A 237,226-nucleotide genomic window follows, 5' to 3' on the forward strand; every position below is an offset into this window, starting at 1 on the left:
AGGCATGTGCCTTCCAGATGTGGACGTGTCTGTCCCAGAGACTGCAAAAATCCAAGCAATTCAATGAGGCATCAGTAGATGGCAGCACACAAAGTTTACTGGCAGAAACAACCAGTGTTTGACAATTAGCCATTCTTTCAAGTCACTGTTAACAAGTGAATGTGTTTGAAGCCAGTGAGAATGACAACCACTGAATGAATAAGTAAGCATAAAATAAGATTCATTACTCATAAAATGATAAGATAATAATAATTCAACCCAAAATAATGATCTCATTCCTTTAAAAGAAAGTCAGTGACAATATGTGACTTCTTCCTCTCTACATCATTGCCTTTCCTGCTCCAGATGTTCAGTGTCTATAAAAACCTCATTGAGGAAAAAGTGGGGGAAGTTGTTTTTGTGTGTGTTTGAGTGTGTGTCCTCTCCAAAATCTGGCAGAGACCCAGTCAGCAGCTGTTCAAGAAAATGTTGCATTTATATTGTTTTTCTTTTAACGCGCTGAAATAAATCTGTTCCACATGGGGAATGAGGGACAGTATTTAATAATAATTATTATTTCAGCGTACATGAGGAAAGTGGTGATGATAGGTTTGATGGTAAAGGAGATGGAGATGGAGATTCAACTGGGGCGTGGGGGCCTGAGCTGAAGGCTTGAGACTTGAGGGTTGAGGCCTGGCTGCTCTGAAGGTGTGTTCAGTGTGCAAGTGAGCAATTGCTGGGAGTTGAAAACATTGGGGCTTTATGAATTTGCTTCATATAGAGGAAAAAGGGAGAGACTGGAGGGAAATAACAGAAACAAGAGCTGCCACACAAACACACACAGGCACACTCCATACACGTTTGGTCCGTCCATTTCTATCTAGCTGACAACAAATGTCTGTACAGCTGGGAAATTAGCTGTTGGCTGTTTGGTGCGAATCAACACAGGCTGTACAAATGGTCCAGCGGTCAAATTTGCACGACTTGAGACTTGACTTTGTTGATACTTAGTTCCCTTAATACTTGTCTTGACTTGAGACTTGACTTTGTTGATACTTAGTTCCCTTAATACTTGTCTTGACTTGAGACTTGAAAGTAATAAATAAGACAACAACAGGCCTTGCATAGCCTCATTGCTTTAACATTGAAATATTAGGCTTATACTGTATATTGAAAAGACTTCAAGTGCAGCAGTGTAAAAACACTATTCACACAACTTTGAAAGGAAAACCTCCAATGTTTTCATCATCTTAATTGTTGGTATTCAAGGACATCTCAGATAACTGTCTGACTGGTAATTTGTTCATGAAGAATTGACTGAACTGGCTTTTAAGGACTTGAGACTTTACATTTTGTTTGACAAGACTGGTGGCCTGAACTTGTCTCAACTGACTTGAAACTTGACACGGGCTTGTCCCAAAAGACTTTAAAAACAGCCCTGGTCTCCACTGACCACATCAGATGGACCACAGTTCGCTCCCCTAAAAATATGGGGCCCAAATGAGGGCTCCAACATTCATCCCTGCTTTTTTTTCTCCATAACCCTGCTTGTCCTTCAGCTCTGTGTCGGTCCATACTGACAGTCCAAGCTGTGCTCTCTCTCACAGATGAGGAAATTCAACCCATCCTGATCTGTAAATTCAGCATATATGTATGACTTTTTCCTCCCTCAACATCCTCCCCACCCGATCTCCTCTCGTCACTCTTCATTAAGGAAGCGGGTGCACATTTTCTCAGTCCCCAAAGCTTTCAGCGCTACAACACACTCTTTCCCTGTCCGATTAAGCAGACTAACAAGCTTAGCCAGTCTGTGAAAGCCAGATTTACCGCCATTCCTCTATGCTGGTAATTATTGGCAGAGCACACTGTAATAATTCTGGTTATAAAACCGCTTACTGCTCTGTCACGGTCCACCTCCCCACTGACCTCCCAACCTCTATCCTTCCTTCTCACCCTCTCTCTCTCTCTGGCCTTCTCTCTTGATCTCCTGCTCCCTCTCTTCCAGTTTAACTCCGGCTCCAGGATTCTCAACAGAGCCAAAGAGCTAGAGAGAGAGCCCTCTCTTCATGGAGGGGGGGAAATGCTGAGAACAAGTCAGAGTGAGAAAGGAGGCCATTGTAGGGGGCTGGCCTGGGGACAAGTCACCCATTCAGATGCGGCCAGCCGTGTACAATGGCTAAACTAACATCATTGACATTTGGAGTTGCCCAAGCTTTAGAGTGAGAGGAAAGGGGAGGAGTGGGGGGATGCCATCAGGGGAGGGGAGACTGGCAAGAGGAGCGGTGTTGGAAAAGGCCCTTCAGAGGCACCAGCCATTGATCAAAAATTCGTGTCAACGGTTGGGATCAAACCAGCGTGCCCTGTGTTAGCTTTCATGTGCTGGAGAAACGGGGGGAGGGGGGCCAGGAGAATGGTATGGAGGAGGGTAGGACATCTGAGATGGCCACCTTTTCTAAACCCTGTCCCCACAGACCAGGCAGGGCCTACAACACAAGGCCACCCAGGTCCATCTAGGGCCACACGGGGCCACCCGGGGCCAACAGGGTGATAGAGAACAGACCAATGCTTGATCAAAGCACTCAGATAGCACTGCTTGTTACACTCTATTGGTTGCCATTAAGGGACACAGTGATTTGATTGATGATAAAGTGAGCAGCCAAGTGGCCCTCATGGCAGCTACTAATGAGTCATTCAACTGCTCTTGACTGATATGGATGTGGTCTGGTATCAGTGACAGTGGTGCGCCATAAGGAGACTGAGGTTAAAATTCCTCAGTAAAAAGGCTTCACCATGACCAGATAGCAGTGTCCTGTTTTCAGGAGATAAAGTCCATGTGATATGGTTCTGCTGATTTGACCATTTGTCTGGAGATACATACGATCACCTTCAAGCACCTTTAAAAAGACATTTTTCTTTTTTTAAGTAAGGTAATAATGGATTTGCTTCATTTTATTCAAATCTGTTGACCATGAATGTTAAATCATAGTTTTTCTAATGTTTTCTAAAGGGTAGAAATTGATACAATTTCTAGAACATTGATCAGGCTTGCGTCTAACAAAGGCAGTTAATTAAAGGCCCTACACACTCTTGGTACACCTATACAGGTGTTTTCACTTATTTTGCCTGATTAAACATCTTCTCAGATTGTGTGGTTGTGATTGATTGACGTCTCCTTCACTTTCCTGTTAGATTTGTGCCTGTGGGGGGCACCCTGGTGGCCTAGAGTTAAGTTTTGTTGCACCTGTAAAGCCAGAAAAAATTACACCTTTTTGATTCGTATTATATTATATAGTTTGGTGATTTCCATCATTATTTCTATTATAGCTCTCCCCAAACTGAGATTAATGAAAATAACTGAAAACACCTGTGCAGGTGTGCAGAGCTTTTATGTTTGACATTTAACTGATGAGCCAAAAGTGAAAGATATTTTTGAAACCAGGTTCCTCAGAATAATTTCAACCACTTTAACATTTCTGTTTTGTTTTTGTTTTTTTTACTTTTTTATGTTAACCATCTGTCTCTTTGATACAATGACTGTGGTTCTACTGGGACCTATAGGTTTTAGTTTTTGTTGATTTCGTGTACTATATTACAACTCCCCGAAAATCATTATGATCAGCATGCTTGGCATCCTTAATATTTCCATAAAATATTTCTCATGTTAATTGTATTAACATATCAAGCACAGTTTCAGTAAGGATCACCTGTAAGAAGCAGACAACAGGTGATGGAGCGAGTATACAGTGATCACAGACAGAGCTGGCAGTACTGTGGAATGGAAGAATGTTGAATCGTTGGCTGGAGGGTTCAACTTTAAGATCCAAATGTTAATCAGGGCTGCCAGAGAGCTAATATTTTGATGCTGTTCCACCATCTTTTTGGCCCACAGTTATCTGGTCAAACAACTGGGATGAGGGTTGCAGCTGGCAACATCTCTCTCTCTCTCTCTCTCTCTCTCTCTCTCTCTCTCTCTCTCTCTCTCTCTCTCTCTCTCTCTCTCTCTCTGAAGTATACAGTCTATGGTGCTCCAGGGAAAGGCCACATCAATACGTGCCTGCCTGATCGTCCATGGGCTGAGGGGAAGCTTATGAAGGCACCCACTTTGTTTAAACAAGCCTGTGCGTGCGGCTGAATGGGTACACAAGGCTGGACCACCTAGCCTGTGCTGCCTTGCCTGCCAGCCTGGAGACAGCCTGACATGGGCCGGTGTTACCGTATCCCTGCCTGGGCCAGGCCATAGTACCGTAGCGTCATTGTGAAGGCCCTGCCTACTGTTCTGCCTGCTCGCTGGCAAAGTCCTCACCCTCCGCTCATGCCTGTGATTCAGCAGGGGCAGCTCAGTCACTTGAATGCAATAACAGCTGCTAAACGCAACAAACTGAGAACCTGATACATACTCTGAAGGACTGACCCCTGCTCATGAATCAGTCCCTGGCTGGACAGGAGGTACTTGAGCGTGGGTCATGAACAGAGTTCCCTGCAATGCCACATTGATCCCCTTGCCTAACCACCAGGCTATTTTTGGGTCACCCTACACACATCAAAAGGTCTCCAAATGCTTCTTCTGCGAGGAGAGAATGTTTTCGGGTTGATTTAAAGCAGATGATGTTTTGTGGGTTATTTTGGTTCTGAAATTATATTGTTGTTTCACATTGTTTTGTTTATTTTTGAATGCTGTCATTTACTGTGTTTTGTCATTTGTTCAACAATATATCACAACAACACTCAGAATGCCTTGACACAACATCCCAGACAGATGCTTTTCATAAGACATTTAAATTACTCAGGAGGAAGCTGATGATGAGCTGCCATAGCTGTTGGTGTGTTTGGACAAGAAATGAGGCGTCCTCCCATATTACCCTCGAGATGAATAGACATATGCATGCTGTGTGTGTACGGACATTAACACATACTGCAACCCGCATGCCGAGGGCCAGCGGTTCCTTCGTCATGCATTCCCAGGGTGCATCACTTTCTGACAGCTGTAGGGGCCTGTTAACACCCCCATCAGCAATGTGATTATGACTCTCTTAAGATACTGAACCACACGCAGCTCCTGTTGAACAAAGATGGGCCTGTACCCACCGCCCAGTAGATCCTGACACAACCCCAGCTGGAACAGACGTTACGTTTATGTAGGCCAGTGTCCAGCTCACCTTCTGTGTCCTGGGAGGTGAGGGGCACAGGGAGCTATGTTCCCCTTGGCGAACAGAGGAGGGGGTGTTACAATTGATACTCACACTGTACACGATCAACACTCATAACATGCCACTGTGGGCCACCCCCTGAGCAAAGGCCACCCAACGGACTCAACTTCTGGATACAGAGATTCATGGTGTAAAATGTTTTTTCCATTTGTTGATGTTTTGAAAAAACAACAAAAATCTGTGTGTGTCCTGGGATTTCAATGTGTATTTTCAATCACTGAATATCAGACATGGGTGATGGGAAATGGGTAAAACATCTCTGTCCTTCAAAAACGAGGGATGTCCTGCCAACACCTCGGTGCATCTGGCATAGACATTTCTGCAGCAGAGATTAAAAAGCAATTTAGTAGGAACCGTGGAGAATGTGGCTTCGTAATGAGCGTCTTTTGTGGTTTATTTCACCTGAGACATGACGGAGAGTTTAATCTTCCACAAATGAAAGATGAGAAATGTGGGCCAGTTTCTGCACCACTGTATAGTTAAAGTTTTGCTGCACTTATGACAGGTCAACACTGACAGTATGAGAAATAATTTTATTGCTGGGAATGGAACCAATGTTTGAGTTTTGAGACCTGACAGCATTCTTGCTTCATTACAGCAGCTACAACTGTATATATGTTGGACATCTTACAGATATGACATGATGTCCATTAAATAAGAAGCTTATTTGCACAGTGTCTGCAGAGGGAGCATTATATGGCTAAAAAGAGGCCTCTCTATCAGCCACAGTCCCTCATGTTCTGAGAAAATTAAAGATTTCATTCCAAAATCAACCGCCCAATATTTAAAAAATGCATATATGTGGCAGTTTAGAGTTGTTGATATGTTTTAATATGTTTTGAGTATCAAATATTTACCACCTGTTGAAAGATGGCGCTACAAAGTCTGTAACTTGCTCCTTTGCGGCAGCTGTTGTCAACTTGGATTCACAGAAGTTGCATTAATTAAAAATTTATGTTAAAATGCCCATAGAAACTTCTCAAACCAAATTCCAAACAATCCAGTAAATCACTAAATATATATATTGTGTATGCTACATACATCTATTGCACTGTACGTGGACTGCCCATTGTTCCGACGGCCCGTCATTCAGAAACCTCCAATAGTCCGAAAAAAGTCCCATTGGACCGAAAGCCCATTTGTCTGGCAGCCCGTTATCCCTAAAACAAATGCCCATTGCTCCGAAAATATGCACGTGGGAGAAGTTTGTCCTCAGGCCTTTCTGCCAGTTAACACTTGGTTAACGTTGTGAAATGGTCGCAGTTTGGTTAGGTTTAGGCACCAAAACTACTTGGTTAGGTTCTGGAAAAGATCATGATTTGGGTTAAAACAAGTCAATGTTGACTTTTGGTTTCACACAGGACACGAAGAGTGGGCTCCTGGGTGAAAGTCTTGTGTCAGCAGGGGTTTTTCCCTTAATAGACTATCTTTCTTACCTTACACCAAATGACATTTCAAGCGATTTTACCATCGCAGACAAATTTCCAATGTCGGAACAAAATCATGACAGTTTTACCTCAGTTGGTGCATGCCCCCCTGGCAAAACCCCCACCAGTCACTGAACTAACAACTGCAGGGAGAGTGTGTATTTTCGGGCCTTCAGAGCAATGGGCATTTGTTTTTGGGATAACTGGCTGTTGGACAATCGGGCTTTTGGTCCACTAGGACATTTTTCGGACTATTGGGATTTTGGAATAATGGACCGTCGAATAATGGCATGGCACCCACTGTACGCTATAATGTAGCATCTGAGCCATGTGGAAGGGATATTGTAGCACAGAAGCAGTGTGTTTACCTATGTTTAAGTAAAACTGAGTGTGAATATTAGACACTCAAAAAATGTAATTTTTTATTCCACTAAGAATTGCATTTTTCAGACATTGTCCATCTCGTTTTAGATTGAAATTTGATATACACACCTGACCAAAATTATGTTCTCGAAGCTCAGATGTCACTTTTGACCTTTTGTAGACATCTCAGGGAATATCAGTGGCTTTGACTGCAAACAGCACTCCCATCTCTGTTTTTCACTGGCAAATAGAACTGATCAGAGAAACAGGAAGTCGCCTGTAGCAATCAGAAGGATCAGACATCTCTCTCTGTCTGTCTCACTTGTCTCTCCGTCTCGGTTCACGCAGATCATCTGTCCTGAACTGCTCTGGCCCAGCTTTGGCTGTTCCAACAACATAATTCAAATGTCTTTTTATCCACAGGCGATGAATAACCTCTGAATAGTAAATCAGCGCTGTCGCGTCTCATCTCTGGACTGGAGCGCGGCTCTGATGGGTCCACAGGGCCTCGGATGGAGAGAGACCAAGCAGGATCTATTCCATCCCCTGCTGGTGCAAATCAAAATAAAAGCCCTTCTGAAAGACTCAGCATGTGCTCAAGTCATTTGAGGCCCTGCCGAGAAAAAACGGGGAGAAAATACATCCCTGATTCCCATCCACATATTGACAGACAGACAAATCAAAAGTGTCTTCCTGTCTCAAGCACACCTTAACAGTCTCAACATTGTGACTTATCAAGATTTTGGCTGAAAACCTGGATTTTGCCTTTTACGCATTACGAACGTGTTCATCACATTTTGGTGTCCCCCAGAAACTGTTGTTGTTTTGTGTAGCGTGTCTGTTTGCTCGTGTTTTCTGAGGCATGTTTCTTCACGTTGTATGTATGTATATGTATATAAGTGGTGAAAACGTTTTTACAAGTTGCGATGCGTTGCGCTTGCTTGGCCGCTGTAGGTACGTAAGAGTTGACCTTCTATATGTAAATGAGTGGGTTTGCAGGCATGTGTAACAAAGGGGGTGTCTCCCAGCAGCAGATGTTGGGGTTTTGTCAGAATAATTTGGTGGGAATTTTCATGAGCTACACAAGGCCACAGCTGCATTACAGGTGAGGGGGGGTGGGGGGCAAAGAGTTAGACATACAGACATAGGGAGGTGGGTTATGGATGAACACAGCAATTATCCAAATTATTATGTTCATCAACATATGTATGTCCTGTGTAACTAATGACAATACAGGTCTGGCTACACTCAGGGTCTGCTGACCTTCTGTTTTTCCTGTATTTTCAATTTCCAGCATGGATGCACCCACTGACCGCATTTAATGCATGCTCACATGAATGCTGTTTTTTTGGCAAGCATGAGCTCCACTCAACTCTGCTTTAAAGTATATGAAGCAACAAAAGAGAAAAGACATTTTAAAAAGAAAGTGGCAATTACCTCAGCTCTTGGCAGGGGCTCTTATTAAAACCAAACTTGTTTCCTTCAGTGAACAAACATGACAGGCGCTGAGCAGAGTAGCTTTTTTTCCACTCGTGCCAAAATATTAAGTGAGTGCAGGTGCCCCAGGAATGTCTACAAGGGTGGGGGCAAGGCAGAGCTGACCTTTTTCTCTCTCCATTGTGTATGTGAGACTCCATATGTGTTTATTTATGTATTTGTGCATGTGTTTCCTCCAAACCCTGACTGTTTTCACACATGCTTTGGTTGCACGGCAGAGGAGCATACCCAGCAGTTTGTCTTAGCGCCCCTCTGCAGCTTCACTGTGGTAGAAAAACTGGAGCAAAAGCAAATGATTGTTATGTTATTCGGGAGAGGCTGGGGGCTGCCCTAAGCAGGTCCAGATGCAAGGGTCCTGGTAGTTCGTGGGCCTGATTGAGGGAGGCTCGGTAGCCCCAGTGGAACCTCTGACAGGATTCACAGAGGCTTGGCAGACGGGACAATTTCCTCTCTGCACCCCTTACGACAATGAATACAACAGCACCTAATTGCTTTCCTCTAAAATGATTCTCCAGTAATAGATATGTCTCTTAGAAATCCATAAAGGGACATATGAGTAACACTTACACACTTTTTGTGATATTCTAAAAGAAGAATTGCGTCCATCAGACCACCAAATCAGCTACAGAATGGTACCCCAAGGGATCTTGTTGTCAAACGTGATTGGATTCAGGGCGTTGTGCTTGAGAGACAGGCTCTCTAATCACTATGCCACCCTACTGCCCTAATAATTGTTCATAATTCATTATTAATGTCCATTCAAGGCAATAACTCATTCTCATTGGTGAAGTTGCACATTTAAACAGTTCCATTCCTGGAAGTTTGCCGTCACTGTAGCATATTTTCCAGCCGTCAGTGGTGGAGGGGATGGAGGTTGGAGGAAATGCAGGCCTCCAGTGCAGGTGGGGTAGGATATTTTGGCAACTTCCTTTAGGTCAAACATGCCTCACCAGAGGGGTGATGGGTAGAAAGGGACATCTGGTTCAGATTGACACCTTGGAGCCGGGCAACCAGGTGAACTGCCTGAGGACAGCTGCCTAAAATGAAGCTGCTGTGAAAGAGAAAGAGACGTGATTGGAGGTTTTTGGGTGATTCAATGAGCAGACAGAGATGGGTTTTGCCAGAAACCACAGGACAGCAAGACAAGTACCCCAGCACTGATGACAACCCACCTCCACTCTTGATAGATGCACAATATTTACATTGGCTTCTTCCTAACTTTATTACTTTTTGCTCTCTACAACAAGACAAGCACGCCAACTGGAGAGTCTAACCAGCAGGTCACTCTGCTCTTCATCAGGCTTGATACAACCAGAAGTTGTGCAAGTCTGATTGTACCTTTCAGTTAAATTCTGGTCACAAATCATTGCTCTAGACAGAAATTCACTTTGCCTCCCATTGACGTCAGCTAAAAATCTAAAAAAGTGGAGGATTAAAAACACTGTGGTTTTGGTTGTGGATAGATTTCACTCTTTTTCATTTCACAGAATTCAAATTTGGTGAACTTGAACCTGTGAATTAGCACTGCCAGCCAACACACATGGACCTGGAACTATGATTCAGCATGAATTTGTCCATACCATATGGAATGAAGTACTCTATATTGTAGGAGCACAGACTGTTGCAATGTCTTCCAGCAACCAGTGGCAGCACTGAGCGCGATGCTGCTGAACAGCACTGCAGTCTGTGAGTGAGTAAAAAATTATGTGCTATCTTGAATTTTATGTGGGTTTTATTGACCTAGATGGAAATTACCCACCTCCTGCCATCCACTCAATTCTCATTTTTCAGTCTCATCAAAAACTGATACATGTCACAAAATGAAAACTGTAATGTCACACCTTTTTTATCACAAAGAGAAATCTGTGAATTTAAATTGACCACCCCGTTAGGACCTCTACCCTCTCTGGCCTTGGTTAAATGCTGGCACTCCTGGTCACGTCTGCCTCTCACATTCCTCCAGAGTCTCGCCTCATAGGGCCAGGCATCTTGGCACAACGTTGACGGGGAATTTTCCACAGGTCGACAGTGGAAGGGGCACATAGGCCTACCTTTGTCTGTGCCCGTGCTTTACCTCCTTCTCTGCAGACCGTGGTCTCTCACAAGCACAAACACACACACTGCCATCACACACACACACACACAGATTCACACATACACTCACACACATAACAAACAGTGACATTAAGCCAGGTCCAGATGTTGGCATTTTAAGTCTGTACTGTATTTTCTCATTCCACTCTGAGTCATTTGGCCTCAAGCTGTATTTTGCATCCATGAAACACAAAATATTGTCATAAATACATTTTAATTTGATTACACCTCTGCATCTTCTGAATAATAAAGGAGAAAAGCTTTTAGAGTCTCTTTGTAGCATCACAAAAAACAATGCATAAAGTGAAATGCATAAAATCATTTATGTCTACAACTGTGCTCCGATGGCTGTGACATCATTGTTGGCTGTACAGACAAGAATCTTCTCTATGTTCATATGAAGTCTATCAATCATTAGCAGGTGCAGCAGGTCTGGTCTGGATATTACAGGGACAAGCAAATAAACCTAATGGAGCCTAAGTAAACAAAGAGATGTTTCTCTCTCTAGCAATAAGCACTGCATATAGCCTAGGTCTTGTCACTTAGACAACAGACAAACATACAGCCTGTCATATGACAGACTATCATATGCCTGCACAATTTCAAATCACAAAATCACTCAATCATGATTTATATTTGACCAATGAAATAAAAGTATAATATTAAAAATCACTCATTTGGTCGCTCAGTTCAAACCACACTGGTCTGTTTGCGAGTATGTAGCCGCACAGCCTCTAGGGGCCACTTGTGGTGCCTTTCAGGATCATCTTGTTGAAGAAAGATTCTGTTGTGTCAACTCGTCAGCTAATAACACCAGACTGTAATCAGTGAGTTTGCAGCAAAGGCAAAGGTGATAGGGAAAACTAGTGTTACTTTTTCTTATCATGTGACAATATCTGAGATTTTATCTTCACAATCGATACATCAACGTTGGTACTTCTCAAATTGCCTAATTGTTGTGTACTAAATACATCACTTAGTGTGTTAAAATGTTTGCATTCTATAATTTTAACTTTTTTAAACTGAAACTGAAGTATTGTAGTTTTTGTTAGCAGAAATGTTAGAAATCGAAAGTTTCTTGTGCAGACATAACATAACGCTAACCATTTAAAAATAAGTTGACATAAATGTAATAGAAATGGAAACTGATATCATGTAATTGGTGTCACGCATCAGTCTGCAGCCCTTTTAAAACATTTTGATGACCTACACACTCAGCAGAATTGTGACGTAGAATTGTGTGTATTTATGGAGTGGGTAACACCAAAGTTGTGTAACAAATTTAATTTACCAACATAAAGACTACTTTTTAATTTTTTTTTTACTTTTTAAGGTAGGTAACAAAGTAAAGAACTCGATTGCAAATCTAATTTCCCTCATCACTGTTCTAAATATTTTTAAATATTACACACTATCGTGCAGTCAGCACTAAAGCCTAGCAGTCAGGGTTAAAAATGGTTGTCAGTGCTTAGTACAAGTTGACCTGATGAGACGCGCTCAGGGATTATTCCCATGTAAAGACAGAAGCTTTTCCCCCGCTCCCTGCTTGTTACCCGCCGGGCCGCTCTGAGGCCTCCTGGTGGTGGGGTAATTAAAGTACCATAGCTCAGCCAAGCTGCAGTAACACTCCCAAATCCATAGAGAATGACCAAAGCTGTGGGTGCTCCTAATCCTGTTTGCGGCCATCGGGAACTACTCAAGTCCCAGCCGGAAGACAGGGAGGTTGAGGACACTGGACAATAGGCCAGCAGAGGGAGAGAGAACGAGGGAGGGTGGGAAGGAGTGAGAGGGACAGTGAACCTGTATTCACCCTCACTCCACGTCTCCCTCGGTTTCACTGCTTTTTTTGTTGTTGAAAAAAAATCTGTAGAACCTCCCTCTTCTCTTTACCATTGTCATGGCATATCTGAGAGGCTCAACCTCCATTGTTTTATTCAGTCAGTTCATTGAACAGGAAAAAGGCATGGCAGTAAACATCTTGGCAAATGAACTAGCAAGTGAGGTTAATTTTTAACTGTAGTGGACTTTAGTCACACTCACAAGTGTTTCATAAGTTTCATGTCATAAAAATCTAATTTGCAAAATTTATGAGCACTCTTTCAGCGTGCAAAGATTTACCTTTGAGAATAACTTTGCACAAGTTAATGGATGTTGTGGTTTGAATAGCAACTGCTGACCTACACTAGATTATCCGTTTAACATTCGCATTCAAAGCAGAATTTGTATAGCCTCGCATGACCTGTTCTTTATCCTATCAAGCTGAACTCATGAAATGCTCTCTCACCAGCCTCCCTACTCATACAGACAATAATCTCCTACCTTGGGAAGACAGAGCAAGAGAGAAAAGGGCACAGTGGTAATCTAGCCTGCAGGTTTGTCCCTCTCACCTCCCCTCTCTTCAGGGGGTTCGGACCAGCCCCGCCCTATCCTGAACGTCCCAGCACCAACCCAAAAAATCCAATTAGACTCCTTCATTAACAAACCCAGCGGGAGAGGTACAAACAGGGCCCTGTGCGCAGCCACAAGCTCAAACGAACACATGTACACGCACAAACTGTGATCTGCACCTGTGCGTTCTCCCACACTGTGAGGCGTAGACAGGACTGAGGGCACGACAAATGCTGTGGGGACTATGTTGACTCATTTCCTACAAGCCTGCTGAAAACTTTGCGCAATGTCCAGATAATAAGCTGAGCTCTGTGCTCGGTTTTCCATGATGCGATGTCCCCGATGGACAGACACAACACTCACTGTGACACCCTATTAGAGCATGTGAACTAGGCTACCTCACTGCTCAGGAACCCACTGCTCAGACTCTCACCACCCTCTGACTGACTGGACCAAGAGTAACCAGCAGAGGATTGGTTAGAGCAGTGCCCAGTGACACAAATGCAGCATAAAATCTATGTTACCATCTAGACTACATCAAATTTGTGTTCTGTTTTATACATCAATAAGTCATTACTTTTGGGTTGCAAGGCTGTGAAAAATCCATTTGGCTAGTGGACATCCTCCTCCAGCATAACGTTAGCTTTTTAATTGATTGCAAAGATGTCTCCAGTGGACAGTTTACACTTCTGTAAAAGGACTGCAGGGCATTCAGACCAAAACCCATTTATTGACAACATATTAACATTTAAAACGGAGATCTGACTGTTTGCTGTGGCTCCACGTATATGAGTTTGAATCAAAAAGCCCACCTTACAAACAGGTTGTACAGTTTGAAAGCAGTGGTCACTTACCAATACATGCCCTCATTAGCCAGCAAGTCCTAACAAGGCTAATGGAAAATTAGCTTAGCTTAGCTTTGGAGCATACAACTGACAAACATTGCTGCTTATTTTTTTATATTTTTATTTGTTGTTTTCATTTAATCCAATGGTAGCTGTTAATTATCAGGGCTACCAAACCTTGACAACAGTTTTGGGGAGTACATTGCTGTCTCAGTTGCTCATCTTTTGATGATTTTCTTTTTCTTTTAGTGCACTGGAGAGGAGCTGCAGGGGGAAAAGGCTGAGACAAGAAAAATCACATCAGTAAGTTCAACCAAAGCGCTCTCTCCCTTCACTCCTAATTTCAGCCTCTACGCTCTGGTTCCTCTGGTCAGGACAAATAATTACAAGCGTCATTTATTCCAACACCACTGTGCTATAACAGGAAATCCAGTGTAATTAGGAATAACTGTAACTGTCTTAACTGCTTTCACTGAAGCATGATGAACTGTATCTCTCATTTGAATTGTTTTTGATGTTTTGTGTTCTTCTCATGCTGAAAAACAATAATTGCTCACTTCTAGGGCAAATAAACCTGAACCTCGAAGCTTGTATTCTCATGACGAGGAGTCTACTTGGCCGGCATCTCCCCTGCTAGTCTGGTCCAAGAAATCCTGCAGTGTACGTCCAACCTTGGCCGGGTAGAGTGAGCACGGTGGAAGAGTAATGCGGGTCGGGAAGCTGCTGGAGAGATGGCAGTTTGGCAGTTGGCTACAGGCTGGTATCCACAACTGGTGCTGGCCAGAGTAAACAGTGCCTGGCAGCCCATCTCCACACATACACCCGCCCCAGACTCCCTGCTCTTCCCTTGTGTCACACATTTCGCTGACACTCCAAACAGAAATGGAAAACATGTGCTCACATAAGGAGTCAAAAGGGAGAGAAGTGTACATAGGGCTCTATTGTTCCCACAGTGAGGGATACGTAATACTTCCCGCCTTTTCTTCAGACTCAGCCCTTCAATCCAAACTGACACATCCCTGCAAAAACACAAGGGTATATTTGTCTGATGTTCCCTGATTAATTGTCACATTATTGGTCAAGCTCGTAGTGTAACCTCTCTTCCCATGTATGTCTAACGATACAAAACTGCTTTGTCTGAGGGGTCAAATTCGGTCAGTACTTAAAGACATCACAGCTCTGTACATATTTTACAGCAAAATTAAAGCAAAGCAATATGCACAAGTGTAAGTGTATATTGCATTTGAATGTGCTCTATTGATGCATAAAATTTATTACATTTTGTAATAATAATTAAATTATTAATAATATTAAAATAATGATAATAATAAAACAAGTTTAAAGTGCTTTATAATAACAGCTAATAAATAGCTTTAACAACTAAAAGATAAATCAATGAAAGAACAAAATACATAAAATATTAAACTGATATTAAAATAAAACTAAAAAGTATTAAAATAAATAGTAATAATAAAAACAGTATTTGTACGTATTTTTATTTTTTGTGGATGCCTTTTAACCACTTCTAACAGTAAGAAGACATTTGAGGAGAAAATTAAAGCATAACTTCTTCCACATGATGAGTCCTTGTTTTCCTCCTCAGCCTTTCATCCCTCTATCTCTCTGTGTCAGAGCACAGAGAGCTACGTTAGTCCTCCGTCTGAGGAGCTCCCTCTCTCTCTGCAGCAAAACCCCTGCATTCCAGGAGAAATCGCAGAATCAACAGGCATGAAATTCATTTCTCACATGGCTGCATCTGCACCTCCTAATCATAACCTGGACTGACAATTCAATCCCGTACTCCATCGCCTGCTCCCTCCTCCCATTCTGGTTTCCTCACTCATCCTGTGTCTCACCCAAAACTCCCTCACCTCCTGCTGCCTCCTTTGGCCTCCCTAATTGCATTGCACCAGCCCCCCACCTCATTAGGACAAAAAAAAAACAATTAACAACGCCAACTATAATTACAGTAATGGCCATAAGGGAGCCAGTGACCTGGTTCCTGACCACGACACCATCTAGCCAACCTCCCAGCAGCACACCCGCCTTCTGGCCTGTGTGCTGGGGAGGAAGGTGGAGTGGTGTTGGGGTACCGGACGTGGTGTCAGAGTGTCTGAACTGACTGACTGATGGCTGGTCAAAGCTGGTGATTAGGCTGTAAGAAGCCGCAGGGGGAGTCCAGTTTGGTCCCCCCAGACATGTTTTCTGGGTCGTTACAGCATGGGATTGGGGGGACACACACACACAAACGCTCCAATTCATCATCTATGTGCCTAGAATTATATAAAAGTGATGAATGTGTAAAGTCAGGTAAATGACTGAATTAGAGTAATGGCTGATTACAGCAATTTACCCTGAGCACTGCCAGGAATATACATTCCAGGCCGCAGCACACGATGCTGGCTAATCCCAGATGCCTTGGCCTGCATATGAGGGAGGGGTGGGATGGCAGTGGTTCAGGTTCTGGTCAATGTGAGCCCTTCACAGAGGCTGAGTGCACAACCAACCTTAAAACCCTTGGCTTGATGCAAAGCGCCAAAATAGAGCTGTGGGAATAGAAAAAGATGATCCATGAAAGGAAACTGGTTAAGTGCACCTGCGTTTAAGAACGGAGGTGTTTACTGAATAATGCAGGACTATGAAGGAAATGAAAAATAAAAATACAATTTAAAAAAATTAAAATATAATAATTTATTATATGATTTTTATATATATATATATGATATTTAATATATTAAGCATCTCGAAAATGTAGCGCTATAGACTTAATAGAATCGTTTAAAGGATAATTCCGGTTTACTACAAACTGGGTCCTTTTTTTTTGCCATTTTGGCCATCATTTGTATCGGTTGTGATAATTTTGCATGCACCAATGTGATGGCTGAGATCTGGGAACACGGTAACATTGCTACAGCACAGCCAGACAGGGTAAGAAACACAAGTAGATAGACAATCAGACAGGTTGGATGAAACATTTAGGCAAGATAATTTAAACCACTTTATTTGGAGATAAAAACGAAAATGAGCACATCCAAAATGTCAGTAATAATGCCTCATTGCACCAGAAAACTGTGTGCACACAACTTTGGCAAGCACGGTAGATCAACCAGGAATTTGAGAGAGGTGTTCAGGTGTATGTACGAATGCATCTTTAACACCAAATCTTCAAACTGAACTGACTATACTTAATCTCAATTGTCACTGACAGAATCAGTTGCTTTTAGCAGTGGAGCTCCCCTCACTGGTGACTGAGTGCACACTTGTCAGCTCAGCTGTGAAACATGTACAACTTACTGTAGTACGTGCTGAAGTGCATTGGAACGGTGGTGCCACTGTTTATCTTAAACAACACAGTCAGTGGACTATGAATTTTTGAACTGTAGTGAACTAAATGATTCGAATCAGCAAAGTGAGTCTTAATTTACACCTCTACTTCAAAGATTTGTGCATCTCGACTTGCAATTTGCTTATGAAGACTTGTGATTTGACAACGACTTCAGCTCTGCCAAGGTGCTAATAAACCATGTCTTCATTCTGGCTAAACCTGAGTCTGATAGCGTTTGACACATTAACAGATGTCTGTGATGGTGTGCTGTGTGATGTCGCTCATGCTAAGTCTGCTGTATCATTTTATACAATACAACACACTGATGCTGAGTAAAGGCTGCATGAATCTATTAGTGTGTCTGTGTGTGTACAGTGGGTGTAGTGTAGCGTGCGTCAGTACAGGCCAGGGTGAGGGTGCTCTGGCAGTCTGGCAGCGCTATGCTCCAGGCCCCTCGCTCCCTGGATTAATGCCGATTGTTTGGGAATGACTCGGAGCTCTGGACCACACAAGGAGAGCGAGGGGGAAAGCCGACCAGTGTGGGGCTGCAGGAGAGGGAAGCAGAGGGGAGTCCACAGAGAGTTTTTAGCAAACGGTTCCCTTCTACCTCTCGCTGTTTCCTTCGTTCTCCTTCTTTCTCCACAGCACACACAAATACTCTTTCTCTCTTTCTCTATCACTCTCAATCTTTCTGTTTCCTTTTTCATTCACCCTCTGAAAACGAGCGAGCTGCACTCATGCCCTGCTTTCGTGGGGTGTTGAAACGCCATTTCCCTGACTACAACCCCTACCTGTCCTGCTGAGAATGTGTGTGTGAATTTGTGTCTGCAAGTGCATGTGAATGTACGTTTGTTGTGTACTGTGGGAGGTCTAAAGCACAGTGTGGGAGGACGCTTAGGGAGGGATACGAAGAGGACAACAATTCATCAAAAAACACAGACGCTGGCTTCAATTAGCTGAACTCTCACAAAGTGCTTTGCTGGTTTTTGGTGTGAGTCATTAGAGATGGCTAGCATTTTGCAGCAGTGTACGTTTCTGGCGAAGATTGCTCTGCAAACACGGGGAAGCATCCCAAATATATTTCCTTGCTATGTAATCAGATCAGTCAGCAAGTAAGCAAAACTCCCCCACATCCACCAACAACATAGGAGGATGCTGACAGGGAGCTCTCTGTCTGCTCAGCCCTAAAGCTCAAATTATGTGAAAGAGGAGAGAATAAAACACATGAGCTGGCAATGACAGGAGACACGAGACTGACAGCTGTGTTTATAGAGCAGGGTGTGGGAGGCTGGAGCCCTGCGGATTCACTGCATCCAGAAAATGGCTCCCATGACCTGCCCAGATGCTCACAGCGACTTGATAGCATTCATGTGGGAGCGCCTTATAAATCAAGCAGGAGCTTGATATCAAATGCTTTTTATTCACTGTCTGGAATGGCTGAACTCTTGGTCTGGGATGGTCGGTTTCGGGTTCCCAAAGGACGAACCAAGTACAGTATGTGTGTGTATGGAAAGCCCAGTCACACACACACACACACACACCATAATGATGGTGAGGTGGTGGAGGGGTAATCTGGGGTTGAACCACAGATCTTATTTTAACTGTGAGATGAAATTAAGTGATAGTTGGGAAGTAGGGTGGGGAGGGGGTTCCAGATGGGGCAGTGTGTAGTGTGTGTGTGTGTGTGTGTGTGTGTGTGTGTAGACCCTATAGAGAGGATGAGACTAGCTGTGACTGGCTTCACAATGCAGATTATGATTTTTTTATTTTTCATAATATGTTTACATGTAGCAGAGATCTTGTGTTTTATAACTATGAACAGAAAAAAGATGACATCTTATTTTACATTTTTTGGCTCAATCCAAAATACATAATGCAAACGTAAATCTGCACCTGAGACATTTGGCATCATTTTTACACTTATGGAAGCTTAATTGAGCCACAATAGCCCTTCTTCACAGCAAACATTTTGACTTGTCATAGTAGGAAAAGCACAAGTGTTTATTTATCATTAGCGATGGAGCCGTTGTATTCAAGTGTCCTTGTACACCACATGTAACAGTGACAGAACATGCACAATACCGGGACCCTGAAACTGAAGCAGAAAATTGTAATTCTAACATTATTTTTGTTATTTACACCTGTGATTTTTCTTCTGTGACATGTTAAAACGTCTTTTAGACTTTTTGACTTTTCATAGCAGGAAAATTGGAGGTGTAATTAATAATATTAATTATAGGTACGTTCCATTCAGGTGTGCCCTGATATTGATCCTACTGCTGGCTTATCTGGAATGACCTTAACAGAGCCATCATTAATATTATTAACCTGTGCTTTTCTTACTTTCTCTGCTTCACAGAAAAGCAAAACATGGAAATAGCTTACATGGAGAGATGTTCCAACTGAGTCAAAACATAAACACATTATTTAACATAAAATGTATTTGAAACAATAATGAGAATTGGAGGTGCAAAAACAGATGTGATGTCTTTTGTTATTGTTGCTCTGCTCGTGTCTTTTCAGCATCACTGTCTATTCATGTTGGTATCGGATACATCCCAAAATATTAAATGTCACCTCAGAAAACATTAGATATAAGAAGTAATTTGGGATTAAGCATGAAGGCCTGTGGTGTTCCTGGCAGGATGTTTGTTCATGGTTGACAGACTGACTGACACTGACGCACTGCGTTACTTTCACACTCTGACTCAGACGGGCAAGCTGACGGAGGACAGATTCCACCAACTCTCCTCGAAACCGCAAGAAAAATTAGCCAGCGACGACGCAAAGCTCAGTTTTCTTTTGCTGCTGGTAGTGATTTTCATCCCACAGCTGCACAGCAGCAAACACCAGCCCCTAGTTTTCTTTTGCCCACATCCCTCTTTCCTCACTCCTTCCAACTTTCCCTTCCATCCACCTCCCCCCTCCTCTTTAGGTGACTCCCCCTGCCTCCCCCTTGTACACAACCCCAAACACACCCCATCCACCCACCTACCCCATACGCTGCCTCTCTCCACTGCAGCTGCCAAGAATAAGACAGGCTGATGTGGGGGCCCCATGGGGGAGGCCCCACGCTCGTGAAGTAGTGCTTCTCCAGCCTGAGCACTCATTCCGCTGAATTCATCCACTTGGCTCTGTTTATTTAATATTCAGTCAGCTGTGGGGAGTGGGGTTAGCCACAGCTTATAAAACCCAGTCAGCATGACCAAGATATAACCCCCCTCCCCCATCATTCTCCAACAACCACACATGCACACACATACACACACACACACACACGTGTACACAGATACATACATGAACACAACCTGTAACATGCTGATACACTTTCTCCCATAGGTTTTACCTTCAAGAGCACAGAGTATGACGACACAATCTGAGACCTCCTTGGTTTTATGTACTGTTTGAACACATTCCCATGCAAGAATAATAATAATAACACTAATAAAAATAAAAATAATAACTTTGTGTATAGCACTTTTCAAAATAAAGTTACTAAGTGCTTCACAGAAAAAAACACACCTGAAAAATAAAGTAACAGTAATCATTTGGAAAAAAGAAAAAGGGATTTTATCCATAAAGATGTAGCAAATTAATCAAATGGGTCAGTAGCTTATTTAGGACTAAATACAATATATGTAAATGTAAACTACTTCTGCACCTCAGGAACTAACAAACAGCATCAATAATACAACAAAGCTTGAAAACAAACACTATAAATGGCCACTTTGCTGAGTAGAAACAAACACAGAAAAAGGTTGTGAGTAGTCTTTTCATTTCATAATTATGTAAACTACTACACTTTTTCCTCCCTGCACATCAAAGGTGAACTCAGGGATATAATGAGCTTAACTGTTTGTCTGGCATTAAGACGACTGAACAGAAACAAAGCAGGAAGCGAGGGAGAGCAGCACATGAGCTCCAGCATAACTTCAAGAAGTGAGTTCAGAAGAGCTTAAAGTGGACGAATATGGATTTGTGTATGAGAGAGGAGGGGGTGGGGTCTTAATAATTCTCACAGCAGCCCATATTCACTCTACCCTGCTGGGAGCAATCCCAGCATGCTCCATCTATGCCTCGACTGGAAGGCTCCATGGCAATCTCCAGGGTCAGGGGTCATATGGAAAGGTTGCTTTTATCTGCTAATGAGGTCGGTACCTGGGGCTCTGTGTCTCTCCGCCTCTGTCTCTCCGCATCTCCCCTGCGCAGTCGAAGGCAGGGGGAGCGGTGGCTATGAATGCCTGCCAAGTGACACCAATTCCATCTTCACTCATCTCCACCCCAGCCTCCAAGCTGCGCTCTTTGAGTGTGGGATGGTGTGCGAGGTTGCAGGGTGGGAGGGGTTACTTGTATTAGGTTCTGCCCTGTAGGGAAGATAACAAACGGCTCCGAAATTGCTGTCCCCCAGTCTGGCTCCTCATTGTGAAATAAGTGTTCACATGCAAATCGACAATCGCCCACAAGCACCGTGGATGTTGTTTCCCGTACCGTCACTTTGGGAGTTTGATGGATTGCCTATGCACCAACATGGTTTGTGTAGCGTTGTACTTACTGTAAAAGTGGCCTGTGATTGATGTTATGTTGTTTTGCTTCTTACACACAAATCAGCTGTGCTGAAAGAGTCGTGACGGAACAGTCAAACAAACCATGTGATTAACATTCACCTTTTTAAAATCACTAACAATTTAGAGAAAGCACCAAGTCAGTATATCCTCTGAATTATGGACTACTCAAAACAAATAAGTGTTGAATGAGACATGGGGCTTTCCATTAGGCAAGCTGTTAATGCCCCTGGAAAACACACTTCCCTCGCCAGTCTGTTCTCACTTTATCACACAAGACTCATTGGCCCATGTGCCCCTTCAATGGGGCAAACAGGCACCCTCACCAGCCCCCATCCCTCTCCCACACCCCCTTACTCTCACACACACGCCCCCTGTCATGTTCGCAGGACTGAGAAAGGAGTCCATTAACTCTGATTTAGTGGCAGTGTCATGCGGTCTCCTTTGTGAGGTGGTGACATTCAGTGAATAGGAATCAGAATTTGCTCCCCCTCCTCCTCCATCTTTCCTACTCTTGGCTCCAATCTCGGGGTATGTGGAAGGGTCCGCGCCGGTAGGAGTGTGAGGGGTTCAGAGTTGTGGCTAGAGGGGTGGGGACATGGATTGAGAGGGTTTTGCTGCCACATGTCTCTGAGTGGCGGACTCTTTGTGCCTGGGCCAGCCTGTTTGTTTAGCCTTTCCTCAGAGAGCTGCTTCACACATCGGTGCCTCATACAGAGGACCGAAGAGACAAGCTCAAGCTTTGAGACGTGAAGGGAGAGAAAGAAAGGAATTCAAAAAACAGTGTTTGAGAAGCTGGTTAAGGATCATGGTGGAGTTGTGTTCCTGTTGTACAATTCCAGTTTATAACAACTTAGATCTTATGTTTGTAGTTTTGGCCATCATTCCTATCAGTTATAATGACATTGTACTCAAGTTGTACAAAGTTAATTGTTGAGATCTTGGAACATATCTTTAAAAAAAAGTCTGACATGGCAAGAAATACAAGCAGTCAGGAACTCGCACTGGTTTTATACAAACCCCTAGATTAGCAAAACGCATTTGGAAGAGAAAACAAAGGCGAATGGTTGTAAACATCCATCACAGTTTACAGGCAAACTTCATGGTTCAACTTTAACCTACCATACTTGCTGTAGTTGTGTGTGCACATTTTACCTGTGCAATGAGCGAATACTGACTTTTCAGGCACATGTACTTTGGTTAGATAATCTGGCTAAAATGTTGGCTTGTTTACAGCCTTTCTGATTGCCTGACCATTTGTTTCTTGAAGCAAACACATGTTGCTTTTATACAAGTCAGGCCTCCTCTCCTATAAAAATATAGCCAAATTAACAAAAGCAGTTGATCTATAGATTCCATTGATATGAACAACCATGAAGCAAGTTTGAGTAGTGTTCTCCAGCTAAATGAGCTAACTGAATACCCCCAAACCAACTCCATTCAGAAGTATTCCAATTATCACTTTGGACATTAGCAACAAGGCAAGCACATGCCAGACAACACCAGGAGAAATGAGCTCAACTGCTATATGGACTTGTTGTATTTTTAATAATATATTGTTTGTATCTCCCTAAATGTTCATCTGAGGTGTACTGCTACTTCTCAGATGAGATAGGCTTTCCTAGCATCCAAGGGGAATTGCAACATGCTTGTTGCTTCTCATAGGCTAACTACATTTAGTTTAGAATATTTCCATTGAATCAGGATACTGTTAGGGATTATGATAACACTAACTTTTCAAGTAACTAAAAACAAGAAATCCAGAATTCAGAGTCATAGCATCTTGGTCGCAGAATTCCCGTAAAATGATTATTTCTTAGGGAGGAATACTGAGAAATCAAGCTGTCAGTACCTTTGGTAACACAGCTAAAACATAAATGGAAGTTGAAAGACAGGTGATGCAATGGATACTAAGATTTTAAGAGTATCATTCCAAAAAGATTTATCATGTAATATTTCTAAGTTGCAGATAGCTACATCTTAAAGAAGCCATAGGCATCAATGGCTGTTGCTCATGACCTCTGGAGAATCCATCCATTCCTGACTAACCTCTTCCACCAGCTAGTGACGGGTCACAACAGGCTCCTGCCTCTGGTCTCAGCAGTGTTGACACAGAAGGTGAGCGGCGTCCACGTGATAAGTAGGAAACAGGAGGGCAGAGAGGTCATGCTTGATTATTCTACTCTGCTCTCTTGGAAAACAAAATAAGAAAATATTTACACAAACAGGAAGCTTAAAATTTCCTAATGATTGGAAACACGTTGAGCCTATTTGCGTTGCTCTCTCACTTACATTCACCAACACACACACATGTACACACATACTGCATACACTCATATACACATGCACTGAGTGCAATAAGTTTTAGTATCACAATAGAGAACTGACATTAAAGGTTTGAGAAAGATTTGAGGATGAGTTAAGCATTCCTCAACATTAAATAGTGGATGATGGAATTTTTCAACCCAAACTAAATCCATTAATGTTGTAGAGTTTAGGCTTCCCTCCAGCCATGTTAGCTCTACCATAATAAGTTGCGAGTTTATGGACCTTTGCTCCCCAAATGTCTACCATGTTGCTAATTGCGTACATCTGTGGCTGGTGTTTTGATGTTTTGTCTCAATGTGCAGCTGTCCATTCCGTTTCCAACAGCCTCTGGTTAAAAGTGGCATGGCCCTCCGCTATCTGTGTCCAGCCCTTAAATAGAAGCCATGCATGTGGTTTGTGATTCACCAGGAGGGCTATGCTTTTTGTACAAAGTCTTAAATTCGACTTACAGGCCAGCAGAGCTAAGTTCTTGACTATAATCAAAATAAAGAAAAATACACATTGAGCCTCCAGCTATTCAATGGTTTTATGTAGACTATAATGCAGAGCGGCCACTTGCCAATGGAAATTTTTCTTCAGGTCTGGCACAAACATGTTTAACGAAGGAAAATGGTGTCCTAAAAATTGTGGAAAAGACCTAAATGGCAATCACTGAAACAAACATAAGCATCTTATTTGTTAGTTAAGTATCTGGTGAACTTGTACATGTATGCTGGAAAATATTTTGTTTCTATATGCGGAGTTTTGTACTTCTTGCTGATATCACAGCCCCACAAAATCATGAAATTACTTCACAGAAACCAAATATAAATGTTCACATTAACAAAATATTAAAGAACAAGATGAATGTGAGCTGGTATTTCATCCATCTTAACAAGTCGTTTTTATCCATTATTGAGTCCTAAAAACCAACAATAACTGCCACTGGGGTGAGATTATTTGTTTCATGTATTTACTAAAAATAAATGTCAGTATGTTGACATATACTAGAAAAATCTATAAAAGAAGTTAACTTATTTTAGAAAAAGGTCAGAAATTAGAAATAATCTCACCCCTTTCTAAGATTTTTCACTTGTTTTACAAAAATATGATTTTAAGGACTTTACCTGCTTTACCTTTAACTGCTGTATGATATATTGTAGGGCAATATCGTTGTCACGCTCCTCAGATTATTTGATGAAGACACACTGCCTTTTTGATTGGGCTGTTGCCATTTCTCAACCTGGGAAATGTCACTGCCATTAAATTAAAAGGTTAACAGGACCCCCACCATCCACACACACTCACACACACAGACACACCCCTGTGTAAACCATCCATTATCATTCTTCATAGTTAAAGCCTGTTAAGTTGTTCTTGCCTTTTTTTAGTGGCACTGTTTATGTTTCTTCTGTTTGATACTTATGTTCACATACTAACTTCCTAGCCTACTCATCATTTTGTTGAATAAAATGTAGCACACTGACATTGTGTGCTTTTGTCTGAAACTTTTTATGTTTTTAAATCTCACTGGAAAACAGATTATCAACCTTAACAGGAGTTTAAGGTGGTTTGTTTTACTGTGCATTCGGAAAGTTTTGTGACAAGTCTCGAGTTTATTTATATCAGAAAGCAGCCGTCCATACTACTTTATGGTGTCTTGCAGTGCCATCAGAGTAGGGATTGGCACAAATGTGTGCTATGTGTATGCCAGTGAAACCCGAGCTTGAGTAATTGTCAGGATAAGGCGAGGGATTGACCTCTGCCATGAACCATATTTTCTGAAACAACACACACTTGAGCTAGCTTTGAAATAGCCTCTCCTCCAGGACTGGAGTGGCCCGTGAGGAAGCTAGTCATCAACTTTTTAGTGTAACAAAACAAAGCCTGTGGTAATTTCATTAGCTCACTCTTACATTCTCAACCAGCAGATAGCTAGTGCCCTTTTCTCTCCCAGACGCCGTCCTTCTGCTGGCTATGACATCGCATGCTAGCAATGTGAGGCATGAGTTCATCTGGACAATACTGGGATGTTCCCCACCAGCTCGTAAAGCAGGGTTGTTTTGTATTTGAAGTACTGTTTTTCATTCACATCTAATAGAATCAACTCTCCCCCTTGTAGTCATTTTTTAAAGAACTTAATAAATCAATTAAAAAACTTCTGTTATTGTGTTTTGACTGTTGGACCTCAAAGCAAATGTGGTATTGTTATTGTAAGCAAGCATCCAAGATTGTTATGTTCTGTGTATTCAGGACTGATTCATGGAAAATGTTACATATTCATGTGGCATGTCATAAAAAAATGTTTAATTCACAGCTCTTGTCACTAACTTCAAATAACCAAATACACAACATCTCTCCTCCCGCAGTCTTTACATCCCTCTATCCATCCAGACATGGTGTGTTTGTGTGTATGGTGTTGTGACAGCTCGGATCCTGCAGCATTCAGCTTACATTCCTTTCATCCCAGATCCCCTAGGGGTCGGCCCCACCTCTCCCAATCACTGCCCCAGTGTGAGGGAATCAGACAGATGCAGCATCTGGCAGATGGTAGGCAAGTCCATGGTCAAATGACATCCACCTCATGTATACTGTACAGACTCCCTACAATTAGTACTTAACAGCAGCTATGAATGAACAAAAATCCTGTTTGCTCCGGCCCCAAAAGTCAGGAATCTGGTGGAGAAAACTATGTTGACTTCTGTGCCATCAGTGTTGAAGCTGTCGGGTAATTGAATTTGGATCAAAGACATTCATGTCTTTCAAAAAGGTCTAGAGGCCTGCTCAGTTTTTAGTAATAACAGAAACGCTTCCGGCGTTGACCTCCACTGCCCCTTTCTACCTTCCCCCCCACCTTCCTCCCCCGAACCTGAAATCCCTGCTTTGAAGGGCTCAAGTCATCGCGGTCACTCAGTCCGATAGAGAGAGACAGAAGGAAAAATAGCTCTGGAAAAGAAAAAAAGTCTGGGATTTCTTAACCTGTAACCTATTCCTCCAGCACATTAGAAGAACATACTTCTGAAAACCTTAGACAAATGTTAAAAAAATATATATTTTTACAACATTGGTTTAAAGAGTTTTAACAGACATTAGATATGGCTTCAAAGCAAGTAGCACAATAATGAAAAAATGTATCATCAGATCCAATATTACATTATTCTCTTTAAGTACAAATAGGATGGTTGATGAAATTAATCAGTAAATGAAATATATGCCTGAATATCATTCATCAGACACATTATGAGATTCTTCCGACACAAGTTGTGGCTGACTGTTCTGATCTTAAAGAAACACATGTATGGGCCACATGTTTGAGAGGCAACACTTTCCTACAATAAAGTTGATTGAAAAGAAAAGGTCAGGGCTATGGTTCGCCATTGAACATATAAATGGTTTGATAGTATAATACAGTATGTTGAATGGGTGTTTTGCTTGTAATAATTGGTGAAAGTGTGCCCCCTTGTGTTTAAAATATTCTTTAAGTAAAAAAAGCTGCTCTTGCCTGCTCTAAACCTATTAGTCACTTTGAAATGAAAAATTAATGCAAAATACAAAAGCAATTTTTTTTACAACAGAAAGCGGAGTAGTAAAACACAGTAATATAATCACAGATAGCAATAAATAAATACATTTTCAGGCAACCAGAAAATTATCAACATTTGAAAATATTCTACCGTGTTAATTAACGCCTTTCTGTTTACAAAATCTCTACAGTCCAATAAAAGTCACTTCCTCCTTCCAGATTTACGCAGGCGACCGATAGTGGAGGTGAACTGCAGAGCCGACCTCTCACAGAGTGAGAGAGGAGCGTCTGTTTCTGTGTCTGTGTCTGCATCCATCGAGGAGACAGACGTGAATGCAGAGTTCGAGTTCCGGTGCTCCAGTGACACATCACTTGTGTGTCCACTGTGGAGATGTAGGGAAGTCTGTGGAGAGACGGAGCATGAATGGGCCCCGTTTGCATGATTCCCCTTTCTAAGACCCTCCAGATGGGCCTGGAACGTAGAGGTCTGTTGTTCCAGGGAGAGGAAACTCTCCTGCACCTTGTCAAACTGCAAAGAGAGAGGAGTTTTTAGTCCTGGTGGGTTTCTAAACCTATGAACAACATTCTGCTGTTTGTCTACCAGGCAGAGTTTAGCGTACCTGCTCAATGTTGAACTGAAGCAACAGCTCTGGCCAGACTGACTCACTGCTGATGCTCACACTGTTGTTTATATGAGTGTGGCTCCAGATTAATTCCTGTGGAACAGGGCAGAGGTGATTGCCGAGTGAAGACAGCAGAAAATATCAGAAGTGGATTTTTATTGTATGAGGAGGACTTTACCTGCAATAGTTGTGTGCTGTCCTTCAGATGAACCTGGCAGCACTGAAGTCTGTTCCTGTAGTGACCGAAGACTGCGAACAAAGTCTTTGCCAAACACAAAAGAGTATTATAAAAAACACTCAAAGCCAATGACTATGCAAATCTTAGTGTAATCACCAAGATTCTTGAAAGAAACTAAAACTAAGAAGACAACTGTTGTCAAAACGAAACTTAACTTTGGAAAAACCTGACAAGAATATATTTCTTAGTTGTGAGTAAAAGGTTGTAAAAGTAGTTAAGATGAACTGAAATCTAAATTAAAACTAATTCAACACTATAATACCACACATAACACAACAGAACCTGAGACAGACCTTCACACCTGCTTACCTCTGCATCTTTCTGGGCCAAGGCCAGGTCTCTGTAGCCTTGGCTCCCCTCTTTGGTGAGCGTGACCCCAGTGTGCAACTCCTCCAGTTGAACCCAGAGGCCATCTAAGCCCTCCAGCATGTCCTTCACACTGGCTTCAAAATGCCCCTGCACCTGGACGAGTCTACACAGTGTCCTCGTCCTATCAGAGAGGAGTGTGTGATGTTAATCCAGCTGAACGAAGTTTCCAAGAAAGTAGATAGCAACACTAGATGTTGAACCTCACCTCTGCTGCAGATAAGTGCAGATGAGCTTCACTTTATCTATCAGTATAGATTCTCGATCCACCTCCTCCAGTGTCGTTTCTGACCCAATATCAGCCTTCTCAACTATGTGAGACACTGACTACAGTGAAAAAGAGAGAATTGAGAGTGTTGGGTTTAGTTTTGTGGGTTCGGTTGGTACTTTAAACTACCTCTGCAAAATATATGCATCATGTGGCTGTGCCGCACATGGGATATAAACATCCACCAAAAGTCATGTGTTAATTTATTTGTGCATAATGCTGTCATATAAAAACTTTAAGAGATGAAGACTGTGTGCAGGAATCTACTTGTTGTATTTTATATCCATTCTCCACTGACACATCTGTTCTACACATGCAGCTGATATACAGTATACATACAACTGATATATTTTGATTCCGTTTAAAAATGCCAAAAACCCATGAAAAGGATACTGATTCTGCAACTGAGATTTAAGAAATACATTTTTGGAACATTCTCAAAAAACAAGTAGACCAAAAAAATAAAATGATAAACCTCAACTCAGGACAGTTATAAAATACATGGCCTTGCAACACAAACATTAGAAGGAGAAATATGATTTAAACAAGACAAAAAGTTTATAGCTTCGCTAATGCCCTTTTTATGCTGTAATGCTCATGGCAAAAAAGTTAAAGTTTAGCCTGAGGCTGGTGCCAGAAGGAAAGGGTGTGTTCTTGGCCCAGCATGTCAGCGGCTGTCTGCATCATATTTCTTGGCAATCCATTCAGTTCTTAAAATGTTTCACCCCAGAACAAAATGTTGGACCAAATGACCAACAGGTTGACTGACTCAGACATGGCTATCATAGAGCCACATACATAGTGAGTGCTAAAATGTAGACAGGAAATGCATAAGTAGACAAGACATTAAAATGTGTCTCCTCTGCCAGTCTGGTAGAGTTAGAGTGCACACGACAGCAGCTCAGTGATGGTGTATGTTGCCCCGGGCTAGAATATCTGTGTATGCCTGAGTGCAAGGTCTGATCTCTGTAATAACGCCAACAAAGACTTTATACTGATCTACATGCAGAGATCGACTGAAAACACAGGAGATGACAGCTATTGCTGTAGGCTGCTGTGTCTGTGTGTGTAAGAGAGGGAGGGTATTACCTCCAGCCTGGAGAGGAGAGCCTTTATGTGGGGTACACTGGGGTCTGACAGGGGCTCCTGAAGCACACACGACAGCAGGCTGTCAGCCAGGACAAGAGACAGAGGGATGTCGTGGCCCGGGCTCCTCGACTGGCACATCCTAGAGAAATAAGAAGACAGTGAGCATGTGGATGGATTTGTTTGAAACAATTAGGATTTTTTAATTCAAAACTCTTTGGTGATTTGCCACATTTTTTCCCCCAGATGATATTTCTGTCATCTTGACAAGTGTACAAATGTACTTTTTAAAAAACAGTTGGTAGATTAGATCCATAAATGGCAAATTAAAGAAATTAATAAATGTGATCCTCCCTCAAAACTACAGATGTACTGGTATTTTAAAAAACTTGAAATAAAAACATTTGATAGAAAACAGGTGTGATGATTAAGACATTTGTGGTTCCTTTGGGTGTGTTGAAATGTTATTCCTTGTGGCTCCCTTGGGGAAAGGAAATGCCTGACACATGCAGTGTCATTAGATAAAAATTTGGCCTATAATGTGTTTGATAAATCTGATATGTCTGTCTTTAGTCCTTATTGTCTCTATCTGCTATCAAAAAATGGCAAAATAATGGAGGAATCAAATTAAGTCTCACCATGAATTCTGGTTATTCCTGTTTTCAGTCACAACCTCCTGCTGTATCCTCAGTGGAGGCTGCACATTGAATTGAAGCAAAGTCACTGAATAAACATAACACGATTAAATACACCAACAGGATCAAGTGAGATTCAGTTCATGCGGCTGTGCTCACCTGGTTGTGTCCTGGCCGCAGGCAGCACTTCAGGGCATTGACACCACCTCCCAGGACCATCCACAGTAAACACACCAACAGGAGCCTCCAACCCACATCCACCAGTAACAGAGAAGAGTGCAGCGGCGCCTCCATCTGGCAGAGCGACCACACTACACCTACTAGAGCGAAACTGTACCAGTCTTTCCAGGGTCGCAGTGTCCTCAGAGTCTGTGACCAAAATGTTTGCTGTGGCTGATGAACAGCTGGTGTTTGGTTTGAACTGCTGGAATAATGGGGTGGATAGAGAGGGCAAACAGTTAAAAAGCAACAGAGAGAGTGAGAATTGGTTTATTGAAAATTAAAGGGAACACCATTCGTTGTTAAATGGGAAGGAAAGGGAGAAAAGGTCTCATGCAAATGTAAATTGTAGCCACAGACACTAAAGGCCTTAAAGTAGGGTCATTTCACTGTAGCATTACTGAAATAAACTTTCATATTGGCCTCCTTTGTGAAAAATTTCCCTGAATTTAATTAGCATTAAAGTTAGAACATTTTATGACAGTTACGTGACTCTCAAATTGACTGTAATCTATGAAGGCATGTTTTTATAGCAACACATGACATGAGTTGGAAAGTTACAGATTTCTTGTGCATCACCTTTCATACAATTTGGTATCTTTGGAAATCTTGGGATCCAGACTGGAATTCCAGCTGAGTCAAAGAGGTTAAACCCTAAACCAGCACTGTACTGTGTAATTGATAGTCACTCCAGGTCTTTTAGCGCATGTGTAATGGTAAGCAGTTAGATGTGAACCCAGACGAGTGATATGTTGACAGATATCTGCCTAATGGAGCAGAAAAGCATTTGCTGTCAATATAGTCTGAGCAGAGAAATGAACTAGGAGCACCATAATTTCACACAGACTTCTCCTTCTAGCAGCAGGTAATCTGGGACCTGTCTCTCAAAAGCTGGTTCAAATGAAAGGCCAGTGACATACGGGTCTACCTACCTCTGAAGTTTTCGGCTTCTCCCTGCAGGTTCTCCCGCCCCGTCCTCCTTTACCTCCTCCATCCATTTGCAGGCCGAGTCCCGACTGCCTCTCTGTCCCTGTCCTCTACCCCCTTGACCTTTGGGGCAGACAACTGTCAACCGAGGCATGGGAGCGACACAGACACAGACATCCTGGTTGAAAACTGCCACAGAGCAATTAGTTGAACAGCGTACACCTGCTCAATTTGTGATTAGTTCTGTAACATGACAAGCTTGTTAAACTGGTTCTACTGGAAGATTTGTCAGATCTAGGTAGTGTCTTTTTCCTTTTCCCACATTCCATCTTTGCAGGAATGTGTTAAACATAGCCTATCACAGTTGTGTGGAGGACAAGCCCTGCTCCGCCCAGGTCCCCTCAAACAGTCACTTCTTTCTTTCTGAATCACTGTCACACATTTAACACTGAGCTATTATTAGATTACACCATGTGAACAACCTGTTGGAATCTGAAGACCATTAAATTCATTTAAACCATCAATACTCAGACATAATTAAGATTAACACTGTCTGTTTCTGTTGTGATGTTTAATTATCACACTGTTAAAGATGATGTAGAACTCGTTTCTGTTTTCTGAGGCCATGCTGCCATCTAGCAGTGAGAACAAGAATAACATCCACACCAATTAACCTCAATAGACACTATGAAATTGTGTGGGCACCACTTGCTCCTGAGTTCAACACATTCATAATGAAGTGACCAGAAAACACAATGTACAGATATAAAATAATTTAATTTCTCAACACATGGACAAAGGGACAAAATCACCTGCAACAATAGAAATCGCTGTACATGAACCTTAATAATATTCCTGCTATATTTTACATTGTATAAGTCTTTTGTCATAGACCAATATAAATAATGGGCACATTAACAACATTTTACAATGGCCTTAATTCAGTGCATTAACCTGTGTTGTCATTATGGGGAACTTATTGTACAAGTACTCAATGAAAATCTAAGGCATTATGTACTTTGAATAAGTACCAAAAGTAGTTTAACACTTAGAAGATAAGTTCCAGCACCAGACATGCCTTGCTCGTGAACACTTCAGTAGGACGGGTGATTGCTATTACAAGGTTTGAACTCTTCCTACAGAGTTACGTTCTCCTTTCTCGCTTTACTGCGAAGGAAATATGAGACATGTTGAGTGATGATATCCCTTACTGTTTTTTTACCTTAAAATACTTTGCTGCCCTTTAAGTACCAACCCAAAATTAAGTTCTTGCAATATTATTTGTAGGTTAATAAACAGACTAATACAGTGAAATAATCCCATATCACCCATAAACACTGTATCATGTTGAGCTCCTATGTTGTTCAGGTGCAACCCTGTGATGTTGGCCCTAAATATTTGTAACACTTGATGTTATGACTAAATATTTTGAACTTTATTCATTTATCAACAGAAGTGTGTAATTGAGGAAAACACATTTTGCATTTGGCTTCAAGCTTCTATAAAACGACCTGTACGGTTTCTACACCTGTTAGGACAGAGCTAACCAAGAGTTTGCTGGTTGCTGTTTTGCTCTGGTTACAAAAGTATCCTCAATATAAAAAAAAACTAAAACTTTTCAGGAAAGAAAGAGAAAAAAACTCAAACTGAAAATGCACGCTTTCCTTTTTAAAGAGTAACATAACACCCCCAGAAAATCTTGTTTTTCCTGACCTCCAGTGGTTTAACTTCTCGTCTTGCTGCAGTGATGTACAGGTGTACTCCAGGACCCCGTAACATCATTGTTGGGTGTGGTTACATGTGTAACAAAGCATTTCTAACCACATCCAATCATACCTAGCATCAGAGGTGAAACAGACTTGAAACTTTCAAACAGACGGCAGTGAAACACTGCTTTTCAGCCTGGTGCTAAGTTATCTGGTGCCATTCAATCTGTGATGATTACCTTTTAGATATGTCAAAAACAAAATTATCACTAGGTTTTAGGTAAATTGTTTCCAGGAGACCTCTTTGTTATCCCTGTAAAACCAAATGAAAAGCAAAACATTCATAACTGACACCCAAAGCCCTTGGTAGCATTCAGCGAGTCTTGGAAGAGTGGAACTGATTAAGTCTGCTTTTCTGAATTTTACTATAAAAACACAGGTGTTGTTATGACAATGACAAACAAAAAGATTTTTGGGAAATCACGACAATCTAGCATGTACATAAAAACAGATGTCTGAGACATCCCAAAAAGGAAGTTAATGGGGAAAAATCACATCAGATATCAGCAATAATATGGTACTATACAATACAACAGATGTGTTTTTGGGTACTCACATTGGGCAAAAACATGACCTGTTTTGGAAGGCCAACTATAGTATATATTTTTCAGTTCTGTATTTCTTTCCAGACTTTCATTTACAAATACTATACTTTAAGAAATGTCTGTAACTTTACAAATATGTAAAATGGGCTGAGCAACAAAACTTTTCCACCACTTCAGACTCTTGTAACTCACACAGTAAGACCTTAAAATGGTTGCTTTCATTTTCCATACTTTCTAAACATGATATTTGGTATAATAATGTCATGTCCCTGTTTTAAGCAGTTTCAATGAAAATGTTTCTGAAAAAAAATCTACACTTTCACTTTCCAGTCATGTGTATTCAAAACAAGTGCTCAGTTTAGTTTTTGTTGTTTATATATTCTGTTCTAAATCAAAACTTCTCTTCTCTCTACTAACTTTATTTTCTCAGCTCATTCAACATCTTAACACTTTACAGACACATAAAACTGTGCTGGCCATCATTTCATCCCCATTTAGCTCTATATGTACTTAAGTCATGTATCCATGTGCATTTGACTGTGTTTGTTCATTCATGTGCGAACAAGCTGCTGAGGTCTACATGCAGGATCAGTCTGTGGGTCTGTGCTGGGTTTGCGGAGTTCATCACTGTACAATTCAGGGTTTTGTGATGTGAACTTCACTAGCGCCGCTGCCATTGGTGGTTGTAGTGATGATGTACTGTGTGGTGGGCTGCTGATTGGTTGGCTGCTGCTCCAGATGTTCAGAGTGGGTCTGGGTTGTGTTCTGAGGAACAGTCTGTTTGGTTTCCAGTTCAGTCTGACCCTCGGAGATAACGTAGTGTGTCTGCAGGACAGGGATGAGAATGTCTTTAGTTCCGCAAATAGAGGTTCAGCTCATACCCTAAACCACCATGTTTAATTCAGAGTTTCCGCTCATTTCTTTTTTTTTTTTTTGTATAGGATGTAACTCACATCTGGCAACACACTGACAAGTTTCTAAAGGATGTGTATGCAGAGCAACAATAATTTATTTTTTACATTTTCTAGTACTGTAAGAGCAAACAACGCATTTCACATGTGCTTCATCATTCTCACTCATCAATAAGGAGGCAGATTACAAGTGTGATATAGAGGAGCCACATCATGTGATCAAAAGCTACATACACCTTATTTTAACAATAAAAGTTACAGTAAGTATGCAGTTTAGATGAAAACACAGAATCCAAAATGCTGAAATGACTTTAAAGAAGCTTCTGGTGTGCAGCAAACCCTTTTCTCATTTATGGATTCTTCAACCTAAGATTTATTTGTTGTGACAGGGATGTGACAAATTCTGATGTGTTTAAATACAAGTCCCATGTAGGTCTCAAGCTTCAGGATATTATTGTTTACTGCATATTCTTGTGGCGTGTAGCCATTTTTAGATCTTCACATTCAATCTTTTGTCAAGATGTGTGACACTTTCAGCCGAATATACTGGTCATTTTCATCAAACAGGTATCAGACAGCATTCACTCACCGTTTTCACCTGGTTGCTGTTGACTCCAGATACAGGTGTGCTGGCCTCAGCAATCACATACTGCGTGTGAGGTAGTGCCATCATCTGGATCTCAGATGCTGCAACAGTAAAAAGTTTACATGTTAACCTGACAGGCAATCATACAGTATAGAGCCATCAAAACAGAGTCTGACTGGACGATATGGGAGCATGTGTGTGACTCACAGTAGCCTCGGTAGTTCCAGTTCCCGGGTATGTAAGCGTGCTGCACAGTCCCCTGCTGCTGCTGCTGCTGGGTGCTGGTGGTCTGCAAGGTGTGGCTCTGAGCTAAGGTCACAGGGGTCAGCTGGGTGGGGCTCAGCTCCTGACTAGACTGCTGGGAGGTGGGGCTTAGAGGCTGACCTGTAACCTGAGGAGAGTGAAGAGATGGTCGTATATAGGTATTCTGTTATCAAGCTTAACATTATGGAGCCCACAACGTGTGTTATAAAGTCATTACGTGTTATAAATTACTCATCAACCTAATCCCAGTGTCAGCGTAATGAGGATTTACCTGGGTGGCACCTTGTCCAGTGCCTGAGGGCTCAGTGACCTGGATGTGTTGTACCTGGATGGAGTGCTGGCTGTAGCCATGAGGGTCATGCAGCTGGCTCACATCTACTGTCGGGTGCTGGGAATGTGGGGAGGAAGCCTGTGAAACACAGAAAATAACTACTTGTTACAGTTTCCTACAAATTTACCTTAATCCACCACAGGACACATTTTCAGAAATATTGCTGAACAAAACAAGCAACAATTTTACCTGCGCACAAAACTTTCAAAATACAGCAGATGTCAGAAAATAGTGGAAAAGAGCTCATCTCAAATTCCCAGAGCACAAGGTGACACATTCAAATTGTTTGTTTTGTTCGACCAGCAGCCCCTTACTCAAAGACATTCCGTTTACAATGATATAAAACAGAGAAAGGCAGCAAATTTGAGAAGCTGGAACCAGAGAACGATTGGCATTTTCACTTAATCGATTATCAAAATAGTTGCTGATTAATTTTCTTGAAATCGACTAATTGATTATTTGACTAATTGTTTTAGCTCTACTTTGTTGTGTTTGTAGCGTGCACCTCCCAAATGTCAAAGTGTATAACTGTGATTGTGCGGCAGGATGTTGTTGAGATGCTCAGTCAGCTTTCCCGGGATACATAGAAGTTTAAAAAACTAAACAAATCTAGGTCCTAGATCAGATCCTGGATCTTACCGGAGCCACCTGCACCACCTGCAGCTGAATGTGTTGCGGCTGGGACAGGCTGCCTCCTGCCTGAGACACGGGGATGTACTGGATCCTCTGGTAGTCTCCCTGTGCTGTGCGATAGTCTGTGGTCAGTGTTTGAGAAAGCTCCGTCATGGCCTGGGTCAGCAAATCTGTGGTCTGTGGAGAAAATAAATCATACGGTTAGAATATCTTCTGTATATTAGTTAACCTTTCTTTCTGTCTGTCTGTCTTTATTGCTTCTGCTGTATTGAGTCCAGTTTTCTACAACATTTTCATGGCAAGATGTGACACCTTTGGACAGAAATCTACTGAGCATTGTTGTTCAACATGTATGTTTGTAACTCTTTCTTACCACTACAGCCTCAGCTGTGGTACCGTCTGCACTGATGACTGCAGGAGCACTACTGATTACAGCTGTAGTCAGAGGAGCCTGGATGGTGTTGGCGAGTTGTTGGGCAAACTCTGGATGCTTCTTCCTGATGTGCTGAACCATCTTAGTCTACAGATATACAAGCACACTGAAAGTTATCAGTTGGGGTCTGGGACTGTCCAAGACAGCATAATTACTGCAAACATAAAGCTAGAGTCAACCTCTGTATAAATGTTTATACAGATTTGCAATGAGGTATAATACCTTCTTTGACAGAGCTTCATACTAACCTTGCTGCTGTACTGTTTGGCACAGTGTGGGCAACAGACCGGTGCAGTGGCGATGGTGCCAGTCAGCTGGGTGTGTGTGCTCAACATGGGGTCTGGCTCACCGGGAGCAGCCGGACGCAACTTACGGATGCTGGGAGGCAATTCTGCCCCTGGGTGGTTCTTCAGTATGTGGGCTTTCCTCTTACTGGCACTCTTATACACCTGCACAGAGATCAGTCCATCAGATTGATTCATTAATATCATACTGAAAGCTCAGGTTTAGAGTTTGAGGTGAAGCGGAAGTTTGCATGTTTGAGTAAAGGCATGAAGTTTCATGCTGAACTCTGGAATCATTAAATAAATAACAATGACAAGTCTTCTCCAAAACTCACTGTGACAGGATGGGGAAAAACAAACCTTGTCACAATACTGGCAGAAGTAGTCCCTGTTGGGTTTGATAATTGGCAGCGTTAGCTCAGGCACATCATCAATACGCATCTCTGGATGACGCTTGGACAAATGATTGACCTGTAAGCAGAAAAATAAAGCTAAGTGTACAGGAATTCAATATTAACAAATAAAAAGCTCTCTGTGAGTTGTGGCTCACCAGCATTCCTCTGCGTCTGAACCCCATCATGCATACTCTGCATTTGAACATGAAGCTCTCGAAGTCGGTGGTGGGCATCTTCAGTTTGAGGGTTTTGGAGCGGTGGATTCGGTCAGCCTTCTTAGCCTCTCTGTCGGGATTGTGCATGCGCTGCATGTGCTCCCGCAGCTTATCTTTCCTCTTAACGTCACAAAAAGGAAAATAATTGTCACATAAGAACTCACATATCTATAAACTAACACGACCAACTGTCATCTCTCAATGCTCCCCCTATTAATCTTACCTTGAATTGTTTGCCACATGTTGAGCACAGGAAGTCCTTGCGGTCAGAGTGGCGTAACATGTGCAAACGCAGCTTGTCCGGCCGGCAGAAGGCCTTTTCACAGTCTGGGCACTGGAAGATCTTCTCTGAATGGAAGCAGCGGATATGCTTCTTCACCTAAGGAAGAGAACATTTTGTAGTCTGAAAACCGAGTGAATATGTCAATTTGCTATTTTAAATCAGACTGTTCCTTTGCTTAGTTCTAACTGGCCAAATCACCTTACCAAATGCTCCCCCAAATGTTGAGTATATAGATGAACTGTCCAACTGTGGATACGCTCTCTGAATTTGAATTACAGTGTTTTTAAAACAGCTAAAAGGGGTTTGACAATGATGTTTGTTATGTCTACCAAACCCTTTTTAGCTGTTCTAAAATCACTGTATAACCCTGTAAGAGACATTTATTACTAACCTGGATGAAGTCAGTAAATGTCTTCTTGCAGGAAGGACAGGTGAAGCAGCCGTCCACAGCATGCACCCCTACGTGGTCTTTGAGCAGGTCCAACCTTTCAAACGTTTCTGGGCATAAGAGACAAGAGTAGGAGCGGTTCTCCGTGTGCACCAGCAGATGGTCCTCCAGGGCTGAGTCACTCATAAAGCTCTTGCTGCAAATGTGGCAGGAAAAGGCGTAGGCATCCCGGCCATGGACCCGCAGGTGCTGATCCAGCTTGTCTTTGTCCCGGAAGGCCTTGCCACAGTGGGTGCATTTAAAAGGACGGAAACTCTTCCTGATGAAAAGGTGCTGCAGCGCTGCATTCTGAGATGGAAACGAGAGAGAGAGGAATTGCTAGCAGAAAACCCCAAAAGTGTTTTCTGACATGGATCTGTTGAGACATGGGACGCGGCTGATAGATGCAATGAAGTGTGCAGGAGGGGGCATATCCTGAAATGTCACATGAACATTAACACCATGGAAAACAACAAAAGGAATCTTTGAACCTCATGTTTTTCTGCCATCCTTCAGGTCTCACCTACCTGCACATCCATCTTTGGGGGACGCACGCATTGAGGAAGAGAGAAACACTGTTGTAAAGCAAATCATGGCCAGTATGACACCGAATAACAATCTAAAACACTGTTGCATTTCCGTGAACACAGAGAGTCTGCTGTCTTACTCGTATCCTCTTGGCACGGCGCATGTCCTGAGATGTGAGGTGAGCATCTGATTGGCTGCTCTGTACCGGGTCCTCCTTTAGTGGAACTGGCAGGTCCGTGTTGGAGGGCGGGCTGACGGACTCTGGGACCGGTTCCCCTGCAGGAGGTATAAGATGGCCCTCTGCCTCAGTCCCAGCCTCCACCTCGGGCTCCATCTCCACCACCTTCAGCCCGTTCTGAGCTCCCTCCGCTCGCTCCTCCAGCGGCTTCTCTGTCAACTCCAGCATCTCCTGATTAAAAAGGTCATTGAAAATAGGTAATTAAAAAAGAATGTTATAGGTTCAAGTAATTCAGTAGCATATTTCAAAAACACATTAATCTTGTGTTGCTCATTTTATTTATTATGATTCAATATTTTTAACAACCCTCATGAATATTTTTCTAGTTAATATTTGCATCTGATTTATTACTTTGCTCTTAGATAACTGTATAAATACATTTTCCATTTATTGTTTTATGGTGAATCTAATATGCACTAGGGCTGCAAATAATTATTTCATTACAGAATAAAAAAACTGCTGATTAACTTTTCAGTTAATCATTTGGTCAATAAAATGTGAGAAAATAGCCTAAAATGTGATCACAATTTCAATTAATCAACACAGCACGTATTAATGTTCCCTTACTGTTGTCTTGTCGCCACCAGCGTCTACTGGTGGATCCAAACGTATAAATTTAGGTGGGCGTCCCGGTCTCCTTCCTGTCCCAAATCTCCTCCTGCCTCTTCCTCGACCCCGGCCTCTGGATCTGGGAGAGGAAAGAAACAGTGAACAGTTCATATTGGCTCTACTAAGGTAGAAATGAAAGAGAAGATATAAAATAAGGCGATGAAAATAGGTTGTACCTGGTAACAGAGTTTAACTTGTCGTCATGCATGTTGAGATGTTGCTGCAGTTGTTCGGAGCTCACAAAGCGGCGGTTACACTCATAACAAGGCCAGTTCTTCTCTTGCTCCCGAAGCACTAAAGGAACAACAGAAAGTGAGGACCAGGAACAACCACTACTACTAACCCCTACTACTGTTGTAATAGTTTGTAACTGCACACGTGCCATCACAGCAGGGCTGAGACATGGTGTTGATATTAAGCAAAGTAAGCATTATGTGCAGAGACTCACCTTTTCTCTCTTCTTCTGTAACATCGTGGATCTTATGATTGACAAACTCTGCATATGATGCTGCATACCACACCTGCAGCAGGACATATCATTAAAAACACAAATTACTATGGATTATTTAGATATCCTTTATTTACTGGGACTGATTCACTCTGGCTTGTCTCCACCACCTCCTGAGAAAAATATCTCTTAAGTTACTAGATGTTCAGCATTTGACTGAACTTAACTGAAATGAATTTCCTCAGCAGCTAGTCTCTAACTTTGCCTGTCTTCTGTTTGGTGCTGGGCAGGTAGCATTCAGGAGTGAAAACTTTGTTTCATTACTTTGCACACACAGTGGAAAAGCGCACAGTACCACATATGAAGCAGGACAAATGAGCATACTGTATATGCAACTGTGATGACCCCTCTCACTCTGTTCCTGGCAGTCAGAGTGGCAGAGGTGTGGCCGGAGGATGAGCCACATCTGAATCAACTCCTCCTGATTGCTCCTGCTGATTGCTAGGCTATATACTGTAAGAGGGCCTGATGTGCAGTTCTGGCTCTCTCTCCTCCCAGCTAACAGCGTTTTGTTTGGTTGTGTTTTGGGTTTTATTAGATTTGCTTTTCACCTTACACACTGCCTACACTACACCTGCCCACATCCATGCACTCACCACACCACTGATAATACTGATTTACACGTTTCATTGTATTTTTGGGCGTAGTTAAATATTGGTTAAATAAATGTTTTACTTGAATCCATAATTATCTATGTGGTCTCCCTTGTTTTGTCTGGACTTTGCAAGTTCACGACAGCAACGCAACACACAAACTGCACTACAAAGGACTGACCTTGAGCTCTTGTTTGGGTTGGATGTTCTTGATAGTTGTGTAAAATATCTCTGAGCCGTACTGATAGGCCACCAGGTTCTGCTCCAGGTGGTTCTGAGCAGGTCTCACAAACATCATCCAGTTACAGCTGTCCTCATCAGAAAGGTCTAACCACATGTCGTCAGACTTCTCTCCATCTTTCTCTGCATCCAGCATGCACAGCTGAGACAACAAGATTACAGATCAGACTGAAAGAGTACAACCTCAGACTGCACATGTTTACACAGACTAAAAGTTTTCCTCAATTCTTACTTACCCAGCACTTTCCTATAAAACATTCACAAAACTGTATTTCCGTTTTTGTTTTTTTGTTAGGACACTATAATTACAAATGTTACCATCTTTGCTTCTGGCTGTTTGTAAAGCAATAGTTTCACAACTCTGTGATTACTTTATTCCAAACAATACCAAAGTGAGACAAAGACTGTTTGGATTTTGAAGTTTCAAGTTGTCACTTTCTGTGGCCAAGAAGTACCCCTACCCAATATCTGAATAAAAGATACAAGGTTTCAGTTACAATGGGATACTCTTCTTAATACAGAAGATGGGTGTAACAGATGTGAAATTAGTCATGTAGAGTGCTGATTTACTTTCAGATGAATGTAGTGTTCCTGCAGTTCGCTCTGAGGAACCAGGGGTCCCTCCACCGGACCAAACTGTGTGCGCTTTGGGATGCGTCTCTTGGAGAACACCCCGCCCAGGAAGCGATCGATGTAGAGGACCAGAGGCAGACTAGCTCGGGCCTTGGACATCACCGGCCGGTTAGGGATGGGGTGCAGAGGGCCGTGCTTCAGACACACAGAGGGGTTGGCATTATTACACTCCTCACACCCTGAGAGGCCACAAAAAGGAGAAATCAATCAGGCAGAATCACCACAACAGATACAAAAAGTGAATGTAATCTAATTGTCAAACTACTGTGGAGACTTTTTATTCTTAAAACGTGAAAACACAAAAGGTAATCAGATTATGAAGATAAATATAAGAACTGTTGATTTCACCCTATAGTCATTTTCTTTTTGCCCTACTTTGCGTTGTTGTTCTACTTAAAAAGTGTCCACAGCCGCAGGACATAACAACTGTGATTTCAATGAGCTACAGTTATTTCCTTTGTTCTAAATGATTTTTCAACAAATAAAAAAATTAGAATAAGTGGCAGCAACTTGGAACAGTGCTGGTCTCTCCACTTACTTCAAGATAATTGACGAGTTAATTACCATTAGCAATATATTAATTTACCTTGTTGGCAGATTTGTTACATGACATGAATTATAAACACAACATCAGATTAAATTGCTTATCAAGAAAAACGTTGTTGTAGTGCAGAACTAGATCAGAATTTCAGCCAAAAGGCAGTAGCATATGTTAAGTATCTTAGTTTTTTGTATGTTCTATATTACATTATGTTATGTTGTGAGGACGTCACTCACAGAGGCTGTGAGGGTTGAATGATTGAGGCTCACGAGGTTCCCAGTCGTCCATCTCAGAGTCTTCATCCTCATCTTCGTCAGAATCGTCTGTGGAGTCTGTGGCCCCGAGGGGACTGGTGGGGGGGTCTGCCATGTCAGCCATGGAGGGGAGCGAATTGGACACAGACAGCTGCTCCTGTGTGTGTTTGATCATTTCACAGAGTTAATACTCACTCAACTGTTAACGCAGGTTTGGCTTGTTCACGTGTAACAATGCAACAAAAATCTATATTAAGGAAAAATAAATGTAAACCACACTTGAACTGCACTAAGACCACTTACCTGCTGAAACAAAATAACAATGTTTTTGCTATCATTGTGTAAATACATCATGAAACTATTTGTGCTCATGTTTGCTTATGTTTCCCAACTGTATGCCATAATGTGTGTTAAAACGAGAATAGACAAATACTACTTCCCTGTGTCCTCACCTGGGAAACTGGCTCCAGGATAGCTTGGGGAGCCTCTGCTACATTACTGAGAACATGCAGATTGGCAGCATTCATGTTCTGTCCACTGGGCAGCAAAACTGTGACCTACGAACGAGATTACAGTACTCGTTTATTAAAAACCAGGTGGTACACAGCTAGGTAATGACATGACAGTAACTGGTCAACTCACCTGTTGAGTTGTACCATCCTGCTGAATGTAAGCCACTTGCGGCTGATCAGCAAATACAGTCTGAAAGAAAAGTTGAATACAGTGCTGTGAGCACATCTTGCAAGTCCAAGTGCATGTTATAAATTTTACATATTAATTCAAGAATTTAAACAAGAAAGTGAAAATATATGAAACTCTTGAAATGGTAAAAAGTTTCAAATATGTGTCCTACAACAACAACATTGAACACCACCTGCCCATCAGTGCTTGTTGTTCTAGTTAAGTGTGTCATCTAAATGCTTAAAATGCCTGATCTAAGATCCCTTCTTACCTGAGTGCCATCTGCAGGGTGTATGTAGACCAGTGTATGCTCAGCAGACTCTACAGAGGTATAGGAGTTCCCGTCTGCCGTGTAAACCACCTGCTGCTGGCCCCGGTCTGCCTGATCTCCACTGTACACGATCTGGGCCACTGTGCCGCCTTCAAAATGCACCTGCAACACGTGTGCGCAAGACACAAAGGCTTTGAACCACCTGCAGCATTATTACACTTTCTGACCGTGACCCATCCCCCATTAATCCTCCATTAACTTAAATTAAATTAATTAAAAAGCATCTACACAAAGTATAAGAGTGTTGAACAAATTATGATGAGTTTCTGTCCTCAAGTCCTTTTGGAGGATAAGGAACCACAACTTTGGAAAATCTTACTCTACTGTATTGTATTGTAGCTAAAAATATAAAAGCCTATGAGCTGTTTGTTTTGATTTGTACCTCTGAGTTGTGTGCATTGATCTTTATGTCGATGTTTCTTTTATTTGTGATTTTAGCTACCTGCTCTGATCTGTACAGCACTTTGATCAACGTGGGTTGTTTTTAAATGTGCTTTATAAATAAATTTTACTTGACTTGACTTGTGAATGGTGAATTAGCAGCAACTAGGGTCAGTGGACAGAAGTGAGTTAGTTTCCCTATCTTGTGAGTGTGTGCAAAAGACAAATTGCGAGATGCTTAAATTGTCCTCTGATGTATCAAATGTACTGCATGCTATTCTATTGCTTATGACTCTAATATAGCAGTTCAGGGACAGTTCAGACAGGACAGCAGACCTGTGTGCTGTTGCCTGAATCGTTGTTTGCAGTCTGACTCCACACAGCGGAGGGCTCCTGCTTGGTCTCCATGGCAGCACAGTGCCAGGCCCGTCGCCAACCAGTCACCTATCACTTCACTCTGGAGACAGCCAGGGACGCCTGTAATGCACACAGACAAGAGGAATGGGGTGATTTCAATAATAATAATAATGCAACAAGGTGATAATAGCTAATACCAAAGTCAAATATGGATGGCTGGTTTTGTATTTTAATATGAATTTAAGACTGTCAGGTCATTTATGTTTTGATGTATCATCTCAAAAATCATGGCACAACATGATGAGGTTTAAAACAAAAGGTGGGTTTTCTGCAGAAACGTGTATATGTTGTGAGGTGATCTCATGAATGGATGATGGAGCCTCTACTGTCACAGCTTTATCAGTCACATTATGTATTAGACACGCCTGTATACGGGCAAGCTGTTTGGCTGCAACAATGAGGCACTGCAGCGGCTATCTTTGAGCAAAGTGGCACTGAATTTAACCCCAAGTGCCATCTGCAACAGAGATTTGGGGTCTCCAGACACAGTTTCGCTCGACTGACAGGACATGCACGCCAAAATAAACCAGCATGTCACTTCATGTACAGAGCGGTCACACAAGACTCTCAGCGGGGGTACGAGGGAAAACGCGGTCAACGTTTGCTCACGAGGCCGCTCGGCAAACGGTGTCTAAATACAACCGCATGCCGGCACAAAAGCAACCGTAAAAAATCACGACTCTGTAAAGTCATTCAGAAATCTAGTTGGTATAATCAATAATAAATTCAATTCCCCCCTATTTTAACCCCGCAGGTTCTCAGTCCCAACTGGACCATACCACAAAAACCAGCGCTATAGAAACCCGGGCATTTACTGCACCGCAACGTTAGCATTACGGCCATATAGTCCCAATGTAAGGCCGACCTTGGAGCTAAACATAACTTGTCAGGCCCCAGGACGTGGACCATATTCTACGATTTTTAACAAAGGTGGTTTTGAAGCGATAAAAGCCCGAATTATATTGGTAAACCCACCCGTCCCCCCATTCTAGTTGAGCCCAGCCCTTCAAGTCTACTGTGAACAAGGAAGAACGGGCTCCATTTTGGGTGGGACTAACAACAACAACCACATCCGAAGAGACCCAAAGAAAAATATATATTTTCTACTGGTACAAAAGCGCTAAAACAACCCGCACAATTAATTTATATTAACAGAAAGATTACCGACCAGTCGAGCTACATAACTGGTCATGAAGCAGTTCCTAGTTTTCTTACATTTTGTGGAAAGCGTACAAGTTGTTCTTACCTCAGAATGGTAGCTGCAGAGATGGCTGCATTGCATATATTAACATAATCTGCCTAGCAACACGCATGAGCGTGGCACACGATTGGTGGTTATTTACTCGGGAGCAAAAGCAATTTAGGACGTTTTAAAACATTATCTCCACTTAACAGTTTATAGACTCGTCGGAATTCAATAATAATGTGTTGAAACAGTTAACGATGTTATCGCCAACATTTTTTTAAATCGTGGTCACAATTTAGTGATTAATTTTAGAACAGCCAATCAGAAAAATTAAACACCGAAGTCGTCCAATTGAATTAAACCTGTTGTCCAAAGAGATTATTTGATCTACTGCTATACTTTATTCTACTTGCTAGCTTAGGCTAACGTTACTCATACTGTAAAATATTTATATATTTTTTGTTTGTTTGTTTTGGGATTTTGTTTCCCCTGTAAAAAGTGGAGATGACAAGCGATGACGGTTGACCGAAATCTTAATCACGCGTGGTTACTGCCCCCCTGTGGTCACAGAGAGAAACTGCAACATTAAATTATTTAAGTTAGCATCAATGCAGACATTACAGTATACTAACACTTCCGGTAAATACTTTCAAAATACAGTGACCAAACTGAAGCAATCACACCAACACAAACGGTCCTGAAATGATCGTGTAGTTATCTAGTTATACAGAGATCACAGTTTATAGGCTACAACTCCACAGTCTTCAGTGGGAATAATACAGATCTTAATAATGTTTATTTATATTCTTTGGTGGTATCAATAAGGATAAATAATTATGTTGGAACTAATTGTACCTGTTCTTCCATCTGTTCATAAGTGGCGGTGACAGTTATATGCAATTTGTTAAATCTGCGTCAATGCACACATTATAGCATACTTCCGGTGAATACTTTCAAATGAAATGAAACCAAACTCAAGCGATCGGAGATGAACTAACTATCGTTTTAACTGTAATCTACTTGTCACAGTGAGAGATTACAACACCACAGTCTTCAGTGAGAATAATACAGTAATGAATATGGATTATTAATATTATTGAGAGATATCAATACGGGTATTCATATTAGTACGAATTCTGTGGTGATAATGTGCACTTTGTTAGTCAAGCTTTTTAATTAAACCAGTTAAAAATACAATGTGACCTCGCCGTTTACTTCGTTAAGTGGTAATCATGAGTCTTCCTGCCCCCTCGTGGTCACAGTGAGGAACTACAACATCTCAGACCATGGTCAATACAGACACAATAGTGTAATAATACTTCCGGTTAAACCCTAAAAATAAAACAGTGACCAGTGTGTTTACGCACTCTGACCATAGCAGGGCAGTGTATACTCATGATTACAGTAAAAGGCATCACCTCAAGCATTAAGCAGACACAATAGTGTACTGAATGTTCCGGTGGATACTTTCAAAATAAAACAGACAGCGGTGTAGTTACGCACCGTGAGCACTGGAGGACACTGAACAGTCATGATTATACACTCATGATGAATGATAACATTAAAGGAAACCACACAACAAAAAAAAACAGAAAATATATTGATAGGAGAAAAGGTAAATGAGTGTGTCTGTATAAAAAGACATAAGGAAGATTAAAAGGTAAATGAGTGTGTGTGAGAGCATGTAAGAGAGTGTGTGCTGTTACCTGTAGTAGTCTGGTTGACAATACAGACCTCATATTGAAAATAAAATTCACTCATAATGTAGACAAACTCCCTCATGAAGCTGGTAGGACCAGTCAACACACAGCAATGTAGTCCCTGTGGTTTTAGCTGCCTTTTCGTGGGCTCTAACAAATTGTACTTCAGTCTTATTATCAGACCAGCCTTATCCTGAAGCATAACCAAAGGAGGTCAAAGAATCTGATTGTATACAAAAATCCACATTAATCACTTCGTATATTACTATATTTCTACCTGATAATGCTCTGGGAAGGCTCTGCTTGCAATTGTGTGATGAAATACAGGCAATAATGTGATAGCCTTCTGCATTATTAGACCTACAGTATAGTGCCAGTGGAGTTATTTGGGGAAACCTGATGGATACTGTGTGGTTTTTAGCTCGCTGTGAGTTTGGTGAGTTGATAATGACTAAATGTATGGGTGTATTGTTTCTTGAAATTGTTCCTTATACTTCTCACATGATATCTACCTATAAAAGTTTTGAGGTAGGGTCTGATTTTGATAAATTATGTTAGTTTGTTTATGATCAATTTGCAGCTACACAAGGTGGTGTTGAGAGAAAAGTGGTGTTGGATACCTTCAAATAAATGAAGTAAATAAAAAATAGCACCATACTTCCAGTCTACTTGTTCCCTATAGCCAAAGAAAAGGCAAAGTAACACTTAAATAGAGTTTGACGTATTCTCACTGGACCTCTGTAACCTGGGGAGCTACAATGGAAAGTTAATTCTCTGCTCTGTTTTTTTTCCAGAGGCGTATTTACTGAAGTATCTTGGGATCAAATTGACACACCCTAAGATTAGACTTAACATGCGCAAATTCAACTTGTTCTAACACGTCCAACGGCTGATGTTTCAAAAATTAATAACCGCTCTGAGTGGCTGCCTGAAGCCAAATTTACATGATGCTTTTTTCAATAAGCCATCAGAGAGTAATACAAATGACAATCTAGGAAGAAAAGAAATGAGTTTAGGACAATATAATCAAATCACAAGCGGCTGATGGTGTATTAGAGTGTGTGTGAGCAGGTGTGTGTGGAATATCATTATTAAGGCAACCAATTGGACAATAAAAATTCAATATTTGTCCATCATTGCCTTCAAAACAAAGAAAAATGTTCCTCTAGATGGATCATTTGTCTTTCTCCTCATAAAATCCAGAGTATTTTTTGTGTATATACAATGAAAGAAGATAAATCTAAATCAACTGAGTTTCTTTCTAAAGGAAGCTGTTTGAATGCACTCTTCCTAAATACCACCCAAAAACAAGCAGGAACTGCCTCTTCAGCAGCATTTGAGCAAACAAAAGACACCTCTTGATGTTCTTGATGTGCTCTAAGGTGGAACTTCTGCTACTTTAAGGGCTGTCGGACATATTATAACTGAATATCTTTGAGTTTTGGACTGTTTTTCGAGCACAGCAAGACATTTGAAGATGTCACCCTGAACACTCTCTATCTCTATTTCCATAGGTTAAACAACCAATTGAAATAATACCAATTATTAATATTCATTAGTTGGTGTCCAACTTAATGTATAACAATGCCTCATATTATATAAGCCGATTGTGTGTAAAATCTTACTCTGCAAACTCAATACAGCTGTCAGATAAATGTAGTGGAGTAAAAGGTTGAATATTCCGCCTTGAATTGTTGTGGAGTAGAAGTATAAGGGAAGAAAGTTGTATTTAAGTCCACTTCTTAATTAAATGTTCTTAGTTACTTTCCACCACTGCATCTCTGCTATTCCAATATGATAGTCCTTTGGCCAAGTATTGGTTGAAGTTGTGAATTGAAACAAGTTTCTCCTTGAATGGAGAAAGTTCATGGACACAACAGCACCCATGGTGATTTTATATGTGTCCAATACATAAATAAATAAGTAAATATTGTACTTTTTACTCCACTACATTAACTTAACAGTTATATTTCATAGTTACTCTGCTGATTAAGATTTTACATAAGATCAGCTTCTAAATTGTATTCAGAATGGTCTCTATAAATGTGTTGAGGAAATGTGTTATGTGAAAGTACAGAATTATTATCATCAAAAGTATTCATTATGCAGATTTTCCACTATTAGAGTATTATTTTATAAAGCTATTTTTTAATTGTTACTGATGCGTTTATGTGCAAGCAGCATTCATATGTTTTTATTAACTACTTTATAAACTGTTGGGTAGTTTAAACTAGTACAATGCATCATATGTTATAAACTCATCATGTTTTAATTGTTTGAATCTTAACCTGCAAAGTTTACAGTAATTACAGCTTTAAAATAAATGTAGTGGAGTAAAAAAAAAAGGCAATATTTACCACTGAAACATAACCCTAAAGACTGGAAATACTCCGGGAAATGCCACAAATGCAGAGCCTACTTAAGAAGCACTCAAAAAACAAAAGTTATTGTGTAAGTATTATTATTATTGACATTCTGTGGAAATTGTGTTTTAGGCTGGATGTTCCTGCAGCCGCTCGCCTGGTGGCGCAGTGCGCTCTGCTCTTTGTGGCTCAGATGAAGCGGAGGAGGGAGGAGGCAGCAGAGCCGCAGACTCACAGTCCACATTTCCAGAGGAGCCCAACAGTCTCCCTCCAGCACTTCGCGTCGAGCTCGCGTAACAAAACAAGCGGAGCAGGACTCGTGCCGCTCTCCGGGATAGATCCTCAGATTATTCCCAGGACTTGGTTTGCTCTGTATTCTCCCGGACGACACTTACATATAGCTCACAGGATCTAAGGTATTTACAGTAGCATAACCGGAGATCCTGGAAGATGGGTTCAGTCCCTGCGATATCTGCCCTTATTTTGGGCATTGTGGTTCCAGCGCTGGCCGGCTATATTGAGGTATGTAATCTGAAATGTTTTCTGATTTATTCTGTGCCCGGGTGGTCTGATTGGGACCAAAACACCACAGAGTGTTTTGCTCATGCAAAAGCAAATCTTTTTGATCTGCACTTTGTCTTCTCTTCACATGAGGCATTTATGGCTAAGCTCTGCTTATCTCCTAACGAACTATTTTATCTCGCTTGATCTAAGTGGATATTTTTCTAAGGCTTTGACCACTTCTCACAGACAAGACTCCCACACAACTAGCGGAATTTTGATTCCAGTTAATAATGTAAGGATTTACGTAATACTTGCTTTGATGTAGTTTTAAAGGTTTTAAACGTGTTCATGAAGGCTGATATGATATCAGATGTAGTTAAATATTAATGAGCTTGCTTCAGGTCATTCTTTACCTCATTCTTGAGCAGTGGTTGCAGTTTGTTGGTGTGAGTTGAACAATGTGGGGCGGGAAGGTGCTGTAACAAGAATTATAGCAGGGTTTGCTGCAGAGATCAAATGAAAGACAGCTGTGGCTTTGTCAGGCCTTTGGGGACACACAGGACTTCTGCAATGGCTCATAAACAGTGTACTGTCTGCTCTACACAACAACTGTGTCCATCATGTGTGTATATGTTATATTTTCTGAACACAGAGGAGGAAATCCTTTACCTAGGTATTCAAACTCCAGCTTTTCCTGTGTCGGCCCCCTCTCATACCAGACCTGTGAGGCAGGCAGGCCCCTGATCTTACTCAATAGTGTCTTTTTAATGTATTATTATGAGGTTTGTAGTTCGTATTACAATTTGAACCACTAAAATACTGCACAGGAGTCCATTTGTTAGATTCAAATGGCCCAAATGAAGGTCCTCCTGTACAAACACACCCACTCACATACATGCACACACTCCTTAGCTACCTGATGTCCTATTTTACTGCTGGCTCACCAGTTATTGTCCCTGGACACTGATGCCTGTGTCAGACGTGTGTGTCAGCGGATAACAATACACCCATTTTCAGAGCAAACAACCCCGCCCCCACCCCCTCAGAGGGTAAACACAAGTGTTCCTGCTCACTGTTGAAGCAACCATGACAAAACATTTTAACAAGATGTCTCCTCCTGGCACTGCTGTGTGCCGTGCAAAGTGGTTATCAGGGAGTGTGTCTCTCTCTCCCGCATTTGCGACAAAAACCTCAGCCATTTTGGGGGAGTATTGGCTGGCATTGTGTGGGGGGAAATAATGGTTATTATGTCCCCAACAAAATCTATGCCGCTGCACTCTCTCTACAAAGACCTGTCCCCTCTGCAATGATTGCCTCCTCAGTCAGCCTTCCTAACCGCACAGATCGATACTGTACAGACTCTCCTGAGATGATTAATGGATGAAATCAATGAATTTTCCTGATCAGTCACCCAGATTAAATTGAGAAATTTATAGTGGCTGCTGTGCGCCTTGACTGTGAGGCCGCATGCTGAGGATTCCTGTAGTTTAATCAATGGCTGTCGTGAAGGACAAAGCTTTTTTCTTTGTTTGAAATGGCATTTTTATTTGCAGTAAAACATCACATGCATAGAATATGGATATTCACATCCCTTTTTTGCACCTGCACCTTCTTTGCCTCCAAATGCACACTGTCTACAAGAAACTTAAGACTTAGTACTGAAAGAAGAGAGATAACAATATACATTTATATGATTTATGATGCATGACTGCTCAAAAACAGGGCCAGGTTACATTTTTAGTTAACAAAAGTAAAACATTACAGATTCACAAAGTCCTACTTTATTCAAGTCTCAATTTAATCATCAAAGCGTTCTTTTCTCAGCCAGGATAGTAATGAAGCCAAAGCTGCGTTCCCCTTTCCTGTGTTGCTCTCAATTGTTTGAACCATGTCAGGACTGGACAGCCAAAAACCAACTGCTTGCTGTTGCTGTTGTTTGTCAGTGAAGCTGCTGGTGTGTGCAGACTTGGCCCTGCTGATGAGCTTGAGGACACACAGCTGAGGTAGATATTGCTGTGCTGACATGCTGACTGCACTCGCTCCCCTGGACCTTGAGCTTGAATTTACGAGCCAGTGAAAGCTCCTCAGAGACACACTCGCTGCTGGTCAGGGATGGTTTATTCCCTCCTGTCCACCTCTGTCCTTCCATTGTTCCTCGTCTCTTTGTGTATTGTGATAATCGAGGTGTCATCGGCCCTCTTGTTTCGCAGTTGCTCCTTTTTTTTAAGCGTTTTGGGATTGGCCAGCTACTTCAGCTGTGTAAACGGTTTTGTTTTGTCAGGTACCTGTGAGAGTGCCATATTGTGAGCTTTTGTTTCTTCAGCTGTGTTTCCCTCCTCTCATCTGAGCATCTTTGTGTCGCAGGCTTTACAGTCTGCAGTGGCTTCAAAAGAGGCTTTGCCCTGGTGATTTCTAGCTCTTTACTCTATGTATCTTTCCTTATAATTTCATATCCATTTTTGTATCCAAAAAACAATGAGTGGGGTTTTATTTCATTTTAATTTGCTTGTTGAAAACCCAGTGTGAGCACATAGCAGGTTTACCCAGAGAATTGCATCACACTGAGGCATTTGCTCCCACTGGATTAATGGAATACAGAATATCTGGAACAGTTAATGCATTCGGTACATTTTATTCTCTGCTGATTTACACAAGCAGAGATTATCACAGCCATGACACACAGCGTAAAAATGTTACACAACACAACAATCAGATTTTTGTGCCTGTCATAAAATCAAAAAAAAAAAAGCTGTATTCCTTCCAGTGGGCCTGTAGCATCAAATATATCAGCACATAAATTCAAGGCAAGATTGAGATTTATGAAAGTGACGTTTAAAAATTGCAGTGTTAACTCTGGTGGAGTGACTATTATAGGGTCTGTTTGCAAACATGTACTAGTCAGAGTGGCCCTAGAGGAATGGGCAATCAGATATAATCCACAGAAGTGTAGACATGCTGGATACTTGTGCACAGGGAGAAGAAGTAAGAAAAAAATTCTCTTCAGCATAACCCCAAAAATGACTGTGGTGCTGTGCTTATTGCTCTTTGGTTGCAGTCCTCTTGCAGCATCATTTTTCCTCTTGTCATCTAAAATCTGTGTGCGTACTTGGCTGTGTGTGCTTGTAGGCAAGCATCGATATTAAAGTGTGCTCCTGTGCGCTTCCATGTGTGTATTTGTTCTGGATATGGGCTGATAGTGAACAATTGCATGTGAATGAATGCCCCCAGTTGGCTGTGATTGTCAGGGCGGGTGCTCTGGAGCCGTCTGTTAGCAGGGCTGAATGATTCTCTATGAGGGCCTTTTGTGTTCCCCTGAATAGCTGAGACAACCCAGGGTGTCGTAACCATACAGAGGTGATTCAGACACCGAGCAGAGGCGAGGGCAAAGGCAGACTGTTGGCAACGTTTTCACACCTGAAAAAAACCCCAAAACAACAATCAGTAGCACTTGCATTTGATAATGATCTCTCAATACATCGTTGTGGGTGGTGGAGCACAGTTAAAGCCTTACATAGGCTGTGTCTTCTCTCCTCTAAGCTGTAAAGATTGCCTCTTTGACCTCCACGTTCAGCCGTGTCAATCAAGTTGAAGGCAGCAGCATGTGCTCCATCAGCTGAGAATCAGCCTCACTCGCCCTTGAATTCGTAGATTAGTGCCTAAAACCTTGCTTTCAATTGTTGGGACAGCCCCGTATCCCTGTGAATCCTCTTAGCGACAAGAAACACTTGGTGCTTATAGATCTGCAAAGGGAAAGGTACTAATCCCAGAGCCTAACCCCTCTCTGTCTGCTCATACACACTCACATATGCTCACTCAGTTCACTCGCCCACTCACTCAGTCAAACCCTCATTTCCAAGCCCTGCAGAGGCAAACTGACTTCAAAGTGGCACAGAACACAGTGAGTCACCTGTGTGTAATTTCAGTGGTGTTCGCTCAACATTTAAGTCTTATCTGTGCTTTATGACTAACAGTGGGAAGGGATGTCTGATTGAATCTAAGCCCTTATTCTCTGTCCTTTCATTTCCTCAAAGTTACTTACCTGCCACTTGGTTCATCTACAGTTTTCTGTCGCCGTCTGTCTCTGTCTTCTTTTCACTGCCATGGCTGTTTCTACCTCCAAGCCCGTGCATGTCTCCTGGAGCGATTCCATCGACAGACACGCTCTCGGCTCATCCCAGGGATTTAAATAGAGAGGCCTCATCAGGCTAGCCTTGTTCTCACGATGCCGGGCTTTGTCTCCCAGGCTCTGCTTGTGCTCTAATTATACCAAATGAGCGGAGTTGCCTCCTTTTTTTTTTTTGCAACTGGAAATGGTTGTTTGTGTGTATATGCCTTTTGAAATGTGTGTGTGTGTGTGTGTTTGTACACCTGAATCCCCTTACAGCTCACCTCATCACATATTTAGTCAGTTTTTCTCGGTGAGAGATCCTGGGCGGCGGGGACTTGGCGCGGAGTAAGTGGGTTCAAATCGGCACACTGATGACTGCACATCGCTTAAGTTGCACCAGGCCTCCTGCCATATGTAGGCCAATCTGCACTGCCTCAACAATCCTCCTTGTGTATATGCAGCCAACGTGGATGCCACTACACCTGAGTCTGTGTGTTATCCACAATAGCCTGGCTCAGCACGGCTGCATGAGAATTCCTTTAGTCAGTTTATATGCCCAGAGTGCTCAGGAATGCATAGCCTGAAGTGCAAACGGCTCACTGTATTGTGCTGTGAGCGGCTCTCTTCCTGTGATAGCACTATGAGAGTGAGAGAGTGAATATACACTGCGGCAAGTTTAGTAGACAAAAACATTCCCTTTAATCCCTTTGAAAGGAGCCCTGCCATTTCAGACTTTATTTTTTAATGTGTTTTCTGTTTGAGAATGAGCAGGCAGTCAACGTAGGTTGGTTAAACCCTGTCACCCCCCTACTCAGTCTGTGTGTGTGTGTGTGTGTGTGTGTGTGTGTGTGTGTCCCTGTGGCTCAGTGAGTCACTCTTGCTGCTTGGGTTTTTCTTCCCATGAATAAAATATCTGGTGTGCTATCTGTGAGTTATAGTGCACTTGTACCTCTGCCTATGGCCCCGCCTGTCTTTTCCTCAGTCCCTGTCTGTCCAAATGTGAGGAAGACTATGTCTGCTGTCCCCTCCTTGTCTTATTCAGGTGTGTAGCTCTTGTTTTTGTAAGATCAGTGAGTCATACGAAGGCTCAGGCGAGCCTGTGCACTGATTTGTCTGCCTTCTTTTGCCTGCACAAAGTGAAATAGAATGGAGGCAGGCAGCTAAGAACCAAAGAGCCAGTTTAACTGTGTGTCAGGCATTGTTTCCCTCTGTTTGCATGCTTAACTGCACCAGAAAATGTTAGAACATAAATTACTCAAGGGCTTTTTACTCGTGTTTGAACCCATCTTCAACTGAATTTTGTCTCTCTTGTCGAACAAGTGCATTCAAATCAGACCCAGTTTTCCAAACTTCAGTTATAATTGATGTGTCTTTTCTTAGCACTTTGTTGATTTGTTTCTTTGTCTCTTTCTGTGTGAGAGCTTGAGTGTGTGGGTAGGTCTGTCTGTATGTCTTTGTGTCTCTTTGTGCATCATATGTCTCATCCATTTTCACTGGATGTGCGTGCAGCAAGCGGGGAGGCCTTTTTTTGATGTTTTGTGTCTTGGCATCACATACAGCATGCTTTAGGACATGACTGAGGACTTATATATATATATATATATTCTGTGGTGCTTTTAGAGCCACGAGAATTACTGTTTTATCAGGTTCTTCTCTTAACTTATCTGAATGCCCAGGTATAAACACAGAGTGCCACAGTTTTATAGCTGAAGGAGAATGAGGGAGGAGGTGGTGCTCTTGCCTTCATAAGCTGGGTGGATGACTGGCAGGCTGCCTTGCTGCTATAGTGCCCTGTTTTGATGAGCAACGCTGCACAAATACTCCATCCGATGCCAGGAAAAACAGAGCATGTTAGTTCAGTCAGCCTCTCTCCCTGTCCATCTTCCTGCTTACCGAGCTTCCTTCATATCCCTCCTCTGTTTACCCCCTGTAGTGGAAATGGTATCAGCCAGACTAGAACCAATGCAAGGAGTCCATCCTGTTATTTATTTTTTTTAAGTTTATTCTTTTTTTTCCCCTCAGGAGAGTGGGGGTAAATTAAAATGTCAGAACGGTAAGAGATAGAAGCAGTGCAGTGTAACTGTATACCCCCAGAGAGAGGCCTGTGCTGCTGCTGCCGCCGCCGCTGGTACTCGAGCTATGTGACGGCCCTGTTAGCAGCCTGTCTGATACAGCACTTTCTCAAGGAGAAGGTGGCCAAGGGCAAACAGCAGCTCTGTACTATGGTCCACTTGGGACACAGACTGAACAAGGGGGAGATTTCACCTTCAAAGGAGGGAAGAGGGAAAGGGAGAAGCTAGCATTACACCTTGGACTTCCGAGGCAGAACTGATTTTTGTTCCTGTAATAGCAATTAGATTAAAACATTTCATTTGAGTTCCTCCCCCTACTTATCTTTAAGCTTCTACCTTCATGCACTGTAATTAATTCAATGAGAGGTGTGCATGATGAAGTGCCAAAGCCTGCAGATCCCCTCCCTGCCCTCACAGAAGCAATAAAAAGTTGTGCATTGTGTAATTTAAGGAGAACACAAAACATAAATGAGAGTTAGAGTTCTTGGACATCATTTCCTCAGTCTAAAATAGAAAACCCCAGATGCTGGAGTCGGGGAAATTAATGTAACTTGAATGCTTGCAGGAAACCCTGGGAAATAAAGGACATTCATAGACACACAAACAGACTCTGGCATGTATAATGTCACTAAGAGCATGTGCAGCAACTCCCTATTCGCCTCAGTTTGTATTTCACTTTATTTCCCCTGTATCAGCTGTACTCAAGTTTTCAGGAATACAGTTTTATTATGCAGAAACAATAACCGGAAGTCAAAAAGGTAGAACAGACAGATGTAGGGCTGCAAGCAATGATTATTATTACTATTGATTCATTTGTTGATTATTTTTTCAATGAATTGAGAACTCACAAAATTGTAAAAAGTGCTTATCACAAGGCCCTAGAGCCCAAGATGATTTCTTCAGGTTGTTGGTTGCAGTCTTCTTGTTTTATCCAATCAACAATCCAAAACCCAACAATCTTCAATTTACAATGACAAAACAGAGAAAAGCAGCAAATCCTCACATTTGAGAAGCTGGAACCAGCAAATGCATAAATGCTTGATAAATGACTTAATAGATTAATCAATTATCAAAATGATCAGTTTATTTTCTGTTGATCAACTAATCGATCAGTCTAATCAAACTAATTGTTTCTGCACTGGACAGTTCCCCAAGCGTGTCTCACTGAGCATGCAGTACACACAGCACACACACTGTGCAAATCAGTGTGTGTGTGCTGTGTTACTGCATGCTCAGGGCCTAATTGTAGGCAGCATATTTAGCATTCTGCACCAGACCTCCCTCCACCCAGATCAGGCAATGGCTGAGCTATGACCCTGATATTATCCTTGTGGTATCTCTCTTATTAATTCTCTAACTAATGACCAGGAGAGGTTTCTATTATCTGTCACAAGAAGTTATAATAAGACCATTCACACTGAGACATCCGTGAGAAATGTCTCCTATAGCAACAATGACTGGGCATCACACCGTGAATTCTGAGTGCTGTCAGCTCACGAGTTGAAGGACTACTCATGTCATTTGACATAATGTGTAATTTTACATAATAGTACCCTGAAATGGCACTTTTTTCATTACAAAACTGCAGCTCATGAATGCTGCAGCTGCGCACCTCTATCAGCCATTTTGATCTGAGATAAAAACCAATCAAGTACTCTAGAGAATTCCATTAGTTTGATGAGATATGAATATAGCTCCAAGCACAAATCTGAAATAGTCTCCTGTTTTCAGACAAACCCATTAAAAGTCATTTGATCTTCTGTAGCTAATTATAGAGCTTTCTGAGCAGCTAGCCGCCTTCACCAGACTCAACCCCCTCTATTCCCCACCTACCCCCCAACCGCTCCCTTCAGTGTTCATCACATCTCGTCCTTATGTTTCAGAAACCTATTTAGCATCACTGCGCTATTATTGATGTGCTGGGAGCTGACAGGCCGACATTGCGGCCCAGTCATGCGAGGGTACAGAGATTTGTCTGCCTCATAGTCGCTGTCATTGTGCTGGTTTGGATTTGGGATCTCTCTCAGAGAAGTAGTAGGATGCTGCTGAGGGGTCCGACTTGGGCCGTACACTGTAGGGAAAGACACAGGAGGTGGGGGAGCAAGGTCAGACGATTGACAAAAAGCGAGACAGGTCTAGAGACGGATGCTCCTGCTGCGAAGTCTGTGTCTTCTCCATAGAGAAATGGCTGATTAGCTGTTGGCCTCAGCATGTCTCACTAGAGTTAGGTTATATTCTTCACTAGTCTGATTGAAATGCCTTCGCCCTCCCCCTGAAGAGAAGCTGAGGGAGGGCAGAGCAGGGCTTAATGACAGATAAGCATATCTACATTACATCCATCATTTTCCCCTGTGAAAGATGGCCTCCCTTGCATTGCCTAGAGCATCACAGGCTAATGCAGACATGTGGGTTGTGTCTCTGTTCCACTGCTCAGTGGTAGAAAAAGGAGCAGGAGCTCTGCAATCAGAGCACAGATTCATTTAAAATCAGCTTGGGTGGTCATGGGAAAGTGGCACTGCATGCAGGGACCGGAGTCAAACTCAGCAGCAGTCTATAAATAACTGTGAGTGAGTAATCTTAAAAATTGTAATTCAACCTTGTACGATGGTGATGAAAAATTATTTTAATATTGAATTTTTAAACATTCAATATATTGCTGAAAATCCATTTTGACATTACCTCCACAGGGCTTATAGTACATGTGAATTTGGAATATGTGAATGATAAAGGCTGTCTCACAGTTAACACTTGTTGAAGATTCAGAGTGCGTGGGTTTTCAGTGCCTTACATTTGAGAAACAGAGAACATTTTGGTATTTTTGAAGAAAATGACTTAAACAATTATCAAATTGTTGGTAATGCATTTTCTGTCCATTATTTTTTGACAAATGGTGCAAAATCTGTTATAGACATGTGTTAGTAAAATGTTAATGTTTGCATTTTTTTAGTGTGGTTTTGTAGTATAGAATCCAAAAATGTTTGAATTAGGTGTGGCATCAATGTCAAACCCCTGGTATCATGCCAGTACTAGTAAGGTCAACAACTATCTCCTCTCTTTCAGCATTCCCACGCAGTACATCTGTCAACTATCATTTCATGTTGTCAGATCTTTTGGAAACATCGCTGCATGTCCTAGATCTCGTTCTTTCTCCGGTAGTTCTCTGGCTGCTCTCCTGCTGCAGCATGGCCTCACCACAACTCATGGCTGCCTTGTAGCGACTGAACGTGATATTTCCATGTTGTCCTTGAAACTGCTTTTTCCTGCCTGCTCTCAATGTCATCTCCCACTGAGCAGCATTCCCCCCACAGTCCCTCTGATTTAGACACAGTGTTCTTCCTCCCCTCTTCTCTCACTGCTGACTGTTCTCACTGCAAATTGGCGATTTTATGTCTTACGTTGTTCACTCGAACATTCTGTCCTTGTGCTTTCCTCACCTCCCTCTCCTCTCACTCTACTATCTCTCTATTACACCTCTCACCTCATGGCCGCTTTTCCCTCCTCGCTTCCCTAATTTCTCTTTTGCTTGCTCAACAATTACGTGCTCATTAACTGAGGGAGTCCAGGCAGCTGAGAGAGAGACGTCAGTGACAGGGCTGGAGGCCTCGCTGAGGTTCCCCGTTACTGTTGTTCCTTTATTGACAAGTCTGCCTGCCTGTCTGCCAGCCTGCCTGGCCCTGAGGAGCAGCCGCGTGGTGCTGCATGCTGATGAGCGTAGAGTCATCCAGCAGGAAAATGAAAAAGCGGGAGGATGCAGCACTGTATTTTCACTCAACTTGGAGGGAATGAGAGGAAGAGAAGCAAGAGAAAGTGAAGTGAGCACAGGTCATTTCTTCCAAATCCCCTCTCCTCAGCGTGAGAGATTAGGCGGCTGTGCTCTCCGGCAGACGAGAGAGAGGCACGCTCTTGCGTCTAATCCTCCTCTTTTAAACTGCTGAGAGTGCAGTGCAAAGTGGGGAAAGAGTCAGCGTCCACATAAAGCGGCCCGCGGAAAACACAGGCCCATAGTTCAAAACAAACTGAGCTCCGTCTAACAATAGCCTAAGCCCAAAATCTCCTGTGTAGCCACTGCCAGAGCCTAGCCCACCGCCGACTTTTTCCCGCCCAGCTATCGTTGCTCAACAGGCTCTCTCTCCATCACATCACCTGAAATTCCCCACAGAAAGCCAGCATTGTGTCAGAAATACCCCTGCAACCCTCATTAACTTTTCTGCCTTGGTGATGTCAGGCTTAGACCCACACATGACAGCGATATACACCATGTACACCCGCACACGCAGAGGCTATGCCTCTCCTACTCTACTCATCGGCTAGATGGGCCTCCCACCCAGCACAGAGAGGCTTTTAATAAATGGACAGGCAATAGCCAATTTAATCATGCTAATGTGTATGTTACAGTGGGCGGCTTCTCGGCTATTTGATCTCCATACTGGCAGCACTGGGAGCAGAAGCTGCAGGAGGAAGACTGGAAAAACGCAAACTGGGGGAGGGGGGCACTGAAGTGAAAACAAGAGAAAGCTAGTCAATTTAGTCTCCTGAATAAAGTAATGAAGACAGCAGCTCTGATTCCAATTAAAGAGAGAGGTGTTAGAGAAAGGAAACAGGGGAGATCATTAGGCAAAAGCAAATCTTTCCTATTAGAACAGAAGAACCTGCTCAAGCATAAAAAGGAAATGGGGTGTCAAGTTTAGGCTAAATGCATTGTTTGACTTAGTGTTGAGGCTAGTTGTTCTATCTATTTTAGTCATAAACATCTGGCACAGTGATGTCAAGAATGTAATCCGCTCTAGGCCACGTGGATGGTAAGCCCGGATAGAGAGGGCTGAGAGGGTCGCCAGCTCACATGGCTCTGAGAGGGAGACAGACTGAGAGAGTGAGAGAGAAGCAGGTGGAGAGGTAAATGTATAGAGATAGTTGCGGCAAGAGGAGAAGGGTGCACAAAGAGTTGTCTAGAGTGCTCAAAGTGAATAGAGATGAAAGGAGGGAGATGGACGATTGAAGGGGTTGCTCATGCAGAGAGCTTTTAGTGGGCAGAAGGGAAGAATGGGTGATTGTACTGACAGGAGCTCTGCAGAAGAGGCAGGCATGCTCAAACCTATCGTCAGCACACCATGCAGCTGTGAGGCTGCTGCAAAAAATTCACCTGAAAATGGACCTCGGTCATCACAGTACTCGAGTCATTAAGGCAAAATGAAAAGCAATTATCTTCTTCCTGCAAGAAATAGTTTTTACACTCCAGCGCCTTTTTTATGCAGTCATGCACCTGCGTAGCTTAGCAACTAAACAACAAGCTCTGGGTAAAACCCTCAGTGTAATTATCTCTTTATCGCCGTAGCACACAGTTATCAGTTATTTCTCTGTTGACTGACTTTAATGGATATACCAACCTTTTCTGCAAACAACAGCACACACCTTAGACTCAGAATTTTTGGCTTGTTTAGTTGTATTTGCATATGAGACATTTCGTGATATGCTCAAATTCAATTACCCCTCTAAAAAAGAAACCTCAGTCAGAATTGCAGCAATTAAGTAGCAATCAACAATTTATAGAGCCTTGTGCTATTTTTATTTATCTTTTTAAAGCTGTTGTGACAACTCGATGCTGTTCTGTACAAGCCAACAGAGGAGAGAAGCATACATTTGCCATGATGGATAATTATTGAGATAGTTCAGCGATAGAGTCCATGTTTTATTGGCTAATAGTCACACTCTTCTGCCCTGCTTCTCCCCTTCAGCCTGTCTTTGTTCCTGCATTCCTTGCCTCTTTCCCGACATCTCTTGACAGTGATTGGACTAACAAGGAAGCTGTAGTCAAGCCCTTGGTATCACTTGACGTGTCTCTTCCCAAATTCATCAGCATATACTGCAAATAGTACACTCCGAGCAGAATCGAAACAGATTTGTTCCATTGCTTCCTCTTCCCCTTCATCCCCTGTCCTCGCTCCCTCCTGCTCTTCAGCCAGCAAACCAATCTCCTCTGTATCTACCTAATCTAACCAGGTAGGCAGGGAAAACCAAATGCAATATTATGATGGCTGTGGATGACCGGCAAGGCTGTGTGTGATGGGGCTCGAGAGGCGGATGGGGAAGAGTAATATGCAGAGATGCGTGCAGCCTGAAATCTGTGTCAAGAGAGGCCGTGGGGGAAATGGCTCTTCGGTCCCTTCCTGCTCCTGCTCTGCCCTGCTCTCCTCGCTTCACTGGCAGCCCCTGCCCTCAGAATAAAAAAATAATGAAACACAAGATGCAGCAGACATCCTGATGTCGGCCGCCAGGCACTCAGCGCATGTTCACAAGCAGGCATCTGAACAGCAGCTCTGTGTTGTCTGTCTGACACACCGCAGATAACAGCTGAGACAAAGATGGCAAGACCACACATTATTGACAGCACTGAGAAACACTGACAACACTGTCTGAGAAAATTTGTCAGAGGGAAAAGACTGTGTGAAGTGATGGAGGGGAAAGGGTTTAAAATGGGGAGAAGTGAGGACCTTTGCCCTGTGATGTCAGAGCGGCTTAGCGATCTGTACCAACAGACGTTTTTTTTCCCATGACTAGCTACCCTTTGGTCACTTGGACCTACGTTATAAATATCTGAGCAGCACTTTGCATGAGTTAATGAGTTCTTTGGTTTGTTTCCTTGTAAAACACTCATGCAGTAAAACCTCACTTATGAAAATCCCCGAACATAACACGTTTTCTGTGAAGTGTCCCACAAAGATGTTCACTGATTAATCTAACGGTGCATTCACAGCGCAAGCAAACAAGGAAAACAAGAACCTTGGAGTCAATTTCTTTCTTTCTATCAGACCTCAGTGACCAACGAAACTCGGCTTATGTGTGGTTTGTGAACAAGTCAACACACTTGAACTTTTCTCAGTGATCAGCTAAGCTCCCTAGCTCCCTCCCCAGTAGTGGTTGTGCATTCCAACAAATGCAATTGATTATGTTCACAGGTGGGAAACAGGTGAAAGCTCTTGTCCTGCACTTATAACTCTTAGGCCGTGAACACCGTATTTTTCTGTTTACCTTGCAATCGTAACAACAAAAGATAAAATCATTTGCATAGATTTTTCCAGGCTCTTGCACTACCCACAATAAAGTAATGATACTTGCAGTGTGAACCCGCTGTGACAGCACACCATTGCACATCAGAATCACTTTGAATCCCTAATTTGACACTGAAAATAAATTAATGCCACACAAGCAGGTTATTACCTTTTTAGTCAGTCTTCAGGCAGATTTTTTTCATTAATATAGTACCTGTTAGATGTATTTTGCCTTAAAATTCCCTCTGAGCTCTCATTTACAAAACCTCTTAAGATGAAATATGGTTCTAATTAGGATGATACCACTTAACCACGTAGTGTTATCCTCGTGCTTTCGAGTTTATTTATCTCTCTCTGAACAAGCTCTATTGGCAAGGGCAGGCCTGGAAGACAAGACCCTACTGGCCCACCAACAGGAGCCGCTTATAAATAGCCCAGACACACCTTCTCCCCAGTGAAAAGGCAGTGTGCCACTGGAAAAAAAAAAAGTACTTTGCTCTAATTAACACTGTTTTTCTCTTCTCTTGGCCTAGTATCTCTCCACTTCACTACATTTGCATTTACATGGCAGGCTTTTAGTTGACACTCTTGTCCAAAGCCACTTAAAATTAACACATAGAATAATTACAAGATCACAATGATTACAAGCAGCCTACAGTAAGGAGTGCAGGGGTGAGAGCGACAGTGCCCCAACAATATTCCGGTGTTAATACAGTGATCTTTTAAGAGAGAAAAAAGAAAATATGAGCTAAGGAGAGATGTCAAAGACTTCTTCTTTATGAGAGCAATTTATAGCAAGCAGGGGAGACTAGAGAGAGAGGATATGATTGGGCAGTGAAAGTGTGACATGAGGTTCTTCTTGAAGAGCTGAATTTTCAGGCTTTGACCAAAAATGTGGAGTGACTGTTAAGGCCCACTAACAGGGCCCCTGCTGCTTGATAGTGCTACAATCGGAAATCTCTGGAAGCTTTGTGTAAATTTGGTAGTGTGAGATTTATTCCCAGGTAAACTCTCGACTGTAGCTTGTAAATACATACAGTTGTTCTGAAATGCTAATATTATAATGTAAAAAAACGGTAAAAGTTTTTTGTTAGTTAAACTTTGGAAAATGTATTGCGAGTGCATGGAACTGCACCTTTCATTACACCCCTACTTCCCACAATCCTTCACCTCTCCTGGTCACATAAAATTGCAGAAGCAGTCACTGTGAACTTGGACTTGCACACTGACTTTCACCCAGACTCTGGTGTTTCACCTTGAATTTTCTGTGTGACACTAACCTACTGCGACACATCCTAAAAACGCAGTCTAACAATTCCTCTCAGAACTCAAGCTGTGACTTACTGTCTGGTAAATATTTCAAGAGAAACCACTGGCTGTTGGTGCAGTGTCAGCTCGTCATGGGGCACGACATTGCTGAACACACTGATGCACACTGCCATGGCAATGGGCACCAGTTTTTGTTCAGGAGGGGACTGAGCACAGACTTAGCTTTGTGTACTGTATGCTGCTATGTGTGTGTGTGTCAGGGGAGATATGTGCGAACCTATGGAGCTGAGGGTCATTTTCGTGTTCGCATACAAGGAGGTAGTGTTGCTGAATGCACGAAACAGGGCAGAGCAGCTGTTATTGTGAGTGTCCCCCTCTGTGCCATTCACACAATCTTCGTCTCTACGCCTCCCATCTCTTCTCCCTCTCTGCCACACTGTCTCATATGCCAGTCTCTCACAACTGTGGCCTCATTCCCTCTTTCTCCATTATTTTTTCTCTTTCTTGAATCCCCCGTCCTCTTTTCTTCTTTTTTCTCCTTCCTGTCCTCCCGCTCTGTCGCTGTGAGCTTGTGATTATCTATCTCCCTGCTTTCTTCTCCCTCCTCCCCTCTTTCCTGCTCCACTTCTTCAATCTATTTCTCTATTTTGCCCTCGCCTTTTTCCTCCTCTCTGTCTCTATTTCCCTCTGCCTCTGTCCTCGGCAGCCTCAGTGTTCCTCTGTGTGAATAGCTGGGATGCTTTTGTAGAAGGTTTCCATAGTGATGGGTCATTTGAACAAGTCGTCATTCATGTCTGTTTGCTGTAAACTGGAGAGAGGCCATGTTATCTCCCCCTGACACACAGGCAGACCTGTGCCACTCAATCACCACAACTGTTACCCTGCAACCAGCGAGCTGCTACGCATCTTCTAGCTGGAGCTTAATTACGAACACATCTCGTTTCTGTTCATCTCCCTTCACTGAGCATGGTGACGTTAGGGCAACACTCAGTGAGATCAAGTTGCAGCTCAATTATAGCTTGCCTTGGAAACTGTCAGGTTTATTTCATGGTGGAACATTAACAGAATATTAACACTAGTAAATAACTACCACAATGTTGGTTGCAAGGGAATGCAATTTACTTTGCAGTTAATTCACAACCCTAGTCCATTTCCATTTACCTAGTCCATTTCCATTTACCTAGTCTAAGTACAAATTGTTAAAACCTTAGCTTATATCATCAAAAGTCTGCTAACGAGGACTGTTAATGACTTTTATGCTTCTTCAGAAATACCAACATCCGCTTTGAGATAGGAATCAAAGGGATTTACGGGAGATGGGCTTTAACTTTTGATAAACATTTGGATTGTTTTATTTCCCTCAATTTGACCATTTTAATCATATTTCTATACGTTGTATCCTTATGTGTATATTTAAACATTGGAGTGGTAACAATGTATTCTCTTATTTTAATCATTTATAATGATAATAATATTAGTTATTATTAGTAGTAGTTGTAGTAGTATTAGTAGTGGCTACAACACAAACACAAGTAGCACATTCAACTCATTAGGTCCTATTCAATTTAATGTCTTTAAGGGAGACATGCTCAAGAATGCAGACAAGACGATCTAGTCAAATAAACTTGAGAGCAGTACAGTTAAAATCAATTAATACCAAACTCAAAACAAGTTACTGAAAAGACAACAAGCTAATCTAATAGCCGACCACTTGTATCAGGAGTGAAACAGGTAGAAATGTCTGTATTGAGTCTCCCCAAGAACCTTTGAACTCTTCTAGCTCGATCAGCTTCATTTCCCTTCGGAAAAATTTTCTTTTGGCTTGAGACATGAAAGGAAATATAGGACATGGTTGCGTCAATGGCGCTTTCAGTGTTTCGCACTTTGGAACAACTACACACAGTCTCATTAACAAAAGCATGTTCAATCAAGCACAAGTTGAGCAGAAAGGATTACAAATAGGCTTACTATCTGAACCCTGGCTGGCACCGGCATGTCGTGGCCGTGACATTGTCTTCCACAGTGGGCGTTGGGTGTGTGGTGACAGTTTTTCCGCTCCCCTGTGACAGTTTGGGGCAGATGGAACAGCAGACTTTCCTCTCCTGTCCGGACCCGTCTAGCTATGAATGATGGGAGGTTAATGAGCCACGCAGAGGTGACTGCTAGTGAACAGAAACATAATGTTCAGCTTTCTGTGTAGTGCCTCCCTGTCACCTCAAACTCTAACAAACACAGGACACACACACAAGCTTACAGATTAATCTTGTGGTTTCCTTGAACACATTTAGTAAATTGTTTTCGCACTATTTACATGTGTTGAAACTGTATGAAAATGTTTGATATGGCAACAAATTTTTTACTTTTACACTGTCCAGTATGTAACATTTAGGAGGAACTACTGGCAGAAATGGAATATAATATTTATAAGTATGTTTTAATTGGTGTATAATCGCTTGAAAATAAGAATCGTTGTGTTTTCATTACCTTAGAATAAGCCGTGTTTATCTACAGAGGGAGTGGGTCTCCTTCTACGGAGACCTCCATGTTTCTACAGTAGCCCAGAATGGACAAACTGATCACTGGCTCTAGACTGGGCCTTTCGCGAGTTTCGCGCCCACCGTAGTCTCCTACACGCTTGGAAGGGGATGTTTGCAAACTGCAATTTCACCACTTGATGCCACTAAATCGTACACACTGGATCTTTAAACACATAGGCACATTCCACCTAGAACTGTCACTTTTAAGAGAAGAGACTGATTTTCAAAGAAGAGGTGGAAAGTGAGTGACATCTCTCTTTAAAGAGGAAGAAGAATCCCACACAGAGTGTATACAGAACTGTAAATTTCACAGCTTTAGGTCGTTGTCTTTGGAGGGAAGGTGGCACTGACTAGACTCCACTGTTCCCCAAACTGTGGGAGTGTTTTTGTGGGTTTGGAGCAGTGACTCATAGGCCAATTCCAGAGTAGTCTTGAGACACTTCAAATGGTGAAGACAAAAGGCCATTTCACTCAGACAGAGGAGCTCATTTGCATTGCAGTGAGGGGTTGCCCTTTTGATTCGGAGTCTAAGAACATGACACCTTTTTCCTTTTTTCCCTTTTATTATTCTGTTTTTACTGTCTGCCCTTTTGAGGGTGGGAGGTGGTGGAGGTGTTTGGTCAATATCACTATCTCTCTGTTGCTGAATGTCCTCCCCCCTCTCATCTGTTATCTGTTGCTGGTGAGCAGTTTGTGTCAGTGGCTCAGGCCCCGGCCTTCCCATGGGCTTCACCACTGGGAGAGTCACACCAATGTAACATCCTCAGTGTCACAACCTCATTTGGCATGTGTGTGGGTTTGCGTGTGTGTATGGATATTGATCTATAGTTGAAGGGGCATCAAGGATTTTAGGACTTTTGTTGACCTCCATCACTGAGTAGGGAAGCATCTATGATGGCCTGTAATGTACAGACATATAAAAGTCACATTTTCAAAATATAACAAGTAAGCTTATTTATATAGATCATAGATTCAGCATGAACACTTAGTGACCAGACAAATATACTGTTTGATATATTGTCTGACATTCTGGTTACTTGGTAATATAACTCTACCTTTTCTAGAGCTGAAATTCATGGACCTGCAAAAATAATCAATAACTATTTTTAGAATCAATTGATCTGTCATTTCCCAAACAAAACCAGTAAAAAATCTGAACAGTGTCTGGATCCAGCTTCTCAAATGAGACGATTTAACAGCTTTATCTTAGGGTTTTGGATTGTTGGTCGGTCAAAACAAGGCATTTGAAGATGTTACCTTGGAGTCGATCGATAATGAAAATGATAGTTGTGGCTCTAAACTGTTCTATCCAAGAAAAATAAAATCCACCACCTGTTAATTCGTCATATTTGCTTTGATGATGTTTTCCTAGTCTCTTGTGTATAAATTGCATCTAAAAGTACCAGCTTTCGTCCCTGTAACATGTCACATTACACCTTTGTATTGTGATTCTCATCCAGCTTAACTGTCAGCTCATGTAAACATCTTAACCAGGTTGTCTTACTCACATTAAGCTCATAATCTGAATAAGCAAAACGTGCTTAGAGCTTTAATGCTCATCTATATTTCAAATCACTCTGTACAGATCTTTGTCTGTTTTAGAAATTCTGGTCTGTGCCAAAATCGTCACAAAATGAACCAAATGCAATCCTGCGTTTGCAGCTTTCATGTCAGAACTGACATTGCAGTCAGTGCAGCTTGAGTTAAGTTGCACTCTAAATTCTTAAACGTGAGAAACAATAAACACCAAAGCCCATCCATTTCCTTTACTTTAGAGCCAACATTAGCCGTAGGCTGCCCCACATCCTTCTGCACTAATGTTTACTCACAGTAATGATTAAATTACTGGTTATTAAAGGGTATAAAAATGTCTCCTTTTCACCATCCTCCATCCTCCAACAGTTGAAAACATCAAGAAGTATTCATGTCTTTAGACAACCAGAAATCACCTGGCAAAGTATTCTTTGAACAATGACTCAAACTTCTGCATACATATTGTGGTTATTTAGTTTTATGGGGCATTAAATAATATATGTTGTGCATTTTGAAATTATCCTACAGTGAAATTCAGTCATTACAGAAGCAGCAAACACAAGATACAATAAACAAGCACATGCTATACTAAACAATGTTATATAAAAGCTATAGTAGAAACTAATAAAGAAATAAAAATCCTGTAATTGCTCCGCTCCATATATTAGCGCAACACAGTAATTGCAGTGAACACTGCTCCCTCATACACATCAACACCTTTTATTGCAAGCAATAAGAAATGGAAATCAATATTAATTTTATGTATTGTACATGTAGATTGTATTCCTGTACATGTGTGTGTGGCCTTCTCACCACTGCCTATCTTGTTTTAAGTATTAAGTCACCACAGGGAAGGATTAGGTGGATTAACGGTGCCAGGCATTTCTCTACAGAGTCACATGGACACTAAGCATTCTGGGAACCCACATGTCCTGACTGGTGCCTCATTCTGGAGCTGCTTTTATAAGGGCTAGACTGAGGATGGCTTCACCATACCTCTGCCAAAATTAGACTAGTTGCCACCGCTCAGAGAGGCCTACAAGGTTTATAGACCAGTTGACAGTGTAGCTGTTTTTGTATGCAACATAGGCAATTTACCTGAAGATATGTTTGTCAGAAATGCAGCCAGGAACGACCACCTAACCTGTTCATAAGACTGTTCACAGAGGAATTTTGTGTACAGTTTGTTTTGGTTACTTCAAAGTTACGGTCTCTGTGTTTGTATTGGAGGATCATCACAAAGGCTCAAACCTCGGAATTTTGAAAATTATGGCCCTTGTTTATTTATTTCTCATTTTCCCACTATCCTCTTGGTGTGTGTCCTGGGCTCACACACTGCTGATCAGGCTACCCTGAGTGTTTGACCTGAGACCACACGCACACACTGACACCCTTATACACACACAAATACACAGATTGGATTAGCTTCTTTGGATCTTGCCCAGATGCTGTGTGGTAAGTCATGTACTAACTGACCCGTACCGGTCCCGGGAGGGTTTTTCTAAAACCTCATTAGGGAATACTACTTGTGCTTTGTTTGTAAGTTTGTAGTCTTACTTACATTTTCCTTTTTCTATTATTCCTGCTGGTGTCTGCATACAATCAGCATTGTTGAAGAGACCATTTTCTGCCTTTTTATTATTGTACAGTACAAAAAACATCTTCCGCAGACTGGAAAGTTGCTTTAGCTGAATAATCTATCACTGTAAATGTAAAGCCTTAATTTGTTTTGTCAAAGATTCTCTGATTTATCGTTATTTTATTGCACCTACGTTCAGCATTTTCATATGTATGCATTAATTTACTCTCAGCTCGCTGTCAATCACTCACAGCAAGAAATGAAAGTCACTGGGAAATAATCCTGCAAAAAAACAAAACCTTACTCTCACATGTATATGTATTATTTTTAAGATAGGTATGACAGTGTGAAGGATGTATTGCAACAATGAAAATCAAGTAAAATATATACTGTATATGCATCACAAAATGATTGACGGTGTAATGTAAACTAGATGTAGACAGTAAATGAGCTGTAACTCAAAATAACATCACTCTTCTGCTTTAAGTGTGACCAAGTAATGTTTTCCACTAGAAAAGAAGACAGATTTACCTCTTGTGTGTGTGTGTGTGTGTGTGTGTGTGTGTGTGTGTTTGGGTTGCTCATTAGAGATCCACACTCAGAAGGTATATTTATCTGCTACAAGGAAAAAAGGAGTGTTTATTTGTGTGTGCATGTGACGTTCCATGCGTTATTTCACGACAAGCACTGTCGTGTCTTAGCTTGTTTTATGTGAAACTTGGCTCGGAACACAGAGCAGGCTAATAAAACATGTCTGTTTGCTGGAGGCAGACTGGGAAAGCTGCGACAGACTAGTGTGTGTTTGCAGTAAAGAGTGAAAACAAGCTAAATGATCCTTTATTGCAATTACAGTCTGCGTTCATTTTGAGAATGATATGTCAAGCCGTGACATCAAGTCAATCAGCACACGTTCCCTGCTGCTGTTGTCTATTTAGGCTATTTGCCTGAGGTCCCTCTCCCTTTTCCCAACTTCCACTCTCTCTTTCCCTTTTTTGTCTCTCCCTCTGACTTGCGAAGCCTTCACATAGCAGCAGGTATTCACACTTACACATGATATAACATCTCACAGTGAGTCAGTAATGAGAGATGGATACTCGATGACTTACGCTTGTTAGGTGTGGTGGCATATTTTTCCAGTAGCTGTGTGTTTGTGTGTGTGCGGTGCTGCATATGAGACGAAAACCAGAGCTTATTCAGTTTGAATTGAGAGAAACCAGAGCAGTCAATGGTAAATTTATCTGCTAATGCTTTAGATATTTTAGTACAATACAGTTCAACATGGTAGTGATAAATACATGATAGAAGGGTCTCATAAGAGGAAAACAATTAACGAAATACCTTGTTATTACCCCATGTCTCTGAAAACTATCATTATCTGTCAAAAAAATCTCAAAAGATACATTTTTGTATGGTTTTACATCCACATTCCACCCCTTTCTCTTCCCATAACCTGTCAAGATGTTGTTGATGACTCATCTTTTTGATCCCAGTGAGTAAAATGTGATTACAGTTCTTAGGGCGTTCCAACCAACCCTTCCTGTCTTTCTATAATCTTCAGGTTTACCAAGCTACAGTTACATGAGTCTTGTGGTGTAAATCTGGGTGTTGGTTTGCACCAGGATCATCATTATCATCAGCAGCTTTCTGCACTAGAAGTAGATCAACCAACTAAGCTAAGACAAGTGATCCACAAGGGCTACTGTCAGTGTCAATTTTGCAGTCTTTGTTTCACTGCTTTTGAACTTTAAAATTAAGTCAGTGTCGGCATGAAGACCTGCCCCAAACCTCTGTTTCATGTGGAAACACGACAAACCGCGGAAGCAAATTACTGTCAAAGATATTTCATGTGACCTTTACAGAAGAATTCAGTTACATCAAATCACAGTAAAAAGAAAAACGAGACCAAACCTCTGATCCACAGCTAACTGTGGCCTGTAGTTTGTATTCAGCCACATCTCCCGGTCGAAGAGTAACTTCTATTTCTTCTCATTTTTCTTCTTCTGATTCCATTTCACCGGCCTTTACTGTCTGACTGAACAAATCGGTCTTGGATGATGTAAAAAATTGTGATGATGACAGTCCAGTTGTGTGCTCAACTGGTCTTGAAATAAATTTGTCCAAGACTGAGTCACGACCAAATAAAAATTCTGTCAGTTTCGAGATGAGACCTCTGCTGTTCTCCCTCAAGCCCTCTTTGTGTGTGTGTGTATGTGTGTGTGTGTGTGTGTGTGTGTGTGTGTGTGTGTGTGTGTGTGTGTGTGTGTGTTTGTGTGTGTGTCACTTCTTGTGCTCTCTGCTGCCCCCCATGGCGCCATTTCTTTGTGCAAGTCTGGCCACGAGCAGCTCTTTTCTTGCCTCGACTGCCATTGTTGAACTTATTAAAGACACACTGAGACTTTATCACTTTAGTAGTCAAAGGGGTGTTGAGAAGGCCCCAACACCAGTTTTTCCACAGCCGCAGAGTCTAGTCGTGGTCAGGCTGTCACTGCCTCAATTGTCTTCCTCCCTAAAGTGCTTCTCTGCGTCCCTCATTTCCTCCCCACCTCTCTGCTTCTCATACACCCTGAGCCAATCTCACAATGGAATGAGAGGGAGGAGAGCAAACAAGCCTGTGGTGGTGCAGAGAGGGCGGAGTGGAGCAAGAGAAAGACGTGGAGATGGAGGAAGGAGGGGAAATGAGGTTGAATCTGAGGCTGTTGTGCCTCTAGGACCAAATCAAGACAGTCCAGTGTGTGTTTGCTTGCCTACATGGATGAACATGTGCCTGTGTGGCTGTATGCATGTTTTTTGTGTGTTTTATCATTGTGAGTTTTGTGTGTTTGCGTGGGCACCAAAGTGCTTGTGCGGCTGAATATATGCATGTGTGTGTTGCTGGAGCTGTATTCAGTTTATGTTTGTGTGTGTGTGTGTGTGTGTATGCGTGCAGACTCAGCTTTGGCTGGCTCTGCGGCTCATCACACGCTACAGCCAACTGCTGATTACACAGCACTTGTTTTGTCCTCGCTCTACTCTGTTCTGTGCCTATTATCAGCCCAGGAGCCTGCGCAGAATTAGACAGAGAGCTTTGTCTAACATACTGTTTCTCAAGTCTCCCTCTTCAGCTGTTTTCTCCTTGGCTCTGCGCTGCAGAGGACACCTCTGTCGGTGTCTCCTCAGGGCTGAGGACCCAGCAAACAGTCAGACATTTGAGTCCTCACACATTCCCTTGATCTTTCTCTTGGGCTGAAGCCTGTTTACTCAGCCTGATGACATTATGACAATCAAGAGGGGATCAGTTCCGTTCCACTTCCTGTCTGGAGGCTCCCTGGTGTGTGTTGGGATAGTTTGGCATGCAGAGCTACATCGCCTCGCTGATTCGTTAGAGTTTCCAGTGCTTTGACACCCCTAGCATCAGGTGAGTGTAGGCAGGCCGTGATTTATTGTCACAATGAGGAGCTGATAAGTTGAATGATGTTAGCACTACACAGTGTCATTTGAAAGGCAATTGTGTGGAAGCTGATCAGTGAGTGGTGTTAAGTTATTTTGAGCGAAGGCAGGCAGACTGGGTGTTCCTGCTGGTAGGAAATCACAGAAACATTTTTTAACAAATCCTGTGGTATCTCATCATTTATGTTATTGTTCATATGTGTCTGTACAGCAGAGCTGATAGTAGAATAGGAACCATCAGTGTTTACCTTGAAGAATAAATGTTCCATTCTTTGTGGAAAGATTTCAGTCCCAGGAGGCCTGGATGAGCAAAGCTCTGCCCTCAACTAGGAATGTCCTGGTTTGTGAGGCACGACGGACTGCAGTTTTTTTTTTCTCTCTGGCTCTGTGTACAGCCTCTCAGTCACTCAATGGGCATCAGAGCAAAAAAACCTTGTGCACAAATCCAATCAAACCTCTACTCGTTTAACCATCAACCTAGCCAAACATTCCCAAGGTGTAGTTAATTTGTCTTCTGCTCTATCAGTACTGCAGCGCTGAGTTACAATAGCAGCCAAGCGTTGACAGGCAGTTCTGAAGTTGCTCCATCACATCTAGTACAGTTATCCATTGCAGTACATGAGCTGAACCTGCTTTATGTGTTCAGACTTCACAGCAGGCCCCTGTTTCAGGCTCATAACGAAGTTTATGAGAAAAGCAAGTTGGGCAGACAGTGTCTCAAGTGTGTCAGCCACAATACTTCCCAGCTTTTATGGGTTCTATAATGATTGATTGCATTAACCCCCATCTCTCCCACTCTCTTTCTCTGTCTTTCTGTAGGCGCTAGCAGCCAATGCAGGCACAGGGTTTGCCGTGGCCGAGCCACAGGTGGCGATGTTCTGCGGAAAGCTCAACATGCATGTCAACATTCAGACCGGCCGCTGGGAACCTGACCCATCCGGAACCAAGAGCTGCGTAGGAACTAAAGAGGGTGTGCTGCAGTACTGCCAGGAGGTGAGTCACTGTGACACAGACACATCTCTAATCTCCTTCCTTCCTAAGTTTCATAGAGGTGTTGAAATTCAAGCACCAAAGTCAATTATAAAAGGGCATTGACAAAGTGGGTTGTCATCATAGCTAAATGACTTTAGGGAGAACTGAGGGCGGAGGTGCTCCACCCTGTACAGAGGTGCCATTATCCTTCTTTTACTTTACTTTATGAGCTTGATGTAACAGAGGTCAGGCAATGTGAGATTTCAAATTTTCAATTTTGTTCCAGATGTAGATTTGAATATGTTTTTTATTTTTTTTATTTAAATATCATAATTTTATGGTGTCTAGTTGAGTATTAGATGTTAAGACTGGCAGAAGATTTGCTGTGCTTGTGGGACACAAACAGTGTTAGAGAGATGCAATAGTTTTCAGAAAGTTTACAGTATTCTTGTCTGCAAACATGGACTATAAATACTAGGCTTAATAGATTAATTGAGTCTGAGACCAACCCACCAGAAGGATAATGGTAAGGATAATAATATATAATAACAGGTAATTTTAAAAAAGCAGCTAACTGAAGGTTAAGGCAAAAAGAGTTTTGAGATGAGATGAAAAGTCCCAATGGAGTCAGATAGAGTCTGATATCAGCAGGAAGGTTATTCCAGATGAAGGGGGCACGATGGGAAAAGGCCCTGCAGCCTGCTGACTCTGGGGACAGACAGGAGGGCATATTCTGAGAGCGGAGAGCACGGAATGGAATATAAGGTTTAAGAAGGTCAGACAGATATGAAGGGGCGAGTCCATTTACAATTTAGTAAGTCATCAGAAGCACCTTTAAAGTCTAATCTGACATGGATAGGGAGCCAATGAAGGGAAGCTAAAATTAGTGTAATATGATAACATTTTCTAGTTGGAAGGTGCAAATTAGGCTTTCTGCATCAGCCAAGGACAGAAAAGACCTAATTTTAGCTATGTAGCGAAGTTGAAAAAAGGCCATCTTGGTGATTTCTTTAATGTGCTGATCAAAAGAGAGGGTAGGATCAAACATAAAACAGATTCTTGGCTGTCAAACTTTGAGAGATTTACTGTTACTTGATCAAACTGGTGTCTATGTCGAGCAGGGCCAATGACCAGCATGTCAGTTTTATCATAATTTAGGAGCAGGAAATTATGTGACATAGTTGGACATTTTGGGAAACACACTTTGCTTTCTTGCCATTTTCATGACTATATGATAAATATGAAGCTACTAATTAAATTACTGGTTCTCAAACTTTTTCTGTCATGCCTCCTTTCAGAAGCCAAAAAAAATTAACACCCCACCACATTTTTACCAATCATTAACAATATTGGGGAAACAACTCATAAAACGAGCCAAGTTTAATTTTATTGAAATAAACAAGTTAGCAAGATTCAGGTTAGCAAGATAGCCTTGCTAGCATCAGAGCACTTTTGTTTGTTTATGCCACCACATGAATCATATTCTTCCCCCCGGTAGGGGAGATAATAGTAAATATGTGGAAATGTATTGTTGAATAGTTCTATGAGATGAGAATAGGTTATATTGAGGGGAATTGGCTAGTGATGTGGAAAAAGTCAGTTTTCATTTCACTGTAATTTGTCATTTGAGAGGCTATTGAGCTGTTCCTGAGAGACAGACATTATTTACAGTGTAATGGGTGGCATTTCAGTTAGCAGAACCTGTGACTGCATTTTCTCTAGCTGTCTTTACAATTTAGGACATGTTTTTTCCATGACATGGATATCCTTGCTCTTATTTACTTGTTCCTCCTACTATATCTCCTAACCCAAGAGGCTGCTGGTATTACTGTCATGGTTTATTATGCAGCTGTGCAAGAAAAAAAAGCAGGGCTGTACATTTTCAAGCAGCTTCCCACAAGCTTCAGTTGCAGTTATTGATGACATTTTGATGGCATTTGGGGGAAGTGTGAATTGGGTGCTCTTACGTGGCTGAGCAGATGGCATCTAGAGAGTATAAAGCATGGATTAAAGGATCCCATTGAAGCTCTACTTATCGCACCTTTTCTCACTTGCACACACACATACAAAATACCTCTCTCATTATTTAATATACACTCTGCTTCTTCTTCCAACAGATGTATCCTGAGCTTCAAATCACAAACGTGGTGGAAGCCAACCAGCCAATTCGTATTGAGAACTGGTGCAAGAAGGAGAAGAAGGTGTGCAAAGGGCACGCCCATATTGTGGTGCCTTACAAATGCTTAGGTAAGCAGTAGTTCAAGGGCTGGGGGAAACCACTTATAGAGGGCTGTGAATGGCCCTTCATATCAGGTGTTCTCCATTGTCTATAGTGGCCCTTCATTCAACATAGAGAAAGAAGCGATTATGATACATCTTAGCCATAGGCAGAGGTGACATGGAGCAATATTGGAGTCTGATTCAGTTGACAAATCCTGGCCTTGACCTGCAGATTGATCAGATCCAGGCTAGATGGGAGCTAATGTCTCTCAGAATGGATGGCTAAGGGGGAAAGCTATTATTGCTGGCAAGGCTTGTTGAGCAGTAAAGCACAATCTTATTTCCCCCCTCAGACAGTGGCCATAAACTCACACAGACACACAGGGTCAGCATGAGGGAGGTCTGTGAGAAGGCCTGCTTTATTACTCCCCATTTCTCCATTCGCCTGTGCCATCATACACACCTCTCCCCCTCCTCTGTTTCCTGCAGCAACACTGTAATCAGCAGTGGCAACATGGCTATATTCTGGTTTATTAAATGTCAGATAGAGCATCAGACTTTGCCATATGTTTCTGTGCTCCCTAACTAACAAAAACACAGCACACTCCTGCTGCCTCTGAGGATTACAATAACAGAGAATTAGAGTTATGAAATAAGGTTCCTCACTGTACTTTGTCAGGAAGGAAAAAACATCTTCCTCTTTGCCGCAAACACACACCGGCACCTTTCCTCTGTCCGAAAGCCTCTTGCTGATTGAGTTGTGTCGCTTTCCAGGATGAAAAAGCTATTAGCAGTTGCACTCGTCTGTGAAATGGGCTACCGTTCAAGAGCATTTTTGGCAAATGCAGAGAGGAGGCTTTTGGGAAATTCATGGGACAGCAAACACCACAACTGGACTGGCCACTCGGTGGCTGAGACAGTACTACAGATGAGAGAGGTTCACATGCAGAATCGGTCTCCAAAATTCCCCCAGTTTGCTCTCATCTTACATCCTGAAGCTGTTTCCCTCTGACTACCCACCACACCTGATAGCCCCTGTCCTCTTGTCTTCACTGTGGCCAGCTATTGCATTCATCAACAACCTCATATTATGATTCAGCAAAAATGCCATGACTGCCATTTAATTAAAACAATCCCATTACCTCCACTGGAATAATTAAATAGCTTCATTGCTTGTTCTTGCACATTTTTTGTCATCATTGTTAAAGGCCTGCGCACTCATGCCCCATCAAATTACGAAGGCCTTCTCTGCTGCTCTGCTGGGTTGCAAATGAGGAGTCTGAACTGAGAAAACAGAGGAGACAGATGGAGAAGGAGAGATGAACATAAGGTGTTGGCGAGAAGGGGGCTATTGAGAGGGTTTCTGCTTAATTATGTAATGGAGCATGTTAGGGGCTTAATTGGAGGGCTCTGATCATAGGCTACGAGCCACGGCATGCCTCTGCCACCTCACCGTGCCTCACCTCTACAGTCCATTATTTGTCAGGCCCCCTCTATCATATCAAGTGCAATGAAGAGTGCTTTTGAATTATTCATTATTTGTGATGTTCACATAGTGTTCCAGAGAAATGGACATCAGAGGTTCTGCCTTATATTCATCAGTGTACATTAATTATAGTAGAATCAAAAAGAAATGAAATAGACCAAAGGGAGGTGGGCTATAGATTTAAGGATATGATTAAAAGGGCCAGACCAGCACCCATGTCAAGTTAATAGGTTTATATGAATAATGCAAGCTCTAAGGAAGGAGCTCAGTGTAAAAAGAGAGAGATGGGTTATGCTGTATCCCATCTCTCCATAAAAAGGCTCAGTCATAGAGCCACAATCCCACCATGTTTCCTGTTCCCAAACAATGACTCTGCAAAGAAATGTAATTTTTGTTCCATGGCACTCTAATCCCTGCAGCATGATGTCTTTGTCAAACTGCAGAGGATTATTTTTAGAGACTTTTTTTATTATTATGTCTGAAACGGTGAGAACAGTCAGTGGCAGATGACCCTAACTTTGGTGCTGCTGGTTAGTGTGGATGGCAGACTGTTACACCATGACTAAATTGTGGGGCAGAACTTACTGGGACAACACAGACTGCAGCAGCTTCTTGGCAAAAAAGAGCATGCATGCAAAGAAATAACTTTCTGGGTAAACACAAATTTATAAGGATCTTTCAAAAGGTAAATTTACATTTAATTTCTGATACATTATATATAGAACTTCTATTGCTGTTGGTAGCTATCAGCAATAGATCACATTTATTTCAGGCATATTGAGGCTTATTCTTAGCTCTGATCTTGACTTTTGAGCTACTTTCTACCTTGTAGACCTTTCAGGAACAAGGTATTTTAAGGCTGTGTTTTGGTGAGAAGTGGAATTAAGTTAGTAATATTTCCGGACATGACACATACTTTGCCTTTCCTGTTGACTAAGCCTGTTGATTTAACGAAGGGCAGGGCACACAGTGACAACTCCTGATATCATCAAGAGGGGCTGAGTCTTGTGAATGTGAATAAGTTGATAATGGTTACAAACTTGGGCTTGTTTCAGAGCACCACACCTCTGGCTCTGTGCACTCATTTGCCTCTGGAAATGAGCCTGAACTTTGAAACACAGTGTTGTGGATACGACTACACCCCTTCCTACAATTATAAGATTATGTGACAGTATATGATGAATGTGAAAGGTTAGCTAAAGGTAAGGTGTAGGGAAGTAATACAGCGTTGGTTAAGGCTTGGGTGTTGCCTGTAGTTAAAAATTATAGATGTTTGCTGAAAACGAAAAAGTTCATTGCATGAGCTAGAAGTCGAACCCAGGAGTTTAATGCAAATGTTCTTTCCATTATGTAACATCAACCTACAGCTACCTCCCTGGTTTTAGTCATATCTCCCCCATGTAACCCTTTCATGGTGGCGGTCAGATTTCTTCCACTTTAAAGGCACAATCCGTGATGCAAATGTAAACAAAAGGGTAGCCACACTGCCAAAAATCAAAGCACAAGACTGGAACCTGATATCATTCTCAAACTGAATGGCAAGAACTAACACTAGACAACAACTACATCTGAGTTATTAATATTTGAATAATGTTTGATAATGCTGTTAAAGATTTTTTACATCTTTAATGTTTGTTAATGGTAGAAAACCTCCAATATTTTGAATGATTATAAGCTGAGAAGCTGATTTTCCATCTATATCTCAAACTCTTTAACTATACACGTTAATATACCTCATAGTTAAGTGCTGAAAAACAGATTGAATCGTTAAGTGCACTGAGCATGTTATTTGCATTTTCAAATCTCATACTGATTGCACTAAATTTCATTACAGCAGGCATTTGGAAAGTCCTTGAAACACAATAGCATGCTGTCGACAAGCAGATCTTGGTTGGTGCTTAATTGAATTCACCACTTCTCAGTACTGAAGGTATCATCGGTACATTGGGTTTATTCTTACCTTCACACTCTCTAGATGCATGTAGTGTAGCCAGTCTGGGGACTGGAGAGTATTAGCAAGGTTGTCTGATAGACAGAAGGTTAAAGGAAAGGACAGATGAATAGAGTAGGTGGAGAGGAGGTCACGGAGAAAGAGGAGTATATGCTCTAATAAACACACTTGCACAAGTACACACAAACAGAAACACACAGAGCAGGAGTGCTTGCGAGGCACAGCTGCTCTCCAAACACCACCATCCATCACCCACTGCAGTGTGACTGCATACGGCGTCTGCTTGAAACCCACTCCGCCTCACAACCAAAGCAACCTGTGAGTGTGAGAGAACGAGACAGAGAGAGAGATAAAATAAAGAGAGAGTGTGTGAGTGAATGAATCAGTTAGCATCTGGTGTGTAGGATATGGAGCTGAGGGTTACTGGGAGTCATGATGCTTTTCCCTGAGCGCTCTCAGTCTCTCTGTATGTGAAGAGAGGGAGAGTTAGTGGGAGGAGGCACCGATGATTGAAGACATATTCAGATCCATTTACTTAAGGAAAAGTATCAATAAAACAACGTAAAATGACTCTATTACAAAGTAAGTCATGGAGTAAAGTAAAGAACTATTATCAGCAAAAAGGTGTTATTATTAATTATTATTATTATTATTATCTTATGTTGTTCTATTGGATTGGGCTATTCTGTTATTGTATTTAAATGCATACAGCCACTCAGGAAGGGGCTCATTTTATCTACTTAACATACTGTTGGGTATTTTAGGCAGGCTGTAACAGTGCATCATATTTTATAAGCTGATCTCATATCTTCATATCTTCTTCATATCTTCTAATCTTAATCTGCAAAGCAACTATAGCTGTCAAATAGATTGAATAAAAAATACAATATTACCCTCTAAAATGTAGTGAGTTAGAAGTAGTAAAAGAAGTATGAATTGAGTGTCTGTATCTGAGAAGTCTTTAAAGTGTCAGAAAAAGGCCCATCACAATTTTGACTGTTTCAGTACTAATGATAACTAGGAAAACTGTAGTACAGTACTTGAGTAAATGTACTTAGTTACTTTTCACCGGTGGTGGGCACAAAGTAGAGAAGCAGGACAGTGAGGGTCTGGAGGGTTGAGGGGGGTTGTGTGGGTGGGTGTTACTGTACCTCCTGGGTGGAGATGAGAAGCAGCTGCTGAGTCCTCTGCTATTTCCAGCTCTCCTCTTCCTATCCTACCCTCTCATTTTCCAAAACACTGCTTTTTCACCCTCTGCCTTCGCCTGGCTCATATGGAGTGCTCCAGCAGCTCCGCTTCAGGCCGAGGTCGTGGCGAACCACTAAATGAGCAGTTAAAGGACAGCTCCCAGCCCTTGTTGTGAAACCTCTAGACCCTCATTTGTGTATTTTCAGTCCGCCCATTCCTCAGCCAGCCTTCTATTCATCCCTCCCTCTCTTCCTTTCTCTCTCTCCGCCTGGCTTTCCATCTGTTTCTGATGGCAGCGTTTCTACCTGAATGCCTTGTCACATTGCCAGCCTATCAGCAGTCGCTGTCCTTTTTAATCTTTCTTATGACCCCTGCACCATATGCTTACACCCACATGGTTTCCCACCTGAAACTATTCATAGGAATTCAGAAGATGCCTTTCATGTCTTTTATTTCCCCCAAATCTGCTTTCTGTCAGCTCGTTCTATGAATAAAACATTGATTGAATTCATCAAGCAAATGATATCACTGACTCACAGGAAGAGTCTGGACCACCTAAAAAGACTCACAGTGTGAAACCTGATTTTCTCCCCTGCCATTTTGATTGCAGAGTTACAGATGCAGCTATAGAAGAGGGATGAATCCCTCTCGGCTTCAGGTGCGCGGACAGATGTTCAAGTGTCAAATGCCCTTTCTGTTATACCACTGTAATGAAATGTAAAGGACCAGGCAGCTATGAATTATTGAATTATGCCCTTTTTTCACTAATCTCATCTGCTATTCCTTTTTTAGTCCCACTAGGCGATTTATTGTTTCTAACCCTGGCAGTGTTGTTGAGCAGTGACCAGTGATGAGTCTTTTTTTTTTTTTTTTTGACAGATTGGTAGTGTGACTAACAGGCATATTGGTCTGTGTGATTTGCTGTTACAGTGGGCGAGTTCGTGAGTGACGTGCTTCTGGTTCCAGAGAAGTGCAAGTTCTTCCACAAGGAGCGTATGGACATGTGCGTCAGCCATCAGCAGTGGCACGGCGTGGCCAAAGAGGTATGGAAGGAATTACACTATAGGAAACAGAGATAGCAGAGCAATGGAAACGAAAAGTCCTGTGGAAAGAGGAAGTCTTAAGCATCAATTTAGAGTTTAGAAATTAAACTAAACTAATTTTTAGTCCCTTCTCCCAGTCATTCTGGTCACACTTTTATTACTTTCCAATCTTTCCTCTTCCCTCCCTAACATCTTTCCACCTGTCTCAGTGAGTCTCTGAGGCCCTCTGATCACAGGCTGACTGGGACCCTCTCTCAGCTCCTAATCAGATTAGTGGTGTGGCTGTAATGCAGCTAATCCCCCCTGGGCAGCTCCAGAGCCGACCCCTGGGGTCCACTCTGACCACGAAAGTACAAGCAGCAGCTCACTGAGCCCATCAACCATCTGCTCGTGTCTCTCCTGCCTCATGCTTACTGACTCTTACTCTTCTCTGACACGTATTACAAATGAACCCCAGTATCATCTGCAGCCTTGCAGCCTTAGATAGTGCGGCCTACAGTCGATAACAAATTTGTTACAGCCAAGCAGTAATAAATCTTACCATTGGGAAAATCTGGGTAAGAAAAATGACTCGAAAACAATCTCAGCTCCCTCACCAACTGCCACTGAGATGTTCTTAAGCAGGGCAGCTAATCCTCGACTGCTCCAGTGGAGTTTCTCAGCAGCCATCAGTTAGACTGAAGTTGTACTAGCTGCTATATGAAGCACAGCATTGTTGAAAAATAGCACGCCAGTTAAAGGACTACATGACTTTTTGGAAGTGTGGTCCATTAAACATTTTAGTCAGTATGTGGAGAACTAGCTCTAAAATCAGTATGTCAATATTCTGTAGGCGGATAGATTTGTTACTGTGTCAGGTAACCGCAAGGGACTAGCACTATACTAGAAGTCCAAAAATATAAACAGGTAGAACTTGTGAGGTTAGATAGCTAGTATACACCTGCCGAGTTTGGTCAAATAAAGGGGAAAAATGCTGTCTTAGCATAAGATTTCTGCAAGAAATTGAGCATACACGATAAATGAGCGACATTTAAATATTACAAAAATGCTTTTGAAGGTCATTTACATATCTACAGGCATATAATAAAGAATACAGACATTGGATGACAAACAGGGATTTCTTCTGACTTTATATTCTGCTAGACCCCTTTGATAGTGCTAGTCACCTGAGGCCGGCTATGTACGTACTTCACAGACTTTTGTAGGCTTGAAAGCAAAATGGATTCTCTTAAAACTAAGATCCACATTTGATGCCAATTGCAGCAGTGTGCACAGGCTGACCAAACTGAAATATTTGTCTCATTTGTTGGTTTGATTATATATGTTATTTCTTTTATTAAAAATCTTAGAATTCACAAGTGTTTATTTTGAATATTATTTTTAAAATGATTCTGAATATTATAAAAAATAGTAGAAATTTGATAAAATAATCAAAAATATGAAAACCCAGGAGGTGAAAATTGGATATAAAAAAACATTCTGTAATTGAACGATTGTTTTGTGTTCTAATTGTTTTGAGGTACAAGAGGACATAATTGACTGTGGTGAATAGTGTCTTCTTGCAACAGAAAACACAACTTTTGGAAGTGTGAAGACAAATAATTTGTGAAAGTAAATTTAAATGGATTCCCTCCTTTTGAAAAATCTGGGGTATTTTTGGTCTCAAATCTATAAAACAAAAACCAAGAGCCTTACTGCAGCATGTCAACAATATCATGTGACTGAATTAATTAAACTTCCACAGTTTCCTCCCACCATGATTCACATGCTCCTACATCTGGCATGGGCATCATTGTTGATGTTGTCCTTTAACTTTCCCTTGAAGAATAAAGGTTAACCAAATGTCACCTTTTTAAAGCTAAAGTTGATACTTCAAAGTAGTGAGAGGCCTAGAAGCCACAGCAGCAGCATCAATCTGGAGCCCTGTGCAGTGTTCATTCAATATCATCACTAGCTCGCTTCTTCTACCCTGTCAGGCCTGTGCCAAGAGCTCCATGGTGCTACACAGCTACGGCATGCTGCTGCCCTGCGGCATTGACAAGTTCCACGGCACCGAGTATGTGTGCTGCCCCTCCTCTCGCACCGGGGAGTCCGCTCCACCTTCCCTGCCCACCCAGGAGGACGACGAAGAGGAGGAGGTAGAGGATGAGGAGATTGACGAGGCCGACCTGGTTGAGGAGGAGGACAGGTGAGCAATTGTGAAGAGAGAAGGCAGAGTCTGTGGCTGTATGTGGTTGTGTTCATGTCTTCGAAATACTGCGAGCGTAATATCCGCTCTCTCGAAGGGCAGGTATTACTGACCATCTGGATGAATTAAAGTGTTGTGACATTGACCTATGGCAGCTGCTCTGCCTTGTTTGATAAATCACTCCTCTTCCTGGCTTCCACCCCTTCACTCACTCATCTCCGCCTCCTCCCCTCCTCAGTGAGACACCAGCTGATGAGCAGCCCACGCAAAAGGAAGAGCCAGTGGACGAGGACGAAGAGGAGGAGGAAGATGAGGAGGAGTACCACTATGTTTATGAGGACGAGGAGGCCGATAAGGAGGACGAGGATGAAAAGAAAGAGAGCAGCAGAATGTCAGAGAGCCAAGATGAGGACAAGACTCTGCAGGAAGTGAAAGGTTTGTAATGAGTTGTTTTAAATTCTAATGTACCATCCTCCCTTCTATCTCTCTCTCGCTCTCTCCCTTATTGGCACTTTGCCTACCACTTAGATATAATCAAACCTTTTTAACTTTTAAACTATAGGCAGTTATACTTTAATCTCAGCCAGATTGTAATTAGATAAGTGTATGCATCAGCAAATACCCTTTTCTTCAGCTCACAGCAGACTGTGATGTACTGTTCTGCTTTATCAGAGTACAAGGACAAAACATCCTGCCTTATTTTTAGCCAAATTCTGCTCACTCATCATGTACAAAAGGAGTTGCTCCAGTATTTTTATTGTTTTGTATTGCTTAATCATATTTGTAGATGTGGCAGTGGTGTGTTTGATGGTAGTTTTGTGTTTGTAATTGAGACTGGAATTAAGTGCTGCCCCTAGTGGCCAGATGATCTAACAAGCTGTCCCCTGGCAGCGGTGTGCACCCTGGAGGCTGAGACCGGCCCCTGCCGTGCCTCCATGCCCCGCTGGCACTTCGACATGAGCCAGAGAAAGTGTGTGCGCTTCATATACGGGGGCTGTGCCGGCAACCGCAACAATTTCGACTCAGAGGAGTACTGCATGGCCGTGTGCAAGCGCCTGAGTAAGTCTCACCTGACAGAGGCCGGTTTGATAGTATCCCTCCCCTCTCTCTGTTTGTGTCTTTGCTGCAGACTCTCCGCTGAAAACACTTGAGGGTAATATAGTTTTAGTCTGTCACTGACTTTCAAGCAGAACACCTGTTCTGCAATGTTCAGCTGTCACTCATCAAATTACTACAGCTGTTACCTTTTCACCTCCACCACAACAATCACACCAACTGAATTCACTCAACATTATTCTCTTTTGTTTTATTGTTCCACTGATATAGTGCTGCAACTAATAACTCTTTAGGCTAGAAAATGTCAGGAACAGTTCGAAATTCAAATATGTTTAATTTAGAATGATTTAAATCAAAGATCAAATCTTCACATTTAAGAACCTAGAAGCATATTTTGTTTGCTACTTTGCATGATGAATAACTTTTGATACATTTTCTGTCAATAGATTAATCAATAGCTTCAACACTGTATCACTTAGTATCCAGTTCTTCACTAATAAATAGGCTATTTGTAATGACATAATATATCTTAATGTTTTCATTTATGGCACACTGGTTCATTAGTTTTGGTTAAAGCTCTACTAAATTGGAACTGTTGAAAAATTCAATATTTACAATATCAGATAGAAAGAAATTAAGCTTATATTAAGTTTTATTTGAATAAAAAAATACTTGAATAAAATATTGGACACTATCTGAACCTACAGACAAATTTATATTTGAGAGAACAGTTTGTCAGGTGTCAGTAGTCAAATGTTGACTGACCAGTGTGCTTCCTACACACCTGTCAATGAAGGCTGGGTATTGAACACTGAATGCTACTCAGATTCATACTCTTCTTTGCTTATTATTATTTTCTGATTTAATCATATTTTTGCCAATTTTAGACTGGATTTTCTTTAGGTGTATGTCTTATACAGCTGCCCATGGTATCTATACCAAAACTCTGGTATCGTATTGGAACTAGTATTGAAGAATTTCAAATAACACCCAGCTCAAGTGTCACTACAGGTCAAGACCTTCCAAGTAAATTTTATTTGGGATACAAAAGTAAAATTAAAGTAAATACTCCAAAAATACCAAATCAAAAACACTTTGTCTTCTGTCTTCTTAAATTAGTGATCATTCATGTGCATACAACTTCAAACACACTTTCTAGAGTTTTCTTTCACCTTTGTTTGCCTGCCAGTGTTCACTCCTGCAATTTGTTCATGTCTGTCTGTCTGTCTGCCTGTAAACAACCTCTCTGTCTGCTCACAGCGCACTGCCACTACTTTTGCTAGAACCCCACTAGCAAACATATCAACAAGCACCTTTTTTGCACCATACAGTGACTCACTTTTCATCAGTTCAGACACAATTAATGGCCATAAGCAATTGGATTTTTATTTTGCATTTCAGAAATAAAATTATTTTAGGAGCTTAAGCAGTAAAGTTCATAGCAGGAACTATGCATTTATCTGTTAACCTTCCTGTTTTTGATGGTGAGGTGAAACGATGAGGTCTCTTCTTGTTTGCGAGCCTGGACCGTTATTGTTTTTGCGACTTACAGTGAGTGAGTTTTGCGTGACTGTATAGCGAGGAACCCAGAACAGAGCCCTCTGGCCTCGCCCCAGATGACCCAGCCGTCAAACACAGAGATATTTCCATTAGTGAGACGCGACCTGTCAGCAGAAAGCCGATGGGAAGATGAAATGAATTCAAAAGGAAAGACTGTCAGATTCTCTTACATTTATCAGAGTTACTGAGGGTGGATGAACGCCAATGAGAGGAGTGCTTCTGTGAGGATTTTGTCCAACTTCAATCTGCATTCCACTTTCAACTCTCTCTGTCTGTCTTTGTCTTTCTGCTTACTTGTGTCTGCCTGGATCAGCTTGTCTGCCTGTCTGTCTGTTTCTGTGTCTGTCTGTCTGCCTGGTTGTCAGTTTGCAGCCCTGTCCACTCACCATCTGTTTCTGAATTTGCAGCCATGCCACCGACTCCTCAACCCACTGATGATGTGGACATCTACTTTGAGACCCCAGCCGACGACAAGGAGCACAGTCGCTTCCAGAGGGCTAAGGAGCAGCTGGAGATCAGGCACCGCAATCGCATGGAGAGGGTGAGTTACTAGGTTGAGTCAGAGCACCACTTCCCTAATTAAATATCTGTTATTCTCTGTCTATTATTATCTGTCGTTGATCAGTACCAGTTCATAAAATAATATTTTACCAGGTGCAGAATTTTCTGGCTTTTAAAAACTGCAGTTCTTGCTTAATAACTGCCTTTTTGAGCCAAAAACTACAAAACAAAAGCAGTATTATAATCACAGAATCATGCATGGTGATAAATGTTACATTTACAATAGAACATTTACTTTTTTCATAGAGGGCACTCATGAGGTGAAAGCTATTGTACTTCAGTGATTTTCCTCATTAAGAAGGAATCGTAGATAAAAACAGGCATATTAATATATATCATAGACTATATAATGAGGATTAGTTAGAAAAGTATTTGTCTTTCTCTGTAACTGTGATGCAATTTGACCTATTTTGACATTATTTTGCAATAAAATTGGAAGAATGTGGAAACATTGAGGAATATATATATATATATATATATATAAAACTCAAATAAGAACATGTATAACATTTTTGTAGTTTAAGTAAGAGTAAAAATTATTTTCAGCTGAGAGTAGCTGATGCCTGAGAGAATTCAGGGCCAGAAAATGTGCAAGTCTGTTGGCTCACTTTGAAAATTTTAATGCAAGAAAATGGCAAGGGACAAGGTCATACTTTAAGGGTCTCTTATCTTTGTGCAATGAAAGGCTTTGTTTCCCCCATCTACATTTTAAAAAATGACTGTTGGCAATTTCCTGACACTTTGAGTGAACAGGTGCAGTAGGACCACCTTGCATCTCACCTCATTTCCTTCTCTCTCTGTGTCTCTCTCTCTTTAGGTAAGAAAAGAGTGGGAAGAGGCTGATCGCCAGGCTAAGAACCTGCCCAAGGCTGAGAGGCAGACATTGATCCAGGTAAGACACTGATCCTTCCCCTTGGGAGTCCCCCGTTTGTCCCTTTTGTTTGGGTGAGATATGACGGCTTACAGGCCCTGGGTCCCTCACTCCCTGTGCCATTAAAGATCCCTTTTCCCTGGCTGCTCTATCTTTATCACTCTAAGGCTAAATTAGGGCACTGTCTGAATGGGGAGACTTCTAAATGAGTCCCTAACTCCCTTGACAAGCCTGAGAGGCGCATGAGTGAAACTGAGAGCTGTTTTGTTTGACTATTTTTTTTTAAGTAGAAGTTGAAAGAGCTCTGTTGTGCCATGCAGATTTAGGTGCATATACATATTTATATATGTTTATGATTTTGTTTATAGCACTTCCAAGCCATGGTGGAGTCCCTGGAGGAGGAGGCAGCCAGCGAGAAGCAGCAGCTCGTGGAGACTCACCTCGCCCGGGTGGAGGCCATGCTGAATGACCGGCGCCGTCTGGCCCTGGAGAACTACTTGGCTGCCCTGCAGGCCGACCCCCCCAGGGTAAACGCCACACACAGACCTCTGAGAGCATCTTTTATCTCTCCTCACCTCTCTCCATCTGTCTGTCTTTTTCCTCCCCTCAGTCTATGTGCAGACACATTCACACACACATACAGTATTTCAGACCACACGGAGCGCTACACTACTTATGGCCTGGCTAATCTCATATCCTGTCAAAAGACCTTCTGCCAACTTGCAATTCATCAGGAGGAGAATGGATTACTGCAGCCAGAAAAACACACATCCCAAAATCCTTCATGAGCACAAAGTCAATCACATTTGAACCTACAGCTATAATCCCTGTGTCATGTTTTTTTAAATTCCTCTTATCTAATAGTCTTTTGATCCTTTTGTCAGCACACAGTTTGGCACTCTGTTGCAAGGTGCTGGTCGTCTCTCTAACCACCAGCGGTGGGCTTGTTGCCCAAAAAGGAATTAATTAAATATTTCTATTTTGTACTAATTTCAAATGTAAGAATGTTGCCTGACTTAAGAGCAGTAATTTCTTATCCTTCTTCAGTTACACCTCCAAAATTGATAATTGTATCATCTTTGGTGTGTTGCCATTTCAGTAGGTGCTGCAGAAAATTTTCTTGTTATTTTATCTCATGCTGTATGTAATGGATTTTTTTTGCACCTCACATTGGACATCAACCGTCTTGTCATCCACAAAGTGTGCTCATGTCTAATGAGAGGCTCGCTACTAAGTGGGTTTAGTCATATTGTAAATCTGAATCTGATGAAATCTGAATATTTTGAATGAAAAAAATTAAACAATAAACATCACTTTCAAAATTATTTGATTGATAACTATAAAAGTTGAAGAAAAATACAACTGATTGACACCACTTCAGAGAAGAAATTGCTCAATGTCATGTCACTTATATCCACACAAGACAGGGATATTGCATCATAATGATCCATCTAAGAGTCAGTATTACACAGAAATGGTTCAGAGGCTGTGTTTTACCACCCAACACCCCTCTTCTTTCTACTCCATGTCCCCCTCAGCCCCACCGCATCCTGCAAGCCCTGAGAAGGTACGTCCGTGCCGAGAACAAGGACCGCCAGCACACCATCCGCCACTACCAGCACGTCCTGGCTGTGGATCCTGAGAAGGCTGCTCAAATGAAGTCACAGGTCAGTTTGTTTTTATCCTGATGATCATGACTGATGATCACCTGATTTGACGTTGGTGAAAAATGCCCAGGGCCCAAGGTGATGTCTTCGTATTGCTTGTTTTGTCCAATCATTAAAAAACTCCAAAATATTCAATTTTACAGTGATGTAAAACAGAGAAAAGCATCAAATCCCAAATGTTTGGCATTTTTGTTCTTGCTATTTGTATAAAATTATTTGATCAACTGTGTAGTGCTTTAGATCCGTGTAGTTTAATTTGGTTAATTGTTACGTGCCAATAATTTGAGGTTTTGCATCCTTCTTGAGCTAGTTTCAGCAATGAAGACATACTGTATTAGAGGCTGTGTCAGTAAATCTGAAACCTCATGCCGAGCCACTCCAAGATCTCACTCCTCCTATTCCTGCTCAGACAGGGGAGGGATAATGATGTCTCAGCCTGCTCCTCTCTGCCCTGTTTCTAAGTGTGTAGGAGGTAGAAAGAGTGTGTGTTTCTCTGAGTTGAAGCCCAGGAGGAGTGAGTAGGCTTGTTTGACGGAGGGAGGGTGGGTGTTTCATTCACTTAAGCCTCAGCCGAAGATTAACATTGTGCAGGTCTTGTGTAATGCTGGACTCTGAGCCCCTGCACAGGGATTTGGCTGGAAGCTCCTCTGTTAGATGTACTCGCCTGTGTGTGTCAGTGCCCTTCGACATCATTTATAGTTATCCTCCACCATTACAGATAACACAGCAGATGGATGGAACAACATAGTGAGGACTGGAAAAAGGACCGGAGGGTCACTATTTAGATGAACTGTGGGATCTGGGAGCCTCTGTGCTCAGTCATGGGAAGCCAGTCTGTATTGTTGTGCTCTGTGTTTATTTGTCAAGCCTAGTTCCTGTCTATTTCTTCACTCCATTCCAATTCCAATCCTGCTGCAAATTCCAATCTGCATTTTCAGTTTTTGCAACTCGCTTTGTTTGTGGATTTGACATGTGACTTCGAAATGCATTAAAATAGAATCCTTTGTAAATAAAAGGCTTGCTGTGCTTTATATAACTGTGTTATGTGATTTTCTGGGATTAAGATTATTCTCTTTTTATAAACACCTCACCTGTCAATTTTAGGAGAGGTTGCTTGATTCATCGAAATCTCTACTCCAACATTGGGACATGTAATCTTCATAATGAGGATTTTTTTTTCAAACATCAACAGGAAGGTGCCACAGGGGCTGCAGCGTGCCTTTAATGGGAAAGGTGCATTATTGCCATCTGTTGCTGGCTCTGGTGCACTGCAGCCATGTGTTGGAAGATTAAAACAGTCAATCATCAAGTGGGAAATAAACACCAGGTACCTGCCAAGAACTGGTCAGCTTTGTCAGTGGCTGGTAGCTTTTCATATTATGCCAACCACCTTGGCAGCAGAAATGTGGAAATATTTCTCCTCTCTAAACATCATACTGCTGGCTGAAAGAGTGAAAGAGACTGGAGAATTTTTGGAATACAAAAACGTTTGTATCTGTGCGATCAAAAGAGTTTGTTTTTTTTATCCAAACTGTGATATAGTGGTGATCATTGCAGCTGACAGACAGTAGATCCTGTCAAGTCAGTTCAGAGTTTCAAAACTGATTTGAATATTACATGCAGCAACTTGTTTTATGTCTGCAAGTTGGCTGGCTGTGAGCGAGCTGAGTTCATCTTAAGAAAATATGCTCTCTACCAGAAAGCACATTTCTGCTATTTCTGGGACAGTTCTGTTTAAATTTGTGAACATAATGACTCTCCCTTTAGCACATTTATATTCTGGGCAAAGAACAGCTAGCTGACTGTCCTCAAATTTGTTCTGAATAGTAATTTATAAAATTTGATGGAATTTTAAAGTCTGTTTCTTGGATGTATCGATTACTCAAAAAAGAGAGACTGATTTGTAGTTGTTTTCATTTTGCACATGTGGCATCGTGGTAATGGTTGATGTTGCTAAGTGAGCTAAAATGAGGGTTCTACATACATAACTTCTTCATCATCTTCTTTCTCCCTTATGTGTTGTTGTGTTCTTCATCTTTTTCTTCTTTTTTGCCTTCATCTACATCTTTTTGTTTGGTTTATATTTTCTCTTCCTGCTGACACTTGTTTCTGAAGATGAATTTTAGTCTTCTTATATGCATTATCTCACTGCACCACCATGTTTTCCTGCTGAACATATCTTCTCTGTGCAAATCTCCAAACAGGAAAGCCAAGACTGTAATCTATGATGCTATTCGGTGACAAAAAGCATCAGTTACAATAAACTCAAGAGAATTTCAGGGGGATTTTCTGGAATAAGGGTCTATTTTCTGGTTTATTAATGGTAGCTTTTAAATAAATACTGTTGGGATGAACAATTTATACTAATAGTTGGCAAATCACTCGGTAATTAGTTGTCACTGGATTAGTGTTGAAACGATAATTCAATTAATGGATTTGTCATATGCCATAAAATGATTCTACAAAAAACATTTAATGACTGATTTATCATATTCCAGTCTCTTCAGTGTAAGGATTTTCAGCTTTTCTTCACTGTTGGTCAGACAAAATAAGCAACTGGAACCTTGGGCCTTGGGCTTTGGGAACTTACAATGGCCATTTGTCCTTGTTTTTTTTGGCATTATATAGACTAAACATTAAAAAATAAAATTAATAGGTTTATCAAAAATGGCAATAATTAGCTGCAGTCTTGGATGTAAATGCTAACATTGTGCATCAAAATCTTGATTATTTTGTCTGTTTTGTTTTCATCCTGGGAATAAAACACTAGATTTCCATACAGGGAAGTAGTTTCACTTTGATGTTATCATAAAAATACAGCAAGATTTTGGTTACATGACATCCTGTTTGCTTGTTTTTCCAACACCAGGTGATGACCCACCTGCGTGTCATCGAGGAGAGGATGAACCAGAGTCTGTCTCTGCTCTACAAAGTACCTTATGTGGCCGAGGACATTCAGGATGAAATTGGTGAGTCGTGGTCAGTGAAAAGCCCCTAGGCAGCTTGGAGGAAGAACGGTGTGCTGTAATAAGAATGAAGTGAAATGAAAACAGTGATGGAATTCGCCCATGTGCCAGACAGATAAAGCCAATACATTACATTTCCTCTGGCCCTCATGAATTTTTTTTTCTTATATCTGGTGCAAACCGACAAAAAAAACAGTCTTCTCTTTGTGCAAAGGGAAACACAAATATAGGAGGAGACCAGTAGACAGGCTTTAGCACTGTCTGTAAACCAATTATCAGAGACAGAGAGAAAAGTATTGTCTTTTTCTCAGTAGTTTGTGGAGGGGAATTTAATACAGCTACTACTATCTGTTTTTAAGGGTCTCTGCTCACCAGCTCTCATTCTTACAATTACGTAGATCTAAAGCTGGAAACTGTATTTGGGATGTATTCATCTCCAGTGGCAATGTCCGGCACGTTTTATTATTTTCGTTTGTTTTATTAAAGGAACCATAGCATGCTGTTGCAGCACAGATTAAAGTGGAGCAGGTGCGGTGACAGAACTGGGTCACAGCTTTCACCGTGCAGCATTCTGTTGGGAGATTACATGGAAAATATCTCTCAGAAAAATACTAATTGGTAGTTAGCAGAAATGGGAACAGATGTCTCTTACAGCAGCAGCTATGTTTGAAAAAGAATGTTAACAGTAATTGGTGAAACTCACACTTACACATTGCTGCCATGTCCCAGGTTGACAGGTGTTAGCATGTGCCAGGCCTTCTCATGCTTTGTCATTTGCCCTTTTCTGCAGACGAGCTACTCCAGGAGCAGAAAGCTGACATGGACCAGTTCCTGTCGTCTATCTCTGAATCACAGCCAGATGTCACTGTGTCGTCAGAGGAGAGCGTGGAAGTCCCCGTGCCCGAAGGCAAACCCTACCGCCCCTTCCAGGTCACATCCCTGGGGTCCCGCTCAGAGCCAGAGGGTGAGCAGCTCCAGCCTCAGACACCTTCACAAACAGCATCGTGAACAACGCTGTGGCTGTGTGGAGAACAATAGGCCATATACATAAATCTTTCTGAAGGACACTGGTGACGAAGCATGCCAGAACTGTTGCACAGTGAGGGAGTATAGGTTTATAATGTGTTTTATGCTGATGCAAATGTGCTGTGGAGCCATGGGTTTGGACTTATCTATGCCTGCACAGATCCCTGTGGCCTAGCCTTCAATGCAGCACTACTGAAGTTCAGATAAATGCACAAAGCCTCAGGCTTTGGTGCTGAGCTGGAGCCAAAAGCTTAGGGACAAAAATGAGCAGTTATGGTTCTCTCTTTGTCACATTTGTGCCAAACAAAAGATTGAATCCTCAAGGAGAGAAAAAAGTGATGAATGGAACGCTTCCAGCAAGACGGAAGGCAAATTACAAGTAAATCCCCAAGGAACATTTAATATACATGCCAACACCCCAGAGGGCTTAGTCAGAGCTAGCCAATTTAGAAATGGCTCCCTTTTTTGAGTTTGATTATGTCTCGAATTTATTTCCGAACTCTTCCCTGCTGGAATCTTTTCCTAATCAATTAACACAGCTTGATAATCCTGCCTTTTCTCTTCTCACCTAAGTTGTCTCTCTTCTCTCCTTCCCCTTCTCTGTTCTTTTTTTCTGTTGCTCATTTCTAATGCCAAGGCGATCTATCAGACTCCCCACGTGCCTTCAAGAAAGGTTGGTGCCTCTGTTGCGTCTTGTTTTTCTGCCCCCTCCTCATTTCCCAAGCCATTCCCATCTACTATTTTGTTCCACTGTTCTCCTTTCCCTTGGTGCAATTTTAGATCTTCTCTCTCCCACCATTTCTATTTTATCAGAAGCCATCTGGTGGCTAATTTTCTACTTTTTTTGGTGACTCACGTGGGCTGTGTGGTTGGGTTTCAGTTGCTCTTATGCTTTTCATAATACTAGGATTATCACATCATGCTGAATAACAGAGAGAGACTCTTCAGTTGTGTGTTCGCTGTCATCCCGTCCTCAGGACATTTGTCAAAGCGCCTTGCTTAATTATTCCCCCACCCACACACTCATTCCCTTCATCAGTCGCCCTCTTCCCAGTAGGAGCTGTGTGATTTAGTGGCCCTGTCTGAGTGTTTCCGCTTCTGACCCACAGCCCAATCTAAATTGGCCCAATTTGTCCTCCAAGACCTGGGACAGGGGTGTGGTTACGTCACCTGTTTTGTCTGATCTGGGTGTAACCTTGTGATCTTACTCAGTGAACACAGAGACACCTTCCGCTAATTGTTGAATCTAAATTATATATTGATTTTTTTGAAAATGTATGCGCAGCCTCCTCTGCTGTTTTTTCCATCGACCTTTGTCCCTCTGTATTTGCTGTTGATTTTGCGTTTTACGTGTCCAACCTACAGTTGTGCTGTAACTAAGGATTATTTTCATTTTGGATTCGTCTGTCCATTATTTTCTCCTTTAATCTATAATCTTTAAAATGTCAGAGAATAGTGAAAAATGCTCATCAAGATTTTCCCATGTCTATTACCAATACTCCTAACTCAATTTAAAGAGCGAAAATCAGAAAGAAAATCCTCACATTTTCAACATTCTGACCGAGTCAATATTTGGCACATTTGCTTGATAGATGACTGAAATTATTAATTGTCAATTCATTTTCTGTCTATTGACTAATCAATTAATGGACTAATTGTTTCAGCACTTTTTCAAATCTATGAAAATGAAAGGTGACATTGCTCCCATAAAGGTCACTCCCATTGTGCTGTGTGTTATTGTATCTGGCTGCGACACTATGTGCACCCTGCAGTTCCATCTGATAACCTGCCAGTTTCTGACGTCACTTCTGCTGAGTGAGGCTCATAAACACACATCATTGTTCCTCGCTTAATCCAAAGGCAATTGTACTAATCTCAAGCGTTTGGCATTGGCTGGCTAGCAGCGGCAGACAATAAGCCGAAGCCAGACTCATTGCTGCTGTACATTGTTCAGGACCCTGCACTCACTGCCTCGCTCACTCTCTTCTCTCAGTTCTTGATTTATTCATGGCATATCTGGTGTGTGTATATTAATAGATCCTATGCCTGTTTAAAAACCATCAGTCTAACATGCATATTTGACACTCTGGCTCAGTTTTTGGCTTAGCCACTTACTAAAACCCACAGGGTTTTTAAAAAATTAACATTTGTTAAAATCTCATGGGACTATGAAAGATATGTAGATTTGGAACTACAGTGATGTAGAGTTTTGACCATGAAGTGAGGGAAACAAAATGACTCATAATTGTTTAGAGGGGTTCCATTTAGTGAGTCACTGCATATAACTGGACGTTTACAGAGAAACCTCAGCTATATGCAAAACACCACTTTGAGAGGGCCTTTGTAGAAAATGTAAGTTCAGTGACATGTTGGCTTCACAGTGCTCACACTGTGCTGAATGGAAGAAAGGGCTTTGTTGTCACCAGTGCACCAAGGAGACTGAGGCGACAGTTGTGAGGAAAAGAGCTGGATAGCAATGCGCAGCTGTCCACCATCAATACCACCATCCATGTTTGTTTGTTTGTTTGTGCTGCTCTGCTGTTATTGACTGTGCTCCTTCACCTCCTGCAGGCTCCGCCATGTCTGGTTTAGATGGTCTGATAGGTGCTGAGGAGAGAATCATCAACAGCAAACCCAAGATCAGCAACAATGTGGTAGGAGCTTCTTTGTCACTTTATCATTCGGTTTGTGCCTCAAAGCATTTTTAACTTTCTAACCTGCTCAACACATGAACTGAGAGCAGCATTGTTAAAGCAAAAACACAGGAGAAATTGTGTAAAGATACTAAATTGTATTCCCTGCGTTAAATATCCTACAACAGACAACTGTCTTGACAGTTTAATTTCATTACCACGACCTCAGGCCGATGCAATTGTGCTGATGATTGAAATCGATGAGTACATACATTGCTTTCACATAGCTCTCTTAAGTTCAGCTTTTAATGAGTCAGATTATTCCAGTAACTATGTTGTCATAGTTACAACTATCTCACACTGGGCTATTTGCGTGTCTCTTTTTGGCCTCTGCCAGCCAACCCTCATTCAGATCAACTCCACACTTTGTTCAGCAGACATCGCATGCTTCTTTTCTTTGCCAAACACACCATTCCTCCTCATGGATTTTCAAACGATGCTTGGCTTCTGAATGTGTGCTGTGTTTCGCATGCTAATCCAACACCAACTGCAAAGCTGTGTATTTGTGTGTGTGAATATGAGTCATGCAAGTTTTTGAATGCATGCATGTTTCTTTTTGGAAATGCTAGTCTTCTAAGACGGAGCAATCTGAGGTTAAAAATAAGGTGGTGACACCTTAAATGTCTACTGTGATTATTTTTCATGAGAAACAGACTCTGGACTGCTCTGTCTCTATAAACAGCAGATTTTGTGTCTGCCTCCTGAACACACCCACTTCCACCCACAGCGCTTCTTCTTAAGATTAGAGCTCTCAGTAATGAGTGGCTGACAGTCTGTTTTGAAAGACATGTTAACTGTGTGCCTAGATCAGAGTCTGTTGTTGATGCTTGCAAACCCCCTCCCTCTCTCCTTCCAGTTTGTACAAGACAGCTCCAAGTGTATCATCACCCAAACACAGATAAACCGTGCAGTTTACTTCGCTGCGCATTCACACCCTCTCGCACTCCACCTATCTTTCTCTTTCTCTCCCTATCTATCTCACACACATACGATCTCACACACACACACACACACACACACACACACACACACACACACATTGTGGTGAGTGTAACCTGGGCTCCCCTGTCTGTGTTGACAGGTGATTGATGAGTCTCTGGATGTTAAAGAAGTGGTTTACAGTGCAGAGAGAGTCAGCGTTATGCATGATGATGAGCTGGTGAGTATAGCGGCACCCTCCACAAGGCTCTCTGGGGAACGGTAGTTATCAGTAGTGGGGAGAAGATGAAAGAAGGAGGGAGTGTAGGCGTGTGCAAAGATATTAGTTCTGCAGCTGCTAACTGCGAAAAAAAAACAACACAGCTTTGGAAAAGAACCCGAATCCCCTCTTTTATTTATTTTTTTATGTTTTCTGTTCAGGCTAATATGTTTTGGTTATTTCTGCATGGGTGCATGTTTGTTATGTGAATGTATCTGAATGTACACATTGAAAATCTCAGTTCATATGATGAATGTGAATCCACACAAACTGAGTGTGATCAGTTTATGTGCGAGAATGAGCAGTAAAAAAAATCCCCAGTGGCTGTCTACATATGATTAGTTTGTGTCATATGTGCCAGTTTACATTGTGAAGATGAGTGTAGGTGACTGTGGTTGTGTGTATATACTGAATTGGCCAAAATATTACACAGTCTTGCACAAAGACACATTTCATGCATGTGTACACACTATTCACAAGTCAATCGTGTCTTAAGGGGCAGGTCCTTTGCCAAAAGGGATGTTGTCCCTGCCTCACTGTGGTTTTATAAAATAACATTATAATAAAAGGGTTAATTCTCCTCCAGTCACTTTATCTCCCCATTTCAAAGGTACTTTAAGGAAGACTGATCTCTAAAAGTGATATTCTTTACAATCCATGCTTGGCAAAGTTGAAATCAAAATAGAGTGTACCTGCAGAGCAGAAGGATCCAATTTCATTTGATGACTATCTTGTATTTTAAAGAGAAATGTGTCAAATGGCTACTAATCTTATATCTTTCTATTATGACTATTGATCATGATAACAATTTACTCATTTTGCTGTAGATATTTGGAAACAAAGATTCCAGCAAGAACAATATTGATCAGGGCAAGGAGTGCGAGTCTACTACAGCTTTCCAAACAACCAAAAGTTCTCTTTGAGTCCGACTACAAGTAAACACAGATAGTTGTGCTATGGAAATCCCTGTAGCTATTGAAGTGAACTGCACAGCATAGCAGATCCACTTCCAGGTCAACTTGACAGTTGCTGTATTCATGTGAGGACGCTCTGTTGTTCACATCAGTGTGAGCCTTGCTCTCAATTTAGCTTGTGGGCATGTTAGAGAAGTAGCAACAAACACAAGAAGATAGTTTAAGTTTGCAAATTCCAAATGTTAAATGTAGTTATTAACGTTATCATGATGATTTGTCATCGAAATTAAAAATATGAGAATAACACCCAGGTTGTCAAATGCTGGAATTTCCCTTTAAAACTGGTTCATTGGTTCACATACATTTTTAGATGGCTGGATGGGAGCTTTAATTAAAATCTTCATATAACAGCATGATAACAACAATTTTTAAATGTCTATTCAGCATAAGAAAATGGCCTGATGGAGTTATTTAGTATATGTATACAATGTCTTTATTATTACAGCAAAGACAACTTTATTGTGTCTCTTTTTATTGCTTCAGTGGTCAGCTGTGCATGTAATTTCTCCTCACTGTTGCTCTCTCTGTCTTCCTCTCATCCTTTCAACCTGTTAGGAGTCCTACCGCCCCCTGGGAGAGGACTTCAGCTTTGGGAGCAGTGCACTGATTGGCTTGCTGGTGATCGCGGTGGCCATAGCAACTGTGATTGTGATCAGTCTGGTGCTTTTGAGGAAGAGGCAATACGGCACCATCAGTCATGGCATCGTGGAGGTAAGCCACCTGTTATTTGGAGCAGAGTGTGGAGATTTGGGCGGAGGGTGTAAACCGCACACACCAGTGCGCTCAATGAACTGCTGTCCATCTTATTCCAAGTGTCAGTTTTAGATTAAATTATCAGGTTTTATGTAAATAGAGTATGGGTAAATGCAAAGAAGATTAGATTATTGTCCCTGCAGCATTTGAAAACAACACACACAGCATGTTGTGCCTACTGGAGTAGAGTCAATGCATTCTGCCCTTGTTGAGGTCAGCCATTATGAGTGCTGTGTGTCTGTCTAACAGGTTGACCCCATGCTGACACCAGAGGAACGCCACCTCAGCAAGATGCAGAACCACGGCTACGAAAACCCCACCTACAAATACCTGGAGCAGATGCAGATCTAACCAGAGCCTACAGGGGCGCTGTGAGTGTGACAGAGGACGGCAACTGAGGGGGAACATACTACTGACCAATAACATATGCTATTGTTAATCATTTGCATACATCCAAACTCCATTTACTGGTTTGTTCAAAACAATCCTTAAATAATGCTACTACTTCTAAAACTGCTACTATTGTACTATAGAGCTCTTTTTGATCATGTTTCTTTTGAAAAGGTGATGTATCTGCCATGTTGCATTATGGAAAATGTGATTCTGCAGATTTCTCTGTAATTATCAATACAGCTTTCTCAGATCAAGATGTATAACAGTTCTTCAGACATTTTCTTCATTTTTGAAAGTGAAAGGCAAATCAAGCAAAATTTAAATGTTTTTGAGTGGCCATCATCAAACCAGACACTAAGCTATAGTTTTCCATCATGCAAGTGTCATTCATGCAGTTTCTGATGGTTTTCTCAAAAATAATTGGTGTTTAATTTTGTTCTTTTTCCTCTCAATAGATTGCTTGTATATGAAGGTTCTTTGTACCAATTAAAATGTATAGTGAAACAACAAATGAGAAAAAAATGATATCATGAATTATTTACTTTCTGTTCTTTGTTATGATAACAGACAAAATATACATATACAGTTTAAATATATATAAGAGTAGATGTTTTTATTCCACCTTTTTTTTTTCCCAGGGAAGAGGTTATGAGTTGGTTTAGGGTTCTTAGCTTGGTGGCCATGAGTTGTGTTTGCAAGCACACACTGTTAGTCGGGGAAGGTGAAGGTGTGCACAGACCCCCAGCTCAAACACATCACACAAAACCTACTCTGAACCCTTACTAAGTGAATGTGATAATATATCCCCTCCTACACACACAAACACAACCTTTTATCAATAGGGAGACAGTATAAATCGATAGATAAAGTAATACCTATTGACGTGTTACATAGTTGAATGTATCGTGGAAGCTTTTTTTCCATACTATGTACCTGACAGGTTCCTGTGTGGCTTTGATTTTAATGCACTGTCACATTGTGACAAACAAAATAAGCAGCAGCTTAGGGCCCATCTGCCACCAGGGGCCCGCCAAATGAAGTAAAAATGTACAGAATTTGGTGGATTTGGGTGTGCTATAACTAATTCTGGGATCACAACAAATGCCAAACAATGGTGTAAGAGTGGCTTGTGTTGACATCCAGACGGAATGCCACTGCAAATGGACAAAGTTTTTTTTCTGAACCTGAATATACCAAATTTGGGGATTGTAACAAATTATTTTGGTAGGTACTAAAACTTTTTTTGGGGATTTGGTGGAACAAATTTTGCAATCTTGATTTTGGGATTTGGATGTACCCAGAAAGGCTTGGGCCGGCCCTGGATCAAAGCCAATAGAGGACAACTTGGAGCTGGAGGGCTGTGCAGGCAGACAGAGACACACAGAAAGGCAAGGCTTGGAGAGTTGGTTTCTGAAAAAAAAAAGCTAACTTGTGTATTTTTACACAATGACATGTATTTTTAGAGAATGACAAATGTAAACTGAATCCTAGAATCCACTTTTCTCTCTTTCTCTCTCTCTCTCTCTCGCTCTCTCTCTCTTAGTATTGTCTTTGTATGCCTGTATAGTTGATGTTGCAATCATGGCTTTTTTCCGGAGGATTACCTGTGGTGTGCATTGTTCTTATATGAAATGATATGATATATATTTTTAAGTTTTTTTCTTGTTTTCTATTTTTTCTCTTCATGTGACAGTATCTCTGTATGTGACTGTCTCACTATGCACCCAAACGGCTTCAATCTTGTAACTGCCTGCTTGATTGTGGGAGGGGACTGGGAACTAATATAATATGCATATTAGTGATTTTAAAAAAATGATTGACACCAATGGAAACAGATTTATGGTTACAGGGGGGATACACATAAATAAACTCACAACTTCCATACGGATGTGTCGTCTTTTCATAGATAGATACATAGCTAGATAATCCAAAATGTTATGTTTATATAGACCAGTCCTGTGTGCTGAGTTAATTCAAACTGGCATCAAACCATATTATGATGCACAATATTCATTGTTACTGAATTCATCTTTATACATGCAGCTTGGGTTATGGGTGGGAAACCAGATGTGAGGGAGGGGGGAAAGAAAAAAAAAGGAGAGACGAAACTGTATTTGTCCATTGCTATGCTGGTCTCTCATAAAATAATCACACACAAAAAAAGAAAATTGGCATTAAATTCAGGAGTTTAAGGGACCATTATTTTAGGGATGCAACTAACAATTATTTTCATGATCAATGACTCTGTCAATTATTCATTCAGTTAATTGTTTGGTACATAAAATCTCAGGAAAAAAATGTAAAAGAAAAAAAAATGCCCACCACAATATCTCAAAGCCTGAGTTGACATATTCAAATTGCTTGTTTTGTCAAAACCCCAAAATGTTTTTAATATCATAGAAGACAAAGAAAAGCATTCTGAGAAACAGGAACCGAAAATGTTTGGGCATTTTTTCTTTCTCTCTCAATCATCAAAATAGTTGCCAATTAATTTTCTGTTTATCAATTAATCAACTAATGGGTTTAGCTCTAAAGCTGTGTGCGTTTGGATAAAAAAAAAATATTAAGGCTTGTTTCCTTTGTTTAAAGGTCTTTGAGTGAAATATTGATTAATTTTATCCCCACAGATTGCGGGACTTTTCTCTTGAGGGAGATGCCGCTTTCTCATACAGAAACTTATTGCTCATCATGAATGTAAAAAAAATAATAAATGGAGGTGATTCAGTAGAAGTGAGTCATCACTGTCATCTTTGCGTTGCACAAACAAGGCAGCGTGAAGCCCGGATAAGGTCACATGACTGATACTAAAAATAGGCTGTAAGAAACCCTTACTATATCGATATATGACGAAATGAAAACAGTTTTTGTATTTTAATTAAATTACATCTCCTTGAAAATGGAAAATCTATAGTCCGCAGCTGCTTTAAAACGCTACAGCTAATTGTAAAGTAGCCCTGTCGGTATTATAATCCGATTTAATGGTGCGTTTGATTTGTTTAAGTACTTTTCTGTTGTCGTTTACCATAAAAGGACATTAAAAAAAACACAACTGTACTCAGCTATGGCAGGTAAACAGGAAGTCTGTACAGGTGTATATGAGGTGGAGACACGCCCGCAGAAACCTGCAGTTCCCGGAAACGTTTTCCTCTGCTGTGTTGTATAGTTTCCCTCCGTTGTAGTCACACAGACAGGCGACATATTCTGGTCGGATAGATATTTGTGAACATCTCGACCGGAGAGGAGCCTTCTTTTACACTCGGAGACATTTTTCTTCGTTGTAACCTGATTCTTGTATAGATTTCTTTGCTCGCAGGTTGAGTTCGTTGACAAACACAAGAGTCATCTCTTTGGCGGGCCTGCAGGTTCAACTCGACAAAAAGCCTGTGGGTAACTACTATAAGTCAAAGAAATAAACAGGAAGAGGAGAAAAGAAGTACTTCAGGTGTTTGAGGGCGTTTTGGTTTTAATTTTAGCAGCCTAGTCCAGGTATTGACCCCTGATGGACTACATGGACAGTGGGCTGAGATACACCCCAAAGTCGGTAAGAAACTTTTACTTCTGTACAGCCTACACCCAGGTCATGGACCTTAAGTGGAGGCTCTGTTTCATTCTGTTAAATGTTAATTGTTTTTGTTTTTATGAAAGCGTTTGGGTGTTACCTGAATGACACTGACAGTGGTGCTTATTTGTGAAAACTGCTGCAGAGACAAACTTAAAAAAATTAAATAAGTGTAGGCTGTAGGTTAATGAAACTACCCATAGAAAACCTGTCAGACATTAAGTCACTTGTGTTTTCATTCCACATGTACATACAACACTTGTATACAACAATTCAATTGGGGGTTTTGACCTCAACAGTCTCAGCCACTCTTATCGCCAACACACTCTTTTGCCTAAAGGCAAACATGTTACTAAGTGAAAAAGAAATCCAGGACTTAGAAGCTGAGAAAGCCTACTTTCATTTCTTTGCCAAGCTTCTGGTTCTGTGCTGATAAGAGGCTGCGCTAACACTTGAATTTGATATTTGTTGGGAGAACTTTTAAACTCATTATTTCCATGTCAAAAAACCCAGAAAGTGTCACCTTTTTAGATTCATGAGAGCACCCAAAGAGCAAATACCTCTTCTGAGGCTGGATCAGGATCAATGTACACATTGTGATAGACAGTCATAGGATGGATATATATATATATATGTCAGATCATTTTTTTCATTCAAGTAAGAGCAGTAGTTTATGAGAAAATAGGTGAAATCATAAGAAATCTTTTTGTTAAATATTGGATAGATAGGAGGAGGCGATATCCTGCTAACAAACAAGCCCGAAGACGCTGCTAGCTCCTGTTCTCTGGTACCTTATTTCCAAGAAGTTAGAACAATAGAAAAAATGTACTGAGGCGTCTTCCCACCTGCAGTGTATAGCCTACTCCAAAACCCTTCAACCTTCAAACTAGCTCAAAACTTTTGATAAACCCTTTTTCAAATAAGGATTTTAAAGTGTATCTCTCTTGGATGAATGACATGAAAACTTTTGGGAACCTCACTGAGCGTCATCAGTGAAGGTCCTCAGAAAACAGGCAGACATCGTGAATTCCTCCAGGTTCCTCCGCTCTGTTGTGACTTGTTCACTTGAGTCCCTTTCTTCTGTGGACTAACATCCATTTGAGATTACTCCACAGCATCACAGTATGGTGATAGATACAAGGCATTATGAGGAAAATGACCTTCAGTCTCAGAGGATTTGTCCTCCAGGGCATTGACGAGTATTCAGCAGTAAAGTTGCTGTGCTAAGCATGTTTTGGTCACTGACAGTGAGGCTAATTCATTGCCATATTAAACACATTATGATTACATGATGTGTATTAAGATTTACATTTCTGTTGTCCACAAGAGCAGCGTCTTTAACAGCAAATTGCTGTTAAAGACGGACACATTTTTTTTGACATTGTAAGGAATATATAATTTTAATATTTCAGAGTTTTGTGTGTATAACAGATGTTTTTATTATAATGATAATGGACACTGAGAAATTGCTTACAAGCTCACTAAGATTTACATTTACATTTCAGGCTTCATTAAGAGTTAATATTTACAGTTCTGGTTCATTTGCAGAGTTATAAGTTCTGGTTATTTTGAAAATGATTTGTAGCCAGGAAAACTTCCATCTTGTTTATAAGGAGATGGGCCGTTATGACATCTTCTCTCTTTCTTAATTTAGAATCTATTTCCTTTCAGTTTGCAGCTTTGAACTTTAAAAAAACACATTGGGCAGTGAATGCATGATGCATGTTATAAGTTGTTAATAAACAAAACAGAGAAATACGTAGGAAAATTGGAGGGAATATCTATTCCACAGACTCTGCAATGAGCCTTTAAAATGAGATTTAGATATATGACAAATGTAAAACCTGCTCTTTGAAAATAGACATTCTGTCAAGGCACTACATTTCAATGCTTGAGTTGTTTGCCGTGCCCTCATAGGTGCAGTGCAATTCATTCTTGTCAATCATGAGTATCCGGTTTATACAGGTGGAAAGAAAGTGTTGCCCTTAGTTCATAAAACAATTAATGGTGTCGCTGTTTTGCAGATAACCTTCCAGTAAGCTCCTTGTAATTGTAAAACTAACAGACACAAAATCAAAGTCATAGGAATGATATATATATATTTTTAATTTTAAATATCCCAAAACTTTTAAGATTATCTTTTGTTGGCCTGTGAAGTAGTCCAGTTTTTCACAGACCTTTTTAATTTTATACTACAGTACAGCGAGCACTCACAGAAACTTGTTGTTTCACTTCAGATCTGCGAGTGGTTTGCTCCCAGCAGGTTTGACAGGATTTTACATGGTGAAACCTTTGTACTCCCTCCCCCATCTATTGCCTCTTAAAGTTAACTGCAGAGCCGTGACTCATCGTGAAGTTCCCTTCTAATTCATTAACAGTGCCAGACACTGAAACTGTCCTTTCTGTTTTTTTTATGTGCAGATTTTAAATTACATTTTGTTCATTTTGTATTTATTTAAAGGTATTAGTCAAAGACAAGCATTTTGTCATATTTCAGAACACACAGTAGTTGCACAGTTCCTCTGATTGAGATCCTAATTCTGTCACCACAGGCTGGGACATTCCTAGAATACGCAAGTACCTACTTGCCTATCACTTATTTTAGTTATCTACTCTACTCGGGCAGAAAAAAAAGACAGCTACTTCTATTCTGTCCTTAAAGAACAAACAAAATCAGTAAAGGAACATCCCTGCAGCTCTATGTCCACAAATGTCTTTACCTCCTGTGAAATGGTTGGACTTATTATTTGAAGGTTGTTGTTAATTAATATATGCTCTTCAGTTTAATGTGTTGATCGTTACAATTGACTGTCTGTCTTTTAGGACAAAGACTGGGACACCTCTATCCAGTTCCTGCCAGCATCAGATAATAAAAAGCTTGAGAAGAAAAAAGGTCCAGGGAAAGTTGGGGCTGTGATCGGTGTGGTGGTCTTTGCTGCTGTTATTGCACTTATGACCGGACTGCTGGTCTGGCATTTCCACTGTAAGAACCCCTTCCTTAATATTAATTAGATTCATAGGAAACAATAGGTAATATAAAAGGGCGTAAACTTTAAAGCAACCTGATCACAATGGAAAACATTGCTTAAAAAGGTGGGTAAAGTCAAATATGCAATCTGGTAATTAGCTTGTTGATATACACTATGTGCTTAGTCAACATGAGAAAAATAATAGAGCACAGCAAAACTCACAAAACATGTTATTAAAGTCAAGCGGAACAGTCTTAGCAATCCTGATGGCAGATAAACTGAACTGACCAAGATGCACAGTTTTCACAATTCCAAAGTAACTAGCAAGAATGTGACATTTACAGTATATACAGGGCTGACAAGCCTAATTTGTCTCACTTTTGTAGTATGGTGTTATACTGAAATTGCATATATGTTATTTTTTTATATGTCCTTTGCAGAGCAAACACCTCTACCAATCAATGTTGTTGTTTTAAAAATAAAAAATAAAAAAAGTGAAATGAGCATCTGATAACAAATGTGCATCAAAATACTCCAAGTGATTGTTTTTACTCAAGCTGGTGTAGTAGATGATAAGAAAGTAGTACAAAAAGTCCCTTTTGCACATTGTGAAAACTTTTTTAAAAAAATGACTAGATCCACAATAAAAGACTTGTTTCTTGGCCCCTGGTCTAACATTTCTCTGTATTTCATTGAAATCTGTTGAAGTTTTGAGAGATCTTGTTAACAAACAAATAGACAAACAGGACCAAAAAATTACTTCTTTGGTGGAGGAAAAATATATAGATCAAAAGAAAAGAGAAAGCGTACAGTTGCTATCCTCTTTAAGGTCCTTCTGATAGACAAAAGAAAAACACACAAAAACATAAGCATACAAGTTTTTGACAAACCATAAAATGTTCATAGGCAAGTTAGAGCTCATTTCACCTTCATTCTGTTTGATTATTTGCACATGCAAATGATTGAAGCCTAGAAGGATTAAAGCTACGTCTGTTGAAACATGTACACCTGGGGGACTTAAAACTTCATAACTCAAAAGATAGGAGGAAAGAAATTTAGTGACAAACGTTGACAAGTTAACAAAGCCAGAATCAGATGAAAAGCCACAGCGCTAACAGTTAAAAAACAGAAGGAGATAAAAGTAAACTGAACTCTTGTGCAGTAAGAGTGTGGGTGTGTGTGTATCTTCAGTCTTGTCTGTCTGATCCTGCAGTCCGTAAAGATGTGCGGGTCAAGAGGATGTACAGTGGCTCCATGCGGATCACCAACCAGGTGTTTGAAGACGCCTACGAGAACTCCAACAGCTCTGAGTTCAAGGCGCTGGCGAAGCAGGTGATTTTACAGGTAAGACTGCTGCTCAGGCCTCCACACCACTGCCCTGTCCTCAAAAGTGAAATTCATCTGCGTGTCAACAATTGTTTTTTGGTCTTTTCAAACAGCCTTCATTGATGATCTTTTGTGATTTTGCTCCTGTCTCTTTCAGCTTAAAGCCATTTATTCCAAAAGTCCAAATTTGGCCAAATACTATGTTGGTTCTACAGTTGAGGGTTTCAGGTATGGCAGTAAAGTTGGAGTAATAAAGCATTCATGATAAGCTTTAATTCACTCCTTTATTATTACCTCTACCAAGAGGGTCAAGTTTCCTTTCCTGTTTGTCTGTCTGTGTGTTGATTAGCAGGATATCTCAAAAACAGATTCAACTGAACAAGTTGATTTGATTGTTTTTGGTGTGGATGCATGCAGATCTGATAGCACCACCATTTATAACACTAATTTCTAAACATTTTCAAGTTTTGCATGTGCGTGCTCTATGCTTTTAAACATTGCTTTGCCCAAAAATGGATGGGATTTACTGTTACCCTCAGTGTTTCAGTCCAGTTTAGTTCAAATTATATCAGTCTGTAACATAAACCCAAAGGGCAATTTGGTATATATGAGTATAGAGCCGTGGTATAAAAAATAAGATCATCAAACACAAAGACACAATTTATAAAAAATCATGTTACTGAAATAAGTTCGACCAGGCAACACTACCGCTCTCTATTGAAACCCAGATTAAGATTTAACCCAAATTAAATTATTGTAGCTGCATTAACAGCTATTATTTATAGAAAATCTGGGAAGAATTAATTTTCACAAGACCCTTTTTGACATAGCTGTGGTTAGGAAAGAGCCATTATATCTCTGACATCATTGACTGATTTACAGTATTGACTATAAGACCAGCCTGATATATCAGCACACATGCATCTGTCTGACCCTTTTTAGTATAGTGACGTTTTGTTTTTTACTTTGCTCCACCTTTATACTATTTAATACTTGTCTCATTGCTCCTAGTGAAGGCAGCGTTGTTGCCTACTACCTGTCTGAGTTCAGAGTCCCTGCGGGCCAAGAGGCAGCTGTCGACAAAGCCATGTCTACAATGGACATGCTAGTGGACAAAGAGAAGCGTACCCTGCACAGACCTGGCAACTCTCTGGTCTTTGAAGATGTGGTGTCTTCAGGTAGAGTCCAAGCAACTGAAGACCAAACTACTGTTTGCGATTCAGTCCATATCCATCATGCTGTTTTGGTTCTGATTTGTTGTAGAATCAATTGTCAAATTCTGTCTGATTGTGGACTTACTTTTTCTGTTTTGCTGTCAATATTTTGATCTAAGGTATATCTGTGTTCTTTGTTTTGTGTTTCATCTCGCAGCACTTGATGCCCGCTTTCTTTCAACATCATTCAGTAAGTGCTCAGCTTGCATCTGTCATTTCTCTACTAGAGTTATCTACTGTTAAAAACAGTAATCATGTCTAACACATAGTTCATGGGGTTTGGAACATGTTACCAGAGCTGAGACCATTATTGATTGTCTGTTGTCACTTACATTAGAACATTTTTCTGGCATAGAGTTGGCTGACAACAAATAGCTTTTTGTTTGCAGCTTATCTTTGTACTCACCATGAATTAAGAAAAATAACATTCTGCCTGGCATGATAAACATGTAGTCTAGTCATATTTGGGCATGCAGTTTGTTGTTGTTTTCCCTAATGAGTTTTAATGAGAAACGTAAGACTTTAGAAGGAGTGTTCAAGATTAAAACAGCATGTGAAATGCATGCAAAATATTGTTATTGTCTCTTTATTTGGCAAAAGCATCGTATTTATTTTTTGTCCAATGTGTCATTATATCTAGAAAATGTAATGTAATTTAGTACAGATTTTACAGTGGTCACAGTTGTATGGTATCATGCAGTTGGGCATTTGCATAGTAAATATTAGCACAGTGATATCATAATAGGTTTGGAAACACGTCACAATTTCATTTGCATCGAGATAAATGGGCTACTGTAGTCCCGTGACATTGATTTACAAATTTGTAAAGTGAACACCACTAAAAGTCATTGTTTCTGTCTCAGAATCTTTACAGTTTTCAGAACATACAAAGACCAATCACATAGGGCAGATCCAGTCCCCTGGCTTTCCTGACAGTCCTTATCCCCCCAACACCTTCATCCAGTGGCAGCTGAGAGCAGACCCCAACTTTGTCATCAAGCTTGAGTTTGATACGATGAATCTGGAAGAGGATTGCATGAATGACTTTGTCAAAATCTACGACTCCCTGGTGGCCATTGAGAGCCGTGTTATGGAAGAGTGAGTTTGCCCTTTGCCTCATCTAAATACAGCTTCAAGCAGATAAATAACTTACCTGCCTTCTGCACTCTTATTTGTATACAGTGGCACACTGTACATGCTTTTAGATTTGGATAGAAAGGAATTCTCTTGTATTCAAGGCCCTCTGCTGGACAGATGTTGTGCTTCTGATGGACCCTTAAACTGTACATAAAGTTGCAGTTGCCTAACATTGTTAAGCCTCATGCTAGAATAATAGCATAATATGATTGACATATGATTGCCCTGGAAAAACAACATGCAGTCAGAAAGCAAACAGGACCTCTACAGGAAGAACTTTCGTGTTGCATGATAAAATGCCTCAGTGATATACTGTATAAGCGACCCAAATTGACACCACATGATACTTTTTTCTTAGGGGGGTTGTTTTAAAAAATTCTATAATTAAACTCAATCTATGTCAAAGCCAACAGCCGTGTAAACCAAAATATGATGAATTTTGTTTGGGCCAAAGGTAAAAATCAAGGTTCAATGGGGATTTTAATTCTTGCAGGAAAAACCTCAGAAAAAGATGTTGTTCTGGAATCAATATAAGGCAGTTAATTTCCACAGGCAACCAATGTCAGATGATTCCACAATGAACATGCAATTTTAACGAAAGTGGATTATCACCATCACATCACTGAACGGTGCATATAGGAAATTTATGTTGTCCGTGTTTTTTTTTTTTCTACAGGATGTGTGGGTACTACTCACCTAGTGAACCACTGACCTTTCTGTCTTCTGGCAATGTCATGCTGGTGACGATGGCCTCAAATGACCGGAAGAACTACCCGGGTTTTAGAGCAACAGTCTCACAAATCCGAAGGGGAGGTAAAGGTAAGGACTAATGCTTGGGTCTCTTTGTTATGTGCTGCACCATAAATGTCTAACATTTGTTCAAATGCTAACACTAACATATTTATTTAACAGGTACAACTTGCGGTGGCCAGCTTATCGGAGAAATGGGCAGCTTCTCTTCTCCAAACTTCCCAAATTACTATCCTCCTCTAACATCATGTCAGTGGTCGATCCAGGTGAGATGTGTGCACTTAATCGACACGTTACACAGCCATATCATATGTTCTGCAAAGGTTTCTCTTCTGCTTTGCTCCTCAGAAGGTCACATGTCACCATGTCATTTAGTTTTTGCTCATCTGTCATTCAATAAGGTCCCTGCTGATAAGGCGGTGAAGGTGACATTCAAAAAGTTCCTCTTGTCTGAGCCTGGGCAGGAAAACAGTAAGGACTGTCGCAAAGACTACGTGGAGGTCAATGGAAAGAAGTGAGTCCATGCTTGCATTTCTAAAAACCACATAGGAATTATATAACAGAGCAGACATGACACTGCTTGTGCGTCTCATCCTCAGACTGTGTGGAGAAAAGCCTGATGGAACACTGACAGAAACTAGTAACACCAATACGATGCGCGTGGTGTTTTTCTCTGATGCCTCCTATGTCGACCGAGGTTTTGATGCAGAGTTTGAGGCCATTGACATCAAAGATCGTAAGTGACTCAGTTTCTCCCAGATAATTATTATTTCTTGACATTAGGCAAGTGTATCTCACATTAACCCTGTCACCCACAGCTTGTCCAAAGCAGTTCCAGTGTAGAAATAAGCGCTGCATTAATACAGAGCTCAGGTGTGATGGCTGGAATGACTGTGGAGACATGAGTGATGAATTAAACTGCAGTAAGTACTATTTACTCAGATTATACTCAGACTATTGATTTTAACTGTTTTTTCTAATTACTCTCTCCATCGTTAGCACACAAAATGAGTTTAACTGTGTTTTCCTCCAGAGTGCAATTCAAACGATATCACTTGTAAAAATGGATTTTGTAAGCCCATGTTCTGGAAATGTGATGAAGTAGATGACTGTGGAGACGGCACCGATGAGCTGAACTGTGGTAAGACCTGTTGACACTGATGGAGGACGAATTTTACATGAGCATAAGAGAAGCTTTCAGTCAGTTTTTTTTCATACCTGTCTGTTTCTTTTGTTTGCTAAGGTGGATGTCAATCTGATCAATTAACATGCAAGAATAAAAAATGTGTTTCTGAGAAGAATCGCTGTGACGGCACGGACGACTGTGGGGATGGGTCAGATGAGCTCGACTGTGTAAGAAGTAAGACCTAAAGTGCTGAAATGTCTCCAGACATAAGTCACTGAATCTAGTATTTATTTATTTTTTTAAATATGCTTTTTCTCAAAACAAGAGGAATAATTTGTGGTCAAAAAAACAATTAATGCAGCTTCAAAAACTCTTTTTCAAACAACTTGCAGTGCAAATGTAAAATTATCTTTGTTCTTCCCTACCGCTCTTTGTAGGCACTGCTATAAGCTGCACTGATCTTACATATAGATGTAAAAACGATAAATGCATCAGTAAAGTGAACCCAGAATGTGACGGGACACGGGACTGCGAAGATGGATCTGACGAGGAGAATTGCGGTAAGTTACAAATGAAACCTCAGTGGGTGCATGTACTTTGTCTCTTATTTAAACACTAGTTATTATCTCTATCTGCATGACAAAACAGATGTGAACTTTCACCCACTCCACTCCCTGTTATTGATTGATCGTTTACCTTGCAGACTGCGGGAGGAGTATGTTCAAGACGTCACGTATTGTGGGCGGTCAGGATGCAGAAGAAGGGGAGTTTCCCTGGCAGGTCAGCCTCCATGTCAAAAGTTTCGGTCACGTGTGTGGAGCATCCATCATCAGTCCACGCTGGCTGGTCACTGCTGCCCACTGTGTGCAAGATGACGGCAAGACAAGGTAACGTCTTACTTTTATGCTTTATGTTCTCACTGGCAAATAGAAATCATCTATTTTTCTGCATAATGTGACAAATTGGGGCTCATACTTACATGTCTCAGAATAAGTAAGGTGGACTGAAATCCGGAGTGAGATCTATTTACAGCTCACACACTTTTAGATAAATAGTGATGATTCAATTTCCATATTGCAGATATTTAGCAGATGCTCTTATCCAAAAGGAATTGAAATTAGTGCAGCACTAGAATGACCGTAAAGTCCAATGTATTTGTATCTGTGCCCCATTATTTTCAAGCCATCTTTAGAAAATTAAAAGTTGTCTTCAAATTCTGCAAAAGTGCATAAGTTACTTCAATGATTCTATCCTCATTTAAGGCCTTGAATAGTCTGAAATACAGAATATAGTGTTTATACAAACACAACAAAAACTATGGGTGTTACTCCATTGTCTTAGGGGGAATAAAAACTTCAATTAAAGCTGATTTAAAACTTACAAACATGCTGAAAGGCTTCAATTACTTATTAAATTCTTGGAATCACTAGAACAAAATAACTCACGTCAATTGTTTGGCTGAACAGTTTGTCACATGCAAAGTGAAACCTTAGACCTCTGTGTTTTTACTGACAACACAATGCTTGGGTGTCTACGTGAATAATTTAATACGCATGAAATGTTTCCAGGCCCTCGGTGCAAGTTTCCGTTGCATGTTTTAGGCCACACCTCTCTCCTACCACAGTAAGCAAAATTTAGAGCTGTCAAAAATCACATCTTGATGCCTTATTACGGAACATATTCTATTGTAGATTTATATTTATGCGTTCTCTCTGAAATTACTTAATGATGGGATTTTTCTATCAGAACAATAATTATTGCCTTTAAATTGCATTTAATAAATGCTTTTAAACATTCATTTTACTTTGAATGCAGTCTGAATCATCACATACTCTGCCACACTCACTGCTATTTAACTGTCAACACTAAACAAGTCCTGAACCCTGCAGGCGTTACTCAGGTTTTTCATGCACATTTTCTAATGTGATGCTTACGCCACATGATGTGTGTGTGTTAATGGTTACCCAAGATTGAGAATGAACTTTGCTTTGGGGTGTGTCCTCAGATTCTCCCAGCCTGGCACTTGGGAAGCTTACCTCGGCCTTCACACCCAGCAGAAGAGTGCCGGGGTGAAGAAGAACCTGAAGCAGATCATACCACACCCTAACTACAACGCATACACCTTTGACAATGACATCGCCCTGATGGAGCTGGAAAGTCCTGTCACCTACTCCGACTACATCAGGCCCATCTGCTTGCCATCTCCCCAGCATGATTTTCCAGTTGGTAGCACTGTGTGGATCACCGGGTGGGGCGCCACTCGAGAAGGAGGTGAGTCTCCACAACCTTATATTTCTCATTTTGGTGAATACTTGTAGCCACTAATACTTACTTAATAAATGCTGAAGCCCAAACTGTAGCTGAATCTCTAAAATATCCAGCGAGTGGAAGGATATCAATAAGCAGTTGCAGTTTCTTGTGTGTGAGTTTTTGATTTGGCAGTAATAGAAGTAGTACTGGTAGTAGTCATTGCTGATTTTACCAGAAGTGCAATTGAATCCCGTGGAGGTCAGATGCAATCATTGAAATTTTAATTCCTAAATAAAAAAAATATCAAATTATCTCCGAAAAATATTTCGGCTTTGCTTTGCATACCTGGATTGTGATAATCATCATAATTTATTGTGAATTCAAATGGGTCTGTGGTTAAGTAGTGATGATATGTTGGTTTGGTTTTGTTCAGTGATGATCTGTTATATACTGCGTTCTGGGTTTTCATAATTTGTTTGGACAGGATGCTGTGGTTAAGTATAGGCTGCAGGTGCTGCTGTCAGCAAAAAGTGCAAACTGTCCTTTATTTAATTCTCATTATTTTGTTTCCATTTTTCATTGTTTGATTATCATCCTTTATGTGTATCAAAGTTCAGTGGGGCTTCAAGGGGGTGAGACGCGGCCATATTTCATTTTGCTGGTCCTTTCAACAGTTGATAATACACTATACAACTTTACTGTGGTCCTGCCAATAGAAACAATAACGTTTCTCTGATGAAGGCCTACTATTACTGGAAGTTTAATGACTGTTGACATTTAGACCTAAACATAAGCGTGATGGTGTTCGTGTGTGTGTGTGTGTGTGTGTGTTTGTGATTCAGGATTTGCTGCAACAGTGCTCCAAAAGGCCCAGGTCCGAATCATCAACCACACGGTGTGTAACGATTTGATGGGAGGGCAGATCACGTCTCGGATGTTGTGTGCCGGAGTGCTGACCGGAGGAGTCGATGCTTGTCAGGTAATATAAAGCCCTGCTTTCTTTCTTTGTTTCTCTCTGAAGAACAGCTTTCTCCAAGAATGTTTTTCAAAACAAGGGATATAAATATTTTATCAATAGACAAATTTAACAATTGGCTAGAAAAAGTTATCAATTATACCATAGTGATAAAAGAGGCTTATTCAGTTGTATAGAATTCTATTTACAACACCTAGACCCTTGTTTTGGGCTTTTGTTTTTTGTTTTTGTTTTTTGCATTGTCTTACAATTTCATTGATAACACCATTCAGTTTAAAATTCCCTATTTATTGATATTTATTCATACTTATATTACTGCTGTGCAATATCCACCGTCTCATAATCATCTTAATAAGCTACACTTAACTTGACAGTACTCATTATTGCACTATTACTTATTACTTATATTATTGCATTGTATTATACCATACATACTTATCAACCTCTAAATCCACTTTGGTACTTACATTTTATTTTAGCTTTTATACTTATATCCACTTTGTTCTTAATTTATCTTACCTGTATTATATTTTGATTTGCTTAGTACTTCTATTCCTGTGTGCATTGACGTGATAGTGAGCAGCTGTAACGAAAGAGTTTCCCCTCGGGGATCAGTATCAGAAGTATTTCTGGTTCTGAAAAAACCCACTTCTGATTTGTAAAAAAAGGAGAAATGAAGGAGGGAGAGGGTGTAGGAGGAAAAGGCAAAGAAATGGGCCAAGAGACAATAAAATAAGTGGAAAATAGAAATTATGCCCCATACTGCCCACATGTAGTACCTCTATACTAATGTGTGTGTGTGTGTGTGTGTATTTCTCTCTGGTAGGGGGACTCTGGCGGTCCTCTGTCTAGTCCGGGCAGCAGTCGTATGTTCCTGGCAGGGGTGGTCAGCTGGGGTGATGGCTGTGCCCGCAGGAACAAACCTGGCATCTACACAACAGTCACCAAATACCGTGGCTGGGTCAAAGAAAAGACAGGAGTGTAGACCACTGCAAAATGGTCGAACAAGGATATGGACATGAACACTGACAGATGAAAAGTACAAAAGTGCCAATTTTTTGCTTCAGTAAAACACCACTCTGACTTTCCAGCTGATGTAGTGGCCTTGACTCCCAGTTGTACTGTAGTGAGAAAATCCACTGCTTGAAGAGCAATTACAACACATTGTATGTCCACTGTGATTTTATGAGGGTGGGGTTGATGAAATGTTTTTAAATGTAAATAAACCATTTATTTTTGTGTGTTTTTTGCTGTTGGTGTTTTAGCGTGTTTTGATGGAGAACAATGTTATGTGCTGCACAAGAAATACATTTTAGACGTGATTGTTACACATATATGAAATGTGCATTATTGTACTCTGTTGTCTTGTGTTTTATCAGTAGCCATCATAAGAATTTCCCACCATTTTTCCTTGTTGTCTTTTGTTCTAAATTTTATAAATTAAAAACAAAATGACAGCAAGCTCATTTCATCCTACCTCCTATGGCTTGGTATCTTATGCATTTTATTATTGATTTTTTTAATTTTTTTTATTTTGTCCAGCAGAAATCCCTGAAAGGTTAGTGATGTAATTATTCACTTTCGAAAGCATTACCCTTCTCATCATAGATGGCATTTCATTTCAACAGATGTGAACTGCTTTTCTATTAGCATAAAACAGACTAAAATAGTAGGTTTTGCTTGTGTTTAATCTTTTTTCATTAAGCAAAATATTAGTAGAGTCCCTTCAGTGTAATCTGTGTAAATGTGTATTTTTTAGCAGATGTTTTTAAATAAAATATTTCTAATATAACCTACAAATCCTTTGCATTTCTATTTTCATACACTGACATGCATTTCATTTATGATTCCTGGATGACTTTGCTTTATGACTTTATCATATTTGTATTCCATTGCACATAATTTAAACTGAATTCATAGTAGAATTGATTTGTTCACTGCAGTATTTGCATTATAAGGTATTTAAGTCTCCACTTCAGCAGGATGTTTTTCAGAACAACAAACTGTGGAGAGACTGGATGGAGATTGACACTGTGTCTGTGGTGGACATTACAAATGCAGAATAGAGAAATTATGTCAAAACGTGCTCATTCTGGTCCAGATGCAAATTATATTTTGTGCTGTTCTTATTTTGTCTTCTGTTTAGTCTCATCAAGAAAATTGTGATGGGTAAAATAAGTGTGTGCCATCTGAAAAGAGCAATTGCTACAGTAGAGCATTTAGGGTGAAAGCGTGAGTCACTTTGCTTTTAGCTTCATATTGACACTTCTGTTTTATACAGTCTATGGTTTCTACATACGGATGACGATGTCAACGAATATTTTTTCTAACCGGAACCAATACGAATCTGCCCTTTACCGGAAGATTTTTAAGAACGGAGCGGAAACGGTCCCATTGTATAGATATTTACACTGAATCCAAAACAGAGTAGATGTGTTAATAAGTAGGGGAACAAAACGGAAAGAGCAAGTAATAATAAGCAGGCTGAGAACTGGGCACAGCAACTTTAACAGTACACTTTCCATCATAGGAAAACATCCAACGGGTCTTTGCCCTTATTTCATGCAGGACATTTACACAAGAAAGACAAGAGATGATGACACAACTACAAAAGAATAGAGCTGGTAGAGGACAATGTTAAAAGTCTATTAAAATGTGGAGACAGTGCTCCAGGGAAGAAATGGTTATTTAGTTTTTTAAGGATGACTGGACTGGAAAGACGGCTGTAAAATGAATGGACACTAAGGGAGAATAAAACCTGAAGGTGGCAGTAATGCAACATTGTGGATGCCAACTGCCCGAAAACCTCGAAGAAGAAGAAGAAGAAGAAGAAGAAGAAGAAGAAGAAGAAGAGGAAGAGGAAGAAGAGGATGATGATTACTTAACTATTCAGTTTCTTGATGTAGACTTCATTCACAAATATAATATTATTTGTTCTAATCAACAATTTACACAAGTCATCAATGCGATTCCACGATCTATTATTGGTTCTGTTAAAGGTTTCTTGATGTACACACACTCTGTTCCCCAACTGTTTCCCTTAACTATTCAAAACATTTCCTTTTTAGATAAAAAATGTAACAACAAGTTCTTAAGATCCGTATTGTCTAATGAATGTTTTCCTTTGCCTTTAAGAAGACGAAATATTATGGAGGGTTTCACCAGTCAAAATATAAAAAAGTTCAGATGTAACTATTTAAAACTTCCTGTCCCACCCAAAGCTAAAGAGGTACGTTTCAAATTGTTAAATAATGTTTACCCATGCAAAAATTTACATTCAAAATGTAATATTGAGGACAATGTTTGTACCTTTTGTTTAGCTAACATTGAAACAGATGAGCATCTCTTTTTCTCATGTGTTTATGCAAAGATATTTTGGGATAGTTTCTGTGTTTGGGCTTATCAAAACAGCTTGGGTGTCAGATCTTTCGATTACAATGATGTTAAATTTGGCGTTGTACTGGAGGACAAATCAAAAGACTTAACAATTAATAGTATGATTGTTATGGCAATTTTTTTCATTCATAAATGTAAATTTGGCAATATTAAACCTTTATTTAATGTTTTTATTCATGATATGTCATCTTTAAAAGAATCTTTGAATGTCTGTAAATCTAAGAATGTACTTTGGCTATGTAATAATCTGGATGCTCTTTCTTTGAACCCTGTAACTCTGTAATTGTGGCTTTCTTTGTTCTTGGTTTCATTTTTGTTCAATTGTTTGACCTGCTCTATTTGAAATATTGAATGTTTAATAAGCCTGTATGGTTTTTGAAATAAATATTGAAGATTCAAAAAAGAAAAAAAAAGAAGAGGATGATGATCCCACCGTAAAGTTTATTTATTTTTTTATTTATTTCATTTTTTCCTTCCCCCCTCAATCCTCAATGGGAAATTGTAATTATATTTTACTGACTGATTCACACTCCACAACAGAAGGCGGCGGTAATGCACCATTAAGCTGGATGCCAACCGCCGTTAAAAAAGAAGAAGAAGAAGAAGAAATTCCCACCGTATTATTGTCCCCCTGGTCTTCGCAGTAGTTGCAGCAGTAACGTTATTTGTCCGGTTTTTATCCGTCAGTTATTCTTTTCTTACAGTCGTAACATATTATTGCCCAATAATCTCAGATGTAGCCATTTACAACAATGTTAAGAACTTGTGCCCTGCCTGTTTCAGACACATGAAAACATCAGGTTCAGGTGTAGACTGGATGGGACGTTGTTAGCTAGTCTGTAGTTTATCAAATTTAGAGGTAACAGTCAGGTTTATAACTGCTACATGTTTGTAAACCCGTAAACATGTGGATTTTGTTTATTAGTAGTGAATAAATGTGGTGGTGGTGGTCGAGGCGAACGTAACTTACAGTAAATATGGATTCAGACAGGAGGAGAGACAGCCGGAATTGGGACTGGGACAGCCCGCAGTGCCGAGCCCAGCTGGACGAGATCTTTTTCCGCCAGCATGACTACATCCAGGCTGGCAGCCCGGAGCACAGAGAGTTCTGGGCTTTCTTTGACCGCTTCCAGAGGTTTAAAACAAAGAGGGACATGTCTGGGTCAGGAGCCAGTCAGAAAGAGGACAGAGATGAAGGGAAAGACAGGAGAAAGACTGGCACTGGAAAGGTAGACCTTGGTCTCCCTAAAGAGTATGATCCTCGCTACCGGATTAATGTATCTGTATGTACCAGGGATATCGAGGAGCGCCTGGGAAAGTCAGAGCACAAAAGCAGGCAGAGATCCTCAGGTCCAGGCAGTCAGGAGATCTCAGACTGCCGCCTGGCTCTCCTGCATTTCCTGGACTTCAGCCAGAGACAGAGTTTTGTCAAACTGGCCAAGCTTCGCCGGGAGCAGAAGAGCTTGCCCATCTTCCAGTACCGGGACAGGATAATGGAGCTGGTGCGACTTCACCCTGTGGTTGTGGTCGCAGGGGACACAGGCTGTGGGAAATCCACCCAAGTACCTCAGTATCTTCTTTCAGCTGGCTTCAACCACATAGCCTGCACTCAGCCTCGACGTATTGCCTGTACATCCCTCGCAAAGAGAGTCAGCTTTGAGAGTCTCAATGAGTACGGCTCAAAGGTTTGTCACAGACAATCAAATACAGGTTCATGCCTTTGTTGAAGCACCGGCTACACCATAGACTTGTCCAGCACATTTTTAAAATCAATTTGTTGACTTCTCTATGAACATTCATCCAACACATAAGACATCTAGAAGGGCTCAATAAAGGGCAACTGGACTTCAGGGACTTTTTCTATTCCCCAAGAGACTTCATCAGTTCTACTTACTGGTGGGGAGGCCCAGGTATTTTAACCTCTGTGGGCTTCCCAATCAGTCAGTAGAACTAATGAAGCCTCTTTGATGAATTGTGAAACATCTTAAGTGGCAGATCAATCCATAGTTGAATGACCAAAAATGTATCAGTTTTCAATTTCAACTCTAAAGTGAAAATTTGCTAGTTATAGCATCACAAATGTAAACTGATTTCATTTTAAATTCAATATGTTGTTTTTTGTTTTTGTGCTGCTGGTCAGATTAAGCAAGTAAGCAACCAAGTAAGACTTGAAGATATCACCTGAACTCTAGTAATGTGTGGAGGGCTATATCCAGAAAATCAAATATATTACATACATGTAAACTAATAGAAAATGAAAATCGTTATTTGTTTGCAGCACTGACTTGACTTTAAATGCGTTGTGTATATATTTGAGGGGGAAATAAACTTGATTAGAGCTCACAAAATGCAGTCATGTTTTGCAGGTGGGGTACCAGATCCGCTTTGAGACCACTCGGACCACGGCCACCAAACTGCTGTTCCTGACAGAGGGTCTGCTGCTCCGACAGATCCAGCAGGACAGGACGCTGGCTCAGTACGAGGTGGTGATTGTGGACGAGGTCCATGAGAGACACCTCCACTGTGACTTCCTTCTTGGGGTCCTGCGCTCTCTGGTGGCTGACCGCCCAGACCTGCGTCTCATTCTCATGTCAGCCACTATTAACATCAAACTTTTCTCTGACTATTTCGGTAGTGCTCCTGTGCTGCAGGTACCAGGCAGGCTGTTTCCTATACAGGTAAGCAAAGGACAGCAGTAATCACAGATATAAATATGCATCTCACTAGAAGAAATTAGCTTTCTGGGCCTTGAGATAGGCACGCTCAAAGATAAGTGCTCTGGAAGTGTCAAGACTGTTACCTTTATTCGAAGCAACAAGGCTGGTCTAAACTTGGTTTGGTTTTGGTTTGATTTTTGATGCATCCACAAACAAATGTATCCATTACTTTCAAAAACATGTATTTGACAGGTAGTTAATTAGCATATTCTTGTTAATAAATAACTGACGCAATGACAAAAACACTTATTCAGTATATTCAGTATGTTTAATGTATTATTGGCAGTCTAGTGTTTGGTCTCTAACTACAAATTTTAAATTCCCGCCTGCAATGCAAATTTGAAACATTAAATTAGGAAATTATATTCCAAAAGTAACATTTTCAGTGTTTTCAGGGTTTGAGAATTTGTTAGCTATTTTCTTTTAAGTTGCATCCAATGTTTTTTCTCCGTTTCCTGTACTAAGGTGATATACCAACCCATTCCACCTGAGGAGCAGTCTTCGCGTTCGGAGAAACTGGATCCCAGACCGTACCTGCGCATCCTGCAGGGCATCGATCAGCGTTACCCTCCAGAGGAGCGCGGTGACCTGCTCCTCTTCCTTAGCGGTGTGGCGGAGATCTCCACCATCCAGGAGGCCTGTCAGATTTATGCCACGCACACACGTCGCTGGATAGTCTTGCCGCTGCACAGCACCCTCTCGCTGGCCCAGCAGGATAAGGCAAATCAGCTTCGTTTGGATTAGAATGGACATAATATTTGAATCTGATATGTTAGCTGTGTTTTATCAGTTCTCATTCTCTCATTCTTTCTTCAGGTGTTTGACATTGCTCCTCCTGGGGTGAGAAAGTGCATCATCTCTACCAATATTGCTGAGACCTCAGTTACAATAGATGGGGTGCGCTTTGTTGTAGACTCAGGTATGGAACTAGCAGTACGTTCGTAGCTGGGAATTAACTTTTTAAAATTTGCTGGACCTACAAATGAGTCCATCCTTACAAACCAAATTTTGTGCAGCCAAACTTTGTTCAAAATCACAAAAGTCAATTTTAAATCTAATGAGGATTCCAGCTGTTCGAAAGATACAAAATCTGTCATGCTGAATTTTTGGGGTAAAGATGTTTCTTCTAACTTTTTAATTTATATAGTAAACAAGGGTAAAAAATAATACATGAACCAGAAGTAGAACAATAATCATATAAATTGATTCTTTTGTTATTTATTCTTTTATAGGAAAGGTAAAGGAAATGAGTTTTGATCCTAAGGCCAAGATGCAACGTCTGCAGGAGTTCTGGATCAGCCGAGCCAGCTCTGAGCAGAGGAAAGGTCGAGCCGGTCGTACAGGTCCAGGAGTGTGTTACCGCCTGTACGCTGAGTCTGACTACGATGCCTTTGCACCTTATCCTGTGCCTGAAATCCACAGGGTGGCTCTGGACGCCCTCATTCTTCAGGTAACAACATCCCGTAGAAAGCAGGATAGCAATTCTTCTTTTTAATTCTTCAATTTCCATAGTTAAATTCTAGCTTTATTTGTGCCAAATGTTCCTGCAGATGAAGAGCATGTGTCTTGGAGATCCACTTTCTTTTGTCTTCATTGATCCACCTCCAGCTGCTAGCATCCAAACTGCAGTTACTTATCTGAAAGAGCAGGGGGCGCTAGACAGTCGCGGTGAACTGACCTCGATTGGTAGTTTGCTGGCACAACTGCCTGTGGATGTGGTCATAGGTAAGATTCCCTACACCAAATCCATATAATATGTTTATTTTTTTGTTTCTTATCAGTTGTTTTAAATAAATTTTTTTCCTGAAGCTGACAACAGAACATCTTACGGTGGTAAATGTTTGAATAAAGTTTAAATAGAATAATTTCAGGCTTTGTCTTTTTCACTTGAAGTAATTATACAAGTAGCAGTTTTAACCAGCACTTAGATTTAGGTAAGTGTATGTTTGTGTTCATTCAGGGAAGATGCTGGTGCTGGGCTCTTTGTTTAACCTGGTGGAGCCTGTGTTGACAGTGGCAGCAGCCCTCAGCGTTCAGTCCCCTTTCTTGCGCAGCTCACAGCACAACCCCGACTGTGCCACTGCCCGCCAGCCCCTGCACAGCAACCAGGGAGACCCCTTCACCCTGCTCAACACCTTCAATGCCTGGGTGGAGGTCAGTAAGGGAAACATTATGTTACAGTGGCTATTTAATATAAACAGATTCAACACTGTAACAGTTGGGATATAAAATGGTCTTCATTGTACATAAACTTGTTCTTCTTTGAGCTCAACAGATGAAGGGAGAGAGAGGTAGTGGCTCAAGGAAGTGGTGCAGGAGGAGAGGCCTGGAGGAGCAGCGACTATATGAGATGGTCAACCTACGCAGACAGTTCAAGGCAGGCTACTGACACTATAGTTCACACATAAAAACAATTTTTTATGAATAAAATTTCTTATGCATGAACACTATTACAGAATATGAGCTTCCTCTCTGGTTAACAGGACTTGCTGAGGAGCCACGGTCTGCTGGAATCAGAGTACAGCGCTCCCTCTGGTGGTGACCGCAGGCAGCGTAGGGAGAGGCTAACAGAGAGGAGAAAGCTGCATCAGCTTAAGAGAGATCATGAGCAGCAGGAGAGCAGCAGACGTAAAGTCCTGAGGCTGGACGAGGGCCAGGATGGAGAGTTCTCCTCAGGATCAGACACAGAGGAAGCAGGCAGAGGCAAGAAGGACAAGGAGCGATCAGGACAGAACATGGACATACAGGTGAAATCCGAGTCCAGCTTAACATGGAAAAAGGTTGCTATAAAGCAGCCCTAAACCTCGCCACCAACATTTCACACTCACAGATACATTAATATATATAACCTCTATGTTGCAATACTGTATAATATATAGGGTTACAACTTGTAAACTCTGAAAACCCCATCCACTCATATGCATATGATTCTCCAAGCAGAATTAAATAAAAAATGCCTGTTATTCCTGGAGTCTTTAAAAGTTCTAACTTGAAAGTTTCAGTTTATAGAGGCAAGTCCTGCTTTGTGGATCATATTTGTGTCAGATTTTACCAGTTGACTGCAGAAATTTGCAGAGAGACCTTGAGGGAAGTTTTGTGGGTCCTGGCAACTTTAAACTGGTAGAACTGACAACAGGACGGTTGACAGGATATTATCTTTGTATAAAGGGAAAAGGGGCCGCGCATATGGTATCAGGGTTAGTCATGTTTACAGAAGTGGATATGTTTGTGTCTTCGTGTATGTTTGAGTCAGTTACACTCCGAGTGATCTCTCTGTGCTGCTGTTCGATCTACAACAGGAGGTGAAGTTCAAGTTGCGTCACAACGTGTCCGAGCTGCAGGAGGCGGTCGGCGTCAGTCAGGACATGTCGTCCCGCCAGCAGGCTTTGCTCAAGCTGCTGCTTTGCCGAGGCCTTTACCCTCAGCTCGCCCTACCTGATGAACACAACTCCACCCGCAAAGACTCTGAGCAGGTCAGGTCTCCTACTGCACACACCCCAGTTTATACGTTTTAATGTGTCAGTAAACCAATTGTTTCAGTAGTGATTGAAAAAATGACGTAGGCTGAAATATCCACTTCCACTTTGTGATTTTACATTTTGTAGGTGTTTCACACAAGGAATAAGCAGGGAGTGGTGATCCACCCAACCAGTGTGTTTGCCAGTGACCCAGAGGTGTTACAAGTGCCTGAGGATGACACCAGAGAAATGGGTAAACCTCTGTAGAGAAGCACATACATGCAGCAAGTAAAAAGATGTTATTGATTTACTGTTCATAAGAACAAAACACACCTCTAAATTACATTGGGATATAAACCCTGGCAACTTATTAATAAATCTATCATTACGAGACATTTAAACTCACACTTGATTTCTAAATAATGTTTAGACACTGCCTGGATTATTAATCAGCTACTAACCAAAAATGTGTATTTCTGGAAGTTACTTTTAAATCTAGAAAAAACAACACTGGCCCCCAAAAACTTTTTTTTTATTGTTTCAAAGACAATATTTCTACCTGCTTGTTCTGCACTTGAAGAACAGTGGCTATTTTCCCCAGCAGTGGTCTCATTTGTTTGTGGTTAAACAAATGTATTGGAAGTAATGCACTATAAAATGCTCCATGCAACATATAATCCTCGGCCTCCTGATCCACTGATTTGTCTTTTCCTCATATGTCTCTTACGTTCACTCTTCTTATTGTGCATTGTCTCTTATCATATCTCTTTTGTCTTTGTTTCCGGCCTGCAGGGCCTGATAGGAGGGACAGCAGCAGGCACCAGCTGCTTGCCTTCGTCACTCTGTTGGAGACCAACAAGCCATATTTGTCCAACTGCGTGCGGGTTCCAGCACTGCAAGTTAGTACCAGATGTGGGATGTCCCTATTTCCACCACAAACTTTGTCATCTTGGATTAACTTTGATAAAGTTCTGTATTATGTTAAAGTAACCTGACATAGTGATGGTAAACCTATGTGATCCAGTTTTTGGGTTGAAGTGACTACTAACTCAGATCTAGGAGTAGCACATAGAGTCAAATAGTGTGATCCATTAACTATTCACTGGTTCCAGTATTGCAATATTATTGATACATCTGCACCAAGTAACACTGTTTTAATGAAACATACGGATTACGGGATTATCTTTTTTTGTACTGGTGTGCTATTTGAGTTTTCTGTTATTTTCCACAGATTAAAATATATTCATTTCAGAATATTCAGTGGGAAAATATAGTTTAAGAATAATTTTATGGGTAGAAAATGCAAATAAGCTGTGTATTGTACAGCAGAGAGAGAGAAAGCATGCAACAAAGGTCCCCAGCCGGGTGCACACTGGGAACGCTGCTGGCACCATCAACCCCAAGGCCACCAGATTTTATTTTTAGAATCAGATTTTGACATATATTTTTGTATTATTACAACATATCTTTCTTGTATCATGATCTATTCCATAATTCCCAGCTCTGGTCCATTCACGCATCATGTAGTAGGATTAATTCTCTGTGTGTCTGCATGTGCCCACTAGGCTTTGCTGCTGGTAGCAAACTCTGTGGACAGTAACGCTGACTGTACGCGTCTGGTGGTGGACGGCTGGCTGGAGCTGGAGCTGAGGAAGCCGGAAGAGGCCCTGAAGGGGCTGTCCACAGCTCTTACCCTCAGGGCTGAGTGGGAGCGCCTCCTGTTGGCCCAGCTGGGTCAGAGCACAATGGGGGGACCAGCAGTTAAAGGGGTGTCCCGCAAAGTCATGGAGAAGCTGAGTGAAGGCCTGGTCCGCTTCCTGCTCTACACTGAGGTACTGATGCAGTGCTGACCTGGTGGTTACAGTATAATGCACACCAAAAACAATCAGTAGCTCATACACAAACCCTAGATGCAAATAATAATTACAAATAACAATTATGTTAAATAATTGAAAACAGTTGTTTCAAGGTTGCCTTATCTTTGGTAAAGGTATGTTTTTTTTATATGCCACTGCTTTATTAGTAAGACTAAGTCTAGTTTAAAGGGATAGTTCCGATTTTTTGAAGTGAGGTTTTCTGAGGTTCTTATCCTATATACACATATATAGTGTATATATGTGTGTGTGTGTGTGTGTGTGTATATATATATATATAAAGGGCTGTCTAACGGCAAGATAAAGCAGTGAAAATATTCTAAATATAGTGTACACTTAAACTGATATTGATTTTTTTAGGTGGGCCCTTTTTAGGTGGCTAAAATACATTTTACTGCTGACCCTGTCCACAGCAGTAGGTTGCTTTGCTTCCATGCTGGTACTCCTGTCTGCTTCTCCAAACTGGGGACATGCCCACCGCCATATACTGTAGGTAATACACTGACTATGGATAAGTACCTCATACAACCCCACTTCACAAAATCCAAACTATCCCTTTAAGCTTGAACCTTTTTTGCACATAGAAGCAGTGACAAAATGTGAAAAACAAGTTACTAACAAGAGTTACTATCAACAAATAGTTGCAGGTGAGATCTAACAAATCATTAAGAGGTTTTAGAAATATGCCACCAGAAAGTAAACAAGGCAAATACAGTAAGTAAATCGTTTCATGTTTTTTGTATATACTAAAAAGTTTAAAAAAAAAAAGAGTTAAAAAAAGAAAGGTAAAGGTAAATCAAACCTAAAACCTTAAATATATATTGTTTGTGTGAACTATGTGTGTCTATATTGTTGTTCATTTCTACTTTCCACATTCTTAGTGACATGCTCATCTTTTTGCAGTCTCATTTAATATACTCTTTCTGTACTTTCTGTGTACTTCTTACCTTTCCCTCCCAGGTCAGTTACAGCCTACGGCGACTCACAGCTTTCCAGACCCAGAATCTGTACATCGGCCCTCAGTCTGAGTCTGAGCTGTCTCACACCAAAGCTCCAGATCTAAAGCCACTGTTTCCGGGAGCTGAGGCCAAGCCGGACCCCATTAAAGGAGGCCTGCGTGTCACCAGCTTCTTCACCTACAACTGTCTGGTTGTGAGTCTGTCTGAATAAGTTTAAATCTAGAAAAGCATTCTCTTAAAGTTACAAAGAGATGGAAAAAAAACTTTCAACTATTAGTAAAATCGTCCAATGTTTGGATATGAAATTCCATGAAATTATGCATTTTTAGAGGTCACTTCTGTACCAATTCACATACATAAAAATTGTCATTATTTTATTCGCATCGCCAAATTTTAAACCGCCCCCTTATCTGCCCCTACAATCAAATAAAGCCAACGATTCCATATCTTTCAAGGTGACGCTCTTAGACGCCATGGTTGTATCCCTGTAGGTTGTATTTATTTGTTTCCAGGGATCCAGATGACATACAGAGCATTCTTGAACTTTTGTACACCGCATTGTCCCTTTCCACATTTTTTGTCACCTCGTCATCCTCCAGATGAACACAGACACCATCAAAATGGTATTTTTTTCTGCGTGTAACTTAGGTTAGAGCTTGGAGCTCTACGTTACCTCAACAACTGAACCTAACTGCTCTAACAGAGCAGCTGGACAACATTAGAGGACTGGTTGAACCAATCAGCTTCCATGTGTAAGCTTATCTTACACAGGGTAAAATAGGGTGTCACGTGGCAACATACTTTTCCTGAATAAAGGTTACAATTAAATAAAAACAAAATAAAACAGTAGAGTTTAATTCCCTAGCAAAATTCTTCCTTCCTTATTTTTAAAAGGTAGATAACAAAATAATCGCTTGCTTGTTCCAGTTGTCTTATTGATTTCATGTCTCAAACATATGTATTTTTGTTCTTAAATGAATATATATCATTTTGGATTTACACCTTTCAGCCTCCCTTGTCAAATGCATCTAACTTAAAATAAACTGATCACCACACCTGACAAAATTATTAAGTGTCACTGATCCTTGCGTTTCCACTATATGACTTGCAGGACTCAAATGATCTCTACAGTGAGTGTTTACGCACTTTCTGGAGCTGTCCAAACTGTGACCTCTACATGCCTCTGACGCCACTGGAACGCATGCAGCACGAGGCCTCCTGCAGGCCAGCAGAAGAACAGCAGCAGCCAGTGGAAGGTCAGGGCTTTCTTTTGTTGATATTTATTGTGAGGCATCTTTTAGTATTATATTACTTTAAGACATGCAGCAGCTGACTTGATACTTTGTGTCTATACGTTTGAAAGACATGAATAATTTGACACCAATTGTGAGTATGTTTGTGGTTTTCAGAGCCAGAAGGTGGAAAGGCAGGCTCCTCCTCAGTGTCCAGTCTTAACAGAGTTTATCACTGTGACGTCTGTAATGAAGACCTGACCCTCACCTCCACTGAGATCCTCAAACATAAAAGGCAGCACATGTATTCTGCTAAGTAACCGACCACAGCATCTAAAGGACAGTAACTAATCACAACTCTGTTCTGTCGAGGAAAGACTTGAATTTATAGAATAAAGTTGTTGGGGTTTTTTTAATGTAACATTTGTTTCAACTTATTCTTCCCTTTTGTACTCAAGGAACTTTATTAAAGTGCTATTACTTCCCTCTGATGGTCACTGGATGTATTTGCTGTTACCTAGTTCTGTTCCAATAGGAGATATCCACATTTGTAAAAACTACTCTCCCAAAATATTTGTTCCAAAATTTAAACATATTCATTTAAATAATGTTCAAACAAAAGAACACATTTATAGATTATTTTTTCAAATTACCTTAGACAGCATTGTGGCATAGTTATAGAGTACAACTTTCCCACAGTGTTTGGGAAAAGGCACAGCGAGTTAATGACATGCACACGTGAGAGAGAAGTAGACACTGATTTAAAATATAGAGTGAGGGTTTAATAATGATACAAACCCACGATATGTAACACCTCAAAGCAGCACATTGGCACAAAGTCAGAAGTAAGACAGCACGGAAGATAAAAACCGGTCTCAAAAAAATAAAGAATCAGAATAAATATCTCAATAAATAAATAAACAGATAATATCTCATTAATTACTTTCAAACTAATAAATACGTACATTTGAAAATATGCACATTGGCAGAAATCAATAACCCAAAAAGTAAATAGTACTTAACACAGAGTTACTTAGAAATCATAAATTATTGATTACTCAAATCAAAAGGCACATTTATTAAGATGTAAGAATGGGGCCTGCAATTGTGATCGCATGACTGTCAGTACTGTACTCTTAACACCATTTCTGAACCAGAAGTAGCAAACTGTGCAATGGCTTTACTAGTTCTGTATATCTGCACCATTGAGTGAACGTGTGTGTCTGTGTGCAGGTCTATGCATTGCAGAATTGTGGGGAGAGTGTGTGTGGGTGGGGTGGGGTGGGGTGGGGTGTGGGGGACGACAAAGGGTTAATTTAGGATCAGGGAATGGCAGTCTAGTGACCGACTGAGTTTGTGTTTCCTGCCATTGTGACAGAAGGTCTTTTTTGCCAACATTGTTGGCAGGCTGGCCTAGCAATGAAGACAACTGTCCCATAACCGAGAGGTCAAGGGTCGTGTTCATCAGCAGTCGTGTGTCCTGACTCTGAACCCTACTGCCTGTTCACTCATTTTAAGTCACTTTGGAAGTTCTTGGCTAAACCTAAAATGTAAATAATCTGGTGAAGCTTCTGAAAAGTTCATTCTGCCATAATTCAAGATTTACCAGGTGATCCTCCATTTGAGATATGACACTGTAGTAAACTAGTGAACACTGGTTTCCTTATACAGAGCGTACTGTATGTACTCCCATCTTTAATTTTTTAGAGAAAAATGCCTCTGGATTTAAAAGACAAATCCCACCACATATTCTATCACACTGTTAGGATATCATCATTCTACGATGCTCAGTGCATTTCATGAGTTATTTTGAGATTATTTGTTATTTATTTTTCAGTGTTCCCGTTTTTACTCAACCTGCGTAATCAACATCTGCCTTGCTTTCTGATTTCTTAAATTTTTTAGGAAATCTTTCAACAAGTCACAGAAAACCAGGCGTGAGCTTGTTGCATGCAGTAGTTGGTTCTTCAAGAGACCAATAACAACAGTGATAGGGATATTAAAAAAAAAGAAGTGATCTTAAAATAAATTTCTGTAGAGTAACTGGTTTCTACCTCTTTGATAATATATTTCACCTTGCATGATTGTTAAACACTGGTGCAAAGTGGAGGCTGTACAAAAGGCCCTTGCTCTTTGATTCTGAGGGACTTACACAAAAAACCTGATGTTTATGTTGACATATCAAGATTTTTGAAAAACATTGTTAACAAAATATGTTGGAGCTGTGATGGAAATAGCTTTTAATCTGTCCATGGCCAGTTATTAACTGGAAGTAGAAAAATATACCACCAATCAGCAAAATAGACACAGAAATGCAAGGTACATCACCAGAAGCATTTTGTTTTAAATGTCTGAATTTATCTTTAAGCCCAGCTGTAAACTTACAAAAACCTTCCTCACACACTCTTTAGCATCCTCAGTCAGCACCTTAGGCGGAATAAGAACTTGAAGGATTGTTTGACTCTGCCACACCACCTCATTGATTGCTAAGAGGCAGCGGGAACGTTTTAATAGGGTTAGGACAAGAGTTAAAATAGCAGCTTTTTTTTGACTTCATAATTAAAGCAACATTCAGCAAACACATCTGCCACTGTGCCCAAACAAAGACCTACCGCCATTCATCTTTTTCAAGTTAATGGGTCTCTTTCCTTATCACAAGGTCAACAGTCTACAGCACGCACGTTTAAATGTCACACCTGTGAGCTATGTGCTGCTGCTCAAAGACAAGTTTGTGTTCCTATTTATCTTTTCTGCTTGATATCGAACACAATAACACATTACAGTATTCAGTTCCAACACTTTTAGATTTCCGTTTAGTTTTTCCTAACGTTAGCAACTGGTACAAAAATACTCTTCAAATACATTGTTCATTGCACTTAATTTTTTTTTTGGTGGCATCTAATTCAAAGGCCTAGACACATCTACAGATTGGTTAGCACGGGGTCCTGTTTTGTTTTTCTTTGGGGTTGGGACTGCACGGTCATTTGTGTACATTAGGTAGAATAGACTCGCTCAGAGGCCTCAGTTGTAAGCACCTTGACTGATTCAACAAGTACAGTGGTGGGATGTGATGTTTTCTATGATTAATATTGAAAATACATGGAAAGATGGAAAATATGTGTAAAGTGAGGGTGTTTAATGTTCGACACACATTCTTGATTTTTTTTTTGTTTTGTTCAGAAAACAAAAATTACCTTGTGTTTGGTTACAAAGGACCATAATGAATCACATTATGACTTTTAAGTCTTTGTGGTTGTCATTGCAACTTCCCTTAACAATAATTGTCCCTTTGCATTTGATAACCTTTCTTCCCACTGTGGTCTACTCCTTAAACCAAAAGACAACACTAGTGGTCTCAGATGCTCATACTTTCTTGGAGACTGCACTCACTCGTGCTCACTCTCTCCAAACCTTTCTCCCCCTCCTCTTTTTCATTTCTTAACCAGAGTTTGAGTAACATCTGAGGTAAAATTAGAGGTAAAGGGTGACATCTGTTCATCTGACTGATAAACAGGCCAACATGAAACAAAAAACTTCCCCAAGATCTCATGTTTGTGAATACGTGATAGTGTGTGCCATTGGGGGATTCTGTCAATATGTTTTACATTTAATAAAATATACCAATTAAAATTATAACAATCATATATATAAACATATTTTGTTTTTGTGTTTTTCTTTCTAAATAAAAAAACAAACAAACAGACATTTGAAACAGTGTACACATCATTGTTGCCTCTGCCACTCTCTTCCTGTGATAAAGTCTCTGACCGCTAACTCTAGATCAGCCAACCCTCAGTAAATCCACTATGAAGGCTCCAGATGACTCCCACAGAGCCTGGTCTGAGTGCAGTGCACCTTCAGCAGGCATGGACCAGTGAGGAAGGCCCCAGGTTGAAAAGAGAAAGAGCGGAATGCAGTGGAAGGCCATGGGGCTTTGGAGGGCCACGTAAGAGATCTGGGTCTACTGAGAGCACTGTTCCACCTGCTAAGCTCCACCTCCTACATCCCTACAGGTGCTCTCTCCTCTCAACACCCAGACCTCCATGGTCCAGGGAACCCCTCCCACCCCATAGCCTGGCCTCATCGGACCGCCTTGTGCTTTCCCCCACAGCAGCCACACCTCTCCCCACACCTCAGGCAGGCGCGCAAAGGCAGGTAGCAGCACATGCAGGGCACGAAGAGCGACAGGGCCAGCAGGGCCAACCAGCGGGCACAGCAAAGGGGGTGTGGGTGGCCCCCCATCGAGTCATCACACGAGCAAGGCTCCCAGAACTCTCCCTCAGAGTCCGACATGCAGTGGTAGAGCAGACTCTCTGCGCACCACACACAGGTCCACTGGCGCAGGCAGTGCAGGGCCGGGTCTGGGGCATCTCTGCAGCGGCCCCGCCCGTTCTCCGAAGCGCTGAAAACAGAGCGGCAGTACACACAGCGAGATGAGCATGACGATGAAGCCTGAGGACACGGGCTGTCGTCGTCGGGGGAGATTACCCCCGGGTCGCTGCTGCTGCTGGCCCCCCCTCCTCTCTTACGAGTCCGCGACCGGGGCGTGGCCAATGAGGTGTGGATGCAGCACGGAGAGGGCGAGCCTTTGCCCGTCTCCTGGGGTGAGCCGGCACCTGAGGACACGCCTGACACAGCGTTGGGCATGGACATGCAGGTGGGCGATGACGACGACAGGCGCTGGGAAGCTTTACTGTCCAGGCTCACTGTCACATCGCAGCCTGCCGTCCCGACTCCTGCCAGCTCCTTCTCGAAGCGAACAACGCACAACTCTGACTTGTCCTGCAGACTCCCTCCACCACTGACAACCACACCCCCGGTCAGCCCCCCGACCATAGTCCTGGTGGCCCCCGCCCGTCTGTAGTCCTCATAACCTCGAGAACCCCACAGATCTTTGCAAGGATCCACACTGCGCAGGTCTCCCTCCTCCAGCAGAGAAATGGTGGGTGAGAGGGGGGACAGAGGAGATGAGGCCGGGGGACCCACAGGAGGAGTAGGTGGAGCAGGAGGTGGGGGCGGGGGCGAAGGGGGATTCAACACAGCCGTCATTTGTGAGAGCTGGTGCTGTCCTGGCCTGGTGTGGATCTGTGGAGAGGGTGTAGGATTACAGAGTGAGTCAAGAACAGTGTGTACTGTGGCAGCAGTTACTGAAGGTTTCCATCTCTAAGATATCTCAAATAGGTGCACAAGTAATCAAGAAGCCCACATTTGATAAGATTTCATTCTATTTGTGTGTGTGACGTCAGTGGGTCGTTTTGATTTAACTTTTACTTCATGTAGAATAAATAAATGTCTCTGCTGCAGGTGTGGACTTAAGTGTGGAGACAGAGGGGGGAAAAAAATCAACCAGTCAACCCTCCATGTTTTTTCAATGCTCCAATGTCTAATAATGGATTTAAAACATCACCAATTTTGTGTGCAACCCACTGACGGACCCAAGGCAGATCCCAGACCCCTCTTTAAGAACTATTCTTTTATAGTAATCATTAGAGCTCAAACGTTGGACAAGAACACGTATAGAGAAATCAACTAAAAATTAAATCAACTTGCTGTTCCTTTGAGCATTTTGTTATCACAATGAGGTAACAATGAAGGACTTGGAGCAGAAGTTGTTGTGCTACCTGAGCAGGTGTCTGAGTGGTGACGGCATGGCTGGATCCAAAACTAAACTCTTCTGACCGCACAAAGCAGGTCGACGACGATTCGCTCGTCACTATGGTGATGGGTTTGGGAAGCATCTCCTTTCTGCTGTTGGATGACGACTCACTTCCTGTATGGGACTGGCAGAGGCTGCATGTCATCCCACAAGTCAGAAACATCAATAACAGCACTGGGGCACAGTGGCAGTGTAAACGAGCCCTTTTTAGAGAATAAATGATCAAACGACAAACTGCTCGGGTACTCACAGCTTGTCCATCATCCTCGGTGTCTGCCTCTTCTGGTGTGGAGGACGAGGGCGAGTCAGAGCCTTGATAACATGAAAAGAGAGGATTTAGGCTTGGCTAGATACTTTCTAAAGCCAAATTGAACACAACTAATGACATCAGTTTTTACGTGACTCGTGTGTCTCTACCTCTATCGAGCTTGTCTATGACAGTCTGCAGCCCTTTCTCAAAGGAGATGGCATCGGCAGGACTCTGGAACGTAAGGCCAAACTTTCGATCCTCTACTCGCCAGTGATGGAAGATGGGGTTCACCTTGTTGTACACTAACCCCCTTTGCACTGCACACTCCAACACTGGCTAAAGACACAAATAGCAATCCGGCAACATAAGAAGTTAGTTTACCAACCAAGATGTATCCCCCTCCTCAAATCATGCCCTCCCATGACATGAATCTAGTCTTTAGGTGGTGTTGAGGAGCAACGTGGCACCAAAGACAGCCATAACACACGCACACACTCACTGCTCGATCTCGCAGCCGTTCTCCACGTATGATGTATTCTCTCCGCCCCCTGCCGTCATGACTCCGCCCCTTACATATGACCACATGACTGAGGCCGCCGCCTCCAAGGGGCACCCAACCGCCACTGGAGTCATCACGTGTCATCACCACTGCACGAACACGCACACTGTCAGGGAAGCCAAGAGAGTGAGCAGAGGCCCAGGTTGATTAAACAACGCAATGATATACACTGACACACACACACACACACAAATACGCGCAAACATTAAAGCACTGATTCGCACATTCATTCAGTTGAAAAAAAGAGAAATCCAGATCAACTTCCATAATACAAAAATGCAGTACACATTTCATTGGAATGACTGCATATGATGCTAAGCCATCTGTTTTCAGCTCTTTTGAACTAAGATTGCAAGATGAAATTCACACAAAGGAGACGGAATTGAGTACTGGCGTTGCAATATGACAACTCAATAGCTATCATCATACAGTAACAGTCAGGGCAGTTTTTAATAAGCTATGGCCACGTGATTGAGGTAAATTTGATTTTAATTAGCATGTGAAGAGGGTAAACAAATATGAAAAATAACGAGCTATTTGGATAGGTCTGGTTTGGCGTTATCTAAACATTGCTGCTAGGAGAATATGAGAATTGGGATGTAGGCTATATGCACTGAGAATAAAGCAAACTATGGAGCAAATGGATAGAAAGAAAGCCAGCGTTGAGGAGGAGAGAAATGGACAAATTGGAGGAGGGAGGAAGAATGAGTGTTTCCCAGATAGATGTATCAATGAACGCACCCATTCGCAATCAGAGGCCCCGGCATTCTTGCAAAAATAAGCTCTGCCCTCGCCAGTCGGCTGAATAATTCAGCACCGCAGTTCGACATGTGCATGTCATGCATGCACATGTCGCGTCTTTTTGTTATTTTTAAAATCACAATGAGTTTTAATTGTTGCAATTATTTTCCCAGACTCTCCTTTCCTCCATTCTGCTGCTGCTGCTGCACGCACTCATTAACACACCCCGATATTATGTTATATTTTTTTATGAATGGGATAGAGCCAGACTGGATTCGACATCGCACTGTGTGTTATAGGCTACATTTCGCCGGAAATTTTATTAGGCCTAAATACAATGCAATCGCGTGTGAAAAAAGGGAAGGAAAATGAACGAGTGGGTGAGAGGATGGAGAGGAAACGAGAGATGGGGGGAGGGGGCCGATTAGAAAAGGGAAGGAGGAGAGGAGGGGTGAGGATGAGGGAGAGCGAGCGAGGAAAAAAAAAATCACATTTCATTCATAAAGTTTGGCTTTAAAAAATCATAATGAAACCCCGAGACACGTTGATAGAAATCACAACGCCTCCATCCCTCCCTCGTTTTACTGTAGCCATGTCTTGAATGATGCGATGCTGGCCCCAAACTCGCCATATTTCGCCTTTTTTCCCCCCATACATTTTACACATTGACTGATTTCGTGACTGTTTTTACCAATCGCTAACCACGCATTTAGTTCTGAATTGTTGCATAGCTTCTGTTGTTTGTTTAATACGTTTTCATTATTATTATTTTATTTTGTGCGTGCAGATTGTGTGCCAGTCGTCTAAAAGCTCAGGTCCACATGTAGGTGGCTTAACATTTATCACATATTGGCATGGATATATCGGAAATGGGGTGTATGCTGTTGATTCAAGACTACGTAGCCTAATGGTGTTTTTATTCTCGGCAGCCTGCTAAATTGTAGAGCACCGATTGTGATAATAGTGCATGATGCTGGATTGGTGTAACATTGATGGCGGTGGCGTTCTTTCTATCCGTTTTGGCGAATGGCTGAATATATAGGTGCAATGTTAAAAATGAAAATGTAAGGACTTACTCGCCCTCCATGGCTCGGTGTTGCCCGCCGCTTGCAGCAGCCCACCCCAGGGTCTCCTCTCTCTCTCTTTTTATCCTCCTTTCAGGAAACACTCACAGACTCGCTCACATTCTCTCTCTATCTGCTCTCATTTTCCTAATCTTTCGCCTCTCTTCCTCTCTCTCTTGCTCTCGCGCTCTCTCTCTCCACCTTGATGTCGTTTCGGTGTATCAGGATAGGCTTGAGGTTGCAGCAGCCATTTTCCGCTGGCAGCATCCTCCCTCTCTCTCTCCCTCCCTCCCTCCCTCGCTCGCTCCAAATCACTCCCTCGCTTATTCTCTTTCTCACTCTACCTGCCCTGTGCCAACACATCCGCACTAATCATTGACAGCATCGTGGCTTTGGATGGGCTATAGGGTTTGTCAGTGTAACCATGTGATTTGAAATGATTGAAACTGAGCACTGAGTTGCTGATACATGCAGTGAAGTGGGTGGTAAATGAAAAGCCGGGTAAACCGTCAATGACCTCCGGTTGATCCCCTGATTATCACGAGGCAAACAAATTCTATAGAGCAAACATAAAATATAGGGTTTGCCCTTTGTGTTTTTAAATTACACAAGCCTGGCTTAGTGGTGTGTTCCCATGCTTATTTTATTTATTTCTCAACTGTATATTATGTAGTTAACATAATCTGTGTCAGTGTCCTAGAGGATCGTAGCTCGGTGCTCGCAACAACAAAGGTTTCAGCACCATGGACAGCAATAGCCCTGTCAAAGAAACGACATCTCCGACTTAAAAAAACACGTTTAATTTGGGGCTTATTCATTTGTGAAGTCACTACCCCTATAAAGTTACTTTATGTGACTTTGTGGTTAGGCTAATTAATTTAATATATAACCTGATATTACATTGCCGTCGCAAACACGACGTTGTCGTCAACATTAGAGAGTATCTCTACGTTTAAGGAATTACATACATTTGTTGCAGTACAGGCTACAATGAGCATGCAGCACAAACTGTCAGCGAGCGCGGAGGCCACGGACATGTTATGGTGCGCAAAGGGTTAAAAGTTGTATAAAGTAACTAGTCAAACTTCAGCAGTTAGTCAAGCCTACAGACAGACCTGTCAGTTCTGCCACAGAGTACAGAGAGCCGGAGCTCACACGCGGCTCGTTGGTCTAGGGGTATGATTCTCGCTTAGGGTGCGAGAGGTCCCGGGTTCAAATCCCGGACGAGCCCAGTTTTTGTCTGCCTTTGAACTGGTGCAAAAATATCATGTTAAGAAATGTCTTGTACTGGTCACAATCATTGACATTGCCGCCGTGTTTTCTTTTTGTTGTTGTTTTTTTCCCACTGGTGTCCTTGTTGAAAATGTTATGTTACAACGCATCTCAGTCCATTCTGCGCCCGTCAGACCTTACTGTGATTATAACGTTATTGTCTCCCCTTTCGTCCCTTTGCACAGTTTGCTCATGAAAATAATCAAAAACTGATTAATATTAATAGTAGCTACATACCGGGGAAACTCCAGATCCAGGTCCAGGTGCTGCTCCGTAGCCTTCTGGACTCTAGACCCTGGAAAGGTAACAAATTCAAAAGAAAATTTCCCTTACGTGGATCAACAAAATAGCACACTTTTGCTTTATACAACTTTGTTGTTAAAATTAAGTTACGTACACTAGGAAATCTGCTGTGACTCAATCACACATGTACTCGCTCCTTCCATCAATTTGGGGACGTAAGGCCACTAATATTTCAGCACCAAGGACAGCTACTTTTGGATGGTTCTGTCGTCACATTTAAAGTTATAAAATCAATATAAAATCTTCTGTGGTAGCACATAATAGTATTACAAAATTAACGCAAAAAACCCCCCATTAAATCATGATTGTAGTCTACAATTAATTAATAATAACAAAGTACTACTATGGCCTAATGATGCTATTTTACAAAGAGTTAAATGAGGACAAAGCGTGGTGATTTATCTGTGACCCATCAGATTTTTTGACGATAAATTATTTAATTATGAAAAAAAAACCCACTGACGACCAAATTCACAGGTCTATGGGATGTATTAGATATAGCCTAGCTACATATTTTCATAGATGTTATCATCGCCATTTTTGGATAACATCTATCACCATACAGTAAGGCAAGGCACGTTTATTGTGTGTGTATATATATATATATATATTGTATAACCCCTTGTATTTGTGTGAGTATGGGCAGTTTAAGGTGTTGCTCACATGCACACCTCCACCTCCACCTCGCGCCCTCTGCGCTTTGTTTATGTAGCCCGTCACCTCCAGTTTCCCATCAATAACAGTGCAGACAGCAGAATGAACATGGCAGCTTCATTATATTATCAGGCACCCAGAAACGTTTCAAACGACCCCAGGTTTTCTGTTCGAGGTAATTTGATAAGACGAAACTTTAGGAATATGCGCCACAATATTAACTAAAATAATTAAAAGGTCTTAAAACTGTAAAACTAGATTTTGACGCTGCCCCCCTGTGACAGGGCCGCAAGAAAACGGTTAATAATGCGGGACCCACTTTAGCTAATACTGTAGACATAAAATCGACTGACATGAGAAGTTTAAACAATAATAAACATTTTCTGAACGGATGTTGTCTCGTTTTGGTACAAAACTGACGAGCGTTATTCCACAAACATTGTCACTCGCTCGCAAATTAGTTTGTCGACACAATTTGTCTGCTAATCTGTTAAACGTCCCTGCAGATCGTCTGGCTGACCGCAAAGGTTAGTTTGCTTAAACAACTCAACTTGTATAAGTAGATAAGCAGAAAGTATGCCTGGTCTCAAGTGAGCTAATTACGTCAAATTAATGTAACGTTAGCTTGAATGTCCGTTTTTTTAGCGAACTTTAGCAAACGTTCAGAACTAATGCTAGCTTACGTTAGCTACCTCAACTAAGCTAACGTTAACGTTAATTAATCAATAAATCAACTTACGCGGTGCATGTTTATGTAGCTACATCATGTAACAAAGGTGTTGTTTTTTTAGCAAGCGAGCACAACAGATATCTCATGTTAGCATTTACTCTGTGAACTGAGAAACGTAACTTTACACAAGCTTAACATAGCTAGCGTACGTTAGCCTGCCTGCGGGTAGGTTATGCCTGGTTTGTGTTGTAAGCGAAATGGAAATATTTTTAGCCTGATCTTCCTATAATCAGTTTGGGAGTTTCAGTGTCAAAATCAAAATGTTACAATATATCCACAATTTAAATTGAGACATTATTGCCCCCACCCTTTTTATAATTTTTCCTTACAACAACAACACACTAACATTGAAAAAGGGAACCTACCCTACGATATTATTGGCAGGCCTGTACCACGTTTGTAATGTTAACCTTAGTCATCTACTGTAACCATATTTTCCTCTTTAATTTTGAACAAACTGTAACGTTACCATAAGCCTAATATTTTGTGCATATTTATGACTGTATGCTCAAGGACCTCTTGTGGTTTGCGGTGATTCACAATTTTTTGAAAACCCTATTTTATGACTGAGCCTATAGTAAAGCTCAGACTTTCGTCTTTTCAGCAGTATTCGCCATTTTACGATATGCGTTACGACATAGCAGAATGCATTTCCGGCAATCTGCTGGGCTAAAAACAAGGCGTTGCAAGCCACATTTTGGCCTTTGTCGTGGTTCAAAAATGACATTCATAGTAAAGTTTGGTCTCATCTCGAACCGGAGCATCTGCAGATTAATTCTATACCCGATATGTTATGATCCACTAAAGTTAGGCACAATACGAGATGAATAAATCCCCGTTTTTGTTATCTTTGCCGCCATCTTGACTGTAAGGGCACCGGGAGGGACAATTGACTGAGTTTCAACTCTTCTTTGTTTGGGAGGGGAGAAGGAGGGGTTTTATTTTGTTTGGTGTGTTACAACAAAATGTTCTAAGTAAATAACAATGTTGAAATTCAGAAGTTTGGACTTATCGTCCCGTTTATTGTTTCCTCATTAGGTTTATACAGTTAGGCAAACCCAGGACGCTTGGTTACAATACCATTACGCTATTAAATGCATCTTAAAGAAAATTGAGACTATACTATACAACAACACTTTATTAAAAACTTTGCATACATCTATATAAGAAAACTTACACTATACTATACAAAAAAACTTTCTCCCCTTCATTCCACTACTCTCATGCATACACGGTGGACACATAGCCTGCCCTGTACTCCCTGTTCCCTACCCACATGACCCCAGACACACCTGGCAGAGATCTTCACTCTACTATGTGCACTCTTCTAATTTTATATTTTTCTTACTGTCCACAAATACTATGAAAACAACAAAACCAACAATCCGCCTCTCAATACTCTCCGACTTTCCATTACCTGTCTGTGGCTCTCAACCCCAAGTCCAAGTACATTTGTTGGAGACTATTTTCAGCAGCGGATTAATACAGATTTGGTGCTCTAGTGAGTATTTCCAGCAGCAGGACGTTGTACTGTATGTGGGATTGACTCAAAATAAACTACAGTGGTTGTGGTTTGTGGTAATGAAGGAACATGTCACACAGTACCAGTGGTGTGGCTCACTGATGTTTTTAATAGTTTTTGGACAGAAATGGAGCTCTATCGCACAGATTAATAAGCTATATCAGGCTTTGACTGCACAAACCAAACTTGTTCGTTGTCAGTTCATTGGTGGTTTTGGCCTTTTCATGGGATTTGTTGACAATAAGAAAAATATAGAACATTACCAGACTTTAACCTTTAAGTCTGCTGATAAAACCACACCTATATTTTGCAGGAAAGAGGAATAAAAAAGGATGGGTATTCTACAGTCAAAAAAGAGGAAACAAAAGGGAAAGCATCCATTCAATAAGGACGTAAAAAATGGGGCCGCAAAAGAAGCAGCAACTAAAGACGCTTCTGACTTTAACCATGGCGAAGCAAATGCTTTAACTGGAAACCTCGACAACACTGCCAACACTAGTCCAGGACAAGGCCCTACTCAACTTATTAGTCATCAAATGGAACCCAGCAATGGTAATGAAGCAATTCTCACAAGGATGTACCAAGTTCCTGCTTTTGATGCCCCTCAAAACAGAGAACAAAACCTTCACAAGGCTGTGAACATTTCACAGCATGCTGACCCGGTAAAATATATCCCATATCCTGCCTCAGCTGTAAGAGTGACTCAACAACACACATATCCAGCAAAACCCAAGGATAAAAAGACCAGTACTCCAAAACCAATGCTCCAACAGGCTACACCTGCAAGACCAACTGCTGGGTCGTGTTGTGGTGTGAAAACAACTGCAGGAGAATTTGATGCTCTGAGTCCAGACATCTTAAAGCAACTTCAGAATGTACCTGAAAAATTAAGCCAGCAGCAGTCAAAATCTTCAGCACAAGTGCCGCAAAAGACAAAACAGAAAATAACTATAGCACCAGCACAGCAACAGGCAAACAGACAGGTGATGGATGGTCATACTCAACATGAGGAATCTAGAAATCTCACACCATCACAGAAGAGGCCTGCAGCAAAGGAAACCAGGTGAGTTCTTTGTATGCATAAATACATTTTATAAGCATTAAACACAAAAATATTAATAACAATGACACCAGCAATGTTGTCCTGCCATATTCGGTGTTGTCCTCAATCTCATCAAGACGCTGCCCCTTGTCTTAAGCCCTGTTCAAAAATGCATACTATACCAGATAAATAGTTAACAACCCATATTGTATCAAATCTGTGACACAATGTGTCACCCTTTATTCCTGTGTATAGTCATACATATATTTGGTAACATATGAACTTGTATCTGCCAACTTCACCAGCTTTGGGAGTAAAGAGCAACAAGAGATGACCCCTCAACTTCCTACCGCTAAATTGCAAGCACCTGTGCGTCGTGCATGTAGAGAGGTGGTCAGAGGTGTAACTACAGAAAACCTACACAGCAAAGAAGCAGAGGCACAAATGAAAGCAAAGATCAACAAATCACCAAGTCAAAAATCCAAATGTAAGAACAAAGCAAGCACTGACTTGATCTGCCATGCAACAGACAAGGCTCACCACATTGCAGAGCAAAGCACAACCACAAAACCAGGTACTGCTGAAGTGCCTTCCGCCAAGCCTACAAAGCCACCCAACCATTCAGCACAAGTGTCGAATCAGTCAAAAGCTCATGTCAACAATGAGGAAAATGCACTACAAGAACACTGCTTGAACCATAACGGTGGCACCAACATGATAGCAGTGGACTATCTATATTGCTTCAGGGTCAAATCAGAAATAAGCCGCACTAACGCTGCCAAAATGAGGCTAAGGCACAAACTAGCAAAGAAATTAAAGGCTCAGCCAGGAGATGACCATAAGGGCTTCCAGCCAATAGCTGAAGAAACTGTCACCACTGTGCAAGAGAGTTCACAGCATCAAGGTTGCACTGCCATGGAAGAAAACACAATCGAGAAACCCAATGAGCCACACCATATACCTCAACCCAACAAAGCTGACAATGAGACCAGTGGGAACACTACATCTTGCATGCAAAAAGTCAACGTGAAAGCGCTAGCACCACAGGTCCCAGTAGTTGAAGGGATGCCTACAACTGTCCCAAGTAATACTGCAATTCATAACCCAGAAAGTGTCAAGTTAAGACTCCAGCGTGAACTTAATGAGACAGGCATCATCCCTGCAGTGCCTCCTGAACCCAAAATCCGTGCTGAGGGTCGCTGGCAGCCGTTTACAGTCTATCAGTCCTGTCCCCACAAGGTGGGCTGTCAACACAACTCGCGGACAGGTTTGCAACAAAACGTCCAAAAGCGGTGAGCTACACATTACACTTTTTTTTTTTTTTTTTACCATTTTATAGTTGTCAATGTTAAATTCTAATTTGAATAGCTGCATTTTTATTAGCACACAATCTTATGTCTAGAAAATAAGTGCAGACTGTTTTGTTTTTTCTTGTATTTTCCTTTATTCAGTCTTATACTATTGGTTAGAAATGACTGTATTACACCTTTGCCCACCACTTCCACAGGTCTGATGAATACCCAAACTACCTGTGTGAGCCTCCTTGGGTCACCACAGCAAGATTTGCAGCTTGCTTAGCACTGATAGAGACACAGAAGGAGGAAGGAGATTCTCACCAATGAGAGAAGACACTCAAAATATTTGTTAAGTTAATCACCGGCATATTAAAAATTGTTACGTTGCTGTAAATGACTTGCTTCCTAGGAAAGTTAAAAGTTGTAGTGTAAAAAAAACTGAAACGCAGTCATTCAAAAAGTTTATTTTCTGAATCATTTATTGCAGACAAAGATTTGCATTGTAAGATCAACTGGATTACAAACCATCTAGGGAGGAAGAGGCATTACCATTTAGGAAACACTCACAAACTTCAATGGCAATTCTGTCAGTTGCTAGGATACAAGGCATGGGCAATACATTTCTGTGAGCTCTACTAAGGAGAAAATGGACTTTGTATACAAAAAGAGTTTTCTTGAATTTGAGGGGGGAAAAGTTGAGTTGTGTTTAGTTTTGTGTGACAATGAAAGTCAAAGTCACAGGGTGGTGATCGTAATTACTTTCTTGTAGTTGTAAAAGAGCTGAGACCCAAGGGTATTAAATGTAATAGCTGGACTTGAAGTTCTTGTTTTTCAGTCACCAGCTAGGAATGAAAACCTCAACTTTAATGTTGGACAGATGGCATCTTGGATAAAATTATTAACTAACATTTAAACCCTTGAATGTCATTAAAAGGTAGATGTGTAGCAATTGCTGAATAGACTAGTCACTAGTCATACTTTTAGTTTTGTTCCCCATCTTTTAAAATGAAAGCAAACTGCCAGACAGGTTTAAGAATACAGGAAAAATAAATGTTGGTGGATTATTGAGGTATGGGCAACAAATCAACCACTCTGACAATCAATTAAGTCATATTCCTCAGGGAAATTGCATTTGAGCTGACTGGATGTATACTGGCGTGTGTGTCTGAGTGTGTCTGTACATGGTTGAGTGTGTTCCTGGGGGCGGATTACACAATCATTTCCAGCTGTCGTGCATATTCGATGACCTGTTGTGCCAGCTCCGTAGAGGGGATGGTCACCTCTTCTGTCCGCTGCTGCTGACTCATGAAAGAGTAATAGCCATCTGGGCTCAAACTCCATCCCCTCTGAAATGAAATGAACAATCAGCTTTGGCTGTTTGGCAATTTTATTCTTTGCAGGCAAGAATCTAGGAAGGAATTTTGTTTCAGTTTTAAAAATGAAAATCACAAGAGAAACGTGTTGAAGAACAGCTGAAGGTTAAACGATAAGTCGTCTGCCATTCCAGTGACTGGCTGCTTTTCCCACCACACCTAAATAATTTTATTAGCTTCAATTTATTTAAATACTACTTATTGGACCAAGTAATAGATGCTGTCCTGCATTGAGCTTAGCCTTGTTTAACAGGCTGTTGCTATTAAAGCTAGCACAAGGTACAATTGTGCAGATGTTAACATTTCTCACATTTTCTCTGTCTTAACAAGACAAATTATGAAGAATCATCTCTAATAGTGATGACATCTACAAAGTGAAATATTGCATTTGTATGTTTTAGGTACCAGCCCGCATGATAACCTCTTTTTCTCAGATAAATAAAAGTCGAATAAGTCAGTTGCCACCAAACCTACTACTGAGAATACAGGTGAACACTTCCCCTCCCATTATATTTAAATGCAACCTCAAAATACAAAAACTTCTGATTTTTTTTTAAAACACGTCTGCAGAATTCGAATGTTTTCTTCTTGTAACCTCTGCATATTACTTAAAATTTGACATATGATTTAAGTTTGCTTCTCAAATGGAAATCTACATACCTTTTTGGCATAGTCTGTCATCTTCTTTGGGGAACTGAAGAAAAGCACACGGGTGGCTTCGCTGAACTGGATCTGCTCATATGCTTTCTCTATGCAACCTGCGATCTCATCACTGCAATTGAAAATGTCACAGTTTTAGTTGAAGTTATCTTTAAAAGACAATGTCATATTATCACGTGGTCTTCCTGATAAATGAAAATAACTGAGATGGAGTTGTTTCCTTTGCATAGTCTATCATTTTCTAGCGAACAAGACACCTTACCACTTACTATAGGAAAGAAAAGGGAGGATGTGTTTAAATTGTCATTCATTTTACATTTGTTTTGGTCAACATGTTGAGTTAACTAGTAAGACAGCATAAGCCATCAGTTACATTGCTGTGGTTACCTGCAGCTTAATAAACCTCACAAATTTAGAATGGTGTTTAAACTGTATTACATAAGCAACATTTTAAAACCACAAGATGCATTTGGACATGAAACAAAATATACAAATTAATTTCACATGAAAAACATACAGCATTGGTTGTAAAGCACACAAGAAAGGACTGTATTAATGAAACAAGTGAAGAAATGATAGTGGGTAATGGGCATGATTACCATATTTATTCTTACCGAATTGTGTCAAGCAGAATATCTATAAAAAAGGTGTAGCTCTCAGCAGGGATGTTGCCTTTAGCAAGAAATACCTTGTTGTAGCTTCCCTCCATCAAGTACTGAAAAGGCCATGAGAGGATAAAACATTAAGATGGTATTTACATATGAGTTATTATTGACACTGTGTTAAAATGATATGTAAATAGTGAATTCCACAGAGCCCTGCATTTATCTGAGGGGAACAAGTTCTGCCAATCCATTTGTACTTTGTACCTTTGAATTAATAAGTTGTGAGTACAGCATATCACAGATAACACATCCATGTATCTCCGGCCAAAATCTAAATAAAACTGTATAATGACCTGTTTTTCACCATTTATTATGCAATACATTACAGAGGCATGTCTGCACATAGCAGTCAAACATGGCCAGCCAAAAGTAAACATGGAGTACTGAAACGTCTAATGTGGTATCAAAACTGTATAAGAAAGACAATGTTGAGGAGACAATAACAAATAGAGTGAATATGATCATTTGAAGGAATTAATTTAGTAATTTGAGGGCACCACTACACCAAAACACAGCTGCTAGCCTGCCATTAACCCTCTGGATACTCCTCTCTAATTGTCTGGACTAGCCATGACAACCTGCAACCAATTCCTATTGCTGCAATAATGTAACAATATTGATTTAGGTAATCAATTAATTTAATCAATTAAGTAATTTGAGAACCCAAATTATTAATTTGAGGGTACAAAGTACTAATCGGACACACAAATATCAAAAGTTCACCCTTGATACTCAGAATAACAATGCAACATCAAGCCCTTAAATGTGTGCTTTGTCTAGGGGTAAATTGCAGCACCTGCTCCAAGGACACTGGGTGTCTGATGTATACGTTGGTCTGAATATCTCGTGCACTCAGTCTCTCAAGTTCTGTGTGAAACTCAGACACACGGTTCTGTGAGAGCAGGAAGAGCAGGTTCAATCCAAGTAACTGGTGCATGTAGGCAGCTTCAGTCAGTTCATCCCTTAATGAGAAAGGTAAAGAAAGAGCAATGTTATAAAAATCCAGTGAATACTATGTAACAAGATGCCACTACACATGAAAATGGAAAAGGTGACATTACTTGTAATCAAAGTAGTAACATTTTAGCTGGGCCATGTATCTCTCAAAGGATGGGATGTCTTTCTTGAGGATACTCCACAAGGCTCCGATTTCAAGTACATCACCTGAAACACAGACACAAATCTGTCTTAATTGGGTCTATCTTCTTGATAACTAATCCGTGATTAATATGCATGTTGTCTGTCAGCTTGACTTGCCACCTGTACTCACGAGCTAAAATGAGTTGCTGCTTTGTGAGCGCGGACCCACTGGTAGGTAAAAAGTTCAGCTCCAGTAATGAAACCTGTAAAGAGAAGTTTGGTGTCACTTTCTACAAAATTTCAAACTTAATGTGTCACTTATGTTATCCAAATTCTTTGTCAAAATTTAAGATTATGACACTAATCCTTCATAACAGAATCAAACGTGCTGTCAGCTTTTCCTGCGACGGCCCCGGGTTTTGGAAATTAAAACATTTAAACAATAGGATTTCAACATTAACATTAGAAACAAAGAAGCAGAATGTCGTCTCTATTAACTGTCGTTCAAATGTTTGTTTTGGGTGTTAAAACTAGTTGGACAATGAATTAGCGAACGTTAACATTAGCAACACTGACTGTAATGATTTGTTTCCTGACTGTCGTAACAGAAATCCTGAGATTAAATCGGCTTTTCAGCCAAACACTACCATGCAGTTAATAAATGGAAACTCAATGGTATTATCCCAAAACGAATATCATGGTAGGTGTCTCAAATGTACCAAATGGAAACTCTATACACAACGTTAGCCTAGCTAGCTAAGTTAGCAAGCTTAGCTAGTTACATTTGCTAACAGCACCGACGCTTCTTAATAGGAAGTGTTCCTGGTTCGACTCATAAAATCAAAAACAGACAAGTCGATGTGCGACTCTACCTTAAGTTTGGTCAGAAGTTCTCCACATTTACTGAGGTTTGGGTTTTTCTTGTTCCACTCTGCTTTGAGTGTCTCGTACAGCCCCGCAGTCTCTTTCAACGCCATGGTGATTCTGCAAAATACACGACACCGGCCAACGTAATACGTTAAATGACTGTCGTGAAACACTCATGTTGCCATGGACCGTTTTCCCTGAGACAGACGGTGGATCAAGATGGCGGCATTCAGCGCTGAACGGTGGCTGAATGACTTACCAAACCATATCATTTTCAAAAAAATACGAGAGAAGTTGGATTTGGGGCCCATCGCAAATGAAAGGGGGGTCGCTAAAAACCTCACCTTTTGTTTAGGTGGGGACTTTTTCGTGTGGGCTGACGCAGACCGCGTGTTTTACACGACCAACTTGCGACAGCTAAACTCGGATGAGAGTCGCAGTAGCGGGAACTATCAAGCCTTGCTGTGCATTAACCCTCCTCTCTTCGAAGTGTGCCAGGTGCTGCTAAGTCCAACGCAGCATCACGTCGCGCTCGTCGGGAAGCGGGGCGTCTCGGTGCTGGAGCTTCCTCAACGGTGGGGCAAAAGGTCCGAGTTCGAGGGTGGAAGGAGCGAAATCAACTGCAAGACCGTCCCGGTGGCAGAGCGCTTCTTCACCAGCTCACCGTCAGTGAATCTGCGGCAGGCGGCTTGGTACCCCAGCGAGACCGACGAGCCCCACTTGGTGCTGCTCACATCCGACAACACCATCAGGTTTTACGGCTTGAAGTCGCCCCAAACGCTGGCCAAAGTCCTGCCAGTGTCGCAGTCGGGAGATGACAGCGGCGTCCATCATCCGGTCCGTTCCTATGCAGCATCTCTAGGCGAGATAGCAGTGGCGTTTGACTTCGGGCCGATTTCGTCCCCCCCTCGGAAGCTGGCAGCACAGTGCTCCAAAGAACAGCTGGTCTACCCTCTGTACATCCTCTACGAAAATGGGGAGACATACGTGAGCTACACGAGCCAGTCAAACGGTGTAAGTCTAAGTAAACCCGTTGGACCCCTCCCGATGTATCCTGCAGCAGAAGATAACTATGGCTATGATGCTTGTTCCATTCTCTGCCTGCCGTGTGTGCCCAGTATCCTGGTCATCGCCACTGAAACAGGCACGCTGTATCACTGTGTGGTGCTGGAGTCTGAAGAAGAGGAAGAGACAGGGGCAGTGGAAAAGTGGATCCAAGGCACAGAGGCAGTGCCGGCTCTCTATGTATTTGAGTGTGTTGAGCTAGAGCTTACCCTTAAAGTAGCCACAGGAGAGGATGAGGAGCCTCAAGAGTTTGATTTCACCTGCCCAATCAGACTGCACAAAGACCCTCTGTGTCAGCACAGGTATCATTGCACCCATGAAGCAGGAGTGCACAGTGTGGGGCTAATCTGGGGCAACAAGCTGCAAAAGTTCCTCCAGTCAGATGAGGAGGATAAGGACAGTATCCAGGAGCTGGCTGCCGAGAAGCGCTGTATTGTAGAGCACATTCTTTGTACCAGACCACTCCTAACCAGTCAGTCAGCTCCGGTTCGTGGCTTTTTGATTGTGTCTGACCTGTCCTTGGGCGCCACCATGATCTGCATCACCAGCACCTACGAGTGCATCCTGTTGCCCCTGCTGAGCTCCATTCGCCCTCCCTCTCCTCCCCTGCTTTGTTCCCACCCAGGTCCAGGCCATGGTAGCTCCCCTCTGCGTGGGCTGGCTGACGACTCCTTCGAGCAGCACATCCGCAACATCCTGGCACGTAGCTCTACCAATCCTCTCGTACTTAAGGCTGGGGACAAGGACATGTCACCACCACCTCCAGAGTGTCTGCAGCTCCTTAGCAGAGCCACACAGGTCTTCCGTGAGGAGTACATTCTCAAGCAGGACATGGCCCGTGAAGAGATGCAGAGAAGGGTGAAACTCCTGACAGGTCAGAAGAACAAGCAGCTGGAAGAGTTGGCTTTGTGCAGGGAGGAGAGGATGAGTCTGAGAGAGGCAGCAGAGAAGTTGGCTGATAAGTACGAAGATGCAAAGTATCGCCAGGAAATCATAATGAACAGGGTTAAAAAAGTGCTGGGCAGCCTGCAAAGCCAACTACCCATACTGTCAAACAGTGAAAAGGATATGAAGAAGGAGCTGCAGACCATCAGCGATCAACTGAAACACCTGGACAACTGCATCAAACAGGTGAACATGAAGATGGAGTACCAGAAGACTCAAGTGGACAAGGATGTGCCTGCAGCCAGGACAACAGTCTCACTCAATGCCCACCAGAAGAAGGTTGTTCAGGATGTCCTCAGAGAGCAGGGACAGCAAATCGGTGACATGATGAAACAGATCAAAGACATCAAAAACCATTTCAGTTTCTAACCACTGCAGAAATCACTAAACATGTATTGCAAACTATTGGGGAAAGTAAATGCTCTTTTGAATACAGTGATTAAATTGGCCTTTTGTGACATTTGATGAGAAGCCAGAATGAGTGCTTCTGTCATAAGTTAATGTGCCTAGTGTGGAATGGGTATTTGAATTGAAATATATTTTATATACACTGATATAACTGTACCTTTGATACATGTTGATACGATAGGTTTGCCTTCATGTCTTGCATAACATTTTGCATATTTTTTACATAAGTGTTTCTAAACGTTAAGGGTTTGAGTCGGTGACTTAGTCAGAGCAGAATATGCTGATGTTTTGAGCATATATTAAGGATATATATTTTCAACATGGTTTGCTCGCTTTCTGGATTAATAATAAAATTTAAAGTTCTCTGTTTCTGTCTTTAGTCATTTGTGATAAATTGTATTAGCCATTTACTATCGTCCAAGATATTTGAACTAAAAACAAATTTACTTAAATAAAATAATACTAAAATTAAAAATGTATATCAACATACTAAACCTACAAAAAAAGCAGCGAAAGGGAGATTAAAAGATAGGTTCACATCTTTATGTGTACAGTCTCTAAATCCAATACTCATGGTCGCTGTAAGTATTCCCTCTGCCCATACCGGTCAAGAAGAGATCCCTTCCTAATGCAACTCCAAAACGTGGGTCAGAATCCTCTGTCCTTGTTACGTCCAGCTGTGTGTATTATGAATGCATTTTTAAATTCAGCTGAAACTACTATGAAGCTTCAGCAGTCTGGAAGATACCCACTTGATTTGACTAACTGACTGCTGAAGCCTCTTATTAGTTGTGGCTGAAAATTAAAATCCTGTTTTGCACAAAAGGAGGACTTTGGAGCCTGATTTCAACATTTATGTACGGACTTGAAAAAATGTGAACACATCCTTTAATGCATGCAGCCTCATGCCTCCAGTCTGCCATCTACAGTTGGACACTGTTGTGTACAGTTTCAGTGTAAGATTGCCAGGAATCCTGTGTCCACCAGATGTCACCCCTTTCCAGAGTTGATGACCTCAGCTTTTCTTCCACTGCAGGTTTGCTAGTGAGGAATTCCCCATGTAAACACTGAATGACGTATATGGAGACCCCGGTTTTGTTGAGTAAGCTTCATTGTTGGGGATGTTTGATGTTGGTGGGGAACCCCTGCTGTAGCTTGGGCCTGCCTGCAAGTCTCACCCCATTGCTGTGGCATCACTGCGTAGCTTGATTTGAGCAACAAATGTTTGAGATGGTTTATGACTCAGCACAGTCTAATTATGTAACAGGCGGGCATTGTTCAAACTGCTCTGGGGATTTTTTATTCTACTCTCTAAAACGGCATTGCTAGTAATAGCTTAAAAATGTACAAGAAGCAAGCAAAAGTCCATCCAAAAGTCTAATCACGAAACTATATGCCCATGAGAACATTTCAGCTGTCCTCAGTGAATTTTGTCACCTTACTTTTTTCACATATTACCTCCCTCTTTCTCTCTCACACACACAAATACACAGTAGAAGGCGTGGTGTGCTGTAGTTCTAGCTCAGGAACACTCCAAATAGGGGGATGTTGTTAAAGTCTTTCATAAAGGTACAGTGTCTGGATCCTGCGCATGAGCCTGAGGAAACTTAGCGGACCCTAGGAAAGGAGATATTAATAACTCTTAGGCCAGCCCACCACATTCTTCACATGTGAGTCACTGTAAGCCAGAGAGCAGGGAGGAAAGGGCTGCTTTGCCTGTTTCTCATTTGTGTTTCTTTCCATGGAGGAGTGGAACAGGGAGGCCACCCCTTCTTCTGCAAACCCTGGAAGTCTTCTGTGAAAAACACGGCTCTGCACGGAACACATATTTGTGCTTATACTGCATAGTTTATACAGGATAAAACCAAAAAGATTTACAGGCATGCTAGTGAGTGAGTGAATAAAGAACTTGACAGGGATGAGGGGGAATTGACTGTATTTAATTGTGTGAGTGTGTTAGAGAGAGAGAGAGGCAGAAAAAGGCTTCAGATGGTGGGAATGAGGGGAGAGAGCTTCGGAAAGTTGTGGTATGGGGACTTGACAGGGGAGAGTGTGACTCACTGTTTATCTGGTCTGTCACTTAGAGACCAAGTGAGTTTGATAGAAAATAAAATCTTGCACTCAACTATTAGTTCTGTATCACGTACTTTATGTTTAATTGTATACATTTTTAATAATTCAATATTTACTAACTCTTTCAAGCTTTGTCTAAACTTTTACTTACAAAGAGGTCACAAGAGAGACAAGACACAGTCAGGGAATTTTATTTGGTTGCAATAATAGTTAACATAAGAACAGTTGGTGGAGCTGTGAACAGTAGTCAGTAATATATCAATCATTCAGTCTAGTTGAAAAGCATCTCAGCATGTAATGTTCTTTTATCCAACTGAGATCTTGCTCCTGCACAGACAACATAACAGCAACAGTTACAAAAATAATATATAAAGTATATGCACAAAATTGTGGCATGTAAAGCATCAGTGAAATGCATTCAGGTTATTAGATTTGTGCTGCCAGTTTGAGTTTAAAATGCTATAAACAAATCATTTGAGCAATATAAGTCTTTGTAAATAAATTTGTAGATGATACCCTCACTGTAATGACCAGACTTGAAAATGGTATAATCCTACAGATGAGCACCACTCCAATCGAGTCACTGAATGAATATTAAATTTAAAGGATTTAATACAGAAAAGTTTTGCTTTGTATTCAGTCAATTAAATACTGAATACTGCTCACTTTGAGGGCGCCATCCTTTATTTATTTCTGCTCAGCAAACACAAGAAGGTATATTTTTAATACTCATCATAAAAAGCTAACTTTGAGGAGCGAAAGGGAAGAAGCAACCAGACCTGTGTGACTTCTTAACACACAAACGTTTGCAGTAAGGCCTCGTTATAGTCTCAAAGATTTGACTTACACTTTAATACAGTACGTTCCATTGTGCAAGACCGAAATCAGTCTCAGAGGAAAAGTTGAACGCATTACATACAACATTTCGTCATTGGTCTGGGGGAAAACAAGAGCAATTACAAACAGTAGCATAAGTGTGACAGCCAATAGAGAAGAGTCTCTCTCCGCTCCATAGACTTTGTCTATGCATCAGAACCCTTCTGCCTGCGTTTGGAAGGTGGGATCAGACGTGTGGGAAGCTCAGGGGGTAGACCATGGCCCTCCAGTTTGACCTCAATCAGGTGGCTGGCCAGAGCAAATTCTTCATCATCCAGCATGCCATCGTGGTCCACATCCGACAGCTTCCAGATGCGACCCAGCACCGAGTTGGGCAGGCGGGAGCTCACCATCCAGTCCTTAGCCTTGATGCCGCTCAGTTTCCCCTCATTGGGAGCGAGGTTATAGAAGATTTCATCATATTTGGGCTTGTCTTTGGTCACCACCCAATCATCCTCCTCCTCACATCCCTCTCCGTTCTCCTCGGCAAAGGGGTCACCCTCATTGAACGGTCCGGCTCGGGTCCCAATGAAGGCTCCACCCTGCACACCTAGTTGCTCACCTGCTTCGAGCTCCTCCTGCCGCAGGAGGGGCATCAGTTTGGCAATGTCAGCGGAGAGCAACTCATCCAAGGCTGTCATCAGATTAGGTTTCAAGGTTTTGAACTTGGTGAAATCATGAACCATCAGTTGCTCCTTTAAAAAGGGAATGATAAAGATGTTTTAGCCGGGAGATTTAAAATTTCATTTAAATTTAACTCAACTGATGTGCCCAGTAGTGAAAACAAACAGACTCAGACTAACCTGCATCTTGGCACAATCTGGGAAGTCTCCAGCAGAAATGTTGTGCTGTAGCTGTATCTTAGAGAAAATAACTGGCAGCTGGTAGATCAGATTCTTCTTTTTATTGTCCTTCCTGAAGACAGAAGGCATCTCTTGCTTCAGATAGCTGATGATGTGAGCATGGACCTGGGATTAAGAAAAGCATAGCAAAGATTTTTCCACCAAGGTTTTAACACAACTAACATGATTAGAGTGCAGTAATGTCAACCTGTCAACAATCATTTAATGAACACATGTTGACATGTCAATAAAACCCACCCTAACCAGACGCGCCCTCTTGACCAGGTCGTTCAGCTTGCGTAAAGCTGCATTGCGAGGAAGGTTTTGGATGTCAGCGAACAGATCCTCCTCCTCCAGCTCAAACAGCTTACGGTTGTCTGTAACCATCAGCGGCTCTGACCAGAAGGAGCCAATGTAGACGCGCAGAACCTCTGGGGTGCCAAACACCTTCCCGAGGGACCACATGAGTGCACCGTACACTCGCATCAGCTGCTGGGTGCCCACCATGTCTGCCTTGTTGAGCACCACACGCAGCTTGTCCTCATTGCCTTTCAGGGCACCGATGGCCTCGGAGAACTCATCTGATATCTCCAGTTTATGGGCATCAAACAGCAGGATTATGCGGTCCACACGCTCCGCAAACCAGCGCAGCACAGCTGGGAAGTCATAGCCTGTTTGAATAGAAAAAAAAGGGTGAATAACTAAGATATTTATACACATAAATGTGCAGTAAGCACTAAACAAACAAAAAAAAAGGGGGTCAGGAGAGGGTAGAAGGTCGACACAGACACAAACCCTTCACACCTCTTATCTGTATCTGTCAAACCCACAACAGCTGTACATTCAAGGCTTCACTTTATGCAAGAAACCAACAATTCTTTCACTGTTAACATGTAAAATACCAGTTTACAAGTGTAACAAAACCAAATCTCATATTTTTGAGTGATTTCTTCATCTGTATCAACATGATCATACTAAAATTATCAGTCTACCAAAATTACAAAAAAACATATTTTCTCACTTACCCCCTTTGGTATAGCCACACAGATAGTTTTGGTATATATCCTCCTAGGTTGTCAAATAGCCATCTCTGAATTTTCTTTTAATGGACTTCTGTTTGTGGTGCTCACAGCACTATCTAAAATGAACATCATCATCTTTTCAAAAACAATGTCCCAGTTACTCCCACAAACCTCACTGTGAGCAGTTTGCATTGGAACTACTTCTTACCAAAGAAATAGTTTGGATTGTCCAGAGAAACTGGAACACTCTCTCTGGAAAGACGCGTTGATGCTGAATTTTTAAAATGTAATTTCTCCGTGCTGTGAGCACCACAGACAACATTCCATTCACCTCTGTTGTATTTGGGTGGAGGCAGAAATCTCACAGACGGATGTTTCAAAACATCAGCAGATAAAACCAAAACTATCTGCAAGATACCACCAGTGGTAAGTGAGGACATATGTTTTTTACACTTTGGATGCACTGACCCTTTAAACTTGTTAGTTGCTCATGCAGATTGACTTGAGTAATAATGGGTTACTTAAAGCATGGATGAATAGAAAAGTGAAATACTACCGATGATGATGATTGTGATAGTTATTTCTCAACAGTACATTCCAGACAGAATTTGTCTGTACTACCTCTGTTCCTGATTGTGATTTTATGGCTGCTCAGTGTACTGCTAAGATGTTTTCTTGCCCTGCTGCCAAGTGTTATTGTGACAGAGCAAACTGGTCCCATGAGTTAGCCAGGCGAGCCAAGGAGATGAGTTTGTGAGCCGACGATCAGGGATGTGTGTCTCTGCAGGCCCCCTATGCCCTCTCCTCACCTTTGCCACCTTTGCCACCTCTCTCACCTCGGCTCACTCTCTGTTTAGCACCGGACAGGATCCCTGGTGTGTCAATAATGCTGATACTCTCCAGGACCTGGTTGGGCATCTGGGCACACTGGAACCTGGTATTTTCATGAGCAGACAGGAGAAAGGTCACATAAACGATGATAAGACACAAGTTCAGAGAGGTCTGTTTTGTTTGAAACGTTATCAATGCAGAAGGAAAGAATCTAAATCATGTGGAAAATGGTTAACTCTTATCAAAGAAGCCAATGTGATCTAAGGAGCAGATTGGAAACTGCCCTCTGCACACCCCCACCCCTCCCACTGCAGGCCATTGTGTGCAAGCAGACCTCTCATTGCTGTGGGCTTCCTGAAGGAAAATAACTACTACTGCCAGAATCAAACAATAAGGCCTGCTAACGATGTGTGGCTTAGAGCAACAACACCACTTCCTGTGGCGTATGAGCTTAACGAGCCCACCATTCCCAGAACAGGAAGTCGAAGCAAAAGAAGAGACGCAAATGCGTTCACAAACACACCCTGCAGAGGGAGAGAGGGACTGCTGGAAACTGGCATCATAAGTTTTACGTTAGAGCCCCATTAACAGTAGCAATGTTTCTATCACTTCTGGCCTGCATGTCCATGTTTCTAGCAGCTAACAGCACTTTATTGTAAAACATGTGACTCCTTTCATAGTTTACATCAGTGGAAAAACATAAACAGAAATCTGGCGGCCCAGACAGTAAACAGAGTACAGGAAAGAACTTCAATGTTAAGGTTTCTCTTACAGGTCCCCTAAGCCTTGCCAAGTCTGTGACTTTATTTATTTGTCTTTGCCCCGAGGGGCTGTGGAGCCCTCTGACCTCGTCTTTGAACTTGCGTACATTGCAGTTCCTGTCTGAGTACATTAGCTTTCATCACCCTCTCGGGTGATATCGCTCCCTTTCTCCATTTTTCCACAAATAAGGCAAGTGCCTCCCCACTCTGAAATTTGGCACAAGGACTTGAAATTCCAAAGAGCTAAAAAACTTTGTTATCTCTCCTTCCCTGTTTTCCCTCCTTGGGTTCTCCCACATAGTCTTTCCCATTTCATGCTGCTATCTATCTGGCTCTGGAATCATTACACAACACAGTGTATAAAATAAAACGCTGTTCTCACCTGTTGAGGAAGGTGTTTCCAAAAGGGTTGAGTTTGCGGAAAGGCTTGTTAGGGTCTACAATAAGGGCGTTCCCAGGGATGACTCCCTCCACCTCCCCATGCATGATAGCAGTGAAGCAGTCAGTGGTGGGTTCGGGTCCCACCCTGCTTCCAGGAATATCCTGCTCCAGTAGATACCTGTCAGTCACACATATAGCTTGTGATTTTTTCAGTACTGGTAAACTTAGCAATCACACAAAATTTAACCGTGAACAAATGTTTGATGCTGAGCTGTAATGTCTTACTTGATGAATGTTGTTTTTCCAGTGGAGTACTGTCCCACCACCAGCACCATAGGCTTGTTATCAAAGTCTGCATCTTCTAGACTGGGAGAGTGGAAATCATGGAAACCATAGAACTGCTCCAGAGGCAGCAGCTTCTTACGATACAAGGACTTGAGCCCTTCTGTCACAGTGCGGATCACCTCAGGCGCCTTCTTCACATTTTTTCGCCCCCAGCGTGACATGTTGATTGACTAACAAGATGATAGGGAGCTTCTTACAAAAATCAGTGTCAGAGTGCGTCTGTTGTTTGGAGCTGTATTTCCTGTGGCTGAAACTTGGAAAACCTTCAGGTGTTTCCTGTATATATGTGAACACTGCTCACTTGTCCTTGAAACCTCCTGTGCACATGCTGAGAGAAACGATAGGGCTGAGGTTTTGTTTGAAGTCTGGATCTTCCCCTTTGAAAACAGTTTTCACACTGATAACTTTTAACCCCTGTAATGTGGACAGAAAATGAGACAAGTAGAGGTTAATCCAAATAGAAGAAAGAGAATAATTCAGATGGCAAAAAGTTTTTTAGTGTTCTTGCACCTGGTGATCAAAGTCTGCCACAATCTAGAGTAAGGATGTGGAATCTGGAGTAAGCCTTAGCCCACCAGGAGTCTGCCAAGCATTCAGTGCATGCCTGGAAAAAGTTGGTGTTCATGCTGGAAAACTTGCAAACCCAGCCCTGTGTCAGGATTTGCACAGGGACAGCTCACAGTGAAATGAGTAAGACATTCCTTTTATCCTCTGCAGTTCCTCTCAGTGGAACATGAAATACATGTATGGCTCAATTGTTCATGTAAGGAAAAGACCTTGTAGTGGGTAGTCTACACATGGAAAAACAAATTTAACCCTTGAGTAACAATCTGTCTTCTTTTATTTTTTACCATAGTCTACATACAACAGAAACACTGGATTAGGAATTACTAGAAGCAGACTGACAAAGGCACAAAGGTAAGACACGTGTCAGCAGACATTAACTATCTGTGAAGAGCTTCTGTTATGCAAATCCCATTTGAACAGGGATAATAAAAAAAAATAACTCTGCCCAGAGAATAGGCAACCGAGTCCTGACATGTCACAAGACCAGTGTGGAAAGAGTTCTTGTCAAAATGGCGAACCCCTGAAGATCTACAGGAGAGACATTAAATGTGATTTGACCGCCATTACATACAAAAGTACTGTGCCAGCTAAGCTGTACAAGTAGAAGTTGCTTTAAAGGCTTCCTGTGAGAATCAAAGGTTTGGTTAAGACTCTAAAGTTTAAGGATGGTGGAAAATGCCTTGTGGGTTTGTGCACCACAATTGCAACACAATTTTGGACTTAGAAACAGAAATGTAACATGCAGGAGAAACAAGCTTCAAGGGAGTCATACTTTAATATCCAAATGAAGAAATGGAAAAAACTGTTCAAAAAGATATTGAGAGTTATCAAGTTTCCCATTTCATTATTTCTGCTGCTGTGATATTTGCACTCATCAAATACCATCAAGGCTCAGTTTCCTCTACTGTATCACAATCTGACTATATTCGAGTAAAAGTTAAAATACTAGCTGATCATTATAGCCATATTAAAAGTTGAAAAAGGAGTATTTACCAAGTTATTATGGAGAAAGCACAGACTTCTTCAAGCGCCTTGATCTCTCCCTCCCTCCAGTCTTGCCCTCGGAAAATATTTTGACTTGAAGAGACAAAAACAGTCAGTCTCTTCGAGGAGCTGCTGCTACATGTATGGGTGTACCTCTGACAGCAAATAGGAACCCTCAGTGGAGCGCCAACACAGCCCAATTAAAGAGGATCGTTCTTCTCCTGGGTTTAATGTATTTCAGATGAGCTCCAGATCTGGCAAGGGCCCTTACTCTGCTTGCTGAAAGAGCACAAGGCAAACACTAAGACACACAGGCGCACCACACTGAGGCTAACTTTTCTCTCCCCCTGCTTCTCCTAGTTTAATGCACCTCCTCTTCCAGGGATGCCTGGCAACACTGTGGGCAGCACTAACACTATGCTCAGGGCAGGGATGAGCTGAGCTGTGGTCAGAGGGCGTGGACCTAGAGGAGGGGTTTGTGAATAACTAATTTGGGTGGAGTCGTTTTTTAAATTCTTTTTTATAAACACGACATGTGTTCTTATGCATATTTGAACGATAAACACCTCATGCTGCACCCTTCCATCTGTGGCCTCGAACTCCTCCATGTGTTTTTTCTACTCAACCTACTGTAACATGCCACACATTTACAGATGTGACTGTTTTTCCCCTCATCAGTCTAAACTCTCTTGCCCCTCCCAAACTGTATGAACCCAATGAAGAACACAAACCAGCTCTACTTTTCCACTTCAATGCTCCACCTGCTGGCTGTCTGATAGAGAACACACCCCACCAACAGCACCATTACCACCATCCCCTCCTGACTATCTTACAGTACTACAGTCATCAATAGTCATCCAAAGGAATGTACCATGAAGATCAGGAATCACTGTCTAAACTGCTGGACAAATGACTAGAGGACCTGCAATGGTTCATAAAAGAAGCAAGGTTTAATTTACAGTTTTACTAAATGTACATTTCTTTTTAAAAAGTGTCATTATACACAATAAATACAATACAAAATTAATCTGTAATACTATACTTCAAATTCTCTTACGGTCTTTTTGTACATTATTATTGTTCCTTTTTTTCCATTTTAATGCTTGTGCTGTGTTTGTGTTTGAATTGTCCAACAGGCTTAAAAAAGACAAAAAAAAAAACACACATGGGAGGCAGGGATACAGTTGCAGAAAGATGACTGATGAAAATCAACAGTTAAAACTGGCCTGCTGACTGAAAAGTACTAACCCTAACCTGGCATCATCAGCAACACAGGCAGGTGTGTGTGTGGAGGCGTGGTCTAAAAACAAGAATCTGAAAAATCATCTGACATTAGAAGCAACATTTCATTTACATCTTGGTAGTACCCAAGAGCAGTCAAAAGGAAAGCAACTTCACAATTTTTCAAAATGATTTTCTCAACATGTTTTAGTTTAAAATACATGCGATATGAAATGCAGGCATAATGGAGGTTGAGGCAAAATGATTTTGCCAGTTGCAGACAAAGAGTAGTTGCCTTGTGAGCAGTGTAACTGAGCCTTTGGATTTATTTACTGTCTTAAATGTATTCTTGATAAAGAGGTGGACTATCATTTTAGCATGTGCTGTTTGCATCTGTAGGGCAGCATTATCTAGAGATTCAAATTTGGCTGGTAAAGGAAGTCACTGTACATATTACATGACGTTTTACTGTTTGAACCTGGTTGTATTCTCTTCTGCCTCTCAGCTGCAGGTAGCCAAGTTACAGACTTCTGATCTGTTTAAATGAGCTGCCTGATGCTCACTGGGACACTGTTTAAACCAGGAGATGAGCCGCTGTGGATAGAGACTGTTGCTCAGGCCACATGAAAGGAATGTATAGATACTGAATGAGAAAAAGAAAAGACCATAGGTGAAAAATAAGAAAGAAATAGAGACCAACAACCTCCGACAATTTCATTTTGTCACTCGAGCTTGGCTGAGAGAACACATACAAAATGCTAGGTATCTTCAAGTCTGCAATTCACCAAGTCATTTTTATCTTTGACCACACTCTCACTTATTCCACCTCGGGTCTACCTCAGGCTGTACATGACAAATAAATGTCTGGACAATTCAAATTGACAAACAAAGCCAACACAGCATGGCAGAGTAGTACAGTGATACTGTTTTCACAGTGCCCCCCTTCCCCTGCCTCCAAATCTATCTCCTAGTCCCCCCTGTCAGTCCAGCCTGGGGCTGAGGGGCTGTTATCTGCTTTGAGTCTGGGGCACCAGGCTGCCGTTGTGGCCACGGCCACCGACCTGAGGGTGCTGGGCCAAGGAGGAGGATGAGGAAGCAGAGGAGGAGGGTGGGACTGAGGGTCTGTGGGATGAGGCTGCCGAGCCCCCTGGGCGCTGGCTTTGGTGTTGGTGGGACCTGCTGTTGCCCCCTTTAATGTGGTGCCCGCGGGCAGAGGGCTCCTGCTGCAGGTTTAGGATGCTGTCGATGGCACACTGCAGGTGCTCGTTCAGAGAGTCGTCTGGGGGGCTGCCGCTGGAGAAGCTGGCGTTATCCATGTCGGGGGAGTCTGACTTGCAGCGTTTGGCAGGAAGCAAAGAGTCTCGTGTGAAGGAGGACTCCGGAGAGGGAGGCCCAGGGGCATGCTGGTCCATTCTGAATGTCCCACCTGCCCTATGTCTATTTTTTCCACTCACCCTCTTGTATTTACTTACATCTGTCTCTTGGTCTGCGTGCTCCTCCCCTCTCTCCTTTGCCCCTTCCCTGTCTAGGAGCTGTGGGAGATGATGGTGTGTAGTTTTGATACCACGGTTAAACACCTCGTCCATTTCATCCAGCCCCTGCATTGCACTCCCTAAACGGCCTGTTTCGTGGCTTGACTCTGTGTGAGTGTGCGAGGCCTCCCTGCCTCTTTTCTCCACCTTTACACTGGCTATCACTGTCCGCTCTGAGGGAGGAGATGAGGCCTCGTGCCTGGGGGGTGACGGTGTGGGTCTGGGGTAGGACAAACTCTCATCTCCTCCCCCTGGGACACCAGGTCTGACCCGGGGACTAATGTTTTCCCGGTAGGTTTTCCGAAGAGGGAGACGGCAGGTTGTCTGTGAGGAAGTGGCAGTGGAGGCAGAATTGTGTTTGACCCCACCCACATCGTGGTGATCCAATGTTCCATTAATTTGAGTAGAGGAGGAGGAGGAGGTGGACAATGACCAAGTATGAGAGGAAGAGGTAGAGGAAGATGGGACTGCATTGGGGGGAACATTACCTCTCAGAGCTGGGTTACACTGAGTGGTTGCTATGGTGACTGATGAGGCAGAAGAAGCAGTGCATACGGGGGACTGAGTTCTGATGACTGTAGTAGGAGGAGTTGATAAAGGGTGGGACTTTAGGTGTGGTACAGCAGCTTCGAACTGAGGCTGAGTCTGAGGCTGGGATATGGACTGGCTGCTCTGCTGAGGTCGAGGTGTGTGCTCTGGGTCTAAGGCAGTATTGTGGACCACCTTACTGAACCCCGTTTGATCCTGCTTGATCTTCAGCTTCAAGCCAATTCTCCTGCGAGCCTCATAGGTCTTGATAGGCGGTTTGCTGGTTCTCTGTGGGAGAGCATCGTCATCATCGGCCACTTGAGAGTTGAAGGACGAAGAGGAGAAAGAAGATGAAGAAGACGATGAAGCTGGAGCACGACTAAAGGAGGAGCTCTGGTTGGTGGGTTCGACCACCAACCTGCCTGCTGCAGCTGGCGGTGGGGGACAGCTGCTGGACCAGGAGACAGATGCCCCACCTCCACCCTGCTTTATTACTAGTTTGGTGGGGGGGAAAGGGGTGGCGGAAGGGGCGGCAGGAGGTGCTGGAGCTGGAGCAGGAGCTGGAGGAGGAGCTGTAGATGGGGTGGATGAAGGAGGAGGGTTTGGGGTGATGTTTGGAAGAGGGGCTGGGGCAGGAGCTGCAGGTGCTGGAGCAGGGACAGCAGCAGCTACACCTCCACTCACTGAGGTGGGCTCAGCAGAAGATGACTTCTGTTGGGATGAAACTACACTCTCCAACATGCGAGCGTTTGCCACAAACTCCTCTGCAATAAAATAAACAGAATTATATCATAAGCACATTAGCATACATCTAATTTAGATCAAGACAACCACAAAACCATGTATGGCCACAGACAGTGGTAGGCTACCTGGTCTCTCCTTGGCCAAAATCCTGTCCTGACTCAAGGCAATCTTCTCCTCCTGAATGAACATCCGGTCAATCATCACCATCTCTGCCGAGGGGCCCAGTCTCTGCTCAGGTTCAAACACCAAAAACCATCAGTTCAAAATCCATTCAGGACAAAGAAGACAACAAGAAGGCATATGGTGAGAATGCTGGTTTATAAACTTACTTTTGACTCTGCAAAGAGCAGGTGGCGGTATTTATCCAGCATGGCCTGGGTCCTTTTCAGCAGATGGCAGGAGACCCTCTCAAATTCATCATCCACTGTGAACAAGAAATATGTTCATGAAGATTGTGTAATTTGGAAACAGGTACTAAACTGTATATCAGCTACACTAGAGGCCATGGAGTTTGTTACCTCTCTGATAGTCTTGAGAAGAGTTGGCAGTTCCCTGGTAGAGATGGTAAGGCAGCAGTCTCTGCAGTGTGTCCTCAAAAGAGTGGAAAGGAGCACTGTAGTTTGGGTGAAGCACTGAACCCTGCTGTTTCCTCAGTTGTTCTAGCATCCTGCAGTAAGGTGTGTATAAAGAAATACTATTTACAAAAATGGCATTATGAGAAAGGTAAAATAAGCCATTAAAATGCATGCGGCACACACCTGGCTTCCTTGCTGGGCTCTGCACTGAAAGGCATCTTCATTGTTGTTGTCTGTGATGTGAACAGAGATGAAAAAAACAAAACAGAGATTAAACCTTCAGGCTGAAGCTTAAACATTAGAGCCGATTTTTTAAAGACCCCACTAATATGCTAGGGCACTCCTTTACCTGAGTTTGTACAGGAGCTGGGGGCTGTGGAGCAGACATTTGAGTCAGACTAGCTCCTAACACCTGTATCTGCATCCCACCTTTCCCTAGAGTCATCCCTCCAACTGAGCTGATCACCCCTGGCTTTGGCTGAACCTGAAATCAAAAAGAAGGTTAGACACTGACAAAATACATGAAAGGAATACATTTAAGAAACTATCACTTTGAAATTCAGTATTGAATGGTGGGAAAATGTAGAACAGCTAGCACACAATGGACAATAACCACCAGGCATGTCCTAGGAGGAATTGGCTTTGTGATGTTATCTACCTGTGCAGGCTGGGTAAGGCTGGCAGGAGTGACAGTCTGATTCACCATTGCTCCAGCTGGCCCTTGGGCTCCTGAGAATACCTGTAAATCACTAGATGCTAAAACAAGAGGAAACGAATCATTACAAAGGGACATACTTCAAGGAGCGTTCAGGGTCCTGCCGTTTTACATCATTAGTGGTATATTGTGTCAAACCTGTAGCAGGAGTTTTGACGAGCACCGATGTCGGCTGCAGCACTGAGAGAAGCTGAGCAGGTGTACCAGTGCTGGCTGATGATGCAATCACTACGTTATCAACAGGCACGTCTTGCTGGGAGCTGAACTGACTGGTGGCTTGAGGCTGAGGCTGAGGCTGAGCAGGCTGCTTGGCCTGCAGCAGGATGTTCTGCTGGACCTGAAAACACACCAGGACAGTTTTATTATACATTTTTGTACACAAGACATCCTAGATTAACCAATTTGGTTTCCTAAAGCCTACTCTGACTGCTGCTTTGTACTGATAAGTTGATCACCAATCCAGTCACCAGCTGGATATGATGCATTTAACCCAGGCTTTTTACAACAGTATAAAAGAGAGCGCAAGCATAACAAGTATACTCACTTATTGCAAGTAGTAAACTATGGGATGTTTTTGCCCTCTTTTCAGTATATTGAACTAATATGAATAGAGGAAAACATTCACAACCACATATGTGCATCACATGTATTACATTCTACAACAGCACAAGCTGTATCAGATTAAAAAACACTACACTGTTGGTGTTCTTCTGATTGGGCAAAACCAGCTCATATTTTTACTGCACACATTTACTGGCAGATCACAGAGATCGATCAACTGCTGAACTGCTGAAGGGTGAAAAAGTAGCATGTGAAGTCAAAATACACAGGGTGATTTTACTGGTAAGACCTCTCACTGTATGCAAATAACAAGTTTTAATAAAAGAAGTGTGTGGTGAACTGGGACAATACCTGGTGCAGCTTATCCAGCAGCTGTTTCTGCTGAGGAGAGGGCTGGGTGATGCCTGACAGGGTCTGAATTTGCGCTCCTACTAATTGCAGGTGATGCTGCTGTTCTGCTGTCAAGCCCTGGATGGGAACCTGGGCCTTGACTACAGCAGTGGCAGAAGTGCTGACAGGAGGAGCAGTAAACTGGTGCTGTGCAGGTGGTGCAGGAGGATTGGGTGACTGTGACATAGGAGGCATATCTTGTTGATAAGGGGCAGGCTGAGAGGCTGGCCGTGGCTGAGGCTGAAGCTGAACTTGAATGTGTGCCTGTTGGGGCTGTGTCTGCTGCGGCTGGCCTTGTGGAGCTGTTTGGGGGGACTCTGTGATTTGGTTATGGACAATAAAGAGTGGAGGATGAGATGAGGGTGTGCATGAGCGGGAGGGAGTTTGAGACTGTGGCTGAGAGGGAGGATGTGACTGCTGTTGATGATGTGGTGACTGGATCTGCTGGCTCAGAGTTAGGGGAGACTGGGAAGGCTGGGGGCTGTCTGCCACTGGAGGCGCTGTGGTGTGAGTGGTCAAGGTTGGTGAGGGGGACATGCCCTGGATCTTCAGGGGCTGCTTAAGTCCACTGGAGGGTACCTGAAGAAGTGGAATCACAATAAACTGATATGCTTATTTGATTCAAGAATGCAAAAAATATTTCAACACAGGAGGAAATCAGGACATCAAGCACAAAAAACCACCAACCAAGTTCTACATGCACACAGTATGTACTGTGCATCCAGAAAGTATTCACAGCGCTTCACTTTTTCCACATTTTGTTATGTTACAGCCTTATTCCAAAATGGATTAAATTAATTATTTTCCTCAAAATTCTACAAACAATACCCCATAATGACAACATGAAAGAAGTTTGTTTGAAATCTTCGCAAATTTATTAAAAAAGAAAAAATATCACATGTACATAAGTATTCACAGCCTTTGCCATGACTCTCAAAATTGAGCTCAGGTGCATCCTGTTTCCACTGATCATACTTGAGATGTTTCTACAACTTGATTGGAGTAGACCTGTGGTATATTCAGTTGATTGGACATGATTTGGAAAGGCACACACCTGTCTATATAAAGGTCCCACACTTAACAGTGCATGTCAGAGCACAAACCAAGCCACGAAATCCAAGGAATTGTCTGTAGACCCCCGAGACAGGATTGTATCAGGGCACAGACCTGGGGAAGGGTACAGAAAACTTTCTGCAGCATTGAAGGTCCCAGTGAGCACAGTGGCCTCCATCATCCGTAAATGGAAGTTTGGAACCACCAGGACTCTTCCTAGAGCTGGCCGCCCGGCCAAACTGAGTGATCAGGGGAGAAGGGCCTTAGTCAGGGAGGTGACCAAGAACCCGATGGTCACTCTGACAGAGCTCCAACGTTTCTCTGTGGAGAGAGGAGAACCTTCCAGAAGAACAACCATCTCTGCAGCACTCCACCAATCAGGCCTGTATGGTAGAGGGGCCAGACGGAAGCCACTCAGTAAAAGGCACATGACAGCGTGCCTGGAGTTTGCCAAAAGGCACCTGAAGGACTCTCAGACCATGAGAAACAAAATTCTCTGGTCTGATGAAACAAAGAATGAACTGTTTGGCCTGAATGGCAAGCATCATGTCTGGGGGAAACCAGGCACCGCTCATCACCTGGCCAATGCCATCCCTCCTACAGTGAAGCATGGTGGTGGTAGCATCAGGCTGTGGCGTTGTTTTTCAGCGGCAGGAACTGGGAGACTAGTCTGGATTGGGGGAAAGATTAATGCAGCAATGTACAGAGACATCCTTGATGAAAACCTGCTCCGAGCGCTCTCGACCTCAGACTGGGGCGACGGTACATCTTCCAACAGGACAATGACCCTAAGCACACAGCCAAGATAACAAAGGAGTGGCTGCGGGACAACTCTGTGAATGTCCCTGAGTGGCCCAGCCAGAGCCCAGACTTGAACCCAATTGAACATCTCTGGAGAGATCTGAACATGGCTGTGCACCGACGCTCCCCATCCAACCTGATGGAGCTTGAGAGGTCCTGCAAAGACTGGGAGAAACTGCCCAAAAATAGGTGTGCCAAGCTTGTAGCATCATACTCAAAAAGATTTGAGGCTGTAATTGGTGCCAAAGGTGCTTCAACAGAGTATTGAGCAAAGGCTGTGAATACTTATGTACATGTGATTTTTTTTTTTTCATTTTTTATTATTTTTTTAAAATAATTATTTTTAATTATTTTTTTTAAATAATAATGATTTCAAACAAACCTCTTTCACGTTGTCATTATGGGGTATTGTTTGTAGAATTTTGAGGAAATAATGAATTTAATCAGTTTTAAAATAGGGCTGTAACATAACAAAATGTGGAAAAAGTGAAGCGCTGTGAATACTTTCCGGATGCACTGTGGTAAATATTATTCTAGTACATGGTTCAAGATTTTACACTAGATAAAATAGGGCTGGGCGATATGGTTATACCACAATCTATATTATGATATGGCAAATGTATGCATGATTATATGTAAAACACTTTTATGTTTAATACAATGACAGTGTTGTGACTGTTATGCATTGCATTAAACAAAACTCTTCACACATTTAAAACAAACACCTTAATAGCTTATTTTGTTGGGGTTTAATCTCACTTGGCTTGAAACTGTTAAGTTGCACACAAGTAAAATGATAACATATGTTCATATAAATATGGAATTACCGCCCAACCCCAATACAAAATTACACAAACGTGGGTAAAACAACACCAAACAATACAAAAGCAAAGTGTTAGACTTTAAAATCTAGTAGTTGCTGAAGTAGTAGAAGCCCACTGATTTTTTTTCCTAGCGTTTGAGGAAGATTAGACATAAAAAGGGAGCAATGATCATTTGGCGAGCCAAAAAGAAAAACAGTTCACAAAAGCAACAAGTCAAGATCTGCGGGCCTGTGATGGTGAAGTAGACGTTGATCTGAAGACTTCAGGGACTGGGGTCAGGGGAGCATATAATTATCTTTTGGGGGTCATTACACTGGTCAGACTAGGAGTTACAAGGGGTAGTGGCACTGTAAGCACATAAGAGTCTAAATGAGAAGTGCAGGGTTGAGAGGTGTGGATTGATCATTGGAAGGTAATGCAGCAGATGAAGGTGAGTTGATTGAATTTGATTGAACAGTGAACAGAGTGTTAGTCAAGAGGTGAACAAGTTGCACTTGGGTAGCTCTTCTATTAAGCATGAGCATGGTTTTTGTATTCTGTTACAAAATACATACGTGTTATTAGAATGGATGAAAAACATTCCAAATTAGTTAAACAATTACCGTAATTAAAAAAAGAACTGGCTCTTAATTGCCAATCACCCATTCTATAGAGGTGCATACAGCTGTATATTAAAATATCACAGTGGCTGACACACAATACATATGGACAACTGGAATGATCATGCCTTTACATATAATAAAGCAATGTTAGAGACACACAGAAGCTGCAAGCAAATCAGTAATTTTTGAGCTTAGGAATTGCATAGCAATTGTGAGAGCCATGGAAGCAATGACTAATGCAGAAGAGAAGTACAGAGCAGTGATGGGGAAAGTAAGATACCCTAACATTGTGGCGGCAGCAGCAGCAACAAGTGGGTGGGGCTTGATATAATGGGGCATTTCTACCTGCTTTACCACTGCTGGCATGTGGGAGGGGCCAGGGGAAGGGCTGTGGCTCTGACCCACCCAAGAGTCAGTTAATTGGCTGTCATGGACAGCAGGGGCCGGAGCAGTGATGCTGTTGCTGCTGACGATTACAGACGCTGGTACGCCCACAGAGGGGGTTGACTCATTCTCTGTTTGGTGGTGCTGCTCCTGATAGGAGTACATTTACCATTTCAGGACGAGGGAGGGAAGGAGGAAGGGGATTGGAGGGAAGGGGGAGTAAAATAGTAAACCAAAGAAGTCAGACCAAGTTATCACTCCATGCATGTTATTTATTTTTTAAGACTATGTTAACTGTACACAATTAAAGCAAAACGTGCAAAGAGTGGAACACTGACCTGTTGCAGGAACATCTGCAGAGACTCCTGGCTCAGGATCATGCTGGAGCCCTGGTTGGTGAACAGTAACCTCCCTGGACTGTGCTGAGCCTGAGGGGGGACCAGCCCCACTGCTGTGACAGAGGAAGAGGTGGACACAGACATGGACGGAGAAGAGGAGGGTACTGTAGCTGTGGACACAGACGAAGCCGGTTGCATGGCGAGGATAGAGGACTGCGGTACATGCTGCTGAGTGGGATGAGCAGCCTGGTCTGTGGAGCTACCCAGCACAGTAACACACTCTCCAGGCTGGCCTTGAGCCATGGTTGCTGCTCCTGTGCTGCCGCTGCTGCTGGGGACTCCACCTGGCTGGGGTTGCAGGGCTGGCTGGAGGCTGACTGCAGGGCTCAGCCCCTCCACCTGACTAAGCATGGTCAGGGAGTTCTGGATTGGCATGCCCTGTATGACTGTCTGGGCATGGCCTGAGACAGTGTGGGTCTGTGTCGGGTTTTGACTCTGGGCCAATGAGACAGGCATCTGAAAGAGGGTAGGTGTGCCCATCTGGCCAGGCTGGAGCTGAATGGGTCCAGACAGGATGTGGGCAGCCCCGGGGTGGCCCTGTGAAGTCAGCACCTGACCCAAGTTGATGTTCTGGTTTGCAGTTAAAATCTGGTTTGCAATGAGCTGTCCACCAGGACCCTGACTAGTTATGATGTGGCCCCCAGGGTGCTGGGTCAGGATCTGCCCACCTGCTTGTAGCTGTGGCAGGAGAAACTGGTGGTTCTGACCTTGCAGAACTGTCTGAGAGGGAATAACGATGCTGCCTGGTTGGTTTAACAAGTGTACACTGAGGGGCTTGCCAGATGGTTGTGCTGCTTGTTGTTTGAATAGGGTTTGTTGAAATTGAGTACCTTGTGTTGTGGCTTGAGTACTCAGGACAACATTAGAGCCTGGCTTTCCTGTCAGGAAGGCTACATTCTGAGCAGTAGAAACTGGAAGTTGCTGCAGCCCTAGAGCCTTGTGGGCATCGTTTTGCATGGGTTGGGGTGCTGGCTGTGGCTGCTGCTGTTGTTGCTGTTTGAAGAGTTTTGATTGGATGGCTCCCCCCTGAGGGGGTTTAGGCTGAATGGGTGTTGGTGTGCGCTGGATGATCACGTTCTGCATGATTTGGCCTTGAGTTTGCGTCTGGGGTCCAATTCCTGAACTTAGAGGGGTGCTGCCAAAGCCCAAAAGCCCAGCAGGAGCAGTCATTGTACCGCCACTGCTGCTGTTTGTGCTGCTGACACAAACAGCCGGTCCATTTAAAGCTGGGGATCCCAAAGTGGCTTTGTTACCTTGGATCAGAAGTCCACCCCCTGAGCCTCCAAGCCCTGCCTGAGAGCCAGCACCTGATACCTCTGGCCCAGACTGGTGCAGCTGATAACCACCCATGGCTTTAGCCAGGATTGGCTGCCCAGACTGATTGATAGTCATGACTGTAGGCTGTCCCACAACCTGAATCTGTCCGATACCCAAATGTCCAGACTGACTCCCATTAGGAAGAGCTTGGAGACTTGAAATGGGTTGCAGCGTCACATTTCCCAGGCCCACAGGCTGCATAAATGGCTGAACACTAATGGCCTTGTTCATGACCTGGGGTTGAAGGTGAAGGCCTTGCTGAGCAAGCACTGACCCCAGCATGTCAGCTGTGGCATTGGGAGGAGTAGCAGTGGTGCTTGGGGTTGAACCAGGGAAAATTGCTGCTGCTCCCCCAACACCAACACCTATGCCTACACCAACCGCAGTGCCTCCAGCCCCAGAGAGGCTGGCATCAGGCAGTGTCTGAACCACCTGAGTAAGGCCTGGAATTCCAAAGGAACCCAGGTCCAGCTCAGCCTCTGCCTCCTGTAAGCTTTGCTCTGTGATGTTGGCTTCAGCCAAGCTCTGCTGCAGGATGTCACATGGCTCGTGATTTGTCCCAATGCCATTGCTCCCACCTTCACCACCTGGGGATCCTCCCAAGATGTCTTCATCCTCCAGGAAGTCCAGGTCAACACTGACTCTGGGCAGGCCTGCCGGCTCATTGGCCGAGAGCTGGACTGCAGGCTGGACCTCTGGAACATGGCCCTTAAAGGAAAGGAGGAAAGAAAAGAAACCAGGTGATGGATGGATTTTGATGACCTGAAGTAATGGTGAGGAGTGTAACTGAGTTAGCACAGAAATGCGGACACGAAAACCCCACAAAAACCTCTTTGCATCGCGGCAAATCAAAGCTGGTAGAGTGTAGATATGTTAGTGGAAAGAGAGGGTATTTGGAGATGCATGCTACATAGATGGATAGAAAACAGAAGGAAGAGGATTGGGGGATTTTACTCACCCCAGTGGTAGAGAAGAACGAGCTGGAGGGGTCACTCGAACCATCCAAAAGGTCGTCAGTGTCCAACTACAGACACACCCACCCAGGATAGGACAGACAGAAACCAAAGGCACCCAAACCAGCAGGCAAAAGCCACCAGGACAGAGAAACATACAGACCATCAAACAGAGGAGGAGGGCAAGGAAAGGACAGAATACAGTCCAGAGAGCCCAGATTGTAAAGAACCAGCGAAAAGATAAGCGACAGAGGGGCAAAATGATAGGAATAACACAGAGTTGGGAAGTGTTAGTATTAGCATTTCTCATTTTGTGAAATAGCCTAATAAAAAGGGAAGGCAGGCTGAAACCATAAATAGTGATATCAAAAAAGCAAAGGCAACCATTATAAAAAAGGTAGGGTATGCGAATCTGGAGAAATCCAATACCATGACAAAAATACCATGATATAGAGCGAACAACGACACAGCAATTAATATAACTAACGTTAGCTAGGTTGTGGGTTAGCAAACTGTCGGTACAGTTGCTGCTGAGAAGCTAACAGCCAGAGAGGACGAGACGTTTCCCAGAGCCAGCACAGCAGCTCCAGACAGCGATACACACAACTCTCCTGCTGCTATAGCTAACATCACAACAACAGCATAACTTGGCAAACTAGAAAGTAAGCTGAATGTCTGTGGGCAAGTAATTTAACGTTACCTGATACACAAATCATGGCTGAAATGGCTGGAATAGTGTTGTGTGGACCGGTCCGAGCTACTTTGTTTATTTCCCACTTACAGAGCCAGGGCTGTGTACAAACACCGGAATTTTTTTTTTGAGCGCACATACAGAAAGGAAAGCTAGTGTACTGTGAGGAGATATTTGACAAAAAGACATGTATTGGATTTGAATCGCATACCCCACCTTTAAGCAGAGGAAGCAGTAAAGTAAAAATAAATAAATAAATGAAAGCAGTGGGTGACGTGGGTTTCAGAATGCATCAACGTGTAATCTGAAAGTGACTTAAATACAGAGTCATGCGAGCCCCAACTAAAATACGTACAATTAAGACTCCTCATCACATTAATTACAAACCCATTTTTTGTAACTATAAACCACAAGCCTAACATTTCACTTTTTTCTCTCATACTCACATGGGTCTCAGATCCATGAAGAAAGTCATTGAGAGCTTCTGGGTCACTGCAGGAGAAAACAATGTGATTCAGTACAAGACAAAAGAGACGAATATAAAACTAATCTTGCACTGTGTCAGCAATGACTTACCAAATTACATCTAGAAGGCACCTGCCGTCTTCATCATCCATGACAACTGTTAAAGATGAAAAAGGCTTTAAATACCATTGATGATTTGGTCAGTACACTTCATAAAAAACAGTCCCTGAAAATGAATAATATTTTCAACTATGTGTACACAGTTACATTTCTATTATATTGTTATTATAACAACACCAGATGGTGTGATATTCTAGCTCCATGTTTAGTGCTTTGGTTGTTTAGTGGTACAGTGAGGTTTGAGTGCTGATTTATAGTTGTATTTTGACAGGACACATCTGATGATGATGAACAACTACAAACCTGCAAGACCTTTTTCAAATGCTCCTTTGCCTGTGAGTTATACACGATTAACAATAATTTTATAGTCAAAAATTAAAATGACATTTGTTAGATTATTTAAGCAACGCTTTGCATAATTATCATTATCACACTATTTCAGCGTGGATGGTCCTTAGAGGAAATAAACCTCTTTCTGTTGCTGTGTTGATGCTGTGCACTACGCTGTGCTAGACAAAAAACCCCCACCCAAAATCTTAATATCTTGCTTTCAGATTGTTACTCTAGACTTTGTCTGTGGCACGTTCACAGATTAATTCAGCTTCTTAACTACTCCTGGATAGTATGGGGTACACGGTTGGTTAACTGCAACATGAGTCCTTAAACCAGCTTCAAACTGAGGTGTTTTTTTTTTTGCTATTGTTATAAAATAATGACTTTATTTACTAATTGTCTTTACAAATGCCTCCACAGACCAATTATAGAAACCTGTAGTTCTTTTAACTAGTCTTAATGTCTAGAATTCTTTGTTTAAAATCTATGACAAGAGTGAATAGTTTTTATCCACACAATCCCTGTGATTTATTACATTAAAATTATGAGTAATGACTCCAAACATTACATTACTTGGTAATGCCAGAATATCTGGAGCTTGCTGTGGGTCTTGCAAGAATAAAGCAAGCACAGAGGCAACTATTAAAGGTTGCTGGACTTCAACAACTACATTAACAATTATAATTAAGATATATGGGTTCCTTAAATAAACATTTTAAAGTTTACATTTTAACACACAAACCCATCTTCATCATCACTTGTAACATGTCACGTTTTCATATATATACACTCAATAACAAGAAACCTTCTGCTGTTATGTACTCGTCAAGAGATCAAGCAGCAATTATGTTTGCTACACACCAAGAAATAGCGGATGGCAAATAGACAACAAACTGAAAACGCGCGGTTTTCACGCAGCCTAGAAGGATTTCCAGTGCGGGCTCTCGATGAATTTACTACAAGTCTCAACAACTGTGCATAGCACTTCCAATAACACTAAGACAACAGTTCATCCAAAATTTCCTCGCACACATATAACCGCGGTTGTGAGGGGAACGTATCCCCGGTTGCCGCTCTAAAAAGGCATCGGATCGTAGCCATTACTCGGTCAGAGCAAAGCCAGTGCGCAGGATATGAATGGGAGACACTACAAGCGGCTTGCTACATGCTAGCTGGTGTTTTCAAAGAGCTTTGCATGCATATTTTGCCGATTCGTTACAATACACCGCATTTAACAGCTACACGACTGACTTAAAACACCAATGTAAACAAACGTTTGATTTCAAAACCCCATTTCACCTCTACTTCCAGCATTTGGATGCATCTGGGTTAAATTTCGTTAGCCTAGCTAGCTAGCCTGCTAAACCAACCAGCTATCAACAGACGTAGGACTACAGCTAGCTTGAGCCTTTGACATTCAAAACAAACCACCGAGTGACACAATTTTAACACTCATATTGTACAGCGGCACCTCGATTCAACCAAGACAATGCATTATTGTTTGCTTAGAAGTGTAAACGCAATTGCGTAGCGAGCTATCTATCTCTCCTTGCAAGCAATATATGAGTTAATGTTGGAATACTCTTGGATGAGGGGGGTATGCTTGGGAATTCGGTGGAAAATGACTATGTTTGCCGGGCCGTGCAGCAGTGTTGCGTTTCGATTGCGGTAGCTATGCAGTTTGCGGCTTCACTGCAGTGCGCGAATATTGCAGCTTTGTTACAGTTATTCGGATTAATAGAGAAATTGCTACATTGTAACAAACTCACCCGAGACGATAGAGGTGCAGGCAGCGCGGGGTCTCCAGGACAGCCTCGCACGGGCTGCTGTACAGGACCCAACTACAGGCAGGAAACAGGAGACTTCCGTTTTGCCTGATTGAAATCTGTGCCTCGTCTGTGTGTTGTTTATATCGGTGTGTACTTTCCTGAAGGTTGAATTGCGATATGCTCGGAAAGGATTTCGTTTTGTGCTCGTGCAATGCAATCAAACAAGCAGATTTAATTTAGAAAACTGACCCCCCTAAAAACATTCAGAAATATCGCCTGGTTAAGTTGGTGACTTCTCGGGTCTTATTTGGGGCGATCCTAATCACAAGAAAAATGTCAAGACATTTATCATCATGTCTTGAGCACACGTTGAATGAGTTTGTGAGAAGCTGTGGGGACAAACTTGTACATACCGTAGCCTATATAAAACGAAAGGCTTGCACGGTTTTAAGTCTTTGTGGCTCTGTCAAACCTCAACACAGTACCTATCCAATTAGACAAAGTTCGGGGCATCGGAAATTTGGGGACTTTTCTTCATAATGGCTGTCAAGCTAACGACAATGCTTAAAATTATCAAAGAACTAACAGACTGCAGTTTGCATGGAAGAAACTTAAGCTGGGGGAACAACATAGGTTGGCCACATAAAGGCAGCTTTTTAGACAGTGTGACGTGTAAGATTGTGCGTACCCAAACTCTTATAACCTATCAAGAGTCAAATATGGTGACGATGTTTTAGAGTCAAGTCATCTAAAAGGCTTAGCCTACGTACTGCAATCACGGTTTCTGTTGTCTTTCAGAGCAGGACATCTGTGCGTCTGACGCAAAGTAGGCTATAAGAAGTTCACAGTGAAGAATAGACATGTGTGTTTTCAAATGGCTGAAGAAGGATAAATAAATGTTTCAAAATGTGAACAGTAAATGTTCTCTCCTAAATTCTGCATATGTTGTGGAAAGACCTGTGCAAAGATGCTAAAAACAACTTAATTAATTAAGCCGAAACAGTTCAGCACGGAAGAGCAGAACAAACATATTATAAAGTCACTGTGGAATATTATTACTGTCATTAAAAAGTATCTCAACTAACAAAAGTATTAATTATTAATTAATGTGACAGAACATCCTTACATTTAAGAAATGGGGAATAGGCAAGAAAAGTAAGTCTGAGATCAGAAAGTTTATGTTATGAATCTCTGAACAGGCTTTCGTCACCCTGACTTCAGAAACAACCAAGTGACAGAGTTTCATGTTTACATGGATGCAGTGGCCTGTGTTGCATGCAGACATGTAGCATCAAAGCTGCTAAAGGAAACTCACAAAGATAACAGATGTAGGCTGTAAGTTTCGTTCTCCTTTTTGTTTGACTTATTTACATATTTTGTGCATTAATCTGTTAAAACATCATCTAACCATACAGAATACACTGAATTATAACGCAGGACTCAGAAACAATCAGCCTACCGAAACTCCAAAAGATTAATTTGCAGCAGAGTTAATAAGCATCCTGAGAGGAAATAAAGACATCTTACTCTACTTCTATAACTATCTTTACACCATTTACTTATATGAATAATCATTACATGAAACTTAAATAATATACATTATTATGCACAACAAGGTTCTGGGTTTGAACTTCTGTGTGGACTTTGCCTGCGTGGGTTTTCTCCAGATGCTCCGGTTTCCTCCCACAGCCGAAAGACATGCAGGGTTAGGTTTATTGGCGACCATTTAGTAGGTGTAAAAGTGAGCGTTAATGGTTGTCTGACCTGTCAGCTGGGATCGGCTCCAGCACCCCGCAACCCTTCAAAGTAGGCTAAAAGCGCGTGCAGCTAATGGATGGATGTACTAGGTCTGGTCTGATGTTCATTAGAGAGAATTTTTTTTTCTAGGCTAGTTCATTCCCATGTGGCATTTGTGCATGCCTTTTACATTAGATAAACCAAGTAAAAGAGTCAGCTAGATTTAATTGTTTTATACAGTCTATGGATTTAACCAGCATCATTATTTTGTATGGGCCATCAATTTATCACACGATGCCTTCAAGTTGTCAGAAATATCGCAGTTATGTGTTGGCGAAGAGATACAAATTATATATAGTTAACTGGGAAGTTGTTTTTTGACAATTTTATTAAAATGAACAGTGTTTATAATCGTAATTTAGACCGTAGTGTGGATCCGTTAGGCTGTTATATCACAGTTTGGTAGTAAATTAAGGTCCACTCACTTTTCAACAATTACATACAGCAACGCTGCCTCGGTTTGTGTCTGCACCATTTCTGATTCTAAAACCGATTGACAACACCAAAACGCATACTCAAGTTCATGCTCATGTGACTGAGAACAATTGCGGCGGATATTATTATATTGGGAAGATGGAAGTTCGAGCTTACGAAGCGCACCTGAACGCAGCAGCAGTGTTTCCGCTGCTCCCCTGTCACGTGACAGAGGTGATGGTTACTTTGCGGCTGGTGATGTGACAAGGCAAACCGAACCCGCTGCTCCTAGCACTGGTTAGCAGGTTTGTTGACTTTCGCAATCCTTCTTTCCTCCGTAAAATCACAGCAGTGACACGAAAATGGACAATAGCGGGAAAGAAAAGGAAGCAATGGCTTTAGTGGCTGAGGCTGAAAAGAAAATGAAGTCATCGCAGTCGTTTTTCGGAGCGCTGTTTGGGTGAGTATGTCAGTTAGCTACTGTTTAGCTAGTTTTGTCAAACTACGGGCCAAATAAGCGGAAGGTAGCTAGCTGACCAGTAACTACCATATCTTAAGGCAGGACAAAAACTAATTCTTAATTTAATCTTAATAATTTGTCACTGCTACAATGGGCTGCTTTGCCTCCAACGTTAAGTTTTGTGGTCAATGTTGCAGTTTAGCACTGCTGATCACATATCTGAGAATAATTAAGTCTAAAATACAGCTGTGTGCTGCAGTAAACGAGGCTTAATTACACAATTTTAACTTTATTATGTCAGGTGCTGATATGGTTGTAATCAAAGATGAGTCGTGTAACATTTCAAGTGATTCACACTTAGTGTAAGGCTACTGCATTATTAGCTGCAGTGTTATTGCTATAGCGCCACCTACTGTGGAAAATGTGCAAGGTCACTCGGTCGTTACGTGCAAATCACATGTCCATCACATTTGTTTACAATAGCGGAGTGGAATGGATTTGCGAGTTGCATCACATTTAGCAAGATAGTAAGCAAAATAATCCCTCATCCACCAACACAGCTGAGCGTGGATATAACAATGCAAAAACCAGCTTAAATTATTGAAGCAGGTTTCTGTTTAACTCAGAAACATACATGCATGCCAGTGGCTACAAGTTGTTTATGGTAAAGCTTGACGATGCAAGTGTTCATATAATTGAGTCTCTGGATAATATGATTGAAATCATTATCATGGTATTACTAATACTATTTCCAATATCAATATATTTAGCACAATATGGCCAATGAATGTAACATCATACACACACACACATATATACAGTAATCAAATTGATATTCATTGTAATGAACTGTGTTTCACTATAATGCATTACATCAGACACAACTCTTCACACATGTAAAACAATAACTTGCACGCTAAACTGTTATAGCGCTTGATATTTGTCAATATTACCTAGCAACAGTCCGTATCAGTCTTCTTAAACTAAACACATGTGCTGTCACACAGGGGTTCCTCCAAGATGGAAGAGGCCTGTGACATGTATGTGAGGGCAGCCAACATGTACAAAATGGCCAAAAATTGGTGTGGTAAGAATAATTAATACAGGTTGAATAAACAAGTGTAATGATTGCCTTTTTACTTGTTTAGGTCCTTTTTTAAAGACTTTCAATTCACTAACATGCAACATTTTCCTTTCAGCTGCAGGAAATGCTTTTACCCAAGCTGCTCGCCTTCACCTCCAGATGCAGAGCAAACACGATGCAGCGACTAACTACATAGATGCTGGAAACGCCTTCAAAAAAGCAGATCCACAGGGTAATCATTACTCATCACCACCCTCGGAACATATGACTGCTGAAGTAGGCTTGGGTGGTATCTGTTTTTTCAGACCTTCATACCTTCCTGACATTTCACCGGGGTAGACGGTATATGACTGTATTTGTGTTTTTAAAAAAACAAAAACAAAAAATAAACACAGTAAAAGCTGAGCTGCTGGTCATCGAAGTCATTGTAGCATGTATGACATTGTGTAGCCTACAATGCTGTGTCTTATATGCAGTTAGCAGTCTTTAGACAAGTCTTGCAGGGTTTAAATACTTATGGCCCATAGAATAATAAATAGATAAGCGCCCTTCTTCCACAGATTGTTGCTGGAGGACCCGTTGACACAATCTGGGAGAATCATCGCCCTGCAGAGCCGGAGTGTTTCTATTTTAACTGACTCAGCTTTTCTAGCCTTTATGGCACTGGTTTAGCAGCCCAGAAAACTCACAGACCAGTTGCATGTGTTGTAAATCATCTCACGTGATGCTACTCTGCCACTCGAATCTGTACATTCAGATAAGCATTGCGACTCGACTCGGGAGACGAGATGAGAGACAGTCGGAGAGATGAGCGAGTCACAGAAAAGTAATTTCACATGGGGAGAAGAGAAAAGTAGACGGCGGAAAGAGAGCTTTTAATCCATAATGGACAGACTCTTACATGGTCATTCTTTAATTATTAAAAGCAGCAAAGTGAAGTGCTGCTAATCTTACGAGATAAAGCAGAGTTTGCTTTTGAGCAAACATACACGCTCACATCTGAGAGAGCCAATATGATCGATCCACCAGAAAGAGGAGTGTCTGTATTTTTGACGGTATTGAAAATCATACCTTCAGGAGTTCTAAATCCCTGGTATACCATAATACCTTGATACCGCCCAAGCCTTTGCTGTAGCTTATTTGTTTGTTTTAATGTAATTTACAAGCTGCTGTTCCAGTTCCAGTGGACCCTGTACATAAAGCCAGTGTCATCTAATGTCATTAAGATCTTCCAGTGGAACAGTTTTAACATCATTATTCACGGCTCTTCCCACTGTGCATTTAGCAAACGGGAATGTGGTCAAATGAATTCTTTGCTCCAGTGGCCACCATCTTGTTAAATGGACTCTCGCCTTGAAGCTTGCACAACTAGTTGCTTCCAATATTGTTGATCTTGAAAAGTTTATTCTTACTTGGTTCTGTTATTGATGTGAATTCACTGAGTAATTGCAGTGACGTGGTCTTAGAACAAATCATGTGTTTAAATATTATTGTTTTTCTCAACAGAGGCCATAAACTGCCTAAACCGAGCTATTGAGATATACACTGATATGGTGAGTCTATGAACAGGGAACTCTTCTTAGTTTCTTTAAATTATTACATTTGAAAAAGCCTTTTTATGTTTAGCATCTGTTTGATTATGTGACATGTAACTCCCCCTGTTGATCTCTTCTCTCGTGTTTTTTTGGTTTTAGGGGCGCTTCACCATTGCAGCCAAGCATCACATCACCATTGCTGAAATATATGAGACAGAGCTGGTGGACATCGACAAGGTCATCTGTGTTTCATGTTTATTATGTATTAATTCCAGGGCAGACTCTTGCATGGAAACGCTCTATTTACGCCTTGTGTCCAATTTCCATTCCAGGCCATTGCTCATTATGAACAGGCAGCAGATTATTACAAAGGTGAAGAATCCACCAGGTGACTATTTTAAATGAGATATTTTCTCGTTTGCTTTTAGGATGGGATGTTTTATAGGCTTGTCTTTCTATTTTTTTTCTTTTTGTTTGTTTCTAATTAATGCAAGTTCTTTTCATTTTACATTTTTACATTTTCTTTGTTTTATGATTGCGCAGTTTTTTTCTTGGTGGTCTTTGACCCTTGATTTCTGTGAATACGTGTGGACTGAGAAGCTTCTTGATTTTACTTTACAGTTCAGCAAACAAGTGCCTTTTGAAAGTAGCGACCTATGCAGCTCAGCTGGAGCAGTACCCAAAAGCGATTGAGATCTATGAACAGGTGAGATAATGCCTACCAGCCTTTATCTCAACATGTTTTCAGGGGCTGCAGTAACAAAACAAACATGAATTATTCTTTTTGATTTTAGGTTGGAACCCATGCAATGGACAGTACGCTCCTGAAATACAGTGCCAAGGATCACTTCTTCAAGGCAGCGCTCTGTCATTTCTGTGTAGACATGCTGAATGCAAAAGTAAGCCATAACACAGAACTTGTGTCCATGTACAGAAAGTGTCCTAATAGTGTCCTAATATTCATCCTCTTGTCACCCAGCTTGCTGTGCAGAAGTACGAAGAAATGTTTCCGGCCTTTTCAGACTCTCGAGAATGCAAGCTGATGAAGGTACTTTGGTGTTGTTTTGGCTCTAAAATCCTTAAAGAGAAACATCGAATAATCCTGTAGATGTAGAGAGGCGAGGCTGATGGAGAGCTGTTTATCTCAACAGACTGCTGAGATAAACCTTACAACTGGCCGACTGTTGCTTTCTGTTTCCTTCTGCTCTCTGTTGTTGTTGTTTTCAATAAAAACTGTTGACACAGGGTTGACCTTGCTAACATCTACATGCTAGTAATCAAAAAAACAAAACAAAAGTTGGATTGTAATTCATGCTTCATGCAAAATGTTCCTCAACAACATTTCACCTCCCCCAGCATCATATAACAAAAGCACAGTTAAGGCCTGTCCCCAACAAGTCTGACTGGAGTAAGAAAGCCATGCTGGTGTTTAAAGACCGCAGAAGTAGTAATCTATTTTGTAATGCTTTCAAGCATGCAGACAGTGTATAATAGCCTATTGTTTTTTTAACCCAGAGGGTGTATTTTTGCCTATGGGAAGCCTTTCTGATGTATAGCATTATTGAAAAAAATATTTTTTTATCCAACCAGAAACTTCTAGATGCCTATGAAGAACAGAATGTGGAAGCCTATACCGACTCGGTGAGTGGTTATTCTTTCAGCAGAATAAAGGCGTAGCCAAGGTTCTTACTCAGAGCTGTTTCTGCAGCAGTAAGTTTAAAAATCCATATATAGTGGTCTTCTTTATAACTAATTTGAATCCGAATGTGTCAGTTTGGACTTTCTTGTTCCTGAAAGATTAATATCCATTTCTTGACGCAAACTGTTCAAGTCAATAAGCGTGTGTGTGTGTGTGTGTATGTTTAAACAGAATGTGTCCAAATGCCACTAAGTACAGGACTGGACCAGTACACCACATGACCTGACCTTTAATCTTGGTAATATTTTCTGCTCATTTGTCAGGTGAAGGAATACGACACCATTTCACGGTTGGACCAGTGGCTCACCACTATGCTTCTCCGCATCAAGAAAACCATACAGGACGATGAGAGTGACCTTCGCTGACTTCCCTCCGTGCTCATCCTCAAGCCCTCAACAACAGACTTGCGTTCTTCTTTTTGCCTTGAGCTTCTCACTTCCACTCTAGCAGCGATCTTAATGTTTTGACCATTAGCCCTTATATTCCTTCACAAATGGAATGTGTTTCTTTCCTACCCTCTGCAATATTTTCTTCTTGCCTTTTTAATCTGCTCATCTCAATGCTCCAAAAATGGTCTTTATAGGTATGAACACTATTTTCCTGAGTGCCCACTGCACACAGTATGTTAGTTGTATATTGTTTTGATACAGGTATTGGCCTAACATTCGTTAAAATATTCGTAATGGGCTGCAATACCAAATACTCATACCAGCATACTTATATGATAAAGGTTTTATGTGATTTTTCTTGTAATAAAATGGATGAGATGCCAATTTACTAACATTTCGATTTACAAAATATATTTTCCAGAATTTAAATAAGCTTAACTGACCAAAAAGTCGATATAGATTAAAGCACACACACTGGTTTTTGGTACTTTGGAGTGCTCCAGTATACTGTAGGTCATATCAGGGCACCTCTCACTAAACAGCACTTCATCTCAGCTGCAGAGCTCCTCTCCAAGCAGAGAGGCCAAGAGTTTCTGAGGTTATTCCACGGCAAATACCCCCTCTGCCTTAAACTGGGAAGTTCTCAGGATGTGAACAGCTAGATTTGATGAAAAAAAAAATTGTCATGCTTTTAGAAAAGTTAGCAATTCTTTTGCTAATTGATTTTTTTTTAAGTGCTTTTATTTGCAAAAGAAGGTCATCATCTTTGTGAACATTTGCATGGTTTGGTATGGATGAGAAAACTAGAGCAGCCGTTTTCCACTGTATAGGAGTTATTTCTCAAGTGTTTTTTGTGATTGTCTGATTTGTATTCTTTTTCTGTCATAACTAACCAGGCTGAAAAAAAAAAGGCCTGCACGAGATGCAATACATGGAAGAAAAAGGAGCTTTACTGATCTGAACACTGTGCTCATGTACCATCCCAATGACGTTGTCAAAAGACAATTGGTCTTAAATAATATAATAATATTATAAATAATTTGTTCGTCAGTGATGTTTCCTGTCAAATGTTTGAATAAACCTGTCGCAGACGCACAGAATGCTGGGCGTGGCCCCCACCTGCCTTATCTGTGTGAAGTGATCGCTTGACACCTCATGTAAAGACCTACACCTGCATGTAGTCCTGTCGCCACCTCATTTCCATTTAAGGAAAAAATCAGGGCAAAGTAAATGATGCGGTTTTGTACGCCTGTTTACCTGTCAGTAGGATTTGAAAGCTTCTGGATACTATTTTATTCTGCCGCTTCATACGTCTGCTTCCGCCTTTGCTCGGTGTGTTCTGTAAGTATTTTACGAAACTTGTGATGTTAAATTTCCAGTTTAAAGGTCTCACCTGCCGCACAGGTGTCTTTGTAACACGGTGTGCTTGTTTGTAAAGTCTAGGCAGGTTTATTGAAGTTTAATCGAGTTGTAGCTTAAACTTAAATGTCGTAGGTATTTAAAGGACCTATAACGTGGCAAAGATGCAATACAAAGTATCCGTATGCATTTCAGGTTTCCATCTTGTACTTAAATTCATATACCTTAGGTGTGTCCTTAATTTATTGTGATGCTGTTTAATCAGTGCGGCCCCTCAGGACTCTTCTCCTTGTTATTTGTACAAAGCCGCTGGTGTGCTCCTAATTAAACACTGGAGAGATTTGTGTGTTACACTGCATCCCAATAGAGTAAGCTGCAGGCTATGTTTTTTTTCAAGTTCAAAGCGCCAAGACTTTCTTTTTTAAAATGAAGCAACATATTTACATTTGAACTATAACAGCATATCAGTACTGAAAGCAGATCACGTGAGATCAAGTGCTGGGGCTTTTCTTGTATTTATGCTCTACCAGCCCACTTAATGTTGCAAACAATGCGACCTTGAAATAATGAGATCAATTTGTTGGTTATAGTGCATGTTACTTGATAACATGTCACTGTCGACTCAGCATTTAAAAATGTGCTGAATGTCAAAGGGTGAGAATATAAAAGCAACCATAACCAAATTTACTTCAAGATGTAAATCTATGTGCATTATTTCAAACTGAAAAATATGTTATTTATTTGGTCAACAGGTCAATAAAATATGCTGCCATTATGTCAGCTCTTTAAGTGGGGTTTGATGAAATGAAAGGAACATCCAGCAGTATAACTAATAATACATTTTTATTGAGGTTCAAGGCTGCAAAGTTTGTGATGTGTGATGATGTTTACATTAAGGTGTCCCTGTATTTTTTTCTGTTGGCAGGCACATCCAGAGTGTCACCTGCTGGCAGAGTCTGTGTTACCTGAAGAGGATAACACACCAGCTACCAGGACTATCTCACCTGAAAGATGATAATTTTCTAAGAACAACAAACGACACAGCTTGGTTTACTTACCTCGAGCCAATGAAACGTATTCAAACATTCAGCGCTATGGTTCTCGTTGTCACTTTATTTCTGATCTTCTTCTACTCGTCCCTACACCTAGAGACGACCCATAGTCACAGGGCTGAACGAGAGGACCTCCTGAAGCATCCCAACCTCCAGGTCCATGACCCTGATATGAAAACACAATCCTCCAAGCAGGACAACTTCACCACCCCTCACCCTGATGTCCACAGTGTGTCTGTTTCTGACGGTTTCAGACAGAGCATCCCACAAAACGGAGCATACTGGAACCGTCTGCTGTACTCGGCCCTCAGGAATCTGGACATTGGAGTAAATCCTCTCAGACATGACTCTGATTTATCTCCCTGCAGGGAGATAAATCAAGAGCTTCTGCAAACCAATGTGCACGACATCACCTCCTACCCTGTCTTATTCCACAACTTTTTGCAGGGCATGAACTGCAAGTCCGCTCCAGTCCTGATCAATCAACCCAACAAGTGCATCTTCTCTGAAGGGGAGGGAGACAACCAGACCTTCCTGCTTTTTGCCATCAAGTCAACTCCTGGAAACTTTGAGCAGAGACAGGCGGTGCGGGAGACCTGGGGGCGAGAGGGGGTGTATCAGAGTAGATCAAGAGTGCGTACAGTGTTTCTCCTGGGTACCTCCTCGCTGGACGACCCTGACCTCGGCCCACTACTGTCATTTGAAGCAAACCACTTTGGGGACCTCCTGCAGTGGGACTTCCGTGAATCCTTCTTGAACCTGACGCTCAAAATGAACATGTTCCTCCAGTGGAAACTGAAAAACTGTCCTCATGTCTCCTTTGTCTTTAGTGGGGATGATGATGTATTTGTCAACACCCCAGCATTACTCAGCTACCTGCAGTCTCTGGAGCCTTCGAAGGTCTCTCAGTTGTATGTTGGACACATAATAAACACAGCAAGTCCCCTCAGGGACCCTAAAAGCAAATACTACATTCCGCTGAGCTTCTATGACGGCCCATACCCTGCTTATGCTGGTGGAGGTGGTTTTCTTATCTCTGGAGCGTTGCTGCAACCCCTATATTCAGTTTCACATGTCATTCCTTTCTTCCCCATCGACGACGTCTACACTGGGATGTGCTGTAACGCTCTAGGAGTTTCTCCTGAGGCACACACAGGCTTTCAGACCTTTGACGTCAAGGAGGAGGATCGCGAGAATCTGTGTGTACATAAAGATCTTATTCTGATTCACCAGCGCTCCCCAAGGCAGATGAAGAGGCTGTGGAAGGGAATTCACAACCCCTTACTGACTTGTTGAACAGGACTGGTGAGCAAAAGATGCAGCAACAGAATCGCAAATTCTGACTGCAGGGACATATACAAGCCTTCCATCATTGTCCCCTTCACTGTCCCATTTCAAGATTATGCAGCAGATGGAATTGTAATTGTTGGTATTGTACTGTCCACTGTTGACGACATGCATGGAATCAAACTTGTAGCATGAATTAAATTGTGCAGTAAAGCAATGTTAAGTTTTACCAGTACTGGATGTCATCATAGACATTCTTAACCATGGACCATTTGAACACTTTTTTTGATGTCATTAATTAACCCAATTTCCATTTTCCTATTGAATTTAAATAAAGAATTCAACCAAGACAACTGAAAGTTTCATATTTTATTTTCCACAAAACACCAAACGTAACATGAGCTAGAAGGGTGTACAGTTCTGGGATTGAGATTAGTGTGTAACAGCATACAAACCCATCTAAAATTTGGGTGTGTATACTTAAACCATTAAAATAGGAAAGTTTTTTAACACGAGTTAAATCAGTCACCTCAATGATACACAAGGAAACCTGTTAAATACCATAATCACTGAAGAGGACCGTTACTTGAGAGAGAACATACAAAACGGGTAAACTTCCACCATTTATTGCTTGATTTGTATGTTACTTTAGTATGCATAATGCAGTCAAACTGCACCAGCTGGTTTTGCTGCACTTTGAAAAAAACAAAACAAAGAACACTGGAATTACTGTTAAACTATTGTTAAGTGTGACTAAACACACCATTAACTTAAGGCACCAACCCAGAGGCATGAAGTACAGCATTGGAGAAAGCACAATCTTCTCCTCTCCCTCTGTTGTGCAGAAAGAAATGTCATATCAAAACTAGATACAGTAAAAGGTGTGCAACAGTTTATCCCAGTTTCACTCCACCACCCACATTTAGTCATCAAATCACAACTCGTTCCATCCTGTTAGTGCAGTTACTTATCATACTGGTCAAGTGGGTAGTGCTCTTTGTACATCTGCACGTGCCTCCACAGGGATTCCCTCTGCTGGTTCAGATTGGGCGTCATCTCCTGGTACACATCAGTGAACAGAAGTTCGGGATTGGGCTTTAGGCGTTTCTCGGCCTTCTCGAATGCCTCCATTACCACCTTGCGGGATTGCTTCCGCCAGCTCCTCTCGTCTTCCTCGCTCCACCAGTCACGGGCCGTCATGTAATGTCTCAGCCTGGAAATGGGATGGTCCTGCTTGTCCCAGTAGTTGACCTCGTCCACCGAACGGTAAGCTGAGCTGTCATCGCTGGTGCTGTGGTGGCCAATTCTGAAGAATGAGCAGAATTATTTTTCTTCAATGGGTTTTCTATACAACAACTGAAGGGTGCGTAGATTTTCTAGAAGTTCTCATAAAATGTTCGCCGTCAAAAATGTTTGTTAGAATTGCAACCCATTTAAATCATGTCACCCCATCCACTCCTTTATTTCAGAAACATCAACTCCTTATAGTCTAAAATATTAATGCTTCCAAAATATGTACTTTTAATATACAAGATACAATTTAGAGGGAAATCTAATAGTTGCATGTATTATTTTAGAATAATTCACAGATCCACTCTTACTTAAACAGTCATCTAATCTTAATCTTCCCAACATCTCACTGGCTGAGGTCAATTTTGACAACATGTACAGGTCCTAACTTATGGAACGCCAATTTTCTTCCATCAAGTCCTACAGGACGTTTTTTAAAAACATTTTAACCTATGTTTTTCTTAACACAGCTTTAATATTGTGAATGTTGTTTTATATTATTTAGTAGAGGTAATGAATCAGCCCTTTTGGGCTTTTTTCCTCTCCCTGCAATTTCCTTTCCATTGTTATTTTTATCTTTTGATCTTCACTTCTGCATCACTACAGGCAGGATTGACAATTCAGCACAGCAAGCTACTGCTGTAATGACCACAGACAAAAAACAAAACCTGTATCACTACCACATCAGATACACATTGTATTTGTCTAGGTCTTTACTTCCTGGTTATTAGTTTCTTTCTCTGGTCTTGTTTCTTGTTATTATTATTATTACTTCTTGTATTTTGTTGTTGTGACTGTTTTTCTGGTTTTCTGACCATGTGGGGTTGGATGTGACATTGATGCGAGGATTTGAATGCTTTCCTTTGTTCTCGTGGTTTGAAAAATAAAAACGGTTTAGTTAAAAAGAACAACATTCTTTTTTACTTCCTTATTAGTCATCGGTTTGTTTGAGTTGCCAGTACACAAAGCACTCTTTTAATGTTTGTGACTTCCCCTACAGCAATGCTAGTTCCCATAATATGTAATGCTGAAAGCAACTGTAGATGCAACATGGTTGTTGCTGTCTTGTTCTTGTGGCAGTTTACCAACAACGAATGAATGCTGCACCTAAAAACCTAAGCCACCTTCTCTAGCTGTACTTCTGTTTACTGCAGTAAAGTACACAGGTCTGCCCAAACAGTGATCATCTAATTCCCCATATTTACAAGCACATACTGTAGCTTTATGCCATAGTAATTGGTGCCAAACATTTCTGACTGTTTCAGTGAACTGCTTAATAGCATACTCATTTCTAATGGTCATTAGACCTCTAGGCTGAAGTCACAGTTGGTTAAATTCAGTTGACACTCTTAATCACCAACTGCTGGTTCCACCTAAAAACTAAGATCACCATTCGACAGAATATTTGTTAATTATGGGAGTTAAAACATACTGATAATTAAATGATGGTCATTCTGTGTTTACTGACATGATCTCTACTTTAAAAAGGATAAAAAGCCAACCTCAATAATTCACATTTTTATAATATTGTACATCTAAGTTTTTTAATATGTGAATTCTGTATTCACATTATACAAGAGGTTTGTCAGTTTGACCCAATTATGTTGCAAAAATGACACATTTATAATAACCACAATCTCATAATGATAAAGGATGATGAGCTGTCAGTGTAAATGTTACTTCATGTGTCACAAATCACTCAACATCAACCTACCTGTAGGTCATTGCCTCAATGAGGAATGGCTGGTTCTCAGCCACGGCCCTGCGTCGTGCCTCCTTTGTAGCATTGTACACAGCAAACACATCATTACCATCGACACGAATGGACAGCATGCCATAACCCGGACCACGAGCAGCTGTTCAATCAGAGAAAGAATGAAACGTGTGTTCATAAGAGTTGCTGAGGATATCAAATCAGATACTGCAGATAGCCAAGGCTTCTTACCAATGCCATCTCCCCTGTACTGCTCGTTGGTGGGGGTAGAGATGGCGTAGCCGTTGTTACGGCAGAAGAATATTAGTGGGCACTCGAGGGTGGCAGAGAAGTTGAAGCCGGCGTGTGCGTCCCCTTCGCTGGCTGCTCCCTCTCCGAAATAACAGATTACAGCACGGTTCATGTTCTCTCTCTTGAAAGCATATGCAGCTCCAGCCGCTGAAAGACACACATCAGGCATGAATATATATTTACAGGTGTATGTATGTATAGTATGTATTTACAGACTGGTGAGGTTAACACACAGGTAGAGATGGGCGGATGATTCCAAAGCTTGTTTCACTCCTGTGAAGCGCACTGTTTCAATACATCGTGTATAAACAGTTTTTAAAGTTTAAACATTTATTTTTATATCTAGGCTTTTTGGACAATGTATTTATCAATCATTTTACTGTAAACATATTGTATAATAACATCTACATTTAATGCAGCATAACAAAAGTATTACAGATTTAATAACATGCAGGCTTCTTGGACTTTTATTGCACACATGAGACTTAAACTATCAAAACCAGAGGTGCCGCAGTGCTTCAGCTCCAGTCTTGAAGGGCTGTATGTTTTACAAGCCACCAGATGTCATTGTTCTGGAGGTGTTTGAAGCCCTAAGTCGAATCTTGGCATAAATGGAAAGAAAGCCTAAAAGCTTCATCTGCCCATCACTACACACAGGTATACAGCTCACCCTGGGGAATCTGAGTGGCCAGAGGAGAGGAGATGGTGACAAAGTTCAGGTCTCTGGAGCCATAGTGGACAGGCATCTGCCGACCCTTGCCAAGGTCATCGGCGTTGGCGTAGCACTGAGCCATAAACAAATCCAGAGGAAAACCACGGTACATCAGCACTCCTGCAGGGCCCCATAGAAATTATAACACTGTTACTCAAAAGGCAAGAAAACTGGGCAATTGATGGTCATTATACTCAATGGGCATGCAGGAGGTATATGAGGGGTGACCCAAAAGGCTGGAGGGTAGGCATTAGTGAGGAGGTTTTATGGACAGTGAAAAAGCAGTTAGGTAGACATATGGACGGGGAGACAGTATTTAAGAGGGTGTACAGTGGCAGGAGGGCATACAAGGGGTGAGACAGGGTTTGGGAGGGTTAAGATTGTTAGCTTAGCGCTATATTTTCCTTTCCTTGGGCCTATTTTCTCTCAGAAACAATACAACAACAACACAAATAGTGCTGCGTGGTTAATTAATGGTGAAACATGGATTTCTGAATGGTTGAGTATTTGAAACTAATTTCTAAAATCTGTTTGCTACTGAAAGCATCACTTAACGGAGTACACTGCTGGTATAATGGATTGTAATACAGTCAAATGAAATGTGATCTACAAATAAAGACTGATTTTTCTGAATTACTGATGCAGTTTGACATTGGTGTGTTGCAAACATGCCATGTGATTCACTGACTGAATGTTATCTGCATCAAAGATCAGTCACGATTATTGTGCACAAAGGTGAACTGGCACAACTGTTTAACTGAAACTGCCCAACAGGTTTGGTAGCAGAGCGTTGGTGTTTGACATATTATCACTACTGACAGTCATCATCTTACAATGTGTGTTTCAGAGTGCTATCTGATGAAAAAAAAAGAAGAGTTTTGTCAATTATCATGACAACTACTACAACAATGAGATGTAAAAATAAAAGTTAAGGTAAGTTAATCAATATCAAAACTTATCATAGAAAAGGTTTCAGTCGTAGTCATCTGGACACTGTTTTCAGAATCAAGACGTTTCGGCTCCCATCCGGAAGTCATTCTCAATTGTGAAAAAATTGGACGGGAACTGGAAATTTAAGCTACTCTGAGTTACATAAGCCCTGCCCTCAGGAGGGAATCTGCCTGAGTATCTGTTAATAGCTAGTTTCACCTGAAACTGACCTAATAGTTTCAAGATGGCCCAGTAATCAGTAATCAGGCCTATTGTTTTCTGGCTGCATCTACTTCATCACTGTTAAGTGCCTGATTAGCATGTGATTGGCGTGACCAAGGTGATAATACACTCTGATAGACTTTGGGCAGATTAAATCTCAGACCACCATTTCTGTTCAAAGAGGGGTTCTCTTTCTTCACAAAAATGGCTTCCTTGACGCCCCGTTCAAACCAACTCTTCTCTCTACTAAGAATCTTCACCTCGCTGTCTTCAAATGTGCGGTTTGTAGCTTTTAAATGCAAATGCACGGCGCTCTGTAATCCTGAGTTAGCGTGTCGTCTGTGCTGATAAAGTCTTTTGTGAAGTGGCTGTTTGGTTTCGCCTATGTACCGTTCTTTGCAGTTTTCCTCACTTCACTGAATGGAGTAGACAACATTGCTCTGTTTCTGTGTGGGTAACCTGTCCTTAGGGTGAACGAGTTTCTGTCTTAAAGTGTTGCCTGGTTTAAAGAAGACAGGAACATCGTGCTGTCTAAAGATCCTTTGTAGTTTTTCAGACAGTCCAGATACATAAGGAATGGAGACACCGCTCCTTCTTGGTTCAGTTACACTTTTGTCCTGTTTTTTGGCTCTTTTAACTTTGTTGATAGCCCAAGTAGGATAACCACAGGCTGAGAGTGCATTCTGGACATGCCTTTCCTCTTTCTTCTTACCCTCTGAGCCTGTGGGCCCTTCTTTGGCTCTGTGTTGTAATGTCCGGATTACACCCAGCTTGTGCTGTAGTGGATGGTGTGAGTCAAAGAGCAAGTATTGATCCGTATGTGTTGGTTTCCTGTACACTTCTATCTGGAGCTTTCCGGCCTCTCCTCTGAGAGTAGAACAATCAAGAAAGGCCAAGCGGTTCTCTTTGGCGTCATCACGCGTGAACTTGATGTTGGGGTCCACCGTATTAATATGCTCTGAGAACGCTTCCAAGTCTTGTTTCTTGATTTTCACAAAGGTGTCATCCACGTAACGGTACCAATGACTTGGTGGTGTGCCCGGGAACGAGGATAATGCCTTCTTCTCAAACTGTTCCATGTACAGGTTGGCCACAATGGGAGAGACCGGAGAGCCCATAGCACAGCCGTGAATCTGTCTGTAGAAGTGTCCCCGGAATTGGAAGTAGGTTGTGTTGAGACAGATGTCTAATAGTTTACATATGTGTTCAGGTGTAAGCTTGGTCCTTTGCTGCAAGGTGGAGTCCTCCTGCAGTCTTCTCATCACCGCTGTCACTGCTTCTGAGGTTGGGATGCAAGTGAACAAGGACACAACATCATAAGAAACCATAACGTCATCTGGGTCCAACTGGAGATGTTTCACTTTGTCCACAAATTTCTGTGTGTTTTCCACATGATGTACTGTGTTCCCACCAACGGAGCCAAGATTGTAGTCAAATGTTTGGCTATGTTGTATGTGATGGAATCTGTGCTGCAAACGATGGGTCTGAGGGAACATTCTCTTTGTGAATTTTGGGAAGGCCATAGATGCAGGGAATGGCTTCCCAGGGTATAGTCTGTAGTACAGAGGCCTGTCTATCACCTCCTCCTTCTCAAGCTTCTGTAGACAGTCTATAACCTTCTTCTTGTAGCCATTGGTTGGATCTCTTTTAAGTTTTTGATATGTGGTTGTGTCTTCAAGAAGGTTGTTGACTTTGGTTTCATAATCGGCTGTGTTCAGAATCACAGTGCAGCGACCCTTGTCTGCTGGTAGAATGTTTATGCTGTGATCCTTCTGCAGTGCTGAGAGTGCCCTCCTCTCTTCAGATGTAATGTTGGAAGGAGGTGGTTTGGCACTCTTTAATGTTGCAGTGACACGTAGCCTCAGGTCTGCAGCCTCTGCTTCAGTCATGTTGTTCTTCCTAATGGCTGTTTCTGTGGCTGTGATGTAGTCCACTGTAGGGATGTGGTTGGATGTAACTGAAAAGTTGAGCCCTTTGGAGAGCACATCTTTTTCTGCCTGTGTCCAATTTTTTCACAATTGAGAATGACTTCCGGATGGGAGCCGAAACGTCTTGATTCTGAAAACAGTGTCCAGATGACTACGACTGAAACCTTTTCTACGATAGAACACTCCTGGACGAATGAGGGACTACACCGTCTTAATATCAAAACTTAAAAAAGTAACCCTATATCTAAAAGGGAACTATGTCAGGAAAGACAATATAAAACCACACACTGTCTGATCCTCACCAGCTTCTCTGTATTGACCGAAGACCAGGTCGTTTGGGTCAAGAGCAGCAGCACTACCAATATGTGTCCCCTCCTCACCATAGTTGGTCATGTAGAAGGAGATCCGACCCTGTAACGGAAACAAATGAACAATTGTTTACAACATTCTTCAGCTGTTCCGTGGTTAAACCAGGAAATGCAGGCGGAAAAACTTACCTGTCGCTGAGACTCGTAAAGAATGCGGTCCATTGTGTTCAGCAGAGTCATCTTCTGATAAAAGTTCAAAACTGTCTCTTTGGAGAGCTGAGCGGGAAAGAAACGCACCAAACAACCAACAAATTAACGTTGGCCCAACAAAGTGTGTCAGGAGTGGAGGTCATAGTGGCACTTTTAATAACCAGGGGTGTAGGCAGGCTGACTGTACCTGAGGGTCTTGAGAGGGGTTGATGATATTGCCCTGCCTGTCCATGACCCGGTACACTGGGATCCCAGAGATGACATTGGGCTGGATGAACTCAAGCTGATCCACAAACTCAGCTGACGCTCCAGGAAACTGTGGCTTTTCCAGTGATGAATCAAAGGGCTGCTGCCGCTGCACAGCCTGAGAGATTGAATACAAGCATTATTTATTAATAACATCACTGTGGCTGTGGTAAAGGAATGCCCTCTCTAAAATAGACACCACAAAGGGGGACTCATCTTTCTCTTAATAATGACATAAACTCACCAGCTGCTCTGTTAAGACTGAATGGAAAACTTGATGTCTGCATGATGTCATGTTACGAAAGGTGATCTTACTGGAATATGGCCACATTTCCTGTTCTAAAAAACTTGTTGCGTGTAAATCACAGACATGTTTAAGCATTTAAGGATACTGTCCTAATTCCATACTAATACTGTGTTTAAGAATATACAGTACCATGTATTAATATTAATAATAATGATAATAAGCCATAATAATAATAATAATTTTGGCAGTTAGAATATACTAAATGAATGTATTGTTCTGCACTAACAGGAAATTACCCAACGTGTGGTCTAGTTATTGTCAATATGACTTCAGAAAAGTACTGCTAACTTTGAAAACCACGTATCAATTTGTTCATTTTTTGGTTGTCTGATGCTGTCCCTGAAGATGTCACATTTGCCATTTTTCTACCTCCATTAGGATGCTTTGCAACACACTCAAGGACTGAGCAATTGTAGTATTAATGTTGGCATTTGTATTGTTATACAGTATAGACGTGGTACACAGGTTTGATTTTAATATTTAGATGTATTTGATTTGTTAAAATGGATTTATTGACAAACAAGATTACAGCTGCAGATGCAGCTGAATCACACTGTGACACTACAGTTATGACTCAACATACGAAAGTATGGATAGTAAAGTGAAACATATAATATTTTTAAACGATTTGCCATAAATAACTACACAACGAAAAGATCAATTTTAGTGACACACATCTGGCATAGAGACACCAGATTGACAGTACACCCAGGGACACGAATAACACCAGAAAATGCATTTTTATTTCATGGGAGCCGATAATAACAACTTTAATGTTACTTTCTCTGTACATCACATTGGTCTTAGTAAAATATATTTCTACTTCAAGTTGAACTTGAAGACGCAAGTTTTCTCCTCACGCCCCTTTGTTCGACCAATGGGAGTGCAGCTAGCTCAAACTTTAGCCGGCTAGCTAGCTACCTAAGCTTCAGAGTCACAACAACAAACACAAGGTGCAGAAGTGCCAGTCAAGCTGCTGACTTGAAGTTTTAAACATTTATATTCAAACATGTGGCACCTTCAGTTTGACTTCATAAGGACGCGTTTGAGAATCGATATATAGTCAAGGGTGCGTTAGTTTCTGCAAGGTTGTGAGCTAAGCCAGCTAGCTCACAAGCCATCGCGATAACTGAAGCAACGCGTTCTTGTGAATCCTTGATGGATCCCCAATTCCAACCACCTATATCCTAACCTAAACAATTATCGGCTTTATACCCACACTTTACCATCTCGTGGTTGATAATTTCACTTCGCGAGTTTAGATTTTATGCCTAAATTAACGTGAACCTTTCGGTTTGCCAGGCCCAAATCAGACCACTTTCCCAGCAACCTTGTGGGATCCGTTCGCTGAAGCGACCTTCCATGTTATTTAGCTAACTAGCAGAGCAATACAGCAATGTTGCACATTTGAACTTACGCTGACTCTGAAGGCTCTGTGTTGGAGCAGCCTCGATGCCTTCAGACCTGCCGTCTGACGAACAGCATGGAAACATGCTCCATACATTTTGCTCATACTCCTCACGGCCGCCATCTGTACAGTCCACCGTCGTTAGATTTAACCGGAGCCCCGCTAGCTTGTCAGCTATATGTTACAGTAAATATGTTAGAAATGTGCGACAGGACCAGCTAACAACAAGCGTTTGATTGCGTTTCAGTCTGCTACACTGTTATTCCCATCCACAAGCACGCTTGCAAGGTACACAGCAGTCGAGACGGCAACAACAATCACGACATCCGGCCAAACCTTCAAATTAAAACTCAAAGTGACTAAAAAAACGTTAGGCGAGGTGCAATCTGTATTTAGCGAGGAAACCTATTTTATGTTATGCATCACTGATCATTTACTCATAATCATAGTGGTTCTCTATATCCAATATCACACACAATTGGTTTACGTTGCCTTCACATTACGCTTAGTTTGAAGGCAAAGCAGATAACTTCCGGTAATCATACGTGACTGATCAACGAATCAGTTGGTACCTGAATCAGTTGGTACCTAAAGCCGTCAATCACGTTTTCTGTCAAATTGCACCTTTTCCGCATTGCTTTGTCTCTTACAAAGACACAATTCATCCAGAGACTTTGTTCACATTTTAAAAGCTGTAAGAACATCCTGCAGTGATAGTGAACATACAGTATTTCTCTACAGTTCCTCCAATTGACCTCAATAGTTTGGACTGTTTTATTAATTGTGTGACAGATTGAAGTAGTCATTTTTCTGATAGGGCTGGTCTAATAATATAGACTGAAATGCTCAGTCTGTGTACTAAGTTTGGCTCAAACAGATTGGGTGCATGCTACTGTGCCTGTGTCAATCATGTATTCACATGTTTTTTGTTAAGATCTTTATTTACTTTTAAACTTTCCTTACAGGGAGAGGTGATAGCAGGATCACCAAACGATGCTCTTTAGGATATACCAATGCGGTCATGCTCATACTTGGTTTCTCTTCAGACCGTTAGAGGGATTGAGCTGTGTTAGAGCTGAGAAGAGGATTTTGCATTGTGTTACAACTAGTGCTGGATTTGATTGTTTTTAGTCTTGTGTACTATTAGAAATGGACCGATTCCAGTACCAATACTACTTCTACTTGTGAAGAACGGTGCTAAACCAGAGTTGGAAATGAGTGCCAGAATGTCCTACTCAAATAGATGTTTTGTAGATTTATTGTACCAAAAACTACTGAATGACTACTGCATGAGTATGACGTCATACTGAGGTTCAAAGAGAGCAAACTCAAATGATAACTCTTGGTGTCGCTGCAGCACTGTAATCCGCTCTGCTATTCATGCCAGAAATAATGATTTTACTATGCAAAGTACATTCAAATTACACAAAAAGCCAGACTTGTGCACTTAATGGGACATTTTTGTATAGTATCCTTGTGATGTAAAAAAATAATATATTTAAATAATAAAATATTTCATTTACATTATATGAAAAAAATATCAACAAAATAATACATCTAATTAATCTAGCAGCACAGTGAATGATGTGTTTGAACACATACCTAATGAAGAACAGGAGTTTAGCATTGCACATACTGATTTGTTGGTTTTAACCATTTTTCTGTAGAAAAATCTGCATATCTGCCTGTTCTGGTAGAATGTGTGACCTTTCTTGGCTGATTGTGTCCCCTGCTGTGGAAAACACTCTCTCACAAGGAGTAGACGATGCTTGGATACACAGGTATGAGTTGGTGAGTTCAGACAGGAGAGGCAGCGTGTCTCGTCTCTCCCACCACCAGGCCAGAGCGTCCTCTGATGTGGGTACTGCAGGCAGGTTTCTGAACAGCTGTATTTCTTGCTGGACTCGTTCATGTATTGAAGGTGTCTCTTCTGCTGCTGCACTGCTCTTCAGAGCTCTGTCCTCCTCCTCGAAAAGCTCCTCCAGGGCAGTTAACCTCGGCCTTTTGGGCAACGGAGTCTGGCAAAAGGAAACGAAGAAAACAAAAGTGTTCGACAAGACAACTTGGATTAAATACGACAAATGTTTGTGTCATGTGAAAGGCATTACCTCATCTGAATACTCTGGCTCTTTGTCTTTCTGCTCAGATACATCCGACGCATCACTGTCCTCATGCAAAAGTCTGTTTTCCTCCTGATTTGACACCTAAAGAATATATTTAATCATAATACATTAACATGGGTGAGTCCAAAAACTGACAAAAAGGCCAGCCACCCTATCACCTGAAGATTTAAGCTTACAGGAACATAAAAATTACTCTTAACTACTTCAGCTGAGTGTATGAGATAGCAGACAGCAGGAAGAGACTTAAGGTCTAATGAGTGAGTACAGATATCTCTGTCATAAAAATGATTACAGCATACAGTAGAACAAGTGTAACATTGGAAAAGAAAAGAAAATACCGTACCTGTGTTTTGTTTTTAACCCTAATCGCAGCATTTTTCACTCTGTACCAAATCTCATCCAACTCAATCCTGTTCTTGAACCTTGGATCCAGAGCGCTCGACTCCTGTAGGAACTTCCAAGTATCGCCATCCTGAAATAAAGCACAGGGACTCCGGCTCTTGAAGCAAAATGTAAAATTTGTGTAATGAAAACAATACGAAGAAAGCTGAGTTCAGTCACACCGGGGATAGAGCAACACTTTCAAACACTGAACGCTACTGTTCAACGAAGCCAAGACACTTCTCTGTTGAAGCCAGGAGAAGACTGGTGGCTGCTACCCTCTTACCAGTTCTCAATTGTGGGGATTTGTTGTTCAGGAACTCATCAGCACATTTTTCTTCGCATATCGGAGCCTATCGATCATTGCACTTTGATGGTAGGTTTGTTACTAAATTGAATCTACTAACTAATCATTGAGCTCTGTATTCCAAAGTTGGCAGACCATCTCTGTCGATGAGTGACTCTGTCATTGGTATATTTTAACTATAGAGCAACTGTGGGTTAATTTTCGTCCCATCATTTAGCTAACTTACACTGAGTTGCCAGTTTATTAGATACACCTAGCTAAAACTAATGCAGTTTAATACAACAGTGCTGTAGTAAATCCTATAAAATCCTTTAACGTTCAGTTTATGAAACTTTATGATCATTTTGGAAGATGTACTTTGTGGTGTTGTTGAACTGTATTGCATTATAAAGAGAAGTGTTTGTGTTGTTTAGCTTGCCCTCGTTGATATAAATGAGGTGGACAAAATAATAGAAACACCTGTGCAATACCAAGGGATTGCCCAGAAGATGTCTTGACTGTATCAAAGGTTTCGAAACAATGAACATTTTTCAACATGGGTGCTTCATAATGATTCAGGGCTTCAGAAAGCTTTGTTCTTCCCGTCAATAGTTTTTAGTATTGTTTTAACTCCACCACCTTGGGCTTTAGGAAATTGTGATGGGCATTTTTCACTATTTTCCGACATTTTATAGACTAAATGATTAATTATCAAGTACACACTAAGGCCACTTTACTTTTACAAGGAATCACCCCAACAACAGATGCAATTTACTAGGACAAATACTTAGTTCTTCCTTTTGAATTTGCTCTCCTGTGGAAAGTATTGTACATACCTTGTAACATGTAGACAGGTCACCCCAGACTTTTTCCTTGAGCATGGCTGTGAACAGAGAGTCATCATCCTGGGTTTCAAGGTGGGCCTCCAGTTTTTTCAGGATGGGAAAAATCTGACTACAAGTTGGACTCTTGTCAGCTGAGACACAGAGCAAAGATGTATGCAGAGGCTTCATGATCCTAATGAACTCCTGTGCTTTTCGGTGATCGTCGTCTGAGGGCGTTTCCAGCCTTCGAAGTAAATATAAGCAAAATAATAAACTATTTCTACACAATTAACAATATTGCATTCTAATTTTACGATTAACTTTCATTACCTTTTCTTCTCAACAGATGGTTTGATCTGTGGATCTGTGGTGGTGGCCTGAATGGCAGCATACTGCTCTACAAACCTCTCCACCATGAGGTACAATGAGCTCCAACATGTTCGGGCATTGAGTACTAAAGAGTGTTGTGGTAGATCTGAAAGACAGAGACGATTCTGATGTTTATCCTCTTTGTGACACACGCCACATACTATCTAACCAGTCAAAAAGAAAGACAAGAAGATATCTTGTACTCACTTAAAAGCTGTTGTTTCGCCCGAAGAACTGTTTGAGCTGTGGAAGACCTTTTGATCCACTCAACAACAGCTCTTATTTTTGATGCCCATCTGGCCACAGTGTTGCTGGTGTACACCTTCTGTGCAGCAAGATTAAGTATATGGGCAAAACATCTCAGCATCCTGAACTGCAGTTTCTTGATGGAAATATTGAACGCATTATCCACCGTCATGGCAACAACTTTGTCTCTGACACCAAATTCCTCCAGTATACCACCGATCTGCTCTGCCACTACTGTGTCCGTCTGAGTGTCATAAACTGGCTTTGTACAAAGTACTTTCTGCTTCATCTGGCCTTTCATTATGAAGTGTAAAGTAACTGTCAGGTAATGGTCGTGGGCAAAACTTGTCCACCTGTCACATGTCACTGCAGCCTCAGACACTTGAAGCAGCTCTTTGATGACATGTTTCTTCTCCACAGAGTACCATGAAGGTATCAGTGTGTTTATGAGCTGATCTCTGGAAGGCAGGTGGTACTTTGGGTTTAGTGTTTTTGTCATCTCTCTGTGTGAAAGCAGGAATGAAAATGCAGATTATCAGTGGATGTAAATAATCACATTTGTGCATACAAAGTCCAGGTTAATAAAACCTACCTAAACCATGGGGACTCCACTGTGGACAAGGGATGTAATCCTTTCACAAGATATCTGCTCACAGCCCTGTGACACTCCTCTGTTCTTTGTTTGCTCAGCCTCTTTCTTTCAGCCGGCGTGAAGGAGGTTATGACAGCAGACACTGCAGCTTCTTTGAGGTTACCATCTGAGGTGGCAACATAGGTAGAACTTCCTGTATCAAGAAAAGATAGAAAGAAAAAACAGATAGATGACCCACCTGCATAATGATACCTAACATTGATACTTTGCTTTATTTCCTGTAGGACTGCAACTAATGATTATTTTCATTATCAATTAATCTGCCAGTTACTTTCTTGATCGTTCATCTCTTTTGATTGTTTAGTCTAGAAAATGTCAGAAAATAATGAAAAATGCCCATCATAACTTGCTAAAGCCCTAGGTGGCGTCATCAACTTGCTTGTTTTACAGTCTAAAACCCCAAAATACTCACTTTACTATCATGTAAGACACAGAAAAGCAGCAAATCCTAACAACTGAGAAACTAAAAGCAATGAATGTTTGGCATTTTTGCTAGAAATGTTCTTTTAAACTTAAATGATTAATCGATTATGAAAATACAGGTAGTTATTAATTAATTAATTAATTTCCTGTCGTGACTAATCGATTCATTGTTTCAGCAATTAATTTCCTGTTTCAACTGGCTGCACTCCAGCAGGCCTAATGCAAAACTCAACAGATTTCCAAAAACTGCATGTAACTTTATTGGTCAAATTGGCACAGTTTGACACATTTAGCTGGACAACCAAGGTTTCAAAGTTTCCTCAATTCGTCGTAAGTAATGCTAAAGATAATATTGACATTGAAAGACTGACAATAAAAATACAGGCACATGTGAACTGTAAAAATGTCAACTAGATTCAGTCTTCATATGACACTTACGAGCAACCAGGCTGCTTGTTATTATCTCCATGCACACCGAATCCCAGAATTCCTTTGCGTTTACTTCTCCGGTAAAGGATTCAGGCAGGTCGTTTATCTCAATCCCTACAAAAATGTATGTGAATTACTGATATGACTGTGTGATATCAAACCCAAATTCTACTGTTCACCTATATGATAATTATGTAACAGAAAGAGAAAACAATACTATATGATATTATATCAGAGCATTAAATTGTAACCATCTTGTAGCTGTCAGAAAGATAAGCGTTAAAGCTATCAAGAGGAAATAACAATACATTTGTTTTTTTAACGTTTAAATTCCCAGTACGTGTACCCACACAGATACCAAGAAATACTCACCTGCCATGTTGAAAACCCCCTTTTGATAAAGATCCAGCATGACTACAGACAGACAGTCGTGACTTGTAAGAGCTTCAAAGTGGAGATATGCCTGAAGCACTTCCATGCCAGATGGAGACTTGACACCTACTGTCCGTTTCAGCACCTCCACCACTCCACCACCAGCAGTGTGATTCTAAAAAAAACAAACAAAAGCAGACAGAAATGAATATTTAATCTCACTGAGAAAATTAAAACATTTAAATCCTAAAACCACAGAGCATTTTGACTTCTTTCATGAAATACAAGAGTACCTTGATTGAGTTTTGGAGAAGCATGCATAGTTGCAGACTCAGGATTATGTGGTTGTTGTAATTGTGAAGGCCCTCGCTCCACTCCTGGTAACAGTAGACCAGTTCACAATCTGGACACTTTTTGAAAAATGTGGAAGTATCTGGAAGACATAAAAAGATGTCTTAAATAGACTGCTAAAACTAACAAACAAAAAAGACTCTAGTTTAATACGTGCATGTTTGCAGACAAACCTTCTGTCACTCCTGTTAAAGTAATAACTCTTGCTTTGTTGGTGATCAGCACTGGTTCTGTTAAGGAGACATGACCTGGGCACTCTTGGCAGACAGTTTCAGCTGGAACCAAAAACTTTGAAAAGTGTATTTCAGACTGGGTGATGTTTTCTGGAAAAGTGGTGGGCAATTTTTTTTGGTTGTAAATGTACTTAGCCATTTCTTTTAGTCCTTCTTCTCTTAGTGGATACACAGTTCCAGGGGAATTTTCTGTGGAGGTTTCTGTAGGTTCTGTCAATTCAGAAAACCTTAGTGGTGCGTCTCGTTCGGCATGTGAGGAAAATAACTGTTTGTTGGTTTGGAAGAGATACCATTTGGCTATGCATTTGTGCAAGCAGGAAATTCTCCCTCGAGAACAATCACAATGCCACAACCTTCCCTTTACATTGTACGTCACGAATAATCTTCCTAACTTGCTGTACTGTGACACTTTGGGCTCAAACACAGACAAATACAGGCAATGACTTCCACCAAGATCCACAAGAGTAACAAGTGGGGCTCTGCTCTGAGTGGCTTGGTCACGATGGTTAAGGCACTTGGCCCCCATGTCTTTTCCAATCCATTTATTGTCAACCAGTTCCTCCAACACACCGGGTTTCAAGTCTTCTCTGCTTGCACGAGTAAAACAAAAATCAACAGAGCGTAGATGAGGGCACTGGCTATTAGGCATGCCGCTCCTCCTTTGAAAATCTGAAATAACCTCGCACCGATCTTCTTCGCACACCATTTTGTGTGTGCTGCCTGATTTCTTTTTAATGACATGAACTGGTATGGCAGTGGCCTTGTAAGACTTTGCTACAGCGTACACCCCATTATGAGAGTCAACACACTGACTTCTAAGATGGTCTTTGGCTGTTATGTCCTTCTCAGAAATTAAGTGTTTCCTGAGTTTATGTTTTCTTAGATTTTTTTTATTTAAGTATAGGTTGCACATTGGACATTTTATTTTTCTCTGTACTGTTCTGAACATTTGACCTGTTTGATTAACAGGGCCCTCTGTTAAAGTAGGGGGGTGGACCACTGGGGTTGTTGGCTGAACAGGTGGGTCAGGTGGAGCAGCAGGCAGGCCCGCTGTGGTTGTGGGTTCGACAAGGCGATCAGGTGAAGCAGGAGACTGGCCTGATGTGCATTTTGGTTTAACAGGGGGGTCAAGTGGAGCAGGATGCTGGTCTGCTCTGGATTTTGGTTGAGCAGGGGAAGTAGCAGTACACTGTCCCATCATGATAGTTTGCTGAAAAGGGGGAGCGAGGTTGAGCAGGAGGACGGCACGCTGGCCGACTGTGATAACTGGCTGAGCACAAGTGCCAGGCGGAGCAGCAGATTGGACACCTGTTGCTGCTGCTGTTGAACTTTCCACACATTTGTCCATATGACTTCCAAACTGTTTCCGATTTATAATTGTCTTTGCGCAGTATGGACAATGAAAATGTCTTTCTCCTCTGCACTGCAAATGGCACGAATGAATATTAAACTCTGCCAAGAAAAAACAAAATTCATGAAAGTGATTGATATAATGTCACAGGGGAGCAGCTTACTGATTGGATAAATTATCTGTATACATTTCAGGCTCAGGTAGCAGCTTATATTCTGACCTCCATGTTGCAAGGCCCTCATTCTGTGGATTTCTACATGTGTCCAAACGCTTGCATAGTCTCCTTTTGGCTTGTAGACGGCTGGCTGGCAGAAGGGACAGTGGTAAAGATTGCACTCTTTGCACAACTCCAGACGCATGCGGCCATCTGATCGCCTGCGCACTGTGACATGCAAGTTCCTAGAGACAAAGATGGGGAAATTCAATTTTGTAACAACAAAAACTTTTTTTTTTTAAATCATGTACGACACAAACTAAATTTGATTTACAACTCGGAGACATTACGCTAGTTTACATCAGACAATTCAGAAAGTACAAACTATATTTGTGATATTTTTGTTGTAGCTGGACTAGTTAACTCATTGATGGGCTTGTTCTCTGTTGCGCTGGAGTCAGATTAATGTTAATGTAAACAAAGCCCAGAAATTATAAGCAGCAGACCTTTGATAGACTACTATGACATCAGAGCAGCAGAGTATTGTGGGAGTTTTTTAGTTGGAAGACGTACAAGCCTCGGGGACCCAGATGTGCGCACTCCTAATTGCACTCCTTTTGGATTAATTGTTTGGGGTGGGGGGATATTTCGCATTCTTATCCTCTATCTAAAATTCGTCTTTCCTTGTATCGTGACTCTGTAATGCTCAGAGGCATTAATGATGTAGTTCAGGAAACAGGGCCACCTATAGTTGTAACCTATCTGGTAGTGATGTAATATGCTGCATTATTATTTATTCTCTATTATTGGTATTGTGCTCATTTTTGGGCCTGTACTGTTAGTTTTTGTTGCTGCTGATTGGTTGGTTTTATTCGCCTCCTTTATGCCTGTGTAGTCATTGCATCTCTGTACTCTTGTGGCTTGTTTAGTGGCTTAGCAAGTAACTTTGTGGCTTTGGTCTTAAGATAAAGTGTATGTTATTATGTATAGCTATTTAAGGTCACATTACATTGTAGTAAAATTTAGTAAAATTAACTTGTATTTCATTTAAATAACAGAACAGTAAACCATGATGAAAATGAAAACTTCATATGATGAGAAGAGAAACCACATGTGATGAGCTTTAAAGGGTCAGTTCACCCAAATTACAAAACTATGGCTAACTATGCACCACAGTTGCACCTCTACAATTGCAAGTATTTCTGTAACACAGAAGAAGCTTTACTTCTTATATACTAAGTTACATTATGCACGATGTGAAAAAGCCACTGATGTGAATAAAGCGACACAGCCTGTTATGTTGAGTTACATAAGTGCAGTTTAACAAGTTGGCATGTCTGTCTCTGATAGCTAATGTTAGCTTGCGGTCGACAGTGCGGGTAGTTTAGCCATTTTTTTCTTTTCTTTTATAACTAACACCACTGTCGATGGCCATAACGTACAACCACGAGTGGAAAGTGGTTGTTGTGTATTTGGAGTAAATCCCTCCAAAAACTCCTCTCACCCTCCAACACGCCCAGAAAGCTGCTCTCGCGCCCACTTCGTCTCACCACACGCCCCGCACGTCTGCGCCATCTTGGCTGCAGGTTTCTAAAGTTGTGAGTTGGGTGTTGTCGCCCCGCTCGAAGCCTGTCAGGCACACCGTCTTCTCAGAAACCCTAACTATTGCTTAATGGTAATGTTTATTTGCATAATCGAGATGCTACACACCCAATAAAGCAGCACATGTATCATCCACCACTCTTTCTCTGTCAGAAATGCTGTGTTTTTACTGATGAGCTTGCATTTACAATACAAACACTAAACTGTTGCCTAATGCATTTACCCCAATATACATTCATTATTCTAATGTATTTCATCCCCACCTTGTCGCATCAATGGACAGGGAGGCTGCTGAGGTCCTACTGGACTCTAACTGGACTTAGAGTCCAGTAATTTCTGGCATCTTTTAAACTAATACTGTTAAAAAGGCCATTATATTCATCAGAATAATATGCCTTCTGATATACTTCTCTCTCTCTGTTGCCGAGATTGAATGATTGAGGCACAGCATCCAGCACAGCAGCCAATCAGCGTTCACGGATCGACGTGCAGGCGATCATCCCGCCCATAGCGCTCAGTGCAAAGATGAAAGCGAGTCCAGCGGGGCGTTGACACAGATGCTGAACTTTTCTGTTTTATATCTTCTATAGTTTATTCATCGTTCGGGTGTTGTGCGTCTATTGAAAAAAGACCACACACACACATACTGAAAACACCCAACTAAGTAAACTTTTCAACTTTCTACTCATAACTGAGTTGTTGTGGTGACAAATAAACGGGTTACTCCCATATTTCAACCATCTTTGCCTGTCTCTTACCGGACACCCTGTGGCGGGTTTCAAACCTAACCAGCAATATACTTAATGGGAGTGTGCTACCAACAGCTAACTCATCTTTTCAAATACATCCATTTTTGCACACCTTACAGCAATTTGCACATTGTATGCATGCACATGTTTAAAGGCCATACCTTTTTACTTTTAACTCTTATGTTAGTACTTGTGTTTTGATTTTTTATTGCACTATTCTTTGCTCAGTGTGGTTCGTTCGTGAACTGCTGCTGTGACATGAGAATCCCCCCCACCCCCGGGTACAAATTAAGTATCTATCTACCTCTCTAATCTCAAAGACTTGGTGGAGTTTGTTGGTCGGGCGCTGCGAGGTGCTGCCTGAAAGTCCAAACTCAGGTATTAACTTTGTGACGAAGCGTCGATAGCGTAGACATGGACGTAGTGTCAGTGACGTCACCCCGTAGGTTTCTGAAGGTGTCGCCATCTTGGCAGTCCACGACTCCGGCTACTCCAAAAATGGGCAGAGAGGTGGAGCTGAGGCGGGCCGAAGGGAGCCTGGTCGCTGAACCACTTAGCGGCAAGGCCAGAGATCACCCACCTGTCACTCAAAGCGGCCACGTCCTTAATCACGCGTAATTTTAAGCCTTAATATCATTTAAACAGGTGAGTTAAAAATTCACCCCCTCACAGTTGTCGTAAAGGTGCAATGAAGTGCTTGGTGTTTTTGTTTAGTCAAAATATGACATCTGCTGGCCAAACTATTGTATTGCATTTGTACAAAAGCATTCCAATACCTTTTGATGATTGATACCAAACATTGAGTCAAAATATGAATGAATCAACTGCTGTCTTCCTCGATCTTTTGTTCAACAGAGGCCATTTTATATAAATTAACCCCCTTTATACAGATTCCACGGGTCCGCTTTTAAATATTGTGGTAACTTGACAAATACGTCCTGTATCATAAAACAAGCGGCTTCCATGCCCTCTAGTTGACAAACTGCAATACATTGAATATGTCAAGTCCTTTATGGTTGTGGACTCACTAATCCACAATGTCTGCTAACTGCTAATCATGAAAAAAACAACCCCTGGATTTTGGAGGATTCCTCTTCTTGTGCAAGGTCAAAATAGTTGTTCAACCTTTTCTTTGTACAACGGAACTGCTTGTCTCACATATTGCTGTATCCGTATCATTGTAATACGGCAAGGGCAAACGCACTGCCACTTATGAAAACATGCAAATAGACAAAACACAAGCAAATTAAGAAAAACATCTTCATCAATTTGCGCTGCAAATACGCAGAACAACAGAAGTGTTTCTTTTCACTAAAAAGTGCTGATCATGACTTGGACAGCTTGTTGTTGCCAGAGTTTTATTTTATACAGTCCATATTTATGATGGTCTGTGATTCATCCACGTTTATTTCTGACTTCTGCTGCTACTCTACTCTGCGCATGCGCTGAAAAGTGACCGCTGCAAGACCTTGCAGAGCAAAAAAGTGGAACTATCAGTAATTTTAATGATTTGTGAGGAGATTAAGTGTTTATGACAGATATTAACCTAGGAAACGCTATCTATGTGCACTTGGCCCCTCCAACGTTCATAACAAACGACAGTCCGTCTGTTATCACTGATGAAGCGGGGTATTATTTCTGATAAACAGCAGTTTTCCTGAAAAAAAAATTCAAATTCCTTCAAATTTACTAATTTAATTTTCAGTTTCAAAAATGCTTTACAAACTAGGTGGAGATGAGGTTATGTTTCTATATTTAGAAGGGGGTGTATTTAAAATAACGATTATTTACTTGTTTATTTATTTGTCATCCAGTGGTGACAGTGGCGAACTGCAACATTAAATTCGTCAGCAGCGTCAATGCAAACATGACAGCATACGGCTTCACTTCATGTGAATACTTTAATGGTCACCTTTAGAGATCGCAACTTAAGTTTTTTCAGTGATACATACTGACATATTAATTTCGTCAAGCCAACGTCAATGCAGCAATGCTAACACTTCCGGTGAATATTTTATATATAATATCCGGTGAAGCGATCAGAAATTATCATGAAACGATCATATTGATTGTCAAAGTTTGAGACTATAACTCCACATATTTTTCAGTGGGAGTAATACAGATACATATACTGATTAGTAGAATTATATAGAGGTATCAATAAGGGTACATTTCGTAAATGTATGTATTACATCCTTGTTCTTATGTCATCAGTAAGGGCCCCAAAAATGGCAAAACAGATTACGTCACTCTCCCGCGACACACTAATTTTCCACCGTGATAGCAGCGGCACGATGGAAGTGTGCGACTCTTCAAATGTTTCCTTGAGAGAGTTTGGTTGTGAACAGAGTTTACTGTCTCGACCTGACGGTTCAGCGTCCTTCGTCCAAGGTAACAACACATAGAAATGTGAGTCGGAGTCGGCCGTAAAAGGCAGCAAGAAGTCGGGCTGTTGTTAGCCTAGTTATAACGAACCGCGTCAGTCAAACCCGGTTTACCGGTAACCCATGTATAACCAATGATTATAATTGAGTTTCTGATTGCTGAAATTTCTTAGCCTGTCATTGCGTTTAAACACATCAAACAGTAAGCAGCAGCAACTGTTTTGGTTAAATTTTGTTGGCTTAAATATCTAATAGCTTGGTGGTGCTGCAGAAACTTAATGTGGCTGTCAAGTTTTTAGTTCGTGTCTGTGTGTAGGTTCTGCTCTGTTGCTCATTGAATTGATATAGTTTTGTTTGTCAGCAGTTTTACATCATATAACAGAATCGTATTAATCTAACTTTAAAAAAAGTGAACTTGATGGTGTGTTTCATAAAGTTGGAAGCAAGAAGATGCAGACATCTATCATGTTTGGTGGTGCTGCAGAAACTTAAGGTGGCCGTTAACAAGTTTTTAGTTCATAACTTGGGTAGAAATATAACACACTTTGTGATTGAAATGTCAAGCATAAATTGTTTGGGCTTTTACAACAATGTAACTGTCCTAAAAGGTGGTTTCCAGTTCATTATAACTAAAATATGTTGTCAAACTCTTGTCTGGAACAGAACTCCTGATACACAACCTTTTCTATCAGCCTTTGAGCTGTTTGCTCCTGTTTCGTGAGTCTGTACAGATTGAAAACCAATACATCCATGGTGAAAATTGAAAGCAGCAGTGATGTAACATTACCATCTTCCAAACACTCATCAGTGCATAATGTAGCACATAAACTTAAATCAAACCTTGGCTTTCAATGTTTAAGTCCCCTGTTTACAAAAACACGTGTGGCCTGAGCATCTGTTAGTACATTGCTCAGTGTCAGGCCCGTAGACTGTATGGTCAGGTCTATCATTCATTGTACAGTTTGGAATTTATACATCTAAAACTTTTGATCTCTGAATGCATCACTGTTGAGGAAGCAAAATAGCTGTGGCTAATTTAATGTGGTTAGGGAAGATTTTGTTTTGTATGATGGCCTCTGTCTGTAGTTGCTTTTTCTGTACACTTAAAAGTGAAAAGTTTCTTTCAACATTGGTCCTAAATTTCACACATGTACAGTGTAAGTGCCGGTTGGCCTCTGTCTCATTCTGTTTTAAATGATTTCACGTTACTCCTCTTATTGGGGCCGTCTGCAGCAGACACTTAAATGGTCACAGCGTCTATCCTTTTCTCCCTTGTAGTCTTCCTATTTATTTGTTATTGTCTGTATTCTGTTGTTTTTCAGTTAAAACATAATTTCCCCACCTGGATCAATAATGTGTTTTCTGTTGTTCTTTTGTTCTCATGTGAAGGAGACACAAGTGTGTTGGCCGGAGTGTACGGACCAGCTGAGGTCAAAGTCAGCAAGGAGATCTATGACCGGGCGACACTGGAGGTGTTGGTACAGCCCAAAGTGGGACTGCCAAGTAAGTGATATAAAAAGAAGAAAATGATTTCTCATTATGCAGCTTTATTTGATTTGTTTATTGGAAGTCTAATGCTGTTCCTGAATGTTGTTCTAATGCAATGTGGGCAGTTTAAATCTTATTGTATGGGTGATGGCATTTATTCTTTAAGCTTTCTAACACTTACTTTGTTAAAGAAGTACTTTTGAGTAGAGCTGGAAGATCTATTCATAGACAACAATGTGCTATAAAGTCACAAGATCCTCTTCATTTGCTGTAATGGTGTAAACATGAAATATTTAATTTTTTCAGGATACTGTAGTTACAATGCACTGTTGAAATTTGGACAAATTGTTATGCACTTTAGAAATAAATGTTTCCACAAGCTTCTTTAGGGGAAATTAGGAAATTTAAGGTGATCTTTAGGGTTTTAGGAGGCCTTTTGGGTCAATTTTACAGACTTGTCCACTTCTACTGTGCAAAAGCTGCCATACCACAACACACCACGAGGTGGAATAAGTGAGCCAGTTGGTTTCCAGTCTGAATCAAGTATGTATCCCAACATTTCCATATTTTCCAGGTGTAAGGGAGCGATCACAAGAGCAATGTGTGCGAGAAACCTGTGAGGCCTCTCTGCTCATGTCACTTCATCCTCGCTCCTCCCTCACTCTCATTCTTCAGGTGTTACATGATGATGGTTCAGTATCCTTCAGTGAAACTCTGCTGCATTGTGCTGTAAAGTTAATTTCAAATCTGCTGGTAGGGCATTGAAAAGGTGTCCTAATGGTGTTTCTTGGTGAGTGTTCTTCCTTACCTATTCCTCAGCTCTTGTCCTGCTCTTTGAATGCTGCCTGTATGGCTCTTATGGATGCAGGCCTGCCTATGAGTTGTCTGTTCTGTGGAGTGACCTGTGCCATCGACACGGACGGTCAAATCATCACAGACCCCACTGCAGCTCAGGAAAAGGTAAATCTGAGGCTCATGTGTTGTTTTGTGTAAAAAAAATAACCACCCCGAAGCACTTTGATATTGACAAGAACAGCAGCTGGTGTTGTTTGTTAAATGTCTTAAAGTCCTCAGGCGACAAAATAAGTAACACATACAATGTTAATGGATCAGCTGAGAGGAACACATTTTCTCATGTATGCACTCACTGGGGTGAGGGGCATGAGAAGAGGTGGATATATTTTACCGTTACATATCAGTAAAATCATCAGTTTCAGTTTCAAGGATGTTTAAAGGCCTTGGATTTGTTGAAAAAATCACCTTTATGAAATGTTTAAAAAACCTGATGATGAATATACTGTAAATCTGAAAAGCCTTAAGACAGATTTAATACACTAGCAGTCTGATACATTCTAGTAAATTTCATACGTTTAAGCCCTTCACCAGGTCAGTCTACTCCAAGTCCATTTCCTAGTGAAATGGGCTTTACGACTGTGCCTCACATCGTGCACTTTGTGCATGTTATACGCTATTCATCCTCCAGAATCATTCTGACTTTCAGTTAGAAAAAATGGATTTCACTCCATCTAAACCTTGTATAAAAAGTCAAACTGAAATCGATCCAGACGAGGCAGATTCAGGGAAAGTTGGTCACACACTATTAACAACCACAATTTCACTTGCATGCATTATAACAGAATATCTTGTGGAATGCAGTGAACATCATGAACATTTCACTTGGGGAAATTTCTTTGTATGACATTTTCAACAAGTCTTTTGTGCATCCCCAGAATATTTGCATGTCCCTTCAGTACAGTCAGCACGGCCGTAATTCTCACTGAATTTGTTAATTTGTTCTTGTCTGTTTCCACTCGCACCAGGAAAGTCGAGCTTTGATGACCTTTGCTATTGACAGTACAGACCGCAGAGTAATGATGTCGTTAACCAAAGGATCTTTTTCAGTTCATGAGGTCAGTAAATAAATGAGCAAATGTTTTTGTATTTTTCCAGAAACACTGCAACATTGTCCAGTTTAGGTTTGCGATCATCCCTAATGTGGGGTTTTTAGATTTGTTGCACATAGAGCGCAGCTGTGTTTGATTTCTTATGTTCTTCATCATATCTGTCATTATTGTGCGAGCTCTGTCAGTGATCTGCTTCAGGTCTGAAGATGATGAGATGCTTTTCGGACTATCTGTAGTGATATTACAGACATTTCGTATTTTGAGGATGATCTTTGATTTTTGTTTTTCTTCTTCTACAGCTGCAGCAGTGTATAGCAGTCAGTCAGAAAGCATCAGAGAAGATCTTCCAGTTCTACAGAGAGTCTGTCAGGCGGCGATACTCCAAAACCCTCTGATGAAGAAGCAGCTCTTTTTTTTTCTTGTCTTTTTTTAAACAATGTAACAAATACTGATGTTGTAATAAAATATGTAGCAGCCGCTTTGAGCTACCTTTGCTTTAGTTCAGTTGTAGTCGGCTGTACTGTGGGTGATTTTGGCGGGTGGTGGTGCAGGATTTACATTTGGACATTTGTGAGAAGACCCGATTGAACTGTCAGGCAGGGTGCAAAATAAAAAGAGGAAAGACGAATGTCAAACAAGTGCATTTATTGGGATTCATAGATTTTTCTTTCAGTCAAAGATGTGAACTGGGAAATAACTGAATATCTCTTGTACTAATAAGTCTCATTTGCCACAACCTTTGACCTTTATCGATTCACATGAGTTGTCAACTTCACCAGTAGTTATGTAAGTGATACAAAGTGAGACAAATCTGATCAGAGCCTGTCTCATGACAGCGAGATCAGTCAAGGCAATTCACATTAAATGCCCCCATATAAATCACTAATTGTGGTAACTCAGCTGTAACAACATAGGGGCATTTTTTCATTGACACAAATGTCCGGTGGAGACAGAGGATGGTTCAGGATTGTCAGAACTGTACGACACCGTGTGGACTTAGTGCAGCTGTATCACAGCACATCAGCAGTGATCGCTGACAAGGGTTAGACACTGAGATATCACAGGTGTGTCTACATATACACTTACAGTACTATTATCAGCTTAGTCTTGACACAACACCGGGTTTGCATAAAACATTTGATTTGAGATACTTGTAGTTCAACTGTGGACTATAAAAACTATACATCTAAATAGAAAATGTCAACTTTTGCCTTAGTCGTTTTTTAAAATATTTACTTGGGAGTTCTTCTTTGTTCACTGTTTTGTTAATGGCACATTTAAGCTCAAACCAATATGGCCAGAGTTGTTTTTTCTTTTATCAAAGCTGTTTTTGCAATAAATCAGGACCAAATGAAGGAAGTGGATGAAGCTTGGAGTAGGTTTGTGCACGACAAACTACAAACTCGCCATGCAGGTTGCTGTTGTGACCTAAATGGAGATTTTACTGACTCATGCGTCGTCACATGGCTGAGCGCTAGATGTCTCGATAGACTATTTTTTGCAACATTTTTTTTTACCCCTTTGCTCATCTGAACGAGTGTTACTGTGTTTGTTTGCTTAAGCCTGAGCAGCAACTTCATTTTCAAGTTTGACATACTGCAAGAAGCAAGTTCCTGAAGGATTTCAGTCCTCGTTTTGGAGGAGAAAATAGCAGAATCTATATTTGGGGAGCGTAGAGTAGCAGCCTGGTTGCTGCTATTAATGGAACAGCTCATGAAAGGAGCATCCGTAAGAGTTTCTATTGTATTTTTGGCACTTTTCCTTGCAAATCTGCACCCCTCTATGTCATCGTTTCCTAGCACTGTATATAGAAGCAGCTCCTTTATTTCTGAGTCTGAGTTTCACATCACGACCTTGCATTTCATATGAAAACTCCTGAAATCCTCGTTTATTTTTATTTTCTTATAGAATGGCACTATATGTATTTTTCATTTAGTTTTTTTTTTGTGTATTTCAACATAAAGATACTAACTCAACTTAGCATAAACAAAGCAGAATCAATCCTTTCTGCAGGTAAACAATGAGTGATGCTGAATGAAATCAGGATGGGATGAATGACGATGTGCAGTGTTTCCATGTGGGTCCCTCGCTGTGGCCAGAGGAGTAGCAAGAAATTCTGGGTTATTGCTTTTGGCTCCTCATATTAAAAAAAAAAAAAAGCCATCACCAGCTTTCCTCCCACAGGGCTGGCTCAGGCCCTCCCACAGTGAGGTCCATCAGGATTTAGCCGCTGCCACGTCCTTGCTGTGACCTTCTCATAAATCTGCAGACTCCATCGCCGTATACTGCCCTCCGCTGCCCTCCACTTGGCTCCTCCTGGGCAGACGAGGCCACATATCCCCTCTCTTCTCTTTCTGCTTCTCATTATTCATCCATTGTTATTGTGACAGCGATACCTACAGTGTTGTGATAACATCTGCATTTGATGTCACAGTTTTTTTGTTTTTACATGTGATGATGACTACAGCACAGATTTAAATGATGGCAGGTAACTTAAGTCCTCGGGTGACAAAACAAATCACATTTACAGACTGAATGTTCTATATAGAGTGATATTGTATAACTTCTTGTTGATTTTTCTTCACATGTGAGGAATGTCCTCTGAGTTGAATTATGTCCTAATCCAATTAGAAGTGATTATAATCTACACACCAGCTCCCCTGTTGTGTTCACAAACCGTTCTCTTGTCCGCTTTTCCAGCTTGGTGTAGATAAAACATGACTGCAGATTGGGTCGACAGACAAAGACCGTGATTTTTTACATTTACAGGTCAAATGTTGGCATGTGTTGATATTCATGAAATGTGTGAGAGGTCTGTTTTTTGTGTGTGTATGGTTGTGCAAGAGTTGCTTTTATGGTGGTTTTCCAGACAGGTAGGAAATCAATGCAGCGATGGCGCAGATGTACGTTATGATTCCAAACACAATGGAGAGCACTGAGAGCCACAGAGCCTGGCGAGACGCTGCGTTGGCCCCCTGAAAATCCCCCTGAGCTGATGCCTTGTTGGTCTGAGAAATGGAGGAGAGAGGAGAGTGAGATAAGGATTAGAGGGGGGGGGAAAAAAGAGGAGAGAAGGGCATTCGTCATCATTTGTCAACGTCCTCCCTGGCCTCCACTATCCTCTTCCACTCATTCCAATCACACGCTAAGCCCATATTATGTTCCATCTCTGAATCACACCCGGCGTTTGTGCCTCATTCATCACTTTTCTCCTCCTTCTTTCCTCTCCCCCTCTAGTCCTTGTCTTTGACTCTGACCCCTGTTTTAGGTAGCACTCAACAATATTGGAAATCTATCACCTTGGGGCTTCTTGTTATGACTCTAATTAAACCTTAATGAATGCCATCGATCTGATCAAAAGTGTTAATGGGATTTTTTTTTTTGCACTGCTGGAAGGATGCCTATATAAACTAGGGGCCTCTGGTGACTAGAGATAGAGGTGTTAGGGGATTTTACACATTGCCACTGGTAATAGTGACGGATGAGACAGTTTGTGTAGTGACGTTGTTCCCTTTTTCCTGCTCCATATTTCCACCAACTTTGTCTTAGACGAGATTGATCATCTCAGCTATCAAATTAACACCTAGAAAATACTTTCACGTGTGCTGTAGCTACAGTATCTCATCTCAGCTTTCTTTTTGTGAATTTATTGTAGTCAAGTAGCAGGGGGAGTAGTAATACACTGCTCTTATTTATTGGTATGATTGTTTGTTACTAACAGTATCTTTCCCATTATTCTGTTGTTTACATGAGTAGACAGGTGTATAGCTCAGTGGGCTCAAGCAATCATTTTGCAGTGTCACTAAATCAATTATTGAATGAGAAAAAAAATCTGATACACAAACTTGTTTCTGTTTTTTATTTGCTCTGATTATTCCCTTTGAAACACTGATTATAGTCTACAACCTGTCAACCTGAATAACCCTAACAAAGAAAAAACATTCTTTGTTGGAGCTGTTCACACCTCAAGGTATGCGTGTGATGGCAAGGTTGTGAACATCCAATTGTTTTATGAGTCATGACACTGATATAGATTTGATGACACATAATAAGAGTAGTCAGTGATTTGTGTTTTTTTAAAAACATCGTAATTAAGCTTCTATATGTCAGTCTGAATTATGGCACAAGAGACTGTTTCAGAGAATTGTGATTCTAAAATGATCTAAATGTATAAAACCATACTGCACATCCTTGTGCATTCCTACTTTCGATTGTTGAGCTCTGTGCTATTTCAAAGCTCATGTGGTATAATCCTGCAAATCTAGGTGTAATCCCTTCCTGTCTAAACTCTAAGACACTGGACCTGTTGGTAGTCTACACACACTGCAGAGGGTAGGAAATCACCCTTGGTTGTGAAGTACAGTGCCAGGTTGTATCTTGTCAACTCAGGAGTGAGCGTGTGTGTATGTGTGTACCTTCTGTGAAAGGTAGAAGGCTGCGATGCCCAGGGGCCAGAAGCAGCAGAGCATGGAGAAAAAGGCCAGACCCAGGTAGTCCTGAGGGATCATCAGAGGGAAGTTGCTCTCGCTGTCTGTATCACTGAAGTCATCAATGGATGAGTCCTGGGATTCAAACAGAGTGCACTTAGGTTGAGTTCATGTTGAAGGGTCTGGTACCCAAATTACAAAGAAAACCTCTAATGGTAATGGTGTTCATGCAGATAGTTTTGGTTTTGTTTGCCCAGGTTCTGAGATATCTGTCTTTGAGATTCCTGCCTCCACACCAATGCAATGGAGATGAATTTAATTGAATTTCCCAGCAAGTGAAAATTACATTTCAAACATTGAACAGCAACATCTCTCCATAAAAACTGTCCCCATTACTCTGGATAATCCGTAGAACACACTGTGAACTGTTTTCATAGGGACTATTTCTTTGATTCAAAGTAGTTCCGCTGAAAACTCTTATCCAGAGTGACTAGGACATTGTTTCTGTAAAGACACATATATGTCATTTTTAAATGCAGTGTATAGTACTACAGTGTGTTTTTCTACTTACTTTTGTTAGTTTTATCGAGGTGGTGGCAGACATCTTAAAACCTGGGTAAGCAAAACCGAAACTATGTGCTAGCTAGATACCACTATAAGCATAAGTGAGAATATGTTTTTTGTAATTTGAGCGAAGGGACCCTTTAGACTCAAAGCGTAGTCATTCATTCAAGTGAGTTTATGATAATGTTGAGTATTATTCATCAAGTTGCACTAAACATACAAAGATAATATGCTCTAACACAAAGTCGTTGTTTTCTGGAAGCATTAAATATGTGCTTTTTTTTAATACGTTGTGGTCATGTCCTCCACAACAACTGTAAAACTTTGCTGGTGCCTGTAAGATAATGTGACTGAATGGGGTTAGTCTGGATGTGCACTAGCTCTGCTGACCGCAGGCGATTCATGACTCATGTATCTTTTTGAAACAGCTGCATATTCAATCTGACTTGCTCTCTCACTCCGACCCTGTCATATTACTCTTTGTTTTATTTTATGCGTGAAATAATTGTGCATTTTCCAAAGATGCTCCTGTAACATTTGAGCAAATGCTTCATACACCAGCGCCCTTTTAAAAAAAAAGCTTTTCTTTCTCTGCTTTTAAATATTAAAGAAGATCAGACGGGGGTAAATCAGGGTATATTATTACACACAGTGCTTTAAAGATTAGTTCAATTACATTTTTTAAATACTCACTGATGTTTGGATTGATTTGTCCTGTCTGGAATTATTCTCATATATCAGCAGTGATATGCATTTTTTGTTGACGGACACTCCTGAGGTCATCTCTCCTGCTCTGGCATTATATAGTATTGATCAATTCCACAGTGAAAATTCATGCATGAAGCAATAAAGGAGTTTTGGGGGCCAGTTTGGGTTCTTTAACTAAGTGTTTGAAGTGAAACAAAGGAGAAGGAGATGTTGTGTTGTGCCTCTTTCAGGTCACTGCAAGGTTTTATTCCCACGGGCCTGTGCCTTTGCAGCGCTGCACTGCTGCCAGCATTCAGAATGAGCTTGAAATAAATGTTACTTCGTGTGCTGTTCTTTTGTCCTTGTGGATCAAACTCCTAACCTAAACTTTGCGGCAGCAAACTGCTCTTGATTTTAATGGTGTGTGGTACTACTGTGTGTTTGTCCACTTGCTTGTGTTCTTAATCAAAGTAATAACTGTAAAACGGCCTTCAGCCTTTTAGTTCACAGTGGGTAATTGGACCTTTTCATTTAACCTTGCTGAGAGACTTTTCATAACAATTTAAACAACCAGCAGCTACTTATTTGTGACATTTACAAGCATATACATTCTCATGTTGACTCCCAAAACATCACATGACCACTGTAAGAGTCTTAAAGCTAATTTACATTTCACTCCAGGGTGGGCTTTGCTCAGTGATCTATGAAATACAACTGGCATCCTCCATCGCTACTGTAGTGTCATTACCTGCACCGCAGCAGGAGAGGAGCTTTATGTAATCTGGCTTTTTGACAGTAAGCATTCAATTGCTGCCTACCCTGAAATGCATTGCTCATATGTCTATTTTAAGTTCCTTTTTGGTTCCCAGAATATGTACTGAGAATATGAGAGTCTCTCTTGCTTTTAATGCAAAACTCCTCCGAGCAACAAAGAGGATGCGGTAGAAATTAGATGATCAGATGTTATGATTATTTACAGAAAATGAATCTGCAGCTATTTTGATAATCGATTCATCGTTGGGGTGAATTGCCCCTTTAAGGTTTAGACTGTTAGTTGGACAAAACAAGACATTTAAAGACGTCCCCTTGGACATTACACTGGGACTTTTTCACTATTTTCGAACGCTTAATAGACAAGAATATTAATCGATTAATCGAGAAAAAAATCATTAGCTTCAGCCCTGTTTATGTGTTACCGGTCTTTCTTTTGAGCATTTTCAGAAAGGAATGAGTTGCACTGCTTTCCTATAACTATCATTATTGTGTTTTAAATTACTGCTTGATTTTACAATTTGGAATTCAAATACACCAACTCAGTTGTCAGTACACGAGAAAAAACGTTCTCATCATCATGTCAGTGGGATGTCTTACGTCAGAGTCAGGAAGCAAGTCATCCTCATCATCCATGCTGTAGGACACACTGTGGAAGTCCTGCGTCTCGGCCAGCAGCTTACTCTCCAATGTGGAGCCGGGCCGAATGTCCACAAAGGTGGTCTCCAGGTAGTCTTTGCTGAGCAGGGAGTCAGCGTGGCCCCAGATGGGGGCCGGTGGGTAAAAGGACTCCAGAGTGCAAGGTAAGGAGCAAGGGTCCAGTAACTGCTGCTGCTGAAGCTCAGGTGGATGTCCACAATAGCTCCTCCATGCTAAAGGAGGGTAGGCCCTGTCCTCCTCACACTTAACCAAGATGCCTTTGAACAGCCCGCCAGGGGCCTGTCCAGTCCCGGGCCCCGGACCCGGCCCTGATTCCCGGTTGGTATTGGGGCTTTCTCCCAGAAGAGGGTGCTCCAGCTCATCTAGATTCTCCATCCCTCTCTTTTAATACCAACCACACAAGAGGCCACCACATCAACAACCAAATGTAATACACAAATCTGTCTGCAGAGTGTCTCCCTGAAGAGTGTCCGATGGGTTTCAGTGATAATCCATCTTTAATCCTATTTTTTAATCTTATTATAGGCCTTGGTCCAGAGGCCAACAACACATGTCAGGTTTATGAGTGAAATATCCTTAATGTGCCAGTGGTAGCCTTCTCCTGTGTGCTATGGGATGTGCTGAAGTTGCGTAGGGGGATTCAAGATCCTCTTTTCCTCACATGTCATAAGCTATTTGTTTCAGGGCTTGATGGCTCAGGGTTTGCCCCATGTCTTCCATTTCACATGATTAAGTGTGTCATTGTTCATGAATATGCTAATGGGGGCTACTTTCTCTCTCACACAATATGGAAATGTCAATTCTGATGATGGAGGACCTTGATTAGCCCCAGACAGGCTAATGAAAACACTGGGCAATGGAATTTCAGTGTGATTTGCCCTCAGGAGCTCGTGGAAAATGTCTCTTGCAATAAAATCTGAAGTCTTAATATAAGCACAGTGTCATGGTATTAGTGTGAAAGCTTTGGATGTCAGTCTTTCCCTTCAACTGTTCTGGATGGAAATGGGCAATGACTTGTGAGTAGTATTATTGCAGGAGTCTTCAAATGACTGGACTGACACACAGTGGGGTCTTTTGAAGCTTGAATATGCACAACCTCCAGCAGCAGTCAAACTAGTGGTGCAATGAATGGATTGGGGCCATATTTGAGGGCAGTTAATCTGTTAAAGCAATGAGGCTCCAGAAATAGAATCCTATGGTGCACATCCGCAGGACAGCCGGCCTGCCAACATGCCTGTTCCTCTGCTGTTGCAGCAGGAAGCGATAATGAAGAAATCAAAGTCCTCCGGTGTTGATTTATGGCTGTGGGTTCGCTACTTGCCACGACAGTGCTCCTTTGGAACGTGTATTTTTAATGTACCCCGTCCATCTTAAGAGGGTTTCACTCAGGACAGATGGGGAGTCGGGCAGCTCTCTATCCAGTTGTCAGATGAGGACGAGGAGGTCTGTTAAGAGGAGAACAAGGTCACACAAAATATTTAGACTTTACAGCTTTACTCCAAATCTCTGCACACAGCATCCAGTTACTGAGGTTTACGTGCTACCAAGGCTCCAGTTTTTCCTTACACACACTGTTCGGGCTACATGCCTAAACCTAACCCCTACCTCAAATTCACATCACACACAAGACATCAGCGTACGCTCTAATGAAATGTCTGTCCATTCAGTCCACACCAACCGCAACCTTCGTCACAGCATCACTGTCCTTTCAGCCAGCACAGCTCCTGAGGTGCTGACAGGACAGTGGCCGGACAAATTGTCTTTAACAGGCTGAGTAATATCAGAAATAGAAAGAAAATGGCATTGTGTTTATTTATTGACTCATTTATTCTATTTCTGCCACCTACCATAGCTTGAAATTCCCAAAGTGAAGCCGGGAATCTCACTGTGAAACTGTGAGCCTTGATCGATCTCTACAGATATAGTTAATAATTTCACAACATATACAGTAGCAGATTAGTGTGATTTGAAAGGCTGCCTATGGCAATTACGCTGCCCTAAGTGCACTCGCTGGGGGTTGCGCCTTGATGCACGTCTTGATGTACGTCTCTCAGATTGTTACACTTCTTAAAATGGAAGTGTATTCTCAGAAAATGCAGCAGAAACTGTTCAGAAAACGCTGTGTGTGTGATTCGCTCTTTACACTAACATTAACCTAAGCATAATACTAATCGTAGCCTTAAATAAAGTATCAACCCTAAAATAAATGGCTAACCTTGCATGGACCAGCTTTTTGTCCCCAGTGGGAAGGTGAGTCCCCACAATATGGGGATGTGAACAAACTCACTACAACATGATTCATACAAGTAAAAACAGGTGGACATGGACATTATGTGATCTAACATCACTATATGATGAATTAAGACTATCAAGACTATTTAGAATTAAGACTAATCTGAAAGAGGTTTAAGACTTGTTTTTCCTACATCAGCTACCTTGATTTAAAATCTCGAAACTCTTTCTCCCCCAGGCACTGGAGTCCACATGCTCGCTGCACACCAAAAGCAGACTGGGACTCTGGTGATATATCATTTTTAAAAGAAGAAAATAAAAGAGAAATACTGTTTAATAGTCTGGAGAAATGAACTCCCTGGATTATATCTGATGTTACAAGTCTTGGTGTTATCCTAGATTTAGATCCCACATTAACAAGGTGACGAAAACACAATTTTTCCACCTTAGAAACACATCTAAAGCACGACCATTTATAAATCAAAAAGATGCTGAAAAACTGATTCATGCCTCTATTTCAAGCCGACTCGCCGACTGTAATGCACTTTTTACTGGCCTCCCAAAAAAACAAAAAAAACCCCACAAAAAACAAACAAACACTGAGAGACTTCAGCTGATTCAAAACTCTGCAGCTCGGCTATTAACCAGAACCAAGAGAGAGCACATTAGTCCAGTTTTAGCTGCTCTGCACTGGCTTCTTGTAACATTTAGAATTGATTTTAAAGTTTTAAGGCTTATATACAAAGCCCTTAATAGGCTAGGCTACATTGCGATCATCTTCTGCTGGTTTATTGGAGGTTCCCAGCAACAGCTGAAAGAAAATCGGGGATGCAGCCTTTGTCAATTACGCCCCAAAGCTGTGGAACACACTACCTAAAGATATCGGGGAAGCCAGCTCGCTAAATATTTAAAAATTTAGAAAGTTAAAAACATTTCTCTTCACTTCAGCCTTTAATGATCTATGACTTTCCTGATACAGGCCGGAAGCTCTTTTTGCACTTTGCTTCGCACTTATGCACTGCTGCACTGCTTTTAAAATGCTGTTTTTTACTTGATTTTATGCATTCTATGTATTCTATTTTTTGACTTTATTATTATTATTAATCAGTGGGTGTTATTTTCCATGTTATTTTCCATTAATTATGTTATTCTATCTGTTTTTATGTTCATTCTATGTCTTTTTTCATGTGAAGCACTCGTGCATGTCATTTCTTTGTTGTAAAGCACTTTCAGCTACATTTTTTGTATGACAGTTGGTATACAAATAAAGTTTATTATTATTATTATTTTTACATGAATTAATTAATGTGAATGCTACACTGATCTACCACTGATTGAAATTAAAGGTATCCAAATCCCACAACCTGATGTATTCATTCACTGAAAAGCAACTTTTTACAATTCAATGCAACCCTTCAAAATACATTATATATATGGCAGAAAAACAAAATAGTCATTGCTCACACAGACACCTTTATTAAAGCATTCACAAATATTATAAAAATATCTTTAACTTTAAAATCCATCAGAGGACTGAGGGTCTCTACGTTTGTTTTGTAGTTCATCCCAGCAGTAAGGTTCATAGTACAAGAATACAAGGTATGAAATAATAAGGTACAGTGTAGTAAAGTAGTTACCAGTGTTAGCGTACCTGAGGTGTGGCAGCTGCCTGGCACACAGCCGGTGTGTTTCAGAAGAAGGCCTGTCCCTTGGTGTTTAAGAAAACTGCTAACTCAGCACTATATCTCTGATGGATACACATGCATTAAGCTCAAGGCAGACAGTGACACTGGACATGGGACACACTGTAACTCTATACATTCTTAGTTACTGCAGTGCTGCAAAATGGCCTGAGTATTAATAATGCCCCAAACGCAAGACTCTGGTATACTATAGTTGTATCCAAGGTACAATTTACAGCTTTTTAAACTGACAGATGATGTTTTATAATGGAAAGTGTACCCTGAACACACATATTTGTTTCCTGTCAGTAACAGCCAAATAGGTATTTCCTCTTATGTTTAAAGTGCAAAATAAAACGTGTATAAAAAGTGCTTATGGTCAATGGAATGCAGTTGCTGATTTGTGTAAGTGAAATAGTGAGAGTCCACGCTAGGCAGGCTAAGTTTGGGCCGCCATCCACACTAAGCTGGCCATTTTCTTACTTGAAAAGCGTACTTTTGATGAAATATGAGCCACAAGTTATTTTCATTTTATCGTTTATTTTACAGGGGCGGTGTACATTGATCAACAAATTAAAAGCACCTGTAGATGAGTGAATGAGTTAGCTGAACAGGATAACTTTAATCCAGTGTCCCTGGCCAGATGTTAAAATGGCACCCTAAAAATAGAATAAAACAACATATCACTGTTTTAAACTTGTTCACAACATAAAAATATGTCAATGAGAACAACTAAATGGTGAATTCAGCTGTTTTAAGATACAGTAAGTTACAGAGAGCCAGAGCAGACAAAAAGGAGGTTTAGCCAGCTGAGACTCAGCAGAATAATCAGATTGTCTGTCCCACTCCTTGGCTGTAATGCACTTTTTTGTGTTTGCAGACTGAAATAGAATGAAGAAGAACAGATTTTGCTGTTTTCCCACTGTTCAGGCATTTTAGTGTTGATAGAGATCTTTATAAAAATGACATATCCTAGTGTGAATACATGTCATGTTAGCATGTAAATCATGTTTTCAAATTTAGCCAGCTCAGTTTAAACCTATATGTGTTAGCAACGTTGACCTATCCATGGTGTTCCCTGCCTCTCACCTAATGCATGCTGGGATAGGCTCCAGCCCCCAACGACCCAGCACTGGATAAGCCGCTTAGAAAATGGATGGATGGTTGGACATATGCACCTGATTGCCCCATAACATGGAAGTGATAAGTGACTTTAAACATTACCTAATGGTGTCAAAGGATGAAGTTAAACTAAAATACGACTGGCTTCATATATTCCAAACTGAGAGTATCTAAAATTAGCACATAACTGAGTGGTGGAGAAATGCTACAGTGAGCTGACAAGTGAGAAGAGATGAAAAAAGTCTCTGTGTTGTGTGCTAAGGGTTTTTTCATTCCAGGTAGAATAAGAAAGTGTCATTTCAACAAACTACATAATATCTCATCAGTAAGTATTCATTCTGCAAAGCAGAGTGCTTCATATGCTTGATATCAATTCAATTACTCGTTGTTGCACGCTTCACTGCACAGCACAGGAAAAAAGCTGGAATAATTAGGTGTCTTTGGGCTGGCGTGCTGCTGAGGGCTGCATTCTGCTCTGCGCACTGATGCTGCTTCGCCGTGCAAACCCCCTCTGCTCCCCTCCTCTTCACCCACACCTTTATGGAGGGCTAGTGCCTCTCATACTGAACAAGCTGAGTGATCGTTCAACACACTGACGTCAGCGACAGCTCTGAGCAAACTGCCTCCCCCTCATAACACACACACATTTGTGTTCACTCACACACTAATATTTGTAGCACTTCCCTCTCTCTTTTGCCCCCTCCCAATCGCTGCAGCTTCATTCCAGGAGAGATTGCACTCAGCTTTATTACCCCCCCTCCCCCCTCCCCCCCGCACCTCTGCCCATCCACCATAAAAAGACTTCTGTCAGCTGTATTATAAGCCTGCCTCCTTTTCTGATTCTGCAACGCTCATAAAACATCCAGTCAGGTAGAGGGAAGGGTGCAAGGACGCCACTGCAAATCACCACCAACACTTTTACAAGAGCTCCTCTTCTCTCTCTCCCTCCCTATCTCTCTCTCCTTTTTAGTCTGGTGCTTTGCCATACACATACACAACCACACATCCACTCAGCTCCCTCCGTTACTTCTACCCCTCTTCTTTTGCTTTTGATCTGGCTCCTTCCCTTTTTCATAATCCAGCCAATACTTTTGGCTAAGCCACTATACAAAACTTAAAACTTGTCTTTCTTGGTACAATTTCTACTTGCTGCAAGAAAAGAAAGCGTGTTTTTAAGACATGGAAATATGCAACCAGAGTGAAATCTGTCTTTAAATCCCTGTCGCAAAAGCAGAGAACTGTTGCCGTTGACTCTTATATAGATTTTCAGCAACTATGCAGTCTTTTTGACACACACTGACCCTCTGTCTCTCAGCATACACACACACACACACACACACACACACACACACACACACACACACACACACACACACACACACACTCATGCACAGAGCTGGATGTAATTGCTGTAGTATTTCAGCTGATACAGTGTGAGGAGATGCAGATACAGAACACACTCGTAGAAAAGAAATGGCATATTGGCTCTAGGAAATTGGAGCTGTAAACGTCTGTAGGCTCTAATGAAAAGAAGCCTGACATCTTGAAGAACAGTGATGTCAGGCTGATAAGATCAGAGCAGGCTTCGAGACATGCCAAGCAAAAATCTGAAAACCCAAGTGGTGGTTAAATGGCCCTATTGATTTCATTTCCAAACCCTTTTCTCACTTTCTCTCTCTCTCTCTCTCTCTCTCTCTCTCTCTCTCTCTCTCTCTCTTCTTGATCTGTGTGGAGTGACTGACAAGAGCAGAGAGGAAACTGAACAGAAAAGATAAGCAAAAAACAGGCGGCGATGTAGAGCATGTTGCACAGCTCGTGAAGCCCAAAGTAACATCATGTTCCTATGGAAACACATTCACCATGGAGTGCTCACTGCAGGATAAATGAAGCCTGGGCTAATTTGCCATTTCAGTGCTGTTCCTCTGCTCGGCTTGATAATAACTGGATGGGATAATTCCAGCATAGCCGTGCCTTCCAGTAAGGATGTGTTACTGTCACATTAGACTGCAAAGGATGGATAATTTCCACAGAATTACTCTATAATAACAAATGAGCACAGTCACGCCGGGCACTGGGTTTACTTGAACCCCCCTGTGCAGAATGTGTGTATGACAGCGTGAGCTCATTAATCAGTCCACGGTATGTCCCGCTTTAACGCCCCCCGGGCCATTTCCTTTCCTTCACATAACTACACATACACTCACAAACACACGTTGTCCTTTGCAGCCTTGCATGATCTTGCCCTTTCAGACACACACATGGTAAAGAAACCCTTTGAAGCCCTCAATGCCCTGCCTCCTACATGCTCACATACATCAGACATGATACACAAACACACACACACACACACACACACACACTCTCTGCTCGCACAGCTGGTGCTTGTGTGCAATGAGGCCCAAAGATTGAGAAGCTAGCCATCTGCAATATGTTGCAAATGGCTCCAGCATCTCTGCAGAGTGTGTTGTATGTTGTACTCAATGTTCTGTTATGTGCATCTGTGAGCATCATGGGACACACTGTACAGAGACTGGCTATATCTCACAATTTTTTGTTGTTTGTGTAGTCGTGTGTGTGTATGTATGTGTGTACATGTGTTACTTGTGCTTCAGTGTCTTCTACAGCTGCTGCAGCTCAGTTCGCTATATTCTTCAGGGTTTACGGGTGTATGGATGTGTACTGGTTGTATGTGGATGTTACTGTGTACAAAACATTTGATCATGCAAGATAAGGTTGCTTAAATGTTTGCTTACACACTTGCACATTCCCAACATACAACACACTCTATACCAACACAGAAGCCATTTGTACATACTTCAAATTGGCAATAATTTCTTAACTTAAAGGAAAATTCTTTTTTTTTTTTAAACTATGGTTTTATTTTGAAATATTTGGCCACCATTTCTGTTGGTCAAGTCACAAATTTGCAACAAAGTGCAACACAGATGATCAGTCAGATTTTGAACAAACCTCGAGTTTCAACATGTTATCTTATGAAAATGGGAACCAAACGCAACAATCAGTTTAAGTAATAATTTAGTTAACATAAGTAATTTTTGTTGTCACTTTCAACACGCTGTTATAAAGCTCTGCCCAGAGTTGCCATAACTAAATGATGGCCAAAACTATAAAAATATGTCCTGACTTGTAAAAAACATGTTTTAGTGGCTGACGACATGTAGAGTACACATTTTTGTACAGCCAGCATAAAATAATATGGAAGTGTGGTATTTGTGGAATTATTTTACTCCAAAGAAACTCCAAACATTTGAATTCACAAGAATTCAGTTTCTAAATTGTAGTTTTGACTTGGGTGGAAATGACAGTTAAACCATCAACTCTTCATAAAAGCCCCTAATGAAAATAGTGGCTAACACCAGCCTGTTATTGTTTAAATATATGCAATTCTCTAGATGCCGGTCTTTGGAGGAAATTCACTTCAACATTTGCACTTTAGATGGTTATGAAATCGAAAGAGTGTCCTCATACAAGTACCTCGGGATGTTTATTTATGAAAAGCTGTCTTTCAAAATGCATGTGGATGAGGTAGCTAAAAAGTTAAGAATGAAACTCGGGTTCTTTTTTAGGAATATATCATGTTTTTCCAGTGAAAATAGAAAAGTGTTAGTACAGTCTACCTTCCTGTCAGTACTTGACTATGGTGACACTCTCTATATGCACGCTGCCTTTACAACCTTGAAACAACTTGATACTGTTAACCATCATTTTAGAACGCATCGTTGTAAGCGTTATCAGGCAGTGGGTTGACCGTCCCTGGCCTTTAATTATTATGCACCTAGAGTTTGGAATAAGTTTCAAGAGACCACTAAGTTGAATGCCCTAGTCCCCTTGGGCAAATTCAAAGATTTGTTAAGTCATTTTGATACCACTTTGTCTTTTAACTTGTATGTGTTATTACTGTTTTATGTGTTAGAGTTAGTTTAAAAAAAAAACTATGTGTGATATGCCTATTGTTGTTTAATGTTTTTTATTGCATTTTATTTTTAAATTCTTTTTTATCTTATTGTTTGTGATTTTAATATGATTGTATGTATGATATTTAACCAGGGCACCATTGAAAATGAGTTTCGTTTAACTGTAGTAATTTATTATTGGTAAAGCCTGTGCAAATCTATGTGAGCATTGACATGAACCACCACAATGCCTAACAGAGGCTTAACAGGCACAAAACAAAGGCTGCAGATGTGTTTCCATCAGCCGTATTGCTGTGTAATGACCTGTATGTGCCTGCATGTGTTTATCTGTGTGTGTGTGTGTGTGTGTGTGTGTGTGTGTGCGAGAGGGTTTGTGTACTAGTAATCTTGGTGACAGAAATCTGTTCACACATATTGTGGGGCTTCACCTTCAATCTGGGGACAAAAAGCTAGTCCACACAAGGTAAACCACTAAAGTTTTAGGGTTGTTAGGTGACGTTCGTGGTGAGGATTTTATTTAGGTATGTAACACGTTATGATTAAGGTCTAGGTAAGCCTTTAGGGAACAAATATGAATCAATGGAATGTCTTCACAAGTAATCAAAACAAGTGTGTGTTGAGGTAATTAGCCTCTCACAGATCTTTACATGAGCGATGATATATCATCATCATCACAGAGGGAGGACATATTTCTTGGCCTCTAATTGACAATGACCTACACACACACACACACACACACACACACACACACTAACAGAGCACAGTCAGGTTAAGAGTGGAGAAAAGACCTGCTCTTAATTAGGAATGCTGTCAAGCAAAACACTCTGCGGGTCTTTTGAAAGCACTTAGACTCCAAAGCAGCATACCCTGATACACATTTTACATTTCACACTTAAATACGTGATCTTCCAAATCAGATTCTGGCAGAAGGCTGAAAGACTTTCAGATTTTCTACCTGAACAAAAGATGAAAATGTGTTGTGTCAGGTTGTCATGATGTTTCAGGAATGCTGCATGAGCGTGTTATGGTTTTATATTACTGCACACCAGGCTCGTCGTACAGCAGTATACAAACATGAACAATGGAGCAGAGCTGAGTGTGTTTGTAAAGGGGGGTTGCTCTGCTGCTGTTGGGGTTCTACTACAAAGCAGCATATCCTCTATGTACATCTTCATAAAAATACACACATACAAAAAAGCTTTGAGAAAATTAATTTTCAGTTTGATTAATTATGAAAACTGAAGAGCTCTCACTCCTGCAGTGTAGGTGATCAGTTTGGTCCTCCTTCATCTTCATCTTCATCAGAAACATAATCATAATTAATAAATCATCTTTCTCAAATATTAGTCCTGAATCAATAATTGAAAGGTTTCATGTCAGAACAGAGATCCACTTAAAACAATGACAAATTACTGCTGACATGAAAGTCAAATTTGAATGTGCATTTTCTGAAGAAAATGCGTGTGATTGCTGCTGAAAGATTTAAAGGTCCAGTGTGTAACATTTAGGAGGAACTATTGGCAGAAATAGAATATAATATTTATACGTATGTTTTCATTAGTGTATAACCACCTCAAAATAAGAATCATTGTGTTTTCATTACCTTAGAATAAGCCATTTTTTTATCTACATAGGGAGCGGGTCCCCTTCCAAGGAGGTCGCCATGTTGTACAGCCATGTTTCTACAGTAGCCCAGAACAGACAAACCAAACACTGGCTCTAGATAGGGCCGTAAGCGGTTTTCGCGGCCACCATAGTTTCTCCTACATGCTTGGAAGAGGAAGGTGAGGCGAGCGGTATTCAAATGGTTGCAAACTGCAATTTCACAGCTAGATGCCACTGAATCCTACACCTTTAATACGCTGAACAAGTTAGAAGTGAAAGCAAGTGTGAAAAATGTATTTAGGAGCTTAATAAATGGCCCCATGGTGGCGCTATTGGTAACATGTTGCAATATGTAGAGCACTTCCCCAAAGGGGAACCTTTGTACCAAAAATGTTTTGTCAGCACCTCACAGTTCATAAATTATTAGCCAAAACTGCCTAGCATTAAGGTCAGGGTTACCTTACCCTACCCTGGTGGAGCCATTGGTACAAAGAGCACTTCCCCATGGGGTACCTGCGTACCAGGTATTATTACTTTAGCATGTATATGAGATATTGATGATTTTATGCTCTTTCCCATAGACTGCTGTTCAAAAAACTATAAGAGATCAAAACGTTCAATAATAGCAACACTTTCCAAATTGTGCTTAACATGTTAGAACTGGAAGCATGTTTCTAGCTGTAAGTAGGCTATTTTAGAATAGTAGGCCGTCAAAAAAACATAAGACTAGAATTGAGCGAAGATTAGCTCGCAACAATTGCATCAATTAATAAAGTTATTATGGTACAAACCTTTTACTGGTGAAACAGTAATACAGGTTATAAGTAGTTATTTTATGTAGGTAACAGCAATGCTTTCACATTTAATAAAGGCTATTTTTAGATATATTTTTAATTTATAACTCGTCATAAAGATTATCAAATGCAGTTTCACAAAGGGGGGAGTGGGGGTGGGGTGATGGTAGCTATGTAACGTTATAGCAATAAAATGTTATAGTCAGCATAAACATTATAATTCGGGGTTTTCTTTTGTTCTTACCCAAAGTAACACAGCTCACGGTTTCCTATCTGTTCGTTAAAATATTTTCTCACCTCGGATCCGTCCTGCTCCGTCCTGTCCTGCCCTCGGGATGAGTCCTCCGCAAACCAAACCATCCACAGAACTGAATGCTGTCACACACTGATCCACTGATTTGTTTGGTTTTAGCGTGTGCATGTGCAGTAGGTGTGTGTGTGTATTCGTGTATGTGAAGAGACGAACGGATTGTGTGTATCCTGCACGTGTTTGTGTGAAAGAGGGGATGTGAGCATTGAGTTACAGAGCGTGAGTCAAACTTGTCGGCACCCCTCAGTCGAGCGGTGCTGATGCGGCTGTGAATGCATGCAGATGCACCTATTTCACATGTGCAACCTGGCAGCAGTAATGTGCATGCTTTGTCAAAGACTCCCTTTCCCCCTGCACAGCATCTTCTCTGGCATCCTACTCGGCTCGCTCTCTCCTTCTCAAAGAAAGGAGAAGGTCTGTCATTAATCCTTGTTGCGGTTGCAGTGCATCTTACACGGTGTCAACTTTCTTCTGCCACTCTCAGCTTTTCTCTGACTTTCCAAATACAGCTCTCCTCCTCTCCTCTCTTTCTCCCCCCACCTCTGTCTCCCTCTCCTTTTAGCCTTTCCTCAGCTCTGCCTCATTACGGTGGAAATACCGGGTCCTAAAGCCTGCTGTGCATGGGGGTGTGTGTGTTATATTTCAACTACTCTGAGGTCCTCTTAAGGATAGAAAGAAAAACACACAAACACACGCAAAGTGAGGACATTTTGCCTTTTCTTACTTCTTTGGGAGGATTAGTAGGGTCAGGACTTGATTTTGGGTTGGAATTAGGATTAGGGCAGGGGGGGTTAAGGTTAGCCTAGCAACACAAATGTGTGTGTTTATTGGGATGCCAGTGGATCTTGGGATTCTGGACAAGCTGCGAATGTAATTTCCGCAATGTGCAGCAAGGTGCAAGTATGAGATGAAAATCTCATTGATGCTGCTGCATGAGGCAAACACAAAAATGGACAGAGGCATCAATCAAAACAGAGAGGTGGGGGGAACACAAACTGAAGGAGGTGGGAAAAAGGGGGGGGTTGGTAAAATGCAGTGGCTCTGTGTGTGTATGTGCTATACCAGAGTGGAGGCAGTGAGATGCCCCCCAGCACGGATGACTCCACTTTGTGTCAGCCCTTTCATGTCCGCTTCACCCTATGACCCACTTTAGCTGGCCGGGCCAGCCCACATTAAGATCTCCAGTCAGAAATAGACTCAAGATGCAAAAACAATCATCCCTGCTTCATGCTCATTTTGCCTCTTTCAGGGGAGGGTACGGGATAAAGCTCAGGCATTGCTGGACACCAGCAATCAATGAAATCCACAGGGCTTACGCTGAGTATTTAATGAGTTGCACTGCTCTTAGCTAGAATCCCCCTCCCCCAGAAACGGTTTAACCTTTCGGCTGTTTTTTGTTTTGGTTTTTGTTGTTCTTGTTGTTTGGTTCTGTCCAGCCGGTCAGCACAGCAGCAAAGCTGCCTATCTGATGCTCCATTTGTCTTTGGCTGTCAGAGTGACAAGAGGCCTCTCAGTCCATCATGAAGCAGGGATCAATACACTCTCCTTAGTGTGAGCACATCCTCCCCCCATCACTCTATTTTCTGTCTCTTTATGTTCGTCCGCCTTCCTTCTCCCTCCTCCCTCCTCCTCCCTCCATCTCTCTCTCACTCACTCCATGAACCCCCCATCTTTCTCCATCTTCATCTCTGTGTTTTACTTATTAGCTGAAGCATGCAGAGATGAGGGCACTAATGATATTGCATAGGGTGAGACAACGTATGGCTTTGTTCATGTCAGGCCGATATTGATCTCACTGTACATAAGCAATGTTGTCTACCTCTGATATGATCAAGGTTTGACCACAAATACACAAAACAACCTCACAAGTATGTAATACAAGTTGCAAGACTTGAAATTGGCGCTACATAAATAAAACTGAATATAGATACCAGTGACTTAATTTCAAAGATATCTGCATCAGCCCTCTCTGCAATCACATGCTATCGGTTTATGTAGCAGAAAGATTCAAGTTTTAATAAGTTTCACAATTTTACTTGTGTCAGCCAATGATACCACAAATGTTTATGTGCATAGAAGTGCAGCTACTGTAGAATTCTGGGGCCCCTGAATGAATAATGACCTACAAAAAACAAAACAGTCAGCATATTCACATCTTCTCCAAATTCAAGTTCACCAATCCAGTATGTATGTGACCGTCTCATAACCAACTGAGCCATAACTCTAGCCTCATTTCACAAATATTACTGGAATTCTTGACTTCTTCAGGCCCAACTACGTGTGTGTGTTTGTGTCTGATGTTGAAGGACGTGTCACTAGGTGAGAATAAGACTCTTATCTCCTTGCCTGTCTATCATTTTCTACAAGCCAATTTGAGAATAATGAGCTAACCAGGGATTGAGACAACTTCTAGGTCAAAAGGCAATGACCACCTTGCAATGAGATGACAGACAGTCACACGCAGCAGCACATCTACACAAACAGCAGGGTTTTCAGCAAAAGCAGTGTTAGCAGACTTGAAATTAAGTTCAATTACAACATTCTTGATGAGATGAAAAAAGCTGCAGGCAAATAGAGCAAGGCTTGATATTTTAAGTAAGCTTATTTTTTCCTTTAGGAGCGCTATGACTGCAACATCTCTACATGAATGGCCACCTCAGCAAACCCTGTAAGGGAGGATGAAGGAGGGAGAGAAGGGGGAGTGTAGTCTTAGCAGAAAGAATGAGGTGATAAGTAGCTCAATAGGGAAAACACAGCTAATCCAATACTCACTGAGGAGGGGAAACAAAATCACTTTGGAGGTCTAAAACATAATTATTGCTAGAAAGTGTTTAATCTGTGTGGCTGGCTTGTAACATTAGAAATCATTTATGAAATTCAGATATCAGAATCTTGCTGAAGTGTCCAGGATGCTCTTCTCTCAAGCCTGCTGTTGTTGTTTTTTTTTTGTTGTGAAACAGCCCTTGGGGACATATCAATGTTTTAGCAAGATGTAATCTATTATCCTTGTTACAGAGAAGGGCTAACAAAAGATCCTGTTTGTGTGCCAAGCACTTTGGGCAAAATGCAAATACAGCAGCTCAATCTCCCGTCTTGGCTGCACACAGCTGATGAGGATTGTGCTGATTTGTGTGTGCGCACTACAGTGCGACTGGGGGTTACATGTCACCACAGAGGAAATGCAGCCTTTGTACTCTGTCCCTCCCTGAAAGACAATACATGGAAAAAGTCGGGGCTCATGACTCTTTCATTTTTTCCATCAATGTTCTCTCTCCACTCTCTGCCTCTGGAGGCCTGAATTATTTATCTTACATAAGGAAAGAAATGCTAAGGGATACAAGGACAATCCGAATGGAGAGAGCGTGAGATACACAAACACACCCACACATTCACATGTCAGGCATCACCTCCAACTCACATACATGCAGGAATGTTTACGTACAGATACTCAAACACATAAACACACACACACACAAACATACAGTTTGAGTATGGACGCATGGTCCACTGATCGTGGATGCCTGAAAAAGTGTCATCATATACAGTACATGCTCAGAGATAGCTTTGGTTTCCTATATTTGGAATGCTGGTCTGTCTGAATAAACAGGGAAGAGAGACCTAAGGGAAGACAGAGAGAGAGAGAGAGAGAGAGAGAGAGAGAGAGAGAGAGAGGGGGTGAGGTTTTCTCAGGAGGAGAGAGATTAATGTACCAGTAAATTGATTACACAGTGAGCTGTGAGGGGGACAAAAGGTGATGCACTGTTGAGGAGGAGAGTTTGGGGACCAGCAAGTCAAAACAGCAGCTTGTTGTGATGTAAACACTTCCAGCGGGATCACAGTTTCATCACCATGACACCTGTGAGACACCTGTGATTAATGTGTAGCATTCAATAGGATCTTAAAGTTCCTCTCCAGACACATTTTAAAATGTGTAAAAATACTCTGCTATGATTCATATTTTGTTTAACATGGTTATCCCACATAAAAAGTAAAAAAAACAACAGCCATGAAAAGGGGTTGGAAGCACATCTACTCTTCCTCCCTCATTGAGAAATTCTGGATCTCTGAATGCCCTGCCCACCACCGCTGTGTGTTAGGTTGACCGGTGCCGATGAGGGCATGGATGTGGGGGAGAGACACAGAGAGAGCACACATAGCAGAATGGTAAGTGTAGTTGAGAGTAAGTTTGTTTATATTGTTAGCTTGTTAGTTTGTAACTGGCAGTGGCTGACACAGCATTAGTGGTTGTAAAACATACAATAATATCTGCTACAGTTACAGTGTGTTCACATTGTTATTACTTAACGTTAATAGATAGTGGAAGGAAGCTCCAGGGTCTGGTTTACATCCAAAAACTGCACACTTTACCATGTTTGCTGTCAAAACGTTCACCGTACAGATATAACACTGGTATCAATCTTCTCATCTAACTCTCGGCAAGAAAGCAAAAAGCTATATTTCCCAAAATGTTTGCGTAAATTTACTCCTAAAGATCATTTGTGTTAAGAGAGCTGGATACAGTGTAGCAGGGTCAGCCTTACTGCGACTTTGTCCCAGTGACCAACCAACTGCGCTACTGCAATGAAAAATAGCTTGTAGGAGTGTCCCAGTAGCTCACCTAATAGAGAGCCATCCCCGTGTACCAAGGCTTACCGCAGCCGCTCGGGTTCAAATCCAGCCTGGTGCCCTTTGCTGCAATGTCGTTCCCTCTCTCTCCAGCCTTTCCT

At 41.5% G+C, this 237,226-nt stretch overlaps 17 protein-coding genes and 1 non-coding gene across 40 annotated transcripts; 9 read left to right on the forward strand and 9 right to left on the reverse strand.

The window, feature by feature from the left end:
* Positions 1 to 27,026: 27,026 nt before the first annotated feature.
* si:ch211-151h10.2 (uncharacterized protein LOC567699 homolog) lies at positions 27,027 to 32,134 on the reverse strand. Of its 2 annotated transcripts, none has more exons than XM_044203362.1 (9): positions 31,885 to 32,134; positions 30,893 to 31,154; positions 30,737 to 30,795; positions 30,102 to 30,240; positions 28,953 to 29,071; positions 28,688 to 28,868; positions 28,319 to 28,402; positions 28,138 to 28,233; positions 27,027 to 28,046 (listed from the first exon to the last, which is right to left on the reverse strand). In XM_044203362.1, the coding sequence occupies exons 1-9, from the start codon at positions 32,031 to 32,033 to the stop codon at positions 27,720 to 27,722; spliced, it is 1,416 nt and encodes a 471-aa protein (XP_044059297.1). In that variant the 5' UTR covers positions 32,034 to 32,134; the 3' UTR covers positions 27,027 to 27,719. The 2 variants fall into 2 exon arrangements, with proteins under 2 accessions (XP_044059297.1, XP_044059296.1); XM_044203361.1 differs by having other exon boundaries at positions 30,893 to 31,157; positions 31,885 to 32,133.
* Positions 32,135 to 32,637: 503 nt separating this feature from the next.
* Positions 32,638 to 46,409, reverse strand: prdm10 (PR domain containing 10). Of its 4 annotated transcripts, none has more exons than XM_044204134.1 (24): positions 46,153 to 46,409; positions 44,826 to 44,966; positions 44,049 to 44,210; positions 43,739 to 43,798; positions 43,549 to 43,653; positions 43,079 to 43,253; positions 42,239 to 42,480; positions 41,610 to 41,810; positions 40,776 to 40,848; positions 40,504 to 40,621; positions 40,286 to 40,406; positions 39,620 to 39,889; positions 39,480 to 39,491; positions 38,917 to 39,261; positions 38,466 to 38,621; positions 38,183 to 38,362; positions 37,993 to 38,103; positions 37,597 to 37,797; positions 37,289 to 37,435; positions 36,922 to 37,092; positions 36,223 to 36,360; positions 35,895 to 36,078; positions 35,691 to 35,788; positions 32,638 to 35,015 (listed from the first exon to the last, which is right to left on the reverse strand). In XM_044204134.1, exons 2-24 carry the CDS (start codon positions 44,895 to 44,897, stop codon positions 34,827 to 34,829), a joined length of 3,531 nt encoding a protein of 1,176 aa, XP_044060069.1. In that variant the 5' UTR covers positions 44,898 to 44,966; positions 46,153 to 46,409; the 3' UTR covers positions 32,638 to 34,826. The 4 variants fall into 4 exon arrangements, with proteins under 4 accessions (XP_044060069.1, XP_044060071.1, XP_044060070.1 ...); XM_044204136.1 differs by lacking the exon at positions 46,153 to 46,409 and adding an exon at positions 46,075 to 46,097; XM_044204135.1 differs by lacking the exon at positions 46,153 to 46,409 and adding an exon at positions 45,882 to 45,988.
* A 3,975-nt stretch (positions 46,410 to 50,384) lies between these two features.
* Positions 50,385 to 102,877, forward strand: aplp2 (amyloid beta (A4) precursor-like protein 2). 7 transcript variants are annotated; one of them, XM_044204144.1, is made up of 18 exons: positions 50,385 to 50,677; positions 75,049 to 75,222; positions 77,319 to 77,448; positions 82,977 to 83,089; positions 85,066 to 85,277; positions 85,516 to 85,712; positions 86,407 to 86,430; positions 88,301 to 88,434; positions 89,272 to 89,346; positions 89,694 to 89,852; positions 90,864 to 90,992; positions 93,862 to 93,961; positions 94,749 to 94,922; positions 95,622 to 95,657; positions 97,556 to 97,638; positions 98,759 to 98,836; positions 100,405 to 100,560; positions 100,852 to 102,877. In XM_044204144.1, the coding sequence occupies exons 1-18, from the start codon at positions 50,606 to 50,608 to the stop codon at positions 100,951 to 100,953; spliced, it is 2,148 nt and encodes a 715-aa protein (XP_044060079.1). In that variant the 5' UTR covers positions 50,385 to 50,605; the 3' UTR covers positions 100,954 to 102,877. The 7 variants fall into 7 exon arrangements, with proteins under 7 accessions (XP_044060079.1, XP_044060080.1, XP_044060077.1 ...); XM_044204140.1 differs by lacking the exon at positions 86,407 to 86,430 and adding an exon at positions 86,169 to 86,336 and having other exon boundaries at positions 50,389 to 50,677; XM_044204145.1 differs by lacking the exon at positions 86,407 to 86,430 and having other exon boundaries at positions 50,386 to 50,677.
* Positions 102,878 to 104,093: 1,216 nt separating this feature from the next.
* st14a (ST14 transmembrane serine protease matriptase a) lies at positions 104,094 to 118,094 on the forward strand. Its single transcript, XM_044204138.1, has 19 exons — positions 104,094 to 104,536; positions 107,378 to 107,537; positions 108,737 to 108,867; positions 109,007 to 109,077; positions 109,861 to 110,027; positions 110,221 to 110,253; positions 110,927 to 111,161; positions 111,877 to 112,019; positions 112,113 to 112,216; positions 112,352 to 112,464; positions 112,550 to 112,686; positions 112,769 to 112,873; positions 112,984 to 113,091; positions 113,194 to 113,310; positions 113,514 to 113,636; positions 113,780 to 113,963; positions 115,082 to 115,347; positions 116,169 to 116,305; positions 117,129 to 118,094. Exons 1-19 carry the CDS (start codon positions 104,495 to 104,497, stop codon positions 117,285 to 117,287), a joined length of 2,535 nt encoding a protein of 844 aa, XP_044060073.1. The 5' UTR covers positions 104,094 to 104,494; the 3' UTR covers positions 117,288 to 118,094.
* A 2,182-nt stretch (positions 118,095 to 120,276) lies between these two features.
* dhx34 (DEAH (Asp-Glu-Ala-His) box polypeptide 34) lies at positions 120,277 to 130,424 on the forward strand. 2 transcript variants are annotated; one of them, XM_044201705.1, is made up of 16 exons: positions 120,279 to 121,383; positions 122,065 to 122,376; positions 122,881 to 123,135; positions 123,232 to 123,334; positions 123,648 to 123,865; positions 123,966 to 124,140; positions 124,376 to 124,569; positions 124,691 to 124,792; positions 124,899 to 125,162; positions 125,715 to 125,888; positions 126,021 to 126,126; positions 126,666 to 126,772; positions 127,439 to 127,705; positions 128,708 to 128,899; positions 129,818 to 129,962; positions 130,116 to 130,424. In XM_044201705.1, exons 1-16 carry the CDS (start codon positions 120,676 to 120,678, stop codon positions 130,256 to 130,258), a joined length of 3,465 nt encoding a protein of 1,154 aa, XP_044057640.1. In that variant the 5' UTR covers positions 120,279 to 120,675; the 3' UTR covers positions 130,259 to 130,424. The 2 variants fall into 2 exon arrangements, with proteins under 2 accessions (XP_044057641.1, XP_044057640.1); XM_044201706.1 differs by lacking the exons at positions 128,708 to 128,899; positions 129,818 to 129,962; positions 130,116 to 130,424 and adding an exon at positions 128,108 to 128,538 and having other exon boundaries at positions 120,277 to 121,383.
* Positions 130,425 to 130,698: 274 nt separating this feature from the next.
* Positions 130,699 to 141,409, reverse strand: spred3 (sprouty related EVH1 domain containing 3). Of its 5 annotated transcripts, XM_044201714.1 has the most exons (8): positions 141,177 to 141,409; positions 139,878 to 139,987; positions 139,718 to 139,775; positions 136,344 to 136,509; positions 136,012 to 136,180; positions 135,845 to 135,906; positions 135,560 to 135,718; positions 130,699 to 135,023 (listed from the first exon to the last, which is right to left on the reverse strand). In XM_044201714.1, exons 4-8 carry the CDS (start codon positions 136,485 to 136,487, stop codon positions 134,019 to 134,021), a joined length of 1,539 nt encoding a protein of 512 aa, XP_044057649.1. In that variant the 5' UTR covers positions 136,488 to 136,509; positions 139,718 to 139,775; positions 139,878 to 139,987; positions 141,177 to 141,409; the 3' UTR covers positions 130,699 to 134,018. The 5 variants fall into 5 exon arrangements, with proteins under 5 accessions (XP_044057649.1, XP_044057648.1, XP_044057650.1 ...); XM_044201713.1 differs by lacking the exon at positions 139,878 to 139,987; XM_044201715.1 differs by lacking the exons at positions 139,878 to 139,987; positions 141,177 to 141,409 and adding an exon at positions 140,447 to 140,509.
* On the forward strand, positions 139,368 to 139,439 carry trnap-agg. The gene has a single exon. It is a non-coding gene; the product is annotated as a tRNA-Pro (tRNA).
* On the forward strand, positions 140,808 to 145,701 carry LOC122878649. Its single transcript, XM_044201708.1, has 4 exons — positions 140,808 to 140,964; positions 143,003 to 143,752; positions 144,037 to 145,023; positions 145,239 to 145,701. Exons 2-4 carry the CDS (start codon positions 143,022 to 143,024, stop codon positions 145,351 to 145,353), a joined length of 1,833 nt encoding a protein of 610 aa, XP_044057643.1. The 5' UTR covers positions 140,808 to 140,964; positions 143,003 to 143,021; the 3' UTR covers positions 145,354 to 145,701.
* psmd8 (proteasome 26S subunit, non-ATPase 8) lies at positions 145,475 to 149,788 on the reverse strand. Its single transcript, XM_044201716.1, has 7 exons — positions 149,677 to 149,788; positions 148,995 to 149,067; positions 148,786 to 148,888; positions 148,521 to 148,686; positions 147,674 to 147,774; positions 147,060 to 147,171; positions 145,475 to 146,372 (listed from the first exon to the last, which is right to left on the reverse strand). The coding sequence occupies exons 1-7, from the start codon at positions 149,779 to 149,781 to the stop codon at positions 146,235 to 146,237; spliced, it is 798 nt and encodes a 265-aa protein (XP_044057651.1). The 5' UTR covers positions 149,782 to 149,788; the 3' UTR covers positions 145,475 to 146,234.
* Positions 149,789 to 149,839: 51 nt separating this feature from the next.
* Positions 149,840 to 152,456, forward strand: nup88 (nucleoporin 88). Its single transcript, XM_044201707.1, has one exon. It carries the CDS (start codon positions 149,891 to 149,893, stop codon positions 152,048 to 152,050), a length of 2,160 nt encoding a protein of 719 aa, XP_044057642.1. The 5' UTR covers positions 149,840 to 149,890; the 3' UTR covers positions 152,051 to 152,456.
* A 1,881-nt stretch (positions 152,457 to 154,337) lies between these two features.
* ehd2b (EH-domain containing 2b) lies at positions 154,338 to 161,187 on the reverse strand. 4 transcript variants are annotated; one of them, XM_044201791.1, is made up of 8 exons: positions 160,781 to 161,187; positions 159,731 to 159,869; positions 159,161 to 159,634; positions 158,877 to 159,053; positions 157,739 to 157,836; positions 156,139 to 156,551; positions 155,842 to 156,006; positions 154,338 to 155,733 (listed from the first exon to the last, which is right to left on the reverse strand). In XM_044201791.1, the coding sequence occupies exons 3-8, from the start codon at positions 159,379 to 159,381 to the stop codon at positions 155,185 to 155,187; spliced, it is 1,623 nt and encodes a 540-aa protein (XP_044057726.1). In that variant the 5' UTR covers positions 159,382 to 159,634; positions 159,731 to 159,869; positions 160,781 to 161,187; the 3' UTR covers positions 154,338 to 155,184. The 4 variants fall into 4 exon arrangements, with proteins under 4 accessions (XP_044057726.1, XP_044057725.1, XP_044057724.1 ...); XM_044201790.1 differs by lacking the exon at positions 159,731 to 159,869; XM_044201789.1 differs by lacking the exon at positions 159,731 to 159,869 and having other exon boundaries at positions 157,712 to 157,836.
* A 514-nt stretch (positions 161,188 to 161,701) lies between these two features.
* On the reverse strand, positions 161,702 to 176,861 carry bicra (BRD4 interacting chromatin remodeling complex associated protein). 4 transcript variants are annotated; one of them, XM_044201785.1, is made up of 15 exons: positions 176,748 to 176,861; positions 174,637 to 174,682; positions 174,507 to 174,552; positions 173,375 to 173,440; positions 171,040 to 173,124; positions 170,663 to 170,851; positions 166,999 to 167,616; positions 166,225 to 166,423; positions 166,030 to 166,127; positions 165,721 to 165,855; positions 165,555 to 165,604; positions 165,315 to 165,463; positions 165,126 to 165,220; positions 164,922 to 165,027; positions 161,702 to 164,816 (listed from the first exon to the last, which is right to left on the reverse strand). In XM_044201785.1, the coding sequence occupies exons 2-15, from the start codon at positions 174,675 to 174,677 to the stop codon at positions 163,000 to 163,002; spliced, it is 5,694 nt and encodes a 1,897-aa protein (XP_044057720.1). In that variant the 5' UTR covers positions 174,678 to 174,682; positions 176,748 to 176,861; the 3' UTR covers positions 161,702 to 162,999. The 4 variants fall into 4 exon arrangements, with proteins under 4 accessions (XP_044057720.1, XP_044057721.1, XP_044057719.1 ...); XM_044201786.1 differs by lacking the exon at positions 173,375 to 173,440; XM_044201784.1 differs by lacking the exon at positions 176,748 to 176,861 and having other exon boundaries at positions 164,922 to 165,024.
* Positions 176,862 to 179,168: 2,307 nt separating this feature from the next.
* On the forward strand, positions 179,169 to 185,225 carry napab (N-ethylmaleimide-sensitive factor attachment protein, alpha b). The gene is made up of 11 exons (XM_044202744.1): positions 179,169 to 179,418; positions 180,426 to 180,505; positions 180,618 to 180,734; positions 182,009 to 182,055; positions 182,197 to 182,274; positions 182,370 to 182,425; positions 182,659 to 182,743; positions 182,832 to 182,936; positions 183,017 to 183,085; positions 183,628 to 183,678; positions 184,000 to 185,225. The coding sequence occupies exons 1-11, from the start codon at positions 179,321 to 179,323 to the stop codon at positions 184,099 to 184,101; spliced, it is 888 nt and encodes a 295-aa protein (XP_044058679.1). The 5' UTR covers positions 179,169 to 179,320; the 3' UTR covers positions 184,102 to 185,225.
* Positions 185,226 to 185,282: 57 nt separating this feature from the next.
* On the forward strand, positions 185,283 to 188,176 carry b3gnt2l (UDP-GlcNAc:betaGal beta-1,3-N-acetylglucosaminyltransferase 2, like). The gene is made up of 2 exons (XM_044202743.1): positions 185,283 to 185,466; positions 186,410 to 188,176. The coding sequence occupies exon 2, from the start codon at positions 186,552 to 186,554 to the stop codon at positions 187,830 to 187,832; it is 1,281 nt and encodes a 426-aa protein (XP_044058678.1). The 5' UTR covers positions 185,283 to 185,466; positions 186,410 to 186,551; the 3' UTR covers positions 187,833 to 188,176.
* A 1-nt stretch (position 188,177) lies between these two features.
* bckdha (branched chain keto acid dehydrogenase E1 subunit alpha) lies at positions 188,178 to 197,718 on the reverse strand. 2 transcript variants are annotated; one of them, XM_044202740.1, is made up of 9 exons: positions 197,399 to 197,718; positions 195,616 to 195,792; positions 195,408 to 195,494; positions 195,213 to 195,321; positions 191,789 to 191,950; positions 191,059 to 191,265; positions 190,828 to 190,969; positions 188,800 to 189,129; positions 188,178 to 188,657 (listed from the first exon to the last, which is right to left on the reverse strand). In XM_044202740.1, exons 1-9 carry the CDS (start codon positions 197,510 to 197,512, stop codon positions 188,594 to 188,596), a joined length of 1,392 nt encoding a protein of 463 aa, XP_044058675.1. In that variant the 5' UTR covers positions 197,513 to 197,718; the 3' UTR covers positions 188,178 to 188,593. The 2 variants fall into 2 exon arrangements, with proteins under 2 accessions (XP_044058675.1, XP_044058677.1); XM_044202742.1 differs by having other exon boundaries at positions 188,178 to 189,129; positions 197,399 to 197,716.
* A 593-nt stretch (positions 197,719 to 198,311) lies between these two features.
* Positions 198,312 to 207,218, reverse strand: LOC122879066. The gene is made up of 13 exons (XM_044202739.1): positions 207,088 to 207,218; positions 205,650 to 205,828; positions 204,019 to 205,530; positions 203,788 to 203,927; positions 203,495 to 203,669; positions 203,132 to 203,236; positions 202,211 to 202,403; positions 201,580 to 202,121; positions 201,334 to 201,478; positions 201,016 to 201,247; positions 199,856 to 199,984; positions 199,498 to 199,593; positions 198,312 to 199,407 (listed from the first exon to the last, which is right to left on the reverse strand). The coding sequence occupies exons 1-13, from the start codon at positions 207,156 to 207,158 to the stop codon at positions 199,039 to 199,041; spliced, it is 3,888 nt and encodes a 1,295-aa protein (XP_044058674.1). The 5' UTR covers positions 207,159 to 207,218; the 3' UTR covers positions 198,312 to 199,038.
* Positions 207,219 to 210,168: 2,950 nt separating this feature from the next.
* Positions 210,169 to 214,345, forward strand: exosc5 (exosome component 5). The gene is made up of 6 exons (XM_044202745.1): positions 210,169 to 210,325; positions 211,708 to 211,821; positions 212,381 to 212,502; positions 212,626 to 212,766; positions 213,627 to 213,716; positions 214,010 to 214,345. The coding sequence occupies exons 1-6, from the start codon at positions 210,229 to 210,231 to the stop codon at positions 214,103 to 214,105; spliced, it is 660 nt and encodes a 219-aa protein (XP_044058680.1). The 5' UTR covers positions 210,169 to 210,228; the 3' UTR covers positions 214,106 to 214,345.
* Positions 214,341 to 233,044, reverse strand: tmem91 (transmembrane protein 91). The gene is made up of 4 exons (XM_044202746.1): positions 232,487 to 233,044; positions 220,760 to 222,264; positions 218,126 to 218,272; positions 214,341 to 216,718 (listed from the first exon to the last, which is right to left on the reverse strand). The coding sequence occupies exons 2-4, from the start codon at positions 221,192 to 221,194 to the stop codon at positions 216,563 to 216,565; spliced, it is 738 nt and encodes a 245-aa protein (XP_044058681.1). The 5' UTR covers positions 221,195 to 222,264; positions 232,487 to 233,044; the 3' UTR covers positions 214,341 to 216,562.
* Between the last annotated feature and the right edge of the window lie 4,182 nt (positions 233,045 to 237,226).

The sequence above is a fragment of the Siniperca chuatsi genome, linkage group LG7, assembly GCF_020085105.1.
Source record: "Siniperca chuatsi isolate FFG_IHB_CAS linkage group LG7, ASM2008510v1, whole genome shotgun sequence".
NCBI classification, from domain to species: Eukaryota; Metazoa; Chordata; class Actinopteri; order Centrarchiformes; family Sinipercidae; genus Siniperca; species Siniperca chuatsi.

Excerpts from the sequence above, each read along its gene's own strand:
- si:ch211-151h10.2 (XM_044203361.1), bottom strand. The coding sequence starts at position 32,033 with ATGCCTCGGTTGACAGTTGTCTGCCCCAAAGGTCAAGGGGGTAGAGGA. Across the intron at positions 29,072-30,101 it reads CTCTCCTCTCCAGGCTGGAG|TCAGTGTCTCACATAGTTGA; the intron begins GTAATACCCTCC and ends TTTTCACTGTAG. Across the intron at positions 28,403-28,687 it reads TGGCCCAGAAAGATGCAGAG|ACTTTGTTCGCAGTCTTCGG; the intron begins GTAAGCAGGTGT and ends TGTTTGGCAAAG.
- prdm10 (XM_044204134.1), bottom strand. The coding sequence starts at position 44,897 with ATGGAGACCAAGCAGGAGCCCTCCGCTGTGTGGAGTCAGACTGCAAAC. Across the intron at positions 40,622-40,775 it reads TACAGAAGAAGAGAGAAAAG|TGCTTCGGGAGCAAGAGAAG; the intron begins GTGAGTCTCTGC and ends TTGTTCCTTTAG. Across the intron at positions 38,104-38,182 it reads TCAGACGCAGAGGAATGCTG|GTCAATCATTTGTCCAAGCG; the intron begins GTGAGCCACAAC and ends TTCTGCTTACAG.
- aplp2 (XM_044204140.1), top strand. The coding sequence starts at position 50,606 with ATGGGTTCAGTCCCTGCGATATCTGCCCTTATTTTGGGCATTGTGGTT. Across the intron at positions 77,449-82,976 it reads GGTGCCTTACAAATGCTTAG|TGGGCGAGTTCGTGAGTGAC; the intron begins GTAAGCAGTAGT and ends TTGCTGTTACAG. Across the intron at positions 93,962-94,748 it reads GGACATTCAGGATGAAATTG|ACGAGCTACTCCAGGAGCAG; the intron begins GTGAGTCGTGGT and ends CCTTTTCTGCAG.
- st14a (XM_044204138.1), top strand. The coding sequence starts at position 104,495 with ATGGACTACATGGACAGTGGGCTGAGATACACCCCAAAGTCG. Across the intron at positions 109,078-109,860 it reads TCTACAGTTGAGGGTTTCAG|TGAAGGCAGCGTTGTTGCCT; the intron begins GTATGGCAGTAA and ends CATTGCTCCTAG. Across the intron at positions 113,311-113,513 it reads TGAGCTCGACTGTGTAAGAA|GCACTGCTATAAGCTGCACT; the intron begins GTAAGACCTAAA and ends CGCTCTTTGTAG.
- dhx34 (XM_044201705.1), top strand. The coding sequence starts at position 120,676 with ATGGATTCAGACAGGAGGAGAGACAGCCGGAATTGGGACTGGGACAGC. Across the intron at positions 123,136-123,231 it reads CGCTGGCCCAGCAGGATAAG|GTGTTTGACATTGCTCCTCC; the intron begins GCAAATCAGCTT and ends TTCTTTCTTCAG. Across the intron at positions 126,773-127,438 it reads TGCGGGTTCCAGCACTGCAA|GCTTTGCTGCTGGTAGCAAA; the intron begins GTTAGTACCAGA and ends TGTGCCCACTAG.
- spred3 (XM_044201711.1), bottom strand. Across the intron at positions 135,907-136,011 it reads CATAGACAAGCTCGATAGAG|GCTCTGACTCGCCCTCGTCC; the intron begins GTAGAGACACAC and ends CATGTTATCAAG. Across the intron at positions 135,024-135,559 it reads CCACTCAGACACCTGCTCAG|ATCCACACCAGGCCAGGACA; the intron begins GTAGCACAACAA and ends CCCTCTCCACAG.
- LOC122878649 (XM_044201708.1), top strand. The coding sequence starts at position 143,022 with ATGGGTATTCTACAGTCAAAAAAGAGGAAACAAAAGGGAAAGCATCCA. Across the intron at positions 143,753-144,036 it reads CCTGCAGCAAAGGAAACCAG|CTTTGGGAGTAAAGAGCAAC; the intron begins GTGAGTTCTTTG and ends CAACTTCACCAG. Across the intron at positions 145,024-145,238 it reads CAACAAAACGTCCAAAAGCG|GTCTGATGAATACCCAAACT; the intron begins GTGAGCTACACA and ends CCACTTCCACAG.
- psmd8 (XM_044201716.1), bottom strand. The coding sequence starts at position 149,781 with ATGGCGTTGAAAGAGACTGCGGGGCTGTACGAGACACTCAAAGCAGAG. Across the intron at positions 148,687-148,785 it reads TGTTACTACTTTGATTACAA|GGATGAACTGACTGAAGCTG; the intron begins GTAATGTCACCT and ends TTTCTCATTAAG. Across the intron at positions 147,775-148,520 it reads ACCCAGTGTCCTTGGAGCAG|TACTTGATGGAGGGAAGCTA; the intron begins GTGCTGCAATTT and ends TGGCCTTTTCAG.
- nup88 (XM_044201707.1), top strand. The coding sequence starts at position 149,891 with ATGGCGGCATTCAGCGCTGAACGGTGGCTGAATGACTTACCAAACCAT.
- ehd2b (XM_044201789.1), bottom strand. The coding sequence starts at position 159,381 with ATGTCACGCTGGGGGCGAAAAAATGTGAAGAAGGCGCCTGAGGTGATC. Across the intron at positions 157,837-158,876 it reads GGAAACACCTTCCTCAACAG|GTTCCAGTGTGCCCAGATGC; the intron begins GTGAGAACAGCG and ends TGAAAATACCAG. Across the intron at positions 156,552-157,711 it reads AGGTGGCAAAGGTGGCAAAG|GCTATGACTTCCCAGCTGTG; the intron begins GTGAGGAGAGGG and ends CTATTCAAACAG.
- bicra (XM_044201785.1), bottom strand. The coding sequence starts at position 174,677 with ATGGATGATGAAGACGGCAGGTGCCTTCTAGATGTAATTTG. Across the intron at positions 174,553-174,636 it reads TGCCTTCTAGATGTAATTTG|TGACCCAGAAGCTCTCAATG; the intron begins GTAAGTCATTGC and ends TTTCTCCTGCAG. Across the intron at positions 167,617-170,662 it reads TGCCAGCAGTGGTAAAGCAG|GTACCCTCCAGTGGACTTAA; the intron begins GTAGAAATGCCC and ends CCACTTCTTCAG.
- napab (XM_044202744.1), top strand. The coding sequence starts at position 179,321 with ATGGACAATAGCGGGAAAGAAAAGGAAGCAATGGCTTTAGTGGCTGAG. Across the intron at positions 180,506-180,617 it reads AATGGCCAAAAATTGGTGTG|CTGCAGGAAATGCTTTTACC; the intron begins GTAAGAATAATT and ends TTTTCCTTTCAG. Across the intron at positions 182,744-182,831 it reads CGATTGAGATCTATGAACAG|GTTGGAACCCATGCAATGGA; the intron begins GTGAGATAATGC and ends TTTTGATTTTAG.
- b3gnt2l (XM_044202743.1), top strand. The coding sequence starts at position 186,552 with ATGAAACGTATTCAAACATTCAGCGCTATGGTTCTCGTTGTCACTTTA.
- bckdha (XM_044202740.1), bottom strand. The coding sequence starts at position 197,512 with ATGGCGGCCGTGAGGAGTATGAGCAAAATGTATGGAGCATGTTTCCAT. Across the intron at positions 189,130-190,827 it reads ATTGAGGCAATGACCTACAG|AATTGGCCACCACAGCACCA; the intron begins GTAGGTTGATGT and ends CTCATTCTTCAG. Across the intron at positions 188,658-188,799 it reads GAGCACTACCCACTTGACCA|AGGGAGAGGAGAAGATTGTG; the intron begins GTATGATAAGTA and ends TCTGCACAACAG.
- LOC122879066 (XM_044202739.1), bottom strand. The coding sequence starts at position 207,158 with ATGGCGCAGACGTGCGGGGCGTGTGGTGAGACGAAGTGGGCGCGAGAG. Across the intron at positions 203,928-204,018 it reads TTTAACAGGAGTGACAGAAG|ATACTTCCACATTTTTCAAA; the intron begins GTTTGTCTGCAA and ends TATGTCTTCCAG. Across the intron at positions 199,594-199,855 it reads GGGTTAAAAACAAAACACAG|GTGTCAAATCAGGAGGAAAA; the intron begins GTACGGTATTTT and ends TATATTCTTTAG.
- exosc5 (XM_044202745.1), top strand. The coding sequence starts at position 210,229 with ATGGAAGTGTGCGACTCTTCAAATGTTTCCTTGAGAGAGTTTGGTTGT. Across the intron at positions 211,822-212,380 it reads GCCCAAAGTGGGACTGCCAA|GTGTAAGGGAGCGATCACAA; the intron begins GTAAGTGATATA and ends CATATTTTCCAG. Across the intron at positions 213,717-214,009 it reads GATCTTTTTCAGTTCATGAG|CTGCAGCAGTGTATAGCAGT; the intron begins GTCAGTAAATAA and ends CTTCTTCTACAG.
- tmem91 (XM_044202746.1), bottom strand. The coding sequence starts at position 221,194 with ATGGAGAATCTAGATGAGCTGGAGCACCCTCTTCTGGGAGAAAGCCCC. Across the intron at positions 218,273-220,759 it reads ACTTGCTTCCTGACTCTGAC|GACTCATCCATTGATGACTT; the intron begins GTAAGACATCCC and ends TTTGAATCCCAG. Across the intron at positions 216,719-218,125 it reads CCTTCTACCTTTCACAGAAG|ACCAACAAGGCATCAGCTCA; the intron begins GTACACACATAC and ends TCCATTTCTCAG.